The sequence below is a fragment of the Haliotis cracherodii genome, unplaced genomic scaffold, assembly GCF_022045235.1.
Source record: "Haliotis cracherodii isolate W230 unplaced genomic scaffold, xgHalCrac1.p SCAF_12, whole genome shotgun sequence".
Taxonomy (NCBI): Eukaryota; Metazoa; Mollusca; class Gastropoda; order Lepetellida; family Haliotidae; genus Haliotis; species Haliotis cracherodii.
Window position 1 is genome coordinate 33,636,253 of NW_027266267.1, and position 288,358 is coordinate 33,924,610.

Sequence of the window (288,358 nt, forward strand, 5' to 3'; positions counted from 1 at the left end):
TACATCGAACAATACTCTAGCAGCTGCAGCTTGTGTTAGGCGTTACGATATATACACAAAGAAAAAGGGTAAGCACACCCCTATTTCTGAACCATGAAAAATGGGAAAAATCATGGCATGGGATGACTGGCCACAGGAGTTGGGTCATCGGATAGAACAGACATTTGACAACAAATAAAGAAGATAATGTGAAAATGTTCCTGAAAGTCTCCACTTGACATGACACGTGAAACAGATCAGTAGCGGGTTTTACCGCGATGTGCCCGGATGACGCATTTCACCCTACGTCTCATGCCTCCAGTCAGACGTTGGATCTGTTGATGGGTCAACAACAACCACTCCTGATACAATGCTGCTTCCAATTGGCGTAAATCTTGTTAACAGGATCTCGTACCTGTGGGCGCCGCCCCAGAATATCCCAAAAATGTTCAAGGGGGTTCAAATCTGGGCTCATTGCTGGCCAGGGTAGAGTCGTTATTGCATTGGCCCTCATGTAATCCACGACTGCATGCGAACGTGAGGCCTGGCATTGTCATCCATGTACAGAGGTCGAGTAGCAAGCTTAAGAGGGTAGTTATCAGAATGAGGAAAGACGACTGGCCTCAAAACGTCCCGGATGTACTGAGCCCCTGTTAAGTTGTCCCTTATGGTGACCAAATCCAACCATGGATCATGAGAGATACACCCCCAAACAATTACCGAACCCCCGCCGTATGCAACAGTCGGTTTACTGTTCCTGCAGGTGTAGGCCGTGTTCGGGTGCCTCCAAATTCTCGTTCTTTCATCAGTGACGTGGAGCAGAAAGCGACTTTCATCTGACCAATGGCTCCGTCTCCAGGTTCTCAGATTCCAGTTCTGTCGCGCAATACACCATGCATGCTAAACGAGCAAATTTGTGGTGATCTCTCAAAAAGGGACGTTTTATGACTCCTCTAGCCCTCAGTCCTGCTGCTTTCAGCCGGTTCCTGACGGTTCTGGTGCTAAAACGACGATTGGGCAACCACAGCTGTTTCAGACGAGTACTTGTTAAAAATGGTTCGGAGAAGACGAAGGTCCCTGTTTTCGCGATGTGTCGTCACAGGAGGTCTTCCGGATCCGGGACGGTCTGAGCATGTTTCTCGACTAAACGGCTTACGACAGTGTGATGATACCACAAATTCCGACCAATGGCATTACAAGACATTCCTGCGTTATGCATGCCGATTATTTGCCATCCTATGGCGTTTGATAATCGCCTTCTTGCCATGGTCACACAATGTCTTGAAATAACTGTTTAAACCCGTGCTTAAGAAAGCAATTTTAATATTGGATATACTGCTTTTAGAGATACTCGAGGGTAGCACGCTGCACGGGCATATCATACATCGAACGTGAGCTTTCGTCAGGCATGACTGATTACATCCTCTTGAGAAAACATAGTTCTTCCCGTAATTATATCTTTCATGGCTGTTACAAATATTGGGACCAAACAATAATGAAATATATTAGGGTGTGCTTAACTTTTTTCTTTGTATATATTTGACGGGATTAAACAAATTCATCACCATGATGTCATATACATATTACTTTACGATGGTGTAATATTCCGTCTATATGAGGGCGGGGGACACACAAAATGAACTTCCCGGTAATGATGGAAAAAATAACGTTCTAATGTTTTACAGATATAAATCTTTCAGTGGACCAGATTGGTATTCTAAAAAATACGTGTTTGGTTCTTCCTTCAGAGCAATAATGTCTATCTTGAAGCGCCGATCGAAATAACTGGACCGTGACAAACAAAAGCTCGAACCCGGCCTCGGACGTGTTATTCAACGTGTTAACGATTGGGTTAACTCCCGCCTTGAGACATGCTGTGGAGGATGGGGACACAACATACGTTAGGGTTACAGCAGACCGAAGGCGCTCAACCATTACCCATTCACTAAAGCAAATACTGTATCCCTTGAGTGCCCTACCATGTAGCTGATGACCTCGAAATGTACACACGGCTTGTGAAATCCCACCCGTTATATCTTCATGTAGATGTACACGCCCTTACAGCAACACAACATGCACAAGTATGGTCGGCTCTATGCTGGTGGATTAGATAGAGTGAGGACGTAATTTCCACTTTGTCATGGAGTACAGATGATGTTTGTGTGTGGTAGATTCTGAACTGGAATCTTTATCTGTGTCTCCGGCATTAATGTTTTAGAACTGCTGTAGGGTGGTTTATTTGTGTCTGTTCACAAGGATTATCTACCTACCATGGAGTATCATACTGTCGCAGTGACTGGATTGTTATATGTGTTGGTGATTCAGCTCTCTACAGGTAAGCTATTGTATTATGACGTGTATGATGACGGTGGTCGGACGGAATTCTTGCCGTTCATAGTTATCTTCCTTAGTAGTGTCAGGATCCGCTGATTATAAGTTCAGTTCTATCTCCAATTACTGGTCCTTGGTTTGTCCGGGATGGAGTTACCAAACTGATGAAGGTCTACTCTGGGCTGTCCACCATCATCAAGCTGGCACGGCGGGATATATCTGATATACTGCTTAAAGTGTCGCTTAGCTGATATATCAGGGTGGTGGGATATAAATGTAGCGTATAATCAGCTACGTCACAACTGTTTGTTTGTTCGTTTGTTGTTTAACGCCGCACTCAGCAATATTCCACGTAAGTAATCGAGTCAGACAATCCAGTGACTCGTACATCCTGAGTATCGATCCACGCAATAGAGATACGATGACATGCATCAACCAAGTCAGCGAGCCTGACCACCCGATCCCGTTAGTCGCCTTTTACGACAAGCATAGTCGCCTTTTATGACAAGCATGGGTTGCTGAAGACCTATTCTTACCCGGATCTTCACGGGTCATATCCCCACTGAATTCATAACAAAAGAACCATATCAGTATAAGACAAGTGATGTGCGGATATGTCTATCTTAGAAATGCATGATAACGTAAATGTTTCAATCCCAGTTTTTACATACTAGAACCTGAATGATTTGGTAAAAAGAGATGAAATCCGAAATGGCGGACAAGGTTTCGCGAGTAACGAACAGCGGATGCGAATCTATGGAATACCAGTCGCCTTGATTTTGGTTTCGACGACTATTTAAATGTACTGTTTGTTTGTTTATTTGTTGTTTAACGCCGCACTCAGCAATATTCCAGATACATGACGGCGGTCTGTAAATAAGCCATTCTAGACTAGACAGTCCAGTGATTGAAGTCATGAGTATCGATCCACGCAATAGGGATACAATGACATGCATCAACCAAGTCAGCGAGCCTGACCACCCAATCCCGTTAGTCGCCTCTTCCGACAAGCATTGTCGCCTTTTACAGATAACATGGTTTTCTGAAGACCTATTCTACCCCGGATCTTCACGGGTCTCCTGATTTTATTATCCTGGTTGTGTTTAATCGTTGCTTTTTAAACAGAGGCAAGCACAACATCTCCAGTTAGGAAACCAGTTCTAGAGACTTCCAAGTCTAGACCCACTGACGGGGACCAGTATACGCTGATATGCAATTATGATGGGAGAACGGCCGATGGGGACTTTGCTGTTATGCAAGTATTTTGGTACAGAGACAGCAGTCACGTGTTCACGACACCACCGGGGGGATTGGTACCAGAGAATACATCTGATCTAGACGGGCGGGTCAGTGTGAGACGTACTGATTCTCAACATAACATTACCATCAGCATCAACGCCAGCATAGACAATGGTTCCGTGTGGTGGTGTGGGGATGATGTGACAAGGCAACACAGCAATAACATCACAATCAGTAAGTATAATTGGTCAGTCATCATCATCGATATATTAAGTAAGTGTTAATAGATGAATAATAGATTCAATATATTTAATACATTTTGATAACGTAACGGTATAGGAGCAATATACACAATAACACCTGACAAATAATACACAATGAAACCTCGATAATCAGAATTGCACGATTCTTATTGGAAATCGTCCAGATTAACCAATGTCCAAATTGTGGAAACATTGACGCAAAGTGACTTACCGTAATTAGTATGTTTACAACAAAAAGTATCTGCTTCGTATAAAGTTAGAAAAAGGATTTTTCTGACATGTATCACGAAGTCATATCCTCGACCTTAAGGTCGTGATACACAATTTGCTCGTGCATTGTAAAAATAATACCGTACAAAAAAGTCCCTTTTACTGTATTTATTGTTAAAGTGACTACAGCTACTATTGCTATATATATATATATATATATATATATATATATATATATATATATATATATACAGTCCCCTGTGTTGTGTTTATGGTGTGGTCTGGTAAAACAGACCACTGAGGGATATCATCTGTAAGTTATCCTCAATTCCGAAGAATGTGTTGGTGTATTATCAAATTCCTATGTAAAAACTCTTAATAAAACAAGACCGCCTCCGTGGTCTAGTGGTAGAGCGTCCGCCCGGAGAGCGAAAGGTCCGGGGTTCGATCCCCGGCCGCGTCATACCATAAGACGTTAAAAGATGGTAAGTTGTTACTGTCTGGCGCTCGGCATAAAGGGTCTAAAACAAGGACTGGTCTGAGTGGGGTATTCATGTGTCTGCGGCATGTCTGCGGCATGGTATCTCGGAGCGGCTAGCACTATAAATCGGCATTAGTCCGGACCAGTACAAGCAGCAACACACACGTGCATGCCCGTCGCTATATAAGTGCAATAATCTTGGACGCGTTGTTAAACCCAATTTCACTTGACCTAAATAAAACAATTGTAAACCACCTACATGTATACTTGTTTTGTTCCTGCGGTAAATATTCTGGCAGCTGGTTGCCAGTAAATGTACCGTACATAAAATGTTCCGATCGTAGACACGGGCGTACCGTAGGTGAGGTGAAATGGGGTTTAACGTCGCGTCCATAGCGACGTGCATATACGTGTGTGTGTTTGTGTGGCTGCTTGTACTAGTCCGGACTGATGCCGATTTATAGTGCTAGCGCACTGAGATACCATGCCGCAGTTGAACATGAATACCCTACTCAGACACAGGATACTGACTCCGAGCCGACCAGTCCTTGTTTTAGTCCCTTAATGCCGAGCTCCAGACAGGGTAACAACAAGTACCATCTTTTAACGTCTTTTGGTATGACGCGGTCGGGGGTCGAACCCCGGACCTTCCGCTCTACGGGCGGACGCTCTACCACTAGACCACGGAGGCGGTGCGTACCTTAGGCACTGTGTGAACGTTTTCATATACGGTACTCTTACTGACAGCCACCATGACTTCCACCGTATAAAAATACGTGAATAAATAATATATAAACCAAGCAACTTACACTATCCATAGTTATCAACACTGAAGAGGGAACACCAGCCTCGACATTATCATCAACAGCTGCTACAGTTGCATCGTCCACGATGTCGTCAACGACAGAAGACGTGACGACATCTACAACAGGGTCCTCCAGTGGTGTGGGGGATTTGGCAGTCACGGCAGGTATGTAAAGGGATACGTTTGAGGGAGCTTTTAAAGTACGTTTTTATTGACAGTGGGTGTCGATCATCTTTGTATCAATGCACACCTATAAGACTGATTGTAAATAATATGATGACGTACGTCACTGTCGATTCACCGGTGAACTATCTGTCCAAACTGCCGCTTCACACACTCGTATGTTCCTGTCTGTGACTATAGATTGTGCTGTTTATAAGAGAACTTCTGTATTCATCCATCACCTCGGGGTCTACGAGAATGTCACACGACCAAGGGATACGAGTCATGCAGTCGCTACATGCCGGCGATATCAAGCAGGCACTTTACCTACAGCGAACTTGCTCAGAATGTTTTATAATTGCCTTATAGTCACTGCAGCATACATAAAGGCATACACCATTGACATCCTCATTCATCCTGGATTCAAGGTGCATTTGAATAAAAGAATAAATTTATAATAATATGAACCAACGATTGAAGGGTGATTAAACATGCGCCAATTGGCAGTTTTAGTAATGTTGAATGTATATCACTCAGAGCCCACTTTGTGAAATAAGGAAATGGCGGCATGTGTATTATTCTTGCAGTTCACCAAATATCATAATCACCCAGGGCTATTGACTCACATGCACGGATGGATTTATCCAGATAATTTGAAATAACTGTATTCATCGACAACTCAGAAACGGGGAAGTGTGAGAGTGAGCTGGGTTTAACGCCACTTTGAATAATCGCAGTTACATCACAGCGTGTCAGCTCGAAGTGGGAGGAAAGGAATTCTTAGACGTTCACCACTTTGGTGAAATCCACGAGCACGGGTATGGTGCTGACAAACCTGGAAAGATAGTCTGATCAATTCATTGTGCTTGTATACACTGTCTCCACAGAATGTCCGCCTTTCGTTTGACAGATAATGATGATGATGATCAGACCTCCTTCATCTCTGCCATAGCTGGGACAATCGTGGCTGCTATTGTCATCATCGCACTCATCGTCATCGTCATGCGGACTACTTCAAGAAGAAAGGGTGACTTGCCTGAAGGTGAGTGAGTGAGTGAGTGTCTTGGGGTTAACGCCGCTTTGAACAGTATTCCAGTTAACATATTAGCCTTTCCTCTAAACCAAACCCAACCAAAGCAAGCAAACCTACACAGCTCGTAATATCTCGTATACTCGGCCTGGGCTGATGTACCTCATATTTATATCTTATCACGTCTGGCTTGTCTCCGACATCAAGCTGACACGTCGTGATGTAACTGTTACACATGATGTGGGAGAATATCCCCAAGTAATGCTTGTCCTAAATGTTGACCACTTTACCGAAACCCACAAGCTCGGATTGTGCTGACAATGCTGGTGACATTATTAGGGTGAATATGGGATTCTATCCCACCAGCATACAAATAGGTTTCAGTCGCCGATAAGGCACCTAGCTCTTTACTAGCATGAATTATTGTTTCTGTATGTGTTATTATTGTTTTCCACTCAGAGAGACCTGTCTACATAGTTCACTCACAACTGCGTCATTAGCACCATGACGTCACAGTAAACATTAAACATAAGTCTCAAAATTGGCATGTCAGCATATCAGCATGTCATGGATTTGGCAGTGTTTCTTTCAGAAAATGAAATGGTCATGAATAGCATCCTACTAACTTCTCCTTATTAATGATTAAAAACATTCTGTTCCGGGTTTTTCAATTTATGACGTGCATGCATTCTATTTCAAAAGGGGCGGTCGGGTAGCCTGGTGGGTAAAGCGTTTGCTCGTCACGCAAAAGGCCCGGGTTCGAATCCCGACATGGGTACAATGTGTGAAGCCCATTTCTGGTGTACCTCGCCGTGATATTGCTGGAATATTGCTAAAAGCGGCGTAAAACCATACTCACTCACTCTGCATAATTCGTTATTCCTTGTAGCTTGTATATTTTCAGTATATATATATATATATATATATATATATATATATATATATATATATATGGAGAGAGAGAGAGAGAGAGTATATATAGGACAGAAAACGTCCACAGTAGTGCCGCCCATTAAACCGGCTGTGATGTAGACTGCTGAGAGTACAAATTGTAACTTAATCGTGCCCTGGGATCATTTAATCAATCACTGGTTTGTCTGGTCACATCTGTAGCAGGGTTGTCATAAACGGATTTGCTGTTAGGTATCTTATACCAAATCGTTGACATGATGAAATCTTAACAACCGCCAAACTAAAATATTTAATATATATATTATGATCTTAAAAAACACAATAAATATATTTGTTCTCTGTATCCTCACTTCGGTGATAGATGATGAACAAGTATTTAATGTGGAGTGGCCTGACATTATAAATGTCATATGATATTTAATTTGCTAAAATAACCTTTCAAAAGTCGTGGATTTGTTTCTCAACATCCAGGTACTGACATCCTGTCGGAGAGCTTTGATCATCAAGTATATGTTGGGTCCAAGCACGAGGGCGCTGATGTGTGAGTTTTAGGTGTCAAACAGGCTGTATTGTATTAGAGATAAATGTTTGCCTGAACGGTTCACATTCAATTTGGATGTTTGACTACCCTATTTCAGGTTACGTGATTTCAACGCCATATGGTTTGATATTTACTTAAATGTGTCCTTTTTAGTGATACCTCTTGTGTTTCAAAGACACGCTACATGCGAGACACGAAACTAACTGTCAATATTAGCATACGGAGTCTTGGCGAGAACACTTATTGTACAATGAAGGCGTTGCCGAACATCGAGTAAATATTCTCATCGTTCACGAAACGGAACTGTAACGACAGCCTGCACAATATACATATGTGTACTGTTAGGATGTTGGCCGAAAATCAACGAAAGGGATCATCATATTTTCTTTTGCTTTTCAGAAATCCTGTTTTCGATGATGGAAATACTGCGGAGGACCCTAGTTCAGGTATGGTATTGCCGCATGTCAGGATGTTGAGACAGACATTAACAACATCATTGAAATCTCATCTTCTACTCTGCTTCAATACCTCTCTGTGTGAAGAGGTAGATGTATTGTAGCGGAATACAAGATCTGATCTTAATGTGATTGGAGAAATGTGATATATGAGTACATATTATATCCAACAGTGAATTATATTGTGTCACCTACCTGGTATAAAAAAAAATATAATGTAGATGAAAATAGATGTGCATGTATTTCACATCCTATCATGCTAGCTCAACTAAGTTGAAGTGTATTTTCTTAATTTACATAAAAGGTCAATAAGTTAGCTTATAAATATTTGACCCGGGTTGTAACCATACACATATTCTTTCTTGAAACATATATGATCCTCGTGTATTATACAAATAATTACTCTTGACGAGGTCGACATACGAAAACAAGGACCCGAGGACCTGATCCCTGAGGTGGTCTGACCTGACCGATGTCCTATGAGACCACCAAAGGGGTCGGGTCCGATGGTATATATTTATCCCGTCAAGAATAATCCGAAATTCATGATCACTTTAAAGTTTTTGAAGTCATGAAGTTTTATAACAGTAACTTGTTCGTTCCAGACACCATCTTGCTTTCTTGCAGACGAGTCAATATTCATCACGTGACAGGTCAATACTGATCATGTGACAAGTCAATATTCGAAGTCAGCGTCAGTCACATGATTTCGGGGTCTACATTAAAATATATTGTTTCGCAACGTGACACGAATTAACCAATGGACTTGGATAATTCTGAAAAGACAAATAATGCTAATTTCTGTGTCCATCCCCAGTGATGCAGGAAAACATCCTGTATTTCCGGTCCTCTGACGTCATATCCCTCAGACCCGCACAGCCAGGCTCCCCCAACAACACAGGTACGGCTTTTATATGTACTTGCAAGTTATACTTTAGCCGTAGTTTCAATCTACTTTTTCCATAAATGTGAACATTAAAGTAAGGATCAGCATGTTTATGTAGTTTGTCACGCAAAGTCTTAACATTAGTATCAATGAACAAAGGTTGAGATATATTTAGATCACCAAGCGTGACATCTTTGTCTGAAACATATTTGTTCATATTTTCACAAAGGAAATTAATTTCATAACCATTTTTATCGAATTGTGTTACCTGTGAAGATCCGGGGTAGAAAAGGTCTTCATCAACCCATGCCTGCCGTAATAGGCGACTATGCCTGTCGTAAGATGCGATTAACGGGATCGGGTGGTCAGGCTCGCTGAATTGGTTGATGCATGTCATCGATCCCAATTACGTTGATCAATGCTCATGATATTGATCACTGGATTGTCTGGTCCACACTCGATTATTTACAGACCGCCGCATATAGCTGGAATATTGCTCAGTGCGGCGTTAAACAACTGACAAACAAACAGTTGTGACGTAGCTGATCATACGCTACATTGATATCTCACCACCCTGATGTATCTGCTATCTGTGACAAGTTGGAGGCAGACAGGAGAAGTTCGAAGAAGCTATATAACAGAGCCAATGTTCGACCATCCGGATATTACGTTCATCAGTACCAAATTCCATTACACTAATGTTGGAATGGATATGGTTTTGTTTTTAATACCTGAACTGAAGTCAATCAATCATTGAACTATACATATTCCCAAAACAGTAATCATTGTGTTGTGATCTCAGCTGTGTGTAGACGGAAATGTCAACTTATTCAGTGAAAGTCATCAGCAAGCATGGTTATGAAGGACAAAATGCATTATCATGACGCGTTATTAGAGGAGCTAGCTGTCTGATTGGTCAGTGTCCGCATTGTTAAAACCCAAACCATCGACTGGCATGTACGACTGAACCAAGATCGTCTACGTCCATTAAGCATACGATGGAGGTCACAAGATATATCTAGTTCTGTAGTTTATAACGTTTGTAACGTCGGCTTGATAGATTCATTACATGCGTGACTCGCGGTCTCGCTAGACACAAGCCCATTCAGCTCATGAAGACTGAGTGATCGAGTATGGCTTTACGCCGCTTTTAGGATTTCCAGCAATATCGCGGCGGGGAACCCAGAAATGTCGTGAAGACGTATACTTGTACTTTATTATTAGTTTCATTTACATTACACCGCAGGTTTCTTTGTTCCCCAACCAGTGGATCGGTTGTAATTCCAATTGTCATTCTCAACTCCCTGGAGGGTATACAAGACAAGCTTCCTATGGGCACCTCACATATCGGGTATCCATTCCCTGCTGGGTGAACAGAGGCACATTGGATCTAAGCCCCTTGGCCAGGGTGACACCACACGTTTCGACTCTTGTGTTTCGTTTTATGAACGTATTCGTGTTCCTACCAGACATTTGAGTGCACGGGGTGTATGTACTGTACACTAGGGGTAGTGACAACACTGTAATGACCTGTAAACATTTTGGTCTCAAGGCTGAATAACAACCCGGTCATTAGCGGGATACCATCTCAGCACCTGGAGCTTGCTAGCCTGGCGCTTTTGTCTGCTTGCCCACTCTGCTGCACGTGTGCAAGATTTCCCTTCTCATATGATTGTTTTTATTTCATATTTCCAGAATTATATGCGCAAATATACAAACCCATGAGCGCCTCTGGGCAACGTGTGTCGACCAGTGATGTGTTCGTGGAGGCCATATACGCTAGCCCTTTGAAGATACCTCGAGTTCAACACCTGTCATGACTTTGGTTGAAAGACACTCGAAGATGTTCCAGGAAAGAAACCATTCATTCAAATATTCCCAAAAAGATTGAGATGAAATTGAAAGTGTTGTGAGATATATTTGTGTTTTGTGATCAGACAAACTTCTATCAAGATACAGACTAAATGTCTTGAATCAGTTTTTATGTACTTGCTCAAACGCCTGTATCTGTATATTCAGTTTAGACAAGTATTGAAAGCGTGAACATTTGCTCAGATTTACATACATGTACATTGACAGCAATTATACCGACAGTTATTGTTTTGGTGTCATTTAATAAGCATCGTTTGTACATGTACATGTGACTTTAAACATATATGTATGTGGGGACATATAATGTTTATGTTAATGTGACAAGGTAAAATCTTCCTTGACGCATTGTCAATATTTTTATGTATCTAATGTATTCCAGTTGGGTAAACAATCAAATGTCGTGTTTTTGTTTATTCAATTTCTAAGTAGAACGCTGACTTGATGACATACACCCTGCTGTAATATTGATAAAAATAGTGGTAAAGGCGGCGTAAAAAATCACCCCCTACTCACGCCTTCATTTACTGGCTGTGGAGGCATCACTGTTGTAAGGGAGGTAACTCGTGAATGATTATCATATATTTGACGCGCACGTAAAATATACTTTCTCCTGTTCTTCGAACTCACGGTTGGAGATTCAAATACTGGCATCAGAATCTCTTTGATGATTATATTATCAGTCTTGATTGTGAAAATGTGTTTAATTCCATGCATTCAGCTTTGCAGGCTCGCTGCCTTTGCATAGAGGAGACGTGAGCGATAATATTACAGGTGTCAGCGAGCATAGTCGCCATTTACGGTAAGAACAGGTAGCTGAAGACCTACTATTGTATTCTAACCCGGAAGGGGGCACGGGTGGCCCCGTCGTCTAAGGCGTCTAATAACCTATGATTGTGGGTTCAAATCCCGGATCGCCCCGATTATGTTTCTAGGTTTGTCAGCACCATACCCGTGCTCGTGGGTTTCACCGAAGTGGTAAACGTCTGAGACCTGCATCACTTCGGGCTTTCCTCCCACATTAATCTGACACGCCGCGATATAACTGGAATACTGTTAAAAGCGACAATAAACCCAACTCACTCACTCTAACCTGGATCTTCACGGGTCCATGGCAGTACCCGCTTCCTGTGCTCATCCCTGTGTACCGTGACATTGTGACCCCCTGTTTGTGGAGATGTCATGTGCACGTCACATGTTGTGAGATACTCATTGATGTGATGCATGGAAAACCGCCAATGATACCAGTTTCAAATACATCAACATCGAATGACAATTTCTTGCTTGTTTCATTTTCAGGCATCATTAAACATGGATGTACACTCTTCTGTGTTGCCCGGAAGTTTAGAATCACGCTGTGCAACTACACTCTCCAAACCCAACCAAAGTCCTCGTACTTGATTTGTGTTTAGTTAATCCCTGTGTAATCATAGATGTGTATTCATGTCCATCCAGGCATTGAAAACTTACTTGATAAAGGTATTGGCATATGTACCGAAATTTTGTAATGTGAAGAACTTGAACCAAAAGGTAAATTCTGTCTTCCTAGGTACTGCAGCTTCTTCAAAGCTAATTAAAGATAATATTCTTCTTCATCATTATCATTGGCAACCAAACGGTCAACCAACCTTTACAATATGTCTTAACGTTGATACCAATATGTTGTACTACTCATGATCACGTTGATACCAGGTTTGTTTGTTTGTTTGCTGTTTAACGCAACAATCCGCACGCAATATTCCAGCTATATGACGGCGGTTTGTAAGTAATCGAATCTGGACCAGACAATCCAGAGTTCGACATCATGACCATCTATCCACGAAATTGGGATACGATCAGATGCATCAAAGCAAGTCAGTGAGCCTGACCACCCGATCCCCTTAGTCGCCTCTTACGACAAGCATAGTCGCCTTTCACGGCAAGCATAAAAAGATAAAGGAAAAACATAGTGTTATTAGCTGCGTTAAAGCCGTTTCAATTATTCAACTAGACACTTATTAATGATAAGCTGTTTCACGCTTCAGTTCATTATTGTAAGGGAGGTAACTGTATGACCGTCATACATTAGTGCACACATAAAATATACATAAAACCCGTCCATGCTTAGAAGGATGGACGTATCAATACTCGCATTCATAATATCTCTGCATATGTAATTATCAGTCGTTTTCATGTATTATTCACATATGTACATGTAGGTTCGATGTCTTGGTATGCAAAGCTTCAATTCTACAATTTGGTTTCAAGGCTGAAAATAATACCTTGATAGTATTCGAAAATTAAAAACGAGAAATTATACATGGTCACATGGTAAAATGTCATACCTCACACACATGTGTGTTACAAAGAATATCCCTATGTGTTACTGGTAATCACCAGTGTTTTCAAGGCCGTTCCTTGAGAAAGCTTTGGTGTTTTGTAATATAGTGTGCCCCTCACTTTAAGCGAAGATGCAAATGATTAATAAACGTGCACTGTGATTGACAGATGTTTATTCAATGACGAGTTTACAGTATAAACTTACATCTATAAATCAATCAAATAACAAATATATTCTTGAAAAGAAATATATATAAATGAACATATTTGTATAATCGCTTACTCACTGGGTTACCCTCTTTATTTATAAATATCATTGATATTCCCGCTGATACCGCATCCTCCATATTTCAGGTTTGCTTGGTGTGTGATACATTGAAGTTTATTGTCTCCCAGACCCAAGAGAAAATATTCAAGTCCCACTCAAGCCCTTGAATGATAAATTTTGGCAAGTCTAGATAAGGGTTGTTCTGGGCTCCATTTTAGTTTATTATTTTTGTTGTGTAGATGTATTTTCTAATAAGATAACTTTATTTCTGGGACTAAATATTAGTCTACGACGTTTTAGGCGGACGGTCTAGGGGAAGTTACTCTACACAACAAACTTTGTGTGTCCCACGAGGGATATACACTTACCGCCAGAGTCAAAACGATCTGTTTTTCAAATCATCCCTATTTACCAAGCTCACCTGTAGTCCTGTCAACACATTCAGAAACAGGTTGAACAAGATTGTGTTTCCCAAACCAGGAAGCGATATTCAGCAGGGAACGACTGTCTAAATATACACCACTTTCGATAACAGGCTAATGTGACACATACCACGGTAACATATACTGCCTGTCTGTAGGCTGTGCATTGTTACGGGTGGCGACCAAAGATCGCTAGGTTGTGTTCACTGATAGCCATGCAATACAAGCTGTTCTTGTACACGTCTGAGTTGAGGAAAACATACAATGTTCGAGTGATCACGAGTGTCAAGCTTCTGCCGCACAACATGGCAAAGTACAAGTCAGAGGAGTACACAACACTTCCATATCTGTTGTGTACGGTCGTTAACTCACATGGATGTCAGCATATAGTGACTAGTTATGGCATAAGGACACCTGGAATTGATTTGAAAGGGATAACGGTTAGAACGAGACGTATACACTGTATAATGATAGTCACATGTGGTGGGGGAAAAGTGACAACACATTAAGCACGGGGATACTATTTTGTTGTTGTGTTTTATAGGCATTACTTAGAAGTTGACGGATGACAATGTAGACACAATTAATGGATAACAGCTTCTTTAATAACTTTTGTTATTACTCATATTATTCATATTATACATGTCTGTTGTATCAGCCTGGTACACACCTGGCTCAGGTGAGAGATAACATGGACAAACAACCGAAATAATGGAATGTAAGGAAAGTTTCGTGCATATGCAGATCAGTTTAAAGAAATCAGCTGATTGTAGGGCGGCGGGCCTAACTTTACCTCATTTCTAACTGCATGTGTTATCTTAATAAAATGAATATAATTTTATAATTTTATTCGTTCCGTCAGAAATTTTACAAATAAGGAAATTTGTTTATCATTACCAGATGACTGTTAGTATGACAAAAGGTTTAGCATTAGGAAAGGAAGTGTATTTAACATTAAATCACTTTTGTCACGCCCAAACCATTCCGTTGGTAGTATTCGGGATATAGCCTGTGTTGTGACATTATATATCATTAATCATGGACCTTCTTAAATATCAAACAATAATAACTGTGTTATGAGTGGCGGTGCGATTGATGATTTCATGAAGTAAAAACTACATTAATGCAACTAGAAAATCGTTGATGATGTGTTGCTTGCGGACATAATAACTGTGTATGGACACCGAAGATTTTGTGACGTCATTTTCACAAAAATATATTTTTCACCTTTAAAGTGATGTTTTCATTGATAATTTTAGTTTTGACATACGGACAATACAGGTCGAATTTACAATGTGGTCAATTACAACTATGTTTGTTCATATTGTCAACTGACATTCTGAGACAGGAATTCATACAAAGGCCCTGAAAAATCCACTGGGGCATGGATACCAAACTGGCGTTATATACCCCGTGTCGCTGTGCAGAGTTGCGTACCTCAGGCGCCCAATTGCCGCCCTGATAACGACTCTTGGATTCTTAGCACCACACCCATGCTCGTTGATTTCACCGGAGTGATAAACGTCTGTATATATATATATATATATATATATATATATATATATATATATATATATATATATATATATCATATAATGGGTAGGTTTCTCGGCAGGATAAAGCCAACGGATAAAAACGATATCCGTTGGGGTCATATGCGGATAGAGATGCAAAAATCAAAGGTCAAGTAGGGACTACTTTCACTGTTTATCAACAAACGTGGCGTCGCCCTCGTCATTCAGCGATCGAGTCAGAATTAAGCATCTCGAATATGGATAAACTACAGGGATAATTGCTATCATTATTAAAAGAACAGTCTAATATACTGAAAACCAGTGTCTAACTGTGTTGTAGCTAAGGCATTTTATAAGTTTTGGCAACTTTGGAGATATAAATTTCGAAACACTTTTGCGAGGGCACAAGGCCTAGCCAAGCGGGATCAGTAGCAATATCTGTGCTTGTAGACCTCTGCGGCTTGGAACCTTCTCCACAAATTAAAATAGTTGGATTTGGCCGAAATATGTTTGAATTGCTATCTTTTTTCGTTTTGTCGCTGTGTGTACATCTGACTTACACTTCTTAATGTTATGACAGGAGAGACTGAGTGTCAACAACATCTGACTGTGGCCGTGACGTCTCATAGACTAGGGTTAGAGTAGCTTCCCTTTGACAAAGGGCAGTTACTCTAGCGGACAGACCGATGGATTGCCGTGAAAGGCAATTAAAAACAATTGTTGTTTTGCGTATATGTTGCTTCGCCACTGTATAAGAAACAGATTTCAGTTGGAACTATATATTTGCTACTGTCACTGTCCGACTGACACATCACTTACCCTGTGACGTAATAAAATATTAATGCGCGCATTCGTGGAAAACTCGCAATGTTTAGGTAATGTTTGTGAGAGAGGGAAAGCGATTTTGAAGCACAGAATTAAATAATGACATTATATGATTAAGAGGTTATCACGCTTATTTATTTGGGGATGGTAAATATCCCAAAATACTGCTCAAAGCGGCAATATACGAAACACACTGACTCCTTCCGTCACTAATACAGAAGGACGTACATGGCAGCCTTTACAAAATTTCAAAGAACATGACTACAACAACAGTGCAGCATCGGCAACGGTAGAACAGAGGGGATCCTGCTTTGAATTATTATTTTGTTGTAATTTAGGTTGTGTTAAGGCTGACGTTTTTTTATTTCAAATGTACAAGTTCTATTGAAAGTGCAGGTGTTTTTTTCTAAACGATATCAATGGATCGCAAGCTGGTGAGATGGTATACAGTGATAGCGAAATTCCTAACCTGTTATCATGTGATCATTTGTTGAAGGCTGGTTGGGTGAAGTGACGTCACGTGAAGTCTCATAAATATCATTTTCCACTGTAATAAACAATACAAAATGTTGCACGTGGATATACACTTCCATTGTATAACAACAACAATAAAATGTACATTTGTATATCGCCAATTCCACATGAAAGCCTGATCATATTACTCGTTTCAACGGAAAAGTCAATATTTAATTTGTATTCAAGGTTCTTGGAAAATATACAACCAACCCTGCCCGAATTCGAAGGCGCTCTGAGATTCTACATTCATGAATCCATCTCATCCTACTGGGTACCCAATTGCTGCTGTAAAACAGGGGACAATTCCGGAAAAGCTTGCTCACGAAGACACCTGTGTATGACAGTGTGTGACAGGACCAGCTGTCATGCGGAAGTACTCAGACATCCAATCTCCACCACTCCAACGTAGCCTGATTTGTGACCTGTGCGCTAATACATAACATGACACACATCCATAAACATACTATTATTAAAGCACCACACAATCCAATGATCTTACCTTGAACTTTGTCGTTAATGTCTTGGTCTTGTAAGACGACGTTTCTGAAACAAATACGTTTGGAGATTTCATTTATCTAAAACAAGAATGAAACCGGACAATCTACTGTCATTCATTACGAATTACACTTTTTATTAATATATGTACATTTTGATAAAATAAATTTGTGTCTTGCAAATTATGAAATCTCACTTCGACGTAACAAACGACAAAACCCTTATAATTAAACGTTTCCATACTCGATTCCCACTATGTCATATGCACATGCTTTTGAATCGGCATGAACTCATTTTATACAAGAGTTTTCTTACTCATTGTAGTAGGTATGTGATGCCTCGTGCCTGTGTTCATGTGCACTGCCTGTAAAATAAGCAAGTTGTGTTGGTTGTAGCGTGGCTTTAGTAAGAACATTTCCATTGAAGATTAACTCGAACAATTATAGTTTGTTGTAATCACACCAAATCTGTTTATTATACACCCATCCGTATTGTTCTGACGCAAACTGCAGGTCGTAACATAAGACCGAGATGTTGAAAAGTTTAATGATTTCTTTACCGATATTCACAGGACGTCCTCTCCTTCTTCTTATACACAGAACACTGACGACGACAACAATGACGACTGCAACACCTCCTCCAACACCAGCAGCGATGTTAGCAACTTGACTACCTGCATATGTACGACCCGAATATGCCTCATGTTATAAAAACGTGTTGAAAAACGAATAACGCTCCTGGTTTTGTAAATGTTAAGGTACTTCCTCTGGATAGAGCTGGGAGATCCTAGTTTTATGGATGGTATCTCAGTGGCCTAGCACTTTAAAATCAGCATAAGTCAGGACTAGTACAAGTAGCCCCCACCCCCCCCCACCCCCCAACACACACACACACAAACCACCACCACCACCACCACAACACACACACGCACACACTATATAAGTGCAATAGTCTTGAACTTGACCTTAGACCCCAGCTCACCTCAGGTAATACAGTTGCCAAATGTTCCTCACACTTGGTTGAGAATACCTATGTTTTTTTTACCTCGCCCTCGGGTCTTTTAATACGAACCATATAAAATCGAGTAGTATTGGAGTTTACACTTTTATCGATATATTTGACGTCAACGGACACAAAGGTGAGATTCTATTATCATCCATAATTCATTTGTCCATTCTTTCAGTTTGTAAACGACAATAACCAGCGTCTTGAGGGAAAAATGGCATTGGTGACCAGCTTCAGTCTCTGAGAGTTTAGTGATGTCATAATACTGTGGCGTTATGATAACTGATGACGTCACATGGTCTGTAAAGCATTGGGATGGAATATCATTGATGCTATATCCCCTAGGGGATATCGCGTGATGCAAGCGATGTCTCCCGTGGAAGCCAGTTTTGGATGAGCATTCTGTTGGTTGTATATTATGGACTAAAAGTGTATGGCAAAAATAATAGTATGATTAAATCATCTCACCCCCTCCTTGAGGAGACTTGCTTGAGGAGATGTCTGATTTTGCTGCAGCAGTTGTAGTTGCATTAGCTGCTGAAATAACTGGCATAGTTGTAGTAGCTGTTGTGGTTGTAGTAGATGTAGTTGCTGTAGTAGTAGTAGTTACTTCTGCAGTGGCTGTAGCTGCTACTGTCGTAGTTGTTGAGGTCATTGTCATAAGGTTTACTACGCCTGAAAATTATTATAATTATCAATTCGTTACAAATTCTTGGTATTGATGGAGTTGGTAGAATGAATAGACTGGCACATCCGGGCGTCCATAACGTATATTGTAAACTTAGTGAATCAATGGTTATATATTTAATAATATTGTCTGATTATCAATGCAATTTTAATTCACCTGTTCAATAAGTTAATATATAGTTCGCGTTTAGGTTAGTATCAGTAAATAGGTATTTAGCTCTAACTTGCTTAGGATAGTGTTTAAATCCTAAACAGAAAAAAATCAGCGTGTAAAGAAAGGGGCAATGATCCCTGTACATGAGCACATCGTCACCCAATTAACACGTTGAGAGGCCTAAACATGTTTCGAATTGTGTGAATCTCAAGTGTGAGATCATAACATGTACATGAAGAAAGTGGGGATTATACCAAACAGTGACATTTGATGGTTAATGTCTGGCCCGACCTGACAGGAAGGACTCAGTGTGTTTACAGCAGATCTTCACGGACAGTATTGGGTGAGTGAGAACGTCGTTTTATTTAAATCAGATAGAGCTATACGGACATGTCATCATTGGTACATGAAATCATGCAGCAGATAGAAAAGAAAGGTTGAAAAGGTGAAACTTTTTTGTGATCAGTCCTATCCTTTGATGATATTTTGACAATAACTTCAAATCCAAAGATATTGAAATACTAGATATGCTGTTAGTTTTACTGCAAGATGCAAACATGATTGGGTAGTCAGAGGCATCTACGTGAACAAATTTGGTTTTACTTGGACGCCAGTGACGTTGATACTATATCCTAGTGTAATACTTCCAACCGTTATTTGCTTTTTACGCTTTCGCATGTACAGCTGCTGAATTTCTTGAAAATATGGAAGAAGAAAGCAAATTATTAATCTAAAACTTCTGAATGTGCTCTGGTTTACAGAAGTGAGTGAGTGAGTATGGTTTTACGCCGCTTTTAGCAATATTCCAGCAATATCACGGCGGGGAACACCAGAAATGGGCTTCACACATTGTACCCATGTTGAGAATCGAACCCGGGTCTTCGGCGTGACGAGCTAATGCTTTAACCACTAGGCTACCCGACCGCCCCCTGGTTTACAGAAAGAAATGCTGGAATGTTGAGATTATATACATATTAAATAAGAATATACTCCTAAGAGGGTGTTTAGTTTTCATTGTGGGATCTAAATATAATTCTTTGCATGTGTTTGTTAGGGGTGCCACCGTAAAGGCAGGATGCGCTCACCTTTTCGCCAACACCTGATATCATCACTACTTGATAGTGCGTCATAAACGCATGGTCATGAGTCGGAATCGTACAGTGTACACTGATTTCTGAATATGCCGAGGGTTTTGTCGCTTATTTACAGCGCGAGCTTCTCACCACGTCGAAGTAGGTTCATTCAATTATACACGTGCTCAGTAAACTTTCATAATCATTCACAGTTTTGCGTGTGAACTGACTATCTATGAAGTAATAACAACAGTCGTTTTCTACTGGGAGTAAAAGGAATGTAAACCATTCATTTGGTTGTAGTTGCATTTACAATAAATTGAATTACATAGGTTGATATTTCTCAAATGTTTATGGTGAACATTATTAATAATACAATAACGACCATTTGAACATTTCGATAAGGTAGAACAATGGTGTCAGATGTGAATTAAAACCTAGCCTTCATCAGTAACACATCAAGCACCAGTATGTCGTTACCCAGTACAGCTGCACGCTAGAGGTTCTGCAGAGGTACTTCAATTTTCTGCATTTTAGAAGCATGTATTGCTTGAAGCGGCCAGGACATTTTCTCAGTTTTTTACTGTGCTTATCAATATTAAACACTTGTAATGAGGAATAGTACAAATAATTATCAGTCAATATGCGCAAATTTAAGATCTAACATTTGCGACAGGAATGGTATTCCATTCGCTCGTGTTAAATGTTAACATTACACAGTTTTCGTAATAATTGACCAATTTGCTTTAATAGGTAACACTGTTTAATGGCTCAAACACACCATAACATACTCACGTATTGTCCATCTGTTGCTCTCCTGACTACGCTCAGTATCCCGACACCACCACACAGATCCATTATCTATGGAAGTGAGGATCCTGAGTGTCACATTGTACTGGTTGTGACTACAGGTCACATTGATACGCCCTGACAGATCTCTGTAGGTGTAATTGTTGGATACATCTACTGCACATTGTGTGTCTGATACATAACGTGAACGAAAGATTATATCATTCCTCCAGTACCACGCTCTAGTCCTGCCACCACCGCCACTACTGCTACACATCAAGGTGTACGGCTGGTCTGGCGATGCTGTTGCTGGGGAACTTGTTAGTTGTAGGGAGTTCGAACCTGTAGCCAATTCAAAACGTTATTCCAGGGTGACGTCAATTGTGAGAGTTCAGTGGACAAAGTGCTTGAGAAAATGACTGATACGTTGTGTATTTGACAGTCTCGATAAACATTGTGTGTTTTCAGATTCGCGAATTGTATTGAGTATGCGATGCGCTGAAATGTTAACCAACGCAACCTCACTTTATTGATATACACTGCCAAGTTACATTAGACTGAAAACGGAAATGAAATATTTATTCATTTTGACTCATTATCCGAGATTATGTAAGGGATGGGGGGATGGGGGGGGGGGGGGGGGGGGGGGGGGGCACATTGCGGGCACATTCTAAAAAAACATGAAACAAAATGTGAGAGCATAGCGACTTTTTACAGCCGCACTCTCTTTCCGAGTCAATTGAAGTCACTGACATAGTGAAAGTTAACATCCATCGAACAACTGTTTTCTGTCAATTTTGAATTTGATTTATGTGTTTTACGACGTCATATTAAACTATGTCGGTGAGATGAATTCGTTGTAGCAGGATCACTCAGGGTACATGGGGGTTTATGTGTCGCTCGCTAGATTCTATACCACTCGCCATCTAACGCGGAACGCATTGTTACTGCTACAAATTGTACTGAACGTCCCACACTCCACGTGAGCAGCAATACCCAGCTCAGTAAGCCGTGGTCCGGACACACAAAGACATACAGCCAAGGCGAAATGGGATTTGAACTCACGACCAGCCGATCCTCGCAGTAATTTACAACAAAACAACAGGGAAGATATTTTACATAATTACTGATACATCTGATAATGATTATCACTTTTTCTGAAACGAATTAAAAACAATATGCCAACATTTAAATAGCTATAGGTATTTATTCTGCCAAAATACTCGTTGAATAGAACAAATAATATCTCTGTTTCTTATTTGTCGGTGCGAGTGAGCTGCACACACGTCAAGTTCTACATATCACGGCGCCTGACACTGGTTCGTTATGCACAGGCTATGGGCGAGTGCCTTTGTCCCACAGACTCATGGTTCGTATAACGATTTTGTTCTTGATACCTATCGAAACTTCATGAAATTGAATTCAGATAGTATTCTGTATCGACTTACTATACACCGTTTAATGTGTAGGATAAATCACGTCCGACGGTTTTTATGATATTTAAAACCCGCATCCGCGGGATAAAACCGAGGGGCGTTAGCCCCGGGGTTTTACCCCAAGGATAAGGGTTTTAAATATCATAAAACCCGAGGGGAAGTGTTTTATGTAACATATAAACTGCAAAAAAGAAACTTAAAGCAACAGTTATCAACATGTTATGTTTCGTACATACTTTCCATGAACCTCAGGAAAACGACATACAATATATATTACGGTATTTAAAAAAAGACATTCTTAAAAACATTGCGATTTATCAGCGCCTCTGTAGCCTAGTGGTACACTTACTGGGCTACAGATACGAGGCTTATGTGTTCGATCCTCGGGAATATTACGGAAACAGTTGTCATTTTATTTTACATTTCATTACATTGTGTTGAAATGCAACATAAATTTCTAGCGAGAAACATTGATATGTTACAAGCTAAACGGAAGTTGTATTAATAAAAAAAACCGGGATATTATAACATATTATATAGCACATATTCCTGGCATATCATATACAATCCCAGTGATATCACAACATCCCTGTTGATTTAATCCGACTTAAGAAGCATAGGATGACGTCACTGGAGGTTTTATAAAAAGAATGAAACAACCTTCCAGACAAGATCCTACTATAAACAGTCACTATGTTAGTTAAAATGTGTTATAAAAAGAGGAAGAAAAGAATGTCTACTAAAACGGGATAACAAAACATATGGTCAATGTATATGAGAAAATGAGAATGGTTAAATATGCTGCTTTTCCTATCGAGATAGGTGGGGGCACGAAAATGGCCTTCGCCCCGTTTACCAATGTAGAGAATCAAATCAGTGCCTTCGGCATGACGACTGAACTCCTTAACTATCAAGCTACCCCACTGCCCTGACAGGTGTACAGTGAGTGAGTGAGTTTGGGTCAACGCCACTTTGAACAGTGTTTCAGTTATGTCACGACGTTTCAGCTTAATGTGGGAGGAAAGCCCGAAGTAATACAGGTCTCAGACGTTTACCACTTCAGTGAAACCCACAAGCATGGGTATGGTACTGACAAACCTAGAAACATATTTCAACGGGCATTTGAACTCACAATCATAGGTGTCCGCCGTACATAGCTGACGCAACTCGGCACAACTAATTGCAGCGCCTAAGACATCTGTGCTACTCGTGCCCCGGAGAGGTATAGACATATTACATATTCACGTACTGATGTATGTTTTCAGATTTAGATAGAAAGTTAACTGTGCATTTGTTGTCATTTAGAAAGGGTTATAGTGCATATTTAAAAACTGAACGTCAGTGGCAATTTTATAGTATGCATTATCAAACGTCACCAATGTTGCAAGATGGATTGAGAAACAGATTTGAATGAAAGCCATTTAGCAAAATAATATGTTAACATTTCCTTGCGGCTGCTTGAATCAGAGGCATGTCATTGTTATTTGAAACACCCCACTGACAAAACATATTTGAAATGTCCTTGAAGTCATGGCAGTATTATTGAGATATTTCCTATTACAGATATATATCTAAACGCAATAAACTTCAACTACAACTCACCCTTGATGTATGTCATCAACCCGCACGCCATCAAAAACAGGATTGTAAGTGGAACATCCATGTCAACACAGTCATGGGAAACCGGTTATTTAGGATTCACAGCAGCAGATTTTCCCCAAATGACTTTGTCACGTCCCAATAACAAGTTTTACCTCCTCGTGTCACTGATCCTCCTCACATAACTTAGCTTGTCAATACTATTGTACTCAGGTACTGTCACACACACAGCCAATGTATCTATACTCCAGTCATAGGTATTCGACTCTCTGGCTCGTGTAGGTTGTGTTCACTACGCCAGCACGTGTCGTTATTATGCTGTAACACTGGGAGATAAACGACATCTCAATACATGACTTATCAACTTACACACTAGGCCTTGTCGACAATGTAGCTACATTTGAATCACGAACCCGTATTTGTAAGACCAGGATGTAATATCTACAGTCCACACTCCACCACCCACTCGATAAACGACCTAAATATAGTCTCTGCTCCAATAACCAAGTAACCATGACATTTCAAGCAGGATTGACTTATGTTTACGCGCAAGTACACGTATGTGGCGAGTGAGTGAGAAAAAATTTCTTTGGTGGTGAGATTATATTTGAATAGGTGATAAGACATTAGAGGGCGCGAGAGTGAGGGGTAATGTATAACAACTGATATTTATGTGAACATTTTTAAACAGGGGACACGGGTGGATCTTGTTGTCTGAGGCGCCGCAATTCTATGTGCGTCCCTTAGTAGTGCCAGAAGCATGGATTCCCTTCTGATTATGTTTGTAGGTTTGTCAACACAGTACTCGTGCTCATGGGTCTGAGCCGTGCAACATTTCCGGCTTTCCTCACACTTTAATCTAACACGAAATTTAGTTCTTAGTGGCCGTAAACCGAACTGACTGACACTTACAAAACAATACAGTCAATACCAGCAATTTAAATGATATCTGTACTTTTAACAGACATTTGCTGGAAGAATTAGATATGGTTGGTTTGTTGTTTTACGCCGCACTCAGCAATATTAAAGCTATATGACGGCTGTCGGTAAATAATCGAGTCTGGACCAAACAATCCAGTGATTGACATCGATCTATGCAAATGGGATCGATGACATGCATCAACCAAGTCAGCGAGCCTTACCACCTTATCCCGTTAGTCGCCTCTTACGACAAGCATAGTCGCTTTTTAAGGCAAGCATGGGTTGCTGAAGACCTATTCTACCCTGGATCTTCACGGGGGGATACAGGGGAGATAGAACACGACTTGGATATAGTGGATATATTAGATTATCTCAATTTACCATACATCCAATATACACATAATCAAGACAGTCTTGCTTGACAATGGTATAAGTATCTATACCGAAACGTCGCCTTTACACTATTAAAGAAGTCGTTATCCATAAATTGTGACTACTTTGTCGACCTCATTTTGTTTACTTAAAAAAGCTAGAACTATAAACCTTCCTCGTGATTGTCTTATTAGAGCATTTGACGTCATGATCACACCAATTCTATTTTATGGTTCTGGGGATGTGGGTACGCTGATGTGATTGAAAAAGTTCATTTAAAATTTCTCAAACTCGCCGCTGATCTGAAATCCCCAACCCTTAACTTCATGATATATGGTGAGCTTGGAACGGTACCATTAATTATTTATATTCACAAGACATATTGCTTTAATAGTCATTGGATTGTGATTACATTTGAAAGAGTTTTAAGGGATATGTTACATCAAATTTGGAGAAGCAATACCAAAAGTTGTTCAAAAGGAAAGCATTACCAATATTTAAATGCCCTCAGTAAATCATTAAATACTTACTCTACCCAAACTCTATATCATACCCAATTTTAAAATATCTTACCACAAATAATAGCCTCCCTAATGATACAGGCCCCTGATGTGGTACTTTCCCGTCAATAGCAGATGAATTTCCTTTCAGTTTTCGATACCAAGCTCTCAAAGAATACAGAAAACAATACATCCAAAATATATTCTTAATTTGGCCTGATGTGATATGTTATCAACGTCTCTTCATTTCACAAAACTTAAAAGAAATTCAAAACAAATTCATAACTACTGTATTCACAAAACTTAGAAAAAACTTCTGTTCATCTTAATGTCCATCTTAATGACACTTGTGCATTATTTGGTTCATGTTCTCTTTTACCACCAGTAGTGGTTTTATGGAGACATAAAAGTTTAAAAGTTTGACATAATCGATCAAGTAGTCAGGCTGGACAACTTGGTGGATTGAGTGTCATTGTATCCTGACAGTGTAGGGCGTTGCTCATAATATCATCAACTGGATTGTTTTGTCCAACATAGATGACCGACAGGACTCTGTAATATAGCTGAATTGTTGCTGTTTGAATCGTAACATTCTAAAAATCCACCAGGAAGCTGACTAAAAGTCAATAACGTTGAGGTTTCGTTGGTAGAATCGGAACATTTGATGACAATAATATAATCTTAATTTTGTATTCCCAATGACACAAACTATTGAAATCATTATATCAATAAAAGCCTGAAGGTATAAATTTTAGGATGTTATCTGCATTTGAATAGAAACTTGTTTGGATGAAATGCAATTTCAGGAGCGCTTGCTGTAATACAATTATGACCGCTTATTTCAGTTGTACTGTTCAAATGTGTACAATATACATTGTATAATTTGTACATATTGGACGGATAGTGCTACTGGGTGAGTGAGTTAGTGAGTTGGGTTTTAAAGCCACTTTTAACAGTATTCCAGCGTATCAGCTTAATGTGGGAGGAAAGCCCGAAATGATGCAGGTCTCAGACGATTACCACTTTGGTGAAAACCACTAGCACGGGTATGGTGCAGTCAAACCTAGAAACATAATAGGGGCGAACCGGGATCGAACCCACAGTCATAGGTTTCTGGGGTGCCCAAAGTACGCAACTCTGCACAGCGAATCGCGGTGCCTTAGACGACTGGGCCACCCGTGCCCCCGATAGTGCTATTGATAGTATGAATTAATAACTACACTTGTAATCATGGCACTTAATTAACTCAACATAACAAGATGATCATGAAATATTTCCGAAGAACGTGGATCAGCTATTTACCATGGTTAATAAAACGGGAGTGAATATTTGTCAGAAGTGGTTAATATCTCCTTTTAAGTAGCCCGGTAAATAATACATAATTGATGTTGCGTATCAAAATTATTTTTGTAGTTTTCAGATACCATCAGGTATTCATACAGACTGTTCATAACATGCATTATTGCTAGATGCGTACACGGAATACGTACCCCTGAACATTCAAGTGTCTATTTATACAGTGCTTTGTGCATGCTACCTGATACCTAATACAAAACTACTTCCTTGTCTGGCAAAGCGCCCAGTGAACAATGTGTGACCTAAATGTGCATGCTGTTTCATGATCATATTTTCAGAAAAATAAAGGTTAACAATCACACAGTGTACACTGCATCGACTGACTGGGATATCCAGGGAATTGTTCAGCAAGTATTTATGGATTGAGAAACAACTGCAATTGCAAGGGATGTTCAAGGAGTACGCCATTTTTCCATAATATCCAACAATCTCGGATTTTAATTATAACCGAGATAGTATTGAAATCAGTTGGTGTTGAAATGGGTTCTTCGCTACTCCCTGCCTTGTTTTTGGTGTGTGTTATAACAGGACAAACCAGAGGTGGGTAGATCGGAAACAGTTTGAACTAATGTTGAGTGCATGAGCAAGGTGATGCAACTAAGGGAGTCAGCTCGTTGATAAATTGGCCACAAACACGCCACTAAAATCACACTAAACAAGTTTAATAGGTTCATACAAATACTATGTTCCATTATATAAGATTTTCTTCCAGATATAGCTGCTTGAACAACAGTCCCTCGTAATTATCGCGGAATTGGCGAGCTAAATACAATGTTTATTCCTAATGCAGGATATTTACCATCCCCAAACACACAAGCGTGATAACCACTTTATCATATAATGTCATTCTTTAATTCTGTGCTTTAAAATCGCTTTCCCTCGCTCACACACATTACCGAAACATTGCGAGTTTTCCTGGAATGCGCGCATTAATATTTATTACGTCACAGGGTAAGTGATGTGTCAGTCGGACAGTGGCAGTAGCCAATATAGTTCCAACTGAAATCTGTTTCTTATACAGTGGCGAAGCAACATATACGCTAAACAACAGTTGTTTATAATTGCCTTTCGCGGCAATCCATCAATCTGTCCACTAGAGTAACTGTCCTTTGTCAAAGGGAAGCTACTCTAACCTTAGTCTATGAGACGTCACGGCCACGGTCAGACGTTGTTGACAGTCGGTCTGTCCTGTCATAACGTTAAGAAGTGTAGTCAGATGTACACACAGCAACAAAACTAAACAAGGCAACAATTCAAACATATTTCGGTCAAATCCAACTATTTTAATTGGTGGAGAAGGTTTCAAGCCGCAGGGGTCTACAAGCTTGGGTAGGCTTCGTGCCCTCGCCAAATTGTTTCGAAATTTATATCTCCAAAGTTTCCAAAACTTATATAATACCTTAGCTACGTCACAGTTAGACACTGATTTTCAGTATATTAGACTGTTCTTTTCATAATGATAGCAATTATCCCTGTAGTTTATCCAGATTCCCGATGGTTAATTCTGACTCGATCGCCGAATGACGAGGGCGACGCCATATGTTTGTTTATAAACAGGGAAAGTAGTCCTACTTGACCTTTGATATTTGCATCTCTATCCGCATATGACTCCAACGGATATGGTTTTTATCCGTTGGCTTTATCCTGCCGAGAAAGCTACCCATTATATGCTAAATAGTAATATAGTAAATAGTAATAAAATAGTGATATCATAATGTGTATATATATTACATTCAGGTGTTCCCGACAGTAATCATGATCATCAGGAAGGCCGGGTTTCCATATGGACGGAGATTTATTGTAATTGTAAACACACAACTGATTTCCCTTAACAGGTTCTCTACGCCTGTGCACGTTTCCTACCAGGATAACGAAAGGGAACACCGACACCCTGATGTGTAGTAGCAGCGCAGGTAGTCGGGACATAGAGTGGTCGAGGAACAGTGCTCTCATCGTGCGTACACGCTATGTGTCTGCTACTCAGTGTGCAGCAGATGTGGTCAACCCCGACGCTTTCAACACGTTCCTGTCTTTCAACACGTTCCTGTGAATATTTGCAAGAAGTGGTTAATATCTCATTTACAGTAGCCCGGTTAAAGTACATGATTGATGTCATAATTATATTTTGTAATTTTCAGATACCATTAGGGGTTGGTTTGACAAATGCAACGATAGTATCAAACGAAAATCAATATCATCAGTTCAATGAACAAGGCGCGGTCTTAGCTGTTCGTCATATATTATAATATAACTCTCTCTCTCTCTCTCTCTCTCTCTCTCTCTCTCTCTCTCTCTCTCTCTCTCTCTCTCTCTCTCTGTGTGACCGTATTGTAGCGTTCCTTGCCGGTTGTACAGACTAAAATGTCGCGGTCCCAAGTTCATCGCACGCACGCGTCGCAGCTTCAACACATTCGTGTCACAACATACCAATAACAATTTGATCAACCCATATGAATCTTCGGATCATCGTGACATGTATAATATATTGGTGTTATATATGGAAGGTGGTGTTTCTAGATTGTCAGTCATCATCTGGCGTTTTGGAGGTGTTTCATTGTGTTTGTTATTGAATAACGGATATAATCTTCCATTTCTCACAAACTTGGAACGTTCGACGAAACAACGATTCCATCATAAAATAATTTTGATCCTTCTATTACAATTTGTTAAAGAGAGATCTTTTAGTGTATTGCCTATTTATATTTCCTATTTCATAGGTTTTATATTGTGTGGGTGTGTTCTTGTGTATTCACGTTTTACTTGCCAGATGTAGTAAATGCAGAAGAAAGCACTGCAGCGTCGCCCGTCACATTAAGGACATCTTCGACAGCGTCAAGTGAAAGTAGAACTTCTGTCAGCGAAGGTAAAGTTGTTTTAAAAAACATGTCTATTGAAAGCTTCTTCTTATTTACTTGACAATTTAACATGGCTCTATAATATAATGACGTACTGCCAGTATCAAATATTAATGTAAGTCAGCTTTCTCATATTTCACAAATGACCCTCACTGCTGCAGGCTTGTTTTGTTTCTCACTAACTGTAATGTAACTGTGCACATCTGTCGCATCTGTGCAGTTTGGTCTGTTTAAGGAAATGCTTACAAACTGTGGTAAGATATACACTTCAGCCCGAAAGTATTTTGTTTAATTTAGCAACAACCTAAAGGTGAACTAATAAGAGTGAAACAGAACGGGACATTATTTACACACTGGCTGTGGGACATCGCTTTCGAGGGTTACAATATATATATGTAATAAGAATATATACAAGATTGTCAATAGACATTGTGTATAATAGTTACAGAACGACAGTGAACGTATCCAGATGACTTATATTGTTTAAAAATTATATTGCAAAATTAACGAATATTTTTAAGAATATTAACCGTTTGGATTATTTATTGTCTTTGGTAGTTTGTTGTTTCACGCCGCACTCAGCAATATTCCAGCTATATGACGGCGGTCTGTAAATAATTGAGTATGGACAGATAATGCAGTGATTATCACCATGAGCATCGAGCCAAGCAATTGTCATACGATGACATGCATCAGTCAAGTTTTTTTGGATGATGTGTGAAGTATGGTGTGAGATATCGAATGCGTTCGATACTGAAAAAGTACAGTTAAAAATACAGACGAACTCATCTCCAATATGCCTTTGATAACTGAGTAAACAGTTTCTTTCATACAATGGTACTCTTCACCATCTGCCAGTTTCTCCTGGAAGTCGATAATTTGATTATCTAGACATTTAACTTCCGCCAGCGGACGTGTGAGTAGGTGCTCGTTCACTGATGGATAGACATGAAGACAAAATCGACAAATTACTTCATAAAGTTGATTATTTAAGTAAAGAATCTCGTTAAGAGAAAACAAGTACTTAATAATTTGACACTCCACTCTTCCAAAAAAGAAAAGCACAGGCAGCATGTAGTTCATTGAACCTGAGTGCACAACAAATCCGGTTTATAAATTGAATATTTGTTATTGGAAAATGTTGGTGGCCTGATATTCGTCAAACGTTGCGTCAAAACACAGCCACTGTAGATTTGCAATGTCTTAAACGGCATTGTTTTCACACTTGTTAAAACATGTCATGGATGAAAACAGTAGAGCAAAATACACGTGCAAGTTATATCATTCGTAAGTTGTGGTAGTGGCTATAAATAGGCAAGCATAAGCCACTAAACTGTCAACATTTTTCGAGTTAAAAAATGCCGAAAACATCGCCATACGACGTATCTAAAGCGCGAAATCGCAGTCTTCTGTTGCACGCCACTTCAACGTCCACTGCAGCACCATTTGCAGCCTTTGTGACCGATACACACAGTTCAATTCCGCTGCAGACCGTCCAAGAACCCGCCGACCAAGAGTTACCAACCCTGCACATGATCGCTACATTCGACTGTTCCATATACGTCATCGCAAAGCCACAGCTACAGAAACTGCAGGATGCATCCCTGGTTTAAGGAGGATATCGGACCAGAGTGTCAGGAACCATCTTCCTATGCCACGAGGTCGGACTTGGTTGTGGTTCAGGGAAATGTGACAGCAAATCGCTACATGAATCAAATTCTTCAACCTCACCTTCTTCCAATCATTTACCGCCAGAGGGAGCTGTTTCAACAGGACAACGCCCCACTGCACACAGCTCGCATCATGGTAGGCTACCTCCCTAATGCCAACATCAATGCCTTGCCATGGCCGTCGATATATCCATATCTCAACCCAATCGAACACCTCTGGGATGAACTCAATCGACGTGTACGTCAACGTCAGAAATCGCTGCAGACACTCCCACAACTGGCCAACGCGTTAGAAGCAGAATATCGACTTTATAAGTTACAATAAAGTTCCTAAAAATCTACCTGTGCGTTTCTTTTCTTGAAGAGTGTATATGTTGAAACGGGTTGGACAAAGCTTTTATCAATCTCCGGACAAAGCTTTTATCAATCTCCAGCGAAATGCTGACATCCCTCTCTTAGATTGCCTGTTAAATATTATAAGCATTCTATTCATTCCAAAACTGCCTTTACACAGCATGTCAATATTGCTGTTATATACTTAATTAAATAAATCAATAAATGCAATTGTCCATTTTTCTTGTTACAAGATAATCCATATGTGACATACAACCTAACCCAGGTTGCATACATCGGAAACGACTTTAATGCTTATCAGTACAGTGCTTTAATTTGAAAGCATATATAATACTTTAATATATCAAATACTAATGTGTCATCGCAATACAGGGAAAGACAATGGTCACCAAAACAACCACAATATAAGTTGTAAGAGAAAGATACGTATTGCCGGGCTAATATACACCCCATAACAGAATGTCCTGTCCTTATCAAGTTGAAAATTACGTGCTTTAATCCCATTATTAACTAAGTAGCAGATTTGCTCTTTTTTGTTTGACGCCACACTAAGCCTTAATCCAGCTATATGATGGCAGTCTGTAAGTAATCGAGTCTTGACCAGACATCCAGTGATTGATATTATGAACTACGATCCACGCCGTAGGGATACGTTGACAAAGTCTCCTTGTGTGACCACCCAATCCATTAAGTCGCCTCTTACGACCCGCATATGGTGATGGGAATCTATTCTAATTAAGCTTAAATGTACATAAACTATATACGGAAACTAATCAAAATTCAACATTTTTCGCAGCCAAATGTGACGCTCTGAAACAGAACTGTTTACGAATGCCTTTAACCTCCTATCCTGTTCAAAAGTCTGTTGAGAGGGTATTAGTATGGATGTAAACATGTAAACGGATATAATGCATGCAATGTTTCAAATGTTTTGGATAATCTGTCTTTTTTCCATGCATCATCTGGGTGTTGTAATGTCTGATGCTAATTTTGTCAGAGGTGATGATTGTACCAACAACATCTTCGCCAACTTCCGTCACTTCATTCATAGAAAGAACCACCAGAAACACAGGTACGATGCTTCCAAAAGCGCCACGGTGAATGTATGTCTATGGGTGTTTAAGACTCTGGAGAACAGTGTGTCTATTAACCTGCTGTATGAATAAAATATCAGTAAACTATTGACATGTCAACACTAATTTAGGATGGTAAAATCCATGTAGATGTGTAAACCACACACCTTATATTATTCATAGTAAGGTGTTCATGTTATCTACACGGAGTCACAATGTTCCAGTACCGCAACCTAAAAACATGAAAGTTACTCTAGGTAGCATTTTAAAACATGTATTAGATGAACATGGAAAATAACCCGTATACTATTATATTTTTCATTTCAGACATTTTATGTTTATATTTCCATTTTTTAGAAGAGACACCGAATGTCGTCTACATAGTCATCGGAGTTATAGGTGGAGCTGTAGGTGGTTGCGTCATCACCGCCGCAGTCGTCATCGCTTGGACGAAGAAGAGAAACATAATAAGAGGTAATATATAAACAATGCATAAGTAATAAATTAACTTTTTCCTAATATCAGTGAAATGTAGTCCTGGACATAGTTCTCTTCTGTAGACACCTACAAGAAATGGCTAATGTTAGTTATGAGATAAAAATGGCTATTGTCAATTGGTACACTGGTCCCTGCCAAAGAACGTGGTCTCTCTATAATGAGGGAATGTAATAAATACACGCAACTAAACATATACTAGGAATCGAAAGTTAAGTGTTGTGGGTATATATTAATTTACATTATACTAAGCGCTTGCCACCTTAATGGGTAAAGGGAAAGATTTAAGATCCCATTCATATGCGCACATTTACACTTAGCGGTATTTTTGCATATACGTATGTAAACTTACACACGTATGTATAGGGCATTTGAACGCAATTGCATACATGTGTAATTTTTCCAGATGTCTAGATTGACACATATTCAAGAGGTAGAGTAAACCTATATTTCCTTCTACGAACGGTTCAACGTATTGCCATTTTGGTGATCGTATACAGACAAATGTAATTGTGATATATCGGTTCACGTGAAAGCCTTATACATGTCATGTGTACATAAATAGTTATTATTGTGCACATGAGGGGGTTTATAAACAGTTACAGAAATATTCTTACAACATGGCATATCGCCATAAATGGCGGCGTGATAGCTTTGGTAAAACCTACTCGCATGGGTGTATTACATAACGGACAAAGAGTCATTCTGAGTGGAATCCCCACGCACATGGGATCTTTGCAAAGCATAGGGGCATAACGCTGCTCATTGAATTGCGACACCTCAGACATATTACCTAAAAGCACAGGATTGAATGGTAGTGTCATCCGATGTCATTTGCTATATAATATACTCTAAAAAGTGTCTGAGTCCGAGCACGTCGACTTCTATATAGACAACATAGGGCTGAACCATTAAACAGGTCTGTTATTGGGAACATGTTTTATGACTGACATACATTGAAAACACATTTGATGACAACAAACAGACTGGGAGATCGTCAACATCGACACCGTCTCTCTGGATCTGGAAGTAGTCCAGCATTGTCTAGAGTTTTCATCTTTTCTAGAATTCAGTGAAACACCTTTCGCTTCAAAACGTGTCGTTCCTTGAAAAAGGAACGTTTGGCGTTTCGTCCAATGAAGATGGCACGTTTTCTTCAACATTTTCCCCACAAAACATGTTCACCGATAATGCGACATTTACTCACTGTTGACACGTCAAGAGAATTTCGGAGTTTTGTACATGAAATATTTCACATTTTCAGAAGACAACATCAACACACCAAACATCTACGATTCTGCCTCCCACTATGAAGACATGGATCACCAGTACGGCAGCGTAGAGAAGCAGTACGTCAACACTGTGGAGGGTACAGAGACTGATATTCCAGATTATGTGAAGACAAGCGGGATACAGCCTACTACAACATAGGACTTGAAGGTCCCACGAAAACAGGAGACACCCCTCACCATTGCACTTGATAGAAGGATTCTGTGATGTTGAACTATTGCGATCCGAATGATGTGAATGATCTATGCGATGGTTAAAATGAAATGTTCTGGAATGTTCAATATAGATAAATACCCGTAACACTCTACATAATACATGTATTGTACACATCATAGTTGACGTAATGCAGGCACCAATGTTGACGTAATGCAGGCACCCTTGCCGGTATGACGTAGACATCATTCGTAAAATAGATACCATTGTTGATGTTATATTGACAACATTGTTGACATACTGTTGATGTACTAGAGGCACCATTGTTGACGTACATTCCTGACGTAATTTAGAGACCAGTGTTGTTGTAATGTAGACACCAGTGTTGCTGTTGTAATGTAGACACCATTGTTGTTGTAATGTAGACACCATTGTTGTTGTAATGTAGACACCATTGTTGTTGTAATGTAGACACCAGTGTTGCTGTTGTAATGTAGACACCATTGTTGTTGTTATGTAGACACCATTGTTGTTGTTGTAATGTAGACACCATTGTTGTTGTAATGTAGACACCATTGTTGTTGTAATGTAGACACCATTGTTGTAATGTAGACACCATTGTTGTTGTAATGTAGACACCATTGTTGTTGTAATGTAGACACCATTGTTGTTGTAATGAAGACACCATTGTTGTTGATGTAATGTAGACACCATTGTTGTTGTAATGTAGACACCATTGTTGTTGTTTTAATGTAGACATCATTGTTGTTGTAATGTAGACACCAGTGTTGTTGTAATGTAGACACCATTGTTGTTGTAATGTAGACGCTATTGTTGTTGTAATATAGGCACCATTGTTGGGGTAATGACGATGACATTATTGACGTCATGAAGATGTAAATGTTGATATAATTCAGGCAACATTGTTTACGTAATGCAGACACCATTGTTCAACAATCGGTCAATGTCACATCAAATTTGATAAACATGAAAGAAACTCTAAATGTGGGAGGAATGGAAGAACGCTCATATTATGACAAGCGTAGAAGATATTTAACACTTGTAACATTTTATGATAATAATAGAGGTTTGTAAAAAAATAAAACTGCTTGTACTTTGCTACTTCTTGTGTTTTTAAATAACACTTGGATGACACAAAGTGTGATATGTTTTGTATGACACTTGTATTCGTCAGTTATGCCAAGGGACTTAATTGGTCAATGATCTTCAAAACTTGTTGAACAGATCAGATTATACACATGGAACCCATTGGCTGTGGTGTTGGAAATTCCATCCCCAACACATAATATATATATACATGCTAAACCATTGGTTATAATCCTAGTTTGCTCCTGGAACGCTTGTTATCACAGCTTTTCTCAATTAAGATAATTTTGCCGAAGAACTCACCGTTTATGCGGTTAATGCAATGTACGGCGTGTGATTGTTAACATTGATGTTTCAGAAAGTACTACACTGCCCAGGGCGCTCTCAAAATTAGAAAAAGGGGGCTCTTATTAGAGTATAACTTAGGTGAGAAAAAAACAACAGAGTTGAAAGATTGTAAATTGCGTGGTTAATGCTGACAGGCTGAAATGATACAAAAGAAAAGTCATCATACACAACAGACATATTTTCCTGTATTTAACTGCCAAAAATTAAGAGTGCATATAACACATGAGTGCGTATATATTATTCATGAATAAATAAGTCTTGTGTACATTGATCAATCGGAAGGGGTGCTATTTGGGATTGTTTACTAGACAATAAATTATCAAATATCGCCATGGGCGTTTATCAGAGCAGGGCGCTTATTACGTCGAATACGGTAGGTTTCAAACATACATTATTCACTCTGTGCATTGACAGATGAGGAAAGAGTTTTGAATTATACCATTATCGGACTATAAAACATGACCCAACCGCTTATCAGGTAGTATGCATAAAGCACTGAGTATAAATATACACCGTTACCTTCACCACACGTAGTAGAATATGCAGTGTACGTCTATCAATCAAGTACTATCAACTGAGTGTTATATATACCCAGAACTGCTTAACTCGCATCAGTTGTGTTCTCTTTTTTTTAGTTGAAATGATTATTGTGATTGTGACTCGATGCTACTATTATGTATCAAGAGTGTTGATTTTAAGATCAACGAGGCAATAAACGTTTCCTATTGATTTTTTATGATATGAAACAACACATTTTGTGATGAATAAAACCGTGGGTTAATGCGATCAGGCAGAAGCGACCCGCTAATGGTAACAGAAACCTATAAAAGAAATGCCACGCCCATCATCTCAATGTCTGTATTATATTCTGGGCGGACAGTAAAAAATCAAGGTTGGATCAGACAAACCAGTGGTTGATATTATGAGCAACGTCAATGACCGTCTGGGTACGATGACGCGCAATCAACCAATACCGACATTGACCACCTGATCGATTTTACCACTTCTGGCGACAAGGATAGGATTCATTACTTGGACCAATCACTAAACCGGAATAGGTTTTGTTGAGCAGCAAGACATATGTTCCTTATTATGATATTTTAGCTATTCATAATCATTCCCCGCGACTTTGTTTGTAGTAACATGCATAGCCATTCCTTACCCTAATTTATGTTGTTTATGTTTGTGTGATATATCAAACCCATTCCGGGTAGAGGTTAGAAACTTGAAACATCATGAATTGTAACAAAATGTCAGTATCCATTCAATGATTTCTGTGTAGAATCTTGTTTGAGTAGTTTTGTAAGATAGTCATACCAAGCTATGAAACATGACACAATCACTTGTCAGGTTGTATTCATAAAGCACTCAGTATAAACAGACTCCCATACCTAACATTTATATCGGTGTACGTCATTACTAACGGATTCGCTCCCTCTTTACATCCTAACTTGTTTGAAAGGATGGCAGATTCACACACACCACATGTTTTCTTGCAATTCACAATATTCAGTGTGCATGCACAAGAGCATGAGTCAAACCTGTTTGAATGTCAAGGCAGCTTGGGAAATAGAGCAGAGATTATATTTAGATTGTTGAGGTGTGGTGGCTGTAGATACTACTTCCTCGTCAAGCAACAAACACAAGGTCATGATTCAAGTGTAGCTGCATTGTCGACACGGCCTTGTGTGTGAGTTTATAAGAGTCATGTACTGAGGTGTCGCTAATCGTATGGACAGTGCCCAGTGTTACAGCAAAATTATGACACGTGCTGGCCTCAGTGGCGAACACAATCTACACGAGCCAGAGTGTCGGATACCTTTGACTGGGACACAGATACCTTAGCTGTATGTGTGATAGTACATCAGTTCAACAGTATTGACTAGTCGAGGTGTTTCGGCAAGAACAGTTGCACTGAGAAGGATAAAGCTAGCTGCTGGGATGTGACAAAGCCATATTGACAATAAACATGCTGTGAATTCTAAGTAATATAACTGGTTTGTCCTGACTCAGTTGACATGGATGTTCCACTTACACCCGTGTTGTGGGTGTGCGTGTTTAAGTTGAAGCTTATCTTGCAGCATGGAGATGTGTGTCTCAAATAGGAAATCAATCATCCCGCAATGCCTTTGCGGAATGGTCTTTTTGTGTGAAGTAAGAATAAGACACTTCTGATTCAAGAAGTAGCATCACCATGAAAGGAAGTATTTACATATTTGTTGAACACTTTCTTCCAATCATTTGCTCGTCGTAAAGGGATAGGTTGGTCAGACTCGCTGACTTGGTTGATGCATGTCATCGTACCCCATTTGTGTAAATGAATCACTGGATTGTCTTTTCGAGTTGACTATTTACAGACCGCCGTCATGCACTGTAAAGCTGGAATATTGCTGAGTGTGCATGTGGCGTTAAGAATACCCACAAAAATTCAGCTTATGAACCTGTCAATTAAAGAAGCTCGGCTACCATCATCTTGTCTGGAATGTGCCCGACATGGACTAGCGACCGCGATCCGAATCAGACTCACTGCAAATAATCATCTCGAATACTGAGAAACGTATCAGTTTAAGTTGAATGCAGCTGAGCAGTAGGTATCAGGGTACATGGGTCTATGTTCCATAAATTTAGTTTGTGGAAAAAAAACCAGCAAACGTTTGTTGGTGGTATATTCAAATCAGGAGACAAATGTCAAAAATGTCCGCGCATTGAATACTCAATACAACCGGCTAATCTGAAAACACACAATGTATACAGACCTTGTGAAATACAAAAGTTATCAGTCATTTTCGGAATGGCCATGTGACCTCTCACAGACGTGACGTCACGCTGGAATGGTATGACGTCACCTGAAATGCGATTGCGCCATGATACAAAGATTGATTGTCCATGCTTCCATAATAACTAGACCTATCTGGTCAGCAGAGTCGCACACGCTGCCATTGATGGTACAATTTCGTTTACTCCGAAAAATGAATTTAACACAGGCAATGCTCATAATCAGGGATTCTAACAGATCGTGATATCCTTGCATGGCTAAGGGACGCAACTCTACGCACACTGTGAGAATTAGTCTCGATATATCATTATCAGAAGTGTAATATGCCAGTCAGACAAAGAACATGGGAGCATGTTGTTTTGATAACATGGGAAATGCAGGAACATAATTACAGTTATATTTGAATTTATTTTACTACGGACTTCACTACATGGAGAATATGTGTAAACTGTCACTTTTTGTTTCAAACAAGTCGAGCACTTCTGTCATATGGACATTGTAACATACTTAACATAATATACATTTGTGTGCTAGATGTTGTATTGTATGTATATGTACGAAAGGCCTGTGGCCAATAAATACCAACATACACGTGAAGAGTAGGATTCCAAATGTAATGAAAAGTAGCGCCACACACATACATCAGTTGAACACAATCATCGCTCCTCGATCACATGTTCAGAAGTTTTAAATTCATGATTCGCGTCTTCTTCAGTATTTTAAAGAAACTTACCAGCTGTCCAAATGTTTAACTAATTCATTGGTCGGGGTGCGATGTATGTGTGTGGCATAGGAATGAAAGTGGGAGATGTAACAATCCTGCAGCTCGCAAATTTACGTTTTTATTTGCTACAGGTTCGAACTCCCTACAACTAAGAAGTTCTCCAGCAACAGCATCGCCAGGCCAGCCGTACACCTTGATGTGTAGCAGTAGTGGCAGTGGTGGCAGGAGCAGAGAGTGGTACTGGAGGAATGATGTAATCTTTCGTACACATTATGTATCAGACACACAATGTCAAGTAGATGTATCCAATGGTTACCTGTACAACCATCTGTCAGGACGTATCAATGTAACCTGTAGTTACAACCAGTACAGTGTGACTCTCAGGATCCTCACTCCCACAGATTATGGATCTGTGTGGTGGTGTGGGGATAGTCAGAGTGATCAGGAGAGCAACAGATTGACAATACGTGAGTATTTTATAGATTGTTAGTAAACAGCTAGGCTTTAGACGTAAACTGAGCTTTTACTGCGAGACATGTGTTCTCTCAACATTAGACACGAGAATAAATGGAATAAACTTAAACAACCAATTTTGAAAATGTAATTCTTTATTTTGCGCGTGTGCGTGGCTGATATATATTTTGGTATAGCTTCGCCATCACAATTCTTATGTATTGATGAATTATGGTAATATAGGTGTGATCGAAAAGCTGAGGAAATGTCCAGGATTGCTTTAAGCAATATTAATTTGTTAAATTGCAGAAAATTAAAGTACCTCAACAGTACCTCTACTGTGCAATACTGGGTAATCGTATATTATACCTTGGTGTATTACTGATGAAGGCTAAGTTTTGAAGTACACCTAACACAGTTTATCTACCTCACCAAACTTTTCAAATGAGAATAGTATTTTTTGAGAATGCTCACTTTAAGCATAGGAGTTCAATTTATTTATAATAGAATTACAACCCACAACTCAGATTTTATATTTGCACTACTTTTCATAGAAAACGGCTTTTTTAATTTAATAAGTTATGGATAATCAGTGCACACGGAAAACTGTGAATGATGCCGAGCATTAGCGAAATTAACATATTTACAGTTATAAGAGGCTCAGACTATAACTCTGTGTGTTTTGATCACATGATGAAAACTATATATTCACCCTCTTATGTGTATTTAGTGTGGTTGAAATGTTTACAATCTCAACATCCTCACGCTCGAAACATGTTTAAAATGTCAGCACTTTCATACTCTAACGATATCTGCTTCTTCTTCAGTATTTTCACGAAACTTACCAGCTGTACCCGCGTTGGTGCAGAAGGCAAATAACCTTTAGAAGTCAAGGGTGTCAAAGTGAACCCAAATCAGTTCAATTCAGTGACAGTCTCAATCCACCCAACGCATCATGATGTATATTAATAAGGCCTAATGAAAACATTAAACATCAAAGGATTTTGTATTTAAATGACTTTTTTTGTAGACGCACAAATCACCATCATACCATTACGCTTAACATAACATTTGAAAATGTTGATACCACGGTCTAGTCATTCTAGTAACGTAATTAATGCCAGGCGATTTAATCCAAATGATTTAATTTTTAGACGTAGTAAACCTTACGACAGTGTCATCAACAACTACGATTGCAGCAACTTCAGCTACTACAGCTACTACAACAACTACAGCTAATACAGCAAACTTTGATATCTCCACAAGCACGTCTCTTCAAGGAGTGGGTGAGATACAGTGTTATGCTTTTCTATTCCATAATAAAACATAAACAATTTAACATCAAAAACTGGTTTCCCCTGGAAATATTGCGAAGGTGAGATTATGCGATACTTTACATTGTACTTAGTGATATCCCTGGAATAAAATTGCATTACAATGTTATGCAGACTAGTATGACGTCAACAATTACTATGACGTAACAACCATATGACATCACTGGTCTCTATGCTACTAAGACCGCCTCCGTGGAAGAGCGTCAGCCCGGAGAGCGGAAGGTCCGGGGTTCGATCCCCGGCCGCGTCATGCGAGAAGACGTTAAAAGATGGTACTTGTTGTTACCCTGTCTGGCGCTCGGCCTTAAGGAGCTAAAACATAGACCGCTTGTCAGTATACTGTGTCTGAGTGGGGTAATCATGTTAAACTGCGGTATGGTATCTCACTGAGCTAGCACTATAAATTGGCATCAGAACAAGCAGCCACACACACGCGACGTTAAACCCAATTTCACCTCACCTCACCTATGCTACTAACCATGAACCTGGTTAGGACAAATAGATGCAGTGAAATTGCATAACAAAGTGATGCCATCTTAATATGTTACTTGAGGAGAAAACACATTAATAATTACATCCGTTGAAATTAAACATATCCAGCACTCACGACATACACTGAGTAGGACGTGCTAAACTACCATTAATAAGATACAGACGTGTATTTATATATTATATTTAGTTACAATGGTTTACATTTAGCAAAACTTTCTTTGATCATATATGTCTCACTTTTTCATAAGAATATCATCTTTTTTTACTGAAGTTGAAAATCATCCCTACATCTGTATGATCAAATCCATGTCCATGATGTTCTTGATGATGAAAAAATGATACTATGGAGTTAGTTGTTCTCACAATTGAATCGTCTTAAAGTGACGAGGTTAATATAGGATCCATTGTGCAGTACTTATGAGTAAGTCTCCTCTTGTGTGCATCAATATTGTTTTGTAAGCAACAGCATTATTTCAGACAAACCATTTTTCAAAGCACAAATAAGTCGAAGATGTATTCCATTCAGACGTGCTAATTATATACTTGTAGGATACTTGATATTTCCTGAAGAACTATGAACCTCCAAACAATTGTTTGTCCTGATTCGCATGTGGCCCAGTCGTGATAGATGTGTAGATATGAACAACTTTAAGTTGGTAACATTTCTGAACTTAAAATTTACACGCCAAAACATTCACCTTCAATTGAAGACAATATATTCATATAGTGTTGTTTGTAATCATTAATCGTATTACGTTTGTTTACACACATCTGTGTTTATGTAATAAAACAATCGCACAATATATACATTATACAAACCTATCTACAGCGTCTCCTGCGGACCACGGGGCTTATGAGAAACCAACATTAGGTGATGGTGGGTGGACCAACACCTGCTCTTTCAGTTTAATGGTATGGATAGCAAACGCCACACACAAAGTAGCCACATCTGTTCCTTTTACGTGTGAGCATCTACAAACACTGATGATTGCATGTCCGTTTTTCTTGTCTTAAAATGATTATTTTGCATGTATTTATTAGGGACACAGAACAGTCACATCGAACATGTATTAAATGCAGAAAATATATTGAATCCCTAAAGAAGCATATACAGAGTTACAGAATTATTAGTTTTTACATTTGTTTTAGTATGTCCACTTTGCAAAGATGCACCAAACGTCGTCTATATTGCGGTTGGAGCAGCGGTGGGTGGCATTGTTGTTGGCTGCGGCATCACCATCATCGTCGTCATCATATGGATGAGAAGGAACAACACCAGTAAAGGTAGGAAATATTTAGACTGTGTCATATACCATTGGCAATAGCACATTAAAGCAAGCGCACAACTTCAAAGACATGTTTGTGTCTGTGCTGCCATTAATCCTGAGTCATAGTATTATCAACAAGACAATTGTTTACGAACTATAAAAGTAAGACATAGACCATAAGCACAATCTCTTCCAGATTATTTTCCTTACGAAGTACAAAATGTTAAAGGAGTGTCACACTACCATCATTGTTTCTTTTAATATAACTTCCAGAAGACGATGCGAGCGCACCGAATATCTACACTTCTCCGTCCCATTACGAGGACATGGGCCACCAGTATGGTAAAGTGGAGAGGCAGTACGTCAACACTGTGGGAGGTATTGGGAGTGGTTCTCTAGATTCCGTGAACACAGAGGACCAAGCAGGGAACGCAGCCTACTACAACACAGCTGGCCAACATCAGCATCGTGATGAAGATGCAGATACAGGAGACACAACTTACTACAACACTGCACGTGATGCTGACAACTAGATTCACATGTCGAGAACAAAACAAATGAAGCATACTGTAACACCACCGACAGCTGGCATTCCAGCTCTTATTTATGTCCGCGTAGAGGACATCCTGTTCTATAACAAAGCGGGTTGATAAATAAGCTTTCCTGGGAAAAGTAACTCGATCAGGCAAATATTTAGAATTGGTTAGATTGTTTGATCTGTTTGATCCTGTATCATTGGTTAAACACTCGAAGCAACAGTCTATCTACCTTTTACCACTAGCGCTTTCTTGAAACAGTGTATGTGTGTTTTGGGGTTATGACTCTGCAATAGGTTGTGTTTTTCCTTTTTTTGTATTTTAGCTATTTCATATTCAATATAGTAAAGCATATTTGAAAGTTGGCACAGAAAATAGGATATAACATGTTTCTGAGATGTTTGTCGGGTATTTCAAAGTGATGTGAAGTGTGAGTGAGTGAGTGAGTTGTGTTTAACGCCGCTTTTAACAGTATTCCAGTTATAACACGGCGTGTCAGCTTAATGTGGGAGGAAAGCCCGAAGTGATGCAGGTCTCAGACGTTTACCACTTCGGTGAAACCCATGAGCACGGGTATGGTGCTGACAAACTTAGAAACATGATCGGGTCGAACCGGGATTCGAACCCACAATCATAGGTTTCTGGCGTGCCCAAGGGACGCAACTCTGCACAGCGAATCGCGGCGCCTTAGACGACTGGGCCACACATTCACTTAACATATGACAGGAGACGTAATATGAAGGTAGCGTTTGATTGATTGTTCTGTTTGTTTGTTGTTTAACGCCGTTGTCAGTCCACAAACATATTTACAAGTTAATTAAATATATATAAAAAAATACACTTTTTACGGCATTGGCATATAAAAGATGAAGACATACGAAAGGATCAATTACATTTTCAAGCTGCATCTTCATAAAATTTAAATAACTGACACATTTATAATACAACATTGATGACTACTGTAAAGGGAAGGAAAATACATATTAAGGCAAACAGTAAGAAGGCATTAAGTGTGTCAAAGACGTCCTCCAAACCAAAAGGGCACCACACGGGTCCTAGAGGACAAGCCTATATAGACGACGCCCTGGCCCTATGGTTCGATTAAAATGGAAACTAATTACTTCAAAAGTGAGTGTTTACCTTCATGAAGAACGTCACACTCCATGACAGCCTCTAGATCCAGGAGATCTCTGATAAAGATAACAATTTTGGCCTTTGTCGTGTTTCGGTTGGTTCTCCATGGACGACGCAGGTCATCATCAGCCTGAAAGTGCAAAAAACTACTGTATTAATATACTCCTAAACATATACATACAATAAATGCTAATAAGTACAAAAGGTGGTAATAATCCTGTATGTAAGTGAGTGAGTTAAAACTTTACATCACATCGGCAATGTTGCAGCCATATCGCGATGCGAATAAGGTAGTTACTATAATTTAAGACATGTCGACGGAGGACATGTACAGTAAAACAGTAACTTACAGTGGTTTTGCTTCCTGCATGATTCCCGGCAGTGGTTGTGTGTAATACTAACCAACATTAAAAATAGAAGCACAATCAATCAGTAAAACACTAGTTGATATTAATCACTTCAACATAGATGGACTCACGTGCCGCTGTCAGGGGGACAATAATTTTACACTACGTTAACCCCCTGAGTGGCACCGCCTTCAATAGTTTCAGTTGTAAATAACATCACACTATTTTAAAACATTCAAAATTCCAAATTTATCTATTTCTTTTTAAAAATTGAGAATTAAACGAGCATTGATATTTATATAAAAGATCATTTAAAAACGTTGATTAATAATATTTATTCAGTGTGAGAGAAGGTCAATACAGTTAAGTATAATATTCTTGACTGTAATTCTTTCATCACAAGGGACACAAAACGGAGGATCCTCACCTTTTAAGAGATATTCATGTATGTATTGAAACTCCGGGTCATTTGACGTTGAAGAATGTTTTGTTAACGATTCTCCAAGCTTATTTGCAATATCAGTTTTATCCGTTAATAACATGTCATCTTCCTTAAGATGGTGAACAGATGATTTTGAACCTTTGCCTTTCATTTTTTGCATCATATTCCAAACCTTGGATATGGGCGTGCTTGAATTTATTTTGGAGACATAGTTCCTCCAAGACTGACGCTTATTTTGTTTAAAAGCACGCCATGCCTTTGCATTTGTAATTGTAACCTTATTTAAATTACGGACTGTTTGCATTCGTTGTTAAACCATGGTTTACGAATATGTGGATTTGCAGAGGACCTTTGAATTGCTTCATCAGCAATTTCATTCAGCATGTCCGAAAACAGCTGTATCGGATCTTGAACATATTGAAAAATGTAAGGTGTTAATTTTCAGTGGATAATAATTCATATAAAGACCATTCAGCCTTTCTAAAATTCCACCGTGTTGTTGGTGGATGGTCAGTAGGGTTAACAGTTTTAAGGATGGTAGGGAAATTGTCACTCCCACAAAGGTCATCATAAACTGACAATTCAATTCGTTGTAAAGGACTTCGACAAAGGAACACAGTTCCAGGAACCAGTGCCCTCAACGACTCCCGTCCTCCGCCGGCACAGGGACGCAACCTACAGCAAACGGGTTGCCCAATTTGGTCGCCTTTTACGACCAGCAATGGGGTGCTGAGGACATATTCTACCCCGGGTCCACCCGGGTGAAAGAGCTATTAGCGTTACCCAGCACTCACCACGGGGAGGTTGCTCTTCACGAGTGACGAACATTAAAGGAATTATCAGGATGTTTATGTAGTTTTTCAAGCCTAAAGTCTAAACATTAGTAACAGTGAACAAATCTTGAGTCATATTCAGATCACTAAGGGTAATAGCTTTGTCTGAAACATATTTGTTCATCTTTTCACAAAGGAAATGAATTTTTTGACCATTTTCATAGACTTATGTAGTTTTCCCTCAATTATTGCATTTTATATCCTGTGAAAATGAACGCACGCATTTGTCATCTTATAATATTACCGGTCAGAAATTGTCCGCAGGGACACCCACTGTCTGTGAGAAGTTGGAGTGAATGAGTGAGTGTGGCTTTACGCAGCTTGTGGCAATATTCCAGCAATTATCACGGCGGGGGACACCAGAAAGAGGCTTCACGCATGGCACCCATGTCGGGAATCGAATCCGGGTCTTCGTCGCGACGAGCGAACGCTTTAACCACGGTATATTAACCACCCCTGTGACAAGTAGACAGTAGAAGTTTAAAGGAATCTATAACAGAGCCAATGTTCGACCTGAAGCCAGCTGACTATTGCGTACATCAGTACCAATTTCCATTACACTAGTGTTGGAATGGATATAGTTTTGCTTTTAATACCTTAACTGAAGGCAATCATGGAATACGTAATCAATCAGCCGTGTTTATACGAATATGACAACTTATTCATTAAAAGTCAGCAGCAAGTTCAGTTATGAAGGGCAAAATATATCCTAGTGATCATTACTCGTTAGAAGAGCTAGCTGTCTGATTGGTCAGTGTCCGCATGGTAAAAACCCATATTGTGACGTCACACTTAACCAAGTTCGTCTCGGTCCATTTACCATACTGAGAGTTTCATGGGGGTCACAAAATATATCTAGTTCTCGCTCACAAATCGCGCACTCGTGGACTTGATAGATTCATTGCATGTGTGACTCGCTGTCTCCATTTACACAAGTCCATTCAGCTGGTGAAAACCGTATACTTATCATTATATTATACATGTATATTATCCGACCATTGGATCCGTTTGCATTCCAATGGTCATTCTCAGCTCCCTGGAGATTATACAACCCAAGTTGCCTACGGGCACCTCACATATCGGGTACCCACTCCCTGCTGGGTGAATAGAGGCACATTTGAACTAAGTCCCTTGGTGACTCCACACGTTTTAACACTGATATTTCGGGTGTATGAACGTATTCGTGATTCCACCAGACTGTTGAGTGCACGGGGTGTATGTACGATACACTAGGGGTAGTAAAAAACACTGTAAAGACCTGTAAACATTTTGGTCTCAAGACTGAATAACAACACGGTCATTAGCGGGGTACCATCTCAGCACCTGGCGCTTGCTTGCCTGGCGCTTTTGACAGCTTGCACACTCTGCCGATTTCTCTTTTCATATGATTGTTTTTATGTCATATTTCCAGAATTATATGCGCAAATATACAAACCCATGAGCGCCTCTGGGCAACGTGTGTCGACCGGTGATGTGTTCGTGGAGGCCATATATGCTCGCCCTTTCAAGATACCTCCATCTCACCACCTGCCATGAGACACTCGGACATGTTCCAGGAAGGAAACTTGAATTCATCTATTCCCTACATGATGGATGTTTAATCGAAAGTGTTCTGAAGATATAGTTGTGTTTCATGATTAGACAAACTTCTATCAAGATAATGACAAAATTACGGAGGCGCATACCCGCCACTGGTGAAATCATTTTTCACTGTATGCCTCTATATTGTATCTCACCTGTGGAAGTATTTGGCGGTCGCCAGAGAAAATATAGAGGTACACAGGGGAAAATGATCTCACCATCTGGAGGCCGCCATATAAAATATAGAGGCATACAGTGAAAAATTATCACACCAGTGGCGGGTATGGGCCATCGTACAAAATGTCTTAAATATTTTATGCAGTTGCTCAAACGCCTGTATCTATATATTCAGTCTAGACCAGTATTGAAAGTGTTTGCTCAGATTTACGTACATGTACATAGTCAGCAATTATTCCGATAGTGATTGTTTTGGTGTCAATTAATAAGCATCGTTTGTACATGTAAATGTAGCTTTAAACATGAATGCAGGTGCGGACATATAATGTTTATGTTTAATGTGACAAGGTTAAATCTTCCTAGACGCATTGTCAATATTTGATGTATGTAATATATTCCAGTTGCGTAAACAATCACATGTCGTGTTTTTGTTTATTCAATTTCTAAGTAAGACGGTGACTTAATGGCATAAACCCAGCTGTGATATTGATGAAATAGTGGTAAATGCGGCGTAAAAAATCACCCACTCACTCACGCCTTCATTAACTGGCTGTGAAGGTATCACTGTTATAAGGGAGGGAAATCGTGAATGATTGTCATATATTGATGCGTACCTAAAATATACTTTTCAAAATCTCTTTTATCATTAAATTATCAGTCGTGATTGTGAAAATGTGTTTAATTCCATGCATTCAGCTTTGCAGGTTCGCTGCCTTTGCAAAGAGGGCATGTGCGCGATAATATTACAGGTGACAGAGCAAAACCTCAAAACGATTTTCAACGAGCCATGCATTCATATTTATGGAGCAACAATGCGATCTTGTCATGTCTCAGTAGCTGTTCATAACCATGTCACCAAACAAGCAGCACGAAACGCATGATGTGTCCGTGCACTATCTGAACACTACCTATCCAGTATTTTTATTGAAGGAAGGTGTTTGGGTCTTCCAACAATCATCAGGATCACGTGGTGCACATCACTTTCCCGATGATTGTTTGTTGTTTGACGCCGCACCCAGCGGAATTCAAGACCTACCATAGTATTCTTACCCGCATGCTTCCTAGTGCTCATGCCTGTGTACAGTAATATTGCGGGGGATACTATTTTGTTATTATGATTTATAGGCATTACTTAGAAGTTGACTAATGACAATGTAGACAACTTTAATAACTTTTTTTATTACTCATATGACTCATATTGTACATGTCAGTATCAGCCTGGTACACACCTGGCTCAGGTGAGAGATAACATAGATAAACAACCGAAATAACGGAATCTGAGGAAAGTGTCATGCATATGCATTCAGTTTACAAAATAAACAGAAAGCAGCTGATTGTAGGATGGCGTGTCGAACTTTATTACCCACGTGGTGAAGATACAGGTGGTAAGATACTAAATCCGTACGTCACACGTGTGTCGTACAAGGTTGACCTTGTTTTATTCGTTTTGATTGGATAATCGTGACATCTGTCACACCAGGACTACTTTTTTCATTCATAAAAAATCGCGAGACATCATTCATTTTGCGATTACAAGGCAAAACTGAAGAAATTCATGAGAACGAGAGATTTTTACAAACACTTTATTAAACCAAACAAGATATTGCGACCCCTTGTCCGTGGAGATGCCATGTGCACGTCACCTGTTGTGAGATACTCAATGATGTGATGCATGGAATACCGCCAATGATACCAGTTTCAAATATATCAACATCGAATGACAATTTCTAGTTTGTTCATTTTTAGGCACCATTAAACATTGATGTACACTCTGTGTTGCCTGAACTTTAGAATCACGCACTGCAACTACACTCTGCAAACCCAATCAAAGTCTTCGTACTTGATTTGTGTTCAGTTAATCCCTATGTATATGTAATCATAGATGTGTATCCATGTCCTCCCAGGTATTGAAAACTTACTTGATAAAGGTACTGGCATATGTACCGAAACGTTGTAATATGCAGAACTTGAAACAAAAGGTAAATTCCGTCCTCCTAGGTACTGCAGCTTCTACAAAGCTAATTAAAGATAATATTCTTCTTCATCATTATCATTGGCAACCAAACGGTCAACCAACCTTTACAATATGTCTTAACGTTGACACCAATATGTTGTACTACTCATGATCACGTTGATACCAGGTTTGTTTGTTTGTTGTTTAACGCCGCATTCCGCACGCAATATTCCAGCTATATGACGGCGGCCTATTAGTAATCGAATCTGGATCAGACAGTTCAGAGTTTGACATTATTAGCATCGATCCAAGGAATTAGGATACGATGAGATGCATCAAAGCAAGTCGGTGAGCCTGACCACCCGATCCCCTTAGTCACCTCTTACGAGAAGCATAGTCGCCTTTAAGTCAAGCATAAAAAAATAAAGGAAAACAAAAGTGCTATTAGCTGCGTTAAAACCGTTTCACTCACTCACTGAGGCACTTGTTAATGATAAGCTGTTTCACGCTTAAGTTTATTGATATAAGGGAGGTAACTCGTGTATGACCGTCATATATTAGTGCACACATAAAATATGCTTTTCACCCGTCCTTGCTCAGAGGGATGGACGTATCAATACTCGCATTCATGATCCCTCTGCATATTTAATCAGTCGTTTTCATGTATTATTCAGATATGCACATGTAGGTTTGATGTCTTGGTATGCAAAACAAAAAATATATAATTTGGTTTCAAAATACCACTTTGATAGTATTCGAAAATTAAAATCAAGAAATTATACATGGTTACATGGTAAAACGTCATAACAACTCACACACATGTGTGTTACAGAGAAAATCCCTTTGTTTTACTGGTAATTGCCAGTGTTTCAAGGCCGTTCCTTGAGAAAGCTTTGGTGTTCTGTATTATAGTGTGCACCTCACTTCAAGCGAAAATGCAAATGATTACGAAATGTGAGCCGTGATTGACAGATGTTTATTCAATGGCGAGTTTACAGTATAAACTTACATCTATAAGTCAATCAAATAACAAATATATTCTTCAAAATAAATATACATGAACATATTTGTATAATCACTAGCTCACTGGGTTATTCTCTTTATTTATAAATATTATTGTTATTCCCACTGATGCCCCATCCTCCATATTCCAGGTTTCCTTGGTGTGTGATACATCGATGTTTATTGTCTCCCAGACCCAAGAGAAAATATTCAAGTCCCACTCAAGCCCTTGAATGATTAATTTGGGCAAGTCTAGATAAGGATTGTTCTGGGCTCAATTTTAATTTATTAATGTTGTTGTGTAGATATGTATTTTTTAATAGGATAACTTTATTTCTGGGTCTAAATGTAAGTCTGGCGGTCTAGGGGAAGTAACTCTACACAACAAACTTTGTGTGTCCCACGCGGGATATACAGTTACTGCCGGAGCCGAAACGATTTGTTTTTCAAATCATCCCTATTTACTCAGCTCACCTGTAGTCCTGTCAACACATTCAGAAACAGGTTGAACAAGTTAGTGTTTCCCAGACCAGGAAGTGATATTCAGCAGGGAACGGCTGTCTAAATATACATCACTTTCAATAACAGGCTAATGTTACACACATACCACGGTAACATATACTGCCTGCCTGTAGGCTCTGCATTGTTACGGGTGGCGACCAAAGAACGCTAGGTTGTGTTTACTGATAGCCATGCAATACAAGCTGTTCTTGTACACGTCTGAGTTGAGGAAAACATACATGTTTATCAAGCACACATACATGTCGCTGAAAGAAATGAATGCTCGGGTGATAAATAGTGTCAAGCTTTTGCTGCACAAAAACACGGCAATGTACAAGTCAGACGAGTACACGACACTTTCATATCTGTTGTGTATGGTCGTTAACTTACATGGATGTCAGCATATAGTGGCAAGTTATTGTCATAAAACCACCTGGAATTGATTGGAAAGGGATAGCGGTTAGAACGAGGCCTATACACTTTATAGTGATAGTCACATGTGGTGGGGACAAAGTGACAATACATTAGACACGGGGATACTTTTTTGTTGTTGTGTTTGATGGGCATTACTTAGAATTTGACGGATGACAATATAGACACACTCTATGGATAACAAATTTAATAACTTATGTTATTACTCATTTCACTTATATTATACATGTCTATTGTATCAGCCTGGTATACACCAGGCACAGGTGAGAGATAACATGGATAAACAACCGCAATAATGGAATATAAGGAAAGGTTTATGCATATGCAGATCAGTTTACAGAAATCAGTCGATGGTAGGACGGCGTGTCGAACTTTACCTCACTTTTAACCACATAAGTGATCTAAATAAAATGAATGTTATATATAATAGTGTTCAGCATATAGCCTGTGCTGTGACATTAAATGTTATTAATCATTGACCTTCTTAAATATCAAACAATTGTTTTTGTTATAACTGGCAAGACATTAAACTCGCCTGTGTGGTAAGTGGCTATGCGATTGATGATTTCATTGGGTAAAAACTTCATTAATGAAACTAAGATCTCGGTCATGATATATTGCTTGCGGACATAATAATTGTATATGGACGCCAAGATTTTGTGACATCATTTTCACACACAAAAGATATTTCAACGTCTAAGAGATGTCATCATTGTTATTTCTTGTTTTGGCATACTGACAATACAGCTCGAATTTACAATATGGGCAATTTCAACTATGTTTGTTCATATTATTAACTATAAAAACCCTGAACAATCCACTGGGGCATGGATACCAAACTGGCGTTAGATAACCCGTGTCGCTGTGCAGAGTTGGGTCCCTAAGGCGCCTAATTGCCGCCCTGATAACGACTCTTGGTTTCCTAGCACCATACCCAAGCTCGTGGGTTTCACACACTCACTCCTTCCGTCACTAATTCACAATGACGTACTTGGTAGCCTTGTTATCATTTCACAGAAAAGAAAATTCCTGAATAAATATGGAAAATAGCTAGTTTGAATCCGCATTACGTGTAAAATTAACAATACATCATAAAATTGTAAAAAATCCCAAAGCATGTTCGTGACTGTGTCCTCAATAACAGGTTAAGTAACAAGTGATGAGTTACAAGTTGGAGCAGGGGATCTTGGAGTAAACAGATAGCTGTTGTATATGTGGACCCTGTGACTTTGAGTACATTAAAGTGCCCAAGAATATAGATTTAGATATAATCTTGTTGTCGGTCAACAAATACTTACATTTTGGTGCAAGTTGTGAGAAGGGCAGGTGATGCCGGTAGGGCAAGACATGCTTACCCTTTATGAGAAGGTGTCATCACTGGTTTTCAATGATCCATTCATACAATTGTCACAGCTGTGTTGTCTTTTTCGAGCAGTGAAATATGCTTCGTTGAAAAAACGAGATTGGTTATTCTCTAGCATTGAAATTTGATTTTTATATTTTTATAAACAATCAACGTTTATAATTAAAACACTGTACCAACCATACTGCTGATGAGTGGTGTATGAAACTATTTCATAAAGATGTGTCACTGAAAATCTACGAGGCTTATATGTAGCATATCTACTTTTCCAGAAGTCTGACATTTCATATAACTGTCCATTTCGCATCATCAAAGGATTCCCATCTACAGGCCCTAAAAATAAAACATAAAGTGTCACTTGCCACACAGTATCTTTATAAATAATATGGATAAATATTCAAAATCTTATGTCACATTCTTATCGCCGTATATACGTAGGCCATGTGGGGACACGGTGTCATTTGCTTATTTTATCAATAACATTATATGATAATTCCGAAGAATACTTGCATTAGTCTTTCTGCTTCTTCCGGATCTTAGTTTTGTCAGGTTTGGCGTATAGATCCTCCATGTTGATGTCGTCAGCTGCACCTGTAGGTTTCGGCGTATTTTTCTTTGGTTTCTGAACTTGGGCGTAAACATCTGGTGGAAAATGATACTTTATGTATACTTAAGAAAAGAAATAACAATCACGTATTTAATGTAACCTTTACTTTAATCTAGTACTTTAATCTATAACTGCTACTCTCCAGTTCTATCTACTCTCATCAAACAGGAACATGTCAGTACAGCACTAAACAGTAACATCACACATACAGGACTTTGGCAATTACACTGTTGATCAATTAAATTCAAATTAAATTAAAGGGTATCTAAACACAATTACATGATAACGATCAAACAGCTGAATTGAAGTCTCTATCAGGCAACAAGCAGTATTCAGAAGATATGATCAATGGCCCCCATTTTCTATATTTCAAGCTGGTGTGACTGACTGATATACACAAATCGATTGCTGGGAGTGCCTACGTTACATCGTATGTGTGAAACAGGGATATAAAATCATGGAAAACTTGTTTATCAATAATTACATAAAGTTGAATTGACAATGTTCATAAGCTGTTGTGGTTCTTTATGTGACCATGGTGCAATATATTCACCGCGCATTGACGTTCCTACCAAAGTCCAAACATGACTACAACAACAGAACAGCATCGGCAACGGAAGAATAGAGGTGATCCTACTTTGAATTATTATTTTGTTGTAATGTAGGTTGTAAAAAGTTGAGGCTGGCATTTCAAATGTACAAATGAATTGAAAGTGCAGGTGTTTCTCTACACGATATCAATTGATCGCAAGCTGACAAAATGGTATACAGTGATATCGAAATTCCTAACCTGTTATCACGTGATCATTTGTTGAAGGCTGGTTTGGCGATGTGACATCATGTGAAGTCTCATAAATATCATTTTCCACTGTAATAAACAAGACAAAATGGTGCACGTGGATATTCACTTCCATTACATAGCAACAACAACAACAACAACAATAAAATGTACAAATTTGTATATTTTCAATTTCACATAACGTCTGCTCATATTACTCGTGTCAATGGACAAGTCAAATTCAATTATTTTTCCTGCTTCTTGGAAACTATACAACCCCCGCTGCCCAAAGGAGCTCGGAATTTCTGCATACATATTTCCATCTCATCCTACGTGGTACCCAGTTCCTGCTGTAAAACAGAGGCCAATTCCGGAAAAGCTTGCTCAAGAAGACACCTGTGTATTACAGTGTGTGACAGGACCAGCTGTCAAGTTTGCTGAGCTGAAGTACTCAGATATCCAATCTCCACCACCCCAACTTTACCAGATTTGTGACCCTGTGCGCGAATATATAACATGACACACATCCATTAACATACTACTGTTAAAACATCACACAATCAAATTATCTCACCTTGAACTTTGTCGTTAATGTCTTGGTCTTGTAAGTCTCGATTTCTGAAACAAATACATTTACAGATATCATTTATCTAAAACAAGAATGAAATCAGAATATCTACTGTCATTCATTACGAATTAAACATTGTATTAATATATGAACACTTAGATAAAATAAATTTGTGTTTTACAAATTATGAAATCTCACTTCGACCTAACTAACGACAAAACCCTTGAACGTTTCCATACCCGATTCCCACTATGTCATCAGCACATGGTTTCGGCATGAACGCATTTTATACAAGAGTTTACTTACTCATTGTAGTATGTATGAGATGCCTCGTGCTTGTGTTCATGTGCACTGCCTGTAAAATAAGCAAGTTGTGTGGGTTGTAGCGTGGTTTTAGTGAGGAAATGTCAATTGACGATTAACTCGAACAACTACAGTTTATTCTTAACACATCCAATCTGTTTATCAAATACCCATTCGTATTGTTCTGATGCAAACTGCAGTTCGTATCATAAGACCAAGGTGTTGAAAGGTTGAAAGGTTTAGTGGTTTCTTTACCGTTATTCACATTGCGTACTCTCCTTCGTCTTATACACAGAACACTGACGACGACAACAATGACGACTGCAACACCTCCCCCAACACCAGCAGCGATGTAAACAACTTGTTTATCTGCATCTGTACTACCTGGATATGCATTATATTATATAAACATGGTGACATATTTCGAATGTATACAAAGGTATGTGCAATGATATATTATGAAGCATTAAAAACACGAATAACGACCCTGGTTTTGTAAATGTTAATGTTCCTTTAGATTGTGCAGGTAGATCCTAGTTTTAAGGATGGTATCTCAGTGGCCTAGCACTATAAAATCGGCATTACTGGGGACCAGTACAAGCAGCCACACACACACGTGCATGCTCGTGGCTATATTAGCGCAATAATCTTGGACGTGACGTTAAATGTTCCTCACACTCGGTTGAGAATACTTATTTTTTTTACCTCACCCTCGGGTCTTTTAATAAGAAAAACATTAAAATGAGTTGTATTGGAGTTTATACTTATATCGACTTGTGGTGATATATTTGACGACAACAGACACAAAAATGAGATTATATCATTATAAATCATTTGTCCATTCATTCAGAATGTAAACGACAATAACCAGAGTCGTGAGTGAGGAAATGGCACAGGTGACCAGCTTCAGTCTCAGAGAGTTTAGTGATGTCATACTACTGTAGCCTTATGGTAACTGCTGACGTCACATGGTCTATAAAGCATTGGGATGAAATGTCATTGAAGTTGTATCCCCTATCTCCCGTTGAAGCCAGTTTTAGGTGAACGCTCTGTTGGTTGTATATTATGGACTAAAAGTGTATGGCAAACAATTTAAGTAGCATTAAATCATTTCACCTCCTTTTTGATGAGACATGTCTGGAGAGGAGATGTTTGATGTTACTGCAGGAGTTGTAGTAGCCTTAGTTGCTGTAGTAACTGGCATAGTTGTAGTAGCTGTAGTGGTTGTAGTTGATGTTGGTACTGTAGTAGTCGTAGTTGCTGCTGCAGTAGTTGTAGTTTCTGCTGTCGTAGTTGTTGAGGACATTGACATAAGGTTCACCACGTCTGAAAATTATTATAACACTGTATAACCATATCATCACAGAAATTGATACGTAGAGAAGCCTAAATATGTTTCGAATTGTGTTTAAAATCTTTATTCGCGGGATTTTAACATGTTCAAGCAGAAAGTGGGATATTATACTAAATAGTGGCATTTGATAGCTATTCCCTTGTACACAGCCAACAGGAAGGAATGAACTGTGCTTACAGCAGATCTTCACGAATAGGTTTGGGTGAGTGAGAACGTCGTTTGATATAAGTTAGGAAGAGCAATAAGGAAATGTCATCACTGGACTATGAAATCATGCAGCAGAAAAGAAAGGTTTAAAGTGGAGATGGCATTTTCAAATATGAAGCTGAAACTGTCTTAGTGATCAATCCCATAATCATATTTTCAAAATAACTACGAATCCAAAAATATGGAAATACTATATACGTTGCTATTTCTACTGCAGGATACAAACATGATGTGGTAGTGAGAAGCTTCTACATTTGTATTTGAACTGATCTGGTTTTACTTGGACACGCTTGATGTTGATGCTATATCCAAGTGTAATACTGCTAATCGTTATTTGCTTTCTACACTTTCGCAAGTACAGCTGGTAAAATTCTTATAAATGCTGAAGAAGAAAGCAAACTACGAATCCAAAACTTCTGAATATGCTTTTGTTCCAGACACCTGTATACAGTGAACATGCTGGAATGTTGAACTTATAAAGATTGTACACACAAAATAACACCCCAAATTAGGTGTTTAGTTTTCATCGTGGGATGTGTTTATTACGGGTGCCACTGGTGGGGCAGGATACGCTCACCTTTTGACTAACATCTGGTATCATCACTATTTGATGGTGATTCCTTAACACATGTTCATGTTATAGTCGGAATCGAACGATCGACTCTGTTTGGCAGAGATTTCTTGTAATTATGGAAAGGGTTTTGTCACTTATTTCCGGCGTGAGCTTCTTAACACTTAGAAGTAGGTTCATTCAATTATAAACGTGCTCTGTAACATTCATTATCATCGTGTGCACTGACTTTTCTATTGAGAGTAAAAGGAATGTAAAACATTTTTTTGGTTGCAGCTACATTGACAATAAATTGAGTAATAATTTTTCAAATGTTTAAGGTGAACAAGAAGCAATAATGGCGATTTGAAAATTTCGACCAGTTAGTAAAATTGATTCAAAACATAGCCTTCATCAGTAATACATCAAGGAACAGTATGTCGTTACCTGGTACTGCACAATACAGGTACTGCAGAGGTAATGCAGATCTAGAGTTACCTCAATATGTTGCATTTTAGAAGCATATATTGCTTAAAGCAGTCTGGATATTTGCTCAGTTATTCAAATATTACAGTTTTCATCAAAATATCACACTTGTAATGCTGATTATAATCAGTATCTATGATTTATTTATTATCAGTCATTCGATACGCGCAGTTAAGTTCTAACATTTGCGAAAGCAAAGGTAATAAGTTTTTCAGATTCATTCCATTTCCGCTCGTGTTAAATATTAAGTATCACAAAATGTGACCAGTTTGCTTAAATAGGTAACACTGTTTAATGACTCAAACAAGCCATAACATACACACGTATTGTCAGTCTGTTGCTCTCCTGACTACTCTGATCATCCACTTTCGCTCATGTTTGATGTTAATATTAAAGAGGTCAGTTTCCCTCTGAAGCCAAGCTGTTTATGCAAAAGCTATAACATACTCACGTATTGACCATCTGTTGCTCTCCTTACTACGCTCAGTATCCCGACACCACCACACAGATCCATCATCTATGGAAGTGAGGATCCTGAGAGTCACATTGTACTGATTGAGACTACAGGTTACATTGATACGCCCAGACAGTTGTTTGTAATTGGTTGGTTGTGATTCATCTACTTTACATTGTGTGTCTGATACATAACTTGAACGAAAGATTGCATCATTCCTCCAGTACCAAAGTCTACTCCTGCTACCATTGCCTCTACACATCAAGGTGTACGGCTGGTCTGGCGATGCTGTTGCTGGGGAAGTTGTTAGTTGTAAGGAGGTGAAACCTGTAGCAAATTCAAAACATTATTCCCGGGTGACATTAATTTTTAGAGTTTAGTACACAGAGTGCTTAAGAAAATGACAATGATAAGCTGTGTATTTGAGAGTCTCAATAAACATTGTGTGTTTTGAAATTCGCGAATTATATTGAGTATGCGATGGGCGGAAATGATAACATCTGTATGTACCATCAACCCAGGATTAGCTGTTTTTTACGACATAACTTTATTGAACATAGTCCTCTTATGCCGATATCCACTGCCTAGTTACATTTTACATTTGAAATATTGATACATTGCGGGCAGAAACATAGCGGGTGTCTAGAAATATGACACATACAATGTGAAAGCATAGCAATTTTTTACACCCGCACGCAATGGAAGTGGAAGTCACGTGACATAGTGACAGTTAACCTCAGTTCAATCGCACAGCTGTTTTCTATCTATTTTCAGTATGATGCAATTCTTTTGTAATGTCATATTAAACCATATGTCGGTAAGATAAAGTCGTTGTAGCAGGGGTTTTATGTGTCCCTCGTTAGGTTTTATACCACTCGCATTCGTACGCGGAACACATTGTTACTGCTTCAAATTGCACTGAACGTCCCACACTCCTCATGAGCAGCAATACTCATCTCAATAAGCCCTGGTCCTGACACACAAAGACATACAGCCAAGGCGAACTGGGATTTGAACTCACGACCAGCCGATCCTCACAGGTAAGTTGGTACGAAACAAGAGAGAAGATATATTACATAATTACTGATACATCTGATAATGATTATCATTTTATTCTGAAATGAATTAAAAACACATGTCAAAATCTAAATAGCTGCAGGCATTTATTCTGCAAAAAAAAGAATAAAAGAAATGATATCTCTGTCTATTATTTGTCCGCATTGGGGTGTAATATATTGTCCGTATTGCGATTTTGTTCTTGATACCTCAACTTCATGAAATTGAATGCAGTTTATTTTGTATCGAATTATAATACACAACTTTATGTGTAGGACAAGTCCGGTCCGAGGGTTTTATGATATTTAAAAACCGCATCCGCCAGAATAAAACCTGAGGGGCGTCAGTCCCGGGGATTTACCCCAAGGATAAGGGTTTTAAATATAATAAAAACCCGAGGGGAAGTGTTTAATCTAACTTGTAAATGCAAAAAGCAACATACTTTCCAGATACGAAGCTTACGCGTTCAATCCTCGGGCTTATAACGGAAACATTTGTCATTTGATTTTACTTTTCATTACATTGTGTTCAAATTCAAACCGAGAAACATTCATATGTTACAAGGTAAACAGAAGTTGTATTAATATAATTCCCAGGATATCATCACATATTATATAGAAAATATTCCTGGCATATCATATAAAATCTCAGGGATATTACACCATCACTGTTGTTGAGATTTAATCCGACTTGAGAACAATAGGATGACGTCACTGGAGGTGTATAAAAAGAATTTAACAACGCTCCAGACAGTATCCTACCAGAACCAGTCACACTTTTAGTTAAAATGTGAATACAAATGTTTCATTTTCATGAAACAAAGAAGAAAATAGTGTCACTTCAAAAGGAATTGCAAAACATATGGTCAAGGTATATGCGACAATGACAATATATTGTTATATATGCTGCTTCTCCTATCGAGACCAGTATCTTCGGCGTAACGAGTACTAGTGAACTCCTTAACTACCAGGCTACCCCACTGTCCCGCAGGTGTAGAGTGAGTGAGTTCGGTTCAACGCCAATTTGAACAGTGTTTCAGTTAAGTCACGGCGTGTCAGCTCAATGTTGGAGGAAAACACAAAGTGATACAGGTCTCAGACATTTACCGCTTTGATGAAACCCAAATAAAACGATGGGTATCGTGCTGACAAACCCTGGTCTTCGGTTTGACGATCGAACGCTTTAACCACTAGGCTATCCGACCGCCCCACGTACTGATGAATGTTTTCAGATTTAGAGAGAAATCACTGTGCATTTGTTGTCATTTAGAAAGGATTATAGTGCATATTGTAAAAACTGAATGTCAGTGGCAATTTTATAGTATGCATTATCTAACAGTGGGAAGTCCGAAGAGAAAGTACCTCACCAATGTTGCAAATTGGATTGAGAAACAGCATTAGGATGAAAGTGATTTTACAATATAATATGTCAATATTTCCTTGCGTGCTTGAATCAGAGGCATGTTATTGTTATTTGAAACACCCCATTGACAAATTCGACCATTCCTTGAAGTCATGGCCGTATTATTGAGATATCTCCTATCACAGATATATATCTTAACACGATAAACTTCAACTTCAACTCACCCTCTGTGTATGTCGCAAATCCACACACCATCAAATACAAGATTGTAAGTGAACCATCCATGTCAACACAGTCATGGGAAACCGGTTATTTAGGATTCACAGCAGGTTTTGCCTGAATGACTTTGTCACGTCAAAATAAAAAGTTTTACCTCCTCATGTCACTGATCTTGGTCACATAACTAAGCTCGTCAATACTGTTGAACTCATGTACTGTCACACACACAGCCAATGTATCTGTACTCCAGTCATAGGTATTCGACTCTCTGGCTCGTGTAGGTTGTGTTCACTACGCCAGCACGTGTCGTTATTAAGCTGTAACACTGGGAGATAAGCGACGTCTAATACACGACTGAACAACTCACACACTAGGCCGTGTCGACAATATAACTACCGTTGCATCACGAACCCGTGTTTGTAAGACCAGGAAGTAATATCTACAGTCCACACTCCACCATGCCTAACAACCTAAATATAGTCTCTGCTCTAATAACCAAGTCAACAGGACATTTCAAGCAGGATTGACCTATGTTTACACGCAAGTAAAAGTATGTGGTGAGTGAGTAAACATTTATGTGGTGGTGAGATTATATTTGAATAGGTGATAAGACATTGGAGGGTGCGAGAAGGAGAGGTAATGTATTACAACTGATATTTGACATACAAAAATGCTTAAATAAATATATTACAAAACATAAGAATGCAATAAGTGCGAAACTCAGAAGTGACGCTAAATACTCCCCTCAAGAATTTTGGAAAATAATAAACCCTGCAAATCGTGACACAAAAAATATGATAAAGAACCTACCATTGAACATTTGTTTTAAGAAACATCGCGGCACAGCACGACGATAGAGACAATGTCTCACATATATAGACTATAAACTTAGGTAGCTATTAATATGGTAACCTACATTCCTAAATGCTGAAGTCAAGAAGACGATAGACAGGCAGTGAAATCACAGAAGCGTAATATAGCAACAGATCTCGATTACGCAGAAAACAACTGTAGTGTTCATTCCTTCGATATTTTTGGGATTACTTCATGCTTATTAGACCCATTTAGGAAAAAACAGTGATCATTTGGACCCAAACTCCTATCGCCAAATTACTATTTTGAACTGCCCAGGAAATTTCTTTACTAGTATTCAAAATAAAAGACTAAACGACTTCCAAGAGGTAAATAAAATATGATCACCAGTCCAAACAGGATTCCGTAAGAATTTCTCAACATCTGAGATATCTTTGTTTTACATACCCTTACCGATATCATAAACAATAGGAAAATGCTAAACTGTTCTTTTATTGATTTTACTTGATTATATTACGTGTGAAGAGCAGGCAATTTGTTCAGACTGATACAGAATATGCATAACAATATTAAGGCATGTGTACTCGGTAATAACAAAGTTACATATTTTTTCCCGAGTAATTCGGAGTAAGGAAAGGGGAAAACTTGTCCCCATGTCTATTTTCAATCATTCTGAATGATCTGAAATCTACTTTGAAAGAAAAGGGGTGCGATGGAGTTAATCTAAAATGTCTTAATGATGATTGTTGGATATTATGAATGCACTTTTTACTTCTTTTATATGCAGATGATACCGTCATGATTGGAGATAACCCTAATTCGCTCCAGAAATCGCTAGATGGTTTCCATGATTATGGTGCAGAATGGACGCTACATGTCAATATCGCGGAGACAAAAAAATATTGTGTTTGGCGGAGGGGAAGTCGAAATTAATAAAGTATCCTTCAAATGTGAAATAAGGAACTGGAAATAGTAGCCTCTTATGTATATCTTGGTACAAAATTTCAAAAACATAGAACATTTGCACATGCGGTTAAGACCTTGGCAGAGGATGCAAGAAGAACATCATTTTGCCTACTTAAAAAAACTAGAAACATACACCTCCCTCTTGATTGTCTTAATAGAGCATTTGACGACATGATTACACCAATTCTATAATATGGTTCTGAGGTCTGGGGATTTGGCTATGCTGATGTTATTGAAAACGTTCCTTTACAATTTCTCAAACTCGGCCGCTGGCCTAAAATCCCCAAACCCTTAACTGCATGATATATGGTGAACTTGAAAAGGAACCCTTAATTATTTATATACAAAAGACATATTGCTTTAAAAGTCATTGGATTGTGATTACAATCGAAAGAGTTTTGAAGGATATGTTTTATCAAATTTGGAGAAGCAATACTAGTTTAAACGGAAAGCATTACCAATATTTTGAAGCCCTACCTTCACTCAGTAAATACTTACTCTACCAAACTCTATATCATACCCAATCTGAAAATATCTTACCACAAATAATAGCCTCCCTATTGAGACAGGCCCCTGATGTGGTAATTCCCCACCAATGGCAGACGAATTTGCTTTCATTATTCGATACCATGCTCTCAAAGAATGCAGAAAAACTATACAGCCAAAAATAAATATTTAATTTCACCTGATATGATATGTTATCAACGTCTTTTCAATTCACAAAACTTAAAAGAAATTAAAAACTTAGCCAAATTCATAACTATTGCGTTCACAAAACTTAGAAAAATATAAGTTCATCTTAATGTCTATCTTAATGATACTTGTGCATTATTTGGTTCATGTTTTCTTGTACCACCAGTAGTGGTTTTATGGAGACATACAAGTTTAAAATTTGACCTAATCGATCGGGTAGTCAGGCTGGACAACTTGGTGGATTGCGTGTCATTGTATCCTGACGGTGTGGGACGTTGCTCATAATATCATCAGCTGGATTGTTTGGTCCAACATAGTTTACTGACGGGACTCTGTAATATAATTGAATTGTTGCTGTTTGAATCGTAACATTCTCGAAATCCACCAGGAAGTTAACTAAAAGTCAATGTTGGGTGAAGTCGGGAAATTAGATGAAAGAAGATAATCTCAATCTTATATTGTTTTTATCAGCACCATAAGTTGATCCCCAATTACAAAAACTATTGTAATCATATCAACAAAAGCCTGGAGGTATAAATTATAGCATGTTATCTACACTGGAATAGCAATTTCTGTGGATGGAATACATTTATCAGCGTTTACCTCGGATGTACTGTTCAAATGCGTACAATATGCATTGTATAATGTGTACATATTGGACGGATAATGCTATTGATAATATGAATAATAACTGCGCTTGTGATCATGGCAATTATCTAACTCAACATAACCAGATGATCATTAAATCTTTCACCAAAGAACGTGAAACAGCTATTTACCAAGGTTAATAAAACGGGAGTGAATATTTGTCAGAAGTGGTTAATATCTCCTTTACAGTAGCCGGGGAAACAATACATAATTGATGTTGCTTGTCAAAATTAGTTTTGTAGTTTTCAGATACAATCAGAAGTTGGTTTTACAAATGCAATAGTAGCATCATATGACAATCAATATTATCATGTTGATGGACAAGGCGCGGGCGTAAAAAATATAACTCAGAAGATGTCATTTATGATTATAAAATGCTGGTTGTGGTAATTTCTTTTGGTGGCAAAATGAACATTTGTGTGTCCCAAAAAAGTTAATCAAATAAATGGCTCTAAACGGGACAGTTGCACATTGCAATACTCATTTCATAAACAAAATCACAGTGCTGACAAAAAACATAGAATAGAACAAATAAAGAATTATAAAAAAAAAGATTAAATCGATTTATAGCCAAAATGTGTCAAAAACAGGAAATAATCTTTCAATTTTCATTTTTAAATTATTACATAACTAAAGATAATGTAACCTCTATATTAACAATCATATTGTTTGATATCTCACAATCTGCCTCAATGCTTTAGGAGCTTATAAAAGCCCAACAATTATTGCAAGGTTTAAATGTATCCGTTAACACTATTAACACACCAGAATATGCATGTCTATGTCTTGACAGTAAATCCAAATATTCCCCGGGGAAATGATGGGAAGCAGAGAAGAGCTTACGTATTCTCGATGCCCAACGTTCTGCAGGCTGACAACATTCAGCGATGTCTCGTGCAACAATGTTGCATGGCTTTAGTATTGACAGTCTGAATGAAAAGCTTGTGTTCGCCTTTACAGATACGGGTGTAAAGTTCTACATCACACAGCACTTTGTATGTGAACGACTACAAGTGAATTATTGTCAGTTCACATCATACGAGACGTATCGAACCGAATTTGACAAAATACAGGCTTCTCCAGACATTGCAGTGTTACAACAACGAATAAACAGATAATACTACCTTCATGTTCAATGTCGTTTTGTATTGTATAGGTGTGAACAGGTTATAGCGGTACATGAATCACTAGTTTTGGAATTTACAAACTGACTGATGTTACACATTGACTGTAACATTCACATGGAAAAGAGTTAAGCACCCGACGTGATAAAATGCATTAAAACATGCTGTGGAGTACCTTCTACAGCCAGGACGACCTCCTATATGATGTCACAGCGTGAAGACGGGACAATGCTTCGATTAGGACAACGATGCCATTTGCAACGAATCATGAAAAGACAATGGCTACCCAAACGACGTCTGTCAACCAGAACCCTGAGGAACCGCTTGCATATCTTCCGTGAATATATTATCATATAATGGCTTCCATATGAGATATCATATCTGGAGAGCTATGGCTTTCACTAGTTGACATATGCATTAGCTTGAGGTTCAAATTTCCAAATTTTAAGTGATTCAGTTATGATCTTCTACTCTGTTTTGATTCATTTCAACAATCTCATGACATGGCGGTCGATTATTTACAAACCGCTGTCATATACCTGGAATATTGCTGTGTGCACAACACCTAATATCTAGCAAGTGAGGATGTAATCGAGTTCAAAGAACAAATCACATCACAGCATAGAAACAGTGCAATGTAGCGCCTTACAACGGCGAGGGTCATTATCTACACTCTTAAAAAATAAAGACTTTTTGATCGTCTCAAAAGTCTTAGTTGTTATAAAAATACATTGTTTGTACTTTATGATTGAGAGTGCTATTATCATTATGTTAAACACATTCTCTGACTGGTTTCTTTTGACACAGGTAGGATTATGTCTCCTTGGAAGCCAATATCAGTTGAAGCAATAGGTGAAGGGGACTCGTAGCTATTTGTGTTTGTTTGTCGTTTAACTACGCACTCAGCAATATTCCAGCTGTATGACGGCAGTCGGTAAATAATCGAGTCTGGACCAGACAATCCAGTGATTGATATCATAAGCATCGATCCAGGCAATTGGGATACAATGACATGCCTCAACCAAGTCAGCGAACCTGATCCCCGATCCCGGTAGTCGCCTCTTACGACAAGCATAGTCTCCGTTTACTGCAAGCCAAGGTTGCTGAAGACTTATTCTACCCCGGATAATCACGGGTCGACTCGTAGCTGTTGGGGCTCATTGTGCATGAAGATGCAAACTGAACATAACGAGCTCATGACAGGAAGTGGCTTAAAATTCTAAGAATTATATCAGCGATAGTCATTTCAGTTTCGGAATCAATACTATCTGTTGTACTAAAAACAGTTTCGTTTACTGAAACAAATATAAAAATATCAACCAAATCGGAATTTCGAATGGTATAAGGAATTTTGATCTTTTGAATAATTCTTGGAATAGCCTTACTTAATTAGGCACGTACAATCTAATTGTATTAACAAATTTCGAATTACAAGTCAGTGCATTGTTTAAAGCTTTTTCAATCACGTTTGCATAACTAAAGGTGAAAACTGGCTGCTATTCTCGTTTCCGTGTATCTGCACAGAAAAACGATTGAGTCATAACCCTGAACGATTGGTGAGTAAGAGGTCATGAATCGAAATTAGCTAAATTAACCAAAGTTTACTTCTACAGATCATGCACAGATATTGCAATGTCAACGTACTTGACAAATAAGATAGAAATTCCAATCTTACTTAAGATCCTTATAACTGCATTGTAACTTATGTATCAAATATTTTAGGAACCACCACTTGTTGTTTTATAACTTTGCCCTTCGCTATTATATAAAATATTCCCTTCGAGCTGACGCGGTTTCTTTGATACTAATGGTGAAATAATTCGAGTGTTTCCAAAATTCATGGAGAAAATGTCTGAGGCATGTCCTATTAAAACTACTTACAATATACTCATGTGTATCGTATACGTAGAATATATTAAAAACCATCAAGCATGAACTCACCCCCTGCATAAGTAGTGAACCCACAGACCAACAACACAACTGTACGCCAAACATCCATTTCAGCGAACACAGGCAGGAGTTACGGGCTACTTTACTTAGTTTTCCCTCCTCAATGCTGTTGATACCTCCTCAAATGACGAAACTCTTCATTAATATTGAAAACGATGTACAACTAATGCATCTACCCAGGCACAGGTTCCACAGGACGCTCTGGTCCGTGTAGGTTGTGTTCACCACTGACTCCTGCATGTGTCGTAATTATGATGTAACACTGGGCACTGTTAGGCTTCAGCGAGGTCCCAATACATGACTCTTACAAACTCACACACAAGTCCGTGTCGACAATGTAGCTACACTTGAAATGCGAACCTGTGTTTGTGAGACCAGGAAGTAGTATCGCAGTCAACCGTATCTGCGACAAGGAATCTAAAGATAGTCTCTGCTTTCATACCCACGTCACCTGAACATTACAAGCACTTGTTGGGTGGGTGAATATTACCACAACATCATATGACGTCCTGTAGATAGTCATGGGAATTGATATATTACATGTATTACGTGCTCATGATTGCCAGGCGTACACTGCATATTGACCGACAACACCTAATATCTAGCAAGTGAGGATTTGATCGAGTTCAAGGAACAAATCACGTCACAGCATAGAAACAGTGCAATGTGACGCTTTCCAACGGCGAGGGTCATTATCTACAATCGTACAAAATATAGGCTTTTTGTTAAGAGTAACGTTTTAATTTATGAACACACGTATTACAGTATTTAGGCACCACTGACTCCTGCATTTGTCGAAATTATGATGTAACACAGGGCACTGTTAAGCTTCAGCAAGGTCTCAATACATGACTCTTACCAACTCACACAAACGGCCGTGTCGACAATGCAGCCACACCTGAAATACGAACCTGTGTTTGTAAGACCAGGAAGTAGTATCGCAGTCAACCGCATCTTCGATAAACGATCTAAATATAGTCTCCAGCAGAACTTGATATATATTACATACATTATGATTGCTACTTTACCCATGGGTGGTTCAAGTTACAGTGTCTATACAGTCCTGTATGCATAATCCCAGACAAGCGTATGTGTTTCATAGTTGGATATCTCTTCAATACAAAACTACTTCCTTGTCTGGCAAAGGACCGAGTGAACAGTGTGTGACCTTAATGTGTACATGATGTTTCATATTTTCTGAAACATAAAGGTCAACCATCACCCAGTGTACACTGTATCGACTGACTGGGATAAACAGGGAATTGTTCACCAAGTATTATGGATTAAGAAAAAGCTGCAATGGCAAAACATGTTTAAGGAGTATGCCATTCTTCCCTACTACCCAACAATCTAGGATTATTATTATAACCTAGATATTATTGAAATCAGTTGGTGTTGAAATTTCGTTGGCGGCGAGTCAATGGGTTCTCAGCTACTCCCTGCCTTGTTTTTGGTGTGTGTTATAACAGGACAAACCAGAGGTGAGTAGATCGGAAACAGTTTGAACTAATGGTGAGTGCATGAGCAGGGTGATCATGTAACTAAGGGAGGCAACTGCTTGAGCTCTTGGCCACAAACACGCCACTCAAATCACACTTAACATGTTAAATAGGTTGATACAAATACTATGTTCCAAAACCTTATATCATCCCTGTGTTATACAAGAAACATGTAGAAACGCACAAGCAGTTCTAGTCTTATACAAATGTCTAGTTTTTTTAAAAAACTAATGTTTGTCATAATACAACATTCACTCGTAATTATCTTATTTAATCGACTGTTGTCAGGTGCTGACACATGAAACAACAATATAGAACCCATAATTCAAGGGAGGTAAATTCACTACCTCTAATGCTAGCTCATGTTTATTTTTGATAAGAATCGACCTCATTTCATACACTTTTAGTTTTACCATGGGGTCGGCCTCGGAATAGGTAAATGGGTATCATCTCATTAACCGGCTCCAAAAGGTTGTCTACAACTTACCACATGTCCTCCATTATCTTCTTGTAACAGAGTAAATGGTTTTCCGTGAGTCGATCGGTAACGTTCCCAGTAAAATTGACTATCCAGTATGTGCAAAACGGATACATAGTAGTGAGTGAGTGAGTATGGTTTTACGCCGCTTTTAGCAATATTCCAGCAATATCACGGCGGGGGACACCAGAAATGGGCTTCACACATTGTACCCATGTCGGGAATCGAACCCGGGTCTTCGGCGTGACGAGCGAACGCTTTAACCACTAGGCTACCCGACCGCCCTGGATACATAGTAATAATCATATAATAATATGTACATATATTACATTCAGGTGTTCCCGACAGTAATCATGATCATCAGGAAGGCGTGGTTTCCATATTGACGGGGCTATATTGTATTTGTAAACACACAACTGATTTCCCTTAACAGGTTCTCTACGCCTGACTACGTTTCCTACCAGGATAACGGAAGGGAACACCTACAACCTGATGTGTAGCAGCAGCGCAGGTAGTCGGGACATACAGTGGTCGAGGAACAGTGATCTCATCGTACGTACACGCTATGTGTCTGCTACTCAGTGTGCAGAAGATGTGGTCAACCCCAACGCTTTCAACACGTTCCTGTCAGGACGTATCAATACCAGTTGCGGATTTAACCAACACAATGTAACACTCAGGATTAGCGCTCAAAAAGACAATGGCTCTGTGTGGTGGTGTGTGGATCTTGAGAAGAGCGACAGGAGCAACAACCTAACTATAGGTGAGTAGGAGACAAATGTTAAATCCGTTGAAGTGAAACGCGGTGAATCAACAGATTCCATGTGTGTAATTATACTGCATGTGATTCGGAGGTCAAACGGAGGTTGTAACTTGGGACCGGGAAACATACAGGTCGGACAAGAAATTTTAGCAACAAATCATTACGTTTCATTGTTTAAATCCAAAAATGTTTTCACGGAAGGTCCATTTCAGTTCATCTGTACCTTGTTATTTGTACATTATCACAAAGTGAGTGAGTGTGTATGTATGGTATCCCCTTTTAGCAATATTCACGCAAAATCACGGCGGGGACACCAGAAATGGACTTCACACGTTGTATGTATGTGCACGTGGAAAATCGAATCCGTGTCTTCGGCGTGACGAGCGACCTCTTGAACCACTCGACTACCCCATCGCCTACTCTCACAAAGACACGCACATGCTTATTACATACAATAAACAAATTTATAATTAATTTTCCAATTTGAGTGTGGAACAGCTATTTACCATGGTTGGTTAGGCAGGAGTGAATATTTGCAAGAAGTGGTTAATATCTCATTTACAGTAGCCCGGTTAAAGTACATGATTGATGTCATAATTATATTTTGTAATTTTCAGATACCATTAGGTGTTGGTTTGACAAATGCAACGATAGTATCAAACGAAAATCAATATTATCAGTTCAATGAACAAGGCGCGGTCTTAGCTGTTCGTCATATATTATAATGTAACTGTATCTCTCTCTCTCTCTCTCTCTCTCTCTCTCTCTCTCTCTCTCTGTGACCGTATTGTAGCGTTCCCTGCCGGTTGTACAGACTAAAATGTCGCGGTCCCAAGTTCATCGCACGCACGCGTCGCAGCTTCAACACATTCGTGTCACAACGTACCAATAACAATTTGATCAACCCATATGAATCTTCGGATCATCATGACATGTATAATATATTGGTGTTATATATGGAAGGTGGTGTTTCTAGATTGTCAGTCATCATCTGGCGTTTTGGAGGTGTTTCATTGTGTTTGTTATTGAATAACGGATATAATCTTCCATTTCTCACAAACTTGGAACGTTCGACGAAACAACGATTCCATCATAAAATAATTTTGATCCTTCTATTACAATTTGTTAAAGAAAGATCTTTTAGGGTATTGCCTATTTATATTTCCTATTTCATAGGTTTTATATTGTGTGGGTGTGTTCTTGTGTATTCACGTTTTACTTGCCAGATGTAGTAAATGCAGAAGAAAGCACTGCAGCGTCGCCCGTCACATTAAGGACATCTTCGACAGCGTCAAGTGAAAGTAGAACTTCTGTCAGCGAAGGTAAAGTTGTTTTAAAAAACATGTCTATTGAAAGCTTCTTCTTATTTACTTGAAAATTCAACATGGCTCTATAATATAATGACGTACTGGCAGTATCAAATATTAATGTAAGTCAGCTTTCTCATATTTCACTAATGACCTTCACTGCTGCACGCTTGTTTTGTTTCTCACTAACTGTAATGTAACTGTGCACATCTGTCGCATCTGTGCAGTTTGGTCTGTTTAAGGAAATGCTTACAAATTGTGGTAGGATATACACTACAGCCCGAAAGTATGTTGTTTCATTTAGCAACAACCTAAAGGTGAGCAGATAAGAGTGAAACAGAACGGATCATTATTTACACACTGGCTGTGAGACATCGCTTTCGGGGGTTACAATATATATAAGTAATGTGAATATATACAAGATTGTCAATAGACATTATGTATAATAGTTACAGAACGACAGTGAACGCATCCAGATGACTTACATTATTTAAAAATTATATTCCAAAATTAACGAATATCTTTAAGAATATTAACCGTTTGGCTTATTTATTGTCTTTAGGAGCTTGTTGTTTCACGCCGCACTCAGCAATATTCCAGCTATATGGCGGCGGTCCGTAAATGATTGAGTATGGACAGACAATGCAGTGATTAACATTATGAGCATCGATCCAAGCAATTGTGATACGATGACATGCATCAGTCAAGTTTATTTGGATGATGCGTGAAGTATGGTGGCAGATATCGAATGCGTTCGTAACTGAAAAAAAGTACAGTTAAAAATATAGACGAATTCATCTCATTTATTTCATACAATGGTACTCTTCTCCATCTGCCAGTTTCTCCTGGAAGCCGATAATTGGATAATCTAGACATTTAACCTCCGCCAGCGGACGTGTGAGTAGGTGCTTGTTCACTGATGGATAGACATGAAGACAAATTACTTCATAAAGTTGATCATTTAAGTAAAGAATCTCGTAGAAACTCACAGGTAGCATGTAGTTTATTGTACCTGACTACACAACAAATCCGGTTTATAAAGTGGATATATGTTATTGGAAAATGTTGGTGGCCTGATGCGTCAAAACGCAGCCATTTTTTGTCGATTTGCAATGTTTTAAACGGCATTGTTTTTCACACTTGTTAAAACATGTCATGGAGGAAAACAGTAAAGCAAAATGCATGTGCAAGTTATGACATTCATAAGTCGTCGCAGTCGCTACAAATAGGCAAGCATAAGCCACTAAATTGTCAACATCTTTTCGAGTTCGAAAATGCCGAGACTCAGCGCTGCCGATCGGAACATCGCCATAGGACGTATCCAAAAGCGGGGAATCACAGTCTTCTGTTGCACGCCAATTCAACGCCCACCACAGCACCATTTGCCGCCTTTGTGACCGATACACACAGTTCCTTTCCACTGCAGACCGTCCGAGAACAGGCCGACCAAGAGTTACCTCCCCTGCACAGGATCGCTACATTCGACTGTTCTACCTACGTCATCGCAATGCCACAGATACGGAGACTGCAGGACACATCCCTGGTTTGAGGAGAATATCGGACCAGACTGTCAGGAACCATCTTCACGAGGCTCGAATCCGACCCAGAAGACAGTTATCGTTCCTGTTTTGCAACAGATCCATCGACAGCGACGCTTGCGTTGGTGCCATACCTTACAGCCTAGAAAAATTGAGAAACTGGAGGCGAGTGTGGTTTAGCTATGAATCGCGATTTCTTTTTCATCGGCGAGAAGGAAGACAACGTGTTTATCGTCGTCGAAATGAGCGTTTTGCCCAACATTGTGTACGTGAATTCGACAAATTCAGAGGGGGCTGTGTCATTGTGTGGGGAGCCATATCCTATATCACAAGATCGGACCTGGTTGTGGTTCAGGGAAATGTGACAGCAAATCGCTACATGAATCAAATTCTTCAACCTCACCATCTTCTAATAATTGACCGCCAGAGGGAGCTGTTTCAACAGGACAACGCTCCACCGCACACAGCTCGTATCACGGTAGACTACCTCCTTAATGCCAACATCAACGGCTTGCCCTGACCGTCGAGATCTCCATATCTCAACCCAATCGAAAAACCTCTGGGATGAACTTGATCGACGTGTACGTCTACGTCAGAACACGCTGCAGACACTCCAACAACTGGCCAACGCGTTACAAGCAGAATATCGACTTTATTTGGTACAATAAATCTCCTAAAAATCTACCTGTGCGTTACTTTTTTTTTGCAGAGTGTATATGTTGAATCGGGTAGGACAAACAAAGCTTTTATCAATCTCCGGGCAAAGCTTTTATCAATCTCCGGCGAAATGCTGACAATCCCTCTATTATATTACCTGTTAAATATTATAAGCATTCTATTCATTCCCATTATTAATTAGGTAGCAGATTTGCTCTTTTGTTGTTTGACGCCACACTAAACCTTAATCCCGGTATATGATGGCAGTCTGTAAGTAATCGAGTCTTGACCAGACATACAGTGATTGATATTATGAACTACGATCCATGCCGTGGAGATACGTTGACAAAGTCTCCTTGCCTGACCACCAAATCCATTAAGTAGCCTCTTACAACCTGCATATGGTGATAGGAATCTGTTCTTATTAAGCATAAATTTACATAAACTATATACTGAAAACTGATCAAAATTCAACTTTTTTTCGCAGCCAAATGTGACGCTCTGAAACAGAACTGTTTACGAATGCTTTTAACTTCAAACTGTTCAAATGTCTGCTGAGAGGGTATTAGTATGGATATAAACATGTAAACGGATATAATGCATGCAATGTTTCAAACGTTTTGGATATATCGTTTTATTCCATACGTCATCTGGGTGTTGTAATGTCTGATGCTAATTTGTCAGAGGTGATGACTGTACCAACAACTTCTTCGCCAACTTCCGTCACTTCACTCATAGAACGAACCACCACAAACACAGGTACGATGCTTCCAAAAGCGCCACGGTGAATGTATGTCTGTGGGTGTTTAAGACTCTGGATAACAGTTTGTCTATTAACCTGTTGTATGACTAAAATATCAATCAACATGTCAACACCAATTCAGGATGGTGAACTCCAGATAGATGTTTACACCACACACCTTATATTATTCAATGTAAGGTGTTCATGATATCTACACGGAGTCACAATGTTCCAGGGTGGTCGGGCAGCCTAGTGGTTAAAGCGTTCGCTCGTCACGCAGAAGACCCGGGTTCAATTCCCGACATGGGTTCAATGTGTGAAGCTCATTTTTTCTGGTGTCCCCCGCCGTGATATTGCTGGAATATTGCTAAAAGCGGCGTAAAACCATACTCACTCACTCACAATGTTCCAGTACCTCAATACCGCAACCTAATAACATGAAAGTTACTCTAGTTAGCAATTTAAAATATGTATTAGATGAACATTATATTTTTCATTATATTTTTCATTTCAGACATTTTATGTTTATATTTCCATTTTTAGAAGAGACACCGAATGTCGTCTTCATAGTCATCGGAGTTATAGGTGGAGCTGTAGTAGGCTGCGTCATCACCGCCGCAGTCGTCATCGCGTGGATGAAGAAGAGAAACATAAGAAGAGGTAATATAAACAAAGCATAAATAATCAATCAACTTATTGCTAATATCAGGGAAATGTGGTCCTGGACATGGTTCCCTTCTGTAGACACCTACAAGAAATGGCTGATGGCAGTTACGAGATAGAAATGGCTATTGCCAATTGGTAGATTGGTCCCTGCCAAAGAACGTGGTCTCTATATAATGAGAGAATGTAATAAATGCATGCAACTAAACATATACTGGGAATCGAATGTTAAGTGTGCTGGGTATATATTAATTTTCATTGATGGGTAAAGGAGAGATTTAATATCCCATTCATATGCGCACATTTACACGCAGATGTGTTTTTTGCATATACGTAATACTATGTAAACTTACACACGTATGTAAAGGGCATGTGAACGCAATTGCAAACATGTATAAGTTTTCCAGATGTCTAAATTAACACATATTCAAGAGGTAGAGTAAACCTATACTTCTTTCAACGAACGGCTCATCGTATTGTCATTTTTGTGATCGTATACAGACAAATGTGATTGTTATATGTCGGTTCACGTGAAAGCATTATACATGTCGTATGAGTGCATAAATAGTTATTATTGAGCATATGAGTGGGTTTATAAACAGTTACGGAATTTCAGTTACAACACAACGTACCTTTGGTAAAACCTACCGGCATGGGTGTATTACATGACAGACCAAAGGTCATACTGAGGGCGAACCTGGATTTTATTCCCACACACATCGGACCTTTGCACAGCTAAGGGACGTAACGCTGCTCATTGAATTGCGACACCTCAGAACACTTAGCCCACTACCCTAATCCCCGTAAAAAACATAGAATTGAATGATCATGTCATTCGGTTTATTAAATACAAAAAGTGTCGGTGTCTCGTAACAAATCGACTTCTATGTAGACGACATAGTGTTGAACGACAACATGTCGGTGATTGCGAACATGTTTGATGACTGACACGGTGAAAACACAAACAGACGTGTTCAAGATTAAGCTATCTTGGGGGTCAACAACACCGACACTGTCTCTCCAGGCAATTCAAAGGGGATGTGGAAGTAGTCCAGCATTTTCTCGAGTTTTCATCTTTTCTAGAATTCAGTGAAGCACTTTGCGTTTCAAAACGTGTCGTTCCCTTAAATAGGAACATCAGCTCTAAGGTCATGTGTCTGGCTTTTCGTCCAGTTGAGTGGACAGGGTTCCTTCAACAGGTCCACAGTTCCCCTCTAACACGTGCACTGATATTGTTACACGTACATTCTGCTGACCCGTCAAGACAATTTAGTACACTTTCACATTTTCAGAAGACAACATTAACACACCAAACATCTACGATTCTGCCTCCGGCTATGAAGACATGGATCACCAGTACGGTATCGTAGAGAGGCAGTACGTCAACACTGTGGAGGGTACAGCGACTGATACTCCAGATTATGTAAACACAGATGAAGACAAGCGGGACACAGACTACTACAACATAGGACATGATACACACCTGCCTTGAAGGTCCCACAAATACAGCAGACACCCCTCACCATTGCACTTGATAGAATTGTGCGATGTGGAAGATCTACGCAATGGTTAAAATGAAATGTTCTTGAATATTCAATATTTACAAGCCAAATACTGCTAACTCTCTACATGATACATGTACATAATACATCATTGTTGACGCAATGGAGGCACCAAAGTCCTGACGTCAAATAGCTACCATTGTTGATGTTATACTGACACCATTGTTGATGTACTGGAGGCACCATTGTTGACTTAATTTAGACACTATTGTTGTTGTAATGTAGACACCATTACTGTTGTTATGTAGACACCATTCATGTTGTAATTTAGACGACATTGTGGTTGTAATACAGACACCATTGTTGTTGTAATACAGACACCATTGTTGACGTAATGCAGACACAAGTGTTGACAATAATGCAGACACCATTGCTGACATACTATGGACGCCATATCTTTGACTTGATGCCGATACAATTTGTGACGTCATGAAGATGCCACTGTTGACATATTCAGGCACCATAGTTGACGTTATGAAGATGTTAATGTTGACATAATGCAGGCAACATTGTTGACATAATGCAGGCACCGTGGTTGACGTAATGAAGACACCATTCCTCATGTAATGTTTGAGCGCCTGGATGCCAGTTGAATGTCCTGGCGAAGATTATCTATTACTTCTGAAACATGCACTAAGTGTGGTAACTGTGGTCGCAGGGAAATGGATTCACCTTTGACTATGCAGTTTTGCAGAGATATAGAATATTACGTTCCCTATCTCATGGTTTTAATATTAATTGCAAATATCAGACTGGTTTGAAAATCATATCAAGACAGTACCAAATTTCGTCAGATATTATATTTTGAGTATAAATCAAGGGAATGTTTAATTGTACATTGCACAGCATTAACTGTATTGTGCGACTAAACGTTTATTTACTTGATGTGCGTAAATAAGCCTTTTTTCACATCTTAATGACATACTGACATATCAAAGGAATATGTACAGTTGTGTTTGTTTTACTTTTTGCATTCGATAAACGAAAATATGTATTGTTTGACAAATATTACGAAATAAATCAATTCATTATGAATCAAGTGCTTAAACATCAGCCATTTCCAACAAACACGTTACATTCTTAAGATCGGACATACATGGTATTCATCAGCTAGTTGTTGGTTCTCTTCAGTACTCAACTGGTAATCAGTATTCCACATATAGTTTCACATTTTGGTTTTTCACCTACGAGTATCTTTTGAAATCCTGAACCATATGCAACCCATTTGCTATGCTATTCTAAATTTCTAAAAACAACAACAACAAAAACAACAACAACAGATTTATATGTTAAAATGTAAAGTTTTATAATCCTAGATTACTCCTTGAGCACGCAGCTTTTTCTCAATCTAGATATTTTTGCTGAAGAATTCACTGTTAATGCCGTTCATGCAATGTACGGTGTGTGATTGTCAACCTTCATGTTTCAGAAAATATTACACTGCTGTTCCATCAGGTACACATATAGGTCACGCACATACATTATTCACTCTTCGCTTTAACAGATAAGGAAGTAGTTTTGTATTATATCATTATCTGACTGCATGAAATGTTCGCCTAGCATTCAAGTATAGCATAGTACAGCTGAGAGGGATACAATATGCATTACAAGGTTACTAGCAACTCACATTTAAATATAAGAAATAAAGCTTAACTCGGATCAATTTTGTTAACACTTTTTCATTGAAATTATCATTTTTATTGTGAGTTGTTTAGCAATATTAGAAAAATATCACGGCTGATGACACCAGAACTTGGCTTCCTATTTTTATCGTGATGCTATCTGTTGTTATTGTGTATCCATCTTAGCATATGAGAGTATGGCTTGAAAGATCAATGAGGCATTATTATGAGTTTCCTACTGTATTTTGTATGCAATGAAACAATATATTTTGTCATGAATAGGGCCGCGGGTTAATGCGATTGGGCTGAAGCGACACCGCCCCTCCATCCGGCCCCTAAAGGTAACAGAAAAATAACGGCACGCTCATAATCTCAGGGCCTGTATAATGTTCCGGGTTAATATTCATGGTTCGATCAGAAAAACTAGTGGTTAATATTATGAGCAGCGCTAATGACAGTCGCGGTAAGGTGACACGCAATCAACTAAGTCGCCGATCGATTTTTCGACCTCTGGCGACAAGGATAGGATTCATTACTTGGACCAATCACTAAACCGGGATAGGTTCCTTATTATAATAGCTTAGATATTCATAATCACTCTGTTTGTATTAACATACATAATTATTCCTGACCTTACTTTATGTGGTATATGTTTGTGTGTTATTCGGATTAGAGTTTAAAAACTTGAAACATCATGAACTGTTACAAAATGTCACTCACCATTCATTGATTTATGTGCAGTATCATGTTTGAATAGTTTTGTAAGATTGTATTACAAAGCTATGAAACATGACACAATCACTTGTCAGGTAGTATGCATAAAGCACTCAGGACAAACAGACTGAACATATACAAACATTGATATCGTTGTACGTCATTACTAACCGACTCCAGATGGAGTTGTAATGAACCGCCTGTCACTGGCCCCTTTTTATACTGAAACTTGTTTGGAAGGATGGATGGCAGATCCACCCACCCCACCATGTTTTCTGGCAATCATGTTTTCAAACATTCAATGTACATGAACCAGAGCATCAGTCAAACCTGTTTGAAATGTCTAGGCAACTTGGGAAATAGAGCAGATATTATATTCATTTTGTCGAGGGTGGGATGGACTGTAGATACTACTTCCTTGTTAAGCGACAAAGACAGGTTTCTGATTCAAGTGTAGCTGCATTGTCGACACGGCTTTGTGTGTGAGTTTAGAAGAGTCATGTACTGAGGTGTTGCTAATCGTCCTGACAGTGCCCCAGTGTTGCAGCATCATTACGACACATGCTGGCCTCAGTGCGGAACACAATCTACTCAATTGCAACCCAGAGTGTCGGACACCTATGACTGGGACACAGATACCTTATTACATCAGTTCAATAGTATTGACGAGTTGAGGTGTTTCGGGACGATCAGTTGCACTGAGAAGGATAAAGCTAGCTACTGGGACGTGACAAAGCCATGTTGGCAATAAACATGCTGTGAATTGTAAGTAATATAACTGGCTTCCCCTGACTGTATGGACATGTCTGTTCCACTTACAATCGTGTTGTTGGCATGCGTGTTTATGACATACACAAAGGGTGAGTTGAAGCTTATCTTGCAGCATGGTGATGTATGTCTGAAATAGGAAATTAATCATCCCACCATGCCTTTGTGGAATGTTCTTTTTGTGTGAATTAAGAATAACATACTTCTGATTCAAGAAGAAGCATCACAACAAAAGGACGTGTTTACATATTTGTTTAACACTTTCTTCCAATCACATGCTTGTCGTGAGAGGCGACTAAAGGGATGAGGAGGTGGTCAGACTCGCTGACTTGGTTGATGCATGTCACCACACCCCAATTGCATAAATCGATGCTCATGCTATCAATCACTGGATCGTCTGGTCCAGAGTCTAATATTTACAGACCGCCGTCGTACACTGGAATAGCTGGAATATTGCTGAGTGTGCATGCGACGTTTAGAATACCAACAAAATAACAAAAATTACTTCTTGAACATGCCAATTAAAGAAGCTTGACTACCATCATCTTGTCTGAAATGTGCCCGACATGGACTAGCGGCCGCGATCCGAACCAGACTCACTGAAACTAATCATCTCGATTACTGAGTAACGTATCAGTTTTTTTAAATTCCGTTTTAAGTTGAATGCAGCTGAGTAGTAGGCATCAGGGTACATGGGTTTATGTTCCATAAATTTTGTTTGTGGAAAAAACAGCAAATGTTTGTTAGTGGCATATTAAATTCAGGAGACATATGTCAAAATTTCCGCCCATTGAATACTCAATACCGACATTGTGAAATATAAAAGTTATCAGTCATTTTCTCAAGCACTGGCCATGTGAACTCTCACAGACGTGACGTCACGCTGGAATGGTATAACGTCACCTGAAATGCGATGGCGCCATGATACAAAGATTGATGTCCCAAGCTTCCATTAAAACTGTACCTATCTGGTTAGCAGAATAACAATAAAACCCTAAGTAAATCGAAGTTGGTCAGATCACATAGTGATCTAATGAAACAAAATATTTAATCTATGTTGTGTCCATTTCACATAACTGAATGGCACGTTGTGGCATGAATGTGATTGAGAAAAAATATCAGCATATATATTCATAATACATAAAGCAAAGTGTTCATCCGCAGCGAAAAGTCCAGGGCCCGTTCCACAAATCGGTCGTAGCACTACTCCCATACTTTCACATGGACATGGATAGTCGTCGATCCACGATTGCTTGTGGATCGGGACCCGTGGTATTTAAGGGCTTCGACTCCCATTTAATCCCATTTTTCAACAAAAGAGATTACAGTACAGACTCCCATTGCTGATACAATGTGGCCTATTCCGAGTATAATATATTGAATATAACAAAGGCAATGCTCATAATCAGGGATTCTAACAGATCGGGATATTCTTGCACTGCAGAGGGACGCAACTCTACACACACTGTGAGAATTATTCTCTATGTATCATTCTCAGATGTGTAATATGCCAGTCAGGCAAAGAAAATGGGGAGCATGTTGTTTTGATAACGTGGAAAATGTAAGAACATGTATCTCTGACCATAATTACTATTGTATGTTAGTTTAGTTTAATGGGGACTTCACCCAATGGAGAATATGTGTAAACTGTTTCTTTTTGTTTCAAAGAAGTTTAGCACTTCTGTCACACGGACATTGTAACATACTACACATAATATATGTGCTATATGTTGCATTGTGTCATTTAATAAGCATCGTTTGTACATGTAAATGTAACTTTAAACATGAATGCACGTGCGGACATATAATGTTTATGTTTAATGTGACAAGGTTAAATCTTCCTAGACGCATCGTCAAAATTTAATGTAAGTAATGTATTCCAGTTGGGTAAACAATCACATGTCGTGTTTTTGTTTATTCAATTTTTAAGTAGAACGGTGACTTAATGGCAGGAACTCTGCTGTGATATTGATGAAAAAGTGGTAAAGGCGGCGTAAAAAAACACCCACTCACTGTTCATAAACATGTCACCAGACAAGCAGCACTAAAAGCATGATGTGTCCGTGCACTATCTTAACACTATCACTATCCAGTATTTTGAGTGAAGCAAGGTGTGTGGGTCTTGTCCAATGACTGGTGGCTATTTGATCACGCGGTACACATCACTTTCCCGATGAATGTTTGTTGTTTGACGCCGCACCCAGCGGAATTCAATCTTTATAACGGTCGTCTGTAAATAATCGAGTCTTGACCAGACAATCCAGTGATTGACATCATTGACCTCGATCCACGCAACTGGGCAAGGATGACATGCATCAGCCAAGTCAGCGAGTATGACCACCCGACCCCGTTTGTCCTACAACAAGCATAGTCGCCTTTTACGGCAAGAAAATGTTGCTGAAGACCTACCATAGTATTCTTACCCGGATCTTCACGGGTCCATGACAATACATGTGCTCATCCCTGTGTACAGTAACATTGCGACCTCTTGTTTGTGGAGATGTCATATGCACGTCACCTGTTGTGAGATACTCATTGATGTGATGCATGGAATACCGCCAATGATACCAGTTTCAAATACTTCAACATCGAATGACAAGTTCTTGCTTGTTTCATTTTCAGGCATCATTAAACATGGATGTACACTCTGTGATGCCCGGAAGTTTAGAATCATGCACTGCAACTACACTCTGCAAACACAACCAAAGGCTTCGTGCTTGATTTGTGTTTAGTTAATCCCTGTGTATATGTAATCATAGATGTCCGCCCAGGCATTGAAATCTTACTTGATTGTACCGAAACGTTGTTATATAAAACTTGATCATGAACCAAAAGGTAAATCATATCTTCCTAGGTACTGCAGCTTCTGAAATGCCAGTTAAAGATAATATTCTTCTTCATCATTATCATTGGCAACCAAACGGTCAACCAACGTTTATAACCAATAAGTAGTATAGGTAATACTACTCATACTACTCATGATCACGTTGATACCAGGTTTGTTTATTTGTTTGTTTGCTGTTTAACGCCGCAATCCGCACACACTATCCCAGCTCTATGACGTCGGTCTGTAAATAATCCAGTCTGGGCCAGACAATCCAGTGTTTGCCATCATTAGCATGGATCCACGAAATAGGGATACGAGGAGATGCATCAAAGCAAGTCAGTCAGCCTGACCACCCGATCCCCTAAGTCGCTTCTTACGAGAAGCATAGTCGCCTTTACGGCAAGCATAAAAAGATAAAGGCAAAAGTAGTGCTATTGGCTGTGTTAAAACCATTTCACTCACTCACTGACACACTAATTGATGCTAAGCTGTTTCACGCTTCAGTTCATTGATATAAGGGAGGTAATTCGTGCATATGGACCTCATATATTGATGCACACATAAAATATACTTTTCATCCGTCTATGCTCTGAAGGATGGACGTGTAAATAATACTCGCATTCATAATCTCTCTGCATATTTAATCATCAGCCGTGTTCATGTATTATTCAGATATGTACATGTAGGTTCGATGTCTTGATATGCAAAACTTAAATTCTAAAATTTGGTTTCAAGACTGAAAATAATACCTTGATAGTATTCGAAAATTAAAAGCGAGAATTTATACATGGTTACATGGTAAAGAGTCATAACAACTCTCACACATGTGTGTTACAGAGAATATCCCTATGTTTAACTGGTAATCATTCCTTGAGAAAGCTTTGGTGTTCTGTAATATAGTGTGCTCCTCACTTTAAGCGAAAATGCAAATGATTACTAAACGTGCACCGTGATTGACAGATATTTATTCAATGACGAGTTTACAGTATGAACTTACATCTATAAATCAATCAAAAAACAAATATATTCTTCAAAATAATTATATATGAACATGTTTGCATAATCACTTGCTCACTGGATTATCCGCTTTATTTATAAATATTACCCACTGATACCCCATCCTCCATATTTCAGGTTTGCGTGGTGTGATACATCGAAGTTTATTGTCCAATGAGAAAATATTCAAGTCCCACTCAAGCCCCTGAATGATACATTTTGGCAAGTCTAGATAAGGATTGTTCTGTGCTCCATTTTAATTTATTATTTTAGTTGTGTAGATATGTATTTTCTAATAAGGTAACTTTATTTCTGGGACTAAATGTAAATGCAGGCGGTCTAGGGGAAGTAACTCTACACAACAAACTTTGTGGGTCCTACGCGGGATATACAGTTACTGCCAGAGCCGAAACGATTTGTTTTTCAAATCATCCCTATTTACTCAGCTCACCTGTAGTCCTGTCAACACATTCAGAAACAGGTTGAACAAGTTTGTGTTTTCCAGACCAGAAAGTGATATTCAGCAGGGAACGGCCTCTAAATATACACCACTTTCAATAACAGGCTAATGTTACACACATACCGCGGTAACATATACTGCCTGTCCGTAGGCTCTGCATTGTTACGGATGGCGACCAAAGAACGCTAGGTTGTGTTCACTGATAGCCATGCAATACAAGCTGTTCTTGTACACGTCTGAGTTGAGGAAAACATGAATGTTTATCAAGCACACATACATGTCGCTGAAAGAAATCAATGTTTGAGTGATTACAAGTGTCAAGCGTTTGCTGCACAACATGGCATGTTGTCAGATGAGTACACAACACTTCTATAACTTGCATAAAGGTCAGCATATAGTGACTTGTTATTGGCATAAAAACACCTAGAATTGATTTGAAAGGGGACGTATACACTACACAGTGATAGTCTCATTATGTGGGGAAAATGACAATGAATTAGACACAGCGATACTATTTTGTTGTTGTGTTTGATAGGCATTACTAAGACTAAGACGGATGGTATAGTAGAGAATATTTATGGATAACAACTTTTGTTATTGCTCATATTATTCATATCTCACATGTCTTTTGTATCAGCCTGGTACACACCTGGCTCAGGTGAGAGTAACATGGATAAACAACCGCAATAATGGAATATAAGAAAAGTTTCATGCATATGCAGTTCAGTTTACAGAAATCAGCTGATTGTAGGGCGGCGTGGCTAACTTTACCTCACTTTTAACCACATAAGTGATCTAAATAAAATGAATGCAATATATAATAGTGTTGGGGATATAGCCTGTGTTGTGACATTACATATTTTTATTCATTGACCTTCTTAAATATCAAACAAATGTTTTTTTGTTATAACTGGCAAGACGTTAAACTCGCCTGTGTGTTAAGTGGCTATGCGATTTATGATTTCATTGGGTAAAAACTTCATTAATGAAACTAAGATCTCTGTCATGATAGGTTGCTTGCGGGCATAATAACTGTATATGGACGCCTAGATTTTGTGACATCATTTTCACACACAAAAGATCTTTCAACGTCCAAGAGATGTCATCATTGTTATTTCTTGTTTTGGCATACTGACAATACAGCTCGAATTTACAATATGGGCAATTTCAACTATGTTTGTTCATATCATTAACTGACATTCTGAGGCAGGAATTCATATAAAAACCATGAACAATCCACTAGGGCATGGATACCAAACTGACGTTAGATACCCGTGTTGCTGTTCATAGTTGGGTCCCTCAGGCGCCCAATTGCCGCCCTGATAACGACTCTTGGTTTCTTAGCACCATAACCATGCTCGTGGGTTTCACATACTCACTCCTTCCGTCACTAATTCACAATGACATACTTGGTAGCCTTTTTATCATTTCACAGAAAAGAAATTTCCCGAATAAATATAGAAAATAGCCAGTTTGAATCCGCATTACGTGTAAACTTAACAATACATCATAAAATTGTAAAGACGCACAAAACATGTTCGTGATTGTGTCCTCCTTAACAGGTTAAGTAACAAGTGATGAGTTACAAGTTGGAGCAGGGAATCTTGGAGTAAAGAGATAGCTGTTGTATATGTGGAGCCTGTGACCTTGAGTACATGAAAGCGCCCAAGAATATAGATTTGAATATAATCTTGTTGTCAGTCAACAAACACTTACATTTTGGTGCAAGTTGTGAGAAGGGCAGGTGATACCCGTAGGGCAGGACATGCTTACCCTTTCTGCGAAAATCTGGTGTCATCACTGATTTTCAATGATCCATTCATACAATTGTCACAGCTGTGTGTTCTTTTTCGCGCGATGAAAAATACTTTGTTGGAAAAACGAGATTGGTTATTGTCTGCATTGAAATTTGATTTTCATATTCATATAATTAAAACACTACCAATCATGCTGCTGATGAGGGGTGTATGAAACTAATTCATAAAGATGTGTCATTGAAAATCTACGAGGCATATTTACAGTACATCTCCTTTTTCAGAATTTTGACATTTGATATAACAGTCCATTTCGCATCATCAAAGGATTCCCCTTTTACAGCCTCTGAAACAAAAAGTGTCACTTGCCAAACAATATCCTTATAAATCATCTGGGTAAATATGAACAATCTCATGTCACATTCTCATATGATGGCCATGTTGGGACACGGTGTCAGTTGATAATTGTATCAATTATATTTCATGATAATTCCGCAGAATACTTACATTAGTCTTCCTGCTTCTTCCGGATCTTAGTTTTGTCAGGTTTGGCGTATATATCCTCCATGTTGATGTCGTCAGCTGTACCTGTAGGTTTCGGCTTTTTTTTCTTTGGTTTCTGCACTTGGGCGTAAACATCTGATAGAGAATGATACTTTATTTATACTTTAAATAAAGAAATAACAATCACGTAGTTAATGTGCCCTTTACTTTAATCTATTACTTTGATCTAGAACTGCTACTCTCCAGCCCCATTCTGCGGGAACAGGAACATGTCAGTACAACACTAACAGTAACATCACACATTCAGGACTTTGGCAATTACACGATCGATCAATTAAATTCAAGTCAAATTAAAGGGTATCAAAACATATTCCATAGATAACGTTCAAACAGCTGACTTGAAGTCTACATAAGGCCACAAGCAGTATTCAAGGATATGATACGCGGCCTCCCTTTTGTATATTTCAAGCTGGTGTGACTGACTGATATACACAAATCGATTGCTGGGCGTGCCTACTTTACATCGTATGTGAGAAGCACAGACTTAAAATCATGGAAAACGTGATTATCAATAATTACATAAAGTTGAACCGACAATGTTCATAAGCTGTTGTGGTTCTTTATGTGGCCATGGTGCAATATATTCACCCCGCACAGACGTTCCTACTAATGTCGAAACATGACTACAACAACAGTGCATCATCGGCAACGGTAGAACAGAGGGGATCCTACTTTAAATTATTATTTTGTTGATGTAATTAAGGTTGTTTTAAGTTACGGCTGACGTTTTAGGTTTTCAATGCACAAATGAATTGAAAGTGCTGGTGTTTCTCTAAACGATATCAATGGATCGAAAGCTGGCGAGATGGTATACAGTGATTGCGAAATTCCTAACCTGTTATCACGTGATCATTTGTTGAAGGCTGGTTGACTGATGTGACGTCATGTGAAGTCTCATAAATATCATTGTCCACTGTAATAAACCATACAAAATGTTGCACGTGGATATCCACTTCCAATATATAACAACAACAACAACAACAACAATAAAATGTACATTTGTATATCGCCAATTCCTCATGAAGCCTGCTCGTATTACTCGTGTCAATGGACAAGTCAATATTCAATTAGTATTCCAGCTTCTTGGAAAATATACAACCAACCGTGCCCAGAGGTGCAGAGAGATTCTACATTCATCTTTCCATCTCATCCTACTGGATACCCAATTCCTGCTCAAGAAGACACCTGTGTATTACAGTGTGGGACAAGACCAGCTGTCAAGTTTGCTGAGAGGAAGTATTCAGACATCCAATCTCCACCACCCAAACTCTTATTTATGACCTGTGCGCCAATACATAACATGACACACATCAATAAATATACTATTATTAAAACTTCACAAAATCAAATGATCTTACCAAGAACCTTGTCGTTGAAGTCTTGCTCCTTTAAACTGCGATATCGGAAAACAAATACATTTACAGATGTCATTTATTTAAAACAAAAATGAAACCATACACTACTGACATTCATTACGAATTACACATTTTTTTAATACATGCATATGCACATTTTGATAAAAAAAAATATGTTTCGCAAATTATGAAAAAAACTCATAAACCTTTCCATACTTGACTATGTAATAAGAGCATGTTTTTGAATCGGCATGAACGCATTTTACTTACTCATTGTAGTAGGTATGTGATGCCTCGTGCTTCTGTTCACCTGCACTGCCTGTAACAAAAGCAAGCTGTGTGGGTTGTAGCATGGCTTGATTAAGAAAATGTCCATTGACGATTAACCCGAACAATTATAGTGTGTTGTTATCACACCCAATCTGTTTATCATACACCCATCTGTGTTAGTCTGACGAAAACTGCAGTTTGTATCATAAGACCAAGGTGTTGAAAGTTTAGTGGTTTTCTTACCGTTATTCACAGGACGACCTCTCCTTCGTCTTATACACAGAACACTGACGACGACAACAATGACGACTGCAACACCTCCCCCCAACACCAGCAACGATGTAGACAACTTGATTATCTGTATCTGTATAAGGAAATATCATTTCAGAATATACTTCATATTAATTAAACATGGTGACTTATTTGAAACATATACAAAGGTGTATGCGATGATATACTATGAAGCATTAAAAACGGATAATGGTAGATCCTAGTTTTAAGCATTTCAAACATAACTTCCGAGGGCGGCATGGTATCTCAGTGGGCTAGCAGTGTAAAATCTGCATTAGTCCCGACTACTACAAGCAGACACACACACTTGCATGCATGTCACTATATAAAGTGCAACAGTGTTGGACGCGAAGTTAAAAAACATTTCGCCTCACCTTACCTGTCGTAATACAGTGGCTAAACGTTCCCCTCACTCGTCAGAGTAGTGACGTAACCAGTGTTGAGGATACATAGATTTTAGTTCGGAGCAATATACATGGAGAACATAACACGCGGGTCTTTTAAGATGGAACATATTAAAACGAGTTGTGTTGGACTTTAAACTTTTATCGACTTGTGGTAAGATAGCTGACATCAACAGATACGAAGGTGATATTCTGATATCATCCACAATCATTTCTTCATTTTTTTCAGTTTGTAAACGGCAGTTGCGAGAGTCCTAACTGAATAAAAGGTACAGGTAACCAGCTTCAGTCTAAGACAGTTAAGTGATGTCATAATAACGTTATGGTAACTGATGACGTCACGTCGTCTGTAAAGCATTTGGATGAAATTTCATTGAAGTGGTATCTCCTGGGGGATATCGCATGATGAAAACGTTATCTCCCGTGGAAGCCAGTTTTGGGTGAACATTCTATTGGTTCTATTATGGAATTTAAGTGCATGGCACAACATGCAGGTATGATAATAACATCTCACCCCCACCTTGAAGAGACTTGCTTGAGGAGGTGTCTGATTTTGCTGCAGTAGCTGTAGTTGCTGTTGTAGTTGCTTCTGTATTAGTTGTTGTTGCTGCTGTCGTAGTTATTGAGTTTACTACGTCTGAAAGTTAGTATTATAAATTCGATTAAATTGCTTGGTTTTGATTATGTTGATAGAACGAATAGACTGGTTTATCCATGCGTCCACAACTTATAGTGTCAGCTAAATAGTGCAATGGTTACATATTTAATAATAGTTTCTGGGGTATAAACGTGATCTAAATTCACTCGTACAATAAGTTTATATGTCTAAACGGAAGATCAAAAGAAAGTTTACATTGAAACATTTTAAATACCCCCCCAAAAAAGACAAAAAAACGCATGGGGCCAAATGTTTGTAACATGGTGCAAACAATTGCCCTAAACGCAGCACACTCGTTTCAAAAGAACCAAGACCATGCATCAGGTAATGCACGTGCTGCGACAAAAAATACCGCAAACAGGTTTTTCGGTGCTGAAGTGAGCATCCGTGCAGATACCTGAATAAGGTTCGACCGAAAGTCATCCGAAACAATCACATGAACCAAAAACACACCGAACTAATGCCACGCTGAAATGCAGAATAGAGAGAGAGGGGGGGCCATTGGTGTGGTCATGGTGGGGACTCAACAAGTTCAGATTGGCAGAACACTCAGTTGCTCACGTCAGACCATCAGCAAACCATCACACAACACAACCCAACAGGACTGGCCACACCACTGACAGGCCTCGGAGTGGCAGACCACGTGTAACCTCCAACTTAAAAGATAGATATCTGCGAACCTTGCATCTACGCAACCGGTTCCTGACAGTCACGGAATCGGCAGCAACGGCGTTGGGTCACCGTGTCATCCGCCATACAATCAGAAGACAACTGCGTGCTGTTGGCATTTAGGACATACTATCCGCTCCGTGGGATTGTGTTGGGTCAACAAAGTCGCCAAGACAGAATACGGTCGGCTCGACGTTTACGACGTTGGCAGCTAAAGGCAACGTGTCCTGTTCACCGATGAGAGCAGGTTCAACCTGTTCCATGGAGACGGGTCAATTCATATTTATCGCCGTAGGGGGCAAAGAATGGCTCCTGGCCGTAGCAAGATTAGCCCTGGACTGTAGCCCTGCACTGTAATAACCATGCTGACAATGTTTAGCTATGTACACACGTGTGTGAATGCAATGCCCCAAAACGCAAACACGCAAACATCCAAATTTTGCGCCATCCAATACCATGTACGTGCAAATTGTGAATCACGACCTTCACGTCGAGCAGATACCTTCATGAATATTCGGCTTGTCGAAAGGGGCCCACAAAGTTTAAAATCACGTCACAACGTTATTTGTGGAAATGTGTTGGCGATCCAACGGCGACATAATGCCATGTTGCGTCAGCCTAGCAACAGGGTTGCTTGGGTTATCAGGGGTGAAGGGGTAGCCAAGTGGTGAAAGCGTTTGCTCGTCACGCCGATGATCCGTGTTCGAATCCCCATATGAGTACAATGTCTGAAGCCCGTTTCTGGTGTCCTCCGCCGTGATGTTGCTTGAATATTACTTAAAGCGGCCTAAAACCGTACTCACTCACCCACCCACTCACTAACTCACTGGAGTCATCGTGTGAGCATAAGCTCCTAAATTATATGCCATCTCTTTAAGCCCAGGGATGTGGGTAGTTTTCAATAAAGAAATACGTACTGAATTCTACAGGTCAGCCCTTGTATGATGATGCTAAATTGATACGTGTCAACTTTTGACGTGATTGAAGTATTATTCTGTTGAACTCGACAGGAGTATGCGGTGGATCGCGTTGATGTTGTTTTCTATTCACACACAACAGTGAAGTGTACAAACAAATTTTAAACAGGGAAGGTTAATAAATAGAGGATATTCCATGTGTCGAGTGAAAGATATTATTTCACGAGGCACAGAGAATATCCTATTTATTAATATACTTCTTGTGTAGTTATATAAATACATATTTCATTACAAATGAAAAACCTTGAAACGTAAATTGTTCTTACCTAACGCACAGAGACGGTTCACCAACCCTTGTATTTGCGATATAAAAAATATTTTCATGTTTTTCAATATCTTAAAAAAATATAAACAAAAGTATAAAAAAATAGCATGTTCACATGGATATGATTGGCAGTTTATTGACAGTGTTTATTAATAGGGATTACAGAGTAACGTTCTCTTCTTCATCTGCTAGTTCAGAAATTTCAGCGCAATTCGGTAAGTATTTCTCATGTATTGTATCTGACCTATTAATCATTTGTTTTATAAGGATTGGCTGTTATTATTATTGTTTGATTTATGCTGACTTATACCCAGCACAACTTTTTCGATCCTTGCCTTGATCAACTGCCTTGATTACTGAAAGACTGGTCACCTCGTCACTGGTACCACAGACGCCCGGTCTGCATGTTGTAGATAGTTACGCCACTTAACCCAAGACAATATTTTAGACGAAGAATTATTGTATAACGTATACTGTTTATTCCTGTTTGAACAAATAGTCTATGCTGTAATCGGTGCAACGTTTTGTATCTGACAGCTACAGTCACATCTCCCATGATTCAACTCTACTGAACAAGCATATGCATACTAGCATTGAATTTAAATGGCTTATAAAATAATTATTTTAGGAACATTTTACAAACCTATAATAATCAAATTGAAAAACATATATTCTTGCTTTGTTAATACTGGACCATTATTCCAATCCTACTGTTCCATGAATGAGGGGAAGGGTAAAATTACACAGTCGAAGGTCGTATATGTGACTTTATAGGGAAGACATTTGTCTGCTATATATGTATGTTTGAAGGAAAACATATAACAGTGCATATGTATAACTTTCATCTGAATAATATACGAATATTCGGCGTCCTCTTTAAATCTGGATGATGACCGAGAAAATCAGTCTTTGGACAATGCAAACTATATAATACAGCAGTGGCAGATAACAATGACAATCATTTTTCGATGTATAATCTACATGTAATTAATTATATGCTCCAATTCCATCTACTGTATTAATAATATGAAGTCCTTTTAAATGATTAGTAACAAGATTCAAGGAGGAACGGGGGAAGGGGGGTTGGGTGTGTGTGTGTGTGTGGGGGGGGGGGGATTTTGCTCCTAAACTTATTTTTGGAAAAACTTATTATTCCAAGTTGCCCATATATATATGAATTTTGGAGTACATTTTCTGGATGGTAAAAGATATTTTAGAATACGCAAATGGACAGCTTCTAGAGTTGAATCCCCATACTTCGCTCCCGTAGAGAAGAACTGGTATAACTATACGGTAAATGATAATTTTTTACTTCGACGACCCGGGTTGTATTCTAAGCACCATATCACTAATTTCGGTGAAAACAACACATTTACAGTTTAACTGTGCCGTTTAAAACTTCAAAGAGATAGGCAGTGTCTGGGTCATATCATTATGAGTAAGGGGGTGCGTGGCAGTTAAAATATATTCCACTGTCTGTCAACTGGGTGTTTGACAAATTGGAGGACCCCGTTCTGTATAATGTTTCATCGAAAATTTTGTGAAATTGAAGAAAAGGACTTTTGGTTGGTAGCGTATATCATGCTACACTTATTTTCCTAAACTGATCAAAGTGGTAAAAAGCAACCCGCAATGTGCATAGTTACATTACTGTTATAGAGAAACAATGCAAGCCTGCGGTAGTGTAGTGATGAGATAACTGACCGCCATTAATATCAGATACTGCTGGTACCAAGTCAATCGATTTAGAGAGCTCTCTTAAATTGTCAAGTAGATAAGGAGAAAAACATGTTTTAACAGTAGCATTACCTTTGCTGACAGTAGTTTTACTTTCACTTGACGCTGACGGAGATGCTCCATGACTTGTAATTCTTGTCATTGATATGACGGGTGATGCTGCAGTACTTGTTTCTGCATGTACCACATCTGGCAAGTAAGACGTTACATAAGAGTATACTTACACAACAACCATGAACAGCACGTGATGCATGTACACACAGAAGACAAAGTGTGCGCGCCTTTCGTTCACAATTACCAATGCAATTGAGCTAAAGCACGCGCGTTAAATGCCTCCGAGACAGTATCTCAATGAACAGACAAAGTGAGAGTCGTGGGTATGATAGAGGGGGGACGTCAATATAGGAAAAAGAAACTGTGCTTCATATAAAAAGGTGGAGATGTTATGTTTTTTGTATATAAGAACATAATATTTGGTCGTTGGTCTGATCAATTTTTTATCATAACAGACTCATTGACAAAACCCATACCTGGTTACAGGAGACAGAGCGACGCACCCTTAAAGAAGTGTGATGTAACAACTCAATTAACAATGTCAGTTTCGAGTGTAACAACCATTTGCGTTGATACAGGGGACACAGTGGCGGTTCATTGAAGACACCAGGTGATTGAAAACAGCCTTGGGATATTGTTCCAAATGTCAACCAAAGATTGGCCCAACCCAGCTAACTGGTTCTGGTACTGTCGCAGGCGTCGTTCATTCTCATCCCAGACAAATTTTGTAGGGGAGAGGTCTTCAGAAACAATAGGCCATGACAGTACAGCAATGTAATATGTGCTGCTTCAAAAAGTGTGTTACAACATGTTTAACGTGTGGGCGGATATTATCCTGCTTCAACGTGACGTTACGCTCCTGCGTTTCCACAAAGGGAGCACATGATCTCGAACTATGTCGATCCAGAGGCGTGCTCCATTCACATTGTAATATTTTTCAATTTGAAGTTTACACGATATACGGCTTTTCCACTGGACGAGATGTCGGCCACATGACTGCTAATTGTCGTTCAAACGTTTTTCACGGATCGTGTTTTTGAAATGACGTTAACACTGACGGACTACTTCCACATTCCTGGGGAAACCCCCAGGAACTCCCAATTACGAATACATACAGCAGCGTTCTTTTTGAACATTTAGACTCTTTAATCTTTGACTGGGCGTCTCAGTATACATTGAGAAACGTCAAAGAGTTTGACTGCATTATAGGTCACGAATATCGTCGCTTCGATCCATCCCAGTGAACAAACCGAAGAAATGCACTTGAAAACTATTTTAGATCGACTCGGTCCGTGTCTCGGCTGACAGTCTACAGCAATATGCGAATTTACTGTAGTGTCCATATGACACATTTTTAATCACCTATCAATGATCGGCCAGTTGATCATTGATGACTAAAACCTGTAACCGCCGAAGGTTTATCAACAACTTCCGAAATCGCTCCCGTCGCGTTTATCGTGTCGACCATTTTGAAGTCTTATACTTGATGTAAATATATTTATGACGCGCTGCCATTGTGACTTACTTACTGGGGTAGTTCTTAACAGACCTTTCTTATCGAATGAGATATTTTTTGTTTACATTTGTTTACAGAAACTACAAAAGTTGTCCCTGTTGAGCATGTTTGAGCATACATAAGCTCATGTCACCTCTCGTTTTTGAGGAACTATATAATTCTGCGATACATCTGGTTGTTGTATGGATGTCAGTGTAAACATAAAGTCACAAGTACTTGTGTATTGATCTAGGTCTATGTCCCTTGAGGTACAAATAGCGATATAAAAAATATAAGAATTGACTTTAACGTTGTGCCCTTCATAGACTGAGGTCAAACTGTATGAACGTCGGATGTTTGGATCTATGAAGGTTCATACTCCAATCAACTCACATAACGCGAAAGTCAATTTTTATATCATTTTTTTTATATCACTATTTGTAACTCAAAGGTAATTAACAATGATGAGTTGCGTTCTCCCATGAGTTCCTCCACGAGCCACTTCAGAAACAACTGATGACGTTAATGAACGGAAGCGTCGCTATACGGATGTAGACCTTTGCATGGCCATCGGAACTGTCCAGCTGACACCTGGACTCATAACTAAACAGTATATTCTTCCAGTCTTGCCTTCCGAACTTCATACACTGTCTACACCAAGCTAAACGTGCAAGACGGTGACGTGTAAGCAACATTGGGTGTATCGCTGAACCTCGGAGCTGGTTGTTGCAATCTCCCAACCGGTTGCGTACAGTTCTGTCACTAATTGGTGTCAACCCAGGAATTACCAGAGCTGTAAATATGACAGTGCGGTTACGATTCCGTAGATGCACCATCCAATAAAAATGTCGAGCAACTTCGTCTTACGCCATTTCTGTTTGCAGCACGCCTACGGATCGGAGACGTTGATATTCAGCAAACCATGCCATTGCACAAGCATTACTAACGGTTTAAGCATAATGATGCTGTGAGCACCTGACAACTAAACAATCATTGATTGTTGCCCTACTCTAGATAGAGACGATATCGTGTTTCGATGAACATAAACTGCCTGTAACTTCGTTTTGCGCAACTGGGGTAAACGTTGATTTTCTTTAAGTGGTGGCGTTGCGCAAACGTTATTTACGGTCAAAGGAAAGAGTGTTATGAGCACCGTATAGCTAAATAATCATTGTGTTTTGTTCACATTAAAATAACAACGCACGCGCAAAGAAGAATGCAAAAACGCGCAAAAGAGGATATCCTGATCATAAGAACATTATTTGACAGGTCTAGAATTGCAAATTGTGCACAGTGTCCAGATGTCACAATCTTATGCTTTGAAAAGAGAACAACAGTTTCGTCAGAAAAGGCTCGATTTCACGTTCCAACGTTTTTTGCAGTGTTACATTTTTTTCTGTTTGCCAAATGACGAGACAGTGACAATATGCCTTCCAGTATTCAATAATATCTGATCAGCACAATATTGAAAAATAAACGCAATTGTTTGATATATAGAGAATCTAATCCGAGTGTCTTTTGATATCAAATATGTCACCACGAGAGTGTTTCCTATTTTATCAACGAGTGTTGATATTTTATATATCAAAAGACACTCAGGTGAGATTGTATTTATCATCCAACATCATTCTTCCAACATTTACAGTTTGTAGAAAGTAATAAACAGTGTCTTAAGTTTAAAAAAATACTGCTGACAGCTTCAGTAGAAGAGCCATTGGTGATGTAATTTGATTGTGACGTCGTGGTAACCTATGACGTCACAATGGTCTGCAATGCATTGTGATTCAATTTCATTGCAGCAAATTGTTGATATCGCCTGATCTACTGTGGGAGCCAGTTTTGGATGGTAAATGTAATATGCGCATGTCTTTGAGATAATATTAGCAAGATAATATATTTAGATGAACTGAAATTGACTTACAGTGTAAAGGTATGGACACAAGTTACTACCTCCGTTTGACCTCCGAATTACATGTAATTACACTCACGGAATCATTGCCCGTGTTTCACTTTCAAGGATTTTCTCCTACATTTGTCTCCTACTCACCTATAGTTAGGTTGTTGCTCCTGTCGCCCTTCACAGTATCCGCACACCGCCACACAGAGCCATTGTCCTGTTGCGCGCTGACCCTGAGTGTTACATTGTGTTGGTTAAATTCGCAGCTGGTATTGATACGTCCTGACAGGAATGTGTTGAAAGCGTAGGGGTTGATTTCATCTTTTTCACACTGAGTGGCAGACACATAGCGTGTACGTACGATGAGAGCACTGTTTCTCGACCACTCTATGTTCCGACTACCTGCACTGCTGCTACACATCAGGGTGTAGGTGTTCCCTTCCGTTATCCTGGTAGGAAACGGGGTCAGATGTAGGGAGCCTGATGGAGGAAAATCGGTTATATGTTTAACAAAGACAATGAAACCCATCAACCTTGAAGACCGGACGATGACTGTAAGGAACACCAATGTATTACTAATGCAGCATTACTTCGTATCCATACTCTCTGTCAATATTATACATTACACATTGTTACGTTGCTGAGTATTGTAGCACACTGGTCGACTTATATGTGCTGTGAATAACTCCCACCATATGATTTTATCACCAGCAAGGACAAAACAAGTATGAAAGGAATTGATTTAGAAAACAATTGCCTTGGCATAGTGTTGATTAAATACATAACGTCAACGCCAGACAATACTCGATTATCCGACGAAAAAGATTCCATTGGGCGTAAAATGCAACATAGCGGTAAAAAGCAACGAATGCTGACTGGTATGAACGATTTACATGTCTGTTTGTTCTCATCATATATCACTTTATATTTTCTTTACCTTCTTTAAATTATGCTGGCCATAGTAACAGCCGATGCTTTCTAATTAAATTCTGTAGCGTTTTTCTATTTTATACAGACATGTTTCAATACTAACAGTGTATAGTTAAAATATCGAGAGAGGTTTTACCATCGTTGTTGGCCTATCTTGTAGATGAGTTCAGTATGTGATATCCAAGTATGTTTCGCGAATAATTAGGTGCTGATATATTCATACTCATTACCATTTTTAATCATATTGCCATTTATTGTGACAGATGGTAAGTATGAGGAAAGGAAACCGGATTCTTCACCCAAATAATCATCACGTTTACGTTGAGGAAGCCACTTGTGAGGTAATTGAGTTCACTGCTCCGAAGCTGATTACGTTGAGATACAATAACTCGAGAGTACTATGGATGGCAGATATGGAGGAGTTGCAGTGTTTTGGGTCGATGGACAATGACCCGGATGTTACGATTTTGATGATGAGAGGTTTCTTGACCGTGAACGTTTGCTAGGGGCGCCACGTTGCCGATGTCGTATACCAACTCGGGACATTACATGTGATTAACCAGTCTTAAGATCTATCAATTGTGCTGTTTGTCACATTATTATTAAATCCTGGCATGGAGAGTTTCACAATTCACTTCTTTTACTGAATCATAGTAATTTATGAAAACGAACCTTTTCACGAACTTGCTCAAAACATGATAATTTTTATGGTGTCCAAAGAAAATTTTATAGACTTTATCAGTATCAGTTGATTTTATTTTCAGGTTGCAGTGCAACACGGAATACTTTGATATTTTGATTAATCCCTATTGCACAGTGAGACTGTAGTAAGGTTTACCCATATATCAAAACTTATTATGTCTCAAAGTTAGATTGATCAATCAGAGAGCAGAAGTACTGATCCCACATGAGCCTGTTTACCGTCAGTAAAAATCCAAGTTGGTTGATACTGACCTAATATGAGCCATTTTGGATATTCCAACACCCCCCCTCTCATATTTCACATAGAAATTCTGGTACAGAAATTCGTTATGCGACACTGTTTGAATATCATTATGTGTGATGAGCAAAGACATTATTTATTACAGAAACTACGTTCGTGACTTTATTTATAAATATTATCGAAAAAAAAAGCTTACATCGGAGGTCACTGAGTGACAAATAGCAACGTCATAGAACATACTTTAGGATTACGCCACAAACAAGAAACGTGACGCCAATGACGTCACATAGCAATAGAATAGATAGCAGCCCGTTGTTAGGGGAAAGCGGACTGCTGTCAAGTTACAGTGGCCCGCAGATTTCTGTTAACATGCGGGCATTTCTATGATAATTCAAATCCATTTTAGCATTAATACCATAAATTTAGATTAAGTGCATTATATATTCCATTGTTAACGTTTATGCTTCCATTAAAGCGTTGTATCGGTAACATATATACTGGTCCTGTCGTTTATACCGGTTGTAAGTGTCATCTGTCACATTTACCAAATAGTGTAAGCTTTTCGGCAAAATATGTTCGTTATGCTGTCTTTAGTTGCCGTCTACGCCAAATAAAGACACCATAACTAATAATATGTAGACCAGATTATAGTTACATCCCTGTATATCCAGCTTGTACTTGCAAAGTATTGAATCTTTGAAATTGCTGATGTCTTCATCTTGACACTATGTTCATGAGAGCTTGCAACATTGGATCTTAGTGCTATTCGATAACACTATTAACACACACGTATATGCATGTCTATTCCTGGGCGGTTATAATATACGATTACAATTCCGTATTCCAGATGCCCAACGTTCTGCAGGCTGATGTCATTTATAGAGTAGCAGACAACCTCCCCACAGTAGAACGAAGGACAACCACATTTTTCGTGGTAAATAATGAGTAAAGCTATATTTAAGTCTAACTCGGTAAGCACAACGAAGCCGATCCGCACGTGCTTCAGCTACCGCGAAGGCACTGCGCCTCACCCATGACGCTTGTAGCGACCAGAACTGGGATACGACCAGAACTGGGATAAACACCGTAGAGAATTATATCTGTGGCATGCAACTATGTGTTTAATTGACAAACATTTAAAAAGAGCAAAATCATCTGCACTTCTTGTGTTTTGTATTTTTACTCCGTTCTGCAAAGTGCGCCAATGGCAATGCTACTGACTCGATGCCCGACATTTGCAGCTAAATATAGCAGCGTATAAAAGTGGTAATGCGGAACTAAAGCGGAATACAATTTCTTCTTTTTATGCATATTTCTCATGACAAAATGCAATTCCTATAAAAATGGTCGTGTTGCTTATTATCTGTAATTACTGCCCATTGCCATGTTTAATTTCTAACCATGATATCAGTCCCAAATGTATTATTTAATTGTCTATCATATCATAACCTTTGTGAGGTGGTGACATGTTTAATAACAGAGTAAATTTTCTGTTAAATAGATATCTTGGCCACTTCTAAACACAGTGTTTCCTACAAAATAGCAAAAGCCAAATGAAAATAAAATTGTTCTCTAATTTATGTATTTTAAAGTTGTTATGCCACTCATTGGTGGGGATACAAGCGTAATAATTCAAGTTCCTAGGATGTTTGTGTTATGCAATTTTGCAAGAGTTATGAGAGTTGGACATATTTCTTCTCATACACAGTAAAACAGCAGGTAAATGTCTAGGAATAAATACTCATGACATTGTACAATAGGCCATGATGTTCACAAAATATATGTGGGAGGGTATGTACATCAATATAATAATATTAATTATTTTGAATATAACTAAGTGTGTCATTAAACATCAAACAATGAATACTCAAAATGTCAGAGTTGAAAGGGGTACTGTTAAATTTGTACTGTTCAAGGGATTTCTAAGCAACAACACCTCACAGCCCTCTGGCAACTGATGTGTGTATTTTTGTTTGTATTCTCAAGTCCCAAAGTCATTTTTTGTAAATATTACTATCATTAGCATGTTAGATTTTAGTGGTAACAATTATTAAAAATCACTCCATTTGATTATTGTGTACATGATGATAAAAGCAACTATTTTCTTATATTAATGGTGGAGGTACATGTAACTGCTTCCAGGCATAGCAGATGCAGGATGTGAGAAAGTTTGTGCTTCATCTTAGAAGTCTAACTTAAAAAATAAAAGAAACTAATTACATATAGAAATATTAGAGTAGAAATTGTTGAAAAAGATTTCTCTTGTTAAAAAACAGATTTCTTTAATGTTCCTTTGATTCACCCACCACCCTATTCTTTTTCTCATTGTTTTAAAGGAAAAAATACATATGTAATACCCGGTATGACAAAATCTCCTTCCTGGTCAGTATTAAAATAACTGGGAAACTCATTGAACCATTCCTGGTAGATTATTGACATAAAAACGTTGAAGCTTTCATAACCGTTTTGCCAGCAAAATGTTCTCATACTTCTGGAGAGACGATATGGAATCTAAATGATATTATTTAATATGATTGAAATATTTAGAAAGGTTTCAAAATTACCAACTTAAGACAGATAACATATATTTAATAAATCAATTACTAATAGAGAACTGAACTTGTTATCTCATGCTCTGTCACCATTGACATTAAAATTTGCAAGACAAAGCAACAGTAAGAGTTATCCTCCCTTTACAACTTGATCAAAATGGTCGTCTGGTCCTTGCTGTTGAAGGCCAAGTGGCTGAAGTTTCTAAGTTAATATTTCTTTGAAAGACGAGAATGTGTAGGTAAGTCATTATACCTTTACTTTTTACCTTTTTTCTGTGGTTTCTATCAAGGCAGGTACAGAACTAGCACAATGTCATGCATTGTGCAGTCAGTCCCTCCATGATGATCAGTTAGCCTATTACAGGTGTGAAGGGGACGAAGCTTTTTTTTAAACTATGTAGTTTCATATGCACAGCTTATTGTCAAAGTACATGTTTCTCAAAGGTTGTAAATGTGAATGACAATGTTCAGAAAACAAAACTCTCAAGATTCCTTTCATTCTTGAAAGCATAACATTTATGCCACTTCTGGTTGAGGGGATGTGAGTAATAATATAGTCAACAATCTCTTAACTTTAGCAATATTGACCCATAGCATTCAGATTCTCCTCACAGGTTTGAAATGTTATTTACTATCATCAGCCAAGAAGAAATCTTAAGATTTCATTAATAGTAGATTTTAAAGGTGTTATCCCATTTCTGGTCAAGGTTATATGAATAATAATATAGTAAAAAAAATCTTTTAAACTTAGAAATCTTGACTCAAAGTGTTGAGGCTTTGTTCACAGGTTTGAAATGTTATTTACTGTCATCAGCCAAGAAGAAATCTTAAGATTTCATTAATTGTAGATTTTAAAGGTGTTATCCCATTTCTGGTCAAGGGCAGATGAGTGATGATATAGTAAAAAATCTCTTAAAATTAGAGGGGGCACAGGTGGCCGTGTCGTCTAAGGCGCCGCGATTCACTGTGCAGAGTTGCGTCCCTTTGATCCGCCAGCAACCTATGATGGTTGGTTCACATCCCGGTTCACCCCAATAATGCTTCTAGGTTTGTCAGCACCATCACTTCGTTCGGGCTTTCCTCCCACATTAAGCTGACACACCGTGATATAACTGGAATAATGTTAAAAGCGGTGTTAAACCCAACTCACTTAAAAATTAGAAATATTGACCCATTGCATTCAGATTCTGCTCACAAGCTAGAAATGTGCTTTGCTATCAGCAGCCAAGAGAAAATCTTAAGATTTCATTAATTGTAGATTTTAAAGGCGTTATCCCATTTCTGGTCAAGGTTATATGAATAATAATATGGTAGAAAATCTCTTAGAATTAGAAATATTGACCCATTGCATTCAGATTCTGCTCACAAGTTTCAAATGTTATTTACTATCAGTAGTCATGAAGAAATCCTCAGATTCCGTTAACTGAAGATTTTATAGGTGTTATCTCATTTCTGGTCTAGGGGATATGAGTAATAAAATAGCAAAAAATCTTTTAAAATTAAAAATATTGGTCAATAGCATTTAGATTCTGCTCACAAGTTTGAAATGTGATTTACCATCAGTAGCCAAAAGAAAATCTTAAGATTACCTTAATTGTAGAGTTTAAAGGTGTTATCCCATTTTTGGTCAAGGCAAGATAAGTAAGGATATAGTCAAAAATCTCTTAAAATAAGAAATATTGACCCTAAGCACTCAAATTCTGCTCACATGTTTGAAATATGATTTACTATCATCAGCCAAAAGAAAATCTTAAGATTCTATTATTTGTCGAGTTTGTAGGTTTTATCCCATTTCCGGTCAAGGTGATATGAGTATTAATATAGTAGAAAATCTCTTAAAATTAGAAATATTGTCCTATTACATTAAGATTCAGTCCACAAGTGTGAAATATTATTTACTATCATCAACCAAGAAGAAATCTTTAGATTCCATTAATTGTAGATTTTAAAGGCATTATCCCATTTCTGTCGAGGTGATATGAGTCATAATATAGTCAAAAATCTCTTAAAATTAGAAATACTGACCCATTACATTTAGACCTTTGTTCACAGGTTTGAAATGTTATTTACTATCATCAACCGACAAGAAATTAGAAATCTTGACTCAAAGTATTCAGGCTTTGCTCACGGGCTAGAAATGTTATATACTATCATCGGCCAAGAAGAAATCTTAAGATTCCATTATTTGTCGAGTTTATAGACTTTATCCCATTTCTGGCTGAGGGGTAGATGAGTAATGATATAGTCAAAAATCTCTTAAAATTAGAAATAATGACCCATTACATTTAGACCTTTGTTCATAGGTTTGAAATGTTATTTACTATCATCAACCGACAAGAAATCTTTAGATTCCTTTAATTGTAGATTTTAAAGGCATTATCCCATTTCTGGTCAAGGTGATATGAGTCATAAAATAGTCAAAAATCTCTTAAAATTAGAAATATTGTCCTATTACATTAAGATTCTGTCCACAAGTGTGAAATGTTATTCAATATCATCAACTGAGAAGAAATCTTAAGATTCCATTAATTGTAGATTTTAAAGGCATTATCCCATTTCTGGTCAAGGTGATACAAGTCATGATATAGTAAAAAATCTCTTAAAATTAGAAATATTGACCCATTACATTTAGACCTTTGTTCCTAGGTCTGAAATATTATTTACTATCATCAACCGACAAGAAATCTTAAGATTCCATTAATTGTAGATTTTAAAGGCATTATCCCTCTTCTGGTCAAGGTGATATGAGTCAAAATATAGTCAAAAATCTCTTAAAATTAGAAATATTGACACATTACATTAAGATTCTGTCCACAAGTGTGAAATATTATTTACTATCATCAACCGAGAAGAAATCTTAAGATTCCATTAATTGTAGATTTTAAAGGCATTATCCCACTTCTGGTCAAGGTTATATGAGTCATAATATAGTCAAAAATCTCTTAAAATTAGTATTATTGACCCATTACATTAAGATTCTGTTCACAAGTGTGAACTATTATTTACTATCATCAACCGAGAAGAAATCTTAAGATTCCATTAATTGTAGATTTTAAAGGCATTATCCCATTTCTGGTCAAGGTGATATGAGTCATAAAATAGTCAAATATCTCTTAAAATTAGAAATATTGTCCTATTACATTAAGATTCAGTCCACAAGTGTGAAATATTATTTACTATCATCAACCGAGAAGAAAGCTTTAGATTCTATTAATTGTAGATTTTAAAGGCATTATCCCACTTCTGGTCAAGGTGATATGAATCATAATATAGTCAAAAATCTCTTAAAATTAGAAATACTGACCCATTACATTTAGACCTTTGTTCATAGGTTTGAAATGTTATTTACTATCATCAACCGACAAGAAATTAGAAATCTTGACTCAAAGTATTCAGGCTTTGCTCACGGGCTAGAAATGTTATTTACTATCATCGGCCAAGAAGAAATCTTAAGATTCCATTATTTGTCGAGTTTATAGACTTTATCCCATTTCTGGCTGAGGGGAGATGAGTAATGATATTGTAAAAAATCTCTTAAACTTAGAAATATTAACCCATAGCATTCAGAATCTGCTCACAAGCTAGAAATGAGAATTACTATCCGCAGCCAAAAGAAAATCTTCAGATTCCATTAACTGTAGATTTTATAGGTGTTATCCCATTTCTGGTCGAGGGGATATGAGTAATAAAATAGCAAAAAATCTCTTAAAATTAGACATTGACCCATAACACTCAGGTTCTGCTCACAAGTTTGAAATGTGATTTACTATCATCAGCCAAGAAGAAATCTTAAAATTCCATTTAGTGTAGATTGTATGATGATATTGTGTATAAAATGTCCTAGGTTGATTATGACCTGTGAACATCTGTATAGATTGATGTATTACCACCTTCCATGGATATGTGTATTTGTCTATTTCTAGACTTGCTAAAGCCAAACTGGGGAAAGTGGAAATTGATAGTTTATACTGAAGGGTTCATTGGTCTGTTGAGGGCTCAAACAACTGAATACAGGCGAGCTACTGCTAGCACTGACCTGACACACTAGCCATAAACATGTCACAAGATGATTCCCTAATTACTACTGACTAGTTGTCTGTTCAGATCTCTTACTGCTCAGGAGATTGTTGATACTTGAATTCCAAGGAGGAACTATCTCTATGAAGGGTGTGAGAACCTCAGTGTAAATTTAAGCAAGGTCATTCGCTCATATTGTTAATGTTGTAGCAGAAAAAAATAATTTTACTTTACTGGAATTATTTGAATTATACCTTGCTACAAACCATCCATTCTGTCATTAGCCTTAAATATGTAGAAGCCCATGTAATCCTGTGACACATTAAAAGCTGCTTCTTCAGCTCTCATTCTGTTTAATAAGATATTGATATGTTGTCGTATTATGTTCACGTCACTGTCAGGGCGGCACCAAATAAATTGTGTGAGAATTCACCAATAAAAGGTAGCAATGCTCTCTTGGAGCGAGTTTGAGAACCAACAATTTGACCTTGAAGAATAATGTTTCTGATCAAAGTAACCCCTCCTAACATGTCTTTGAAAGTGTCATCATGTACGCGATAAGTAAAATTCAATATAGCCCTCATATTTTCATCACAGGACATATGATTCGCCTGAAGACTAATTCTTACTAATACTTTGTGAACTCCTGAAGCAAAGACAAAAAGAAACTATTCTGCCTGACATAGATTATCAATATGTACATTTTACCTCAACATTCAACTAGATCTCTACATTAACTATGGTAATAAGCAGTACTTCTTTGTTCTCATTTCATTTGCCAGGTACTATACTCAACAACAAAAGTTCCTGTGACACCAATATTTTAGTGTATTTTTCAAACAAGTGAAGCTTGGTTTTCAATATTGTAGTACATGTATGGAATCTAGTCACAAAAACGCAACTGCTACAGGAAAGCATGCATTCGATGCAAAAGTTGACTTTTATGCAAGCCCCATGCATTTCACTACCCAAGAATGGGTATAAAAACATGTGTGTTAACTGGATTCCATGTGCATTGTTTAGCATCGTGCTGACAACAACCACTCAGAAAAACAACAAATTTACGCAATTATTCCACATTACGAAATGCCACGCTTGTCCGAAAATGAGCGCCTGTTAGCAATTTGGTGTTTATGGCAACATTGGCAACAGACGAATGCAGTCAGAGACCATCCTCGCAGTGGCAGGCCATGCGTAACCAATAATCGACAAGACAACTGGATTTGAACAATACACCTACGAAATCGATTTCAGCCAGCAACAGTGACTGCAAGATGCATCCCTGGCCTTTGACAAATATCTTCACAAACCGTACCTCACCACCTCAGATGTGCAGGGATTGTCGCCAGAAGACACCAGAAGTCCCATTTTGACAGGAAACCACCGTCAAGCATGCTTACACTGGTGTAGACAGCGTCTACGCTGGACGGCCATGCAGTGGGGACAAGTTCTATTCACTGACGAGTCTCGTTTTCACCTCAGCCAAAGCGATGGACAGATTCGTGTACCTACGTCAAGGTGAATGTTACTTCAATCGTTGTGTTATGGAAGAAGATTGGCATTATGGTATGGGGTGGGATTACAGCAAGACAGAGGACCTGTTTGATAGTGGTAAAGGGAAATCTCATTGGACAGCGCTACCGCGACGAGATCATCGGCCCTGTTGTTCTACCGTTTTGTCGTCGTCATGGCCCAGGCATTACCTTTCAACATGACAATGCCCGGTCTCATATTGTTCGACTTGTTCAGGATTCTCTTCAACAAACCAACGTAATTGTCATCCCCTGGCCGGCTCACTCCCCTGATCTCTCACCAATCGAGCACATATGGGATGAGATGGATCGGCGCCTTCGACGTCAACCACGTGTTCCACAGACACAGCAGGAACTTCAAACATGCTCCAGCAGATATGGACAGATATCCCACATGACTTTGTGCGACGCCTGGTATATTCCATGAGACGAAGACGTGTTGCTTGCATTGCAGCCAGAGGTGGACACACACACTATTGATTTGTAAATTGACATTTTGGCATGTTGATGTTTTTTATGAAATCACGCTTTTTCTGAAGTCAATCAATCAATCTTTATTGTATGAAAGACCATTGGCCCATATACACATTCAGATAAACAATATCATTTACAGCTGTACAGCGCATTATAAAATTATTGGATAACTAATATGATGCTTGACATGTAATAGAAGTATTGTAATAACAGTGGTAATAACCACAGTGACAGCAGTAGTAGTATGAAATACAAAAGGAATACAAAAGGAATGGAATGGAAATATGAAGTTTTATGTCGCAAAGGCTTTCAGCCATAGCATGATAGCATTAAGATTACCTTAATTGTAGAGTTTAAAGGTGTTATCCCATTTTTGGTCAAGGCAAGATAAGTAAGGATATAGTCAAAAATCTCTTAAAATAAGAAATATTGACCCTAAGCACTCAAATTCTGCTCACATGTTTGAAATATGATTTACTATCATCAGCCAAAAGAAAATCTTAAGATTCTATTATTTGTCGAGTTTGTAGGTTTTATCCCATTTCCGGTCAAGGTGATATGAGTATTAATATAGTAGAAAATCTCTTAAAATTAGAAATATTGTCCTATTACATTAAGATTCAGTCCACAAGTGTGAAATATTATTTACTATCATCAACCAAGAAGAAATCTTTAGATTCCATTAATTGTAGATTTTAAAGGCATTATCCCATTTCTGTCGAGGTGATATGAGTCATAATATAGTCAAAAATCTCTTAAAATTAGAAATACTGACCCATTACATTTAGACCTTTGTTCACAGGTTTGAAATGTTATTTACTATCATCAACCGACAAGAAATTAGAAATCTTGACTCAAAGTATTCAGGCTTTGCTCACGGGCTAGAAATGTTATATACTATCATCGGCCAAGAAGAAATCTTAAGATTCCATTATTTGTCGAGTTTATAGACTTTATCCCATTTCTGGCTGAGGGGTAGATGAGTAATGATATAGTCAAAAATCTCTTAAAATTAGAAATAATGACCCATTACATTTAGACCTTTGTTCATAGGTTTGAAATGTTATTTACTATCATCAACCGACAAGAAATCTTTAGATTCCTTTAATTGTAGATTTTAAAGGCATTATCCCATTTCTGGTCAAGGTGATATGAGTCATAAAATAGTCAAAAATCTCTTAAAATTAGAAATATTGTCCTATTACATTAAGATTCTGTCCACAAGTGTGAAATGTTATTCAATATCATCAACTGAGAAGAAATCTTAAGATTCCATTAATTGTAGATTTTAAAGGCATTATCCCATTTCTGGTCAAGGTGATACAAGTCATGATATAGTAAAAAATCTCTTAAAATTAGAAATATTGACCCATTACATTTAGACCTTTGTTCCTAGGTCTGAAATATTATTTACTATCATCAACCGACAAGAAATCTTAAGATTCCATTAATTGTAGATTTTAAAGGCATTATCCCTCTTCTGGTCAAGGTGATATGAGTCAAAATATAGTCAAAAATCTCTTAAAATTAGAAATATTGACACATTACATTAAGATTCTGTCCACAAGTGTGAAATATTATTTACTATCATCAACCGAGAAGAAATCTTAAGATTCCATTAATTGTAGATTTTAAAGGCATTATCCCACTTCTGGTCAAGGTTATATGAGTCATAATATAGTCAAAAATCTCTTAAAATTAGTATTATTGACCCATTACATTAAGATTCTGTTCACAAGTGTGAACTATTATTTACTATCATCAACCGAGAAGAAATCTTAAGATTCCATTAATTGTAGATTTTAAAGGCATTATCCCATTTCTGGTCAAGGTGATATGAGTCATAAAATAGTCAAATATCTCTTAAAATTAGAAATATTGTCCTATTACATTAAGATTCAGTCCACAAGTGTGAAATATTATTTACTATCATCAACCGAGAAGAAAGCTTTAGATTCTATTAATTGTAGATTTTAAAGGCATTATCCCACTTCTGGTCAAGGTGATATGAATCATAATATAGTCAAAAATCTCTTAAAATTAGAAATACTGACCCATTACATTTAGACCTTTGTTCATAGGTTTGAAATGTTATTTACTATCATCAACCGACAAGAAATTAGAAATCTTGACTCAAAGTATTCAGGCTTTGCTCACGGGCTAGAAATGTTATTTACTATCATCGGCCAAGAAGAAATCTTAAGATTCCATTATTTGTCGAGTTTATAGACTTTATCCCATTTCTGGCTGAGGGGAGATGAGTAATGATATTGTAAAAAATCTCTTAAACTTAGAAATATTAACCCATAGCATTCAGAATCTGCTCACAAGCTAGAAATGAGAATTACTATCCGCAGCCAAAAGAAAATCTTCAGATTCCATTAACTGTAGATTTTATAGGTGTTATCCCATTTCTGGTCGAGGGGATATGAGTAATAAAATAGCAAAAAATCTCTTAAAATTAGACATTGACCCATAACACTCAGGTTCTGCTCACAAGTTTGAAATGTGATTTACTATCATCAGCCAAGAAGAAATCTTAAAATTCCATTTAGTGTAGATTGTATGATGATATTGTGTATAAAATGTCCTAGGTTGATTATGACCTGTGAACATCTGTATAGATTGATGTATTACCACCTTCCATGGATATGTGTATTTGTCTATTTCTAGACTTGCTAAAGCCAAACTGGGGTAAGTGGAAATTGATAGTTTATACTGAAGGGTTCATTGGTCTGTTGAGGGCTCAAACAACTGAATACAGGCGAGCTACTGCTAGCACTGACCTGACACACTAGCCATAAACATGTCACAAGATGATTCCCTAATTACTACTGACTAGTTGTCTGTTCAGATCTCTTACTGCTCAGGAGATTGTTGATACTTGAATTCCAAGGAGGAACTATCTCTATGAAGGGTGTGAGAACCTCAGTGTAAATTTAAGCAAGGTCATTCGCTCATATTGTTAATGTTGTAGCAGAAAAAAATAATTTTACTTTACTGGAATTATTTGAATTATACCTTGCTACAAACCATCCATTCTGTCATTAGCCTTAAATATGTAGAAGCCCATGTAATCCTGTGACACATTAAAAGCTGCTTCTTCAGCTCTCATTCTGTTTAATAAGATATTGATATGTTGTCGTATTATGTTCACGTCACTGTCAGGGCGGCACCAAATAAATTGTGTGAGAATTCACCAATAAAAGGTAGCAATGCTCTCTTGGAGCGAGTTTGAGAACCAACAATTTGACCTTGAAGAATAATGTTTCTGATCAAAGTAACCCCTCCTAACATGTCTTTGAAAGTGTCATCATGTACGCGATAAGTAAAATTCAATATAGCCCTCATATTTTCATCACAGGACATATGATTCGCCTGAAGACTAATTCTTACTAATACTTTGTGAACTCCTGAAGCAAAGACAAAAAGAAACTATTCTGCCTGACATAGATTATCAATATGTACATTTTACCTCAACATTCAACTAGATCTCTACATTAACTATGGTAATAAGCAGTACTTCTTTGTTCTCATTTCATTTGCCAGGTACTATACTCAACAACAAAAGTTCCTGTGACACCAATATTTTAGTGTATTTTTCAAACAAGTGAAGCTTGGTTTTCAATATTGTAGTACATGTATGGAATCTAGTCACAAAAACGCAACTGCTACAGGAAAGCATGCATTCGATGCAAAAGTTGACTTTTATGCAAGCCCCATGCATTTCACTACCCAAGAATGGGTATAAAAACATGTGTGTTAACTGGATTCCATGTGCATTGTTTAGCATCGTGCTGACAACAACCACTCAGAAAAACAACAAATTTACGCAATTATTCCACATTACGAAATGCCACGCTTGTCCGAAAATGAGCGCCTGTTAGCAATTTGGTGTTTATGGCAACATTGGCAACAGACGAATGCAGTCAGAGACCATCCTCGCAGTGGCAGGCCATGCGTAACCAATAATCGACAAGACAACTGGATTTGAACAATACACCTACGAAATCGATTTCAGCCAGCAACAGTGACTGCAAGATGCATCCCTGGCCTTTGACAAATATCTTCACAAACCGTACCTCACCACCTCAGATGTGCAGGGATTGTCGCCAGAAGACACCAGAAGTCCCATTTTGACAGGAAACCACCGTCAAGCATGCTTACACTGGTGTAGACAGCGTCTACGCTGGACGGCCATGCAGTGGGGACAAGTTCTATTCACTGACGAGTCTCGTTTTCACCTCAGCCAAAGCGATGGACAGATTCGTGTACCTACGTCAAGGTGAATGTTACTTCAATCGTTGTGTTATGGAAGAAGATTGGCATTATGGTATGGGGTGGGATTACAGCAAGACAGAGGACCTGTTTGATAGTGGTAAAGGGAAATCTCATTGGACAGCGCTACCGCGACGAGATCATCGGCCCTGTTGTTCTACCGTTTTGTCGTCGTCATGGCCCAGGCATTACCTTTCAACATGACAATGCCCGGTCTCATATTGTTCGACTTGTTCAGGATTCTCTTCAACAAACCAACGTAATTGTCATCCCCTGGCCGGCTCACTCCCCTGATCTCTCACCAATCGAGCACATATGGGATGAGATGGATCGGCGCCTTCGACGTCAACCACGTGTTCCACAGACACAGCAGGAACTTCAAACATGCTCCAGCAGATATGGACAGATATCCCACATGACTTTGTGCGACGCCTGGTATATTCCATGAGACGAAGACGTGTTGCTTGCATTGCAGCCAGAGGTGGACACACACACTATTGATTTGTAAATTGACATTTTGGCATGTTGATGTTTTTTTATGAAATCACGCTTTTTCTGAAGTCAATCAATCAATCTTTATTGTATGAAAGACCATTGGCCCATATACACATTCAGATAAACAATATCATTTACAGCTGTACAGCGCATTATAAAATTATTGGATAACTAATATGATGCTTGACATGTAATAGAAGTATTGTAATAACAGTGGTAATAACCACAGTGACAGCAGTAGTAGTATGAAATACAAAAGGAATACAAAAGGAATGGAATGGAAATATGAAGTTTTATGTCGCAAAGGCTTTCAGCCATAGCATGACGTTCAATACAAAAGGATCTATCAGTAATATACTCATCATGTCATGAAAATTTGACAATTTAAATGTATATGCATTTCTAGTAGAAACAAACCGACAAAAATGAAATGTAGATACTCCTGATCTAGATGCGAAAGTTTCAAAACAACTAATTATTTCTGGACATATCGGATTTACTAAGTAATTTACTACGCACTCGTAGACTTTGATAGATGTATTGTAATATCTTAGTTAATTTTTGACTAGGGATACCATTAAAAGATAATATTTTGTTCATGGAATAGTGGTCCTTAGTGATATCAGGCATATATTTCAATCTTAGGTTGTCGTAAATTGGACATATAAACAAAAAGTGTAATTCGTTTTCAATATGGTTTTCGCAGAATGGACAAAAACGCATATCCTTAGGAATAGAGGAGAAGCGACCCCTGTTGCACATCAAATCATTTAACCCTAGCCTGAGTTTAATAAATGTGTCTTTAATTTTTCTCTCTGTTAGAGCATGCAGGTAAACCTCTTGTGTTAGACAATATTTAAAGGTTTTATAGACGTCGTAGCGTGTACTGTTATCTAGTGACGACCTCCAGTTTTGAGTAAACATATCAATAGCTACCTGCTTAAAAGAGCTAAGAAAATACTTTTTGTCTCCAACGCTTTGATTTAGTCAAACATATCCAAATCCGTGAGAGAAGAGTAAATGCTTAATGTTTGATGCCCAGGTTACGTAAGCAACACTATCACGATAGACAAGCATTTCGTAGCATTTTCTTGGGATTCGTTCCCGCGATATCTCTGTTATTTTGAGCCAGTATCTGAGTAAACGTAAATATGAACAAATATATAACGGGTATCTACCACATTCGCCATAGACCATATGACTTGGAGCTGATTCAGAAACATTTAGTATGACAAATTAAACCATTTGAACATTTACAGGAGTCTTTTATCTGTTGCAAACAGCAATTGTTTCAGATTTGGTAAAAAACATAACTTTGCATTAAATCTTATTTAATGTCACAGGAACTTTTGTTGTTCAGTATATATTATTACTTATGTGGCCTCGACCAGAAAATGGGAGAACACCTGTAAAATCTACAGTTAATGGAATCTTTAGATTTTCTTTCAGCTGATGATAGTAAATAACATTTCAAACTTGTGGACAGAATCTGAATGTAATGGGTCAATATTTCTAATTTTATGAGATTTTATACTGTATTATCATATGATGGGTAGGTTTCTCAGCAGAATAAAGCCAATGGATAAAAACGATATCCGTTGGGGTCATATGCGGATAGAGATGCAAATATCAAAGGTCAAGTTGGGACTACTTTCACTGTTTATAAACAAACATGGCATCGCCCTTGTCATTCAGCGATCAGAATCTGGAGAAATATCAATTACTATGTATTTAACAAGCCAAGGCTCGCTATGGCTATAAACAATGTTTATTCCTAATACAGGATATTTACCATCCCCAAACACACTCGCGTGATAACCTCTATTTATCACTCATATCACCTCAACCATAAGTGGGGGCGGTCGGGTAGCCTAGTGGTTAAAACATTGGCTCGTGACGCCGAAGACCTGGGTTGATTCCCAATATGGGTACAATGAGTGAAGCCCATTTCTGGTGTCCCCCAGTGATATTGCTGGAATATTGGTAAGCAGCATAAAACCATAGTCACTTCCTCGCTCAACCATAAATGGAATAACACCTTTAAAATCTACAGTTAATGGAATCTTAAGATTTGTTCTCGGCTGAAGATAATAAATAACATTTCGCACTTGTGAGTAGAATGTGAATGCAATGGGTTAATACTGTTAATTTTACAAGATTTTTGACTATATTAAGACTCACATTGCCTCGACCATAAATGGAATAATGCCATTGAAATCTACAATTAATGGAATCTTAAGATTTCTGGTTGGCTGCAGAAAGTAAATAACATTTCACACTTGTGAGCAGAATGTGAATGCAATGGGTCAATATTTCTAATTTTAAGAGATTTTTGACTTTTTTATGACTCATATCACCTTGACCAGAAGTGGGATAATGCCTTTAAAATCTACAGTTAATGGAATCTTAAGATTTCTTGTCGGTTGATGATAGCAAATAACATTTCACACTTGTGGACAGAATCTTAATGTAATGGGTCAATATTTCTAATTTTAAGAGACTTTTTGACTATATTATAACTTGTATCAACTTGACAGACGTGGGATAATGCCTTTAAAATCTACAATTAATGGAATCTTAAGATTTCTTGTCGGTTGATGATAGTAAATAATATTTCACACTTGTGGACAGAATCTTAATGTAATGGGTCAAAATTTCTATTTTTAAGAGATTTTTTACTATTTTATGACTCATATCACCTTGACCAGAAATGGGATAATGCCTTTAAAATCTACAATTAATGGAATCTAAAGATTTCTTGTCGGTTGATGATAGTAAATAATATTTTGCTCTTGTGGACAGATTCTTAATGTAATGGGTCAATATTTCTAATTTTAAGAGATTTTTTACTATATTATAACTTGTATCAACGTGACAGATGTGGGATAATGCCTTAAAAATCTACAAGTAATGGAATCTTAAGATTTCTTCTCGGTTGATAATAGTAAATAGTATTTCACACTTGTGGACAGAATCTAAATGTAAGGGGTCAATATTTCTAATTATAAGAGATTTTTGACTATTTTATGACTCATATCACCTTGACCAGAAGTGGGATAATGCCTTTAAAATCTACAATTAATGGAATCTTAAGATTTCTTGTCAGTTGATGATAGTAAATAATATTTTGCTCTTGTGGACAGAATCTTAATGTAATGTGTCAATATTTCTAATTTAAAGAGATTTTTTACTATATTATGACTCGTATCACCTTGACCAGAAATGGGATAATGCCTTTAAAATCTCAAATTAATGGAATCTTAAGATTTCTTGTCAGTTGATGATAGTAAATAATATTTTGCTCTTGTGGACAGAATCTTAATGTAATGGGTCAATATTTCTAATTTTAAGAGATTTTTTACTATATTATGACTCGTATCACCTTGACCAGAAATGGGATAATGCCTTTAAAATCTACAATTAATGGAATCTTATGATTTCTTCTCGGTCGATGATAGTAAATAATATTTTGCTCTTGTGGACAGATTCTTAATGTAATGGGTCAATATTTCTAATTTTAAGAGATTTTTTACTATATTATAACTTGTATCAACGTGACAGATGTGGGATAATGCCTTAAAAATCTACAAGTAATGGAATCTTAAGATTTCTTCTCGGTTGATGATAGTAAATAGTATTTCACACTTGTGGACAGAATCTAAATATAATGGGTCAATATTTCTATTTTTAAGAGATTTTTGACTATTTTATGACTCATATCACCTTGACCAGAAGTGGGATAATGCCTTTAAAATCTACAATTAATGAAATCTTAAGATTTCTTGTCAGTTGATGATAGTAAATAATATTTCACACTTGTGGACAGAATCTTAATGTAATGGGTCAATATTTCTAAGTTTAAGAGATTTTTGACTATTTTATGACTCATATCACCTTGACCAGAAGTGGGATAATGCCTTTAAAATCTACAATTAATGGAATCTTAAGATTTCTTGTCGGTTGATGATAGTAAATAACATTTCAAACCTATGAACAAAGGTCTTAATGTAATGGGTCAATATTTCTAATTTTAAGAGATTTTTTACTATATTATGACTCGTATCACCTTGACCAGAAATGGGATAATGCCTTTAAAATCTACAATTAATGGAATCTTATGATTTCTTCTCGGTCGATGATAGTAAATAATATTTTGCTCTTGTGGACAGATTCTTAATGTAATGGGTCAATATTTCTAATTTTAAGAGATTTTTTACTATATTATAACTTGTATCAACGTGACAGATGTGGGATAATGCCTTAAAAATCTACAAGTAATGGAATCTTAAGATTTCTTCTCGGTTGATGATAGTAAATAGTATTTCACACTTGTGGACAGAATCTAAATGTAATGGGTCAATATTTCTATTTTTAAGAGATTTTTGACTATTTTATGACTCATATCACCTTGACCAGAAGTGGGATAATGCCTTTAAAATCTACAAGTAATGGAATCTTAAGATTTCTTGTCAGTTGATGATAGTAAATAACATTTCAAACCTATGAACAAAGGTCTTAATGTAATGGGTCAATATTTCTAATTTTAAGAGATTTTTGACTATTTTATGACTCATATCACCTTGACCAGAAGTGGGATAATGCCTTTAAAATCTACAATTAATGGAATCTTAAGATTTCTTGTCGGTTGATGATAGTAAATAATATTTCACACTTATGAGCAGAATCTTAATGTAATGGGTCAATATTTCTAATTTTAAGAGATTTTTTTACTATATTATAACTTGTATCAACGTGACAGATGTGGGATAATGCCTTAAAAATCTAGAGGTAATGGAATCTTAAGATTTCTTGTCGATTGATGATAGTAAATAACATTTCAAACCTATGAACAAAGGTCTTAATGTAATGGGTCAATATTTCTAATTTTAAGAGATTTTTTACTATATTATGACTCGTATCACATTGACCAGAAATGGGATAATGCCTTTAAAATCTACAATTAATGGAATCTTATGATTTCTTCTCGGTTGATGATAGTAAATAATATTTTGCTCTTGTGGACAGAATCTTAATGTAATGGGTGAATATTTCTAATTTTAAGAGATTTTTTACTATATTATAACTTGTATCAACGTGACAGATGTGGGATAATGCCTTAAAAATCTACAAGTAATGGAATCTTAAGATTTCTTCTCGGTTGATGATAGTAAATAGTATTTCACACTTGTGGACAGAAGCTAAATGTAATGTGTCAATATTTCTATTTTTAAGAGATTTTTGACTATTTTATGACTCATATCACCTTGACCAGAAGTGGGATAATGCCTTTAAAATCTACAATTAATGGAATCTAAAGATTTCTTGTCGGTTGATGATAGTAAATAACATTTCAAACCTATGAACAAAGGTCTTAATGTAATGGGTCAATATTTCTAATTTTAAGAGATTTTTGACTATTTTATAACTTGTATCAACGTGACAGAAGTGGGATAATGCCTTTAAAATCTACAATTAATGGAATCTTAAGATTTCTTGTCGGTTGATGATAGTAAATAATATTTCAGACCTATGAACAAAAGTCTAAATGTAATGGGTCAATATTTCTAATTTTAAGAGATTTTTACTATATCATGACTCGTATCACCTTGACCAGAAATGGGATAATGCCTTTAAAATCTACAATTAATGGAATCTTAAGATTTCTTCTCGGTTGATGATATTAAATAACATTTCACACTTGTGGACAGAATCTTAATGTAATAGGACAATATTTCTAATTTTAAGAGATTTTTGACTATTTTATGACTCATATCACCTTGACCAGAAGTGGGATAATGCCTTTAAAATCTACAATTGAAGGAGTCTTAAGATTTCTTGTTGGTTGATGATAGTAAATAATATTTCACACTTGTGGACTGAATCTTAATGTAATAGGACAATATTTCTAATTATAAGAGATTTTTTACTATACCATGACTCATATCACCTTGACCAGAAGTGGGATAATGCCTTTAAAATCTACATTTAATGGAATCTTAAGATTTCTTGTCGGTTGATGATAGTAAATAAAGTTTCACACTTGTGGGCTGAATCTTAATGTAATAGGACAATATTTCTAATTTTAAGAGATTTTTGACTATATTATGACTCATATCACCTTGACCAGAAGTGGGATAATGCTTAAAATCTACATTTAATGGAATCTTAAGATTTCTTGTCGGTTGATGATAGTAAATAATATTTCGCACTTATTAGCAGAATCTTAATGTAATGGGTCAATGCTGCTATTTATAAGAGACCTTTTACTATATTATCACTCATGTCCCTTTGACCAGAAATGGGATAGCCCTTTCACATGTACAAATAATGGAATACTTGTAGCTGATTTTTATTAATTATCGATTAGATATTTACCCTTGTATTACTGTAATTAAGCCGTGCAGAAGCGTCATATCACATTTAAAATTTATTAACTGTTGAATATTTATAATTATTTTTAGCTTTTGAAAGTGATTAGGACCACAAACTTAGCAAATATTGAGGGAGGTCATGATTGTTACTTTTCTAGGGAATATTATACCAATAAGTGTGTTACACAAGGAGTGTCAGAATTCAGAAATTCTTGTATTTACCCAGTGAGGGTGAAGGTAATACATGGATTCTTACATGAGTTTTGTAAAACAGAATATGTACTGTGTTTATCCACGTTTATCCATGTAATGCCAATCGTCAAGCACAGGTACTATCTTATTCCGTGTATTTTACCTTCCGCTGTCTGGGGTGCGATTGGTTAGCCTATTGGTCAAAGGGTTCACTCGTCACCGTCGAAGGCTCGGGTTCGATTCCCTTCATGTGTTCAATGAGTAAACCCTATTTCTGGTGTCCCGTGCCATGATACTCCAGGAATGCTGCTAAAAGGTCTCTATTTACAGACCGCCGTCATATAGCTGGAATATTGCTCAGTGCGGCGTTAAACAACCAACCAACCAACCATCGATTGTCGCCTAACATGACAAGCGAAGCGATGGGTATATTTTAAGCAATGCCCAACATAGACATACACAATGCACTGTCCATGGATCATCATGATTTTAGGATAGATATATAAATATATTATTTCGACTTGCTTCAATATATCTTTCCTTTATTTCAAATTGAAGCTGCCTGGTTCCTAAAACACTATGGAGTAACTCTATACTCCTTTCTGTTAGGTCTGGTTTACCGGTGCATGCATGCGTGCATGAGGAGTCATATCCGTCTTACCGCTTATATCTGTTAGTTCTACATTTATATTTATACATTTATTATAAATTTTCACACCAAACTTCTGAACTTGCATTACCTGCATCATGTATATGTGATAGGGTTAAGTTAAGGAGGTATTTGAGGTTACCACTAACTTGTATATGTGGGTAGAATGCCATTCTGAAACAATCGTCAATATCAAGCTTGGATACTTCTTAGCATGTTTCAAAGCTTACATTGGTCTGCATCTACAGCATTCTGAAGTAGGTAAAATATAATACATCCGATACAAACCCTCTATCGTTATCTATCGTTCTGAGTGATGTATGGTTTATATCCGATATACATACTCCCCCGCGTCTTTCATTTATAATGATGTATATAACATGTCTGATATACAACACCCCGCGTTTCATTCTGAGTAATGTATATTTTATGTCCGATGTACCTGTGTACTTCCCCGTAACTTTGTAAAGAAGAATTATAAAACACTTTCATCTTGTGTAATTTTCGCCTCAATCTTCTGGCAAACCATATACAATTAACCCATCGAACTAATTAAAAGAAGTGGAAAGAGCTTGTCTAAATACAGAGGCAAGTGAAATAATTGTTTTGAAATTATATAAATATGATTTCTCACATCTACTCATGTGTGAATTACAAGGATTCCATTCAGCACAGTTACATTAAATAAATTAATGAGGATACATGTTTTGCATTTCTATTCAGATCGTGGGATTGGAGGAGACCGCACGTTAAATTGGCCCACAAACAACAGAATACGGAAAATTGTTTACAGTTACAAACAAAACAAAATCTAAATGGAATGCATAATGTGTCGGGGCTCTTTTATTTAACGGCCACAATCTGAAATATTTCATAAACCCCTAGAGTTACCGCTTTTACTTTTGTAATATGGCCGATTCCATTACATTCTATACACTATTGTGACCACAATGTGATGTAGAAACACATCCTTGATTTCAATTATTGATCTAATTATAACATAATTTGTTAAAAGAAATATCGCACAGACACTGTGACATTTGTGCATAAATGTGAATTGCCGCACAGAAAGGCGTGTGAATATTTGTCAAGTACAAAATAACAAAATAATAATAATAACTAAAGATGTTTCCAATTTATAGTGAAGAATTTAATGTGCGTTATTTATTTGGAATGGGACATGGAAATATACAAAAGATCATATTCAGTACGGTCCCCCCAAAAATATAAACTAAATCATACTCCGCATATATATCGCCATGTGTTTTAGAGCTAACCGAAAGCATTACCGCAGTAAATGGGGTTTTGCGAAATTGTGGACTGTTTATCCCAGTTCTGGTCGTATCCCAGTTCTGGTCGCTACAGACGCTCACTCTTCTCCCTGTAGGCGAGAAAGTAAGACTGGCGAGCAATGGCTTGCAACGAGAGTGTCGACTTCGAAACCTGATTGGAAGAGCTAGGTTTCAGCGATAGCTCTATCTCGAAATTCCTGGCGGAAGATGGCACAGCGAAAACGTCTTGAGAAAGTGTTTGCAGACATGAAATCCCCTTGTCATGACCAGCAACAACAGCAGCAGCTGCTGCCACACTAAAGACCTAGCGTCAAACCCCGAACTGAACCAGCTACTAGAATCTATCGGGTCGGCATCTTTCATACACACGATAAAGCGAGCAACGATGTTACAAAACAACTACGGCTAAGTCAGGTGAGAAACAATACTTTATACATAACTTTATTACCCGGCCTAAATGGGAAGTCAAAGATAACGAAGAGACTTTTGCTTTATCAGAGTGTAGTAGCCAACTTGTCATAAAGAGAGGAAATAGTTAATTAAGGCCAGAAGAAATCTCAATGTCACAGTGGATCTCGGCGAACGCAAGAATATTATCTCGACTACTTGGAGAAGGGCGTTTAGACTCTCAGGGACTGTGTGAATACCTTGAGTACACAGCCTGTATCGGCGACTATTCACAGTCCCACACCGTATCATCTAATGACATTTGACCATATTCACAGGAAAACACAGGCAGAACAAGGAAAACGTTGGTGTCATATATAGATTTCCATAGAGTATTCTACTATCTGGAAAAGCGGGACATGGGACGGAAAAATGTACAATCAGGCAAACAAAACTCACAGGGAAAGTAAACAGTTTGATTAAATTTCCAAAATTCAGGAAGGTGTAAATTTCAGAACTCCAAATATATGCACGTATGTTTTCAGTGCCACGGCCCTAACCCCAAGTTTCAGCATAACGATTCCCATCAGCGATCGGGAAACTATCAGAACCTTCTCCAGAACAGTGTCACCTAGGTCTACAGCACAACCCCCTAAGTGAGCGTATTCATGCGTGAGACAGGGAGACCTTGATAGAAAAGTTTAGATGGCATTAAACATGGCTTCAGGGTTATAGATAGAAACGTTCAGCTTAAAGACGGGTATTCTGAAAATTCGAAATCGGCGCTTACTCCTGAAACTCGCGATAAAGTTGAAAGTCGACTGAAGTGTGATAAGGGTTAAGTGGTAAATAATGAGTAAAGCTATATTTAGGTTTAACTTTATAAGCACAACACAGCTGATCCGCTGCTCGGGTCACGATCCGCACGTGTTTCTGCTACCGGGAGGGCACTGCGCCTCACCCATGACGCTCAGTCTTCTCCCTGCAGGCGTGCAAGTAAGACTCACACCCTCCCTCCCAGGGAGTTTTAAATTATTGTTTCATGTTGTACATTTTAGTTAGGGAGCTATTTTTACATTGTTTTAACATATAAACAATTTATTGTCAATTAAATATTGACATATTCCTCAACGTGGTTGTTTGCCTTTTCTTGATAAGAGTTAATTCAGAAGATGTAATTTATGAATTATAAAATGCTGGTTGTGGTAATTTCTTTTGGTGGCAAAATGCACATTTGTGTGTCAAAAAAAAGTTAAACAAATGAATGGCTCTTAACAGGACAGTTGCACATTGCAATACCCATTTCATTAACAAAATCACAGTGCTGACAATAAACATAGAATAGAACAAAGAATTAGAAAAAAATGTTTAAGTCGGGTTTGGCCCAAAATGTGTCAAAAATAGGAAATAATCGCTAAATTTTCTTTTTTAAATAATTACATAACTAAAGATAATGTAACCTCTATATTGACAATCATGTTGTGTGATATCTCAAAATCTGCCTCAATGCTTTAGTTTATAAAAAACCCACAGTTATGTCTTGACGGTTAATATATTTTACGCATACACATCCAAATATTCCCCGGGGGAAATGATGCGAAGCAGAGAAGAGCTTACGTATTCTCGATGCCCAACGTTCTGCAGGCTGACATCATTCAGCAATATCTCGTGCAGCAGTGTTGCATGACCAGCATTAACAGTCTGAATGAAAGGCCTCTGTTCGCCTTTACACACACGGGTGTTATGTTCTACATCACACAGCACTTTGTATGTGAACGACTGCAATGAATTATTGTCAGTTCACAAGATACGAGACGTATTGAAACCGAATCTGACAAAATACAGGCTTCTCCAGACATTGCAGTGTTACAACAACGAATAAACAGATAATACTACCTTCATGTTCAGTGTCGTTGTATTGTATAGGTGTGAACAGGTTATAGCGGTACATGAATCATTAGTTTTTGAATTTACAAACTGACTGATGTTACACATTGACTGTAACATTCACATGGAAAAGAGTTAAGCACCCAACGTGATAATGCATTAAAACATGCTGTGGAGTACCTTCTACAGCCAGGACGACCTCCTATATGATGTCACGGCGTGAAGAAGGGACAAGGCTTCGATTAGGACAACGATACCATTTGCAACGGATCATGATACGACAATGGCTACGCAAACGACGTCTGTCAACCAGAACCCCGAGGAACTGCTTGCATATCCCCCGTGAATATATTATCATATAATGGATTCCATATGATATATCGTATTTGGAGAGCTATGTCTTTCACTAATTGGTCGATTGACATATGCATTAGCTTGAGGTTCAAATTTCCAAATTTTAAGTGATTCAGTTATGAACTTTTACTTCTACTTCAATTTATATTTCAAGTGAGGATGTGATCGAGTTCAAGGAACAAATCACGTCACAGCACACTAACAGTGCAATGTGACATAACCTTCCAACGGCGAGGGTCATTATCTACACTCGTACAAAATAAAAACTTTTTGTTAAAAGTTACGTTTTATATGGTGGCCGAGAGGGGACATCTCTTTCTCGCTTTCTCGCTTTATCGCTCGATTGCTTTCTCGCAGTTAAGCAATATCCGCTCTTGACCTCTATAGGGGCCGCATGTGATTTCTGCTGCAATTGGGAGGGAATGTTGAACTTTTCTCACTATTTACTTAAAACATAATTGAACTGTACAAACATAGTTAATTTTAAAACAATCCACAGGTTTTTGCATAAAATGTAATTGATTGATTTATGGCCCTTTTCAGTTGTATGAATGTGGCAGATCATGGCAATACGCTCTAAATTAAATACGCTCATGTTAAAATCTAAATATATTCTTTTCAAAAGAAGTTAAGGAGACTATGGTTCTTTAGTCATGGCTGATTGTTTTGCAAAAATACAATCTTATAATTCTGGGTGTTCTATAACTTATTTTCGGTAGTATATGATGTTACAGTGTGTCATACTGTTGTCCGTAAATATTCTTTTTGACATTTGATGTACGTTTAACTTGAATTGTGTTTCTTGTCTTGTGCATATCTACAAATATATGAACTTGCATATAGTAATTTGATAAACACCGCTGTGAGTGAGTGAGTGAGTGAGAATGGTTTCACGACGCTTTTGACAATAATCCAGTAATATCACGGGGAACACCAGAAATGGGCTTCACATATTGTACCAATGTGGGAAATCGAAATGGGTCTTCGGCTTGACGACCAGAAGCTTTAACCACAAGGCTACCCCACTGCCCCCATTCGCTGTGCCGTTACAACAGTTGATATGTGTACTTTTATAAACTACACATATGGAGAGACATAATAATGCATTACTATGATTACCTATAACATATATTAAATCAGCTATCATTGTAATATTTTATGTATATCTTAAGTATAGTTTTGTCAAAATAATGTTTGTATGTGTGTGTGTTTGTGTGTGTGTCCGCCTCTTTGTCTGCATAAAAATGTAGTAGATAACTACATAACTCACATCAGAACGCACAGTTGTTAACCATACAGTTTAAATGCATAGGAAATTGTTACATAAATATATATATTCCTGCCTGAGCCTATTCTATAATCGGATGTCTGGTCTCTCCTGGCGGGAAAGTTCAACTTTATTTTACAAGCACATTTTTATTGTCCAAGGAATGGTGTTACGGCTTAATGACGCTCTCGAAAGTCGTACATGTGACTTAAGGGAGAGACATAAACTGACGTCCAAAAGAAACTTTACCAACTGAAAATATCAATTTCAGACAAAGTATCATTTTTTTCGATGAAGTCCATCTAAAACACATAATCTAAATACAACAATAGTGTATGCAGAAAATGTTAATCGTCTGTTACATGTTTGTGAGATAACACGCGAAAATATGAAAAACACGTGCACCACGGACGACTGCAAATGCACGTGCGGGTAAGGCTATAAAACGATTGCAACCGCAAGTCAGACATCCACAGTGATAAAAATAACACAAAAGAAATGCCCCGACTCACAGTCGAACAACGTGAACGAGCCTTGGGTATGGTACAGATGGGAGCCACCCACGCCCATATTGCACGAATCATCAGTTGCTCCCGTGTTGCCGTTACCAACTTGATGCAACGTTACAGACAGACAGGGCGGACCGCTGACAGGCCAAGAACAGGCAGACCCAGGGTGACCACGTCCAATGATGACCGGTACTTGCGTACCTTACACCTCCGAAATCGCTTCCTGACAGTGACGTCATCGGCGACTGTGCCATAGGTCACAGGGTTAGTCAACAAACAGTGGCCAGGAGACTCAGGGCTCATGGAATCAGGGCTTTTAGACCATACAGAGGACAACTATTGACAGCGCAACATCGTCGTCTGCGATTGAGATGGGCCCGGACTGTACGACGTTGGCAACGACGTGACTGGCAGAGGGTTGTCTTCACTGACGAAAATCGATTCTGTATGTTTAGGGCTGATGGGAGACAACGTGTTTGCCGCCGAAGGGGTGAACGAACTGCGGCGTGTTGCGTGCAGGAGGTCGAACCATATGATGGAGGGAGTGTCGTGGTGTGGGGAGGGATCTGTGGGCAGGAGAGGACACCGCAGGTCATCGTTGACGGAAACTTGACAGCTCAGCGTTACATGGATAACATTCTTCGTCCAGTTGTCCTACCATTTCTCCAAGAGTAGCCACGTGGTGTCATTTATCAGCATGACAACGCTAGAGCTCACACAGCCAGAATTGTCACTAACTTCCTCGCAGCCAACAACGTCAACGTCCTATCGTGGCCTGCACGCTCACCCGACATGTCCCCCATAGAACACCTCTGGGACTTGATGGATCATCGTGTTCGACAACGACCACACTCTCCAGCCAACCGGCAAGAACTGATCTTGGCCCTCCAAGAAGAATGGCGTCAAATCCCACGTGACCTCATCAGCCGACTGACTTTTTCTGTGCGTCGAAGAGTTTTTGCGTGTATTGAGGCATTTGGAGGTCACACAGGCTACTAATGATTTGTTATTGAACGTGAGCGAGTGTTTATGTACTCTGCCTATTGTCCGTGATTCTGAAAGCTCGAGTTTTGTACCACACGCAACTTTGGGGTGACGTCATTTTCGGTCGCGGTATGATTGTCATTTTCAGTGTTGATTATGTTGATATATTGATCTTCTCAATGCACTTTACTTCATGCATGTATGTTTTGTTGTTTTTGAGCAAGAGTGATTTCAAACTCTGGTAAAGTTTCGTTTGGACGTCAGTTTATATCTAATCCATCTGTGTACATGTATAACTTTTGTTTGGGGTATTATGAACAAAATGAAAATATGAACAGTGTCTATCTGTATTCTGTGAATCTTGCGTATTTACTTCACTACAAGAAAATATACTAGCTAAACGAGAAAAAAATTATGTGTGCATTTGTAACATATCTATCTACTACAAGATGTTTAAAAAATCTAGTCATAAGAGGCAAAATAGTGGTGAGAATTACAGAAATGGATCACTAAATATCAGCAAAAACTGTTTTAATGTACGGCATTATGGGAATTATCGCTTTCTCACTTTCCCGCTCTATCGCTTTCATGCTTTATCGCTTTATCGCTCTATGGCTTTATCGCTCTTTCTCTTTATCGCTTTCTCGCTCTATCGGTTTCTCGCTTTATCGCTTTATTGCTCTATCGCTTTATCGCTTTTCTCTAATGATTAACCATAGTCATATAAAAGAAACGGGTGTTCTTTAACTTCTTTTGAATAGTATGTACTGTAAATCTTGAATATTAACGTTAGAGTTAGTTATAACTGCAAAAAATAAGAGTAGACTTAATTAATTATACTTTGCATTTATGTCTCAGAAATGACTGTTGATATGATGGCCTCACTGCACACTTTGAATAGCGGAAATCCCAACTTGTATATAAAACCAATCAACCATCTGTTTCCACATTGCGGTTGCTGAGAACAATATGTCATCCAAAAACTAGAAATGACATATGGGCATCCGGTAGTATTACATTGCTTGGGTGAGGACTTCCACTTTGATGACATCTACTCCGCAAACAGAATAAACATTGATATAACGTGGTTTTTAGGAAAAAAATATTGTTTTTTAGGAAGTACGTACTACTACTATTTGTAATGATAACTTGTCCTGGGGGCGGGGGATCCAATAAAACTTCTAAATAGGGCCATAAAGCAATCAAATTATTTTTTAAGCAGAAATAGGTAGATTGTTATAAAAGCACCCATATCTGTACTGTTAAATTATCTTTAAGTAGATATTGAGAAAATTTCAATATTCTGTCCATATGTATAATTTGCCATGTGACTGGAAATATCTCAGCTCTCTTTTATGATTAAAACCCCTCCCCCACTGAGGTCAGGTTCAAAAGTTCATTAATGTTATTTTACATATATACTTTCTATCGTAAAGAAAACCATATAGTGGCCAATAGGTAATATTGCTATACCGTGAGAAAGCGATAGAGCGATAAAGCAAGAAAGCGATAAAGCGAGAAAGCGATAGAGCGAGAAAGCGATAGAGCGAGAAAGCGATGTCCCCTCTCAGCCACCATAGTTTTAATATATGAACACACGTATCACAATATTTAGGCAGTGAATGCCAATACATATCGTACTGTTACATGTATTATGATCGTCTCAAATGTCTTAGTTCTTATAAAAATGCATTGTTTTTACTTTATGACTGAGAGTGCTATTATCATAATGTTAAACACATTTTCTTTCTGGTTTCTTTTGACACAGGTAGGAATATGTTTCCTCGGAGGCCCATATCAGTTGAAGCAATAGGTGAAGGAGACTCGTAGCTATTTGTGTTTGCTTGTTGTTTAACGACGCACACATCACTATTCCAGCTATATTACGGCGGTCGGTAAATAATCGAGTCTGGACCAGTCAATCCAGTGATTGACATTATTGGCAACGATCCACGCAATTAGGATACGATGACATGCATCAACCAAGTCAGCGAGCCTGATCCCCGATCCCGTTAGTCGCCTCTTACGACAAGCATAGTCGACGTTTATGGCAAGCATGTGTTGCTGAAGACTTATTCTACCCCGGTTTCTTCAGAGGTCGACTCGTAGCTGTTGGGGTAATTGTGCATTCAGATGCAAACAGAATATAAAATGCTCCTGACATGAAGTGGCTTAACATTCTAAGAATTATATCAGTGATAGTCATTTCAGTTTTGGAATCAATAGTATCTGTTGTACTAAAAACAGTTTCGTTTACTGAAACAAATATAAAAATATCAACCAAATCGGAATTTCGAATGGTATAAGGAATTTTGATCTTTTGAATAATTCTTGGAATAGCCTTACTTACATGTAAGTAGGCACGTACGTACGATCAAATTGTGTTAACAAATTTCGAATTACAAGTCTGTGCATTGTTTAAAGCTTTTTCAATCATGTGTGCATAACTGTCTGCTATTCTCTTTTCATTGTATCTGCACAGAAAAACGATTGAGTCATAACTTTTAACGATTGGTGAGTAAGAAGTCATGAATCGAAATGAGCTAAATTAACCAAAGTTTGCTTTTACAGTGAGTGAGTGAGTATGGTTTTACGCCGCTTTTAGCAATATTCCAGCAATATCACGGCGGGGGACACCAGAAATGGGCTTCACACATTGTACCCATGTCGGGAATCGAACTCGGGTCTTCGGCGTGAAAAGCGAACGCTTTAACCACTAGGGTACCCGACCGCCCCTACTTCTACAGATCATGCACGGATATTGCAATGTCAACGTCCTTGATAAATAAGATAGAAATTTCAATCCCTTGAGATCCTTATAGTGAGTGAGTGAATTAGTATGGTTTTACACTGCTTTTAGTAATATCCCAGCAATATCACGGCAGGGGACACCAGAAATGGGCTTCACACATTGTACCGATATCGGGAATCGAACCCGGGTCTTCGGCGTGCATCTTCCCGAGGCAAGTGAGTTAACTGACTATAAAAGTCCAGCTTCCACCCTTGCCGAACTAGGCTGGTATTATGGAGTTACACTTTGGCTGGACTAACGAGTCTATGCATTGTCCAATCAAAATCGCGCACCGAAATCGAAATCCGGTTCGTAGAGTGTCATGCAGATTTTGGTCGACTGCAGGATTTGCAAAGCATGTGCATCGCTAACTCGTTGTCAACAGATATTTTCTAAATCTTTTCTTGTTTTTAATCAATGTGCTCACGTGATTTGATGCACTTCGCGATGTAAGACTCGTTTTATCACAATATAGATCTTGATTATCGATCAGATCGTCCTGACTGGGTGCCACCGTTTTGTTTGAAACAAATGCAAGTAATACGAGAGGTTGAATCTGATTGGTCAATAGGAGAGGCATAGAAAGGACATAACTCGTAATAGCCACGGGTGGCGCTACGATCGAGCCCAGGAATTCCAGCCTAGTTCGGCAAGGGTTGAAACTAGACTTTTAAAGTCAGTTAACGCTCTTGCCTCGGGAAGATGTCGGCGTGACGAGCGAATGTTTTAACCACTAGGCTACCCGACCGCCCCGAGGTCCTTATAACTGCATTGTAACGTATGTAGTAAATATTTTAGGAACCACAGATTGTCGTTTTATAACTTTGCTATTCGCTATTTTATGAAATATTCTCTTCGAGCTGACGCGGTTTCTTTGAGACTAATTGTGAAATAATTTGAGTGTGTCCAAAATTCATGGAGAAAATGTCTGACACATGTCCTATGAAAACTACTTACATTATACTCATATGTACCGTATACGTAGACTATATTAAAAACCGTCAAGCATGAACTTACCCCCTGCAAATGTAGTGAACCCACAGGCCAACAACACAACTGTATGCCAAACATCCATTTCAACGGACACAGTGAGGGGTTACCGGCTATTTTACTTTGTTTTTCCTCCTCAGTGCTGTTGATACCTCCTCATATGACGAAACTCTTCTTAATATTGAACTCGATGTACATGTACAACTAAGGCATCTACCCCAGGCACAGGTCCCACAGGACTCTCTGGTCTGTGTAGGTTGTGTTCATCACTGACTCCCGCATGTGTCGTAATTATGATGTAACAATGCACAGTTAGGCTTCAGCGAGGTCCCAATACATGACTCTTGCCAACTCACACAAAAGTCCGTGTTGACAATGTAGCTACATCTGAAATGCGAACCTGTGTTTGTTAGACCAGGAAGTAGTATCCACAGTTCACCGCACCTTCGATAAACGATCTAAATATAGTCTCTGCTTTAATACCCACGTCACCTTAACATTACAAGCATGTTTTAAGGGGGTGACAATTATTACAACATAAGACGTCCTGTAGATAGTCATAGGAATTGATATATTACATGCATTACGTGCTCATGATTGCCAGGCGTACACTGCATATTTACCGTGCTTCAAGTTACAGTGTCTATGCAGTGCTGTTTACATACTCCCTGACAGATCGGCTGTGTTTCATAGTTAGATTACTCTTCAATACAAAACTACTTCCTTGTCTGGCAAAACACAGAGTGAACAGTGTGTGACCTAAATGTGTACATGATGTTTCATACTTTATGAAATATAAAGGTTAACCATCCTCCAGTGTACACTGTATCGACTGACTGGGATAAACAAGGAATTGTTCAGCAAGTATTTATGGATTGATAAAAGCTGTAATAACAAAAGATGTTCACGGAGAACGCCATCTTTCTATACTATCCAACAATCTAGGATTATAAGTATAACCGACTTATTACTGAAATCAGTTGGTGTTGAAATTTCGTTGGCGGCGAGTGAATGGGTTCTCAGCTACTCCCTGCCTTGTGTTTGGTGTGTGTTATAACAGGACAAACCAGAGGTGAGTAGATCAGAAACAGTTTGTACTGATGGTGAGTGCATGAGCAAGGTAATCATGTAACTAAGGGAGACAACTCGTAGATGTCTTGTTAAAAAAAACACTACTAAAATCACACTAAATATGTTAAATATGTTAACACAAATACTATGTTCCAAAACCTTATATCACCCCTGTGTTATTTAAGAAACATGTAGAAACGCACAATCAGTTCTAGTCTTTCACAAACGTCTGTTTTTAAAAAGAAAAATATATTACAACTGTTAAGTGTCATTAATGTTTGTCACGATATAACATTTTCTTCCATATAGAGCTGGTTGAACAACATTCACTCACTCATTATACAAATCAACCAGCAATACTTTTTAAAGTATTTTAACAGGTTCTCTTTAAAAAGAAAAAAAAAATGTTTTTCTCTCTTAATTATGACATTTATATGAATCAATTGCTGCCAGGTGCTTCAACATGTAACAACACGACAGAAGCCATCGTTTTTAGGGAAGTGTGCAGAAGATGTAATCAACCCCACCGCTTTCAACACATTCCTGTCAGGACGTATCAATATCACGAATTTAACCAACACAATGTAACACTCAGGATCAGCGCGCAACAAGACAATGGCTCTGTGTGGTGGTGTGCGGGTCCCACGAACGGGGGTAGGAGCAACAACCTAACTATAGGTGAGTAGGAGACAAATGTAGGAGAAAATCCTTGAAAGTGAAACACGGTGAACCAGCAAATGCCATGAGTGTAATTATACTACATGTGATTCGGAGGTCAGTGAGTGAGTATGGTGTTACCCCGTTTTTAGCGACATTCCCGCAAAATCACAGCGGGGACACCAGAAATGGGCTTCACACGTTGTAGGCGAGGGCTTGAACCACCAGATTACCCCATCGCCTTTTCTCACAAAGACATGCACATATACTTATCACATACATTAAACATATTTATAATTAGTTTTCCAATATATGTGTGTGTGCATCTCTCTCTCTCTCTCTCTCTCTCTCTCTCTCTCTCTCTGTGCATATGTGGGTATGTTGTTGAATTCACAAACAAACAAGTCAATGAATAGTTCAAACGTTGTTTTATGGTATTCCCAAAATCTTGTAAATATTCAGAACACATTAATAAACACAGTACATAAACAAACAATGTTGCTGAAGCCCTTTCACACACATTTAACCAAATTAGGCAAATGCGACCATTTAACGAAAATAACATATTCTGATGTCACATTTCTCTTGCCAGATGTAGTAAATGCAGAAGCAAGTACTGCAGCATCACCCGTCATATCAATGACTACAATTTCAAGTCATGGAGCATCTCCGACAGCGTCAAGTGAAAGTAGAACTTCTGTCAGCAAAGGTAATGCTGTTGTAAAACATGATAATTGAAAGAGTCTACTTATTAACTTGGCAATTTAACATTGCTCTATAATTGGTTGACTAACTGGCAGTATCCAATGTAAATGATGATCAGTTTTCTCATATTTAACTAATCACTTTCACTGACGCAGGCTTGTTTTGTTTTTTACTAACGGTAGAGTAACTGTGCACATTGCAGGTCACACCTGAGCAGTTTGGTCTATTTAAGGAGATACTTACAAATTGTGGTTTGATATACACCACAGCCAGAAGGTATTTTATTTCATTCAGCAACAATCCAACGTCAAGCAGATAATGGTGAAACAGAACGGGACATTATTTACATCCTGGCCGTGAGACATCGCATTTGAGGGTTACAATATATATAAGCAATGTGAATACTAGTATATACAAGATTGTCAATAGACATTGTGTTTAATAGTTACTGAACGACAGTGAACGCATCCAGAGGACTTAAATTGTTTAAAAATATTCCAGCTATACGACGGCTGTCTGCAAAAAATAAGTCAGGACAGACAATGAAGTGATTAACATCATGAGCATCGATCCACGCAATTGGGATACGATGACATGCATCAGTCAAGTTCATTTGGATGATGAGTGAAGTATGGTGACAGATATCGAATACGTTCGTTACAGAATAAGAAGTTATACATATAGAGGAATTCGTCTCCAATATGCCTTTGATTACGGAGTAAACAGTGTCTTTCATACATTGTTACTTTTCTCCATCTGCCAGTTTCTTCTGGAAGCTGATAATTTGATAACTAGATATTTAACTTCCACCTGTGGACGCGTGAGCAGGGTGCTCGTTCATTGATGGATAAATATGAAGACAAAATCGACAAATTACTTGATAAAGTTGATCACTTAAGTGAAGAATATCGTTAAGAGAAAGAAAATCCTTAATATTTTTTGACACCAATTGTGGGAACGGGTTGGCCTAAAAGCTTTTACCAATCTCCGGCAAAATGTGGATATTCTTCCCTCTATTAAATTTCCTGTTAAATATCATAAGCATTCTATTCATTCCAAAACTTTCTTCACGCAGCATGTTTATATTGCTGTTATGTCCCTAATTAAATCAATCAATAAATGCAATTGTCTATTGCAAAAGAAACGCAGGTGGTTTTAAGCAAATAAGTTACAAACACGGAACCATTAATTGATACGAGTTTTTAGCATGTAGTGAAGCCTAATGGTGTTATCAATATGTTTGGTTGCATTTTGGAAGCCACGAGTAAAAGCGCAACATAAAAAAAGAATCGCCAAAACGCACTATTTTAATGAATATGTGGGTATCATGCACCCATTTCTCGCGAAATCAAAAATGCACAAACTGTCACGAACTGTAGTGGGTATAAAACTGTGGCCGATTCTTGGACCTACCGCTCCTTGGTCAAGAATCCCACGCCTAACTCAAATTCAGAGAAACCAGGCTATCGGACGTTTGGAAGCGGGAGAGTCTGTTCAAGATGTTGCCCGTCATTTCAACGTTAACATAACCACAATTTACCGTCTCCTGCATCGATACAATGCTACACAGACCACAGATGACCTTCCTCGTAGCGGTCGTCCTAGGGTCACCAAACCTCGACAAGATCGGCCGATCACCCGTCAACACCAGCGACATCCGTTCCTAACTGCAAGTGAAACTGCTCGACAGACCATAGGAACACATAATCGACACATTAGCCGGGACACTGTGATCCTACGTCTCCGTTCCAACAACCTCAGATGTCGCCGACCAGCACGTCGTCCTGTTCTCTAACCACGGCATCGACAAGCACGACTTCAGTGAGCACAGGATCATCACAATCGGCGTCATCGTGAGTGGAGGCGTGTCATCTTCTCTGATGAAAGTCGCTTTTGTGTCTCCCATGCAGACGAAAGAGTCAGAATTTAGCGGCGTCGAGGTGATCGTTTCGATGACAGAAACGTTGTGGAAAGGGATCCATGGGGTGGACTTAGCGTCATGATATGGGCAGGGATTGGACTTAATGCGAGACTTGGACCCATGTGTTTTCTGAATGTTGGTCAAGGTCGGGGACACGGCGTCACTGCACAGCGGTATATCGACCAAGTGATCAGACCCCACGTTGTTCCATTTTTTGCACAACATCAACAACACAGTTTCCAGCAGGACAACGCTCGTCCCCATGTTGCCAGAGGTACCATGGCCTTTCTGCAACAACACAACATCCGTGTTCTACCATTGCCAGCCCTCGGTCCTGATCTGAACCCAATCGAACACTCGCTAGATGAGGTTCAAAGGCGTCTGCACAATGTGCGCCCAGTCCCTACAACTGCCGATGAACTACGCAAAGCTGCTCTGGATGTGTGCAGGAGGATCCCTAGGGCTTTCACAAATCGTCTGATCCACTCAATGTACAAGAGATGTGTGGCAGTGATCAATGCTAATGGTGGTCACACCAGGTATTGACTGGCATTTTTTGTATTGACCCGAAACTGTGTAAGCCCTTAACATTTGAAACAAACAATTATGTCATCTGCCTTTTAATCCATTAAACTTCAGACTTTTGTCAGTCTTTTCCTATCAGTATTTCTTGTCTTTACTGTTGAAAATAAATAACATGTATACTGCATACTCGACTTGCGTTTCTTTTGTGCGTGAGTATATATTACATATCTCATCGCAATCCAGGGAAAGTCAATGGTCACCAAAATAACCACAATATAATTGGCAAGAACAAAAATAAGTTTTTGCTAGCAAAATGTGAAGAAGCAATTGTCCTGTCTGAAATCGTTTATGAAGTTGATAATTACGTGCTTCAATCCAATTATTAATTAAGTAGTACTATTTTAGATTTACTCTTGTTTTGTTTGACGCCACACTACAAGCAAGTCAGCGCGCCTGTCAAACTGATGCCGTTTGTCGCCTCTTACGACAAGCATAGTCACCTTTAACACCATGCACTTGTAGATCGTGCACAGATATCGTGATGTCAACGTCCGTCATAAATAAGATAGACATTTTAATCCTACTTGAGGTCCTTATAGCTTCATCGTAAGGTATGTATTAAACATTTTAGAAACCACAAATTGTCGTTTTATAATTAACATTCGCTATTCTTAAGAATTTTTTGTCCTTTCGAGCTGACGCGGTTTCTTGAATCTAATTGAGAATTCATTCGAGCATTTCCAAAAGACATGGGGTTGATTGGTTGGTTTATTGTTTAACGCCACACTCAGCAATATTCCAGCTATATGACGGCGGTCTGTAAATAATCGAGTCTGTACAAGACAATCCAGTAATTAATATCATGACCATCGATCCACGCAATGTGGGATCGATGACATGCATCAACCAAGTCAGCGAGCCTGACCACCCGATCCCGTTAGTCGCCTTTTACGAAAAGCATAGTCACCTTTTACGACAAGCATTGGTTGCTGAAGACCTATATTACCCCGGAATCTTCACGATTCAAAAGTAATGGAGAAAAGTCTGAGACATGTCCCATTAAAACTACTTAGATTAGTCTCATATGCACCGTAGAACATGTTACAAACAATCAGTCATCACTACAAACACGAAAACGTCGTTTTTGTCCGTATATGGTCATTGGACGGGAAAACGACGTTTTTTGGACGCTTTCAAACCATCGTTTTTCCGTCCAAATAACGGCGTTATTTTACTTAGTTTTTCCGCCGCACTGAAATTGATACCTCCTCGTATGACTCAACGCAATCAGTGGTTGATATTATGCACAACGACCCACGCCATTGGGAAACGTTGACACAATCAACCAAGTCTCCTGGCCTGACCACCCAATCCATTAAGTTGCCTCTTACGACCAGCACATGTTGATGGGAATCTATTCTAATTAAACATAAATCTACAAAAAACTACATAAGGAAAATAATAATAATTCTCCCTTTCTTTGCTCTGAAATCTAACTGTTTATGAATGCGTTTAACGTCCTATTCTGTTCACATGTCTGTTTTGAGATGGGTAAGTTTAAGCTTATTTCTGGGATTTTGAGGGATAGTTTAGCTGCTTTATCGGCGTTTTCATTACCGTATATTCCTACGTGGGCGGGTATCCACAAGAAGGTTATTTGTTTGCCTGCTTTTGTTAGGTCGTTGGAGCTTATAAGTATTTGATTTATTAATTTAGGTCGGTTTTTGGTATTTTTGTTTTGGAGGGCTTGTTGTCCACTTAGGGAGTCAGTAAGTATTAGGATTTTTTGGTGGTTTTTGGATTCTTGATTGTGGAGGGCTGAGGCCATGCCCATTAGTTCTGCCGTGAATATTGATTGGTTATTTGGGAGTCGGAAGGATTGTGTGGTTTTAGTTGGTTGTGTGGTATGGACTCCGAAACCTGTGTGTTTGGAGGTCGGATCTGAGGATCCGTCCGTGTAAATGTGACACCAATTTGGCCAATTTTTGTGTATGTATGCTAGTGTGGTAGTTTTAGCTATGTTTGGGTCGGTTTGTTTATTTATTTGGCTAGCTAGTGTTGTGTCTATTTTGGGTATTTTAAGTTTAGGGTTGAAGATATTTGATTGTTTGCAGTTTTGTTTAAGATTTTTAATTTGGTGTTCATTGAGGTAGTTTGTTATTCTTTGGGATATTGGGGTAAGTAAGGGGTGTTTACGAGCTAGAGCTTGGTTTTTAGGGCTGATGTTTTGGTTAAGTTTTGGATGAGAGGGTTTGATTGGGACGCGGCCCAGAAATTTAAGCTTAGCTGTTCCCTGCGTAGACTTAGTGGCATTTCTCCTGTTAAAGCCTGAAGTGAGGTGTAGGAGGTGCCATGTTGGGTGCGTGTAATGAGTTTGAGAGCCTGATATTGTATTGAGTCAATTTTTTTAGATAGAGAGTTGTTTAGGGTGTTGTATAAGGCGCAGCCGTAGTCTAGTTTTGATCTAATTAGGGATATGTAGAGAGAGAGGAGAGTATCTTTGGAGGCTCCCCAGTTAGAGCCAGTTAGGCATCTTAGGGTGTTTAGGTCTTTACTGCATTTAGTTGTTAGGTTTTGGATGTGAGCATCCCAGGTGAGATGTTCATCGAAAATAAGTCCTAAGAATTTGGTTTGTCTTTGAAATTTGATTGTTTGATTGTTTAGCTGGAGGATTGGGGAGGCGGGTTTCATGTTTTTATGTTTGAATACTATTCCTGTTGTTTTTTTCTGAGTTAAGGGAGAAGCCCCATTTGTCAGCCCATTGTTGTATTTTATTAAGAGATTTTTGGAGTAGATTTTTGGCCATTTTCATGCTTTTAGTGCGGATCCAGATGGCTCCATCATCCGCGAATTTTGATGTGTTTACTTTAGGGGATAGACCCTCGAATAGATCGTTTATCATTATATTGAAGAGGGTGGGGCTGAGGATACTGCCCTGTGGAGTGCCATTTTCTAGGGGACATTGGTCCGATAGAGTTTGGTCTATACCCACGGTTATTTTACGATTGTTTAAGAAGTCCTGGATGTAGTTTATTATCTGACCTTTGAGTCCTATTTTTTTAAGTTTTTGTATTAGCCCATCGTGCCATACCATGTCGAAAGCTTTAGAGAAGTCTAAGAAGATGCCTGTGGTATATTGTTTATTTAGTTGTCCTGTCTTAATATCTTGTTCTAGTCGGGCGAGGTTATCTAGGGTTGAGCGGCCAGGAGTGAAACCGCTTTGATCTGGGTTTATGATGTTATTTTGGGTTAAGTAATATTGTAATCTATTTTTAGCCATTGATTCCATTACTTTACATAAGTTTGAAGTTAGGGGTATTGGTCTATATGAGTTAGCTTGATTAGCTGGTTTATTAGGTTTAGGGATTGGTATGACTAGGGCCTGTTTCCAGGGAGTAGGAACCTGTCCGTTTAGGTAGATGAGATTGTATAGTTTGAGTAGTGCCTGGAGTAGTTTTAGGGGGAGTTTTTTAATTATTTGGTAAGAGGTTAGGTCTAATCCTGGGGCTGTGCCCTTTTTCCTGTTTTGGATTACGTAGAGGAGCTCCTCCATTGTGTAGGGTTGATTTATTTCTAGATTGTTATTGTTTGGTTCTTTTGTGGGTTTGTTTTCTGTTTTAAGTTTATCTTGGAATTTTTGGCTGAAGTTGCTGTTACTGCTAACGGCCGAAAAGTGGTTGGCGAGATTATTTGCTTTTTGGGCGGGGTTGGTTGAGTTGTTAATGTTAGGGTTTTTTTTATGTCGTTTTAAGCCTCTAATGGCGTGGATTTTGCGCCAGACCGTTCTGGCATCTGTACGGTTATTTATACCTTCGCAGAATTTTTTCCAGTCTCTACTTTTGGCTATTTGGACTAGTTTTTGAACCTGGTGGTTTAGTTCGTGGGCTATGTTTAAATATTTGTAGTCGCGTTTTCCTTTATTGAAGGCTGATTTACGTTTTCGTCTAGTCTGTTCTATTTCCTCATTCCACCATGGTACCGTCGGTTTGCCTGTCTTAGATGTTATGAAGGGGATGGAGGTTTTGGCTGCGTTTATTATATAGTCTGTTAGGTTTTTACAATAGGTTTCTGGATCATTATTTTCTATTTTGTTTAAGTTAGCTTCGTTGCAGATATCTTGGAATTGGTCCCAGTTAGCTTTATTGTAATGGAATTTTGGTTCTTGGTTTTCTGTTTGGATTGGTACGTTTGTATTTCCTATGGTTATGTTTATGGGGAAGTGGTTGCTACCTAGCGGGACGTCGTGCACTTCCCATTGAGTGCTTTGGGCTAGATCTGCGGTGCATATGGTTAGGTCGATAGCCGACATTTTTTTGTTTATCTTATCGTACCTCGTGGGTTGGTTGCTATTAAGGAATACTAGGTCGTTTGTTTCTATCCATTCGGAGATTAATTTGCCATGATTATCTATTTTATCATCTATGCTCCATGTAGGATGGTGAGCGTTAAAGTCTCCTAGGAATATAGTAGATTTATCGCTTATTTTGAGTAGTTTGTTTAGATCCTCAGGTTGGACTTTTTGTTCCGCCCAGTGGTAAATATTTATGATGTTTATGTTTCGGTTATTTAATGTGATTTTAATGCCGTTGGCTTCTAGGTTTGGCGTGTCTATTTTTATTTCTTCGTAATTTATATCTTCCCTGATAAATATGATTAGTCCTCCTGCGGCTCTTCTTGTTTTCGGTTTAGCTCTGTCAGTTCTAACTGAGTTGTAGTTAGGTAGTGTGAATTTCGATTTTTTTGAGAATTTGGTTTCCTGTATACAAGTAATGTGAGGGCCTTTATTTAGTTTAAATTTAGTTTTTAGTTCATGACCGTGGGAGGTGAGTCCGTTGGCGTTCCACTGAAAAATATTTAGTCCTTCCATTATTGGTTTCGGGTGATTGGTGATTTAGTTTTTATTTTTTATTTTATTCATTGAGTTCTTTTAGATGGAGGTTAAAGAGGAAGATCGGTTAATTTTAGATTGAAAGCTACTTTGTGGAAGGATTCCATACTAGCTTTTGGTGAGTTTTGACTATGCATATATGCTGGGAGTAAGGTGAGGTTATTTAGGTTTGGGGTGTTGGCTGGTTGGGAAGTTTGGTTTGTTTTAGTTGGAGTAGTGTCTATTGTTTCCTCAGTAGTGGAGAAATCTTCGTCATGGGTTGGATTAGGTTTAGCTGGTTGAGTTTCCATGGGGGAGGCATGTGATGTGGAGGATTGTGAAGGTGTTGGCGGGATGGGTGTAGCTGATGTTTTCTTAGTGTTTGTGTTTTGTTGTTGTGCTTGCTTGTGGGAGAGCGTTGTTGCCATATGGGCTGTAGGGTGCTTGGATGAGGGTCGTGTTGTGGTGGTCATTTTGAGGTTTGTTTTGCACGCGGGGTTTGATGTTTTGGGAGGGTTCGTGGTTGGTTGAGTGGCTGCTTGTGTGTGTTAGGTGGGTGCGGTTTCTCGGTAGGGGTCCCAGACAGAGCTGTCGGTTATGGGTGTGGTGTTTGTTTGTGGGATGGTGTTTGGGTGTGGTGTAGGGAGGAGTGGTTTAGATGCAGGTGTAGCAAATTTTCGTGTTTGGATTTTAGCCGTTTCTATGTTTGTGTGTTTGTTGGCCTGCTGGGTGAGTGTGTGTCTGTGTGGGCATTGGTTTGAAAGTGAGGTGTGTTGGGTGGATTTGCAGTGGATGCACCAGGGTGTGCATGTGCCTGGGCAGTCTGTTTGTGCGCATTTTTTACATTTAGTTTTAGGGTATGTGCATTGGGAAGCAGTGTGGTTGTATTTGAGGCACTTTGAACATTGCTTAACCTGCTTTATATAGGGTTTGACTTCTAAGTTGGTGTGGGCTCTGAAGGATATGTGTTTGGGGGCTTCAGGGAATTTAGCGGTTTTTTTAAAGTTGATTATGACAATGGAGGTTGGGACCAGTTGTTTCCCTTGGGTTAACCCTAATTACGCCTCGTGTATATTGTTGCCAATTAGGTGTTTGTTTGATTACCGTGACGTGGAATATTTGAAATATTTTATTTGCTGCGTTGTAAGATTCTCGGTTAGGAAAGATTATCTGGTATCCTTTGTTGGCTTTTTTAATATTGTTGTAATTTATTTTTTGTCTTTTGAACCAAAGTCCTATTTTGTCTGCCGAAAGTTCTAGGGAGAGAGTGGTGCCTGAGCCTGCTGAGAAGAAGTAGAGGGCGAAGGTGGTGAGGAAGGCGGCCGGGGAGGGTGTTGGCGATGGAGGTGGAGTGGATGTGTCGAGTTTGCGTTTTTTGGTGTTTTGTGGTGGCGAGTTAGCTGGTTTGGTTGGGGTGGTGTATGTCGTGTTTTCGCCATACTCGGTCGGGACGATGTTTTCGAGTGACCTCCCAGAAGTGTTGTGCGCTTCCGCGGGCGTGGGTGAGTAAGGAGCTGGAATGTCTGCGAGTGTGGCGTTGCGGGTGTCAGTCATATTGTTTGGGTGTTGTGTTGGAGAGCGTGTGTTGTGGTGAGCGGTGGTGGAGTGTTTTGGGGAGGTGAGTTGGTTTGTTGTTTTTACTTGGTGAGTTGTGTTTAGGAGGCGGAGGAGGTTGCGGTGGTTATTTGTTGTTGGTTTTAGTAGGAGGGTTTGGGAAATGGATTATTTATTGAAGATTAAGTTTGATTCTGGAAAGCTGGGATAAGGTGAGACAAGTGGAAAGCGGGGATTAAGAGATATTTAGTCGAAGGAGCGGAGGTATGTGAGTGGTAGGCTTGGGTGGTGAGTAGGAAAGAGCGAGCGTTGTGTTTAGGAGAAGGGGGGGTTAGGTGTTTTTTGTTTTTAGGAGTTGGGTCAAAGGGTGTGTTTGAGTGGTGGGCGTGGGTAGTGAGTAGAAATGAGTGCGAGCTGTGTTAGGGAGATTGGGTAGGATAAGGTGTTGGTTATTTAGTGTTGTTGTTTTTTAAGGATTTAGGGGTTTTATGATTAATTCGGTGAGAGTGATTTTAAGAGTATGTGAATAAGGATAACGTTATAATTACCGATGATGGAGTTTCCTTGGCTGGCTATCAGGCAATGCTCTGTGCTGGCTTGGGAAGTGTTGCTCGCTGGGAGTACAAACTGCAACTGATTGTCTGGCCAAGACTCGTTTATTTACAAACCGCTGTCCTGTAGCTGGAACACTGCTAGGTTCGGCGTTAAACAACAAACAAACAAACGGTGAGAGTGATTGTAAGAGTATGTGAATAAGGCTGAAAGGATGACGTGATAATTACCGATGTTGGAGTTCTCCTTGGCTGGCTATCAGGCAATGCTCTGTGCTGGCTTGGGAGGTGTTGCTCGCTTGGGGTACAAACTGCAACTGGTGCGGATGCCTTGAATAGCCTGATATACATGTATGTACACGTAGGAGGCAATGTTTATACAGTAGGGTAGATATACTGGAGTAGCGAAGCCTGCTGTGTACACACAAGGGCAGTGATGATGACCATGGGTGAAGTCAGTGCCATGATACAAAGGATGAAGCCAGTAATGTAAACAACGGGATTATGGCTGATTGGGGTCTTTGATGAGTTGATGGTACGCCAGGGGTATGTAATAGCCTTGGTCACGGTTAATTGAGGGTTGAAGTCTTTTGATGTTGATGGCTTCTTGTAGTTTCCTGATCTTGAAGTCTTTGAGGTTGGTGGCGAGGGTTGTGACTCTCTCCCACTGGATGTTGTGGCTTGGGTTGTCACGGATGTGGTCTGATAGTACTGATAGTGGTTTGTATCATGGCATTGACTTCACCCATGGTCATCATCACTGCCCTTGTGTGTACACAGCAGGCTTCGCTACTCCAGTATATCTACCCTACTGTATAAACATTGCCTCCTACGTGTACATATACTTGCTTACTGCACTCTGTAAATCACTTGCTTGATAACGGTGTTAGAACCTACACCGAAACGTCGCTCTTAATTGTAATAAAGAAGTTGTTCATCCATAAATTCTTATCCTTACTTAGTACGCCAACTTCTAAATGCCTATCAAAGAAGTTGCTTGTACTAGTCCGGACTGATGCCGATTTATAGTGCTAGCTCACTGAGATACCATGCCGCAGTTTAACATGAATGACCCACTCAGACACAGTATACTGACTCAGAGCCGACCAGTCCTTGTTTAAGCCCCTTAATGCCGAGCGCCAGACAGGGTAACAACAAGTACCATCTTTTAACGTCTTTTGGTATGACGCGGTCGGGGATCTAAAACCTGGACCTTCCGCTCTTCGGGTGGACGCTCTACCACTAGACAACGGAGGCGGTCTCACATAAGAAGAGGTAATAAGTAATCAATCAACTTATGGCTATTATCAGTGCAATGTGGTTCTGGACACGGTTCTCTTCTGTAAAGACGCACAGGAATTTGCCAATGGTAGTTACGAGATTGAAATGGCTATTGTCAATTGGTAGACGTCATTGTTGTTGTAATGTAGACACCATTGTTGTTGTAATATAGACACCATTGTTGTTGTTGTAATGTAGACGCCATTGTTGTTGTAATGTAGACACCATTGTTGTTGTTGTAATGTAGACACCTTTGTTGTTGTAATGTAGACGCCATTGTTGTTGTAATGTAGACACCATTGTTGTTGTAATGTAGACACCATTGTTGTTGTAATATAGACACCATTGTTGTTGCTGTAATGTAGACGCCATTGTTGTTGTAATGTAGACACCATTGTTGTTGTAATATAGACACCATTGTTGTTGTTGTAATGTAGACGCCATTGTTGTTGTAATGTAGACACCATTGTTGTTGTAATATAGACACCATTGTTGTTGTTGTAATGTAGACACCATTGTTGTTGTAATGTAGACGCCATTGTTGTTGTAATGTAGACGCCATTGTTGTTGAATTGTAGACGCCATTGTTGTTGTAATGTAGACGCCATTGTTGTTGTAATGTAGACACCATTGTTGTTGTAATATAGACACCATTGTTGTTGTAATGTAGACGCCATTGTTGTAATGTAGACACCATTGATGTTGTAATGTAGACAACATTGTTGTTGTAATGTAGACACCATTGTTGTTGTAATATAGACGCCATTGTTGTTGTTGTAATGTAGACACCATTGTTGTTGTAATATAGACACCATTGTTGTTGTTGTAATGTAGACGTCATTGTTGTTGTAATGTAGAGACCATTGTTGTTGTAATATAGACACCATTGTTGTTGTTGTAATGTAGACGCCATTGTTGTTGTAATGTAGACACCATTGTTGTTGTAATATAGACACCATTGTTGTTGTTGTTGTAATGTAGACGCCATTGTTGTTGTAATGTAGACACCATTGTTGTTGTAATATACACACCGTTGTTGTTGTTGTAATGTAGACGCCATTGTTGTTGTAATGTAGACACCAATTGTTGTTGTAATATAGACACCATTGTTGTTGTAATGTAGACACCAGTGTTGTTGTAATGTAGACGCCATTGTTGTTGTAATGTAGACGCCATTGTTGTTGTAATACAGGCACCATTGTTGAGGTAATGAAGATGACATTGTTGACATCATGAAGATGTAAATGTTGATATAATTCAGGCAACATTGTTGACGTTATGCAGACACCATTGTTCAACAATCGGTCAGTGTCTCATTAAATTTGATAAACATGAAAGAAACCCTAAATGCGGGAGGAATGGAAGAACGCTTATATTATGACAAGCATAGAAGATATTTAACACTTGTAACATTTTATGATAATAATAGAGGTTTGTAAAAAAATAAAACTGCTTGTACTTTGCTACTTCTTGTGTTTTTAAATAACACTTGGATGACACAAAGTGTGATATGTTTTGTATGACACTTGTATTCGTCAGTTATGCCAAGGGACTTAATTGGTGAATGATCTTCAAAACTTGTTGAACAGATCAGATTATACACATGGAACCCATTGGCTGTGGTGTTGGGAATTCCAACCCCAACACATAAAATATATATATATACATGCTAAAACATTGGTTATAATCCTAGATTGCTCCTTGAACGCTTGCTATCACAACTTTTCTCAGTTAAGATAATTTTGCTGAAAAACTCACCGTTTATGCCGTTAATGCAATGTACGGCGTGTGATTGTTAACATTGATGTTTCAGAAAGTATTACACTGCTCAGGGCGCTCTCAAACTTAGAAAAAAGGGGGCTCTTATTAGAATATAACTTTGGTGAGAAAAAGAACAGAGTTGAAAGATTGTAAATGTCGTGGTTAATGCTGACAGCCTCAAATGATACAAAAGAAAAGTCATCATACACAACAGATATATTTTCCTGTATTTAATTGCCAAAAATTAAGAGTGCATATAACACATGAGTGCGTATATATTATTCATGAATAAATAAGTCTTGTGTACATTGATCAATCGGAAGGGGTGCTATTTGGGATTGTTCACTAGACAATAAATTATCAAATATTTCTATTAGAGCAGGGCGCTTATTACGTCGAATACGGTAGGTTTCAAACATACATTATTCACTCTGTGCTTTGACAGATGAGGAAAGTGTTTTGAATTATACCATTATCTGACTATAAAACATGACCCAACCGCTGATCAGGTACTATGCATAAAGCACTGAGTATAAATATACACCGTTACCTGCACCACACGTAGTGGAATATGCAGTGTACGTCTATCAATCAAGTACTACCAACTGAGTGTTATATGTGCCCAGAACTGCTTAACTCGCATCAATTGTGTTCTCTTTTTTTTAAGTTGAAATGACTATTGTGATTGTGACTCGATTCTACTATTATGTATCAATAGTAAGGATTTTAAGATCAACGAGGCGATAAGCGTTTCCTATTGGAATTTTTATGATATGAAACAACACATTTTGTTATGAATAAAGCCGTGGGTTAATGCGATCAGGTAGAAGCGACCCGCTAATGGTAACAGAAACCTACAAAAGAAATGCCACGCCCATCATCTCATTGTCTGTATTATATTCTGGGCGGACAGTTAATAATCAAGGTTGGATCAGACAATCCAGTGGTTGTTATTATGAGCAACGTCAATGAGCGTTGGTGTATGAAGACGCGCAATCAACCAATACCGAGATTGACCACCTGATCGATTTTACCACTTCTGGCGACAAGGATAGGATTCATTACTTGGACCAATCACTAAACCGGAATAGGTTTCTTTGAGCAGCAAGACATATAGTCCTTATTATCATATTTTAGATATTCGTAATCAGTCCGCACGACTTTGTTTGTATTAACATGCATAGCCATTCCTTACCTTAATTTATGTTATATATGTTTGTGTGTCATATCAAACCCATTTCGGGTAGAGGTTAGAAACTTGAAACATCATGAATTGTAACAAAACGTCAGTCACCATTCAATGATTTCCGTGTAGTATCTTGTTTGAGTAGTTTTGTCAGATAGTCATACCAAGCTATGAAACGTGACACAATCACTTGTCAGGTGGTATGCATAAAGCACTCAGTATAGACAGACTGCTCTTACATAAACATTCATATCGGTGTACGTCATTACTAACGGATTCCGGATGTAGTTGTTATGTACTGCCTGTTACTCGCTCCCTCTTTACATCCTAACTTGTTTGGAAGGATGGCAGATCCACACACACCACCATGTTTTCTGGCTATCAGTACACGATATTCAATGTGCATGCACAAGAGCATGAGTCAAACCTATTTGAAATGTCAAGGCAGCTTGGGAAATAGAACAGAGATTATATTTAGATTGTTGAGGTGGGGTGGATGTAGATACTACTTCCTCGTCTAGCAACAAACACAGGTTCATGATTCAAGTGTAGCTGTATTGTCGACACGGCCTTGTGTGTGAGTTTATAAGACTCATGTACTGAGGTGTCGCTAATCGTATGGACAGTGCCCAGTGTTACAGCAATAATACGACACGTGCTGGCCTCAGTGGGGAACACAATCTCCTCAAGCCAGAGTGTCGGATACCTATGACTCGGACACAGATACCTTAGCTGTATGTGTGACAGTACATCAATAGAATTGACGAGTCGAGGTGTTTCGTGACGATCAGTTGCACTGAGAAGGATAATGCTTGCTACTGGGACGTGACAAAACCATGTTGGCAATAAACATGCCCTGAATTCTAAGTAATATTACTGGCTTCCCCCGACTGTATGGGCATGGATGTTCCACTTACAATCGTGTTGATGGCGTGCGTGTTTACGACAAACACAAAGGGTGAGTTGAAGCTTATCTTGCAGCATTGAGATGTGTGTCTCCAATAGGAAATCAATCATCCCGCCATGCCTTTGCGGACTGGTCTTTTTGTGTGAAGTAAGAATAAGATACCTCTGATTCAAGATGTAGCATCACCACGAAAGGAAGTATTTACATATTTGTTGAACACTTTCTTCCAATAATTTGCTCGTCGTAAACGGATAGATTGGTCAGACTCGATGACTTGGTTGATGCATGTCATCGTACCCCAATTGTGAAAATCGATGCTCATTCTATGCATCACTGGATTGTCTGGTCGAGTCGACTATTTACAGACCGCCGTCATGCACTGTAAAGCTGGAATAGTGCTGACTGTGCATGTGGCGTTAAGAATACCCACAAAAAAATTCAGCTTATGAACCTGCCAATTAAAGAAGCTCGGCTACCATCATCTCGTCTGAAATGTGTCCGCCATGTACCAGCGACCGCGATCCGAATATGACTCACTGCAAATAATCATCTCGAATACTGAGAAACGTATCAGTTTTAAGTTGAATGCAGCTGAGCTGTAGGTATCAGGGTACACGGGTTTATGTTCCATAAAGTTAGTTTGTGGAAAACAACAGCAAACGTGTGTTGGTGGCATATTCAAATCAGGAGAAAAATGTCAAAAATGTCCGCGCATTGAATACTCAATACAACCGGCTAATCTGAAAAAACACAATGTTTACTGACCTTTTGAATTACAAAAGTTATCAGTCATTTTCTTAATGGCCATGTGAACTCTCACAGACGTAACGTCACCTGAAATGCAATGGCGCCACGATACAAAGATTGATGTCCAATGCTTCCACAATAACGAGATCTATCTGGTTAGCAGAGTGGCCATAAAAACCTAAGTAAATCGAAGTTATTCAGATCTACGATTGCTTGTGGAACGGGGCCCGTGGGATTTTGGGGCTTCGAATCCCATGTACTCGTTTCTCAACCAAAGGGATTACAGCACACGCTGCCATTGATGGTGCAATGTCGCCCACTCCGAAAAGTGAATTCAACACAGGCAATGCTCATAATCAGGGATTCTAACAGATCGGGATATCCTTGCACGGCTAAGGGACGCAACTCTACGCACACTGTGAGAAATATTCTCGATATATCATTATCAGAAGTGTAATATGCCAGTCAGACAAGGAAAATAGGAGCATGTTGTTTTGATAGCATGGAAAATGTAAGAACATAATTACTGTCGTAATTCAATTTAGTTTACTACGGACTTCACATGGAGAATATGTGTTAACTGTTACTTTTTGTTTCAAACACGTCGAGCAATTCTGTCATATGGACATTGTAACACACTTAACATAATACATGTATGAGTGCGTGTGTGAGCGAGTATGGTTTTACGCCGCTTTTAGCAATATTCCAGCAATATCACGGCGGGGGACACCAGCAATGGGCTTCACAGATTGTACCCATGTCGGGAATCGAACCTGGGTCTTCGGCGTGACGAGCGAACGCTTTAACCACTAGGTTAACCGATCGCCCCTATACATGTATGTGCTAGATGTTGTATTGAATGTATATGAAAAAAACGCCTGTGGCAAATAGATACCAAAATTCACGTGAAGAGAAGCATTCCAAATGTCTAACTGATTCATTGGTTGGGGTGTGAGGTCTGTGATCGAGGAGCGATGATTGTGTGTGTGTGGCATGTGTGTCTGTGGCTTAGGAATGAAAGGAGGGAGATGTAACAATCATACAGCTCGCAGTTTTACTTAATAACTATTTTATTTGCTACAGGTTCGAACTCTCTACAACTAACAAGTTCTCCAGCAACAGCATCGCCAGGCCAGCCGTACACCTTGATGTGTAGCAGTAGTGGTGGTGGTAGCAGGACTAGAGCGTGGTACTGGAGGAACGATGTAATCTTCCGTACACGTTATGTATCAGACACACAATGTGCAGTAGATGTATCCAACAATGACGTGTACAACCATCTGTCAGGACGTATCAATGTGACCTGTAGTCACAACCAGCACAAAGTGACTCTCAGGATCCTCACTGGCATAGATAATGGATCTGTGTGGTTGTGTGCGGATAGTCAGAGTGGAAAGGAGAGCAACAGATTGACAATACGTGAGTATGTTATGGTTTGTTAGTAAACAGCTTGGCTTTAGACGTAAACTGAGCTTTTACTGCGAGACATGTGTGTTCTCTGAACATTAAACACGGGAATAATTTTGAAATTGTAGTTCTGTATTTTGAGTGTAATTTTTGGTATAGCTTCGCCATCACAATTCTTATGTATTGATGAATATGGTAATATGGGTGTGACCGAAAAGCTGAGGAAATGTCCATGATTGCTTTAAGCAATATCAATTTGTTACAAATGCAGAAAATTATAGTACCTCTACAGTACTTCTACTGTGCAATACTGGGTAACAGTATAATGTACCTTGGTGTATTACTGACGTAGGCTAAGTTCTGAAGAACACCCAGCACAGTTTTTCTACCTAATCAAACTTCTCAAATGAGAATTGCTTTTTTTAAGAATGCTCACTTACAGCATTGGACAGAGTTCAATTTACTTAAAATAAAATAACGACCCACAAATCAGATTTTATATTTGTAATACTTTTCACAGAAAACGGCTTTTTTAATTTATAAGTTACTTAATGGATAATCAGTGCACACGGAAAACTGTGAATGGTGTCGAGCAATAGCGAAATTAACCTACTTTCAGTTGTAAGAGGCTCAGACAGTAACTCTTTGTGTTTAGATCACATGATAAAAACTATATGTACATCTTCTAATGTGTATTTAGTGTGGTTGAAATGTTTACAATCTCAACATCTTCACGCTCTAAACATGTTTAAAATGTCAGCACTTTCATACTCTAAAGATATCTGGTTCTTCTTCAGTATCATCAAGAAACTTACCAGCTTTACCTGAGATGGTGTAGAAGACAAATCACCTTTAGAAGTCTTATGATATGATAATTTCAACATCAAGGTGTCAAAGTAAACACAATTCAGTTTAACTAAGTACCAGTCTCAATCCACCCAATTCATCCTGATGTGTATTATTAAGGCCGAATGAAAACAATCAACAGCAAATGATTTTGTATTTAAATGTTTTTTTTGGATTCGACGCTATTATTAAACTATTATTATTTGATCGATCACTTACAAACATTTCTAGCTTTACACTTCGAAATTTCCTTACACAATTGTCAGCCTTTTTTTATGATTTCATATTCCAATGATGAAATAAAGTCTTTAAGTTTTGTCGTAGAGATGTGGAGGAAATTTCCAAATTTGACGCATCAGTGACAATAATGATGTCCGATGCAACTCTCTATTTTGACAAGTACCATATGTACCCGTGTTTTTTCAGGTGAACAATTGTTTTTAGTTTGTTTGTTAGTTGTTTATCGCCACATTCAGCAATATTCCAGATGTATGACGGTGGTCTGTAAATAATCTGGACCAGACAATCCAGTGATTGACATCATTAGCATCGATCCACGCAATTAGGATACGATGACATGCATCGATCAAGTCAGCGAGCCTGACCACCCGATCCTGTTAGTCGCCTCTTACGACAAGCATTGACTTTTACATCAGGCATGGGTTGCTACAGACTCGTTTTACCTCAGGTGAACAATTGACTAGCCTTTGTATGTGTTTGTGACATAGGACAGACTACACTCACATGGTATCATCACTATTGCATATGATATACATATGCTTATGATATACTCGAAATCGTACAATAGTCATTGGGGGGCACGGGTGGCACAGTCGTCTAAGGCGCCGCGATTCGCTGTGCAGAGTTGCGTCCCTTGGGCACGCCAGAAACCTATGATTGTGGGTTCGAATCCCGATTCGCCCCGATTATGTTTCTAGGTTTGTCAGCACCGTACCCGTACTCGTGGGTTTCACCGAAGTGGCAAACTTCTGAGACCTGCATCACTTCGGGCCTTCCTCCCACATTAAGCTGACACGCCGCGATATAACTAGATTACCGTTAAAAGCGGCGTTAAACCCAACTCACTCACTCACTACAATGGTCATTGCTTTAGTTGAGACTTATTATGATTATGGAAATGGGTTTGACACTTGATTAACATTCATCTCAACTCACATGCTCTTGAAGGTGACGTTAACTCCACATCCTTAAGATCCGCAGTGAATAAAAGCGACAAAACTGACTCGACTGTACTATTTCGACAGTTTTACATCTTTCGTCTCGTCCAAGGGAAGTAGCTATCGAGTGCCACCTCTTAATATTTTGCCACATTTTCCGTGAACTTGTTTACTTTCTTAAGTGGACATATGTATTATGAATATCTTTAGAAAATAATCACATTAAAATGTTAAACAATTCGAAACACACTTTTCAAGGCATATATTTGGATGTTCATGTTGTTATGTGGTGAGATCCTTGTCCCCTGCTTGTGTGTGGATCCTTAATGCAAACTCTTTTGTCATGTGTAGTATTTATATATTAAACCCCTTAGCACATTTTGAGCTAAACAAGGTAACACATTTGCTAATGCTAAGCTTATTGCGCATCTTAACGTTTTGACATTGATACTCAGAATCCATTATTAAACATATATTAAAGAAAATGCACACAGCACCATCATACCATTACGCTAAAACATAACATATGAACATTTTGATACCACAGTCTAGTCATTCTAGTTACAAGGCAATTGAATCAAAATGACATCATTTTCCAGACGTAGTAAACCTGATGACAACGTCATCAACAACTACGACAGCATCGACTTCAGCTGCTACAGCTAATTCAACTACTACAACAACTACAACTACTACAACAAACGATGATATCTCTTCAAGCACGTCTCTTCAAGAAGGAGGTGAGATATAGTGTTGTGCTTTTCTATTCTATAATAGAACCTAAATATTTAAGCATAAAAAATGGTTTCCCTTGTAGATATTGCGAAGGTGAGATTAAGCGATACTTACTTGGTGATATCCGGTAATGAAATCGCATTACAATGTTATGTAGACCAGTATGACGTCATAAGTTGCCACTCCGTCACAATCATATGACATCACTGATCTCTATTCCACTAATCATGAACCCGGTTAGGAAATATAGATGCAGTGCAACTGCATGACAATGTGATGTCTTCGTTATATGTTACCTCATTTGCTGAAAGACATAACGCATAAATAATTACATACATTGAAATTAAACACATCTAGTATACAGACACTCACGACACACACAGAGCAGTACATGCTAAAATACCATTAATGAGATATAGACATGTATTTATATGTTTATTTCCAGTGGTTTATATCCAGGAAAACTATCTTTGATTATAAATGTCTCACTTTTTCTTAAGAATATCATCTTCTTACTGAAGTTGAAAATTATCGCCACATCTGTTTTGATCAACTCTGTGTCGATGTTGTTCTTGATGATGACAAACTGATACTATGATGTCCATTGTTCTCACAAACAAATCGTCTTAAAGTGACCAGGTTCATATGGGATTCACCGTGCAGAAAAAAACGACCTACCTACAAATTGTCGATACTTATGAGTTTGTCTCATCTTGCGTGCATGAATGTTGTTTTGTTTTTATAAAACAGCATATGAATGATCACAATGAAGCAAGAGCATGATTTCAGACAGATTGTCCTTCAGACAAGCCATTTTCAAAGCAAAAATCAGTCGATGTTTTATTTCATACAGACGTCATAATTATACACTTGTGGGATACTTAATGAATGATATTTCCTGAAGAACTGCGAACCTCCAAATAATTGTTTCCCCTGATTCGCATATGGCCCAGTGTCCCTTAAATAATTCTGTTTGAAATGTTTTGTCTAAGACCTGCATCACTTCGGGCTTTCCTCCCACATGAAGCTGACACGCCGTGATATAACTGGAATACTGTTAAAAGCGGCGTTAAACCCAACCCACTCACTCACTCACTCACTCCTTACGAAGTAGTAAATGATCAAAGAGTGTCATACTACCCTCACTGTATCCTCTAATATAACTTCCAGCAGACGAGGCGAGCGCACCGAATATCTACACTTCTCCGTCCCACTACGAGGACATGGGCCACCAGTATGGTAAAGTGGAGAGGCAGTACGTCAACACTGTGGAAGGTATTGGGGGTGGTTCTCTAGATTCCATGAACAAAGAGGGCCAAGCAGCTAACGCAGCCTACTACAACACAGCTGGCCAACATCAGCATCTTGATCAACATGCAAATACAGGAGATACAACTTACTACAACACTACATGTGATGCTGACAACTAGATTCACATGACGAGAACAAAAGATGAAGTATACCGTAACATCATCGACAGCTGGTGTGCCAGCTCTTCTTTATGTCCACGTAGAGGACACCCTGTTCTATAACAAACACCACCGACAGCTGGTATGCCAGCTCTTCTTTATGTCTGCGTAGAGGACACCCTGTTCTATAACTAACATCACCGACAACTAGTGTGCCTGCTCTTCTTCGTATCCGCGTAGAGGACACCCTGTTCTATAACAAACACCACCGACAGCTAGTGTACCAGCTCTTCTTTATGTCCGCGTAGAGGACACCCTGTTCTATAACGAACACTAACGACAGCGTGTATGCCAGCTCTTCTTTATGTCCGCGTAGAGGACACCCTGTTCTATAACAAACACCACCGACAGCGTGTATGCCAACTCTTCTACATATCCGCGTAGAGGACACCTTGTTCTATAACTAACATCACCGACAGCTAGTGTGCCAGTTCTTCTTTATGTCCGCGTAGAGGACACCCTGTTCTATAACAAACACCACCGACAGCTAGTGTGCCGGCTCTTCTTCGTGTCTTCTTCTTCGTAAATAAGCTTTCCATGGAAAAGTAACTCGATGAGGCAGATCTTTAGAATGTACTTGATGGTGATAATTACAGAATAGCATACATCTGTTTGATACTGTACCACTGGTTAAACACTTGAAGCATGCGATGCACACACACACACACACACACACACACACACACACACACACACACACACACACACACACACACACCTCGCTATTGGTTTCACGACCATCCCGCGTTGGCGCTGGGTTAGAATATATCCCCTGCAACCTACATGCTTGTCGAACGAGGCGATTTAATTAATCGGGTGGTCAGGCTCGGCGACTTGATTGAAAGCGTGTTCTCGTACCCCGATGGCATGGATCGTTGCTCACAATAACAATCACTGATTGGCCTGGTCCAAACTCAGTTGTTTACAGGCCGCCCCCATGTAGCTTGAGTAATGCTGATTACGTTAAAAAAATTAAAAAAACAAGAGAAACAAACACAACGATAAGCACGGGGTAAGACACAAATACAAGAGACGCTACATTCTAAAATACAATATTCAACAGTCAATCTACCTTTAACCACTAACGCTTTCTTGAAGCAGTGTGATTGTTTTTGGGCTACGATTCTGCAATTGGTTGTGTTTTTCGTTTTTGTATTTTAGCTATTTTATATTTAACATAGTAATTAAAGCATATTTTGAAAGTCGGTACAGAAAATAGTATATAGAATGTTTCTGAGACGTTTTTCGGGTATTTAAAACTTGTGTGAAGATGAGAGACTGTATTTCAGTATAGGTAACTATAGTATCTGTGTTAGTTATAGTGTTGGAGTTATTCATATACATGTACCTATCAATGATATGAGGCATTTTGCATGTGCGATTGAGGCAGCATTGAGACCGTCATGTCACAGGGGTAGTAATAACCAGACCTGTATTACACCCCAAGCTGGACTGATGTGGCTTTTTGTCAATGGACTTTTAATGGGTGATCGACATCAGCTCGGGAGGTAAGATATTTGAATAACGTCCCTTGGTGCCTCGTCTGCTCGTCTGCTTTGCTGGTTTTCATGAGACAATATCTTCAAAACAAGGTAAAAATGTATTGCATTTTACAATTTGATTGTATGGCTTATGATACAAATGTTATTGTATGACCCTCTCGCTGATATGGTGGTCTCGGGTTGTTATGGGCTATGATGTGTAATAACTAAATATTGTTCTCCATGTATTGTTTGTTTTGTTTGTTTGTCGTTTAACGCAAAACTCACCAATAGTCAAGCTGTATTACGTCGGTCTGTAAATAATCGATAATGGGTCTAATTTGTTTATACCTGCTTGGATATGTTTTTGCAGCTTCAGTTACTGTGTTACCAACTATTCAAACAACAGACGTTGACGCATTGGCCAGTAGCAAGACGATGTTAGTGGTTGTGGTGAATTGCTACAAGACACGACAGAAAGTCGGAAAATATTAGAAACTGTTGATGTTGTTACTGATTATTTGCTTGTTTGAGAGCTGTTAAAATTGCCTTTGATTCTGCTCTTATATAACTGTCATTTCGTATTGTTGATGATATTGATCTGCAGCCAGTGGCACTAGCGCTATCAACTGCGTCATAATCAATACATCAACCTGTAGATATACATCTGTAAGTGTAACATCTGTAACTGATTTACTCCAGCAGGTAAAGTTGTTGATTTATTTCTCATTGCTAATGTTTAGTAAGTGTCAGACACCTCTGTCATTTCCAACTGCCACCGAGAAGACTGTTATAAAGTTTAAACGCATCTCAAAAACATCAGACAATTCTAACAAATTAAACCTGTGATAGCTTCAATGATGGCGTTGCATTGACAAGGGAAGAAACTCTGCTCGTATGTTATGAATTACGGATGAAAAATGAAACATTGCAGAGAACATTGATTTACATTAAACAATGTTAGTCCACAAACATATTTACAATTTCATGAAATAACATTTTAAAGGGCAACACACTATTTATGGCATTGGCACATAAAACGTGAAGACATATGAACAGATCAATTACATTTTCATGCTGCATCTTCATAAAGTTTATACAATTGACACATTTATAATACAATATTGATTATTACTTAAAAGGGAAGGAAAGTACATACATGTATGAAAGCAAACAGTAAGAGGGCATTATGGGGAAACAACAGCAACTGTGTCAAAGACTTCCTCCAAACCAAAAGGGCGCCACACAGGTCCTTGAGGACAAGCCTTCATAGGCGAAAGACAGGGGAAGAGGTTTTCAAAGTGGAAACTGAATTCGATTAAAATGGAAACTAATCATATCAAAAGTGAGTGTTTACCTTCATGGCGAACGTCACACTCCATGACAGCATCTAGATCAAGGTAATCTACAATAGAAAGATAACAATGTTGGTCTTTGTCGTGGTCCGGATTGTTCTCAATGGACGACGCAGGTCATCATCAGCCTGAAAGTGCAAACAACTACTGTATTAATATACTCCTAAACATGGAAATACAATAAATACCAATGAATACAAAAGGTGGTAATAATCATATATGTTAATAGATTAACCTATGTTGTTAATCGAACACGTTTCATAACTTAACTACCACCAAAGTAACATGTTCTTTTCTTGTATTCTTCTCAATCTTGAGAGATTCCTCCCTGTCTGCAGAGATGATTATGATCTTGGATAAGGGTGTGCCCTTTCGGGAAAGGTCACTGAATATTGCCTCATCTCTGAGTGACCTGTAAGTAATTAAAAGCACAGTAAGTGTTACGGTATCAACATTATTAACATACAATTAAATGTTTATTAGTTTATCACACGACAATTGCTAGTGATATTGCTGGAATATTGCTAAAAGAGGTGTAAAACCATTCTCATTCAATCACTGTATAAGGAAGAACTTCTAAATGCTATGTAATATTCACACGTGTATTTTGCTTGTTTTCTTGACATTGTGCTACTAGCTATAGTGCACGTACCTCGGACAGAGCAATGTTAATGTGTTGCCCTGGTCATCATGGTCACCGTCGTCTCTTACACGTACAACATTACTATCCCTGGCCTTGGATGAAGTGTGAACTAACGACTTCAGACAACTGGAGCAGGCAATTCTCGTGGACATATGATACAGTCCAACCCCTTCGTCTCAAACTTGTTTGGACCTGAGACATAGTTCGACTGGGCCCTATCATCGTGTGATCCAGCCATCGGCCAAGCGAAAGCAAACGTACAATGCCAACCTCGCCCAAGTCATGTAAATAGTGAGAATGGTTTTACATACCACTGTGTCCCAAACCGTTTGTGGACCCCTGTAATTATTTGCCAAGCGTCGCTCCTGATTATACGGGCCACCGAGACAGACATGGTCCCTTTATCAACCCAATAAGATGCTCTATGTCATGAATTAGCACAGCTTGCAAACCAAATACACAAAATTTACAGCAAAGAACGCACATCAAATCCTAGCAACGAAACCAAGCTCAGGTAGACCACAGGCTTTTTTACAGTAATACATGCGGCAGTATTTGGAAAGGGCCCTCACACTTATAACTGAATTCTATTAAAACAATCTAAAGCATCGTTGCACCTGCCTAGTAAATGAAGTGAAAATTCTATAATATACACCCAATAACTTCCTTCAAGCAAATAGTTACTGATGGCCCAAACGCAGTCTCATGTTATAACTACGTCTGCGACTTGCTGATTTAATTTCCCAGAAAAGACTAACTAATTATACCTGTGTTAATCACGCAACATGAGAGTTATGATGAATGACAACAGAATGCTTTTCCTTACTGACTGCGACTTCAATACACAGGATGGATCCATCTGAACCTCAACCTCAACACAAGTGATATTTTCCTTTCCACAACTACGCGATCTCATCTAGGCACACACATTCAAGTCATATTATGTGAGAGCAATCAACAGTCACTACACAAATCCGCCCGTTTGCAGCGCCCGACCTTTAATTCTGCAGATTTCCTGGAAAGGGCAACATACTAGTTATCCAATCATATTCAACTAAATGCACAATATATGTGTTTACAACAAAGTAAGGAAAAGAGATAATTTGTTTGTGTAAATATCAGCTCTTTAGTTTTAAACACATTATTTTTATACGTTTAGTCCAACCGTATGCACACCTAAGAGGTCTCCATAGGAAGAGTCATGTTTGAAGACTGACAGTTCAGTCTTTACTGCTATAAAGTTTGACTGAAAGTTCTACCAATTTGAAAGTCTGTCTATGGAACGAATGTAACTGAAATGGCTAAGAGTAATATCCCACAAAGACACGTGCGTGTTGATCTGTCCATCTCATTCCTGATACTTACCATACTCATACTGCCTCTATGTATCCCTAATTATAGTCCTTGGAGTCGCTGTCGAATAAAGCTTCTTCTTTTTCTTTGCCAATGCCCATTTCTCCTTGTATTTGCAATCATAACATCTTATTTGAAATTCGGTACCATTCGGTAATTTTCGCTTTCCATCTTACCCTCATCCATCTCTTTTCTGATAATCCAAAAAAGTTGGCGATACTTTTGACGAGGTGTTTATATATGGGTTATATCATTCACCTACTGAATACCATACATTGCCATGGCTACTGCTCAACTGCATCTGGTTTCCATTGAGCCCGGGCGTGGCAGCGTCAACCTGTATAGGAAACTAAAAACCTATTTTACGATAATATGATTGTGTCTTTACTGTGTAATGCCATGGTGATTAACAAGTGCCGATACGGAGAAAATATGTGGTATTTGAAGCGTAGCCACTTACGGCTAGGGACCGCTTACGCCAAGACATTCTCAGTAGTTGAGGGAAAGATTTACGCTGGATTGGCCATGAAACATACTTCCACTGGGACAAGCATTTGATTACTCAAGTCGGCAAATGACCCTAGGCTCAGAGAAGACATTTCGGTATAACGCACAGTAAAGTCGGGTCACGTGACACCGTGAAGGTTGCAGTTCACAGACACAAACCACTTAGACTCTTCGACAGTGTATTTACCAGATAATAAAGCTTTAAAGCGTTCACGGAAAGCGTTCACTGGCCTTGCCGTTCTATAAATGCCATGTGTTGCGTATTCTAGCCTTATAAAATATGAATTTCTTCTCTGCTTCTTGCATCTGGCTGCAAATGCATTTTATATATCTCAAAATAATCCTCTGCGGACGTGCAAAATCTGACTCTGCGGTGTCCTCTGTACGTGACATAGCACGACCCGCATGTCACTATCCACAAGCCAATAATATAATAATAATAATATTAATTAGGCGAAATCGAGAAACTGACGTTCAAAAATATATTAATATGAAGTTTGATGCGTTTCATCACACGACTTCATTCTGGAGATGGTGTAACACTGCCAGGATATATCCACAAGTAGGTAACATAAAGATCTGTGTCTTTGAGTTCACAGACGCTTGACATGTGAAATCAATAGGGTTTCTGCAACAATCAATCCGAGTGACCAAAACGAAGCAATGGACAGCCTGAACGTGGCAGTAAACAAACATATCACTTACCTGCTCAGCAATTCGACACATCTTTAGTTAGTTACACCTTTATCGACCAATATCCAGCAATGATGACAAACATCTGATCACAATAGACAAAACGTGGGTAATATCTCCCGTCATGCTGATGGAGTCGGACATTTTGACGTCTTGAACGTAAAAGTTAATATTTTACCACGAAATGAATGAGTATCATCCTCTCCCGCTGTGAGCACTCTCCGATACTACCACAGCGGGGGACACCCGATATGGAGTTCTATATAGAAAATACTATACTCGTTGTTGTAAGATACATTGCTTTACGAAACGAGTGAACATTCTACGCCACCACAGAAACTCCACACGTGTTTCTACAGATAGAAACGTGGGACATTATTTAAAGCTGACGGGCATGTAGTATTTTCATACGATATAGAAACAATAGTTTCGAACTGCGGCGATAAACAGCATGCACACCCTAATACAGTGTCCACATGTATCATCGTTATACTATACCCGTTGCCTATAAACTAATGGGGGATTGGGGATTACAGGTACATGTGTTTCCCATTTTCTAATCTCTGTGTAATGAAAGTGACCTGCTGAACTTTACTTCGAATCACAGATTGGCCTTGGTTCTGATCCTACTTTTATGATTGGTTTCTATTTCCATCGTTATTTTCGCCTGTGTCATTTTGCTTGCTATTCACAACAATATATTTCATTAAAAAAATGCCTAAAACATATATTCATGCTATTCTAAATCATTACCTTCCTGGAAATAAGTCGCTATTTAAGTGCAATAATCTTAGACGCGACGTTAAACCCAATTTCACCTCACCTCCTGGAAATATAATAATCAACACATATTTCTAGCTATTTTAACAATTCGTTTCATTAAAAGATATTGAAAAATATTTATTTCTTGGAATTCCTATCCAAACGTCTCATGGAAAAAAATATTTATAAACACACACTTCTAGCTGTTATTGACCATTCATTTTATGGAAAATTAATGATAAACACATATTCCTGCTGTTCTTAACCATTCATTTCCTGGACATATGTCACTTCATCGAAATATATTCATAGTGAGTGAGTGAGTTTGGTTTAAGGCCGCTTTTAACAGTATTCCAGTTGTATCGCGGGGTGTCAGCTTAATGTTGGAGGAAGGCCCAAAGTGATGCAGGTCTCAGACGTTTATCACTTCGGTAAAACCCACGAGCACGGGTATGGTGCTGACAAACCTAGAAACACAATGGGGCCGAATCGGGATCCGAACCCACAATCATAGGTTTCTGGCACGCCCAAGGGACTCAACTCTGCACAGCGAATCGCGGTGCCTTAGACGACTGGGCCACCCGTGCCCCCCTCATGTCATTAAGAAGATTATTTTTATTTTACAGGTACACATCGCAGGCAAAGTCACTTAAGAAAAATAAAACATATCACAAGACGGTCTGGAAGGCCAACAACAGTATGAGAAGTCGTTGTAGCACACAACACCGCGAATCGCGGCGCCTTAGACGACTGGGCCACCCGTGCCCCCAAATATATTAAAAAAAACATACTTCATGCTGGTATTAATTAAATCAAAACGGCCGCAGCAGTAATCTAAAAACAAAGCGTTGGTCAGATATGTTTGTATGTACATCTGTAATAAGTATGGCAATTATCAGCAAACGAATAATATTTAAAAACACAATAATTATTTTCCTTGAATTGAGAAGATAGAAATGACCTAAGTTTTAGGGTAACATAATGTATCAATGAAGATATCTGTACTTTCTAGGTCCAACCAGTTCCTCTGCAAGAGCAGCATATGAAGGAGTGAGTGAGTACGGTTTTTACGCCGCTTTAAGCAATATTCCAGCAATATCACGACGGGGGACACCAGAAAAGGGCTTCAGACATTGTACCCATGTCGGGAATCGAACCCGGGTCTTCGGCGTGACGAGCGAACGCTTTAACCACTAGGCTACCCGACCGCCCCTGCAGATGGAGGAGACTTCACAATGACTTGTAGTCGAAAGAAAAGCTATACTAGCTTGGACTGGCTTATAAATCGGAAACTCCAAAACAAAGATCGGTCTACGAGGCTGTGAAATTTGCGATTTTCCGGATTGACACATGCATTATGAAGCCGAATGAATGTACGTTATGATACAAGACAACATTCTGTGGAACTGAGGATTAATGCCAGCATAGACAGGGATACAGAGTGGATAAGCTCCAATATGGATGCCACAAGCCATAACGATAGGCAAGTTCATATTATCTTATGTCAGATTGTATATGTGAATTATGAGGCTACTGATTGAGTGAGTATAGTTTTACGCCGCGTTTAGCAATATGCCTGCAATGTGAAGGCGGAGGATACGGGAACTGGGTTGTAGACAGTACCCATGCGGGGAATCGAGCCCGTACTTTTGACATGACAAGCGAACTCCTATTCTGAAACGAACACTTGTCATAATAAAATGATAATTAACATGTAGCATTTGACGTATTTGTATACACTGGCATTTCATTTGCCTCAGATACAACCAGGTTAGTTGTGTTAGCCGTATCGTAAAAATAATAATAATATCAAATATAAACTATATCTATATAATGCTCACAAAAGGCTTACATAATGCATAATAATCCTCTTAATAAAGAATAAACTACACGATATGTAATAAACACTTACTTGTATTGTTTCATTCTTAAAATAATAAGCTTTAAAGGTATTTTCGCTCACTGAAGTAATGTAATTATCCGAATGATAACAGTACCTCGTTAGAGAACTGTCTAATTTGTTACAGAGCGCAACATTAACAGCTTAAAAATATCCTGCTTGGTGACCATTGTTTGTTATCCAACATCCAATTGTTTAGTTCTAACTGAGATCTTAATACATTTCGTATGGCGCTGGCACAGTCTCCCTCTTTATTAAAACTGTCATGTATTCAAATATTCCAAGAGAGTTGAGATTGTGCAAAGTGTGTAATAGAAGCTTGGTTGAAGATGAGTATCAATTTCATCTGGAAGGTATAGTTTGCAATAACCTTAGGTACGTATATATACATGTACCTAAGAAGCATTACATTAACCCTACTATAGTTAAATTGAATACTTAATGACTTCAAAACATGTTTTATTGTGCATTGACCATGAAGTAGCTGTCAACAGACTTGCATCCTCTGCAGACTTCAGAAGCCACTTTGCACAAAGCCATCTTAGTGCTACGACTATTGTAAGCCTATGTTATAGTATTGGAGTTACAATCATCTTAGCGCTAAGATAGCTTTGTGCAAGCGGGCCCTGGACAGTCGTAAATTTCTTTGGAGTTGGGAATTCAGTGAAGCACATGTTGACACAATGATGTTGAACTATGTCAAATTTCCAAAGGAGGAGGATCTGAAAGCGGTGGAGTTGGAGGACGACGCTCTGACCTTGCATCATTTTTTGTCTCAATGTGATTTTGGTTGGTTGGTTTGTTGTTTTACGCCGCACTAAGCAATATTCCAGCTTTATGACGGCGTTTTGTAAATAATCGAATCTGGACCAGACAATCCAGTGATTGATGTCATGAGCATCGATCCACGCAAATTGGATGCATCAACCAAGTCAGCGAGCCTGGCCACCCTTAGTCGCCTTTTACGACAAGTATAGTCGTCTTTTACGACAAGCATTTGTTACTGAAGACCTATTCTACCCCGGATCTTCACGGGTCTTGTCTCAATGTGAACTATCTCTGTATTTGAAACTCTAACGTTGTGTATAGCAATATCATTTAAATGTGGCAGTGGATAATCGGAGCTTTAATAGAGATCCTGTGACATGTTCGCATCATCATCCTAAGCAGCTTTGCCGATGGACTTGAATGGACTTGAAGAGAGCGTCAATCTGAGTGTCTGGCCAAACTTCACTGTGGACATGTTAAAGGTGTCACGGTGTCACTGCGTCAAATGAGAGGAATAAGGCGAGGGAAGGACTGACAGAGGTCGAAATATTTTAGCATCATGCACGGGGACCTGACAGGGGTCGAATTAGTTAAACATCATGCAGGGGGACCTGACAGGGGTCGTAATACTTTAACATCATGCAAGGGGACCTGACAGGGTTCGAAATAGTTTATCATCATGCACGGGGGACCTGACAGGGGTCGTAATACTTTAACATCATGCCGGGGGACCTGACAGAGGTCGTAATACTTTAACAACATGCACGGGGGACCTGACAGGGGTCGTGATACTTTAACAACATGCAAGGGGGACCTGTCAGAGGTAGAAATAGTTTATCATCATGCACGGGGGACCTGTCAGGGGTCGTAATACTTTAACAACATGCACGGGGGACCTGACAGAGGTCGTAGTACTTTAACAACATGCACGGGGGACCTGTAAGGGGTCGTAATACTTTAACAACATGCACGGGGGACCTGTCAGAGGTAGAAATAGTTGAACATCATGCAGGGGGACCGGACAGTGGTAGAAATACCTTAACATCATGCAGGGGGACCGGACAGAGGTAAAAATAGTTAAACATCATGCGGAGGAACTGACAGGGGTCGAAATAGTTGAACATTATGCCGGGGGACCTGACAGAGGTAGAAATAGTTGAACATCATGCAGGGGGACCGGACAGTGGTAGAAATACCTTAACATCATGCAGGGGGACCGGACAGAGGTAAAAATAGTTTAACATCATGCGGAGGAACTGACAGGAGTCGAAATAGTTGAACATCATGCCGGGGGTCCGGACAGGGGTCGAAATAGTTTAACATCATGCTGAAGGACCTGACAACGCCTCTTGCACAACCGTGAAAATCACTTCCCTCTACAACGTGGATAATTGGATAATCACAAATGTATTGTTAGCATACTTCTTCTGTCATGGAGTATATATACATCTCCACACATTACCCGTCAATGCAACGCTTAGGGATGACCACGCCCATAAACAAAAGAAAATAAGTGCTTTGTACTTGAATAAGGATATGATCCGTGTCGTTCTTCCTACAGAAACATCGGAAAAGGAGGAAACAGTTTGCAACAGTTTCGATGGGAAAATTACATTTTATATATGTGGAATAATGCAAAGCTTTCAGGTTCCTTATAATGAGCATTTCACAAGAATTATAGAATATTCAGAAAAACGGCATTATTCATATGACTCCGGTCAGTGAGATCTCGGGTATGGCGACATTGACTTCATGTGAGTAGCGCTCTAGTATTCGAATATTGTCATGTTGTAGTGATCATTATAGTTATTGAACTGCATACAATCACACTTTATTAAAGTACTTTTACTCTATGTTTTTTTTGGTGTCAATTAGGTTTTTTTATATTGAGTATGCCCTTGAGTATTTTTACACTGGTCGGTATGCTGTAACAAGGAAAATTCAAAGTCATGATAGTATGGATGCCATTTTTTTATTACATTTGAGTTACGGCTGGCGTACAGTTGCGTATTTTGATTCGTAGCATGAGTGAGTGTGTAAATATCGCCTTACGTCGCATAGATTGAGACAGTAAAGTGTAGCCATGATGAGGTGAATAAATTGAACATCCTTATGGATACTTAAACGTTTTCCTTTGGCGCATGTGTCATTCAACTTCTGTCAAATCTGTTGTGTGAACTAAAACGTAAATGATCTTAAATGGCATTATAACTGACCATTAAATTACTTTTATTCTTACCCATGAAGATTCGGCGTAGAATAGGTTTTCAGCATCCCCTGCAGTTGTGATGTACCACTTCATTTAATAATTAAATGCTCTCTAATGTTTCATCTCCAGTTGTGACGTACCACTTCATAACACCCGTTAAGATCCGGGGTAGAATAGGTCCTCAGCAACCCATACTTGCATAAAAGGCGACTAACGGGATCGGGTGGTCAGGCTAGTTGACTTGGTTGATGCATGTCATTGATGCCAATTGCGTGGATCGATGTTCATGATATTAATCACTGGATTGTCTGGTCCAGACTCGATTGTTTACAGACAGCCGTGATATAGCTAAAATATTGTTGGGTGCGGCGTTCAACAACAAACCAACCAACCCTAAAAGGTGACTATGCTTGTCGTAAGAGGCGCTTAATGGAATATGGTAGCCAGGCTCGCTGACTTGATAGATGCATATCATCGTTTCCCATTTGCGTTGACCAATGCTCGTGTCTGCTCGTGTCTGCTCGATTATTTACAGACCGCCGTCAGATAGCTGGAATATTGCTGAGTGCGGCGTTGAACAACAAGCAAACAAAAACGTGTATTTGGTTTTCACACTTCCACATTGTGTTGACCACTTAATACGTTGCAATGATGTAACCGTGCCCGATGTGGAGACGAATCATGTTTGGATTACGGAGTCTTGCAGTGTTTTCACCCTGGTTCCCGCCACAGACACGACAACCCTCCTAGTGACCAGTACAGGAACACCAGCAGGTGCAGTTGTTGCCATCGTCATCATCGCTGCCATGATTTGGTGTGGGATGAAGAGACGGAGAGATCATTCACTAGCGAGTTAGTGATTTACGAGCTACGGGGATTATCTATCCTAAGATTGGCAGTAATTCACAAGGGACAGATAATCATAGTTGGGTCATCTGTGTAATACCTACACTTAACCATGTAATGTACATACCTATGTCTGCAATACTAATACCTTTTCATGTAATACCTATACATATCTATGTAATACCTACAACTATCTATGTAATACCTATACCTATCTATGTGATACCTACAACTAACTATTTAATACCTATACCTATCTATGTGATACCTACAAATAACTATTTAATACCTATACATATCTATGTGATACCTACAACTAACTATTTAATACCTATACATATCTATGTGATACCTACAACTAACTATTTAAAACCTATACCTATCTGTGTGATACCTACAACTAACTATTTAATACCTATACCTATCTATGTGATACCCATACCTATCTATGTAATACCTATACCTATCTATGTAATACCTATACATATCTATGTAATACCTATACCTGTCTACGTAATACCTATACCTATCTATGTAATACCTATACCTATCTATGTAATACCTATACCTATCTACGTAATACCTATACCTATCTATGTAATACCTATACCTATCTATGTAATACCTATACCTATTTTGTGGGAAAAAACAATCAGTCAAAACATTCTCAGTTTATTATCCTTAATATTTCATGGCCCTTTATTACGATGACATGTCTTGCAAACATCCAAATCACCATGAAAAGTAACCTATATTTGTTAGGGATAACAACCGACAAATATTGATTTCGATATGTTCCCATACAATTATTCCCTGAACATGGATACATGTGTCTTTTTTTGTCACAGGTCATGAGGATCAAAATATGAAGAGGTAATCTTATCTGAATTTAAATTAACACTATATATGTAAACAATTCACTTTCACTAGCTATATATTGTACTGCATTGTGTTCATGTTGATTTGAAAGGCATTCGTTAAATAGTGACATTGTTCATTTCATTAAAATAGTACAGTAAATTATGTATTTTTTTATCTCGAATTTTAAAATCGCATGTTTAACCTTAACATTTTTGTAGTTATTTTACCAAGCAAAAAATAAAAAAAATATCGGTCCTTCGTTTGGCAATAGGTATATCAGAAATAAATGTAACGTTATTGTAAGTATTTTGATACTAATTTAAACTCTTTATTTCTATCACATTGTGGTGTCAGTAAGAAATATAATAGTCGGGTCTATCTATTTGTAATTGCCTGATTGTTTGAGTCAAAATAAAAATCATTCATATGGGCAAACGAATAACTTCAACCGGTAGAGAATCAGCATGTTATTTATTAACAGTTGCAGCAGTGCGGAGGTCGACAATGTAGAAAGTCAAGTTGATGATAGTATAGGTAAGTGTTCGTGTTTGTATTCCAACTTAAAAAATGGTAACCATTGTATCAATAATATATTGCTGCATTGATAATAGATATTAACAATTTGAAACAATAATACTTACAGTTTGTGTATCTAATGTGTAACAAACTGTATGGAACAAAGACCAACAAAAATACTTGACATGAACATTTTACAAAACTCTGTGCTCTCGTGTGAACAGATCTACCCCTTAACCACACGTACCATTTAATCAGGTGTTTGTTTCGCACATTATACTCATCTGGGGAACTGAACTGGGGCCTTCACACACACACACACACACACACACACACACACACACACACACACACACACACACACACACACACACACACACCTCACAACCCCCACACCCACCAATTACTGAACAAATGAATGTCTTCTAAATGTGGTAACATGTTTCAGTGATGGTCGACAACGTCTGTTACGTCGGGTTTCTGGAAGAGGAAGAACAAAATCTTGGACAAATAGCAGGTCAGGCAGTCTGTGTTTGGTGTGGGACGGTCGGGTAGCCTATTGGTTAAACGCTATCGCTCGTCACGCCGAATACCCGGCCGTTATATTGCTGGAACATTGCTAAAAGCGTATAACCATACTCACTCACTCACTGTGTTTGGTGTGTTTGTTGTTTAACGCCACGATCATCAATTCTCCAAAAATATCGCGGCGGCCAATGAATTACCGAATCTTGAGCCGGAGATCCACGCCTTCGGGGTAGCATGACACGCAGTCAACCGATTGTAAATCACCAAACCTGACCACCCGATCTAATAACTTACTTCTTACGACCGAGGCCCCGTTCGACAATAGCGATCGTATTGCGTTTAAACACAGACTAACAATCGTTGCACCGTTCTGGTCGCTTTGTGGAACAGGGACCAGCATAGGTTGCCATGGACTAAATATAACTCAGTATCTCCAAAGAAACCACTTTGTCATTTACTCCAACTGCGAGTGGGGAGTCTGCCCAACACATATGTTTGTTTAACATGCACCCGAAAAGAAGCACAAACCGTTCTTTATTTTCATATATAGTGATCGTCCATGTGTTTTATCTAACGCAGAACTACACATGTCATTGAATTTATTTTGATATATGCCGAAGATACCAGGTGATACTCTGATTTAGCACACGAATAGTGGATATTTATCGTGATGATCGCATCGCATACGATAAGACAAATCAGCATATGAAGCTTATGACAGATGGCGAAACAACTGGCACTACCATGGAACCGTTATAAAACAGATAACTGATCTAGGTTTTGTATTTCGAAAGGAGTATGGCACTGCGTGTACAATAACAAACGAGTTTCGTCAGAATATTGACACGAATTTTACATATGGCTAATTCACAAGGAAAAATAATTAACGACGCCCTTTCAGTGTGTATAAGGCATGTACAGTGTAGCGGATTGGAGCAGAGTGATGACTGTACTTTGTACATGTGTGTTCAACTGGATTGATGGTAGAGTTTACAACGCACAGAAATATAATTACCTAAATGTTTAATTGTATATTTATCCTGCTATATTGTAACCTGCAGGAACCTCCAGGCGTCAGCTAGTGGTGCATTCTTCAGATTCAGGGAGTCAGAAAGAAGAGGCGTAAGTATCAAATCAACATTGAATAAGTGACACCTCATAAATCTGTGTTAACTGATGTATAAAACTATACAACATTTTTTATGACGATAGATTAACAGGACGAAGCACATACAAAGTCCTGTGAACATATTTTGGGATTGTTAACAGCAACATTGCCCTACACCATCTACTTACAGCAGCTCCATCAGAGTGAGGCACACACATACAAACAATTAGTTTACAAAGGTAGAAACTATTCATGTTCTTCATATGTTGAGATAAAAAAGTAACATGTCTGTATGCTTCAGAGGGAATAATGACAATGCAGACAGCGAGGATGAAAAGATATGTAAGTTTCTCTTTTGATTAGTTTAGAAATTAAACTAGTTTGATTTTTTTACTTTAGGTATAAAATGAAAATCTTCAAAAAACAAATCAAACCGTTTTACATTGATCGCAATATATCACGTGGATGACTTTACTTGAACAGGTCTTCAGCAAGGTTAACTAATGCTTGCCTTAAAAGACGACAATGCTTGTCGTGAAAGGGGACAAACGGATCGGTTGGTCAGGCTCGCTGACTTGGTTGATGCATGTAATCGTATTCCAATTGCATGGATCGATGCTCATAAAGTCAAGCACTGGATTGTCTGGTCCAGACTCGATTATTTACAGAACACCGTCAGATAGGTGGAATATTGCCGAGTGCGGCGTTAAACAGCGAACAAACATACAAGCAAAACTTGTAAGTTTCGGTTTTGAGTTTCCTCAACAGCTTATCAAGGGAAACAGCAACCCACAAAAAAGCTCTTCCTGGTACATGCCTACACATGCAGGTTGTGACTTGATCATGCAGCAAGGAACAAACCTTTCCCTTCAAAAGCTAGCAGACACATGTTCACCAAAGACACGTTACATATGCCAAATAATTATAACGTGACTGAATTAACCCGTGTTCCATTATCAGTCGTTTCGTCATTTTTCATTTTACCTTTAATATACGCATGAAACATACATTCGTATTGACCTCCTAGAGAACAATGTCTAGTAGCTGAACGGAAATTTAATGTGTTGTTTGAAATCGGGTATTGTACTAAGAATTTGTAAACTCTATTGTGTCTACCGGAAAACAAACACATTATTGTGTTGTTTCGGGAACAAGTAGGTTCACTTCACTCATGAAATCTTCAAAACAATTCAGTCCTCTTCAAGATGCTCTTTGTTTATTGTCGTGAGTGAATATGGTTTTACGCCGCTTGTACTGAGTTTCAGAACAGCATGGAGGCATCTTCTCACACTTGCATGAGGAAGATAAACTGTTGCATTCTGCTTGACTGAAAACAATTGTGCAAATTTCCATGTCACTGTAATCTGCTCTATTTTCAGCTTAAGATCATTCCTTAAAAGCTACCAGGAAATGAAGCTCAACATCAAGATCTGACGAGTTTCCATAACACGTATACATACATATGTGTGTTCCTAACACGCCCAGAAATAAAACACATTTTACTGTTTGTGAGACGTTCTTGTACTGATTACTCCTGCAATCTCAGGATAAAGCTAAATGATACAATAATACATACAGCCTCAGTCAGACTTTGAATTGTGTTCCACGACACTACTAAGAGAATACAACAAATGACAATGACAAATAAACCACCCAGTGAGCACTTCCGAACGATATAGATCTTCGTTCCGTGCACAATAAACGTATATCACATATGAAGCAATATGACTCTACATCATAATTATAAAAAATTCCCGTAACTAAAATGAGTGAGTGAGTGAGTTGGGTTTAACGCCGCTTTTAACAGTATTCTAGTTATATCACGGCGTGTCAGCTTAATGTGGGAGGAAAACCCGAAGTGATGCAGGCCTTAGACGTTTATCACTTCGGTGAAACCCACGAACAAGGATATGGTGCTGACAAACCTAGAAATATAATCGGGATGAACAGGGATTCGAACCCACAATCATAAGTTTCTGGCGTGTAAATAAAATGTGGTATTTCCAGTTGATGAGAAAACAACAACAATTGCGCTAATTCCCACGTTCGGTGTACAATTTATCATTGCGGAAGTTCAGTTGTTTCACTGGAGTTAATCACAAACCTGTTGTTGGCGATCTAAAGCCCGTTTTTATCATGTATCATGTATAGCAATATCCATTTTGTGATTCCATACTGGTTTTAAATCTTTGTTCTGTTTTTTGTAAGTCTTCTAATGTTACTGTCCTTCGTTGGCAGGTTATTACATAAGGTTCGATGCATTTATTATGTACAACCCGTGATAGTCACAATATGGCTGAAATATTGCCTATGTGAGTTAAAATCTCGCTCACTCACTAATCACACACTCACATGACGTATGGTGAACCTGAGTGTTTAAAGGTGATTGGTCAGTTCATGTATGTATATGTAGTATGCCTCACAACAGGATGTCCTGTATTTTTCTGTACTCATCTTCAACTTCAAGAGGCTCTAGTCAAGTGGTGCCCTTCACATCAGATGCCGGCTTCTTGTATCACATCCCGTCGGTGGCAGATAGTAGTAGATTGTTCACACAGTTAGAAGCCCCCGCCAGCCTCAGCACAGCCATGGATATGTTTAATGTGACATGCTCAATCATACATTCTGTGAACACTTGGACGAACATAAGTAAGTTTATTAATTGTTAATCATTATTTTACAAGATACCTCCAAAAGAAAATGATCCATTGAATTCATAATGCAATAATGCAGGCTTTTTCAAGGTGATTCATTGCCAAGGTTAATGTGTTTGAGGTCAATGTGTGAAGTCAATTTTTGCAAGCCACTGCCTAGCAACTGCTGGACTATTTACACTAGCGGAGTAAAACACACCTCACTCAATCACACGGTAACGTTTTTTTTAATCTAGACAAACTGTAGTGAGTGAGTGAGTGAGGTTTTACGCCGCTTTTAGCAATATCACGACGGGGGACACCAGAAATGGGCTTCACACTTTGTACCCATGTCGGGAATCGGACCCGGGTCTTCGGCATGACGAGCGACCGCTTTATCCACTAGGCTACCAGCCCCCCCCCCCCCCCCCCCCCCCCCCCCCCAAGACAAAACTATACACTATGTTGATGCATGTATCTGTACTGTTCACATTAGAGTTCAAATGTTGTCGGTGAAACATGCTCCAATTATTTAACACAAACGTCTTTTAAACTGAACGTCTTGTCAACCACATTAATTCTAATATTATCGCAGCGCAGTCGTCTAAGGCGCCGCGATTCGCTGTGCAGAGTTGCGTCCCTTGGACACGCCAGAAACCTATGATATATAGTTGGTTCGAACCCCGGTTCACCCCGATTATGTCTCTAGGTTTGTCAGCACCATACCCGTGCTCGTGGGTTTCACCGAAGTGGTAAACGTCTGAGACCTGCATCACTTCGGGCTTTCCTTCCACATTTGGCTGACACGCCGCAATATAACTGAAATACTGTTAAAAGCGGCGTTAAACCCAACTCACTCACTCACTCACTCACTCTTATATTATCACAAACTGCTCTCCAGGTTTTATAAGCTTGTCAGAAACAGCACGGGAAGGAGACAATGTCACACTGACATGCAGATCCAACAACTGTTATACAGACTGGTACACAGATGGAGAAATAGTCTTCCAGACCCACGTGTCCTATCCTGGATGTACGATCATTCCCAAGAGCGATGGATACTATGATTTCGTAAACAAAACAAGCCTGAGTTGTGATGGAACAATACACAACGTTACTCTGTGGATAAGCTACAGTGCTGTTTGGAGACAAGTAGGAGTAACACCATAAACATAGGTAAGAAATGTTTGTCATCAAGTGTGTCGTGAAATTATAATATTCAGTGCCCTCACTTCACCCGAAGCTGTTACGAATATGCTGCTTGCTATTAAACACTTGTATTCTTACATCAAATGTCTCAACTTTTACACACAGTTCAGAAGGTATGATCATGATACTATATTATTGATCACTCATTTGTAGCTTGCATTTTATAGGTAAATGTTAAAATGATGTTATATTTTGTGAATGAAATAACACCAAGGTTTTTTTATTGTTTTTTTGTTTTTTGTTGTTTAACGCCGCACTCAGCAGTATTCCAGCTATATGACGGCGTTCTGTAAATAATCGAGTCTGGACCAGACAATCCAGTGATTGATATGATGAGCATCGATCCTATTGGGATCGATGACATGCCTCAACCAAGTCAGCGAGTCTGACCACCCGATCCTGTTAGTCGCCTCTTACGGCAAGCATAGTCACCTTTTACGGCAAGCATGGGTTGCTGAAGACCTATTCTATCCCGGAATCTTCACGGGTCATAACACCTAGGTATGCCGCCTTTATGTGATCAGAGTCAGGGACTTTTTCTTGTGATTATCCGTAGACGAGAGGTACAATTCGTTCCATTAGCATTTGAAAGATTAAATGACTAAAATAATAAATATATATTGGAATGATGCTTAACCTTAATAAGTGCACATGCATTTGCTCGTCTTGTTAACTGACAACATTACATGTGTTGTTTAACAGGTGGAGCTACGCCAGAAAGACGTAGTGGTGTTCCTCTCATTATTATTGGATCGACAGCAGGATCCATCTGCGTCTGTATCATTGTCGGTGTTGTGTGGGTTTTCACAAAGCGATTGTCCACTTCCATCGGTAAGTAGAAGGCGAATGGCGGGGACAATGCAATTACTGCTGAACACATATAAGAAAACCACAGGTCCATTGAATCAGCAAATCTGTATCCATCCGTGCCATGCAAAGTGAGTGAGTGAGTATGGTTTTACGCCGCTTTTAGCAATATTCCAGCAATATCACGGCCGGGGACACCAGAAATGGGCTTCACACATTACACCCATGTCGGGAATCGAACCCGGGTCTTCGACTTGACGAGCGAACGCTTTAACCACTAGGCAACCCGACCGCCCCAGATAACAGAGGTGGAAGGTGTGCTCGTGGGCGAGTCGGTTATGTGTTCAATTGCCACTGACCGACACGTCATATTCCTTTAATGTATTTATGCTGCCTTAACCTACATCAAAATCGTAAAATTCCGCAAACAAATTGCATATACTCGTATGTAATATCTACGATTCACATCTTAATAGGTTTTTTTCTGATATAATTGTTATCATGTAAATTCAAAGATATTCCAACTCTGTATAGAGTGGCTTGATACACAGACATGTATGTATATATGTCGGTTTGTTTATAGGCATGTAGTGAGGTGAAACTCAACTAAAATATATGTCGTTCTTCCTCCATAGGGGGCGGTCGGGTAGCCTAGTGGTTAAAGCGTTCTCTCGTCACGCCGAAGATCCGGGTTCGATTCCCGACATAGGTACAATGTGTGAAGCCCATTTGTGGTGTCCCCCCGCCGTGATATTGCTGGAATATTGCTAAAAGCGGCGTAAAACCATACTCACTCACTCACTTTTCCTCTATAGTCCCCTGTTCGGTGGAAAAGCTCTTTCCGCTACACGTGGAATGCCTATTGTCCCCAAACGCAGCGTACGCATTGAAATGTTTGTTTGTGTTTTGTATAACGCCGCATATTCCAGCTATATGGTCTGTAAATGATCGAGTCTGAACCAGACATCATGAGCATCGATCCAAGCAGTTGGTATACGATGACATGCATCTAGCTAGCCTGACCACCCGTTCCTGTTCCTCTTAAGACAAGCATAGTCGCCTTTTACGGCAAGCATGGGTTGCTGAAGACCTATTCTACCCGGGATCTACACGTGTCCACTGATATGTCTTGTGGTTGTCTTGTGTTGGACAATCACTAAGTAACTATTAGATGGGTTTCCACTGTTCAGAGATTACCAAAGTTTTGCTTCAAACGATGACAGTGTTTTGAATCAACTTATCAACTAAACACAACCTGGCCAGTGTTCCGACTGCTGTAATACTTCCTTCTCTCGCAGGTCCACGGAATCAAGCAGGAGACATGTAAGTAATGTGATACATAAATCTGTGTCTGAATCAACCGGTTGAAACGTTGGGCAGTCATGACAAAACATCAGTCAGTATCATGTTTATAACTGTCAAATGACTAAACAGCTGATGTGGTGAAATCAGTAGTCTCAATGCTATGATGATGTAATGAAGAATTAATAGTCCTTTGCAATTTCATTTCAAGTGACGGGCTTTGAAGACTCAGTCACCAAAGGCGCAGAGTTGCGTCTGTTGCCCATTCCAAAAACCTCTGTTCTTGGGTTCAAATCCTGTATCACTGTATCAACCCGACACGCCGTGATAAAACTGCAATAATGTTCAAAGCGGCGTTTTACCCAGTTTACTAACTCACTCGGTTCCATGAGGAGAGACATCATATTTTTGACACGATGTAAATCCTCGAAATAAATATGTTGTTGTACATATATATTCAATCGTGTTTAAGTGTCTGCAACGCTGGTACTTCAGAGAGTGAAAACAACGAAATTGGTAAGTTTGTTTCCTTACAACTATCGTACTTTCTCTCTCTCAGACACTTCTTGTTAATAACGTTTTAAGCAAATACCAGTGAGTGAGTATGGTTTTACGCCACTTTTAGCAGATATCAGGCAGTGTCACGGCGGGGGACACCGTAAATGGGCTTCATACATTGTCCCTAAAGGGGGAATCGATCCCAGGTCGTTGGCGTAACGAGCGAAACATTTAACCACAAGTCTACCTTACTGCCCCCTAAGCAAATACCAATGCAGATTACAACAGTGTAACATGTGAAGTGTACATGTTGTGCTTCAAATACCAATGTAACAGTAATGTTTCCTCTTTCATGAATATTAATTTATACTTTTTTTAAATAATATAACATAAAAAAGTGTTGCAGTTTTAACTCACTTAATGTAACATTTCAGAGTGACGCATGATTCGTCATCACCAAGTATTTCCTTCCGCATTTTCCTATGCAGGAAATTGTCACAACGTCCCGTACTTCCTTGTTCGACCAACATTTATCACTATATCTCCTTCTTATACTGTTCTTAAAAAAAGGCACATGCACTAAGATATCACATTATCACAATTTAGAGGTGGCAAGGGAAAAATCGCGCTTTACTATTGCTGCAATGGTAGCGGAGTGACTGCATATACTCTCCAAAACAAGTAGGGGATTGTGACATAGAAATGAAATGATCGGTCGTCAGAACAAAGATAGAAAATGACTGCCAGTGATAGAACGATTTCGAAACCAAAACATAACGTCCCAATAAACAGGAAACAATGCACGTATACCACGCAATCTCTCCGACAGTGTACAAAAGTCACCAGCTACGTCAGCCGAAATGGGCCACGCGTTACAAGAGGAGTGGGCAAGACTCCCTCAAATTGTCATTTGATGATTGATTGGGGCCATGCCACGCCATGCCACGCCGAATGTTTGACCATCGTTGTTTCTTACAATACAGCACAAATATGCTCTGTTGATTGTCGCATTACATCTCTCGATACCTATGTGTACTTCTGTCACCATGTTACCGATTGTGTTGTGTATTGTGCAGTGTAACAGTGTTGTGGGGTCTCTTGTCATCTATGACAATGATGCTCTGTAACCGTGCTGGGTGTCTCATGGTGTCTGTGATAATGGTGTCGTTCTTATGTTGCTTGTGACAGTTTTGTTGTTTACATTCACACTGAGTGAGTGAGTTTAATTAAAGTCACGTTGACAATATTTCAGCCATAATGTGACTTGAACGAGTTAGACAATATTAATAAAAGCTGTCGACGAAGGACAGTATACTAACTAGCAATATATCACAGATTGACTTAAAACTAGTTGTAGAACATTAAAACTGATCTGATCATTAGGATACTAAACGATATAAAATGGGAAGATAGATCACCAGCAACAAGGTTAAGGTCACCATACTAGGGACCAAGGGGACTTAAGGTACCTCTGCTACCTGCATGGTTCCCCAGCAGAATTTACACCTTTACCCAAGTTACTGGTGATTGTTGCAAGTTAGCCAGAGATTAAAATCAACAAATATTCTGCAGTTAAAATAGAGGTAGATATAAATATACGTTAAAAGAGGTGGTCTTACATACCCTCTCAGGGGGACAATAATTTTACGCTACCCCGTCGAGGGCATAGCCATGAACAATCTCAGTTAATAATCATACACTACCGATTTCTAAAATACACATCAAAATTAGTTCTATATCTTTTAAAAAGTTAATGATTAAATATGAATTGTAACATAAAAGTAGGTATGTTCCCTGATCTGATTGGTTAAAAAGTGTTGTCGAATGAGCATAACATCGCTGAATTTTTGGGGTCTCATCACCGTGTATGTATACATTAATTAATGGAACTATTTTTGAAATCATCAACATGGAGGAACAGAGGGAAATTTACCTTGACTTCCACATCGGAGATTTCGATGAAATATTGAGTGAATGGGACGACGAGACATTTGAGATAATTCAAGAATTTGAAGGTAAATGAAATTTACCTTTTTCCATTAATTACAAAATAATAATCATAATTAATGTAATTTTCTTGGGCTTGGCCAAAGGAAAAAACAAAACAAAATCAATTTCTAACATAGTAAAAACATTTATTGGAACTCTATAATAGTTATGACTTTCATACACCCACCTAATTTTGTTCTTATTATAACCCACAACAGCTGTTGAAGCTGAAAACCGTTCTGAGATGGCCCCTGAACTAGGAAATACAGCCAGCGTTTCCGTAGAGCCCAAAGTTCAAGCGTCCAGTGACCGCTTCGCGTCCCTTGATGAAAAAGCAGTACAGGACATCGTGGATGGGAACCTCTCCAAATCTACAGGCAGTTAAAATATTTCGACGTAAGCCATTGAATCATAAAAGAATACATAAACACATACCAAAATTTCCTACGCAGATTCGATCAACATCATCGAGAGTTACCTCCCTTACACCATTGCCATGATAGCAATGTAAAGCGTGACCAATGTGTCATCGCAAAAATTGGCAATAATATAACGAGATTGACCAAAATCTTAACATAAATTAAATATTTCGTTTTGTAAGATTTGAGATATGTTATACTAAATGCATATACGGAAATTTCATTTAAACACGACACCGTAATAATAACGAATTACTCCCACTTACCGTCACATTTGTACCCTGAACAAGGCAATCTTTTCACTTCCAGAATGGCTTGGTTTCCGAGGTTTTGAACCCACGTTCGAAGAGCTTCCTGCTTTTCAACTGAATGAGAGACTGAGGTTCTTTTATGGCGAAGTCAGACATGCTGAGGGAGACCTTTACTCAAAATCGAGTTTTGTTGGGTTGCGTGCTGCCATACACAGGCATATCAGGGGACCGCCATTTGAGCGCAGCATAAACATTATCCAAGACCGGGAATTTCACACTGCAAACTGCCGTCACTTTGCTGTCAAACGCAGGTATTGAAAATCGAGAGATTTGAAAATTTACCGGCCACAAAACCGATGAATCGTTGAAGTCGTATTCCATTGACTCGAGCTCGGCTCAAAAACGACATACTTCGAACATTTTTCAGGGACAGCAGCAGGTCGCTAACGAACGTAATTTGGTACCTGTCCAAGATACAAATATCCTGCCACTGTCCACTGCTCCCGTGAATAATTTCCAGGTTAATTCTTCTGCTAATTCCGACGGTCTCTCTCACATATCTTATTCCACTGTAACAGTAAACAACTTTTTCCATCCCAGCTAAGCTGCATGTCTGAAATTTTGCACATTTTTGACGTCTCTTGTCACCACCTCAGTCTCAGGCGAGTTGACACTATCTTGTCAACTTACGGCGTCGTGTTCAAATAAAATTTCCGTACATCCATTCAGCATAACATCACGCAAATCTTACAAAACGAAATATTTATCTCCTAATTAACATTGTTAAAAAGATCCTTAACTGTTACATTTACACTGAGGGAGGATAGTGGATGGTGGATAGAGCATCTGTCCGGACGGTGGATGGCCGAGGGTCCGTTCCCCGGCCGCGTCATACCCAAATACGTCAAAAGATGGTACATGTTGTTACCCTGCCTGGCGCTAGGCTTTAAGGGGCTAAAACAAGGTTTGGTCGACTCGGAGTCACAATACTGTGTCTAAGGGGTATCTGCGGCATGGTATCTCACACAATGCACAATAAAATCGGCATTATTCCGGACTAGACGATCAGTTACACACATATACCCACACACATAGACACACACAAATGGCTATAGAAGTGTAATAATATTTAACGCAATGGCATTATTCCGGACTAGACGATCAGTTACACACATATACCCACACACATAGACACACACAAATGGCTATAGAAGTGTAATAATATTTAACGCAATGTTAAACCCCATTTCACCTCACCTCACCTTAGCCAATGTACTCTCATGTGTCATGTTTTGTTTTGTTTGTTTGTTGTTAAACGCCGCACATATATGCCAGCTATATGGCGGCGGTCTGTAAATAATCGAGTCTGGACCAGGTAATCAAGTGATGATATCATGAGCATCGATCCTCGCAATTCGGATACGTTGACATGCATCAACCAAGTTAGCGAGCCTGACCACCTGATCCCGTAAGTCGCCTCTTACGACAAGCATAGTCGCCTTTTACGGCAAGCATGGGTTGCTGAAGACCTATTCTACCCCGGGATCTTCACGGGTTTCATGTCTCATGTACTCTGTGACAGTAGGAACACTGTAATGCGTGACACTATTGCGTGAATACTGTTCATTGGAATATGATTAAAAATTTAAGTTTCAGAAAGCTTACCAGTTTTGTTCATGTTGTCATTTGTAGTGATGGTGGATGATCCATGCTATGCTGGTGTAGCCCGGATTTGACAAATGTGAGACACCATTGATGATCCGTTTGCGTGTAAGTCCTTTCGCCACACCTTTCCTGGTCATTATACCTCTCTGCATACGTATGATAATTAAAATACTATGTGAATAAGTGAGTATATAGTATTTCCGTCATTTTACAAAGTGACAGCTTAATATAGTGGGAGGCAATACGAAAATACAGTTGCTGGACATGTACCACTTTGGAGAATCACAACGAAAATGAGAACTTTTGATCACCGGATCCTGTAAGGTGTAGTGGACGCAAGTCTCTTTTATTCCTTTATGAATTATTGAATATCCTGGACCCACTCCTCACCAAAACTCCATCGATCTCATCACTGGATTTCTCTCTCTCATGAGTAAAATTTGATCGGAAGTTTTGCTTCGAAATGTTTAAATCTTGTTTCAGATTTTGCTCAGGTATCATAATGGAATGGAGATGCAATGTCCTGGATAATCGATGATGTTTTAACCTTCTCTACATATCAGCAGTATGATTTACATATAGTAATTGATTTATACAATAAGATGTTGTTTGATTGCTATGATTCTCGTTGTGTAATATATGAAACATTTCTTCTCCTCATACAGATGTAATGGATGGACACATCAAAGAACAACAAACAAGTACATGGGATAGCAATGCATTGATAGCATCAAGTGTAGGAACATTATGCCACAAAGGGAAGACAACTGGTCAAAACAATAAGACGCGTAAATTCCATCAATGGAAACCTCAAGGGAAGATGGCTATTGACAGACTACAGACGCTTTGAGTGAGTGAGTTAAAATTTAGCGTCGCATCGGCATTATTTCAGCCATATAGCGACGAGATATAAATATATTCACAATTTGGTTATTTATGCAAAATTAAATTTAAAAACAATTCATGAAACATATTTGAGCATATTATATTTTAAAACAATTTATAAAACATATTTGAGCAAAACAATATCAAATATACTGTTTTTAAACACGGGCTAGAGGCCGCCAGTAACCAAAACTTGGCCATCGCTGGGGATGGAGACGCTTTGAACGGTGCGTCAGTTATGTAACGTCCTTTCTACTCGGCACTTTAAATCTTGAAGTAACGCAAGTTGTCGCTTTCTTGACAGTGCAAGTATCACAACCGGGGCCAATGAATATACAATGTAATATACTTTGTACATGTTGTTTATGTCGTATATATGAACATATAATATAACTATAATACAAACAGTTCCAGCCTGTCTAGTAAAGTTTATTTGCATAATACGATTCAAAGAGTAATGTTGTCACTGAAACAATTGATATTTCTGTCTGTTAATGTCCGTGATCGTCAAATTAAGAGCAATTATTTTCAACTGGTCAGCATTAAGTAGAGTATGGGTGTGCTCACAACGCACATGCACAATGTAAGTAATTTACTTTGTAGTGCACATGTAAACATGCTATATCAAGCAGCTTTCAATTACATCCGGCGGTTGGCCAATCGTCTAAGTCGCCGTAATGAGCTGTACATATAAGCTTCCGTTGCGCGCGTCAGAAACATAAGGACGCGGATTCGAATCCCAGATTTGTCAGCGTTTATCTCCCATTAGTTACACGTCCCATGTGTCACACCTCTATATTCCCAGTGAAGACAACACCTCCTGCGTGATGGACCAGTCCTAACGGGAGTACATAGGATTACCACAGAGTGAGTGAGTGAGTGAGTGAGTGAGTGAGTGAGTTGGGTTTAACGCCGCTTTTAACAGTATTCCAGTTATATCGCGGCGTTTCAGCTTTATGTTGGAGGAAAGCAAGAAGTGATGCAGGTCTTCGACGTTTACCACTTCGGTGAAACCCACGAGTACGGATATGGTGCTGACAAACCTAGAAACATAATCGGGGCGAACCGGGATTCGAACCCACAATCATAGGTTTCTGGTGTGCCCAAGGGACGCAAACGCTGCACAGCGAATCGCTGCGCCTTAGACGACTGAGCCATCCGTGCCCCGATTACCACTGAGACCAAGGTATACATACCGATTGCCAAGCTGGAGTTTCAGCACAAATGTTATGTGAAATGTTATGGGATGACTAAAAGGCAACTAATATGCAACTAATTGGATGTATGGTTAGTCTGTCTTACAACAAAATATATAAAACAATTACATATTCGTTGGTTAATTATTTGGTAATGTATTTATTTTATTTTACTTGAGTCAGGGCTGTAGTCCAATCTGTACACATGTTTTAATGCAATTATTCAATTACGTTACCTGGGAAAATAGGGTTTGTTTCAGTAGCTTGGGTCATAACCATGGCGTGTTTAAGGTCAGTAGTGAGTGAGTGAGTTAGGTTTAACGCCGCTTTTAACAGTATTCCAGTTATATCGCGACGTGTCAGCTTAATGTGGGAGGAGAGCCCGAAGTGATGCAGGTCTCAGACGTTTACCACTTCGGTGAAACCTACGAGCACGGGTATGGTGCTGACAAACCTAGAAACATCATCGGGGCGAACTGGGATTCGAACTCACAATCATAGGTTTCTGGCTTGCCCAAGGGACGCAACTCTGCACAGCGAATCGCGGTGCCTTAGACGACTGGGTCACCCGTACCCCCTTTAAGGTTAGTAGAGTATGTAACATCGCAGCAAGGCACACACCATGCAGTCTGTAAATATCGAGTCTGATGATATGAGCATCTATCCACGCAATTGGAATACGATGACATGCATCAACCAAGTCACCGAGCCTGACCACCCGATCCCGTTAGTCAACTTGTACGACAAGCATAGTCGACTTTTAATTAGTTGAATTATGACACGCTCTGGCAACACCATCCAGTTAGTCTCATTTAGTGGCAAAAATCATACATTGCTGTGGGCCTATATTCTTGATATGCATCTACAACAACTTAAGCCACTTTTAACCGACATTGAGAGTTGATTTTACTTCAATAAATCAGTGTAAAGTATTTACAACACTAGTATATATACTGAGAATAGTTTCCTCAATGAAACCAAACAATATTCTAATATACTAAACCGCAAAAGAAACGTCATCATGGATAGATAATATGAGAAACCTTATTTGTCCAAACACTGTAAACATACTTTGAGACATATTAAAAAGATGAAACTTGGCAAAACTGATCATCAAGGTTGAAATTAAAGTGTCAAATGTTCTTAAAGTTAAACACAACACAAGTCTTTGGGAAAATGGCATCAGAAGTCAGTATCACGTGTGTCTGCCATGTGCATTGATGACTGCCGTGCAGCGTCGAAACATGTAATGGATGAGGTGGTTGTTGAAGCCCATAGGCACTTGAGCCCACGCTCCGAGGAACGCCTGACACAGTTCAGCTGCAGTTGTAGGTCTTGGTCGGACGTCATTCAGCCACTGCATGGTTCTGAAGATGAAGATGCTTTCACACAATCTGGCAAGGTCCAGAGGAAAAAGAAATAAAAGAACATATTGAAAGTCTGTGAAGAGCAAATTACACATGGTAATGGGTGAGAGCTACAAATTTAACCACATCAAACTTCGTGAATTTGGCAGGAAATGTTCGACCACTTCTCCAGATTCCAGAATCACACCATGCAGTGAGTGAGTGAGTGAGTTAAGATTTAACGTCACATCGGCAGTATTTCAGCCATATCGTGACGAGAAGGACATTAATAATACACAACACCATGCAGTGACATAGGTTACATATATTTTTTTATGATGATTATGATTAAACTTGCAAGGCAGAAATTAAATTGATCAATGTTACCATCAAATGAAATGATCAGAACTGCAGGAAAAGCATGACGGATCCATCAGACAATAACAGCATGTTTGTCAGGTGCCATGTACATGTATGCAGTATGAAACAAAAGAAAAAGGATCTCACACAAAAAGTGTTCTCTGAAGTTATTTTTCTGGTAAATCTGACAAGTGTCCTACGTACTGTCCTTTGAAACGAGAACAGTGCTGATTGTTAGTCGGACTAAAGGTGCATGTTATGTGATTAACTAATCCCCTATTGATACCTTTGCTAAATGTTTGAAGGGGACAAGAGCACCAAAGGCCAGCTAACATGCATGCATTTAAGAAATAGGTAACACTAACATCAAGTCTATAATAGAGCACTTAAGGTGATCAAGTATGACCTTTGAAGATTAACTTTTCTAACAATACTTTGGGTCCATCTCTGAACATTTATTACAGACTTCACATAAAATTGTGACGAGGTGTTAACACAATGTGTTCACTTTAAATTCGGAGTATTTATGTAAGACGTCCTTTTATATTTTTATATAATTGCCAATGTAAGAGAATAACCAGCCAAGATGTTTTGCTGAACAGATTCCACTTGGCGTAAAGGACAAATAGCTGTGGGAATTATATGAATGAACAATTGAAAATCAGTGATGACACCAGGTGTTCGCGAAAAGCGTAAGTATGTTCTGCCCTACCGGTAGCACCCGCAATTCATACAATTTGCATGAAAAGAAAGTATTCAATGCCTGACGCAGCAGAGCAGTCCTCCTCTCATGCGACGTCAGCCTTTAAACAAACCACACAATCAAGTGATCGATGAACAAAAAAAAACAGTGTCACGAGAGTACCATTTCTGATACTGCTGAAACTGATAAAAACGGTATCTTAATTTTGACTTAACTAAACGGATGGTGTTGCCAGGCGTTGACATGTTTCATTGTACGTCACGGTATCCCAATTTTCATGTCTATTGCTTGATTATCTCATCCTTATTAATATGTTTACAGAACATGGGAATATTGAGTGCTGCATTGAACTTAATATGTACATTTTCATAACTTATCTAATCTTGTAACTTATCTTGTATCCAAAAGCATGTTATTAAGAGGATTATTTTCATTTTGCAGGTACACATCAGAGGCAAGGTCACCTAAGAAAAATAACATATCACAAGACGGGCTGGAAGGCCAACAACAGTATGAGAAGTCGTTGTAGCAGACATAAATGGACAAATAAAGCTGAAAATCTGAGAAGAGGAAATTATATACGTGGTGATGGTTGAGAGCTACAAATTCAAACTCATCAAACTTCGTGAATTGTGCAAGAAATATTTGACCACTTCTCCAGATTTCAGGATCACAAAATGCAGTGACATAGGTTTTATGTATTTGTCCTGATGATGATCCAGGCAAAAAATTATATTGATCAATATCGCCATCAAAACAATTTGTCAGAACTGCAGGAAAGCATGACGGATCCATCAGACAGTAATAGTATGTTTGTCAGGTGCCATGTACATGTATGCGGTATGAAACAGAAGCAAAAGCATCTCACAAATAGTGTGTCCCCTGGAGATATTTTGTCTGGTAAATCTGAAAAAGTATAGCATATAAACTGATGGATATTGTCTATATTTCTGAAATCGGCAGAACAGCAACACTTCTTCAAGGATACTGAATAATTGAAAGTGTACCTTTTGACATGTGGACTACTTTGTGTATATCCAACGGAACTATCAATCAACGATCCTACTGGTCTGTGACACGAGTGTTGATTGTTAATTGGACTAAAGGTGTTCGCGAAAAGAGTAAGCATGTTCTACAGTACCGGTAGCACCCGCCATTCATATAATTTGTATAACAAGTTAGTATTCAGTTAGATGTCATGTCAATCACTTGATTGTCTCGTCCTAATTATTTTATTTACAGAGCATGGGAATATTGAGTGCTGCATTAAACTACTGATATACATGTGTGTGTTCCTAAGGTTAAAGGAGCATACATTTTCATAATTTAACTGATCTTGTATCGAAAACCATATCATTTAGAGGTTGTTGTGTGTTTTGCAGGTACACATCACAGGCAAGGTCACCTAAGAAAAAGAAACAGAGCATATCACTGGACGGGCTGGAAAGCAAACAACAGTATAAGAAGTCGTTGTAGCAGACATAACTGGACAAATAAAGCTGAAAGTCCGAGAAGCGAAAATTACACACGTGTTGATGGTTGAGAGCTACAAATTCAAACACATCAAACTTCGTGAATTTGGCAAGAAATGTTTGACCACTTCTCCAGATTTCAGGATCACACCATGCAGTGACATAGGTTTGATGTATTTGTCCTGATGATGATGATGATGATGATAATGATGATAATAATGATGATGAAGGCAGAAATTATATTGATCAATATCGCCATCAAAACAATTTGTCAGTGTGTTGATTGTTAATCGGACTAAAGGTGTTCGCGAAAAGAGTAAGCATGTTCTACAGTACCTGTAGCACCTGCTATTCATTTAATTTGCATAACAAGTTAGTTAACAAGTTAGTTGTCATGTCAGTCACCTGATTGTCTCGTCCTAATTAATATATTTACCGAGCACGGGAATATTGAGTGCTTCATTGAACTTCAGTTGTACATTTAGGTTAATGGGGCATTCATTTTCATGATTTAACTAATTTTGTATCTAAATGAATGTCATTCAGAGGATTATTTTTATTTTGCAGGTACACATCACAGGTAAGGTCACTGGAAAGCAAACAAAAGTGAAAAAAGTAGTAGTAGCAGACATAACTGGACAAATATAGCTGAAAGTCTGAGAAGAGCAAATTACACACGTGGTGATGGTTGAGAGCTACAATTTCAAACACATCAAACCTGGTGAATTTGGAAAGAAATATTTGACCACTTCTCCAGATTTCAGGATTACAATATGCAGTGACAGTGGTTCATGTGTTTTTTTCCTGAGGAAGATGTGGCATGTACATGTATGCAGTATGAAACAAAAGCAAAATAATCTCACAAAAATAGTGTGTCCTCTGAAGTTATTTTTTCTGGTAAATGTGAAAGTATAGCATATAAACTGATGGATATTGTCTATATTTCTGACATCGGCAGAACAGCAATACCTCTTAAAGGATGCTGAATAATTGAAAGTGTACCTTTTGACATGTGGACTACTTTGTGTGTATCCAGATGGAACTATCATATCAAGGATCCTACTGTCCTGTGACACGAGTGCTGATTGTTAATCTGACAATAGGAGCAAGACCCCTCAGGTCTAGATAATATGCATGGATTTAAGAAATAGGTTACATGGACGCCATTTGTATGACCTTATGTGATTAACTATGCTAACAATACTTTGGGTCCATCTTTGAACATTAATCACAGACTTCATATATAACATTGTGACGAGGTGTTAAGAAAATGTGTACATTTTTTTTTTAAGATGCATAAATAGCCAATGCAATTGCAAGATAATAATCAGTGAAGACTTTAGGCCAAGATGTTAAGAAAACGTGACCACTTTATACACTACTTATTGTACTTGTCAGTTTGTTGTTGTTGTTTTGTTTTAGGAAATGATGCATTGCTCATCAGCTTAACCGATGCATTTTATTTGCTGTAAGTTTTTCATTTTCTAACGTTTCCATGGAAACAATTTAGACTTTGTCAGAAGGAACTCCTGCCTTAGTTTCCGAGCCATTACTCTACAACTAATGAATATGTTTGCATGCTCAAAAATGACCACATGTTCAACTATTGCCGCCTAATATTGATTTCAATTTTAAGAACACGAACGTGAGTATTTATGAATAGAACATTAAACTTGTGTACATAATCTCTAAAGATGTGATTGAGTATGGTTTTACGCCGATCTATTATACCTAGATATTCACGGGTCGTAAGCAGGTTGATTGATTGATTGATTTGTTGTTTAACGCATCACTCAGCAATATTCCAGCTATATGACGACGGTCTGTAAGTAATCGAGTCTGGAACAGACAATCCAGTGATTGATATCATGAGCATCGTTCCACCCAATTTGGATCGATGATATGTATCAACCAAGTCAGCGAGCCTGACCACCCGATCCCGTTAGTCGCCTTTTACGACAAGCATAGTCGCCTTTTACGAGAATTCTACCCCGGAATCGTAAGCAGGTTGAGTTAGGATACATTGGATAGTTACATTATTGTTCTCTTTAGAAAGTATTGATAGCCTGGTTATCATGAATTTATATTTTATGAACATTTAAAAGGTTGGACAGCAGTGGCTTTGTCATATGTTCTGATTATTTTTCCATTGTACCATTTTTTTCCAACTGATTTCATGTCATTAATCATGTTAATATATCAAGGACATGTTAACAATCTTTTGTTTTCGGTAGACACCAAACCTCGTTGCCATGTGCACGTTTTGGTTGATGCATGTCATCGATCCCAATTTCGTGGATCGATTTTCATGACCACTGGACTGTCTGGTCCAAACTCGATTATTTACAGACCGCAGTCATATAGCTGGAATATTGCTGAGTGTGGCGTTAAACAACAAAGAAACCATATGATAAAACTGTAATATTACTTAGTGATACTTTTTAATATTAAAGCACCACAGTTTATTAAATTATTTTGAGCTTGGCCATCATTTGTTTGATAAACCACCTGCTTGTGATATGTTGGAAAGTTCGCAGTTGATATGGATTCTAATAGGAGTTTTCTATACATCCCCTACCCCTACCACCCACCTTATAATACATGAATACATCAAACTATGAGTTAAAACTCGGATAGCTTGGTTGGTTTGTTGTTAACCGCCATACTCAGCAAAACACCAGCTATATGACGCCGGCCTGTAAATAATCGAGTGTGGACCAGACAATCCAGTGATTAATATCATGAGCATCGATCCACGCAATTGGGACCGATGATAAGCATCAACCAAGTCAGCGAACCTGACCACCCGATCCCGTTAGTCGCCTGTTACGACAAGCATAGTCGCCTTTTGCGGCAAGCATGGGTTGCTGAAGGTCTATTCTACCCCGGATCTTCACGGGTCAGTTTCACTTGGAGCCCGACATTAATGCTTGCATCCATATTTACAACTTTAGTTAAAAGACAACCTGGTGTCTGAGGCACAGCTCCGTTATACGCACCAAGTTAGAAATTAATTAATTGAGATTGTTTATCCGCCATTACACTCAGCGATGGCGGACAAAATCCGTACTCTCTCAATACTTCCAACCCTGTAAGTACATAGAAAGTTGCACTATCAAAATTAAAAGTATACATATTTACAGATATACGGCTACCGTAAGTAGTAATTACCACAGAAATGTTCATCTCAACTGAATACAATTTTGCTCTCGAGCAAGTGATTTTAGAGTCAAAACCGTGAGTGCAGTGCGACGTTCAAAGGTGCGCGGCATTCTGTCTTGTCGCCAACCCTAAAGTTGGTCCCAGTTGTATGACCTGGCGGAGGACGCATCACCATTGGCTCGCTCATCCAGCGTGGGTCGAAGTGACTTTAGTTGCACGTGCTGCACGAAATTCACAAGTGATCCGACATATTGGGAGGTACAGCTGGACAGTGGAAGCTTTGTGATTGACAGTGTGTAAGGTATTTACGTAATAGCCACAATACCAAACAAATCCTGTCTGACCCCAGCGTTGCAACGCAGAAATATTGGGGCAAAAAATGTAAAGTACTTTTGCGTTCTGCCATGAGAAAGTTAGCACCATACACTATATCGGGAAAACGACAGTATGTACGGTATCCTGCCACATCTTCTACGATAACATGGGGTACGGGATCTACTGCAGTATCTGCCTAGATTTTTTGTTTCGGGTTCGAATCCTATTTTCACACTGGTGTCATCTTGTGCTGAACATTCTTACAGAAATGTAAACACCTGAAACCTGTATCTCTTCGGCTGTCAGGGCCACGCACGGGTGGCCCAGTCGTCTAAGGCGCAGCGGTTCGCTGTGCAAAGTTGCGTCCCTATGATGCTGGGTTCGAATCCCGGTTCGCCCCAGTTGTGTTTCTAGGTTTATCAGCACCATACCCGTGCTCATGGTTTTCTACGAAATGGTAAACGTCTGAGACCTGCATCGCTTCGGGCTTTCCTCCCACATTAAGCTGACACATTAAGCTCACTCTTCTGCTGTCCTACCCACGCTGGTAGGGCCCGTGACGATCCGGGGTAGAATAGGTCTTCATCTACCAGAGCGATATAGACCCGTGAAGATCCGCGTTAGAATTGGTCTTCATCTACCACAGCAATATAGACCCATGAAGATCCGGGGTAGAATAGGTCTTCTTCTACCACAGCAATATAGACCCGTGAAGATCAGGGGTAGAATAGGTCTTCATTTACCACAGCGATATAGACCCATGAAGATCCGTGGTAGAATATGTCTTCATGTACCACAGCAATATAGACCCGTGAAGATCTGCATAGAATAGGTCTTCATCTACCACAGCGATATAGACCCGTGAAGATCCAGCGTAGAATAGGTCTTCATCTTCCACAGCTTGCCGTAAAAGGCGACTATGCTTGTCGACGGACGCGACTAACGGGATCGGGTGGTCAGGCTCGCTGTCTTTGTTGATGCATGTCATCGTATCCCAATTGCGTGGCTCGGTGCTCATGATATCAGTCACCGGATTGTCTGGTCCAGACTCGATTATTTACAGACTGCCGTCATATAGCTGGAATATTGCTCAGTGTGGCGTTAAACAACAAACCAACCAACCCATCCCTGAACATGAATACATACACCTAAACACAAACACGTGGTTACATAACAGTTACAGACATCCATTCTCTCCACAATCTTCTGCAGTTAATTTGTGACAGTAAATGCCTCAGACTCAACTCACTCACTGAGTCAGTCCCGTGAAGATCCGGGTGGAGAATAGGTCTTCAACAACCCATGTTTGCCGTAAAAGGCCACTCTGTTTGTCATAAGAGGCGACTAACGGGATCGGGTGGTAAGGTTATCTGACTTAGTTGATGCATGACATCGTATCAAAATTGCGTAGATCGATGCTCATGATGTCAATCACAGGGTTGTCTGGTCCAGATTCGATTATTTACAAACATCCTTCATATAGCTTGAATATTGCTGAGTGCAGCGTTTAACAACACATCAACCAACCAAACAAGGTATTTAGCTCAACCCGGCACATTAACTCATAGACCGTAAAGATACTGGTTAGAATTGGTCTTCAGCAACCAACGCTTGTCGTAAAAGACTACCATCGGGATCTGTTGGTCAGGCTCGTAGACTTGGATGCAAGTCATCGTATTACAATTGCGTGGATCGATGCTCATGATGTCAACCACTGGACTGTCTGGTCTGTATTATTTACAGACCGCCGTCATACAGCTGGAATATTGATGAGTGCGGTGTTAAATAACAAAGAAACAAAACAAACAAACAAATCACACATTGTAACCTTGAGGGGAATCGAACCCGGGTCTTCGGCGTAACGAACGAACGATTTAACCACTAGGCTACCCCACCGCCCCTACTTACTTTTAAATATCGATCACACAAGGCTGATAAGTAACTTACATACTCAAATTATTTGTTCACTCAAATGTTTGTAACACTGTTATTGATAATATAAAGTAGAGTGGTGAGTTATTCAAATGGACCTCATGATCAAGTCGTTTGTGCACCGCTCTAACGTCCTGCTATAGTTAGCTCTTTGTTGATACAAATCACGATCTCAGTAATAGGCTTATCTGTAAAATGGGGTTTGGGTTGTTGATTTACGCCGCACTCAGCAATATTCCAGCTATATGACGGCGGTCTGTAAATAATCGAGTCTGGACCAGACAATCCAGTGGTTTACATCATGAGATAGAAACACGCAATTGGGATCGATGACATGCATCAACCAAGTCAGCGAGCCAGACCACCCGATCCCGTTAGTCGCCTTTTACGACAAGTATAGTCGCCTTTTACAGCAAGCATGGGTTGCTGAAGACCTATTCTACCCCGGATCTTCACCGGTCTATCTGTAAAATGAAAAGAGTATGGAAAGTCGTTGATCACAACGAACATACTGTTGATAACAGTAAATCTGGAAGGTTTTGCGATCAGGAAAGTACTGCGAAAATAGCAAGACACACCTTTTCGAAATAGGTTCAGACTATAACAATACGCATGTCAGACATGTACGTTATTAAAAAACAAGCATGAAATACTCATATACCCCGCCAGTATGACCTGTCCAGTTGGGTGAAAGGCATTAAACCTCCGGAAAGAGCAGTACCGGCATTTTCAGTGGAAGTCACAGTTGTTGCCATGGGAACTCGAAAACAATTTTTTTTCAAAAATCCAAAACTATCAAAAGGCAAAAGTATATATATTACCACTTGAAGAAATATTGTACTGTTTTCAAGATCTTCTCCGGAAAGGAGCACTACTGCCATTTTCAGTCTGTCAAAACGGTGCCATGAAAACTCGAACCGAGTTTGGTTAAGATATCTCTCATGTTTTTTTATTAAGTTCGCAGAGGAAGTGGTGTTGAAGTTTGTTTTCGGACATGAAAAAAACCATTTCTATATTGACAATGCATGGCTTTGTATTCTTTGCTCAATGGTCTTGTGGATTGGGCATATGTTTTTAATCGAAAGAGAACAGCTGTACAACAACCCAATATAAAACATAATGGACTAATAGACCATCACACAGTCGCAAGAAAATCACATGTAAGTCGACCCTATCTGGATATTCCACGATGTGAGTGTGCGTGTGTGATTACTGCAGGAACTATGTGTTATTATGAAATTTACCGGGCGGTCGGGTAGCCTAGTGGTTAAAGCGTTCGCTTGTCACGCCGATGACCCGGGTTCGATTCCAGACATGGGTACAATGTGTGATGCCCATTTCTGGTGTCCCCCGCCGTGATATTGCTGGAATATTGCTAAAAGCGGCGTAAAACAATACTCACTCACTCACTATGAAATTTACTTTCACAACATGAATGTTCGTAGTTAGTGGTCGATTCATTAGCGGGACATGCACATATTCTCGACTATATTTAACATGACTCAAGATCTGAGCGAGGCGACACTATCTTCAATGCTCATACACATAGCGATTGTAGCATTCATGCTAGATTTGATATCAACAAACACGCCATGTATCAGGCGCCCGCATGTTATCAATGATATTATACTTCACGACTACATATATATTCCCCACAATGTCCCCAGTGCGGATTCCGGGTCAGAATATACTTCCTGTCAACACAAACACTCACCACAACCTACCCTGTGGGGATTTGACGTTCGAATATGTCCCACACAGCTGGAATAGTGTGGAGTGTGGCGTTGAACAACACACTAAACAAAGAGGGTCTAACTGAATCAGATGGTCAGACTGGCGTTAAACATCAAGCAAGGTAACACAATCATCGCGAGGACAATGCAGGGATTCACTTGTTTGCCATGTTGTTATACAATGACCTCACGAATCATAAGTTGTACATTGTAATCACATGCTTATCACAAAGGTGTTTGCGTGGTTGGAAACGCTGGTGACTGGTTTCGCTTTATTGGGCCATTGCATTTTGTAATTTCGTGTATTCCAGTTCAGAATGTGGATCAAATGAGTGAGTGAGTGAGTATGGTTTTACGCCACTTTTAGCAATATTCCAGCAATGTCGCGGCGGGGGACACCAGAAATGGTCTTCACACATTGTACCCATGTCGGGAATCGAACCCGGGTCTTCGGCGTGACGAGCGAACGCTTTAACCACTAGGCTACCCGACCCCCGGATAAAATGACAATGCATAATCATCGAATGATTTCGTGGCACGTGTTCCAAGTGTTTTTATAATACGGCAGTGTAACGTTATTCCAGCCTTGTCATGATCACGAGGATGGACATCAGAATGCGCTTCACACATTCCAAACGACGAGCGACGAATACCTTCTTACACGACAAAGCACGCAATCCAGATACATTGTATTTCAGGCAATCACTGACTTCAAACGTGAGCAGCGACCCACGAAGCGATGACATCTCTTATACCCCGCCACGAGCAAATGAGACTGCACGTGGAATTTTGAGAAACAGAATAAATACCAATATTCAAAACAAAAAGTCGCACGCTTTTCCCGAGTCAATGGAAGTCACGTAACATAGAGCAAGCTAAGCACAACTCTGTGGAATTGCTGTTCTCTATCAGTTTAGAATTTGTTTGAATTCCTTTACAATGTCATATCATAACATGTCGGTAAGACAAATTCGTTCGTTGCAGCAGGATCACTCAGGATACATGGTGTTTTATGTGTCTCTCGTTAGGTGTCACACCTCTTGCCTCCGGGTTGTGGTAGACGACCTGACGCGGGACGCATACAACACTATGTGCACATTGTTATCCTGCTACATCTTATAATGTAATTTAAACAGCGTTTTAATTTCACTGAGAATCTCTCCCAGCGCCACTAAACATTTAATTGTGAATGTGTTATAATTATACCCTTGTAGATGTAAAATATGAATACTGAGTATTAACATATTGGTGCATTTTGGGAGAATCGAACATGTGTTCGCAACTTGGTGACACCGTAAATTGGACGACGTTTTTGTAAACTTGACGACGTTGTTTTTTTAGAGGGATTCCGCTATGTTTGCAAACAAACATATCTTCCTGATAAGATTGAGGCGAGATGTCTGTATCTCCAGGGTTAACAACAGGAGGAAATAATGTTAGCCTTAGTAAATACATAAATAGACGTATATGTATACCCCTTGGCTGTTACAGCTACTTATTACACGTCGAACTAAATTAAACCTGGAAAACCTGTTTGAATCACCAAGTTCTAAATATTTGTTTCCCTCCTCTGTAATTTCTGTGTCGCGTTGGCCAACAAACACTGCACTTACTTGAATTAATCATGTGGCGGATGCTACCGGTAGAGACAGGACACACTTACCCTTTTCCCGAGCATAAAGTTTCATCACTGATTTTCAGTGAGCCATCCATATAATTTCAATCATAAATAGAATAATTAATCGAGACAGCCTATTCTCTGCTGTATGTATTAACTTCTTTTCGACTGAACTGACTTTTTTTCCAAAGATAATGGAATGATATGAATCATTTCGTAGGTTTGTATTTTGTCATATAAGACATGACAAGTATATCATATCACGAACTTTTATGAAAGATGGTTTAACATACCGATTAATACGTATATCGATTCCAGTTTATATTTTTTCCCTCAAGTAATGCTTAGCTGTTATGCGTCTGTTTATCAGGGGATAAAACCTGATATTCCATCACCGTTTCCGGATAACAGAACGGAGCACGTAACCCTTTCAAGACATTCAACAGAGACTTCTTTCTAGCCAATCGTGTGTGAACTGACATGTATTATATAGCATGTGACTCATTGCTACTGCGACATATAACGACTCATTGTGTTGGCTTTACAATTGTAAACTACAATTGTATGTTTTAATATAATGTATTAATTATTTATTGATCTGATGTGGTAATTTACTACTTTCACACTATTCATAATTCTTATAACTCCCTTTGATGCATACTCCATAAAATGACATGTTAAAAAGTCCACTACAGTGTTAGCCCATGTGGGTTTCGTTGGTACCCTTGTAGGAAAAACTGAAAAATGCTGGAGCAACATTTAATTTATTTGATTTAGCCTAACTGAAATATATCGATTTGAAGTTAAACATACAGCTTAAAGGACCTTACAAACATGTCGTTGTATCAAATTTCATAACACGGCGATTAAGGTCTATTACATGTCTGATTCTGATCCACGGTTTCCAAAGCCTCCATCACCCCTTATGGGGTTCATCATGATTAGTGCTCTCAGAATATAGATAGGATGTTATGTGGCACATATGTTATTGACAAAATCAAATCTAACTGTTTGAATAGAATCAACATTGACGATTTACACTAAAAATGAATGGAATCCTTTTTACTCAGTATATCAGGTAACAGGTAACAGGTATGTGTCGATTAGCAAACTTTTCCCTGTCACCTGAGCTTATGTAATTAAAGGTGTGTCAGACAACATGCAGTGTAGTGTGTGCAGTGCTACAGTGCCCCTGATGTGTATTGTCGTTGAGCTATACACGAGTCTGATTATAATCATCGCAACTTCCTGGTTTGAGAAAATAAAAACCTGATCATTAGTCACTGTCACGTGACGGGTGGATCTGTACACAGAGATAGCTTACTGGTGAGATAAGCGACACGGGTATTACTGGAAAGACCCAACTCTCAGTTATTGCTACAACTAGATACACGGGTTTAGCTTGTTCCACAGAGACAGAGATATGTGAGGTGAAGTATTCACATTGAGACGGTGTATATCACACGGGTTTATTTCACGTGAGATTACTGAAGTATGAGAAGAGTAGTCCCGGTGTAACCGACCGGTACATGACCATCTCCGTGCAGGGTTATAGGTGGACGTACAATAGGCATGTATTGTGTTGTGATATGTACAGACTCCTCGCGTTAAATACAGGATCATGATTCGGATTTCTCCACTCCTGCTTCTCATCCTCGTCAGCTTCACAGATCACGTTGGTGAGTATTTGTGAAACGGAATTATGTGTTGTACAAGTCTACTTTCATCTATCTGAAACTGTCGTAACATTGATATTTTTCTTCATACAAATTGTGTACAGGAGCTCCACTAGTCATTAGTATGCATGTTCAGAGATATATAACACCATCCGATGTCGATATTTTTGCGTGGAAAAGGTACAAATGACGTCATTAGATAATCGATTACGGTTTCTGTATGCAATTTATATGTCACATTGAAAATAAAAAAATGAGTTTCCCCAGACAATGAATACAGATCTCGACAGGATCCAAATTTTATAAAATAGTATATTTTGTATGGAAAAATATTGTATACAGTAGAAGATGGTGAATTGTTTCCTGAACATCTGAATCTGGTGTATAATTTGAATGCGTATTGTCCTGTGTCCCGTTTCAAGTACATTGGTCATGTTGTGGATCTAGAAACATACATATACGTTGGGTGAATATAGAGGAAAAGACTTCACGAATTTCAGGAAAACAGAAAGTCCCAAACATAAACCAAGATAACAACATGTATTTCTGTAGAGAGACGTAGATGTCCTCAGCACGCTGTCAGATGTTCTTATCCAATGGGTATTTGTCATTTGGGTCACATGAAGTCTAATTATCTTAGGGAATGGGGGAGTGTGTTGTAAAGGTGTGTGACCCAATCTTTTCGAAGCATACTGATAAAGTTGATGTATTTAGACAATATAACTATTGTCATTTGGTTATACGTTTTCAAAAAATAACTATTGATCTATTTTTGGCAAACATACGCAAATTGTTTCCCGAATTATTGCTATGAAATTATTGTTTATAAATAGCTATGTGCTTGCACGTGTGCGTGTGAGTGCGTGCGGCTGTGTGTGATGCTGCGGCTGCGTATACTAGTCCAGACCTAAGCAGGTCTTGTAATGACGTGCCAGAGGATCGAACCACCGACCTTCCCCTCTCCGGACAAACGCTCTATTCACTATAGACGGCAATACAAGAACCTTGAATTAGAAAAATCCAAACGGTTCGGTCCCTGTAAGAATTAAAACAACAGTGAAAACAAGCTTTATATATTTCTTATGAATCAGGAGATAACGGTTTCCCCCAACAATATATACTTGTAAAAAAGTAAGAGACTGGTTTTTTAATGAACTTTTTACATTAATTGTATGTCTTTTTTAATTTGTTTTTCAATCTGATACCATACACAATGCTTCAGTATTTGATTCGCTTATGTGAATAAGTGAGTGTTGAGTAGGTTGGTTGGTTGGTTGTTTAACGCCGCACTCAGCAATATTCCAGCTATATGACGGCGGTCTGTAAATAATCGAGTCTGGACCAAACAGTCCAGTGGTTAATATCACGAGCATCGATCCACGCAATTGGGATCGATGACATGCATCAACCAAGTCAGCGAGCCTGACCACCCGATCCCGTTAGTCGCCTTTTACGACAAGCATAGTCAACTTTTACGGCAAGCATGGGTTGCTGAAGACCTATTCTACCCCGGAATCTTCACGGGTCGAGTGTTGAGTAGGTTTATACGCTATATTTAGCCATATTTCATTAATATCCTGGAGGATTAAGATAGGCTGTTTCCACATGCCTAGTGGTTCGGGACAGATCGGCAAAGTCGAAGCCTTTACGGACAAGACAAAATGGACGCCAGGTATGAACTTTTCCTATCGTGCCTACTGTATGATGTTGGTGCTTACGACAGTGTGTTATCTATCATCAGTAATGACGACCATGGCCAATGGTTACACATCAAAACTTTATTTGGTCTATGAAAATGTAGTGTGGCTGCCCTCTACCGATAACTTTGCAATCATGAACTGTATCCATATGCAGCTGTGCACGTGCAGCACGAGCGACCCGCCTTTGACCTATTTTGGGGGCAGGACAGTGTTTGTAAACAAGTTGGCAATGGCGGGCGATGTGGAGAGTAACCCGGGACCGAGGCCTACCTAACAGAATAGGCTAACAACTACAGGAGAAATTTCTGTGGAACAGGAAGAATCGAGTATGGTTCATAGTGATATGACAAAGGCCCTGGATAACTTAACAAGACAGATTACAGAACTAAACAAGAATGTGTCAGTGATGCAGGGAAATTTGACAGACCTTACACAGCAAGTAAACACACAAACTTTAAAAATGGACAGTCAGTTACATGAGTTAAAGGAAGAAAATGAAAAAATGTGACCACATGTCAAGAGAACTTAAGGACTTTTATTAGTGAGGAATTGAAGATAGATTCAGAGGGAATTTATTTTGATTCTGTGCACAGACTTAAAACTAGACAGAATCCCCAACCAGTGATCGCTAAATTTCTTAGTAAGAGCGATAAAGACTCAGTATACAGAGCAGGGAGGCAAATGTTGAAGAATAACAAGAATTATCACATTTCAGAAGATTTCTCCAGACATGTGAGAGATCGACGCAGATTGCTTGTTCCATTCCTTGTAGCTGCTAGACAAGAGGGGAAAGAAGCTTTTCTTGCACAAGATAGACTGATCATAGACAAAGTTGCGTTCGAATATGATAACAATGCTAGAGCACTAGCTAGGATTTCCTATGAGCCAAAGGATTCTGGAACTCATGCTGCTGCTATTTCCACCACTGTGGCAAGTATCCATGGCAATGGCAGCTAGGATGGAGGCCGTGACCGAATTAATACTCTCACTAGCGTTTTGGATACAGAGTCAACAAATTTCATAAAGGAATGGACGTTTCTAACTTGGAATGTGAGGGGTTTATACACCAAGCTGGGTGACAATGACTTTAGGGTGTTATAGTGGAGGAGTGGCAATATATTTTTCCCAGCTACTTGCAGTATTATTCCATAGAATACATTCTGAGTGGGCTGACAGCGTCTGTCTCATTTCAGAGAAGCCGTTTTTTGATGGACATAAATATCTTGTATTATTAGATGTGTACATACCCCCTGAGCAGTCGTCTAGTAATGATCAGGGCATTGAACTTTTGGATAGTATGATATTTACATTAAATTATGAATATACCAATATGGAAATAATACTGAGTGGTGACATGAATGCCAGGACTGGAATTGATACAGATATTATTGAAGATGACAGCATAGATTTCCTCCCACTGGATGAGAGTGTTTATACGCAGAACTGGCTTCGTCCTGCTAGAAGGTTGAATAAAGACACTATAATGAATAACTATGGAAAACAGATATTAGATTTATGTAAAACCCAAGATATTATTATAGTTAATGGAAGATTTTCAGAAAGTTCGGGAGATTTTACATTTGTTGGCCCAACTGGATGTAGTACCCCAGACTATTTCTGTGTTAGTCATGGGCTTTTTCCATTTATTAGAAATTTTGAGGTATTGACTCGGACTGACTCAGATCATCTACCATTGTTATTTTCTATCAGTGTTGAGTTTCCCCCAGCAGACATGTCGATTGTATCCTTTACCTCCCATGACAGGGACAATAAGGTCTGTACTGATCGTGTCAGGTATAGATGGAAACCAGAGTTGGCTTCTAGTTATATACAGATTTTGACATCTGAACAGGTTTATATTAAACTAAATGATTTTTCTCAAAATATTTATGTTGATATTAATGCAGCAGTCAGTGATTTGGTAGCGGTATTGAGTTGTTGTGGTTCAGAAATGAAGAGTAAGGCATTTATTTGTAAATTATATAAGCAGCCAGAGTGAAATTTTACTGCGCATTCATAGATTTTCAGAAAGCCTTTGATAGAGTTAGTCATGATAAGTTATTATTTTTATTGTTACAAAATGGTATACATGGACAATTTTATAATGTTATCAAGAGTATGTATGATAATGTGAAATCTGCTGTTGTAGTTAATGGTGGTAGAAAATTATCAGAATGTTTTTCTTGTACTGTTGGTGTTCGCCAGGGATGTACATTAAGTCCCCTGCTGTTCTCCATATTCATTAAAGAGCTTGTTGATTATATTAGCAAGTCTTTTGATGATGGTATATTTATATCTGAAGAAATGTATAATATTCTTGCTTTCCTTTTTGCTGATGATCTCATTCTTGTAGCAGACACCCCTCTTAGATTGCAAAAGCGATTAGACCAGCTTGCTGTTTATTGTTTTAAGTGAGGAATGGAGTTAAATATGGATAAGTCAAAAATAATAGTTTTTAAGAATGGAGGTAAACTTTCTAGATATGAGAATTGGACATATAATGGTGTTAAAATGGAAACTGTAAGTTTTTTATAAATAGTTTGGGTTGATGGCAACACCAAAGCTTGTTTGGACTAAAGCATGTAAAGTATTATCAGAGCAAGCTGGTAAAGCATTAATCCCAGTAAGGTCTTTGATAGGGAAATTTGATATTCCAGTGGAAAATTCATTTCAAATTTTTGACAAGAAAATTATGCCAATTCTTACATATGGTTGTGAAATATGGGGTTTTATGGAGAGGGAGAGTATAGAAATTGTTCATAGAAAGTTTTGTACATTTATTTTGAATATTTCTTATAAGTTACCAAATGCAGTAGCCTATGGAGAATGTGGCAGACGTCCACTTAAAGTTGTATATTATGTCAAATGTATAAAATATTGGTTATGGCTTATCGCCATGTCCAGAAGTACATGTAGGTACCCATATCAATGTTATCAAATGCTAAGAAGTTGTTGTGATAGGAAACAACCTAATTGGGCCACTCATGTTAGAAATTTATTATGTTTTTATGGTTTTGGAGTAGTATGGGTATCGCATGAAGTGGGAGATGAGCAGTTATTTCTAAACATATTTAAGCAAAGAGTGTTGGATTGTGCAACACAGGATTGGCATTCAGATGTGGAACAAAAGAAAGTGCTTGTTTTTTATTCCTCATTTAAATCTTTGTTAGAATGTGAAAAATATGTGGTTTGTATAAATGTAACTAAATTTAGAAGAGCGTTGTTAAAATTCAGAGGTGGTTTTAATTCATTTGGAATCCAGAATGTTAGAAAAGGTAAATGTGTTAAAGAGGATAAAGAAGCAATTTGTTTTTTTTTGTAATGTTCTTGAGAATGAAAATCATATTATATTTCAATGTCCTAGGTATGAAGATAGCCGAAAGGTTTTTCTAGAGGAGTTGAGAAAAAAGAATAAATCATTTGTTACTATAAATATGTTGTGTACATCAGATCAAAGCGAGATTTTATATTATTTCTCCAGATTTCTATATATCATTTTCAGTATCAGAGGGGATGTCTAGTATTTTTACAGTTATCACTATTTGAAATTTTTCAGGGTTCACTGTACTAAGAAAAGAAAACAACTAACTGAAGCGTCTGGAAAATCTTAGTTTGTCAGATTTATATAACATTTTATATAATCCCACCACTGTCAGTATGCTAACTGTTTCTATATTTATATTGAGGTTTATTAGCTAATAGAGCGCATCCAAAATATATTGTAACTATTGGTCATGTGGCCTTCTTTACTGAATAAAATTCTGTCTGTCTGTCTGTCTATTCATTATTTAAAAAAATGTAATCTAAAAACTTTTTGAAATTGCCATTTGCCTTAAAAATGTGAAAATGTCGCAATATTAAGATCATCAAAGATAATTAGTGTGTGTGTGTGTGTGTGTGTGTGTGTGCGTGCGCGCGCGCGCGCGTGTGTGTGTGTGTGTGTGTGTGTGTGTGTGTGTGTGTGTGTGTGTGTGTGTGTGTGTGTGTGTGTGTGTGTGTGTGTGTGAAAACAATCACTCTATCCTGATACAACAATAAGACAAACATATTGCTTGCTTCAGATGTATCCGGGGGGCACGGGTGGGCCAGTCGTCTAAGGCGCCGCGATTCGCTGTGCTGAGTTGCGTCTCTTGGGCACGCCAGAAACCTATGATTGTGGGTTCGAATCCCGGTTCGCCCAGATTATGTTTCTAGGTTTGTCAGCAACATACCCGTGCTCGTGGGTTTCACCGAAGTGGTAAACGTCTGAGACCTGCATCACTTCGGGCTTTCCTCCCACATTAAGCTGACACGCCGTGATATAATTGGACTACTGTTAAAAGCGGCGTTAAACCCAACTCATTCACTCACTCAGATGTAACCGAACTTCAATCGAAACCCGCTGCAACATTGATACTTTCGACTCCAGTAATAACAACGACAACCGAAGATAAATCTCTGCCCAAGTCAACAGGTAATGTATTGTGTATTATGTTCAGCTGCTATGTGGAATACATTTTATGACACGGGATATGTATAGCGTAGTCATGATAGGTCACAAAATGTAATCAATATCACGAAAATATGAATACCCATCCCCTAAACCGTATGTATATTTAAGTATTGTGGCATACCCGCAAGTTTCTAAATTTAATGTTCCTCTCATTACACCACTAATTAACGCTCACATTACAATTAAATTTACAATCAAATACAGGTAACCTGGCTCATAGTATCTTTAGCTCCTAACAGACCAACTGTTTGAGAGCCTTGATTCCATTCGGGTGTTCACAAATCCTTTTGTTGCATCACTATGTCATACATATATTAGACAGTATGTGTTTACTTACAGGTCAGTAAAACTGCCAGGGTTGACAGCTAACTCAGTGAGTGAGTGAGAGAGTGAGTACTGTTTTACGTCGCTTTTAGCAATACTCCAGCAATATCACGGCGGGGGACACCAGAAATGGACTTCACACATTGTACCCATGTCGGGAATCGAACCCGGCTCTTCGGCGTGACGAGCGAACGCTTTTACCAGTAGGCTACCCCCATCGCCCCCAGCTCACTCAGTGAATTCCATATTACACCAGACCTCGTGTTTAGGAGATTATGCACATCACCCGATATTATATCATTCCAATGCTTATTTATCTGGTTTCTTTCAGGTTGTTATGTCATTATATTTCATAGGGTGTAATGCAAATGCATGTATATCCCGATATAACATAGCTCAGTGTCTTTTAAAATCGTTTAAAGCCAAACAAAGTTTAATTTTAATTTCTATTTTTTCATTGACTTTATGTCTTATAGACAATATTATGTATGTAGTAGGCTAGCGTCACCACCAGCCAGCTTTAATCTCTGGTTTGTTGCTCATTCAGATACTCAGTAATAGTGTAAAAGTCCATCTGAAAACACTCCTCCCTTAGAAAGGCCACTCAGAAATGTTCCGATATAACTGAAGTCACAGCAAAAGCACTTGATCACAACAGCGCATCAAACTTGATGAAATTCATTTCACAGCATGCAAACCATACACGAACCACTATGTCAGGGGTTCAACTGACACATTCCTTTCACATGCTGACGTCGACTTGGCGTGAGATCTTAAAACCCTTGTTTCAAAATGCCGGCTCGTCTGCAGCCTAAAACAAAGCTGTTTATTAGTCATACGATTTATTGATCATATATTCCTTAGTCCGCATACAATATGTCTTGTTTCCCATTAGCTTTCGATGCTGAAACACGGCCGGTGTCCCGGTATAAACTCTCCCCCGTACAAATTCTCCCCCCGGAGAGTTTATACCAGTACAGATTCTCCCCCGTAGAATCTGTTCTGAAATAGAATCTCCCCCGGGCGGATATATTTCGCGCCCCCCTCAGTATAAAGTCTCCCCCCTGATTATTCGGTTTGTCTTTAAGTACTATATTCTTCAAATAGATATATTTAATGAAAGGAGGGTTGCTTTAAAAAATAGATTATGAAATATGGTCATAATGAATTGATATTTCAGTATATTTTATTTTTATTTAACTGTACCTTCCATCCTAAAATAATTATAAGATATATATCATACCAAACAAATTTGAATGAAATGACTTAATGTAACAAATACATGTACGGTTACTGTTGTAACTGAATTCAGAAATCTTATTAATCCTCGCAAACATTCGGTTTTAACACTATCTACTTTAAAACTGTCAACAGTGCGCGCCTCCTGCTCAGAATGTAGAATAGATTCAAAAACACCTGTATTGAACAACATCAACCGGCATCGTACATGTAATTGTTACAATGGGGCTGGCGGTGAATATTTGAAGAACATCTTGTTAAAAAGACACACCGAAACTGATTTGCATAACTGATGACCACAACATATTGCAAAATATCAAAATAGTAAAAATGATACAGTTAAATCTCACACTGAAGAGAAAACAAGAACGACACAGAGAAGTAAAATAGTACGTCATATAGAACTGAGATAAAGTAATCTGAGAAGGGATTCATACGTTATATACAACTTAAAAATATATTATCATGAAAAACGAAAGGAAAGGTGGGACCCCCCACCCCCACCCCCCTTCCACACCCTCAAAATCAATAAAATAATAATAGAAATCAACAAATACCCCCCAACCCCACCCCCACCCCCACAAACACACACAAACACACACACAAGTAACTAAATGTATAACTCAGCAAAAATAAAGGAGATAAAAAAATGAATAAAAAAACACATAAACAAACTAACATTAAAACTATTGGCAACTGCATGGCAAGTATTTAAAAAACGACCGGGGGAGGAAATATTCTGGGGGGAGATTTTATTTCGTAGGGTGGGGGAGAGTTTATTTCGAGAGGGGCGGAACTGTACCGGTATAAATTCGCCGGGGGGAGATTTTATTCTGGGGGCGAATATATTTCGTGACACCGGATCTTGAAATTCTTTTGACGTTTTGACGTTATAAAGATGCCATTGTTGACGCAATTCAGGCACAATTGTTGACGTTAGGAAGATGCCATTGTTGACATAATTCAGGCACAATTGTTGACGTTATTGAGATGACATTGTTGACGTAATGAAGATGTTGATGTTGACATAATGCAGGCACCATTGTTGATATAATTCAGGCACCGTGGTGACGTAATGAAGACGCCATTGTTTACTTAATTCAGGCACCATTGTTGACGTTAGGAAGATTCCATTGTTGACATATTTCAGGCACCATTGTTGACGTTAGGAAGATGCCATTTTTGACATAATTCAGGCACAATTGTTGACGTTATGAAGATGCCATTGTTGACATAATTCAGGCACCATTGTTGACGTTATGAAGATGCCATTGTTGACATTATTCAGGCACCATTTTTGACGTTATGAAGATGCCATTGTTGACATAATTCAGGCACCATTGTTGACGTTATGGAGATGACATTGTTGACGTAATGAAGATGTTAATGTTGACATAATGCAGGCAACATTGTTGATATAATTCAGGCAACGTGGTTGACGTAATGAAGACACCATTCTTCATGTAATGTAGGAGCGCCTGGATGCCAGTTGAATGTCCTGGCGAAGATTATCTATTACTTCTGAAACATGCACTAAGTGTGGGAACTGCGGTTTCAGGGCAATGGGTCCACCTTTGACTATGCAGTTATGCAGAGATATAGAATATTACGTTCCCTAGCTCATGGTTTTAAAGTTATTTCGCAAATATCAGACTGGTTTGAAAAACATATCTAGACAGTGCCAAATTTCGTCAGATATTATATTTTGAGTATAAATCGAAGGAATGATTAATTGTACATTGCACAGCATTAACTGTATTGTGCGACTTAACCTTTATTTACTTGATGTGCGTAAATAAGCCTTTTTTCACATCTTAAAGACACACTTATATATCAAAGGAATATGTACAGTTTTGTTTGTTTTACATTTTATATTCGATAATCGAAAATATCTATTGTTTGACAAATATTACGAAATAAATAAATTCTTTATAAATCAAATGCTTAAACATCAATCATTTCTAACAAACACGTTACATTCTTAAGATCGGACATACATGGTATTCATGTACTCAACTGGTAATCGGTATTCCACATATAGTTTCACATTCAAGGTTTATCACCTACGAGTATCTTTTGAAATCCTGAACCCATATGGAACCCATTGGCTATGCTGTTCTAAATTTCAACAACAACAACAACAACATATTTATATGTTAAAATATAAAGTCTTATAATCCTAAATTTCTCCTTGAACACGCAGCTTTTTCTTAATCAAGATATTCTTGCTGAAGAATTCACTGTTAATGCCGTTCATGCAATGTACGGTGTGTGATTGTCAACATTAATGTTGCAGAAAATATTACACTGCTGCTCCACCAGGTGAGTGAGTGAGTGAGTGAGTTAATATTTAACGTCACATCGGCAATATTTCAGCCATATCGTGACGAGAAGTACATTAATAATACATAAATGTATACAATATAAAAAGCTGTCAACGAAGGACCGTACAATAACTAGAATATCACAGAATCTATTTAAAACTAGTTGAGAATATATAAAAGTCATATGTATCAGTGAACACAATATAAAAATGGGCTAGAGATCGCCAGCAACTGGAGGTAGATCACCATGCTAGGGCCCATGGGGACTTACAGTACCTTTGCTTCCTGCATGGACCCCGGCAGGATTTATATCATCCCTTCAGTCACTGGCGACAGTGTACCATTTAAGCCAAACATTAAAATGATGATCCACCAGGTACACATATAGGTCACACACATACATTATTCACTCTCCGCTTTAACAGATAATATAAGGAAGTAGTTTTGTATTATATCATTATCTGACTACATGACATGTTTGCCTAGCATTCAAGTATAGAATATTACAGCTGAGAGGGATACAATATACATTCCAAGGTTACTACCAACTGACATTTATATATACGGAGAAAAAAACTCGGATCAATTTTGTTATCACTTTTTCATTGAAATTATCATTTTTATTGTGAGTGAGGGAGTGGGTATAGTTTTACGCCGCTTTTAGCAATATTCCAAAAATATCAGTGCAGAGGACACCAGAACTTGGCTTCCTATCTTTATCTAGATGCGATGCTAGTGTTGTTATTGTGTATCCACCTTAGCATATGGGAGTATAGCTTGAAAGATCAATGAGCCATTAAGAGTTTCCTATTGTATTTTTTCATGCAATAAAACAACATATTTTGTAATGAATAGGGCCGCGGGTTAATGCGATTAGACAGAAGCGACACCGCCCCCTCCATCCGCCCGCCTAATGGTAACAGAAAAATAACGGCACGCTCATAATCTCAGGGTCTGTTTAATGTTCCGGGTTAATATTCATGGTTCGATCAGAAAAAAAACTAGTGGTTGCCTGTTGCCTGTTGCCTATAGATACCGAAATACACGTGAAGAGAAGCATTCCAAATGTCTAACTGAATCACTGGTTGGGGTGTGAGGTCTGTGATAGAGGAGCGATGATTGTGTTCAACTGATGTATGTGTGTGTTATAGGAATGAAAGGAGGGAGATCCTATACAGCTCGCGACTTTACTGAATAACGTTTTTATTTGCAACAGGTTCGAACTCCCTTCAACTTACAAGTTCTCCAGCAACAGTTTCGCCAGGTCATCCGTTCACCTTGATGTGTAGCAGTAGTGGTGGTGGTAGCAGGACTAGAGAGTGGTACAGGAGGAATGATGTAATCTTTCGTATACGTTATGTATCAGACACACAATGTGCAATAGATGTAACCAACAATAACCTGTACAACCATCTGTCAGGACGTATCAATGTAACCTGTAGTTACAGCCAGTATAATGTGACTCTCAGGATCCTCACTTCCATAGATAATGGATCTGTTTGGTGGTGTGCGGATAGTCAGAGTGGTCAGGAGAGCAACAGATTGACAATACGTGAGTATGTTATGATTTGTTAGTAAACAGCTTGGCTTTAGACGTAAACTGAGCTTTTACTGCGATACATGTGTGTTCTCTTTGCATTAAACATGGGAACATGGAATAAACCTAAACAACCAATTTTGAAATTGTAGTTCTGTATTTTGAGTGTGTGCGTGGCTGAAATATATTTTGGGATAGCTTCGTTATCACAATTCTTATGTATTGATGAATATGGTAAAATTGGTGTGACCGAAAAGCTGAGGAAATGTCCATGATTGCTTAAAATTTGAGCAATATTAATTTGTTACAAATGCAGAAAATGAAAGTACCTCTACAGTACTTCTAGTGTGCAATACTGGGTAACAGTATAATGCACCTTGGTGTATTACTGATGTAGGCTATTTTTTGAAGTACATCTAACACAGTTTATCTACCTCATCAAACTTTTCAAATGAGAATTGTTTTTTTTTAAGCATTCACTTACAGCACTGGACAGAGTTCAATTTATTTACAAAAAAAATAACGACCCACAAATCAGGTTTTATATTTGTACTACTTTTCACAGAAAAATTAACGTAATTTAATAAGTTACTTAATGGATAATCAGTGCACACGGAGAACTGTCGATGGTGTCGAGCATTAGCGAAATTAACCTACTTTCAGTTGTAAGAGGCTCGGACTGTAACTCTTTGTGTTTAGAGTGAGTGAGTGAGTGAGTTTGGTTTAACGCCGCTTTTAACAGTATTCCAGTTATATCGCGGCGTGTCAGCTTAATGTGGGAGGAAAGCCCGAAGTGATGCAGGTCTCAGACGTTTACCACTTCGGTGAAACCCACGAGCACGGGTATGGTGCTGACAAACCAAGAAACATAATCGGGGCGAACCGGGATTCGAACCCACAATCATAGGTTTCTGGCGTGCCCAAGGGACGCAACTCTGCACAGCGAAACGCGGCGCCTTAGACGACTGGGCCACCCGTGCCCCCTTGTGTTTAGATCACATAATAAAAAAACTATATGTTCACCTTCTAATGTGTATTTTGTGTGGTTGAAATGTTTACAATCTCAACATCCTCACGCTCTAAACATGTTTAAAATGTCAGCACTTTCATACTCTAACGATATCTGCTTCTTCTTCAGTATTTTCAAGAAACTTACCAGCTTTACCTGCGATGGTGTAGAAGACAAAAAACCTTTAGAAGTGTTATGATATGATAATTTCAACATCGAGGTGTCAAAGTAAACACAATTCAGTTTTACTAAGTACCAGTTTCAATCCACCCAATTCATCCTGGTGTGTATTAATAAGGCCGAATAAAAACAATCAACAGCAAATGATTTTGTATTTAAATTTTTTTTTGGACTCGACGCTGTTTTTAAACTATTATTATTGGATCGATCACTTACAAACATTTCTAGCTTTACACTTGGAAATTTCGTCGCACAATAGTCAGCCTTTGTTATTATTTCATATTCCAATGATGAAATAAAGTCTTTAAGTTTTGTTGTAGACATGTGGAGGAAATTTCCAAATGTGACGCATCAGTGAAATAATGATGTCCGATGCAACTCCTTATTTTGACAAGTACCATATGTTCCTGTGTTTTTAGTTTGTTTGTTAGTTGTTAAACGCCACATTTTTAGCAATATTCCAGATATATGACGGTGGTCGGTAAATAATCGAGTCTGGACCAGACAATCCAGTGATCGTCATCATTAGCATCGATCCACGCAATAAAAATACGATGACATGCATCACTCAAGTCAGCTAGCCTGACCACCCGATCCCATTAGTCGCCTCTTACGACAAGCATAGTCGCCTTTTACATCAGCCATGTGTTGCTACAGACCTGTTTTACCTCAGGTGAACAATTGATTACCCTTTGTATGTGTTTGTGACATAGGACAGGCTACACTCACTTGGTATCATCACTATTGCATATTTCTTTCTTAAACACATGCTTATGATATACTCGGAATCGTACCATGGTCATTAGGGGGCACGGGTGGCCCAGTCGTCTAAGGCGCCGCAATTCGCTGTGCTGAGTTGCGTCCCCTGGGCACGCCAGAAACCTATGATTGTGGGTTCGAATTCCGGTTCGCCCCGATTATGTTTCTTGGTTTGTCAGCACCATACCCGTAATCGTGGTTTTCACCAAAGTGGTAAACGTCTGAGACCTGCATCACTTCGGGGCTTCCTCCCATATTAAGCTGACACGCCGTGATATAACTGGAATACTGTTAAAAGCGGCGTTAAACCCAACTCACTCACTACAATGGTCATTGCTTTGGCTGAGTCTTATTATGATTATGGAAATGGTTGTAACACTTTATTAATTAGATTCATCTCAACTCACATGCTCTGGAAGGTGACGTTAACTCCACACCCTTAAGATCCGTAGTGAATAAAAGCGACAAAACTGACTCGACTGTACTATTTCGACAGTTTTACATATTTTGCCACATTTTCCGTGAACTTGTTTACATTCTTAAGTGGACATTATGAATATCTTTAGATCATAATCACGTCAAAATGTTAAACAATTCGAAACAAACTTAGGCCTCTCAAGGCATATTGGAAATATAGATGCAGTGAAATTGCATAACAAAGTGATGTATGTTACCTCATTTGCAAAAGGACAAAGCAAATTAATAATTACATACATTGAAATTAAACATATCCAGTATACAGACACCCACGACACACAGAGTAGTACATGCTGAAATACCGTAAATGTGATATACATGTAGACATTTTTATATATATTTAGTTACGGTGGTTCATGTTTAGGAACTCTCTTTGATCATATATGTCTCACTTTTTCATAAAAATATCATCTTTTTTACCAATGTTAAAAATCATCACGACCTCTGTTTTGATCAAATCTATGTCGAAGTTGTTCTTAATGATGACAAAATGATACTATGGTGTCAGTTGCTCTCAAAATTGAATCGTCTTAAAGTGACAAGGTTAATATAGGATCCATCGTGCAGTACTTATGAGTAAGTCTCCTCTTGTGTGTATGAATATAGTTTCGTATGGTGCCACCTTTTAATATTTTTGCCACATTTTCCGTGAACTTGTTTACATTCTTAAGTGGACATTATGGATATCTTTAGATCATAATCACGTTAAAATGTTAAACAATTCGAAATACACTTAGCCCTCTCAAGGCATATATTTGGATGTTCATGTTGTAATGCGGTGAGATTCTTGTCCCTTGCTTGAGTGTGGATCCTTAATGTAAACTCTTTTGTCATGTTTAGGATTTATATAAAACCCTAAGCATATTTAGAGCTATACAAGGTAACACATTTGCTAATGCTTAGCTTATCGCGCACCTTAACGTTTTGACATTGATGTTCAGAATCCATTATTAAACATATATTAAAGAAAACGCACACAGCACAATTGTACCATTATGCTAAAACATCACATTTGAACATTTTGATACCACAGTCTAGTCATTCTAGTTACAAAATTAATGCCAGGCAATTTAATCAAAATGACATAATGTTCCAGGCGTAGTAAACCTTATGACAATGTCATCAACAACTACGACAGCAGCAACTACAGCTACTACAGCTACTACAGCTACTTCAGCTACTGCAACAACTACAACCACTACAGCAAACTTTGATATCTCCTCAAGCACGTCTCTTCAAGGAGTGGGTGAGATGTAGTGTTGGGCTTTTCCATTCCACAATAGAACCTAAATGATTTATCATCAAAAACTGGTTTCCCCTGGAGATATTGCGAAGGTGAGATTAAGTGATACCTACTTGGAGATATCCCTGGAATGAAATCGCATTACAATGTTATGTATATCAGGATGACGTCATCACTTACCATACGCTCACAATCATATGACATCACTGATCTCTATGCAACTGATCATGAACCTGGTTAGGAAATTTAGATGCAGTGAAATTGCATAACAAAGTGATGTATGTTACCTCATTTGCAAAAGGAGATAACATATTAATAATTACATACATTGAAATTAAACATAGCCAGTATACAGACACTCACGACACACTTAGTAGTACATGCTGAAATGTTATAAATGTGATATAGACATTTTTTATATAAATTTAGTTACGGTGGTTTATATTTAGGAACTCTCTTTGATCAAATATGTCTCACCTTTTCATAAAAAAATATTATCTTTTTTACCAATGTTAAAAATTATCACTACATCTGTTTTGATCAAATCTATGTCCATGGTGTTCTTAATGATGACAAAATGATACTGTGGTGTCAGTTGCTCTCACAACTGAATCGTATTAAAGTGACTTGGTTAATATAGGATCCATGAGTAAGTCTCCTCTTGTGTGCATGAATATTGTTTTGTATGTTTATAAAAAGCATAAAATAAAGCAACAGCATTATTTCACACATATTGTCCTTCAGACAAGCCCTTTTCAGCACAAATCAGTCAATGGTGTATGCCATACAGACGTCCTAATTATACACCTGTAGCATACTTGATGAATGATATTTCCTGGAGAACTGTGAACCTCCAAACGATTGTTTCACCTGATTCGCATATTGCCCAGACGTGATAGACGTGTAGATATGAACTACATTAAGTCGGTAACATTCTGAAAATAAAACTTACACGCCAAAACATCAAATTCACCCACAACTGAAAACAAAATATTCATATGCTGTTTTTGTAATCATTTATCGTATTACGTACATTATAAAAACCTATCTACAGCTTCTCCTGCGGACAATCGGGCGTATGAGAAACCAACATTAGGTGATGGTGGGTGGAACAACACTTGCTCTTTCAGTTTATTGGTGTGGATAGCAAACGCCACACCCAGTAGCCACATCTGTTCCATTTACGTGTGAACATCTACACACAAAGATGATTACATGTCCATTTTCTTGAGTCTTAAAATCATTAACTTATTCTGTATGTATTTATTAGGAACACAGAACAGTCACATCAAACAAATATCGAATGCAAAACATGTTTTGAATCCCTAAAGAAGCATATACAGAGTTACAGTGTAATTAGTTTTTAAATTTGTTTTAGTATGTCCACTTTGCAAAGATGCACCAAACGTCGTCTATATTGCGGTAGGAGCAGCGGTGGGCGGCATTGTTGTTGGCTGCGTCATCACCATCACCGTAGTCATCATATGGATGAGAAGGAACAACACCAGTAAAGGTAGGAAATATTTAGACTGTGTCATATACCACTGGCAATAGCACATTAAAGCAAGCGCACAATTTCAAAGACATATTTGTGTCTGTGCTGCCATTAATCCTGAGTCATAGTATTATCAACAAGACAATTGTTTACGAACAATAAAGGTAAGACATGGACCATAAGCACAATCTCTTTCAGATTATTTTCCTTACGAAGTACAAAATGTTAAAGGAGTGTCACACTACCATCATTGTTTCTTTTAATATAACTTCCAGAAGACGATGCGAGCGCACCGAATATCTACACTTCTCCGTCCCACTACGAGGACATGGGCCACCAGTATGGTAAAGTGGAGAGGCAGTACGTCAACACTGTGGAAGGTATTGGGAGTGGTTCCCCAGATTCCGTGAACACAGAGGACCAAGCAGGTAACGCAGCCTACTACAACACAGCTGGCCAACATCAGCATCGTGATGAAGATGCAGATACAGGACATACAACTTACTACAACACTGCACGTGATGCTGACAACTAGATTCACATGTCGAAAACAAAACAAATGAAGCATACTCTAACACCACCGACAGCTGACATTCCAGCTCTTATTCATGTCCGCGTAGAGGACATCCTGTTCTATAACAAAGCGGGTTGATAAATAAGCTTTCCTGGGAAAAGTAACTCGATCAGGCAAATATTTAGAATTGGTTAGATTGTTTGATCTGTTTGATACTCTATCATTGGTTAAACACTCGAAGCAACAGTCCATCTACCTTTTACCACTAGCGCTTTCTTGAAGCAGTGTATGTGTGTTTTGGGGTTATGACTCTGCAATAGGTTGTGTTTGTCCTTTTTTGTATTTTAGCTATTTCATATTCAATATAGTAAAGCATATTTGAAAGTTGGCACAGAAAATAGGATATAACATGTTTCTGAGATGTTTGTCGGGTATTTCAAAGTGACGTGAAGAGTGAGTGAGTGAGTGAGTTGGGTTTAACGCCGCTTTTAACAGTATTCCAGTTATAACACGGCGTGTCAGCTTAATGTGGGAGGAAAGCCCGAAGTGATGCAGGTCTCAGACGTTTACCACTTCGGTGAAACCCATGAGCACGGGTATGGTGCTGACAAACTTAGAAACATAATCGGGGCGAACTGGGATTCGAACCCACAATCATAGGTTTCTGGCGTGCCCAAGGGACCCAACTCTGCACAGCGAATCGCGGCGCCTTAGACGACTGGTCCCATTAGTCGCCTCCTACAAGTATAGTCGCATTTTACATCAAGCATGCGTATCCCTGATCTTCATGGGTCTGTACACAGTGGAAGCAGATTAGTATCCTAATCGTGTTATGAAATGACACATTCACTTAACATATGACAGGAGACGTAATATGAAGGTAGCGATTGATTGACTGATTGTTCTGTTTGTTTGTTGTTTAACGCCGTTGTCAGTCCACAAACATATTTACAAGTTAATTAAATATATAAAAAAAATACACTTTTTACGGCATTGGCATATAAAACATGAAGACATACGAAAGGATCAATTACATTTTCAAGCTGCATCTTCATAAAATTTAAATAACTGACACATTTATAATACAACATTGATGACTACTTTAAAGGGAAGGAAAATACATATTAAGGCAAACAGTAAGAGGGCATTAAGTGTGTCAAAGACGTCCTCCAAACCAAAAGGGCACCACACGGGTCCTAGAGGACAAGCCTAAATAGACGACGCCCTGGCCCTATGGCCAAAGGTTCGATTAAAATGGAAACTAATTACTTCAAAAGTGAGTGTTTACCTTCATGAAGAACGTCACATTCCATGACAGCCTCTAGATCCAAGAGATCTCTGATAAAGATAACAATTTTGGCCTTTGTCGTGTTTCGGATGGTTCTCCATGGACGACGCAGGTCATCATCAGCCTGAAAGTGCAAAAAACTACTGTATTAATATACTCCTAAACATATACATACAATAAATGCTAATAAGTACAAAAGGTGGTAATAATCCTGTATGTAAGTGAGTGAGTTAAAACTTTACATCGCATCGGCAATATTGCAGCCATATCGCGATGCGAATAAGGTAGTTACTATAATTTAAGACCTGTCGACGGAGGACATGTACAGTAAAACAGTAAGGTAATATCACAGTTTAGATATAAAACGAACCTAAGCAATATTAAAACAAAGAATATTTCAGTACATTAGTTTCTATAAATCAAAACCAGGCTATAGACCACTAGCAACCAAAGCTAGACCACCTCACTGGGAATCATAGGGACTTACAGTGGTTTTGCTTCCTGCATGATTCACGGCAGTGGTTGTGTGTAATACTAACCAACATTAAAAATAGAAGCACAATCAATCAGTAAAACACTAGTTGATATTAATCACTTCAACATAGATGGACTCACGTGCCGCTGTCAGGGGGACAATAATTTTACACTACGTTAACCCCCTCAGTGGCACCGCCTTCAATAGTTTCAGTTGTAAATAACATCACACTATTTTAAAACATTCAAAATTCCAAATTTATCTATTTCTTTTTAAAAATTGAGAATTAAACGAGCATTGATATTTATATAAAAGATCATTTAAAAACGTTGATTAATAATATTTATTCAGTGTGAGAGAAGGTCAATACAGTTAAGTATAATATTCTTGACTGTAATTCTTTCATCACAAGGGACACAAAACGGAGGATCCTCACCTTTTAAGAGATATTCATGTATGTATTGAAACTCCGGGTCATTTGACGTTGAAGAATGTTTTGTTAACGATTCTCCAAGCTTATTTGCAATATCAGTTTTATCCGTTAATAACATGTCATCTTCCTTAAGATGGTGAACAGATGATTTTGAACCTTTGCCTTTTATTTTTTGCATCATATTCCAAACCTTGGATATGGGCGTGCTTGAATTTATTTTGGAGACATAGTTCCTTCAAGACTGACGCTTATTTTGTTTAAAAGCACGCCATGCCTTTGCATTTGTAATTGTAACCTTATTTAAATTACGGACTGTTTGCATTCGTTGTTAAACCATGGTTTACGAATATGTGGATTTGCAGAGGACCTTTGAATTGCTTCATCAGCAATTTCATTCAGCATGTCCGAAAACAGCTGTATCGGATCTTGAACATATTGAAAAATGTAAGGTGTTAATTTTCAGTGGATAATAATTCATATAAAGACCATTCAGCCTTTCTAAAATTCCACCGTGTTGTTGGTGGATGGTCAGTAGGATTAACAGTTTTAAGGATGGTAGGGAAATTGTCACTCCCACAAAGGTCATCATAAACTGACAATTCAATTCGTTGTAAAGGACTTCGACAAAGGAACACAGTTCCAGGAACCAGTGCCCTCAACGACTCCCGTCCTCCGCCGGCACAGGGACGCAACCTACAGCAAACGGGTTGCCCAATTTGGTCGCCTTTTACGACCAGCAATGGGGTGCTGAGGACATATTCTACCCCGGGTCCACCCGGGTGAAAGAGCTATTAGCGTTACCCAGCACTCACCACGGGGAGGTTGCTCTTCACGAGTGACGAACATTAAAGGAATTATCAGGATGTTTATGTAGTTTTTCAAGCCTAAAGTCTAAACATTTGTAACAGTGAACAAATCTTGAGTCATATTCAGATCACTAAGGGTAATAGCTTTGTCTGAAACATATTTGTTCATCGTTTCACAAAGGAAATGAATTTTTTGACCATTTTCATAGACTTATGTAGTTTTCCCTCAATTATTGCATTTTATATCCTGTGAAAATGAACGCACGCATTTGTCATCTTATAATATTACCGGTCAGAAATTGTCCGCAGGGACACCCACTGTCTGTGAGAAGTTGGAGTGAATGAGTGAGTGTGGCTTTACGCAGCTTGTGGCAATATTCCAGCAATTATCACGGCGGGGGACACCAGAAAGAGGCTTCACGCATGGCACCCATGTCGGGAATCGAATCCGGGTCTTCGTCGTGACGAGCGAACGCTTTAACCACCGTATATTAACCACCCCTGTGACAAGTAGACAGTAGAAGTTTAAGGGAATCTATAACAGAGCCAATGTTCGACCTGAAGCCAGCTGACTATTGCGTACATCAGTACCAATTTCCATTACACTAGTGTTGGAATGGATATAGTTTTGCTTTTAATACCTTAACTCAAGGCAATTGATCATGGAATACGTAATCAATCAGCCGTGTTTATACGAATATGACAACTTATTCATTAAAAGTCAGCAGCAAGTTCAGTTATGAAGGGCAAAATATATCCTAGTAATCATTACTCGTTAGAAGAGCTAGCTGTCTGATTGGTCAGTGTCCGCATGGTAAAAACCCATATTGTGACGTCACACTTAACCAAGTTCGTCTCGGTCCATTTACCATACTGAGAGTTTCATGGGGGCAGAGACCATATAATATGGTCTCTGATGGGGGTCACAAAATATATCTAGTTCTCGCTCACAAATGGCGCACTCGTGGACTTGATAGATTCATTGCATGTGTGACTCGCTGTCTCCATTTACACAAGTCCATTCAGCTGGTGAAAACCGTATACTTATCATTATATTATACATGTATATTATCCGACCATTGGAACCGTTTGCATTCCAATGGTCATTCTCAGCTCCCTGGAGATTATACAACCCAAGTTGCCTACGGGCACCTCACATATCGGGTACCCACTCCCTGCTGGGTGAATAGAGGCACCTTTGAACTAAGTCCTTTGGTGACTCCACACGTTTTAACACTGATATTTCGGGTGTATGAACGTATTCGTGATTCCACCAGACTGTTGAGTGCACGGGGTGTATGTACGATACACTAGGGGTAGTAAAAAACACTGTAAAGACCTGTAAACATTGTTGGTCTCAAGACTGAATAACAACACGGTCATTAGCGGGGTACCATCTCAGCACCTGGCGCTTGCTTGCCTGGCGCTTTTGACAGCTTGCACACTCTGCCGATTTCTCTTTTCATATGATTGTTTTTATGTCATATTTCCAGAATTATATGCGCAAATATACAAACCCATGAGCGCCTCTAGGCAACGTGTGTCGACCGGTGCACGTGATGTGTTCGTGGAGGCCATATATGCTCGCCCTTTCAAGATACCTCCATCTCACCACCTGCCATGAGACACTCGGACATGTTCCAGGAAGGAAACTTGAATTCATCTATTCCCTACATGATGGATGTTTAATCGAAAGTGTTCTGAAGATATCGTTGTGTTTCATGATTAGACAAACTTCTATCAAGATAATGACAAAATTACGGAGGCGCATACCCGCCACTGGTGAAATCATTTTTCACTGTATGCCTCTATATTGTATCTCACCTGTGGAAGTATTTGGCGGTCGCCAGAGAAAATATAGAGGTACACAGGGGAAAATGATCTCACCATCTGGAGGCCGCCATATAAAATATAGAGGCACACAGTGAAAAATTATCACACCAGTGGCGGGTATTGGCCATCGTACAAAATGTCTTAAATATGTTTTATGCAGTTGCTCAAACGCCTGTTTCTATATATTCAGTCTAGACCAGTATTGAAAGTGTTTGCTCAGATTTACGTACATGTACATAGTCAGCAATTATTCCGATAGTGATTGTTTTGGTGTCATTTAATAAGCATCGTTTGTACATGTAAATGTAGCTTTAAACATGAATGCAGGTGCGGACATATAATGTTTATGTTTAATGTGACAAGGTTAAATCTTCCTAGACGCATTGTGAATATTTGATGTATGTAATGTATTCCAGTTGCGTAAACAATCACTTGTCGTGTTTTTGTTTATTCAATTTCTAAGTAAGACGGTGACTAAATGGCATAAACCCAGCTGTGATATTGATGAAATAGTGGTAAAGGCGGCGTAACAAATCACCCACTCACTCACGCCTTCATTAACTGGCTGTGAAGGTATCACTGTTATAAGGGAGGGAAATCGTGAATGATTGTCATGTATTGATGCGTACCTAAAATATACTTTTCAAAATCTCTTTTATCATTAAATTATCAGTCGTGATTGTGAAAATATGTTTAATTCCATGCATTCAGCTTTGCAGGTTCGCTGCCTTTGCAAAGAGGGCACGTGCGCGATAATATTACAGGTGACAGAGCAAAACCTCAAAACGATTTTCAACGTACCATGCATTCATATTTATGGAGCAACAATGCGACCTTGTCATATCTCAGTAGCTGTTCATAACCATGTCACCGAACAAGCAGCACTAAACGCATGATGTGTCCGTGCACTATCTGAACACTACCTATCCAGTATTTTTATTGAAGCAAGGTGTTTGGGTCTTCCAACAATCATCAGGATCACGTGGTGCACATCACTTTCCCGATGATTGTTTGTTGTTTGACGCCGCACCCAGCGGAATTCAATCTTTATGACGACTGTCTGTAAATAATCGATTCTGGACCAAACAATCCAGTGATTGACATCATGGACCTCGATCCATGCAACTGGGCAAGGATGACATGCATCAGCCAAGTCAGCGAGTCCGACCACCCGACCCCGTTAGTCCTACAGCAAGCATAGTCGCCTTTTACGGCAAGAATGGCTTGCCGAAGACCTACCATAGTATTCTTACCCGCATGCTTCCTAGTGCTCATGCCTGTCTACAGTAATATTGAGGGGGATACTACTTTGTTGTTGTGTTTTATAGGCATTACTTAGAAGTTGACTAATGACAATATAGACAACTTTAATAACTTTTTTTATTACTCATATGACTCATATTGTACATGTCAGTACCAGCCTGGTACACACCTGGCTCGGGTGAGAGATAACATGGATAAACAACCGAAATAACGGAATATGAGGAAAGTGTCATGCATATGCATTCAGTTTACAAAATAAACAGAAAGCAGCTGATTGTAGGATGGCGTGTCGAACTTTATTACCCACGTGGTGAAGATACAGGTGGTAAGATACTAAATCCGTACGTCACACGTGTGTCGTACAAGGTTGACCTTGTTTTATTCGTTTTGATTGGATAATCGTGACATCTGTCACACCGGGACTACCTTTTTCATTTATAAAAAATCGCGAGACATCATTCATTTTGCGATTACAAGGCAGAACTGAAGATATTCATGAGAACGAGAGATATTTACACTTTATTAAACCAAACAAGATATTGCGACCCCTTGTTCGTGGAGATGCCATGTGCACGTCACCTGTTGTGAGATACTCATTGATGTAATGCATGGAATACCGCCAATGATACCAGTTTCAAATATATCAACATCGAATGACAATTTCTAATTTGTTCATTTTCAGGCACCATTAAACATTGATGTACACTCTGTGTTGCCGGAAGTTTAGAATCACGCACTGCAACTACACTCTGCAAACCCAATCAAAGTCTTCGTACTTGATTTGTGTTCAGTTAATCCCTATGTATATGTAATCATAGATGTGTATCCATGTCCTCCCAGGTATTGAAAACTTACTTGATAAAGGTATTGGTATATGTACCGAAACGTTGTAATATGTAGAACTTGAAACAAAAGGTAAATTCTGTCCTCCTAGGTACTGCAGCTTCTACAAAGCTAATTAAAGATAATATTCTTCTTCATCATTATCATTGGCAACCAAACGGTCAACCAACCTTTACAATATGTCTTAACGTTGACACCAATATGTTGTACTACTCATGATCACGTTGATACCAGGTTTATTTGTTTGTTTGTTGTTTAACGCCGCACTCCGCACGCATTATTCCAGCTATATGACGGCGGCCTGTTAGTAATCGAATCTGGATCAGACAGTTCAGTTTGAGTTTGACATCATGAGCATCGATCCAAGGAATTAGGATACGATGAGATGCATCAAAGCAAGTCGGTGAGCCTGACCACCCGATCCCCTTAGTCGCCTCTTACGAGAAGCATAGTCGCCTTTAAGTCAAGCATAAGAGAGATAAAGGAAAACAAAAGTGCACTGAGGCACTTCTTAATGATAAGCTGTTTCACGCTTAAGTTTATTGATATAAGGGAGGTAACTCGTGTATGACCGTCATATATTAGTGCACACATAAAATATGCTTTTCACCCGTCCTTGCTCAGAGGAATGGACGTATCAATACTCGCATTCATGATCCCTCTGCATATTTAATCAGTCGTTTTCATGTATTATTCAGATATGTACATGTAGGTTCGATGTCTTGGTATGCAAAACAAAAATTATATAATTTCGTTTCAAAATACCACTTTGATAGTATTCGAAAATTAAAATCAAGAAATTATACATGGTTACATGGTAAAACGTCATAACAACTCACACACATGTGTGTTACAGAGAAAAACCCTTTGTTTTACTGTTTATCGCCAGTGTTTTCAAGGCCGTCCTTGAGAAAGCTTTGGTGTTCTGTATTATAGTGTGCACCTTACTTCAAGCGAAAATGCAAATGATTTTACGAAATGTGAACCGTGATTGACAGATGTTTATTCAATGGCGAGTTTACAGTATAAACATACATCTATAAGTCAATCAAATAAAAAATATATTCTTCAAAATAATATATATGAACATATTTGTATAATCGCTTACTCACTGGGTTACCCTCTTTATTTGTAAATATTATTGATATTCCCACTGACACCGCAGCCTCCATATTTCAGGTTTGCTTGGTGTGTGATACATCGAAGTTTATTGTCTCCCAGACCCAAGAGAAAATATTCAAGACCCACTCAAGCCCTTGAATAATTAATTTTGGCAAGTCTAGATAAGGATTGTTCTGGGCTCAATTTTAATTTATTAATTTTGTTGTGTAGATATGTATTTTTTAATAAGATAACTTTATTTCTGGGACTAAATGTAAGTCTGGCGGTCTAGGGGAAGTAGCTCTACACAACAAACTTTGTGTGTCCCACGTGGGATATACAGTTACTGCCGGAGCCGAAACGATTTGTTTTTCAAATCATCCCTATTTACTCAGCTCACCTGTAGTCCTGTCAACACATTCAGAAACAGGTTGAACAAGATTGTGTTTCCCAGACCAGGAAGTGATAGTCAGCAGGGAACGGCTGTCTAAACATACACCACTTATAATAACAGGCTAATGTTATACACACATACCACGGTAACATATACTGCCTGTCTGTAGGCTATGCATTGTTACGGGTGGCGACCAAAGAACGATAGGCTGTGTTCACTGATAGCCGTGTTATACAAGAGTTCTTGTACACGTCTGAATTGAGGAAACCATACATGTTTTATCAGGCACACATACATGTCGCTTAAAGAAATCAATGTTCGAGTGATCACAAGTGCCAAGCTTTTACTGCACAACACGGCAATGTACAAGTCAGACGAGTACACCACACTTTCATATCTGTTATGTGTAGTCGTTAACTCACAATGACGTCAGCATATACTGACTAGTTACAGCATAAAAATACCTGGAATTGATTTGAAAGGGTTAACGGTTAGAACGAGGGGTATACACTTTATAGTGATAGTCACATGTGGTGGGGGAAAAGTGACAATACATTAGACACGGGGTTACTAGTTTGTTGTTGTGTTTGATAGGCATCACTTAGAAGTTGACGGATGACAATATAGACAACTTTAATCACTTTTGTTATTACTCATGTTACTCATATTGTACATGTCAGTACCAGTCTGGTACACACCTGGCTCGGGTGAGAGATAACATGGATAAACAACCGAAATAATGGAATATGAGGAAAGTTTCATGCATATGCATTTCAGTTTACAGAATAAACAGAAATCAGCTGATTGTAGGACGGCGTGTCGAACTTTACCTCACTTTTATCTGCATAAGCGATCTGAATAAAATGAATGTAATTTTATAATCTATCTGGTTCCGCCAGATATTATACAAATAAGGAAGTGAGTTTATCATTGACAGATAACTGTTACTGACAAAAGATTTAGCATCAGTAAAGGAAGTGTATTTAACATTAAATCACTTTTGTCACACCTAATCCATGCCGTTGATAGTGTTCGGGTTATATGATGTTTTGTGACATTACATATAATTATTCATGGACCTTCTCAAATATCAAACATTTGTTTACGTAGTATCTGGTAAGACGTTAAACTCGCCTGTGTTAAGAGAGGCGATGCGATTGGTGATTTCATGGAGTAGAAACTTCATTAATGAAACTAGGAAATGGGTCATGATGTGTTGCCTACGGTCATAATAACTGTATATAGACATCATTTCCACACACACAAAACGATCTTTCACCGTTAAAGTGATGTCATCATTGATAAGTCTTGTTCTGATATACTGACAATACAGGTCGAATTTACAATATGGGCAATGTTTGTTCTTATTATTAACTGACATTCTGAGACAGGAATTCATACAAAGGCCCTGAAAAATCCACAGAGGCATGGATACCAAACTGACGTTAGATACCCCGTGTTGCAGTGCAGAGTTGCGTACCTCAGGCGCCCAATTACCGCCCTGATAACGACTCTTGGTTTCTTAGCACCATACCCATGCTAATGAATGGCTACATTGATAAATGTAGACTACAATTATTAGGAAGGCTCTGCAATAACGATTGTAACTCAATAACAAAAGACCTATTTTGTGCTCACATTGCTACCAACGCTATTGGCAATATTAGCCGTCCAGTAAGCATATGCAACATACTTCTATATACTGCTAAAAAATACCATTTGGATAACTATATAAAGGGATATACTGATAGCGGTTCATTCCCAACTAAATCGGCTTGGCGAGCTCTTGTAATCAGACGTCTATCAGAGAATGAACAGTACATCTGGAGAGAGAGACTAGCACAGAGACCGGATCTTTCACGATACCATAAAATTCATAAACGGTTACAAAAGCGTGTTCTATATAATGTAATGTATCTCTATCCACATCTAAGACAACCCCTGCAACTTTGTGTTAAAATCGGATCAAGAGCAAAAGTGTCGAAAGAATGTAACCAATGTAATAGACATTGCTAAGACTATGATTGCCATATTACATATTTACACTGTGAAATGTTTATGCCTGACAGAAATAATTTCTTCTCATGCCTGATTGATAAACTTGATGTAGATGTATACGTGAAAATAGATGTGCTTGACGATGATGATATGCTTTCATTCTTTCTCGGTGCAGATGTCCATGACTTGACTAACGAACTTGATTACGATACTTGGCAAAGCATCATAATGTCTTTCTGCCATTTCATATGGAATTTAAAGAAACACTTTATGTATATCTACTAGACACCTTATATATAATTACTGCTCTCAAAATGTACATTGTAAATTATTTATTCATAGCAGTGTATAACATGATTTCATTGTATATAGTCAAGTAATTACATTGATGTATTGTAAATAATGTGTTTGCCCATGTAAAATCTTCGGATTCAACTCTGGAGGAAATAAAGAAATTCATTCATTCATTCATTCATTAATCATGGACCTTCTTAAATATCAAACTATTGCCGATGTGATGTAAATCATTAACTCACTCACTCACTTAAATATCAAACAATTGCGATTGATGATTTCGTGGAGTAAAAACTTCCTTAAACAAACTAGAAAATCGTTGATGATGTGTTAACACCAAAGATTCTGTTACATCATTTTCACAAAAATATATTTTTCACCTTTAAAGTGATGTTATCATTGATAATTTTTGTTTTGACATACTGACAATACAGGTCGAATTTACAATGTGGTCAATTTCAACTATGTTTGTTCATATCATTAACTGACATTCTGAGACAGGAATTCATACAAAAGCCCTGAAATATCCACTGAGGCATGGATACCAAACGGGCGTTAGATAACCCGTGTCGCTGTGCAGAGTTGCGTCCCTCAGGCGCCCAATTGCCGCCCTGATAACGACTCTTGGTTCCTTAGCACCATAGCCATGCTCGTGGGTTTCACATACTCACTCCTTCCGTCGCTAATTCACAATGACGTACTTGGTACCTTTTTTATCATTACACAGAAAAGACATTTACTGAAAAAATATGAAAACTAGCAAGCTTGCATCCGCATTACGTGTAAAATTAACAATAAATAATAAAACAGTAAAAAAGCGCCAAGCATGTCCGTGACTGTATCCTCTATATCAAGTTGAGCAACAAGTGATGAGTTACAAGGTGGAGCAGGGCATCTTGGAGTAAACAGATAGCTGTTGTATATGTGGAGCCTGTGACCTAGAGTACATTAAAGCGTCTAAGAATATATATTTAGATATAATCTTGTCGGTCAACAAATACTTACATTTTGGTGCAAGTTGTGAGAAGAGCGGGTGATGCCGGTAGGGCAGGACATGCTTCCCCTTTTGGCGACCCCCTGGGGTCATCACTTTTTTTCAATGATCAATTCATACTATTGTCACTGCTGTGTGTTCTTTTTCGCGCAATGGAATATGCTTCGTTAGGAAACGAGATTGGTTATTCTCTAGCACTGAAATTTGATTTTTATATTTTTATAAACAATCAACGTTTATGATTAAAACACTGTACCATTCATGCTGCTGATGAGGGGTGTATGAAACTTTTGCATAAAGATGTGTCATTGAAAATCTACGAGGCATATATACAGCACATCTCCTTTTTCAGAATTTTGACGTTTAATTTAACAGTCCATTTCGCATCATCAAAGGATTCCCCTTTTACAGAGCCTCTGAAACAAAAAGTGTCACTTGCCACACAGTTTCCTTTTAAATCATCTGGATAAATTTGAACAATTTCATGTCACATTCTCATATGATGGCCATGCTTGGACACGGTGTCAGTTGCTCGTTTTATCAATTATATTTCATGCTTATTCCGCAGAATACTTACATAAGTCTTCCTGCTTCTTCCGAATCTCAGTTTTGTCAGGTTTGGTGTATAGATCCTGATTCTATTATGGAATATAAGTGCATGGCACAAACTGCAGGTATGATAATAACATCTCACCCCCTCCTTGAGGAGACTTGCTTGAGGAGGTGTCTGATTTTGCTGCAGTAGCTGTAGTTGCTGTTGTAGTTGTAGTTGCTTCTGTAGTAGTTGTAGTTGCTGCTGTAGTTGTAGTTGCTTCTGTAGTACTTGTAATTGCTGCTGTCGTAGTTGTAGTTGCTGCTGTCGTAGTTGTTGAGGGCATTGTCATTCAGTTTACTACGTCTGAAAATTAGTATTATTGATTCGATTAAATTGCTTTGTTTTGATTATTTTGACAGAACATAGACGGGTTTATCCATACGTCCACAACTAATAGTTTCAGCTAAATGGTGCAATGGTTACATATTTAATAACAGTTTCTGGGGTATCAACGTGATGTTAATTCACTCGTACAATACGTTTATATATATAAACTAAAGATCCAAAGAAAGTTTACATTGAAACATTGTGAATCAGCCAAAAAAAAAACAACGCATGTGGTCAAATGTTTGTAACATGGTGCAAACAACTGACCTAAACGCAGCGCACTCGTTTCAAGAGAACCAAGACCATGCATCAGGCGATGCACGTGCTGCGACAAAAAATACTGCAAATAGGTTTTTCGGTGCTGAAGTGAGCACCCGTGCAGATACCTGTATAAGGTTCGACCTAAAGTCATCCGAAACAATCACATTAACCAAAACCACACCGAACAAATGCCACGTTTAAATGCAGAATAGAGAGAGAGAGAGAGGGCTATTTGTATGATCATGGTTATACAGACTACGGTCGGTTCGACGTGTACGACGTTGGCAGCTAATGTCCGTTTCACCGATGAGAGCAGATTCAACCTGTTCCAAGCAGACGGGTCGATTCATTTTTATCGCCGTAGGGGGCAAGGAATGGCTTCTGGCTGTAGCAAGATTAGCCCTGGGCTGTAGCCCTGCACTGTAACAACCATGCTGAAAATGCTTAGCTATGTACACGTGTGTGAGTAGAATGACCCCAAACGTAAACACGCAAACATCCAAATTGTACGCCATGCAATACCCTGTATGTGAACATTGTGAATCACGACCTTCACGTCGAGCAGATACTTTTATGAATATTCGGCTTGTAAAACGGGGCTCTGCACTACAAAGTTTAAAATCACTTCACAATATCCTGAGACGTAATTTGTGGAACTGTAGTTGGAGATCAAACGGCGGCACAATGCCATGTGGCGTCAGCCTAACAACAGGGTTGTTGGGGCCATCAGGGGTGAAGGAGTAGCCTAGTGGTGAAAGCGTTTGCTCGTCACGCCGATGATCCGGGTTCGAATCCCTATATGAGTACAATGTGTGAAGCCCGTTTCTGGTGTCCCCCGCCGTGATGTTGCTGGAATATTGCTATATCCCATGGCTCACGTTGATTCCCATGGCTCTACATTCAGTCTCATTTCTGCATAATTTGATATGGTTCATGAATATGTGTTTTCGGTTCATTTAATGACACACTGAAGATTACATGGCAGTATACTGTTCAAACAATCACCTGATTGACTACTCCTCCCCCTCCATCCTCCAAGACAAGCAAGCAAAGTAAACAATTTACAACAAACAATTTACATTACAGTTGTGTACAATGTGAGAAGATTTAATGTACAATTAGACAATATAGATGTTATTTACACAAGTCGCAAGTTGTAAGTAGAAATAGTTAAATATCAAAATATTAAACATATCTAATTTCTGGTTCAAATAGAATTTACGTGGTGCATATTTACATTTCAAATGGTGGGGAGATGTAAATGCAAAGTGGATCATACACTTATTTCCCAAATAAATTACGTTATTAAGCGTCATTATTTTTATAAAAAAATATAACATTCCTGAAACAACAATCACCTGTAAATGATTGAAGAAGCACGATGCCTTACAATCAGCCAAGTCACAGTCTGACAGCGACCCACTTTTAAGTCAAGTCTAAGTACCGGTCGGGGTTATTCTGACCCGGACTCTAGACAAGGTTTATTTGTTTGTTTGTTTGTTTGATGCGACAGAATTCAAGCTATATGACAGCGGTTTGTAAATGATCGAGTCTGGACCAGACCATACAGTGATTGACATCATGAGCTTCGACCTACGCAGTTGTACGATGTACAGGTTTACGATGAAATGCATCAACCAGGTCAGCAGCCTGACCACCCGATCCCGTTAGTCGCCTCATACGACAAGCACGGGTTGCTGAATATCAGTCCTAACCCGGATCTTCACGGATCAGACAGGGATGTAAACTGCAACAGTTTCAACAGTTTTCGACGAGAATAAAGGAAAACAGTCCTCAGTAAAATGCGATGTAGCGAATTGTAAACAGACTACGAGGAAAACTCTCTGGCAGTTTCTGATAAGTTATCATTGACTCTCTTACATTGATGAACACCATGCCTGTCTATCACAATAAACCAGTGGTATGGGTTTCCTCATAGATATCTAAATAATATAACGTCCTTGAATATAGCGAGGAGTATTTAAATCAAGGTGAGATGGGGTTTAACGTCGCGCACAAGGTTATTGCACTGATATAGCGACGTGCATGTACGTGTGTGTGTGGCGGATTGTACTAGTCCGGACTGATGTCGCAGTTTAACATGAATACCCCACTCAGACACAGTATACCAACTCCGAGCCGACCAGTCCTTGTTTTAGCCCCTTAATGTAACAAGTACCATCTTTTAACGGGGATCGACCTTCCGCTCTCTTCTTGTAAGTTTCGTCATAGAAAATATTAAAGGTATGCTTGAAGTTGCGTTTGTGGGTGCGACCACGTGTTTGAGTGTTTGCTCGTGAGTTTTTAATGTGCGTTTGTGCGTAATTTGGGTTATTATTATTTATTTATTTATTTATTTGTCAAGCAATTTGCACTGACACATTAGTTCCTGGTTGTGAGATCCTGTTATCGAGAATATCCAGTTTACTCTACAATGTGCTCTATGAATAGTCATGTTTCAGGGAGTTACTTTACTTAACAAAAGAAAACGGATCCCGGTTCTAGATCCTGCTGTGAACGAGTGTGTGAATCTAGATGCTGACTGCACCTACTAAAAGAAAGTGTTGAAATGCACAAACCCACATCTGAGAAATATGACGACTTATTGAGAGAGTCAATATCAAAAGCCTGTGATATGTGTTGTGAACAGACCATGGGAGCATGACTGTGAAGTGGGCGGCTTTTGACCAACTGATGATTCAAAGGGAGATAAGTGTTTCTGTTTTCCTCTCAGATTTGTTTCTCCCTGGATTTATTACTGAATCAACGCTAGACGTATTGGGTGTTTGGATAAAAGCTGTCAACAGCAATAAGTATGTAACTACCTCAGTCGGTTAAAACAAATCCTATAACTTCAATGTATTACGAAAATGTCTCGAATTGGTGCCTTCAGAAAGCGAACGTTTGAGAAGATGGAAAACCTGCTGGTAATTATACTGCTATATAATGTCACTGCTCTTTGCAAAGGAGGTGAGTGTCAATATAGTTCCTTTCCTTTATTTATTAACATCATAATCCCACCACAGTTATTGTGCTAGGTTTAAAATAATTTTTAGGGAATGTTTACATTTCATCAGTAAACAATGAAGTTATCACGAGAAGAAGGAAAGCTAGTTATTCTGCTAATCTTTTGTGTGATTTCTATCTCACGTCATGGGTCCAGCCCAAAACAGAAGCTATACGATTGTGTATTTATAGCTGTCTCCCATACACCCCACCAAACACCACACCTTCATTCTTCCAGCAGGCTATATGCCCGTCAAAAGAGTAAGGAATCATGAAATATATATGTAATATTTGATACCACGTATCAGAACAAAGTGTTAACGAATAACATCCTGTGCAACTGTGGCTGTACAATTTAACACGAAAGCACATCCGATAGTTTGCACGTGTTGTGTCGCATCTTTCAAATCGCCATATTCCAAACAGACGTAAGTGGTGTCCATAACGTCGAAACATGGGTATTTGTCGCTGGTTACGTGTCATGTTTTCAGATGAGTCCCGATTCACTTTGCACTTCTTTGATAGGCGTAGTCGGGGTCGGGGTCGGGGTCGGGGTCGGGGTCGAATCAAGCCGTTGTCTGCCTTAGGCCACATGACAGATTTGGTGGTACATCGATTATGGCGAGGAGTGGCGTCACGATGACTAAAACCCACTCCATATTGTGCAAGGAAGGGTCAAAGGACAGTACTACTGGGACAATATACTGACACTATGTTGTCCCGTTTGCAGGCCTGTGGGTCGAAGTTTCGTCTTTCAGGACGACAAGGCCCGTGCTCACCGTGCACAAATAGTCAATGCTCGTCACCACCAGCACAACGTCGACAGAATGCCATGTCCATCTAGGAGCACCAAGCGTTCCCCCACTGAACACGCCTGGGACATGACAGGGAGACGTGTCGTAGGCCGCCGACCACGATAGCTGAACTTGGCGGCCAGGCACTGCTAGAGGAGTGAGACATACTCCCTCAAATCGCTGTTGGGAGACTCGTACGCAGTGTGACTAGTTGAGTGAATGAGTAAGTGAGTGAGTGACGTTTTACGCAGCTTTTAGCAATATTCCAGAAATATGACGGCGGGGGACACCAGAAAAGGGCTTCACACATTGTAACCATGTCGAGAATCGAGCCCGGGTCTTCGGCGTGACGAACGAACGATTTAACCACTAGGCTACCCGACCGCCCATTGAGTGAATGAATGTTGGACAAATCTTTCTTATCATACAGCTATTACTTGAAGCTAATTTCTCTTACAATTTGGAAATTTTAAGTTGTTTCCGAGTATGCCCTACGTTTGATAAGAGTATCATAAACCTTATCTAACATAATAAACACACTTGACCATTGACTAATTTCCTGTAGTAAACTGGTATCATCCACTTATTGTTGTTTCATTTCCCCCTTTGTCATCATCGTCAGGTGTTTGAGGACGTTCTGTATTGCAGGTTCCTTGCATCTCTTCAGTTCTCCACCCACCGCAACAGATGGCGGCCTCTTCACCCTGGTATGCACCAACAGAAGTCGTGGTATCAGTGGTATGAAGTGGTATCTGAATGACAATCAAGCTTTCACTACCAATGCCGAGGGAGCAAAAGAAACGTGCTCATTGGGGATACCAAGCTCGTCTCCAATCAAGTACAAAGATCGTTTCACAGTTAGCTGTAACGACCTTCAACACAATATAACTCTCACAATAAACTCTACGCTAGACAGTGGATCTGTTTGGTATTGTGAGGATAACGCTGTGACTGGCACTACACAGGTTACAAGACAAAGAAGTAACGACTTTATTATCAGTAAGTGTTCATTGTTTGTTTTCACATGATGCCACCTTGTTTATCAATAATAGTGAGTGACATCACGATAAGGTTCTTTTTTTTTCTCATTTGTCTCACCTGGATTGTTTCCTTCACGATTATTATTGTCATCGATTGTAATAACATATTTTGCTATTTATTCTCCTTGATTGAATCTTCATTGATTGAAGTTGAGGGGCATCCAGACTTCGCAGATTTAATTGTTCGTTACTTTGTGCAAATGACTAATCATTTTTAGATTCCCTCACTTCAACGAGCACCTGGTTCTTATATGCAGGCTTTATAAAAGGCTTTAGGATACTGAGCGTAGGTCAAACTCTAAGATGTGCAAGAGATATTTCCATTTCTGAACATAATACTCACAAGCCAAAGCATCACTAGAAGTAGTGGTATAACGGCTATGTAGTGGTATCTGAATGACAATCAAGCTTTCACTATCAAGCTGAGTTAGCAACAGACCAGTGCACATTAGGGATACTAATCTCGTCTCCAATCAAGTACATGACAGTTCGTGTCACAGTTAGCTGTGACAACCTTCAGCACAATGTGACTCTCACAATAAACTCTACGATAGACAATGGATCTGTGCGGTATTGTGGGGAAAACACTGTGACTGGCACTAAACAGGTTACAAGATCAAATAGTAACAGATTAATTATCAGTAAGTGTTCATTGTTTGTTTTACATGCTGCCACCTTGTTTATCAATAATAGTGAGTGACATCACGATTAGATTCTTTATCTTGTTTCTCATTTGTCAGGCCTGGATTTCTTCCTTCACGATTATTATATTTAATGTCATCGATTGTAATAAAATATATTGCTATGTTAACCACTATTTACGTTGAATTATCCGACACACCAAAGCATAACAACCTTGTCTTGTTTTCAAGATGTAATGACAAGTACCTGGACATATGGATCGTCAACGTCGTCAACAACGTTCGGGCCCTCTGATTTGGACAACAGCAGTACAGATACACAAAACAGTAACATGATCTGCCATGTCCCGAACTTTGTTAACCAAATCTCAAAGTTACTTTCATATGTTGAAATATAACACATTAACGAATTTTGAGTGTACTAGCACTGCACAATACAATATTTCTATGGACCACAAATCCTGAACCGATTCCGATCTGCATGCTTTTTGGGAACAAGAACAGTCACACTAAACAGCTATTGAATGCAAAAAAGATATACAGAACCCCAAAGGCATTACATTGTAAATAGTTTATGTACTTTGTGTTGCTATTTCTATTTGCACAGATGCACCAAACGTCGTTTACATCGCGGTAGGAGCAGCAATGGTTGGCGTTGTTGTTGGCTGCGTCATCACCGCTATCGTCGTTTGGATGAGGAGGAACACCAGTACAGGTAGGGGAACATGTCGTCTGTGTCATATACCATTGACAATGACACCTTGAAGCAACTAGAAAAGGACATGTATTTGAAACTTTGCTGTCATTAATCATTACATACCTTGCGTATGTTATCGTTTCACACATTTATCCAAGACAACCAATTGCTTACGGACTAAAATTGGCAGACCGGCATCATTTACATAATTTGGAAAGACATTCATGATCAAGAGAGTTATTCTGAAATGTTAAAAGAAGTTAAGGGTATCATGGTACCGTTACTGTTTCGTTTGACTTCCAGAAGACAATGCGACTGCACCGAACATTTACACTTCTCCGTCCCACTACGAGGACATGGAGCACGAGTATGGTAAAGTGGAGAGGCAGTACGTTAACACTGTGGAGGTTAGTGGGAGTGGTTCTCCAGATTCCGTGAATACAGAGGACCAAGCGGGTAACGCCGCCTACTACAACACAACTGGTCAACATCAACATCTTGATGAACATGCAAATACTGGAGACACAACTTACTACAACACTGTACGTGATGCTGACACCTAGATTCACATGACGATTCACATTCACCATCACTGTTTCCTGTAATATAACTTTCAGAAGACGATGTGAGAGCTCCGAATATCTACACTTCGCCGTCCCACTGCGAGGACATAGGCCACCATCATGGTAAAGTGGACATGTAGTACGTCAACACCGTGGAAGGTATTGGGAGTGGTTCTCCACATTCCGTGAACAAAGAGGACAAAGCAGGTAACGCAGCTCACTACAACACAGCTGGCCAACATCAGCGTCTTGATGAACATGCAAATACAGGAGATACAACTTACTACAACACTACACGTGATGCTGACAACTAGATTTACATGACCAGGACAAAAAATGAAGCATACCGTAACACCACAGACAACTAGTGTGTCAGCGCTTCTTGATGTCCGCGTAGAGAACACCCTGTTCCGTGACAATGAGGGTTGGTTAAAAAAACTTTGCTTGGAAAAGATATTTAGAATGTAATTGATTGTGATAATAACAGAAAAGCATACATCTGTTTCATACTGTATCACTGGTTAAACACTTCAAGCTTGCGATGCAGGTCGTGTCATAATTTGCGGAAATCATTTGTGCAAGGATTCACTTCCAGAAGAAAGTTACAAACTTCCTGGAACATTAATATCAGTATTTACTCATGTCAATCCCAGAGCTCACCATTGCAAGTGGACTGCCTCTGAGGTCTAGTGTTTAGAGCGTCTGTCCTAAGAGCGGAAGGTCTTGGGTTCGATCCCCGGTCGTGTCATACCGCAAGGCGTTAAAAGATGGTACTTGTTACCGTGCCTGGTGCTCGACATTAAGGGGCTAATACAAGGACTAGTCGGCTCGGTGCCTCAGTTGGCTAGCACTATAAAAATCGACATTAGTCCGTACCAGTACGAGCATACACACACACACACGCGCGCGCGCGCGCGCACACACACACGTACATTCACGTCGCTATTGGTTTCACGATCAGCCCGCGTTGGCGCTGGGTTAGAATATTTCCCCTGCAACCAACATGCTTGTCGAACGAGGCGATTTAATTAATTGGGTAGTCAGACTCGACGACTTGATTGATAGAGTGTTTTCGTACCCCGACGGCATGGATCGTTGCTCACAATATCAATCACTGATTGGCCTGGTCCAAACTCAGGCCGCCCTCATGTAGCTTGAGTAATGCTGATTGCGTTATTAATAAAACAAAACAGAGAAACAAACAAAACCTTAAGCACGGGGTTAGACACAAATACAAGAGACGTTACATTCCAACATACAATATTCAATTTACAGTCCATCTGCCTTTAACCACTAGCGCTTTCTTGAAGCAGTGTCGTTGTTTTTGGGCTATTATTCTGCAGTTGGTTGTGTTTTTCTTTTTTTGTATTTTAGCTATTTTATATTCAACATAGTAATTAAAGCATATTTTGAAGGTCGGTACAGAAAATAGTATATAGAATGTTTCGGAGACGTTTTTCGGGTATATAGAAATGGTGTGAAGATGGGAGACTGTATTTCTTGTGTTCGTTTTAGTATATGAGAGGCAGCATTGAGACCGTCATGTCACAGTGAGTGAGTGAGTGAGTTAAGAATTAACGTCACATCGGCAGTATTTCAGCCATATCGTGACGAGAAGTACATTAATAATACAAAGATTTAGACTAAATAAAAAGCTGTCAACGAAGGACAGTACAATAACTAGGATATCACAGATTTGATTTAAAACTAGTTGAGAATATATAAAAACCATAAGTATCAGTGAACAACACAATATAAAAATGGGCTAGGGATCGTCAGTAACTAAAGGGAGATCACCATCCTAGGGACCATGGAGACTTACAGTGCCTTTGCTTCCTGCATGGACCCCCCATCATGTAACCAGACCTGTATTACACCCCAAGCTGGGCTGATGTGGCTTTTTTGTCAATGGATTTTCAATGGGTGATCGATATCAGCCCGGGAGATAAGATATTTGAATAACGTCCCTTGGTGCCTCGTCTGCTCGTCTGCTTTGCTGGTTTTCATGAGACAATATCTTCCAAACAAGGTAAAAATGTATTGCATTTTACAATTTGGTTGTATGGCTTATGATACAAATGTTATTGTATGACCCTCAGGCTGATATCGTGGTCTCGGGTTGTTATGCGCATATGTGTAATAAATGAATATTTTTTTCCATGGATTGTTTGTTTTGTTTAACGCCGCACTCACCAATAGTCCAGCTATATTACGTTGGTCTGTAAATAATCGAGTCTGCAAAAAGACAATCCAGTGATTGACATCATGAGCATCGATGAACGCAATTGGGATACGATGACATGCATCAACTAAGTCAGCGAGCCTGACCACCCGATCCCGTAAGTCACCTCTTACGACAAGCATAGTCGCATTTTACATCAAGCATGGGTACCCCGGATCTTCACAGGACTGTTCTCTGTGGAACCATATTAGTATCCTAAATCGTGCTATAATTTGACACATTCACTAACTTCTGACAGGAGATGTAATATGAAGGTAGCGATGGATTGATTCATACATGCATGTTCTGTTTGTTTGTTGTTTAACGCAGTTGTCAGTAAGATCCCATGAAAACCATGGCGGCCTGTAAATAATTGAGTATCAGAAAAGCACAAGTGATCATACCTCTTTCGGTAATTAAAAGAATAAATCGCAGGCTATAAAATGTGTTGTAGTTCTAACATGATTATCCTTACGTAGTCGCATTGAATAACACACACTGTCTCTACATTCAATATTGGAACTGATTCGTGTGGTAATATTAGGAATAAATATCACTGGAGAGAATCGTCTTGTTTTAAATATAGCACTTTCGGGGTGGTCGTACCGATCATCACGTCATCCTCTTGTGCTATGAGCAGGAAAACGTCATACGCAAGTGTCGAAAATGGTGTGGTTGCTGCAGCCGGGGATGCAGTAACACATCTCCAAGAAACATTTCTTCTATGATAGGCATTTAGAAGTTGGAGTACTGAGTAAGGATAAGATTTGTGGATGAACAGGCGTCTCCACTCCAGTACGTACAACAACATCTGATATCTACTCTACTGTGAAAATACTGCCTCCTATATCATATATACTTGTCAACCATACTCTGTATATCACTTGCTTGAGAACGGTGTTAGAACCTACACTGAAACGTTGCTCTTAATTGTAATAAATAAGTTGTTCTTCCATAAATCTTATCCTTACTTACTCCTAGAAACATGAATAGATCGCCAACATCCAAAGGACGAACGCCATACTGGAGACCATTGGGACGTATGGTACACCTGCTGCCTACATGGTACCCCAGCAACGTTTGCATGAACGCCTTAGTTGCTGGTTGAGTTTTAGCAAGTTTAGCCGATAATTGAAATTAAACAAATACGCTGTGAGACAATCTGTGGCAGTTATTAACTGCCGTGAAGTTTGTGGTCTTAAATATCCTCACAATTTTTTTGTAACTTCTTCCCCATTAAGGGCGTCGCCATGAACAGTCTCAGTTACCAATTAAATACTACCAATACGTAAAATATGAAACTGTATAAACAATACAAACAACAAACGTCAAAATGGATAAATTTAATCACTTTCGTTTAAAACGCCCCATATTACACAAGAACGAACATGATTATGAAGGACCATAACTGATGTTGCCGTGAAGTACGTATCCCTTGTGATGATTAGATCCACACATTCAAACAGGTCACGCACACAGGATACAAATTCTCTCATCACAAGGGATACACATCGGGAATTCCTCACTTTTCTATAATTAATCTTGTATATATATCTGGAATGGCCAATACGGCATCACCTCAGAGTGACCTCTTGAAATCTGGACTGACGGCTCAAGTAGGAGCAGCCGATAATGGATCCAATTTGTTTATACCTGCTTAGATATGTTTTTGCAGCTTCAGTTACTGTGTTACCAATTATTCCAACATGGGTAGGTAACCAACAACAGACGCTGACGCCTTGGCCAGTAGCAAGGCGATGTTAGTGGTTGTGGTGAATTGCTACAAGACACGACAGAAAGTCGAAAAATATTATAAACTGTTGATGTTGTTACTGATTATTACATGTTTGAGAGCTGTTAAAATTGCCTTTGATTCTGCTCTAAAAACATGTAACTGTCATTTTGTATTGTTGATGATATTGATCTGCAGCCAGTGGCACTAGCGCTATCAACTGTCAACTGTGTCATAATCAATACATCAACCTGTAGATATACATCTGTAAGTGTAACATCTGTAACTGATTTACTATGGTGGGTAAAGTTGTTGATTACTAAGGTTTAGCTACTGTCAAAAACACCTCTGTCGTTTCCAATTGCACCCAAGAAGACTGTTATAAGGTTTAAACGCATCTCAAAAACATAAGACAGTTATAACAAATTAAACTTTTGACAGCTTCAATGATGTGGTTCCACTGACACTTCTCGCATGTCATGAATTACGGATGAAAAATGAAAAATTGCAGAGAACATTTATTTACATTAAACAATGTTAGTCCACAAACATATCAACAAGTTCATGAAATAACATTTTAAAGTGCAACACTCTATTTACGGCATTGGCACCTGAGAAGACATACGAACAGATCAATTACATGTTCAAGCTGCATCTTCATAAAGTTTATGCAATTGACACATTTATAATACAACATTGATTATTACTTTAAAGGGAAGGAAAGTACATACATTTATGAAAGCAAACAGTAAGAGGACATTATGGGAAAAAAAACAGCAAGTGTGTCAAAGACGTCCTCCAAACAAAATGGGCGCCACACGGGTCCTTGAGGACAAGCCTTCATAGGCGAAAGACAGGGAAAGAGGTTTTCAAAACGGAAACTGAATTCGATTGAAATGGTAAGTAATTAATTCAAAAGTGAGTGTTTACCTTCATGACGAACGTCACATTCCATGACAGCCTCTAGATCCAGGAGATCTCTGATAAAGATAACAATTTTGGCCTTTATCGTGGTCCGGATGGTTCTCCATGGACGAAGCAGGTCATCATCAGCCTGAAAGTGTAAACAACTACTGTATTAATATACTCCTAAACATAGAAATAGAAATACAAATACAATAAATACCAATGAATACAAAAGGTGGTCAATCAATCAATCAATCTTTATTCATGGTACTTATGAGGCCAAAGGCCTATAGTACAATGTGTGGGGCATGTTACAAATTCATACATTTTCTTAGTTTCATGGCATGATAAATGAACATTGATAGATTTCTAATAGTTTCTGTACAATCACAAGTCATTAATTTACAAAATTTGTTACCGTTTGGGTTGTGGTAGAAATAGTTATTTAGATATTTTGCTCTTAAATCTTCATACACTGGACATACACATAAAAAGTGATATTCATCTTCAGTACAATCAGTTTTACAAATCCTACAAAGTCTGTGTTCTCTTGCAATACCTTCATATCTGCCTGTTTCAATAAATGGATCATGTGAGCCACAACGGAATCGAGAAAGAGCTGTTCTAAACTTATGTAAATTTACACTTAATAGATAAGGTTCTAGTATAATAGTAGTCTTAAATGTAGTGTAATAGTTTGCTTTTCTAGAACTAAGCAAAGAACAATGCCATTTTTGAATGTACATATCTTTTAAAGTCTGTGTCAAACGGGAGAAGAAATGTTGTGGCATATCTACATGTTGCTGTAACCAAATATAACCATATCCACATTCGTATAACATGTTTTTAACTTTTGATGCCCAATTTTGTTTCCCATGGCTGTCGTAGAGAAGCATCATATTATAACATTTTTTCGGGTATCTTGAAGATGGCATATTTAATAGCTTGACCCAGTATTTAAAAACCTTTAAATAACTATTGATATACATGGGAAACCGTCCGCATTCACCATATACCCTTGCGTTTTCTGTGCTAGATTTTACCCCCAAGAACCGTTTACATGCATATAAATGTATTTTCTCAATAACATCCAAATGTTCTAGGCCCCAAATTTCGGATCCATACAATAGCATCGGGCTTATTTTTGTATCAAATATTTTAAAATAAACATCATATGTAACATTGTCCAGAACTCTAAGACTTTTTAATATGCCTTCAAAAATATTCTTGGCTTGCAATGAAATGTTATGTGCATTCTTTGACCAAGTTAATCTACTTGTAAAACACAAGCCTAAGTATTTATAAAATGGAACAACTTCTACAGGCTTCCTTCTGTAAAACCATTTTTCTTTTCTGGATATGTTACCACCATTTTTAAAAACTACAACTTTGGTTTTATCCATATTTACAGTAATTTTTGACTCGTCACAATAACTCTCTAATACATGTATTTGCTTTTGCAGGCCAGGTATTGTGCTCGAGAACATGACTATATCGTCAGCGAAAAGAAGCAGAAATAATTTAATAGTTTCGGGGTGCAGTTGTATTCCATCAGTGCAATTTTTTTGGATTTGATATGCCAAATCATTTATGAAAAAGGAAAATAAGAAGGGACTTAATATACACCCTTGTCGGACACCCCTGCTACTTACAAATGTATCCGATATAGCGCCATTGTTCCGTACACATACCTTCACATTTTTATATAGAGAGCATAATAACTTTCCAATTTTGCTACTTAGCCCATGTCTTTGAAAGTGTCACCACAAGTTATCCCTTTTCACAGAGTCAAAAGCTTTTGCAAAATCTACGAATACAGCATATAGCTTCCCTCGTTTCACTGATAGATATCTCTGAATTATAGAATATAGGATAAAAGCATTGTCAGTGGTGGAGTATCCTTTTCTAAAACCTGCTTGTGACTCACTTATCTTATCCAAAGAATCCGCCCAGAAAACAAGTCTCTTGTTAATAATTGAAGTAAATATTTTATTGAATGTACTTCGGAGAGTTATGCCTCTGTAATTATTAACATCGCTGGTTGCGCCCTGTTTGTGAAGAGGGACAATAATGCCAACTGTCCAATTATCTGGAAAATATAATCTCTCTAAAAGGATATTAAAAATTAGTTCCAAATATGGTATTAAAATGTCTGAGGAATGTTTAAAAAACTCTGCTATCACATTATCATTTCCAGATGCCTTATTATCTTTAAGGTTGGATATGCTGTCAATAATTTCCTCTCTAGATATTGGACATTCAAAAATATCATCTGTTACACTGTCAGCTTTATCTTCCATGAATTCCATGGCAAATAAATTGTTATTGTCATGGCTAAATGGAACTGAAAACAGTTCCTGGAAATGATCAAACCAGGCTTGAATATCAATGTCATTTTTGCAATATCTATTTGGTTTAATGGCTTTTAGCGATGACCAAAATGTTTTAGAATTAGCTATGCTTGATTCCAACAGTTTCTGTTTTTGTTCGAAATATTCTGTCTTTTTTTTCCTACAAACATCGTTGTACTGATTTCTTACTCTATTATAGTCGGTTAGTGATCCTCTATCCTTATTCTTTCTAAAATTATTTAAACGTCTACATCGCTCCTTTTTAAGTAGCTGGCATTCGCTATCAAACCATTGTTGATCATATTTACAGTCCTTATTCATTTTCTTCATATCTGATGCAGCAATAATAACAGCTTCAGTGATATACCCAATACTTTCTTCAACATTAACAAATGCTACATCTACAGCCTTCTCCAGTAAATCATTCGCAGTCCCAGAAATAAGGTTTATTCTAAACTGTTCAGCCTTCTCTTCAACCCACACAAATTTGAAGGAAGCATTGTTACGTGTATTGCGTGGCATAGGGTCATTTACTAGAAGCGTACGTAAACTAGTCGTGACAGGAAGGTGTGATGACTCGGCTCGAGACGGAATGTCAAAGCTATGGCACATATCAAACAACTCCGACGAGGCAATAACATAATCCACCACACTCGCACCCTGATTTCCTATAAAAGTAAAATCTCCCACCCCGGCGTCTGACCCGCACCTTCCATTCATAATATGTATATTTAGTATACTGCATAAATCTAGTAAGCTCTTACCAAAATTATTCAAAGATAAATCCACAGAAAATCTTTTTAAGCTGAAATTGTCTAACAGAAATCCCCATACACTGTTATCATGACCCTCGAGATATTCAAGAATATCATCTTCTACAAAATCAGATTCCGTGCTGGTTCTGGCATTCAAGTCTCCCCCAATCATCAAATAAACATCATCACAATGTGCTAGTGTATCAAGTAAGTCATTTTGTAATATTTGTATACCATTTTTGCAGGGTTGGTGTACCAAGTCGAGCATTCAGGGTGAACATAGACACATGAATATAGCAAATCTTTTTTAAATCCAAATACGGTTTTATCTAACAGCATGAAAATGCCACTGTCGTAAACTTTAGACCATTTTACATATTCAACAAGTTGCTGTCTAACTAATATGGCAATACCACCAGAAAGTCTACCAAAGTTGGAAATCTTTTCAGCTTCTTTGATCCATAGCTTGAATCCTGGAAATATCAAACTTATGTCTATATCTTTCATCCATGTTTCTGTTATGCCGATGAAGTCAAATGAGTTTAAATAATCGGTAAAGTCCTGATCAGTTAATTTAGAATTAAGTCCTGATACATTCCAGAAAACAAATGTTCTATTTTTAAATGTACAATCATCGACATCATCTGTCGTATCTACATGAGGCGTCCTACAATCACGCTCGGTCTCGTCGCACCCCTAGTGGGTTGCTGTCCTGTCCCAGGCCTTAGCGCAAGAACTCAGAAGTCGTGGTCCTGTGTGTGAACCTCCCCGTCTATGTCCTTGTGAGGGTGATGTTCTGATGTTCTGGCTATCCCTTCTCTCCGGTCTGTGTGCTGTAGTTCTCTCTGGTGTCTCTTGGCTATCTCTCATCTCACTATCCTTCCTCACATCCTCGACAAGTTTGCCTCCTTTATAAAAAAACCCTCTTATCTGGATTTTCACGTCGTAACCTGCCTAGCTCTTGTCGCTGGAAATATGTTAAGTCATTTGCCACACCATATCCCATTTCTCTCAGGGTATCCCTGCATCCAAGTGTTTGGATTTTATCATCCCAGTGTGCCATTTTCACTATAAGAGGGCGGGGTTTATTTGTTGTGTTGCTTGATATCCTGTGTGCACGTTCTATGTCTCTATCAGCAAGTTCCCCATATGTAGGATTCTTATTTCTGGCTCTATTAAAAATGTCTAGTATCTTTTCCTTGCACACTTTATAAGATTCTTCTACTCCCTCTGGTACCCCATATACAATCAAATTATTTCGTCTGCTCTGTCTTTCCTGATGTTCTACTCTAGACTCTAGCTCACTAATACTGTCTGACCAGTAATACAATTCATCTACTTTGTTGGATACTTCGTCAACATCTAGTCTGAGAATAGCCTGTTCTTCTCTGTTCACACTGACTTCTGTTCTTAGTTCACATACCTCTGCCTTGATCGAATGAACTTCTTCTCTCAAAGATCGTATGTCTCTTGATAGCCTGTCTTCAGATTCCTTAATCTGATTTATAATGGCTGATTCCAATCCTGCGAAGTCCCCACCAGTAGGTCCCGGGTTCAATTCTATGTCACCGGCAACCAGTAGCAGTGAAACAAACGGGTGTCTCCTAACTTCGTGGATACTGTCCAGTTTTGGGTCTGTAAACAAGGTTGTCTTGTCCTGTACATTCATACATATCTCACCTTTGAAACACGTTGGCGGCACAAAATCCAATGTAGACATCGCATATTCCATAGATGATGCAGTGATCGATCCCACAGTCCATATTGTGACAAGAGCAGTTGTACACAACAAAATCCTGTACGCCATTGTTGTGCCCCCTGTCCAGTCTGACACAGGGGTGTAGGGGAAAATCTTTTCTACTTGCCTGTGACCTCTAGGGTGCACAAACATGCCGATCCGAGCTCTCCATGCTTCTACAGATATTCCCATAGTGCTGGATGTTCTTCTTGATGTATATCTACACCACAAATGTGATTTTTTTCAAATTAGTTTCCTTTCTGAATTTGAAACACACCCGTATGTCAAGGGAGGTAAGTCAGGTCTCCAAAAGGTGGTAATAATCCTATATGTTAATAGATTAACCTATGTTATCAATCGAACACGTTTCATACCACGTTTCATAACTTAACTACCACCAAAGTAATATGTTCGTCTCTTGTACTCTTCTCGATCTTGAGAAGTTCCTCCTTGTCTGCAGAGATGATTATGATCTTGGATAAGGGTGTGTCCTTTCGGGAAAAGTCACTGGATATTGCCTCATCTCTGTGCAAATTAAAAGCACAGTAAGTGTTGCGGTGTCAACATTATTGACATACAATTAAATGTGTATTAGTTTATCACACGACAATTGCTAGTGATATTGCTGGAATATTGCTAAAAGAGGTGTAAAATCATACTCACTCAATCACTGTATAAGGTAGAACTACTAAATGCTATACAATATTCACACGTGTATTTTTGCTCGTTTTTTTGACATTGTCCGAGTAATGCACGTACGTCGCACAGAAAATTGTTAATGTGTTGCCCTGGTCATCATGGTCACCGTCGTCTCTTACACGAACAACATCACTGTCCCTGACCTGGGATGAAGTGTGTACTAACGACTTCAGACAACTGGAGCAGGCAATTCTCGTGGACATATGATACAGTCTAACCCCTTCGTCTCAAACTTGTTTGGACCTGAGACATGGTTGGACTGGGCCCTATCATCGTGTGATCTAGCCATCGGCCAAGCGAAAGCAAACGTACAATGCCAATCTCGCACAAGTCATGTAAATAGTGAGAATGGTTTTACATACCACTGTGTCCAAAACCGTTTGTGGACCCCTGTAATTATTTGGCAAGCGTCGCTCCTGATTATACGGGCCACCGAGACAGACGTGGTCCCTTTATCAACCCAATAAGATGCTCTATGTCATGAATTAGCACAGCTTGCAAACAAAATACACAAAATTTACAGCAAAGAACACACATCAAATCCTAGCAACGAAACCAAGCTCAGGTGGACCACTGGCGTTTTTACAGTAATACATGCGGCAGTATTTGGAAAGGGCCCTCATACTTACAACTCAATTCCATTAAAACAATCTGAAGCATCGTTGCACCTGCCTAGTAAATGAAGTGAAAATTATATAATATACAACAAATAACTTCCTTCAAGCAAATAGTTACTGATGGCACAAACGCAGTCTCATGTTATAACTAGGTCTGTGACTTGCTGATTTAATTTCCCCAAAAAGACTGACTAATTATACCTGTGTTAATCACGCAACATGAGAGTTATGATGAATGACAACAGAATGCTTTTCCTTACTGACTGCGACTTCAATACACAGGATGTATCCATCTGAACCTCAACCTCAACACAAGTGATACTTTCCTTTCCACAACTACGCGATCTCATCCAGGGACACACATTCAAGTCATATTATGTGAGGGCAATCAACAGTCACTACACCAATCCGCCCGTTTGCAGGGGCCGACCTTTAATTCTGCAGATTTCCTGGAAAGGGCAACATACTAGTTATCCAATCATATTCAACTAAATGCACAATATATGTGTTTACAACAAAGTAAGTAAAAGAGATAATTTGTTTGTGTAAATATCAGCTCTTTAGTTTTAAGCATATTTTTTTTATACATTTATTATTATTATTATTATTATTATTATTATTATTATTAACTGTGTATAAGAATTAGCCAGTATTAAACCTAAATTTATTACAATATATCATATTTGTTTTGCGAATAATAAACCCAGATTACCTGAGGAAGGGATTGTGTCTCGTTCCATAAACACCTCATCAAAAGTATCGCACCACCAAATTTAAAGTGTAATTGCGAAGTCATTTTCAGTGTAGAGATTTGCAAATGGCACACTGTGTGTTGACACATCATCTGCCTGTAGAACCTTGTAGGTACGTTTAGTCGAACCGTATGCACACCTAAGAGGTCTCCATAGGAAGAGTCATGTTTGAAGACTGACAGTTCAGTCTTTACTGCTATAAAGTTTGACTGAAAATTCTACCAATTTAAAAGTCTGTCTATGGAACAAATTCAACTGAAATGGCCAAGAGTAATATCCCAGAAAGACACGTACGTGTTGATCTGTCCATCTCATTCCTGACACTTACCATACTCATACTGCCTCTATGTATCCCTAATTATAGTCCTTGTAGTCGCTGGCGAATAAAGCTTTTTTTTTCTTTGCCAATGCTCATTTCTCCTGGTATTTGCAATCATAGCATCTTATTTGACATTCGGTAACATTCGGTAATCTTCGCTTTCCATCTTACCCTTATCCATCTCTTTTCTGATCATCAAACAAAGTTGGCGATACTTGTGACGAGGCGTTTATATATGGGTAATATCATTCACCTACTGAATACCATACATTGCCATGGCTACTGCTCAAGTGCATCTGGTTTCCATTGAGCCCGGGCGTGGCAACGTCAACCTGTATAGGAAACTAAAAACCTATTTTTTTCGATAATATGATTGTGTCTTTACTGTGTAATGCCATGGTGATTAACAAGTGCCGATACGGAGAAAATCTGTGGTATTTGAAGCGTAGCCACTTACGACTAGGGACCGCTTACGCCAAGACACTCTCAGTAGTTGAGGGAAAGATTTACGCTGGATTGGCCATGAAACATACTTCCACTGGGACAGGCATTTGATTACTCAAGTCAACAAATGACCCTAGACTCAGAGAAGACATTTCGGTATAACGCACAGTAAAGTCGGGTCACGTGACACCGTGGAAGGTTGCAGTTCACAGACACAAACCACTTAGAGTCTTCGACAGTGTATTTACCAGATAATAAAGCTTTAAAGCGTTCACGGAAAGCGTTCACTGGCCTTGCCGTTCTATAAATGCCATGTGTTGCGTATTCTAGCCTTATAAAATATGAATTTCTTCTCTGCTTCTTGCATCTGGCTGCAAATGCATTTTATATATCTCAAAATACTCCTCTGTGGACGTGCAAAATCTGACTCTGCGGTGTCCTCTGTACGTGACATAGCACGACCCGCATGTTACTATCCACAAGCCACTGCAATCTGTTTCTAAAAATAACAACATGGCATCGATGAAAACATTCCTTGAAATATAGAGGGTGAGTCTGTCACTATTTTATTACATGTAGGAGTCGACACATTGACTTGCAAGTGCAGCCACAAACGAAATGATTGCAAATGTGATTATGGGCCTTTATTATATAAAGTGACATTCAAATAATATTAATTAGGCGAAATCGAGAAACTGACGTTCAAAAATATATTAATATGAAGTTTGATGCGTTTCATCACACGACTTCATTCTGGAGATGGTGTAACACTGCCAGGATATATCCACAAGTAGGTAACATAAAGATCTGTGTCTTTGAGTTCACAGACGCTTGACATGTGAAATCAATAGGGTTTCCGCAACAATCAATCCGAGTGACCAAAACGAAGCAATGGACAGCCTGAAAGTGGCAGTCAACAAACATATCACTTACCTGCTCAGCAACTCGACACATCTTTAGTTAGTTACACCTTTATCGACCAATATCCAGCAATGATGACAAACATCTGATCACAATAGACAAAACGTGGGTAATATCTCCCGTCATGCTGATGGAGTCGGACATTTTGACGTCTTGAACGTAAAAGTTAATATTTTACCACGAAATGAATGAGTATAATCCTCTCCCGCTGTGAGCACTATCCGATACTACCACAGCGGGGGACACCCGATATGGAGTTCTATATAGAAAATACTATACTCGTTGTTGTAAGATACATTGCTTTACGAAACGAGTGAACATTCTACGCCACCACAGAAACTCCACACGTGTTTCTACAGATACCAACCGGGGACATTATTTAAAGCTGACGCGCATGTAGTATTTTCATATGATATAGAAAGAATAGTTTCGAACTGCGGCGATAAACAGCATGCACACCCTCATACAGTGTCCACATGTATCATCGTTATACTATATCCTTTGCCTATAAACTAATGGGGGATTGGGGATTACAGGTACATGTGTTCCCCATTTTCTAATCTCTGTGTAATGAAAGTGACCTGCTGATCTGTACTTCGATTCACAGATTGGCCTTGGTTCTGATCCTACTATTATGATTGGTTTCTATTACCATCGTTATTTTCGCCTGTGTCATTTTTCTTGCTATTCGCAACAATATATTTCATGAACAAAATGACTAAAACATATATTCATGCTATTCTAAATCATTACCTTCCTGGAAATATAATACTCAACACATACTTCTTGCTATTTTAAACTATTCGTGTCATTAAAAGATATTGAAAAATATTTATTTCTTGCTATTCTTATCCAAACGTCTCTTGGAAAAAATAGTTATTAACACACACTTCTTGCTGTTATTGACCATTCATTTTATGGAGAAATAATGATAAACACATATACCTGCTGTTCATAACCATTCATTTCCTGGACATATGTCACTTCATCGAAATATATTCATAGTGAGTGAGTGTGTTTGGTTTAACACCGCTTTTAACAGTATTCCAGTTATATCGCGGCGTGTCAGCTTAATGTGGGAGGAAAGCCCGAAGTGATGCAGGTCTCAGACGTTTACCATTTCGGTGAAACCCACGAGCACGGGTATGGTGCTGACAAACCTAGAAACACAATCAGGCCGAATCGGGATTCGAACCCACAATCATAGGTTTCTGGCGCGCCCAAGGGACGCGACTCTGCACAGCGAATCGCGGTGCCTTAGACGACAGGGGCCACCCGTGCCCCCTCATGTCATTAAGAAGATTATTTTTATTTTACAGGTACACATCACAGGCAAGGTCACTTAAGAAAAATAAAACATATCACAAGACGGGCTGGAAGGCCAACAACAGTATGGGAAGTCGTTGTAGCAGCCTTAGACGACTGGGCCACCCGTGCCCCCAAATATATTCATAAACACATACTTTATGCTGCTATTAATTAAATCAAAACGGCCGCAGCAGTAATCTAAAAACAAAGCGTTGCTTTATGATAAAACATAATTTTGGTTTTAATTTATTTTTTTCAATGCAAAAACGTGTATTTCTTTATCACACTCGCTGTCGCGGAAACAGAACTTGTTTAACAGTTTCATAACCCGAGTTATTTAAGGCGATGAAAAAGAATAAGAACTCGAGACTGCTTAGTTACGGATGACACAGTTCACTCAAACATATTCAACTACATCAAACGAGCACTCCAACGAGGAACTTGAAACGCGTAATGTTTGACGGAATGAATAGAAAAGGAAGATTCAATCTCTTGTACCTTATATTTAGACGTTTTTAAGTGTCGTTCACACAAACCAGCAAAACACTGATATCAATTGTACTTCATCAACAACCAGTACTACAACTGTGATTGGTATTCACTTGACATGTCTTTCCTTCCCAATGGTAGTGTTGGGGCGAGGTAAGTGAAGGGGTCATAATATTCAAATGCTTATGTACTAAGAGCAAACGACAGTCATCATAATATAAGTAAACAAAAGTATAACATGACTTTCATGTAAAAACAAACTTGTCAATTTACTTGATACCACCGTGTTTTAGAATCTTAAATATTGGTCAGATATGTTTGTATGTACATCTGTAATAAGTATGGCAATGGCAGTTTTAGGGTAACATTATGTATCAATGAAAATATCTCTACTTTCTAGGTCCAACCAGTTCGTCTGCAAGAGCAGCATATGAAGGAGTGAGTGAGTACGGTTTTTACGCCGCTTTTAGCAATATTTCAGCATATCACGACGGGGGACACCAGAAAAGGGCTTCACACATTGTACCCATGTCGGGAATCGAACCCGGGTCTTCGGCGTGACGAGCGAACGCTTTAACCACTAGGCTACCCGACCGCCCCTACAGATGGAGGAGACTTCACAATGACTTGTAGTCGAAAGAAAAGCTATACTAGCTTGGACTGGCTTATAAATCGGAAACTCCAAAACAAAGATCGGTCTACGAGGCTGTGAAATTTGCGACTTCCGCTAACCTGGGGGGCGGTGGAGTTGGAGGACGACGCTCTGACCTTGCATCATTTTTTGTCTCAATGTGATTTTGGTTGGTTGGTTTGTTGTTTTACGCCGCACAAAGCAATATTCCAGCTATTTGACGGCGTTTTGTAAATAATCGAGTCTGGAGCACACAATCCAGTGATTGATGTCATAGCATCGATCCACGCAAATTGGATGCATCAACCAAGTCAGCGAGCCTGGCCACCCTTAGTCGCCTTTTACGACAGGCATAGTCGCCTTTTACGACAAGCATTTGTTACTGAAGACCTATTCTACCCCGGATCTTCACGGGTCTTGTCTCAATGTGAACTATCTCTGTATTTGAAACTCTAACGTTGTGTATAGCAATATCATTTAAATGTGACAGTGGATGATCGGAGCTTTAATAGAGATCCTGTGACATGTTCGCATCATCATCCTAAGCAGCTTTGCCGATGGACTTGAATGGACTTGAAGAGAGCGTCAATCTGAGTCCCAGGCCAAACTTCACTGTGGACATGTTAAAGGTGTCACGGTGTCACTGCGTCAAGTGAGAGGAATAAGGCCAGGGAAGGACTGGCAGAGGTCGAAATAGTTTAACATCATGCACGGGGACCTGACAGGGGTCGAAATAGTTTAACATCATGCAGGGGGACCTGACAGGGGTCGTAATACTTGAACATCATGCAGGGGGACCTGACAGGGTTCGAAATAGTTTATCATCATGCACGGGGGACCTGACAGGGGTTGTAATACTTTAACAACATGCATGGGGGACCTGTCAGAGGTCGAAATAGTTTATCAACATGCCGGGGGACCTGTCAGAGGTCGAAATAGTTTATCAACATGCCGGGGGAACTGACAGGGGTCGAAATAGTTGAACATTATGCACGGGGGACCTGACAGAGGTCGAAATAGATGAACATCATGCAGGGGGACCGGACAGTGGTAGAAATACCTTAACATCATGCAGGGGGACCGGACAGAGGTAAAAATAGTTTAACATCATGCGGGGGAACTGACAGGGGTTGAAATAGTTTAACATCATGCGGGGGACCGGACAGGGGTCGAAATAGTTTAACATCATGCTGAGGGACCTGACAACGCCTCTTGCACAACCGTGAAAATCACTTCCCTCTACAACGTGGATCATTGGATAATCACAAATGTATTGTTAGCATATTTTCTTCTGTCATGGAGTATATATACATCTCCACACATTACCCGTCAATGCAACGCTTAGGGATGAACACGCCCATAAACAAAGGAAATAAGTGCTTTGTACTTGAATAAGGATATGATCCGTGTCGTTCTTCCTACAGAAACATTGGAAAAGGAGGAAACAGTTTGCAACAGTTTCGATGGGAACATTACATTTTATATATGTGGAACAATGCAAAGCTTTCAGGTTCCTTATAATGAGCATTTCACAAGAATGATAGAATATTCAGAAAAACGGCATTCTTCATATGACTCCGGTCAGTGAGATCTCGGGTATGGCGACATTAACTTCATGTGAGTAGCGCTCTAGGATTCGAATATTGTCATGTTGTAGTGATCATTATAGTTATTGAACTGCATACAATCACACTTTATTAAAGTACTTTTACTCTATGGGGTTTTTTTTGGTGTAAGTTAGTTTTTTTGATATTGAGTATGCCCTTGAGTATTTTTACACTGGTCGGTATGCTGTAACAAGGAAAATTCAAAGTCATGATAGTATGGATGCCATTTTTGGATTACATTTGAGTTACGGCTGGCGTACAGTTACGTATATTGATTCGTAGCATGAGTGAGTGTGTAAATATCGCCTTACGTCGCATAGATTTATACAGTAACGTGTAGCCATGATGAGGAGACTAATTTGAACATCCTTATGGATACTTAAACGTTTTCCTTTGGCGCATGTGTCATTCAACTTCTGTCAAATCTGTTGTGTGAACTGAAACGTAAATGATCTTAAATTGCATTATAACTGACCATTAAATTACTTTTATTCTTACCCATGAAGATTCGGCGTAGAATAGGTTTTCAGCATCCCCTGCAGTTGTGATGTACCACTTCATTTAATAATTAAATGCTCTCTAATGTTTCATCTCCAGTTGTGACGCACCACTTCATAACACCCGTTAAGATCCGGGGTAGAATAGGTCCTCCGCAACCCATACTTGCGTAAAAGGCGACTAACGGGATCGGGTGGTCAGGCTAGTTGACTTGGTTGATGCATGTCATTGATGCCAATTGCGTGGATCGATGTTCATGATATTAATCACTGGATTGTCTGGTCCAGACTCGATTGTTTACAGACAGCCGTGATATAGCTAAAATATTGTTGGGTGCGGCGTTCAACAACAAACCAACCAACCCTAAAAGGTGACTATGCTTGTCGTAAGAGGCGATTAATGGAATATGGTAGCCAGGCTCGCTGACTTGATAGATGCATATCATCGTTTCCCAATTGCGTTGACCAATGCTCGTGTCTGCTCGTGTCTGCTCGATTATTTACAGACCGCCGTCAGATAGCTGGAATATTGCTGAGTGCGGCGTTGAACAACAAGCAAACAAAAACGTGTATTTGGTTTTCACACTTCCACACTGTGTTGACCACTTAATACGTTGCAATGATGTAACCGTGCCCGATGTGGAGACGAATCATGTTTGGATTACGGAGTCTTGCAGTGTTTTCACCCTGGTTCCCGTCACAGACACAACAACCCTCCTAGTGACCAGTACAGGAACACCAGCAGGTGCAGTTGTTGCCATCGTCATCATCGCTGCCATGATTTGGTGTGGGATGAAGAGACGGAGAGATCATTCACTAGCGAGTTAGTGATTTACGAGCTACGGGGATTATCTATCCTAAGATTGGCAGTAATTCACAAGGGACAGATAATCATAGTTGGGTCGTCTGTGTAATACCTACACTTAACCATGTAATGTACATACCTATGTCTGCAATACTAATACCTTTTCATGTAATACCTATACATATCTATGTAATACCTACAACTATCTATGTAATACCTATACCTATCTATGTGATACCTACAACTAACTATTTAATACCTATACCTATCTATGTGATACCTACAAATAACTGTTTAATACCTATACATATCTATGTGATACCTACAACTAACTATTTAATACCTATACATATCTATGTGATACCTACAACTAACTATTTAAAACCTATACCTATCTGTGTGATACCTACAACTAACTATTTAATACCTATACCTATCTATGTGATACCCATACCTATCTATGTAATACCTATACCTATCTATGTAATACCTATACATATCTATGTAATACCTATACCTGTCTACGTAATACCTATACCTATCTATGTAATACCTATACCTATCTATGTAATACCTATACCTATCTACGTAATACCTATACCTATCTATGTAATACCTATACCTATCTATGTAATACCTATACCTATTTTGTGGGAAAAAACAATCAGTCAAAACATTCTCAGTTTATTATCCTTAATATTTCATGGCCCTTTATTACGATGACATGTCTTGCAAACATCCAAACCACCATGAAAAGTAACATATATTTGTTAGGGATAACAACCGACAAATATTGATTTCGATATGTTCCCATACAAATATTCCCTGAACATGGATACATGTGTCTTTTTTTGTCACAGGTCATGAGGATCAAAATATGAAGAGGTAATCTTATCTGAATTTAAATTATATACACTATATATGTAAACAATTCACTTTCACTAGCTATATATTGTACTGCATTGTGTTCATGTTGATTTGAAAGGCATTCGTTAAATAGTGACATTGTTCATTTCATTAAAATAGTACAGTAAATTATGTATTTTTTTATCTCGAATTTTAAAATCGCATGTTTAACCTTAACATTTTTGTAGTTATTTTACCAAGCAAAAAATAAAAAAAACATCGGTCCTTCGTTTGGCAATAGGTATATCAGAAATAAATGTAACGTTATTGTAAGTATTTTGATACTAATTTAAACTCTTTATTTTTATCACATTGTGGTGTCAGTAAGAAATATAATAGTCGGGTCTATCTATTTGTAATTGCCTGATTGTTTGAGTCGAAATAAAAATCATTCATATGGGCAAACGAATAACTTCAACCGGTAGAGAATCAGCATGTTATTTATTAACAGTTGCAGCAGTGCGGAGGTCGACAATGTAGAAAGTCAAGTTGATGATAGTATAGGTAAGTGTTCGTGTTTGTATTCCAACTTAAAAAATGGTAGCCATTGTATCAATAGTATATTGCTGCATTGATAATAGATATTAACAATTTGAAACAATAATACTTACAGTTTGTGTATCTAATGTGTAACAAACTGTATGGAACAAAGACCAACAAAAATACTTGACATGAACATTTTACAAAACTCTGTGCTCTCGTGTGAACAGATCTACCCCTTAACCACACGTACCATTTAATCAGGTGTTTGTTTCGCACATTATACTCATCTGGGGAATTGAACTGGGGCCTTCACACACACACACACACACACACACACACCTCACAACCCCCATACCCACCAATTACTGAATAAATGAATGTCTTCTAAATGTGGTAACATGTTTCAGTGATGGTCGACAACGTCTGTTACGTCGGGTTTCTGGAAGAGGAAGAACAAAATCTTGGACAAATAGCAGGTCAGGCAGTCTGTGTTTGGTGTGGGACGGTCGGGTAGCCTAGTGGTTAAAGCTTTCGCTCGTCACGCCGAATACCCGGCCGTTATATTGCTGGAACATTGCTAAAAGCGTATAACCATACTCACTCACTCACTGTGTTTGGTTTGTTTGTTGTTTAACGCCACGATCATCAATTCTCCAAAAATATCGCGGCGGCCAATAAATTACCGAATCTTGAGCCGGAGATCCACGCCTTCGGGGTAGCATGACACGCAGTCAACCGATTGTAAATCACCAAACCTGACCACCCGATCTAATAACTTACTTCTTACGACCGAGGCCCCGTTCGACAATTGCGATCGTAGTGCGTTTAAACACAGACTAACAATCGTTGCACCGTTCTGGTCGCTTTGTGGAACAGGGACCAGCATAGGTTGCCATGGACTAAATATAACTCAGTATCTCCAAAGAAACCACTTTGTCATTTACTCCAACTGCGAGTGGGGAGTCTGCCCAACACATATGTTAGTTTAACATGCACCCGAAAAGAAGCACAAACCGTTCTTTATTTTCATATATAGTGATCGTCCATGTGTTTAATCTAACGCAGAACTACACATGTCATTGAATTTATTTTGATGTATGCCTAAGATACCAGGTGATACTCTGATTTAGCACACGAATAGTGGATATTTATCGTGATGATCGCATCGCATACGATTAGACAAATCAGCATATGAAGCTTATGACAGATGGCGAAACAACTGGCACTACCAAGGAACCGTTATAAAACAGATAACTGATCTAGGTTTTGTATTTCAAAAGGAGTATGGCACTGTGTGTACAATAACAAACGAGTTTCGTCAGAATATTGACACAGGATACGAATTTTACATAAGGCTAATTCACAAGGAAAAATAATTAACGGCGCCCTTTCAGTGTGTATAAGGCATGTACAGTGTAGCGGATTGGAGCAGAATGATGACTGTACTTTGTACATGTGTGTTCAACTGGATTGATGGTAGAGTTTACAACGCACAGACATATAATTACCTAAATGTTAAATTTTATATTTATCTTTCTATATTGTAACCTGCAGGAACCCCCAGGCGTCAGCTAGTGGTGCATTCTACAGATTCAGGGAGTCAGAAAGAAGAGGCGTAAGTATCAAATCAACATTGAATAAGTGGCACCTAATAAATCTGTGTTAACCGATGTATAAAACTATACAACATTTTTTTCTGACGATAAATTAACAGGACGAAGCACATACAAAGTCCTGTGAACATATATTGGGATTGTTTACAGCAACATTGCCCTACACCATCTACTTACAGCAGCTCCATCAGAGTGAGGCACACACATACAAACAATTAGTTTACAAAGGTAGAAACTATTCATGTTCTTCATATGTTGAGATAAAAAAGCAACATGTCTGTATGCTTCAGAGGGAATAATGACAATACAGACAGCGAGGATGAAAAGATTGGTAAGTTTCTCTTTTGATTAGTTTAGAAATTAAACTAGTTTGATTTTTTTACTTTAGGTATAAAATGAAAATCTTCAAAAAACAAATCAAACCGTTTTACATTGATCGCAATATATCACGTGGATGACTTTACTTGAACAGGTCTTCAGCAACGTTAACTAATGCTTGCCTTAAAAGGCGACAATGCTTGTCGTGAAAGGGGACAAACGGATCGGTTGGTCAGGCTCGCTGACTTGGTTGATGCATGTAATCGTATTCCAATTGCATGGATCGATGCTCATAAAGTCAAGCACTGGATTGTCTGGTCCAGACTCGATTATTTACAGAACACCGTCAGATAGGTGGAATATTGCCGAGTGCGGCGTTAAACAACGAACAAACATACAAGCAAAACTTGTAAGTTTCGGTTTTGAGTTTCCTCAACAGCTTATCAAGGGAAACAGCAACCCACAAAAAAAGCTCTTCCTGGTACATGCCTACACATGCAGGTTGTGACTTGATCATGCAGCAAGGAACAAAACTTTCCCTTCAAAAGCTAGCAGACACATGTTCACCAAAGACACGTTACATATGCCAAATAATTATAACGTGACTGAATTAACCCGTGTTCCATTATCAGTCGTTTCGTCATTTTTCATTTTACCTTTAATATACGCATGAAACATACATTCGTATTGACCTCCTAGAGAACAATGTCTAGCAGCTGAACGGAAATTTAATGTGTTGTTTGAAATCGGGTATTGTACTAAGAATTTGTAAACTCTATTGTGTCTACCGGAAAACAAACACATTATTGTGTTGTTTCGGGAACAAGTAGGTTCACTTCACTCATGAAATCTTCAAAACAATTCAGTCCTCTTCAAGATGCTCTTTGTTTATTGTCGTGAGTGAATATGGTTTTACGCCGCTTGTACTGAGTTTCAGAACAGCATGGAGGCATCTTCTCACACTTGCATGAGGTAGATAAATTGTTGCATTCTGCTTGACTGAAAACATTCGTGCAAATTTCCATGTCACTGTAATCTGCTCTATTTTCAGCTTAAGATCATTCCTTAAAAGCTACCAGGAAATGAAGCTCAACATCAAGATCTGACGAGTTTCCATAACACGTATACATACATATGTGTGTTCCTAACACGCCCAGAAATAAAAAAAACATTTTACTGTTTGTGAGACGTTCTTGTACTGATTACTCCTGCAATCTCAGGATAAAGCTAAATGATACAATAATACATACAGCCTCAGTCAGACTTTGAATTGTGTTCCACGACACTACTAAGAGAATACAACAAATGACAATGACAAATAAACCACCTAGTGAGCACTTCCGAACGATATAGATCTTCGTTCCGTGCACAATAAACGTATATCACATATAAATGCACGTTCCAATGAAGCAATATGACTCTACATCATAATTATAAAAAATTCCCGTAACTAAAATGAGTGAGTGAGTGAGTTGGGTTTAACGCCGCTTTTAACAGTATTCTAGTTATATCACGGCGTGTCAGCTTAATGTGGGAGGAAAACCCGAAGTGATGCAGGCCTTAGACGTTTATCACTTCGGTGAAACCCACGAACAAGGATATGGTGCTGACAAACCTAGAAATATAATCGGGATGAACAGGGATTCGAACCCACAATCATAAGTTTCTGGCGTGTAAATAAAATGTGGTATTTCCAGTTGATGAGAAAACAACAACAATTGCGCTAATTCCCACGTTCGGTGTACAATTTATCATTGCGGAAGTTCAGTTGTTTCACTGGAGTTAATCACAAACCTGTTGTTGGCGATCTAAAGCCCGTTTTTATCATGTATCATGTATAGCAATATCCATTTTGTGATTCCATACTGGTTTTAAATCTTTGTTCTGTTTTTTGTAAGTCTTCTAATGTTACTGTCCTTCGTTGGCAGGTTATTACATAAGGTTCGATGCATTTATTATGTACAACCCGTGATAGTCACAATATGGCTGAAATATTGCCTATGTGAGTTAAAATCTCGCTCACTCACTAATCACACACTCACATGACGTATGGTGAACCTGAGTGTTTTATGGTGATTGGTCAGTTCATGTATGTATATGTAGTATGCCTCACAACAGGATGTCCTGTATTTTTCTGTACTCATCTTCAACTTCAAGAGGCTCTAGTCAAGTGGTGCCCTTCACATCGGATGCCGGCTTCTTGTATCACATCCCGTCGGTGGCAGATAGTAGTAGATTGTTCACACAGTTAGAAGCCCCCGCCAGCCTCAGCACAGCCATGGATATGTTTAATGTGACATGCTCAATCATACATTCTGTGAACACTTGGACGAACATAAGTAAGTTTATTAATTGTTAATCATTATTTTACAAGATACCTCCAAAAGAAAATGATCCATTGAATTCATAATGCAATAATGCAGGCTTTTTCAAGGTGATTCATTGCCAAGGTTAATGTGTTTGAGGTCAATGTGTGAAGTCAATTTTTGCAAGCCACTGCCTAGCTACTGCTGGACTATTTACACTAACGGAGTAAAACACACCTCACTCAATCACACGGTAACGTTTTTTTTAATCTAGACAAACTATAGTGAGTGAGTGAGTGAGGTTTTACGCCGCTTTTAGCAATATTCCAGCAATATCACGGCGGGGGACACCAGAAATGGGCTTCACACTTTGTACCCATGTCGGGAATCGGACCCGGGTCTTCGGCATGACGAGCGACCGCTTTATCCACTAGGCTACCAGACCCCCCCCCCCCCCCCCCCCCCCCAAGACAAACTATACACTATGTTGATGCATGTATCTGTACTGTTCACATTAGAGTTCAAATGTTGTCGGTGAAACATGCTCCAATTATTTAACACAAACGTCTTTTAAACTGAACGTCTTGTCAACCACATTAATTCTAATATTATCGCAGCCCAGTCGTCTAAGGCGCCGCGATTCGCTGTGCAGAGTTGCGTCCCTTGGACACGCCAGAAACCTATGATATATAGTTGGTTCGAACCCCGGTTCGCCCCGATTATGTCTCTAGGTTTGTCAGCACCATACCCGTGCTCGTGGGTTTCACCGAAGTGGTAAACGTCTGAGACCTGCATCACTTCGGGCTTTCCTTCCACATTTGGCTGACACGCCGCAATATAACTGAAATACTGTTAAAAGCGGCGTTAAACCCAACTCACTCACTCACTCACTCACTCTTATATTATCACAAACTGCTCTCCAGGTTTTATAAGCTTGTCAGCAACAGCACGGGAAGGAGACAATGTAACACTGACATGCAGGTCCAACAGCTGTTATACAGACTGGTACACAAATGGAGAAATAGTCTTCCAGACCAACGTGTCCTAGCCTGGATGTACGATCATTCCCAAGAGCGATGGATACTATGATGTCGCAAACAAAACAAGCCTGAGTTGTGATGGAACAATACACAACGTTACTCTGTGGATAAGTTACAGTGCGGCCATAAGTTTTGATTGGCAATGTGGTTTGGAGACAAGTAGGAGTAACACCATAAACATAGGTAAGAAATGTTTGTCATCAAGTGTGTCGTGAAATTATAATTTTTGATATTCAGTGCCCTCACTTCACCCGAAGGGCTGACGAATATGCTGCTTGCTATTAAACACTTGTATTCTTACATCAAATGTCTCAACTTTTACACACAGTTCAGAAGGTATGATCATGATACTATATTATTAATCTCTCATTTGTAGCTTGCATTTTATAGGTAAATGTTAAAATGATGTTATATTTTGTGAATGAAATAACACCAAGGTTTTTTATTGTTTTTTGTTTGTTTGTTGTTTAACGCCGCACTCAGCAATATTCCAGCTATATGACGGCGGTCTGTAATTAATCGGGTCTGGACCAGACAATCCAGTGATTGATATCATGAGCATCGATCCACGCAATTGGGATCGATGACATGTATCATCCAAGTAAGCGAGCCTGACCATCCGATCCCGTTAGTCGCCTTTTACGACACGCATAGTCGCCTTTTACGGCAAGCATGGGTTGCTGAAGACCGATTCTACCCCGGAATCTTCACGGGTCATAACACCAAGGTATGCCGCCTTTATGTGATCAGAGTCAGGGACTGTTTCTTGTGATTATGTGTAGACGAGAGGTACATTTCGTTCCATCAGCAGTTGGAAGATTAAATGACCAAAATAATAAATATATATTGGAATGATGCTTTACCTTAATAAGTGCACATGCATTTGCTTGTCTTGTTAACTTACAACTGTACATGTGTTGTTTAACAGGTGGAGCAATGCCAGAAAGACGTAGTGGTGTTCCTCTCATTATTATTGGATCGACAGCAGGGTCTATCTGCGTCTGTATCATTGTCGGTGTTGTGTGGGTTTTCACAAAGCGATTGTCCTCTTGCATCGGTAAGTAGTAGGCGAATGGCGGGGACAAAGCAATTACTGCTGAACACATATACGAAAACCACAGGTCAATTGAATCAGCGGATCTGTATCCATCCTTGCCATGCAAAGTTAGTGAGTGAGTATGGTTTTACGCCGCTTTTAGCAATATTCCAGCAATATCACGTCGGGGGACACCAGAAATCGGCTTCACACATTATGCCCATGTCGGGAATCGAACCCGGGTCTCCGGCTTGACGAGCGAACGCTTTAACCACTAGGCAACCCGACCGCCCCAGATAACAGAGGTGGAAGGTGTGCTCGTGGGCGAGTCGGTTGTGTGTTCAATTGCCAGTGACCGCCTGGACCTGCAGTCCACGTCATATTCTTCTAATGTATTTATGCAGCCTTAACCTACATCAAAATCACAAAATTCCGCAAACAAATTGCATATACTCGAATGTAATACCTACGATTCACATCTTAATAGTTTTTTTCTGATATAATTTTTATCATGTAAATTCAAAGATATTCCAACTCTGTATAGAGTGGCTTGATACACAGACATGTATGTATGTATGTCGGTTTGTTTATAGGCAAGTAGTGAAGTGAAACTTATATTGCTGGTGATAGTGATATTGCTGGAATAGTGCTAAAAGCGGCGTAAAACCATACTCACTCACTCACTCTTCCTCTATAGTCCCCTGTTCGGTGGAAAAGCTCTTTCCGCTACACGTGGAATGCCTATTGTCCCCAAACGCAGAGTACGCATTGATATGTTTGTTTGTGTTTTGTATAACGCGCACTCAGCAATATTCCAGCTATATGGTCTGTAAATGATCGAGTCTGGACCAGACAATCAAGTGATTGACATCATGAGCATCGATCCACGCAATTGGAATCGATGACATGCAGTTTTAACTCACTTAATGTAACATTTCAAAGTGACGCATGATTCGTCATCACCAAGTATTTCCTTCCGCATATTCTCTATTTTATCAATGCAGGAAATTGTCACAACGTCCCGTACTTCCTTGTTTGACCAACATGTATCACTATATCTTCTTCTTACACTGTTCTTAAAAAAGGCACATGCACTAAAATATCACATCACAATTTAGGGGTGGCAAGGAGAAAATCGCGTTTTTTATTGCTGCAATGGTCGCGGAGTGACTGTATATACTCTCCAAAACAAGTAGGGGATTGTGACATAGAAATGAAATGATCGGTCGTCAGAACAAAGACAGAAAATGACTGCCAGTGATAGAACGATTTCGAAACCAAAACATAACGCCCCAATAAACAGGAAACATTGCATGTATACCACGCAGTCTCTCCGACAGTGTACAAAAGCCACCAGCTGCGTCAGCCGAAATGGGCCACGCGTTACAAGAGGAGTGGTCAAGACTCCCTCAAATTGTCATTTGATGATTGATTGGGGCCATGTCACGCCGTATAAACGAATGTTTGACCATCGTTGTTTCTTACAATACAACACAAATATGCTCTGTTGATTGTCGCATTACATCTTGTTCTTCGCGTTTCTATAACAACTCTCGACGCCTATGTGTACTTCTGTCACCATGTTACCGATTGTGTTGTGTATTGTGCAGTGTAACAGTGTTGTGGAGTCTCTTGTCATTTATGACAAGGGAAGGTCGGGTAGCCTAGTGGTTAAAGCGTTCGCTCGTCGCGCTGAAGACCCGGGATCGATTCTCGACATAGGTACAATGTGTGAAGCCCCTTTCTGGTGCCCCCCGCTGTGATATTGCTGGAATATTGTTAAAAGCGGCGTAAAACCATACTCACTCACTCACTCATCTATGACAATGATGCTGTGTAACCGTGCTTGGTGTCTCATGGTGTCTGTGATAATGGTGTCGTTCTTATGTTGCTTGTGACAGTATTGTCGTTTACATTTATTTACACTGAGGGAGGATATATAGTGGATGGTGGATAGAGCGTCTGTCCGGGCGGCAGATGGCCGAGGGTCCGTTCCCCGGCCGCGTCAAACCCAAATACGTCAAAAGAATGTACATGTTGTTACCCTGCCTGGCGCTGGGCATTAAGCGGCTAAAACAAGGTTTTGTTGACTCGGAGTCACTATACTGTGTCTAAGGGGTATCTGCGGCATGGTATCTCACACAGTGCACAATGAAATCGGCATTATTCCGGACTTGAACAATCAGTTACACACATATACCCCCACACATAAACACACACACACATACGCTATAGAAGTGTAATAATCTTTAACGCAATGTTAAACCCCATTTCACCTCACCTCGCCTTAGTCAATGCACACTCATGTCTCATTTTTGTTTTGTTTGTTTGTTATTGTTTGCACTCAGCAATATTCCAGCTATATGGCAGCAGTCTGTAAATAATCGAGTCTGGACCAGACAATCCAGTGATTGATATCATGAGCATCGATCCACGCAATTGGAATCGATAACATGCTTCAACCAAGTCAGCGAGCCTGACCACTTGATCCCGTTAGTCGCCTCTTACGACAAGCATAGTCGCCATTTACCGCAAGCATGGGTTGCTGAAGACCTATTCTACCCCGGAATCTTCACGGATTTCATGTCTCATGTACTCTGTGACAGTAGGAACACTGTAATGCGTGACACTATTGCGTTAATACTGTTCACTGGATTATGATTACAATTTAAGTTTCATCAAGCTTACCAGTTTTGTTCATGTTGTCATTTGTAGTGATGGTGGATAATCCATGCTATGCTGGTGTAGCCCGGATTTGAAAAATGTGAGACACCATTGATGATCCATTTGCGTGTAAGTCCTTTCGCCACACTTTTCCAGGTCATTATACCTCTCTGCATACGTATGATAAAATACTTTTTTTGTTTCGGTTTGTTGCTTAACGCCGCACTCAGCAATATTCCAGCTATATGACGGCGGTCTGTAAATATTCGAGTCTGGAACAGACAATCCAGTGATTGACAACATGAGTATCGATCCACGCAATTGGGACCGATGACATGTATCAACCAAGTCACCGAGTCTGACTACCCGATCCCGTTAGTCGCCTTTTACGACAAGCATAGTCGCCTTTAACGGCAAGCATGGGTTGCTGAAAACCTATTCTACCCCGGATCTTCACGGGCTGATAAAATACTATATGAATAAGTGAGTTTATAGTATTTCCGTCATTTAACAAAGTGACAGCTTAATATAGTGGGAGGCAAAACGAAAATACAGTTCCTAGACATGTTGTGGTACCAGGTTTGCCACGAAAAAACTGAATCAGAACGAAAGTGAGATTAAAACTTTTGATCACCGGATCCTGTAAGGTGTAATAGATGCAAGTCTCTTTTATTTCTTCTGAATTATTTTAGATAAATATCCCGGACCCACTCCTCACCAAAACTCCAACGATCTCATCACTGGATTTCTCTCTCTGATGAGTAAAATTTGATCGGATGGTCAGTTTTGCTTCGAAATGTTTGAATCTTGTTTCAGATTTTCCTCAGGTATCATAATGGAATGGAGATGCAATGTCCTGGATAATCGATGATGTTTTAACCTTCTCTACATATCAGCAGTATGATTTACATATAACACTGAGTTTTTACAAGAAGATGTTGTTTGATTGCTATGATTCTCGTTGTGTAATATATGAAACATTTCTTCTCCTCATACAGATGTAATGGATGGACACATCAAAGAACAGCAAACAAGTACATGGGATAGCCATGCATTGAAAGCATCAAGTGTAGGAACATTATGTCACAAGGGGGAGACAACTGCTCAAAACAGTAAGACGCGTAAATTCCAACAATGGAAACCTCAAGGGAAGATGGCTATTGACAGACTACAGACGCTTTGAGTGAGTGAGTTAAAATTTAGCGTCGCATCGGCATTATTTCAGCCATATAGCGACGAGATATAAAGATATCCACAATTTGGTTATTTATACAAAACTAAATTTAAAAACAATTAATGAAACATATTTGAGCATAGTATATTTTAAAACAATTCATAAAACATATTTGAGCAAAACAATATCAAATATACTGTTTTTAAACACGGGCTAGAGGCCGCCAGTAACCAAAACTTGGCCATCGCTGGGGATGGAGACGCTTTGAACGGTGCATCAGTTATGTAACGTCCTTCCTACTCGGAACTTAAAATCTTGAAGTAACGCAAGTTGTCGCTTTCTTGACAGTGCAAGTATCACAACCGGGGCCAATGAATATACAATGTAATATACTTTGTACATGTTGTTTATGTCGTATATATAATACAAACAGTTCAAGTCTGTCTAGTAAAGTTTATTTGCATAATACGATTCAAAGAGTAATGTTGTCACTGAAACAATTGATATTTCTGTCTGTTAATGTCCGTGATCGTCAAATTAAGAGCAATTATTTTCAACTGGTCAGCATTAAGTAGAGTATGGGTGTGCTCACAACGCACATGCACAATGTAAGTAATTTACTTTGTAGTGCACATGTAAACATGCTATATCAAGCAGCTTTCAATTACATCCGGCGGTTGGCCGTAATGAGCTGTACATATTAGCTTCCGTTGCGCGCGTCAGAAACATAAGGACGCGGATTCGAATCCCAGATTTGTCAGCGTTTATCTCCCATTAGTTACACGTCCCATGTGTCACACCTCTATATTCCCAGTGAAGACAGCACCTCCTGCGTGATGGACCAGTCCTAACGGGAGTACATAGGATTACCACAGTGTGAGTGAGTGAGTGAGTGAGTGAGTGAGTGAGGGGTTTAACGCCGCTTTTAACAGTATTCCAGTTATATCGCAGCGTTTCAGCTTAATGTTGGAGGAAAGCAAGAAGTGATGCAGGTCTTCGACGTTTACCACATCGGTGAAACCCACGAGTACGGATATGGTGCTGACAAACCTAGAAACATAATCGGGGCGAACTGGGATTCGAACCCACAATCATAGGTTTCTGGTGTGCCCAAGGGACGCAAACGCTGCACAGCGAATCGCTGCGCCTTAGACGACTGAGCCATCCGTGCCCCGATTACCACTGAGACCAAGGTATACATACCGATTGCCAAGCTGGAGTTTCAGCACAAATGTCATGTGAAATGTTATGGGATGACTAAAAGGCAACTAATATGCAACTAATTGGATGTATGGTTAATCTGTCTTACAACAAAATATATAAAACAATTACATATTCGTTGGTTAATTATTTGGTAATGTATTTATTTTATTTTACTTGAGTCAGGGCTGTAGTCCAATCTGTACACATGTTTTAATGCAATTATTCAATTACGTTACCTGGGAAAATAGGGTTTGTTTCAGTAGCTTGGGTCATAACCATGGCGTGTTTAAGGTCAGTAGTGAGTGAGTGAGTTAGGTTTAACGCCGCTTTTAACAGTATTCCAGTTATATCGCACATGGTAATGGGTGAGAGCTACAAATTTAACCACATCAAACTTCGTGAATTTGGCAGGAAATGTTCGACCACTTCTCCAGATTCCAGAATCACACCATGCAGTGACATAGGTTACATCTATTTTTTTATGATGATTATGATTAAACTTGCAAGGCAGAAATTAAATTGATCAATGTTACCATCAAATGAAATGATCAGAACTGCAGGAAAAGCATAACGGATCCATCAGACAATAACAGCATGTTTGTCAGGTGCCATGTACATATATGCAGTATGAAACAAAAGAAAAAGGATCTCACACAAAAAGTGTTCTCTGAAGTTATCTGACAAGTATCCTACGTACTGTCCTTTGAAACGAGAACAGTGCTGATTGTTAGTCGGACTAAAGGTGCATGTTATGTGATTAACTAATCCCCTATTGATACCTTTGCTAAATGTTTGAAGAGGACAAGAGCACTAAAGGCCAGCTAACATGCATGCATTTAAGAAATAGGTAACACTAACATCAAGTGTATAATAGAGCACTTAAGGTGATCAAGTATGACCTTTGAAGATTAACTTTTCTAACAATACTTTGGGTCCATCTCGGAACATTTATTACAGACTTCACATAAAATTGTGACGAGGTGTTAACACAATGTGTTCACTTTAAATTCGGAATATTTATGTAAGACGTCCTTTTTTATTTTTATATAATTGCCAATGTAAGAGAATAACCAGCCAAGATGTTTTGCTGAACAGATTCCACTTGGCGTAAAGGACAAATAACTGTGGGAATTATATGAATGAACAATTGAAAATCAGTGATGACACCAGGTGTTCGCGAAAAGCGTAAGTATGTTCTGCCCTACCGGTAGCACCCGCAATTCATACAATTTGCATGAAAAAAAAGTATTCATTGCCTGACGCAGCAGAGCAGTCCTCCTCTCATGCGACGTCAGCCTTTAAACAAACCACACAATCAAGTGATCGATGAACAAAAAAATACAGTGTCACGAGAGTACCATTTCTGATACTGCTGAAACTGATAAAAACGGTATCTTAATTTTGACTTAACTAAACGGATGGTGTTGCCAGGCGTTGACATGTTTCATTGTACGTTACGGTATCCCAATTTTCATGTCTATTGCTTGATTATCTCATCTTTATTAATATGTTTACAGAACATGGGAATATTGAGTGCTGCATTGAAATTAATATGTACATTTTCATAACTTAACTAATCTTGTAACGTATCTTGTATCCAAAAGCATGTTATTAAGAGGATTATTTTTATTCTGCAGGTACACATAACAGGCAAGGTCACTTAAGAAAAATAACATATCACAAGACGGGCTGGAAGGCCAACAACAGTACAAGAAGTCGTTGTAGCAGACATAAATGGACAAATAAAGCTGAAAGTCTGAGAAGAGGAAATTATATACGTGGTGATGGTTGAGAGCTACAAATTCAAACTCATCAAACTTCGTGAATTGTGCAAGAAATATTTGACCACTTCTCCAGATTTCAGGATCACAAAATGCAGTGACATAGGTTTTATGTATTTGTCCTGATGATGATCAAGGCAAAAAATTATATTGATCAATATCGCCATCAAAACAATTTGTCTGAACTGCAGGAAAAGCATGACGGATCCATCAGACAGTAACAGCATCTTTGTCAGGTGCCATGTACATGTATGCGGTATAAAACAGAAGCAAAAGAATCTCACCAAATTGTGTCCCCTAAAGTTATTTTTTCTGGTAAATCTGAAAAGTATAGCATAAATACTGATGATATTGTCTACATTTCTAACAACGGCAGAACAGCAACACCTCTTAAAGGAAGCTGAACAATTGAAAGAGTACCTTTTGACATGTGGACCACATTATGTATATCCAACGGAACTATCGTTTAGAGGTTGCCTAGCGTTTTGCCTGGTACACATCACAGGCAAAGTCACTTAAGAAAAAGAAAAGGAACATATCGCTTGACAGGCTGGAAAGCAAACAACAGTGAAATAATTCGTTATAGCAGACATAACTGTACAAATATAGCTGAAAGTCTAAGAAAAGCAAATTACATACGTGTTGATGGTTGAGAGCTACCAATTAAAACACATCCAACTTCGTGAATTTGGCAAAAAATATTTGACCACTTCTCCGGATTTCAGGACCACACCATGCAGTGACATAGGTTTCATGCATTTGTCCTGATGATGATGATGATGATCATGATCATGATGATCAAGGCAGAAATTAAATTGATCAATATCGTCAAAAAAACACCTGCCATTCATATAATTTGCATAAAAAGTTTGCATTCAGTTAGTTGCCATGTCAATCACTTGATTGTCTCGTCCTAATTAATACATTTACCGAGCACGGGAATATTCAGTGCTGCATTAAACTACAGATGTACATGTATGTGTTCCTAAGGTTGAAAGGGCATACATTTTCATAATTTAACTGATCTAGTATCAAAAACCATATCATTTAGAGGTTGCAGTGTGTGTTTTTGCAGGTACACATCACAGGCAAGGTCACTTAAGAAAATGAAAAGGAACATATCACTGGATGGGCTGGAAAGCAAACAAAAGTGAAAAAAGTAGTAGTAGCAGACATAACTGGACAAATATAGCTGAAAGTCTGAGAAGAGCAAATTACACACATGTTGATGGTTGAGAGCTACAAATTCAAACACATCAAACTTCGTGAATTTGGCAGGAAATGTTTGACCAATTCTCCAGATTTCAGGATAACACCTTGCAGTGACATAGGTTTTATGTATTTTTCCGGAGGAATATGATGATGATGATGATGATGATGATGATGATCAAACTTGCTAGGCAGAAAATAAATTGATCAATATCACCATCAAAACAATTTGTCTGAACTGCAGGAAAAGCATGACGGATCCATCAGACAGTAACAGCATGTTTGTCAGGTGCCATGTACATGTATGCAGTATGAAACAGAAGCAAAAGAATCTCACCAAAATGTGTCCCCTATAGCTAAAGTTAGTTTTTCTGGTAAAACTGAAAAAGTATAGCATAAATACTGATGGATATTGTCTACATTTCTGAAATCGGCAGAACAGCAACACTTCTTCAAGGATGCTGAATAATTGAAAGTGTACCTTTTGACATGTGGACTACTTTGTGTGTATCCAACGGAATTATCATATCAAGGATTCTACTGTCTTGTGACACGAGTGTTGAGTGTTAATCGGACTAAAAGTGTTCGCGAAAAGAGTAAGCATGTTCTACAGTACCGGTAGCACCCGCCATTCATATAATTTGCATAACAAGTTAGTATTCAATTAGTTGTCATGTCAATCACTTGATTGTCTCGTCCTAATTAATTTATTTACAGAGCACGGGAATATTGAGTGCTGCATTAAATTACTGATATACATGTATGTGTTCCTAAGGTTAAAGGGGTATACATTTTCATAATTTAACTGATCTGGTATCGAAAACCATATCATTTAGAGGTTGTTGTGTGTTTTGCAGGTACACATCACAGGCAAGGTCACCTAAGAAAAAGAAATAGAGCATATCACTGGACGGGCTGGAAAGCAAACAACAGTATAAGAAGTCGTTGTAGCAGACATAACTGGACAAATATAGCTGAAAGTCCGAGAAGCGAAAATTACACACGTGTTGATGGTTGAGAGCTACAAATTCAAACACATCAAACTTCGTGAATTTGGCAAGAAATATTTGATCACTTCTCCAGATTTCAGGATCACACCATGCAGTGACATAGGTTTCATGTATTTGTCCTGATGATGATGATGATGATGATGATGATGATGATTAAGCTGAACAATTGAAAGTGTACCTTTTGACATGTGGGCCACATTGTGTACATCCAACGGAACTATCATATCAACGATCCTACTGGTCTGTGACACGAGTGTTGAGTGTTAATCGGACTAAAAGTGTTCGCGAAAAGAGTAAGCATGTTCTACAGTACCGGTAGCACCCGCCATTCATATAATTTGCATAACAAGTTAGTATTCAATTAGTTGTCATGTCAATCACTTGATTGTCTCGTCCTAATTAATTTATTTACAGAGCACGGGAGTATTGAGTGCTGCATTAAACTACTGATATACATGTATGTGTTCCTAAGGTTAAAGGGGTATACATTTTCATAATTTAACTGATCTGGTATCGAAAACCATATCATTTAGAGGTTGTTGTGTGTTTTGCAGGTACACATCACAGGCAAGGTCACCTAAGAAAAAGAAATAGAGCATATCACTGGACGGGCTGGAAAGCAAACAACAGTATAAGAAGTCGTTGTAGCAGACATAACTGGACAAATATAGCTGAAAGTCCGAGAAGCGAAAATTACACACGTGTTGATGGTTGAGAGCTACAAATTCAAACACATCAAACTTCGTGAATTTGGCAAGAAATATTTGATCACTTCTCCAGATTTCAGGATCACACCATGCAGTGACATAGGTTTCATGTATTTGTCCTGATGATGATGATGATGATGATGATGATGATGATGATGATGATTAAGCTGAACAATTGAAAGTGTACCTTTTGACATGTGGGCCACATTGTGTACATCCAACGGAACTATCATATCAACGATCCTACTGGTCTGTGACACGAGTGTTGAGTGTTAATCGGACTAAAAGTGTTCGCGAAAAGAGTAAGCATGTTCTACAGTACCGGTAGCACCCGCCATTCATATAATTTGCATAACAAGTTAGTATTCAATTAGTTGTCATGTCAATCACTTGATTGTCTCGTCCTAATTAATTTATTTACAGAGCACGGGAGTATTGAGTGCTGCATTAAACTACTGATATACATGTATGTGTTCCTAAGGTTAAAGGGGTATACATTTTCATAATTTAACTGATCTGGTATCGAAAACCATATCATTTAGAGGTTGTTGTGTGTTTTGCAGGTACACATCACAGGCAAGGTCACCTAAGAAAAAGAAATAGAGCATATCACTGGACGGGCTGGAAAGCAAACAACAGTATAAGAAGTCGTTGTAGCAGACATAACTGGACAAATATAGCTGAAAGTCCGAGAAGCGAAAATTACACACGTGTTGATGGTTGAGAGCTACAAATTCAAACACATCCAACTTCGTGAATTTGGCAAGAAATATTTGATCACTTCTCCAGATTTCAGGATCACACCATGCAGTGACATAGGTTTCATGTATTTGTCCTGATGATGATGATGATGATGATGATGATGATGATTAAGCTGAACAATTGAAAGTGTACCTTTTGACATGTGGGCCACATTGTGTACATCCAACGGAACTATCATATCAACGATCCTACTGGTCTGTGACACGAGTGTTGAGTGTTAATCGGACTAAAAGTGTTCGCGAAAAGAGTAAGCATGTTCTACAGTACCGGTAGCACCCGCCATTCATATAATTTGCATAACAAGTTAGTATTCAATTAGTTGTCATGTCAATCACTTGATTGTCTCGTCCTAATTAATTTATTTACAGAGCACGGGAGTATTGAGTGCTGCATTAAACTACTGATATACATGTATGTGTTCCTAAGGTTAAAGGGGTATACATTTTCATAATTTAACTGATCTGGTATCGAAAACCATATCATTTAGAGGTTGTTGTGTGTTTTGCAGGTACACATCACAGGCAAGGTCACCTAAGAAAAAGAAATAGAGCATATCACTGGACGGGCTGGAAAGCAAACAACAGTATAAGAAGTCGTTGTAGCAGACATAACTGGACAAATATAGCTGAAAGTCCGAGAAGCGAAAATTACACACGTGTTGATGGTTGAGAGCTACAAATTCAAACACATCCAACTTCGTGAATTTGGCAAGAAATATTTGATCACTTCTCCAGATTTCAGGATCACACCATGCAGTGACATAGGTTTCATGTATTTGTCCTGATGATGATGATGATGATGATGATGATGATGATGATTAAGCTGAACAATTGAAAGTGTACCTTTTGACATGTGGGCCACATTGTGTACATCCAACGGAACTATCATATCAACGATCCTACTGGTCTGTGACACGAGTGTTGAGTGTTAATCGGACTAAAAGTGTTCGCGAAAAGAGTAAGCATGTTCTACAGTACCGGTAGCACCCGCCATTCATATAATTTGCATAACAAGTTAGTATTCAATTAGTTGTCATGTCAATCACTTGATTGTCTCGTCCTAATTAATTTATTTACAGAGCACGGGAGTATTGAGTGCTGCATTAAACTACTGATATACATGTATGTGTTCCTAAGGTTAAAGGGGTATACATTTTCATAATTTAACTGATCTGGTATCGAAAACCATATCATTTAGAGGTTGTTGTGTGTTTTGCAGGTACACATCACAGGCAAGGTCACCTAAGAAAAAGAAATAGAGCATATCACTGGACGGGCTGGAAAGCAAACAACAGTATAAGAAGTCGTTGTAGCAGACATAACTGGACAAATATAGCTGAAAGTCCGAGAAGCGAAAATTACACACGTGTTGATGGTTGAGAGCTACAAATTCAAACACATCCAACTTCGTGAATTTGGCAAGAAATATTTGATCACTTCTCCAGATTTCAGGATCACACCATGCAGTGACATAGGTTTCATGTATTTGTCCTGATGATGATGATGATGATGATGATGATGATGATGATGATGATTAAGCTGAACAATTGAAAGTGTACCTTTTGACATGTGGGCCACATTGTGTACATCCAACGGAACTATCATATCAACGATCCTACTGGTCTGTGACACGAGTGTTGAGTGTTAATCGGACTAAAAGTGTTCGCGAAAAGAGTAAGCATGTTCTACAGTACCGGTAGCACCCGCCATTCATATAATTTGCATAACAAGTTAGTATTCAATTAGTTGTCATGTCAATCACTTGATTGTCTCGTCCTAATTAATTTATTTACAGAGCACGGGAGTATTGAGTGCTGCATTAAACTACTGATATACATGTATGTGTTCCTAAGGTTAAAGGGGTATACATTTTCATAATTTAACTGATCTGGTATCGAAAACCATATCATTTAGAGGTTGTTGTGTGTTTTGCAGGTACACATCACAGGCAAGGTCACCTAAGAAAATGAAATAGAGCATATCACTGGACGGGCTGGAAAGCAAACAACAGTATAAGAAGTCGTTGTAGCAGACATAACTGGACAAATATAGCTGAAAGTCCGAGAAGCGAAAATTACACACGTGTTGATGGTTGAGAGCTACAAATTCAAACACATCCAACTTCGTGAATTTGGCAAGAAATATTTGATCACTTCTCCAGATTTCAGGATCACACCATGCAGTGACATAGGTTTCATGTATTTGTCCTGATGATGATGATGATGATGATGATGATGATTAAGCTGAACAATTGAAAGTGTACCTTTTGACATGTGGGCCACATTGTGTACATCCAACGGAACTATCATATCAACGATCCTACTGGTCTGTGACACGAGTGTTGAGTGTTAATCGGACTAAAAGTGTTCGCGAAAAGAGTAAGCATGTTCTACAGTACCGGTAGCACCCGCCATTCATATAATTTGCATAACAAGTTAGTATTCAATTAGTTGTCATGTCAATCACTTGATTGTCTCGTCCTAATTAATTTATTTACAGAGCACGGGAGTATTGAGTGCTGCATTAAACTACTGATATACATGTATGTGTTCCTAAGGTTAAAGGGGTATACATTTTCATAATTTAACTGATCTGGTATCGAAAACCATATCATTTAGAGGTTGTTGTGTGTTTTGCAGGTACACATCACAGGCAAGGTCACCTAAGAAAAAGAAATAGAGCATATCACTGGACGGGCTGGAAAGCAAACAACAGTATAAGAAGTCGTTGTAGCAGACATAACTGGACAAATATAGCTGAAAGTCCGAGAAGCGAAAATTACACACGTGTTGATGGTTGAGAGCTACAAATTCAAACACATCCAACTTCGTGAATTTGGCAAGAAATATTTGATCACTTCTCCAGATTTCAGGATCACACCATGCAGTGACATAGGTTTCATGTATTTGTCCTGATGATGATGATGATGATGATGATGATGATGATGATTAAGCTGAACAATTGAAAGTGTACCTTTTGACATGTGGGCCACATTGTGTACATCCAACGGAACTATCATATCAACGATCCTACTGGTCTGTGACACGAGTGTTGAGTGTTAATCGGACTAAAAGTGTTCGCGAAAAGAGTAAGCATGTTCTACAGTACCGGTAGCACCCGCCATTCATATAATTTGCATAACAAGTTAGTATTCAATTAGTTGTCATGTCAATCACTTGATTGTCTCGTCCTAATTAATTTATTTACAGAGCACGGGAGTATTGAGTGCTGCATTAAACTACTGATATACATGTATGTGTTCCTAAGGTTAAAGGGGTATACATTTTCATAATTTAACTGATCTGGTATCGAAAACCATATCATTTAGAGGTTGTTGTGTGTTTTGCAGGTACACATCACAGGCAAGGTCACCTAAGAAAAAGAAATAGAGCATATCACTGGACGGGCTGGAAAGCAAACAACAGTATAAGAAGTCGTTGTAGCAGACATAACTGGACAAATATAGCTGAAAGTCCGAGAAGCGAAAATTACACACGTGTTGATGGTTGAGAGCTACAAATTCAAACACATCCAACTTCGTGAATTTGGCAAGAAATATTTGATCACTTCTCCAGATTTCAGGATCACACCATGCAGTGACATAGGTTTCATGTATTTGTCCTGATGATGATGATGATGATGATGATGATGATGATGATGATTAAGCTGAACAATTGAAAGTGTACCTTTTGACATGTGGGCCACATTGTGTACATCCAACGGAACTATCATATCAACGATCCTACTGGTCTGTGACACGAGTGTTGAGTGTTAATCGGACTAAAAGTGTTCGCGAAAAGAGTAAGCATGTTCTACAGTACCGGTAGCACCCGCCATTCATATAATTTGCATAACAAGTTAGTATTCAATTAGTTGTCATGTCAATCACTTGATTGTCTCGTCCTAATTAATTTATTTACAGAGCACGGGAGTATTGAGTGCTGCATTAAACTACTGATATACATGTATGTGTTCCTAAGGTTAAAGGGGTATACATTTTCATAATTTAACTGATCTGGTATCGAAAACCATATCATTTAGAGGTTGTTGTGTGTTTTGCAGGTACACATCACAGGCAAGGTCACCTAAGAAAATGAAATAGAGCATATCACTGGACGGGCTGGAAAGCAAACAACAGTATAAGAAGTCGTTGTAGCAGACATAACTGGACAAATATAGCTGAAAGTCCGAGAAGCGAAAATTACACACGTGTTGATGGTTGAGAGCTACAAATTCAAACACATCAAACTTCGTGAATTTGGCAAGAAATATTTGATCACTTCTCCAGATTTCAGGATCACACCATGCAGTGACATAGGTTTCATGTATTTGTCCTGATGATGATGATGATGATGATGATGATGATTAAGCTGAACAATTGAAAGTGTACCTTTTGACATGTGGGCCACATTGTGTACATCCAACGGAACTATCATATCAACGATCCTACTGGTCTGTGACACGAGTGTTGAGTGTTAATCGGACTAAAAGTGTTCGCGAAAAGAGTAAGCATGTTCTACAGTACCGGTAGCACCCGCCATTCATATAATTTGCATAACAAGTTAGTATTCAATTAGTTGTCATGTCAATCACTTGATTGTCTCGTCCTAATTAATTTATTTACAGAGCACGGGAGTATTGAGTGCTGCATTAAACTACTGATATACATGTATGTGTTCCTAAGGTTAAAGGGGTATACATTTTCATAATTTAACTGATCTGGTATCGAAAACCATATCATTTAGAGGTTGTTGTGTGTTTTGCAGGTACACATCACAGGCAAGGTCACCTAAGAAAAAGAAATAGAGCATATCACTGGACGGGCTGGAAAGCAAACAACAGTATAAGAAGTCGTTGTAGCAGACATAACTGGACAAATATAGCTGAAAGTCCGAGAAGCGAAAATTACACACGTGTTGATGGTTGAGAGCTACAAATTCAAACACATCCAACTTCGTGAATTTGGCAAGAAATATTTGATCACTTCTCCAGATTTCAGGATCACACCATGCAGTGACATAGGTTTCATGTATTTGTCCTGATGATGATGATGATGATGATGATGATGATTAAGCTGAACAATTGAAAGTGTACCTTTTGACATGTGGGCCACATTGTGTACATCCAACGGAACTATCATATCAACGATCCTACTGGTCTGTGACACGAGTGTTGAGTGTTAATCGGACTAAAAGTGTTCGCGAAAAGAGTAAGCATGTTCTACAGTACCGGTAGCACCCGCCATTCATATAATTTGCATAACAAGTTAGTATTCAATTAGTTGTCATGTCAATCACTTGATTGTCTCGTCCTAATTAATTTATTTACAGAGCACGGGAGTATTGAGTGCTGCATTAAACTACTGATATACATGTATGTGTTCCTAAGGTTAAAGGGGTATACATTTTCATAATTTAACTGATCTGGTATCGAAAACCATATCATTTAGAGGTTGTTGTGTGTTTTGCAGGTACACATCACAGGCAAGGTCACCTAAGAAAAAGAAATAGAGCATATCACTGGACGGGCTGGAAAGCAAACAACAGTATAAGAAGTCGTTGTAGCAGACATAACTGGACAAATATAGCTGAAAGTCCGAGAAGCGAAAATTACACACGTGTTGATGGTTGAGAGCTACAAATTCAAACACATCCAACTTCGTGAATTTGGCAAGAAATATTTGATCACTTCTCCAGATTTCAGGATCACACCATGCAGTGACATAGGTTTCATGTATTTGTCCTGATGATGATGATGATGATGATGATGATGATTAAGCTGAACAATTGAAAGTGTACCTTTTGACATGTGGGCCACATTGTGTACATCCAACGGAACTATCATATCAACGATCCTACTGGTCTGTGACACGAGTGTTGAGTGTTAATCGGACTAAAAGTGTTCGCGAAAAGAGTAAGCATGTTCTACAGTACCGGTAGCACCCGCCATTCATATAATTTGCATAACAAGTTAGTATTCAATTAGTTGTCATGTCAATCACTTGATTGTCTCGTCCTAATTAATTTATTTACAGAGCACGGGAGTATTGAGTGCTGCATTAAACTACTGATATACATGTATGTGTTCCTAAGGTTAAAGGGGTATACATTTTCATAATTTAACTGATCTGGTATCGAAAACCATATCATTTAGAGGTTGTTGTGTGTTTTGCAGGTACACATCACAGGCAAGGTCACCTAAGAAAAAGAAATAGAGCATATCACTGGACGGGCTGGAAAGCAAACAACAGTATAAGAAGTCGTTGTAGCAGACATAACTGGACAAATATAGCTGAAAGTCCGAGAAGCGAAAATTACACACGTGTTGATGGTTGAGAGCTACAAATTCAAACACATCCAACTTCGTGAATTTGGCAAGAAATATTTGATCACTTCTCCAGATTTCAGGATCACACCATGCAGTGACATAGGTTTCATGTATTTGTCCTGATGATGATGATGATGATGATGATGATGATGATGATGATGATTAAGCTGAACAATTGAAAGTGTACCTTTTGACATGTGGGCCACATTGTGTACATCCAACGGAACTATCATATCAACGATCCTACTGGTCTGTGACACGAGTGTTGAGTGTTAATCGGACTAAAAGTGTTCGCGAAAAGAGTAAGCATGTTCTACAGTACCGGTAGCACCCGCCATTCATATAATTTGCATAACAAGTTAGTATTCAATTAGTTGTCATGTCAATCACTTGATTGTCTCGTCCTAATTAATTTATTTACAGAGCACGGGAGTATTGAGTGCTGCATTAAACTACTGATATACATGTATGTGTTCCTAAGGTTAAAGGGGTATACATTTTCATAATTTAACTGATCTGGTATCGAAAACCATATCATTTAGAGGTTGTTGTGTGTTTTGCAGGTACACATCACAGGCAAGGTCACCTAAGAAAATGAAATAGAGCATATCACTGGACGGGCTGGAAAGCAAACAACAGTATAAGAAGTCGTTGTAGCAGACATAACTGGACAAATATAGCTGAAAGTCCGAGAAGCGAAAATTACACACGTGTTGATGGTTGAGAGCTACAAATTCAAACACATCCAACTTCGTGAATTTGGCAAGAAATATTTGATCACTTCTCCAGATTTCAGGATCACACCATGCAGTGACATAGGTTTCATGTATTTGTCCTGATGATGATGATGATGATGATGATGATGATTAAGCTGAACAATTGAAAGTGTACCTTTTGACATGTGGGCCACATTGTGTACATCCAACGGAACTATCATATCAACGATCCTACTGGTCTGTGACACGAGTGTTGAGTGTTAATCGGACTAAAAGTGTTCGCGAAAAGAGTAAGCATGTTCTACAGTACCGGTAGCACCCGCCATTCATATAATTTGCATAACAAGTTAGTATTCAATTAGTTGTCATGTCAATCACTTGATTGTCTCGTCCTAATTAATTTATTTACAGAGCACGGGAGTATTGAGTGCTGCATTAAACTACTGATATACATGTATGTGTTCCTAAGGTTAAAGGGGTATACATTTTCATAATTTAACTGATCTGGTATCGAAAACCATATCATTTAGAGGTTGTTGTGTGTTTTGCAGGTACACATCACAGGCAAGGTCACCTAAGAAAAAGAAATAGAGCATATCACTGGACGGGCTGGAAAGCAAACAACAGTATAAGAAGTCGTTGTAGCAGACATAACTGGACAAATATAGCTGAAAGTCCGAGAAGCGAAAATTACACACGTGTTGATGGTTGAGAGCTACAAATTCAAACACATCCAACTTCGTGAATTTGGCAAGAAATATTTGATCACTTCTCCAGATTTCAGGATCACACCATGCAGTGACATAGGTTTCATGTATTTGTCCTGATGATGATGATGATGATGATGATGATGATGATTAAGCTGAACAATTGAAAGTGTACCTTTTGACATGTGGGCCACATTGTGTACATCCAACGGAACTATCATATCAACGATCCTACTGGTCTGTGACACGAGTGTTGAGTGTTAATCGGACTAAAAGTGTTCGCGAAAAGAGTAAGCATGTTCTACAGTACCGGTAGCACCCGCCATTCATATAATTTGCATAACAAGTTAGTATTCAATTAGTTGTCATGTCAATCACTTGATTGTCTCGTCCTAATTAATTTATTTACAGAGCACGGGAGTATTGAGTGCTGCATTAAACTACTGATATACATGTATGTGTTCCTAAGGTTAAAGGGGTATACATTTTCATAATTTAACTGATCTGGTATCGAAAACCATATCATTTAGAGGTTGTTGTGTGTTTTGCAGGTACACATCACAGGCAAGGTCACCTAAGAAAAAGAAATAGAGCATATCACTGGACGGGCTGGAAAGCAAACAACAGTATAAGAAGTCGTTGTAGCAGACATAACTGGACAAATATAGCTGAAAGTCCGAGAAGCGAAAATTACACACGTGTTGATGGTTGAGAGCTACAAATTCAAACACATCCAACTTCGTGAATTTGGCAAGAAATATTTGATCACTTCTCCAGATTTCAGGATCACACCATGCAGTGACATAGGTTTCATGTATTTGTCCTGATGATGATGATGATGATGATGATGATGATGATTAAGCTGAACAATTGAAAGTGTACCTTTTGACATGTGGGCCACATTGTGTACATCCAACGGAACTATCATATCAACGATCCTACTGGTCTGTGACACGAGTGTTGAGTGTTAATCGGACTAAAAGTGTTCGCGAAAAGAGTAAGCATGTTCTACAGTACCGGTAGCACCCGCCATTCATATAATTTGCATAACAAGTTAGTATTCAATTAGTTGTCATGTCAATCACTTGATTGTCTCGTCCTAATTAATTTATTTACAGAGCACGGGAGTATTGAGTGCTGCATTAAACTACTGATATACATGTATGTGTTCCTAAGGTTAAAGGGGTATACATTTTCATAATTTAACTGATCTGGTATCGAAAACCATATCATTTAGAGGTTGTTGTGTGTTTTGCAGGTACACATCACAGGCAAGGTCACCTAAGAAAAAGAAATAGAGCATATCACTGGACGGGCTGGAAAGCAAACAACAGTATAAGAAGTCGTTGTAGCAGACATAACTGGACAAATATAGCTGAAAGTCCGAGAAGCGAAAATTACACACGTGTTGATGGTTGAGAGCTACAAATTCAAACACATCAAACTTCGTGAATTTGGCAAGAAATATTTGATCACTTCTCCAGATTTCAGGATCACACCATGCAGTGACATAGGTTTCATGTATTTGTCCTGATGATGATGATGATGATGATGATGATGATTAAGCTGAACAATTGAAAGTGTACCTTTTGACATGTGGGCCACATTGTGTACATCCAACGGAACTATCATATCAACGATCCTACTGGTCTGTGACACGAGTGTTGAGTGTTAATCGGACTAAAAGTGTTCGCGAAAAGAGTAAGCATGTTCTACAGTACCGGTAGCACCCGCCATTCATATAATTTGCATAACAAGTTAGTATTCAATTAGTTGTCATGTCAATCACTTGATTGTCTCGTCCTAATTAATTTATTTACAGAGCACGGGAGTATTGAGTGCTGCATTAAACTACTGATATACATGTATGTGTTCCTTAGGTTAAAGGGGTATACATTTTCATAATTTAACTGATCTGGTATCGAAAACCATATCATTTAGAGGTTGTTGTGTGTTTTGCAGGTACACATCACAGGCAAGGTCACCTAAGAAAAAGAAATAGAGCATATCACTGGACGGGCTGGAAAGCAAACAACAGTATAAGAAGTCGTTGTAGCAGACATAACTGGACAAATATAGCTGAAAGTCTGAGAAGAGCAAATTACACACGTGTTGATGGTTGAGAGCTACAAATTCAAACACATCAAACTTCGTGAATTTGGCAAGAAATATTTGATCACTTCTCCAGATTTCAGGATCACACCATGCAGTGACATAGGTTTCATGTATTTTTCCGGAGGATGATGATGATGATGATGATGATGATGATTAAGCTGAACAATTGAAAGTGTACCTTTTGACATGTGGGCCACATTGTGTACATCCAACGGAACTATCATATCAACGATCCTACTGGTCTGTGACACGAGTGTTGAGTGTTAATCGGACTAAAAGTGTTCGCGAAAAGAGTAAGCATGTTCTACAGTACCGGTAGCACCCGCCATTCATATAATTTGCATAACAAGTTAGTATTCAATTAGTTGTCATGTCAATCACTTGATTGTCTCGTCCTAATTAATTTATTTACAGAGCACGGGAGTATTGAGTGCTGCATTAAACTACTGATATACATGTATGTGTTCCTAAGGTTAAAGGGGTATACATTTTCATAATTTAACTGATCTTAGCTTGTATCGAAAACCATATCATTTAGAGGTTGTTGTGTGTTTTGCAGGTACACATCACAGGCAAGGTCACCTAAGAAAAAGAAATAGAGCATATCACTGGACGGGCTGGAAAGCAAACAACAGTATAAGAAGTCGTTGTAGCAGACATAACTGGACAAATATAGCTGAAAGTCTGAGAAGAGCAAATTACATACGTGTTGATGGTTGAGAGCTACCAATTAAAACACATCCAACTTCGTGAATTTGGCAAAAAATATTTGACCACTTCTCCGGATTTCAGGATCACACCATGCAGTGACATAGGTTTCATGTATTTGTCCTGATGATGATGATCATCATGATTATGATGATCAAGACAGAAATTAAATTGATCAATATCGTCAAAAAAACACCTGCCATTCATATAATTTGCATAAAAAGTTTGCATTCAGTTAGTTGCCATGTCAATCACTTGATTGTCTCGTCCTAATTAATACATTTACCGAGCACGGGAATATTCAGTGCTGCATTAAACTACAGATGTACATGTATGTGTTCCTAAGGTTGAAAGGGCATACATTTTCATAATTTAACTGATCTAGTATCGAAAACCATATCATTTAGAGGTTGCAGTGTGTGTTTTTGCAGGTACACATCACAGGCAAGGTCACTTAAGAAAATGAAAAGGAACATATCACTGGATGGGCTGGAAAGCAAACAAAAGTGAAAAAAGTAGTAGTAGCAGACATAACTGGACAAATATAGCTGAAAGTCTGAGAAGAGCAAATTACACACATGTTGATGGTTGAGAGCTACAAATTCAAACACATCAAACTTCGTGAATTTGGCAGGAAATGTTTGACCAATTCTCCAGATTTCAGGATAACACCTTGCAGTGACATAGGTTTTATGTATTTTTCCGGAGGAATATGATGATGATGATGATGATGATCAAACTTGCAAGGCAGAAATTAAATTGATCAATATCACCATCAAAACAATTTGTCTGAACTGCAGGAAAAGCATGACGGATCCATCAGACAGTAACATCATGTTTGTCAGGTGCCATGTACATGTATGCAGTATGAAACAGAAGCAAAAGAATCTCACCAAAATGTGTCCCCTATAGCTAAAGTTAGTTTTTCTGGTAAAACTGAAAAAGTATAGCATAAATACTGATGGATATTGTCTACATTTCTGAAATCGGCAGAACAGTAACACTTCTTCAAGGATGCTGAATAATTGAAAGTGTACCTTTTGACATGTGGACTACTTTGTGTGTATCCAACGGAATTATCATATCAAGGATTCTACTGTCTTGTGACACGAGTGTTGAGTGTTAATCGGACTAAAAGTGTTTGCGAAAAGTGTAAGCATGTTCTACAGTACCGGTTGCACCCGCCATTCATATAATTTGCATAACAAGTTAGTATTCAATTAGTTGTCATGTCAATCACTTGATTGTCTCGTCCTAATTAATTTATTTACAGAGCACGGGAGTATTGAGTGCTGCATTAAACTACTGATATACATGTATGTGTTCCTAAGGTTAAAGGGGTATACATTTTCATAATTTAACTGATCTGGTATCGAAAACCATATCATTTAGAGGTTGTTGTGTGTTTTGCAGGTACACATCACAGGCAAGGTCACCTAAGAAAAAGAAATAGAGCATATCACTGGACGGGCTGGAAAGCAAACAACAGTATAAGAAGTCGTTGTAGCAGACATAACTGGACAAATATAGCTGAAAGTCCGAGAAGCGAAAATTACACACGTGTTGATGGTTGAGAGCTACAAATTCAAACACATCAAACTTCGTGAATTTGGCAAGAAATATTTGATCACTTCTCCAGATTTCAGGATCACACCATGCAGTGACATAGGTTTCATGTATTTGTCCTGATGATGATGATGATGATGATGATGATGATGATGATGATTAAGCTGAACAATTGAAAGTGTACCTTTTGACATGTGGGCCACATTGTGTACATCCAACGGAACTATCATATCAACGATCCTACTGGTCTGTGACACGAGTGTTGAGTGTTAATCGGACTAAAAGTGTTCGCGAAAAGAGTAAGCATGTTCTACAGTACCGGTAGCACCTGCCATTGATATTATTTGCATAAAAGAGTTAGTATTCAATTCGTTGTCATGTCAATCACTTGATTGTCTCGTCCTAAGTAATATATTTACTGAGCACGGGAATCTTGAGTGCTTCATTGAACTTCAGTTGTACATGACGGATCCATCAGACAGTAACAGCATGTTTGTCAGGTGCCATGTACATGTATGCAGTATGAAACAGAAGCAAAAGAATCTCACCAAAATGTGTCCCCTATAGCTAAAGTTAGTTTTTCTGGTAAAACTGAAAAGTAAAGCATAAATACAGATGGATATTGTCTACATTTCTGAAATCGGCAGAACAGCAACACCTCTTCAAGGATGCTGAATAAGTGAAAGAGTACCTTTTGACATGTGGACTACTTTGTGTGTATCCAACGGAATTATCATATCAAGGATTCTACTGTCTTGTGACACGAGTGCTGATTGTTAATCGGACTAAAAGTGTTTGCGAAAAGAGTAAGCATGTTCTACAGTACCGGTAGCACCCGCCATTCATATAATTTGCATAACAAGTTAGTATTCAGTTAGTTGTCATGTCAATCACTTGATTGTCTCGTCCTAATTAATTTATTTACAGAGCACGGGAATATTGAGTGCTTCATGAAACTACTGATATACATGTATGTGTTCCTAAGGTTAAAGGGGCATACATTTTCATAATTTAACTGATCTTGTATCGAAAACCATTATGATATCACACTTTGCAGTGGCATAGGTTTTATGTATTTTTCCGGAGGAAAATGATGATGATGATGATGATGATGATGATGATGATGATGAAGATCAAACTTGCAAGGCAGAAATTAAATTGATCAATATTGCCATCAAAACAATTTGTCTGAACTGCAGAAAAAGCATGACGGATCCATCTGACAGTAACAGTATGTTTGTCAGGTGCCATGTACATGTATGCGGTATGAAACAGAAGCAAAAGAATCTTACACAAAAAGTGTGTCCCCTGAAGATATTTTTTTCTGGTAAAACTGAAAAGTAAAGCATAAATACAGATGGATATTGTCTACATTTCTGAAATCAGCAGAACAGCAACACCTCTTCAAGGAAGCTGAACAATTGAAAGAGTACCTTTTGACATGTGGACCACATTGTGTATATTCAAACACATCAAACCTCGTGAATTTGGCAAGGAATATTTGACCACTTCTCCAGATTTCAGGATTACAATATGCAGTGACATTCGTTTCATGTGTTTTTTCCTGAGGAAGATGTGCCATGGACATGTATGCAGTATGAAACAAAAGCAAAACAATCTCACAAAAATAGTGTGTCCACTGAGGTTATTTTTTCTGGTAAATGTGAAAAGTATAGCATGAATAATGATGTATTTCTAAATTTCTGACATCGGCAGAACAGCAACACCTCTTAAAGAATGCTGAATAAATGTAAGTGTACCTTTTGACATGTGGACTACTTTGTGTGTATCCAGATTGAACTATCATATCAAGGATCCTACTGTCCTGTGACACGAGTGCTGATTGTTAATCGGACAATAGGAGCAAGAACCCTCAGGTCTAGATAATATGCATGGATTTAAGAAATAGGTTACATGGATAGCCATTTGTATGACCTTTGGTGATTAACTATGCTAACAATACTTTTGGGGCATCTTTGAACATTTTTCACAGACTTCATATAACATTGTGACGAGGTGTTAAGAAAATGTGTACAATTTTTGTTTTAATATGCATAAATAGCCAATGTAATTGCAAGATAATAACCAGTGAGAAAGGTGTTAAGGTGTTAGGCCAAGGTGTTAAGAAAACGTGAGCACTTTAAACACTTCTGATTGTACTTGTCAAGGTTTTTTTGGTTTGTTTTTTGTTTTTTAGGAAATGATGCATTACTCATCAGCTTAACCGATGCCTTTTATTTGCTGTAAGTTTTTCACTTTCTAACGTGTCCATGGAAACAATTTAGACTTTGTCAGAAGGAACTCTCGCCTTCGTTTCCGAGCCATAACTCTAAAACTACTGAATATGTTCACATGCTCAAAAATGACCACATGCTCAACTATTGCCGCCTAATATTTATTTTAATTTGAATTACACGAACTTGAGTATTTATGAATAGAACATTAAACTTAGTGTAGATAACCTCTAATGATGTGATTGAGTATGGTTTTACGCCAATCTATTATACCTAGATATTCACGGGTCGTAAGCAGGTTGATTGATTTGTTGTTTAACGCCGAACTCAGCAATATTCCAGCTATATGATGGCAGTCTGTAATCGAGACTGGACCAGACAATCCAGTGATTGATATCATGAGCATCGATCATCGAAATTGGGATCGATGACATGTATCAACCAAGTCAGCGAGCCTGACCAACCGATCCCGTTAGTCGTCATTTACGACAAGCATGGGTTGCTGAAGACCCCCTGAGTGCCCCCCTCTGAGTTAGAATTGGCCTTCAGCAACTTAAGTTTGGGGGTGGTCAGACTTGCATACTTACTTGATAAATATTGTAGCATCCCAATTATATAAATTGATGCGAATGTTAATCACAATTGTCGGATCCAGACTCGATGGACACCACACTACACCACCCGTGGTAAAGACCCGTGAAGATCCCGGATAGAATAGATCTTCAGCAACCCGTAAAAGGCGACTAACGGGATCGGGTGGTCAGGCTCACTTACTTGGTTGATGCATGTCATCGATCCCAATTGCGTGGATCGATGCTCATGATATTAATCACTTAATGTTCTGGTCCTGACTCGAATATTTACAGACCGCCGTCTTATAGCTGGAATATTGCTGAGTACGGCGTTAAACAACAAATCAACTGTGATATTACTTAGTGAGGCCTTAAACATTAAAGCAGCACATACAGTTTATTAAATTACTTTGAGCTTCGCCATCATTTGTTTGATAAACCACCTGCTTGTGATATGTTGGAAAGTTCGAAGTTGATATGGATTCTAATAGGAGATTTCTATACATCCCCTACCCCTACCTTATAATACACAAATACATCAAACTATGAGTTTAACTTGGATCGGTTGGTTGGTTTGTTGTTTAACGCCACACTCAGCAATACACCAGCTATATGACGCCGGTCTGAAATAATTGAGTTTAGGCCAGACAATCCAGTGATTGATATCATGAGCATCAATTCACGCCATTAGGATCGATGACATGCATCAACCAATTCAGCAAGCCTGACCACCCGATCCCGTTAGTCGCCTGTTACGACAAGCATAGTCGCCTTTTGCAGCAAGCATGGGTTGCGGAAGATCTATTCTGCCCCGGATGTTCACGGGTCAGATTCACTTGGAGCACGACATTGAGGCTTGCATCTATATTTACAACTTTAGTTAAAAGACAACCTGGTGTCTGGGGCACAGCTCCGTTATACTCACCAAGTTGGAAATTAATAAGTTGAGATTGTTTATCCGCCATTACACTCAGCGATGGCGGAAAAAATCCGTACCCTCTCAATACTTCCAAACCGGTGAGTACATAGTACGGAAAGTTGTACTATCAAAATTAAAAGTACACATATTTAGAGATATACGGTTACCGCAAGAAGTAATTACCACAGAAATATTCAACTCAACTGAATACAATTTTGCTCTCGAGCAAGTGATTTTAGAGTCAAAACCGTGAGTGCAGTGCGACGTTCAAAGGTGCGCGGCAATCTGTCTTGTCGCCAACCTTAAAGTTGGTCCCAGTTGTATAACCTGGCGGAGGACGCATCACCATTGGCTCGCTCATCCAGCGTGGGTCGAAGTGACTTTAGTTGCACGTGCTGCACGAAATTCACAAGTGATACGACACAGTGGGAAGTACAGCTGGACCATGGAAGCTTTGTGATTGACAGTTTGTAAGGTATTTACGTAATAGCAACAATACCAAACAAATCCTGTCTGACCCCAGCGTTGCAACGCAGAAATATTGGGGCAAAAAATGTAAAGTACTTTTGCGCTCTGCCATGAGGAAGTTAGCACCATACAATATATCGGGAAAACGACAGTATGTACGGTATCCTGCCACATCTTCTACGGTATCATGGAGCACGGGGTCTACTGCAGTATCTGCCTAGATTTTTTGTTTCGGGTTCGAATCCTATTTTCACACTGGTGTCATCTTGAGCTGAACATTCTTACAGAAATGTAAACACATGAAACCTGTATCTCTTCGGCTGTCAGGGCCACGCACGGGTGGCCCAGTCGTCTAAGGCGCAGCGGTTCGCTGTGCAAAGTTGCGTCCCTATGATGCTGGGTTCGATATAGACCCGAGAAGATCTGGCATAGAATAGGTCTTCATATACCACACTGATATAGACCTGTGAAGATCCGGGGAATATTGCTGAGTTCAGCGTTTAACAACACATCAACCAACCAAACAGGGTATTTAGCTCAATCCGGCACATTAATTCATCACCCGTAAAGATACTGGTTAGAATTGGTCTTCAGCAACCCATGCTTGTCGTAAAAGTCTACCACCACTGTCTGGTCTGTATTATTTACAGACCGCCGTCATACAGCTGGAATATTGCTGAGTGCGGTGTTAAATAACAAAGAAAAAAACAAACAAACAGATCACATATTGTTACCTTAAGGGGAATCCAACCCGGGTCTTCGACGTAACGAACGAACGATTTAACCACTAGGCTACCCCACCGCCCCTACTTACGTTTAAATATCGATCACACAAGGCTGATAAGTAACTTACATACTCAAAGTATTTGTTCACTCAAATGTTTTGTAACACTGTTATTGATAAAGTAGAGTGGTGAGTTATTCAAAGTGGATTGTGCACCGCTCTAACGTCCTGCTATAGTTAGCTCTTTGTTGATACAAATCACGATCTCAGTAACAGGCTTATCTGTAAAATGAAAAGAGTATGGAAAGTCATTGATCACAACGAACATACTGTTGATAATAGTAAATCTGGAAGGTTTTGCGATCAGGAAAGTACTGCGAAAATTGCAAGACACACCTTTTCGAAATAGGTTCAGACTATAACAATACGCATGTCAGACATGTACGTTATTACAAACAAGCATGAAATACTCATATACCCCGCCAGTATGACCTGTCCAGTTGGGTGAAAGGCATTAAGCCTCCGGAAAGAGCAGTACCGGCATTTTCAGTGGAAGCCACAGTTGTTGCCATGGGAACTGAAAAACTTTTTTTTTCAAAACTCCCAAACTATCAAAAGGCAACAGTTTATAAATTACCACTGGAAGAAATATTGTACTGTTTTCAAAATCTTCTCCGGAAAGGAGCAGTACTGCCATTTTCAGTTCAAGTCAAAACGGTGCCATGAAAACTCGAACTAAGTTTGGTTAAGATATCTCTCATGGTTTTTTAAAAGTTCGCTCCGGAAACGAAACGTGACGAACGTAGGAAAGGACAGAATCCATTCTTACATCACCTTTCCCCTTTGTGGCGGGGGATAATAAACAGGAAGTTGTTATGAAGTTTGTTTCCGGACATGAAAACCCCCATTTCTATATTGACAATGTATGACACTGTATTCTTTGCGCAATGGTCTTGTGGGTTAGGTATATGTTTTTAATCGATAGAGTACGACTGTACAACAACCCAATATGAGTGAGTGAGTGAGTATGGTTTTACGCCGCTTTTAGCAATATTCCAGCAATATCACGGTTGGGGACACCAGAAATGGGCTTCACACATTGTACTCATGTCGGGAATCGAGTCCGGGTCATCGGCGTGGCGTGCCAACGCTCTAACCACTAGGC

General features: G+C 38.9%; 8 protein-coding genes and 1 pseudogene across 10 annotated transcripts; 6 read left to right on the forward strand and 3 right to left on the reverse strand.

The window, feature by feature from the left end:
- The first annotated feature begins 2,004 nt into the window (after window positions 1-2,004).
- Window positions 2,005-11,594, forward strand: LOC139457801 (uncharacterized). 3 transcript variants are annotated; one of them, XM_071239148.1, is made up of 8 exons: window positions 2,005-2,314; window positions 3,436-3,783; window positions 5,324-5,473; window positions 6,381-6,512; window positions 7,884-7,953; window positions 8,353-8,399; window positions 9,226-9,309; window positions 10,990-11,594. In XM_071239148.1, exons 1-8 carry the CDS (start codon window positions 2,251-2,253, stop codon window positions 11,112-11,114), a joined length of 1,020 nt encoding a protein of 339 aa, XP_071095249.1. In that variant the 5' UTR covers window positions 2,005-2,250; the 3' UTR covers window positions 11,115-11,594. The 3 variants fall into 3 exon arrangements, with proteins under 3 accessions (XP_071095249.1, XP_071095250.1, XP_071095251.1); XM_071239149.1 differs by lacking the exons at window positions 9,226-9,309; window positions 10,990-11,594 and adding an exon at window positions 9,014-9,210; XM_071239150.1 differs by lacking the exons at window positions 9,226-9,309; window positions 10,990-11,594 and adding an exon at window positions 9,036-9,210.
- A 2,171-nt stretch (window positions 11,595-13,765) lies between these two features.
- LOC139458373 (uncharacterized) lies at window positions 13,766-24,646 on the reverse strand. The gene is made up of 8 exons (XM_071239781.1): window positions 24,269-24,646; window positions 21,237-21,572; window positions 18,996-19,202; window positions 18,082-18,195; window positions 17,838-17,886; window positions 17,527-17,570; window positions 16,981-17,058; window positions 13,766-14,586 (listed from the first exon to the last, which is right to left on the reverse strand). The coding sequence occupies exons 1-8, from the start codon at window positions 24,327-24,329 to the stop codon at window positions 14,570-14,572; spliced, it is 906 nt and encodes a 301-aa protein (XP_071095882.1). The 5' UTR covers window positions 24,330-24,646; the 3' UTR covers window positions 13,766-14,569.
- A 3,247-nt stretch (window positions 24,647-27,893) lies between these two features.
- Window positions 27,894-44,518, forward strand: LOC139457311 (uncharacterized). The gene is made up of 7 exons (XM_071238719.1): window positions 27,894-27,954; window positions 29,250-29,460; window positions 30,132-30,277; window positions 40,391-40,726; window positions 41,867-41,998; window positions 43,688-43,822; window positions 44,080-44,518. The coding sequence occupies exons 1-7, from the start codon at window positions 27,894-27,896 to the stop codon at window positions 44,337-44,339; spliced, it is 1,281 nt and encodes a 426-aa protein (XP_071094820.1). The 3' UTR covers window positions 44,340-44,518.
- A 7,642-nt stretch (window positions 44,519-52,160) lies between these two features.
- LOC139458370 (uncharacterized) lies at window positions 52,161-62,118 on the reverse strand. Its single transcript, XM_071239779.1, has 9 exons — window positions 62,058-62,118; window positions 59,413-59,742; window positions 57,481-57,690; window positions 56,620-56,733; window positions 56,368-56,416; window positions 56,068-56,111; window positions 55,506-55,583; window positions 54,619-54,750; window positions 52,161-54,441 (listed from the first exon to the last, which is right to left on the reverse strand). Exons 1-8 carry the CDS (start codon window positions 62,116-62,118, stop codon window positions 54,620-54,622), a joined length of 1,017 nt encoding a protein of 338 aa, XP_071095880.1. The 3' UTR covers window positions 52,161-54,441; window position 54,619.
- An 8,149-nt stretch (window positions 62,119-70,267) lies between these two features.
- On the forward strand, window positions 70,268-77,492 carry LOC139457312 (uncharacterized). Its single transcript, XM_071238720.1, has 5 exons — window positions 70,268-70,277; window positions 70,657-70,986; window positions 75,173-75,247; window positions 75,774-75,890; window positions 77,186-77,492. Exons 1-5 carry the CDS (start codon window positions 70,268-70,270, stop codon window positions 77,383-77,385), a joined length of 732 nt encoding a protein of 243 aa, XP_071094821.1. The 3' UTR covers window positions 77,386-77,492.
- Window positions 77,493-84,987: 7,495 nt separating this feature from the next.
- Window positions 84,988-226,094, reverse strand: LOC139458372 (uncharacterized protein C11orf24-like; annotated as a pseudogene).
- On the forward strand, window positions 147,086-153,455 carry LOC139458005 (uncharacterized). Its single transcript, XM_071239325.1, has 4 exons — window positions 147,086-147,163; window positions 148,943-149,278; window positions 151,890-152,030; window positions 153,196-153,455. The coding sequence occupies exons 1-4, from the start codon at window positions 147,100-147,102 to the stop codon at window positions 153,453-153,455; spliced, it is 801 nt and encodes a 266-aa protein (XP_071095426.1). The 5' UTR covers window positions 147,086-147,099.
- On the forward strand, window positions 196,031-213,509 carry LOC139458371 (uncharacterized). Its single transcript, XM_071239780.1, has 6 exons — window positions 196,031-196,198; window positions 207,491-207,826; window positions 211,333-211,482; window positions 212,534-212,581; window positions 212,876-212,992; window positions 213,250-213,509. Exons 1-6 carry the CDS (start codon window positions 196,141-196,143, stop codon window positions 213,507-213,509), a joined length of 969 nt encoding a protein of 322 aa, XP_071095881.1. The 5' UTR covers window positions 196,031-196,140.
- A 3,169-nt stretch (window positions 226,095-229,263) lies between the features above and the next one.
- LOC139457313 (uncharacterized) lies at window positions 229,264-232,272 on the forward strand. Its single transcript, XM_071238721.1, has 4 exons — window positions 229,264-229,363; window positions 230,842-231,158; window positions 231,841-231,874; window positions 232,106-232,272. Exons 1-4 carry the CDS (start codon window positions 229,264-229,266, stop codon window positions 232,270-232,272), a joined length of 618 nt encoding a protein of 205 aa, XP_071094822.1.
- Window positions 232,273-288,358: the final 56,086 nt, after the last annotated feature.

Coding starts and splice junctions, on each gene's coding strand:
- LOC139457801 (XM_071239148.1), top strand. CDS start 2,251: ATGGAGTATCATACTGTCGCAGTGACTGGATTGTTATATGTGTTGGTG. Junction 5,474..6,380: donor GGATTTGGCAGTCACGGCAG/GTATGTAAAGGG, acceptor TTCGTTTGACAG/ATAATGATGATGATGATCAG. Junction 6,513..7,883: donor AAAGGGTGACTTGCCTGAAG/GTGAGTGAGTGA, acceptor CTCAACATCCAG/GTACTGACATCCTGTCGGAG.
- LOC139458373 (XM_071239781.1), bottom strand. CDS start 24,329: ATGGATGTTCCACTTACAATCCTGTTTTTGATGGCGTGCGGGTTGATG. Junction 19,203..21,236: donor GAGCAACAGATGGACAATAC/GTGAGTATGTTA, acceptor AATAATTTTCAG/GCGTAGTAAACCTTATGACA. Junction 17,059..17,526: donor CATTAACGACAAAGTTCAAG/GTAAGATCATTG, acceptor TGTTTATTACAG/TGGAAAATGATATTTATGAG.
- LOC139457311 (XM_071238719.1), top strand. CDS start 27,894: ATGGGTTCTTCGCTACTCCCTGCCTTGTTTTTGGTGTGTGTTATAACA. Junction 41,999..43,687: donor CACGTCTCTTCAAGGAGTGG/GTGAGATACAGT, acceptor CATTTGTTTTAG/TATGTCCACTTTGCAAAGAT. Junction 43,823..44,079: donor AAGGAACAACACCAGTAAAG/GTAGGAAATATT, acceptor TATAACTTCCAG/AAGACGATGCGAGCGCACCG.
- LOC139458370 (XM_071239779.1), bottom strand. CDS start 62,118: ATGGATGGTTCACTTACAATCTTGTATTTGATGGTGTGTGGATTTGCG. Junction 56,734..57,480: donor CATGTCTCATCAAAAAGGAG/GTGAAATGATTT, acceptor GTACAGATGCAG/ATAAACAAGTTGTTTACATC. Junction 56,112..56,367: donor TCTCATACATACTACAATGA/GTAAGTAAACTC, acceptor TATTTGTTTCAG/AAATCGAGACTTACAAGACC.
- LOC139457312 (XM_071238720.1), top strand. Junction 70,987..75,172: donor GAGCAACAACCTAACTATAG/GTGAGTAGGAGA, acceptor CTAATTTGTCAG/AGGTGATGACTGTACCAACA. Junction 75,891..77,185: donor GAAGAGAAACATAAGAAGAG/GTAATATAAACA, acceptor TCACATTTTCAG/AAGACAACATTAACACACCA.
- LOC139458005 (XM_071239325.1), top strand. CDS start 147,100: ATGGGCATGGATGTTCCACTTACAATCGTGTTGATGGCGTGCGTGTTT. Junction 147,164..148,942: donor GTTTACGACAAACACAAAGG/GTGAGTTGAAGC, acceptor TATTTGCTACAG/GTTCGAACTCTCTACAACTA. Junction 149,279..151,889: donor GAGCAACAGATTGACAATAC/GTGAGTATGTTA, acceptor ATCATTTTCCAG/ACGTAGTAAACCTGATGACA.
- LOC139458371 (XM_071239780.1), top strand. CDS start 196,141: ATGATTCGGATTTCTCCACTCCTGCTTCTCATCCTCGTCAGCTTCACA. Junction 207,827..211,332: donor GAGCAACAGATTGACAATAC/GTGAGTATGTTA, acceptor ATAATGTTCCAG/GCGTAGTAAACCTTATGACA. Junction 212,582..212,875: donor GAAACCAACATTAGGTGATG/GTGGGTGGAACA, acceptor CACTTTGCAAAG/ATGCACCAAACGTCGTCTAT.
- LOC139457313 (XM_071238721.1), top strand. CDS start 229,264: ATGTCTCGAATTGGTGCCTTCAGAAAGCGAACGTTTGAGAAGATGGAA. Junction 229,364..230,841: donor CACTGCTCTTTGCAAAGGAG/GTGAGTGTCAAT, acceptor TCTGTATTGCAG/GTTCCTTGCATCTCTTCAGT. Junction 231,875..232,105: donor TAGTAACAGATTAATTATCA/GTAAGTGTTCAT, acceptor CTTGTTTTCAAG/ATGTAATGACAAGTACCTGG.